The sequence below is a fragment of the Saimiri boliviensis genome, chromosome 5 (assembly GCF_048565385.1).
Source record: "Saimiri boliviensis isolate mSaiBol1 chromosome 5, mSaiBol1.pri, whole genome shotgun sequence".
Classification (NCBI taxonomy): domain Eukaryota; kingdom Metazoa; phylum Chordata; class Mammalia; order Primates; family Cebidae; genus Saimiri; species Saimiri boliviensis.
Genome location: NC_133453.1, coordinates 84359191 through 84640581, shown reverse-complemented (window position 1 = coordinate 84640581; position 281391 = coordinate 84359191). Strand labels below are relative to the sequence as shown.

The 281391-nt window shown below is 34.4% G+C and overlaps 1 protein-coding gene and 1 pseudogene across 1 annotated transcript; one reads left to right on the top strand and one right to left on the bottom strand.

Annotated features, from left to right (window-relative positions):
- Positions 1–38393: 38393 nt before the first annotated feature.
- On the top strand, positions 38394–184784 carry KCNJ3 (potassium inwardly rectifying channel subfamily J member 3). Its single transcript, XM_003921970.4, has 3 exons — positions 38394–39591; positions 49739–49955; positions 181188–184784. Exons 1-3 carry the CDS (start codon positions 38890–38892, stop codon positions 181772–181774), a joined length of 1506 nt encoding a protein of 501 aa, XP_003922019.1. The 5' UTR covers positions 38394–38889; the 3' UTR covers positions 181775–184784.
- Positions 184785–248876: 64092 nt separating this feature from the next.
- LOC101028982 (chromobox protein homolog 3 pseudogene) lies at positions 248877–249406 on the bottom strand (annotated as a pseudogene).
- Positions 249407–281391: the final 31985 nt, after the last annotated feature.

Below are 281391 nucleotides of genomic sequence, written 5' to 3'. Positions count from 1 at the left end.
TTAGAGAAACAAAACTACCAGGAAATTAAACAGTATACTTCTAATTAATCCATTGATTGAACACAAAATGAAAACAAAATTTAGAAAATATTTTGAATTGAAACTTAGTGAAGGCACAAGACAGCACCTATGCAAGGTCCAGCTAAAGCAGGCATTACACAGAAATATATTGGCTTGAATGCATTAGAAAGGAAACAATGACACTTCTCTTATGAAGGTTGCAAAACAATTATACATCCAATTTTGGCAAAGTTAAAAGAGAAATAATGCAAGTAAGTTCAGAAATCAATAAAACAGAAAATATATGTCTTTTAGAGAAAATTAACAGAGTTGATTATTGGAAAAAACAATTAAGTAGATAAACCCGAGCAAGTCTGAATTTTTTAAAAAAAGATAGAAGTACACAAATAACCAATATCTAGAATTTAAAAATATTTACTACAAATTTTAGAGACTTCAAAAAGTAAGAAAGCATTAATAACATCTTTATATTGATGAATTTGAAAATATGTATAAAAAGACAAGTTTCTAAAAATTATACAAACTTCCAAAGTCAACATAAGTCTGAGGAATTTTGTAGTTATTAAAAAAATAGAATCAATTCTTTAAAAAATTTTTAACAAAAGAATACAGAAGTCTGGCTTCACCAGTGATTATTCCAAAATTTCAAGGAAGAAATAACAATTTTGTTCTTAATATTCCAGAGAAAAGGAAAACTTGGAACACTATCTTTTTTAATTAGTTCAGCATAACTTTTATCCAAAACTTAGCAACGATGTTTAAAAGATGAAAATTGTAGATTAACTTCTTAACTAAATAGATTTAATTGATTTAAACATTTATTTAATCAAATCAATGAATACTTATAAAAGAAAGTATATCATGACCAGGTAGCTTATATTCTGGGAATTCAAGGTTGGTTTAACATTCAAGAATCAATCAATAAATTTCGCCCTATTAAGAGAAAAATCTGAAAAACCATATGATCATCTTGATAGATTAGAAAATAGATTTTGATAGAATTCAGCATAAACTTATTATGATAGTAAACCATTTTTAGCAAATGATGCATAATGCCTACCAAATAAATCTATAAAAATATGACATGTAATAATGAGGAATTGAATTATTTCCTTTCAGATACAACAAGGTGAGTAAGCCCACTATGACTCCTATAGTCAATATTGCCCTGGAAGTCCTAGCCAGTGCAAAAAGTCAAAAGAGATAAATAACACATGAGTTAGAAGCAAGAAATTATCTGTCATTATTCTAAAATGGCATGCTTTTATCTCTAGTTGTTTACAAACTGTGATAATTATTAAGTGAGTTAGCAGGGTTTCTGGATACAAGGTCAATCTTCAAAAATCTATTAAGCTGAGTGTGGTGGTATGCACCTGTAGTGCCAGCCACTTAGGAGCCCGAGTCAAAAGGATCACTTGAGCTGGCAGCCTGAGGCTGCAGAGAGCATGACTGTACCACTGCACTCCAGCCTGAGTGACAGAGTGAGACTCTGTCTCCAAAATAAATAAATAAATAAATCAAGTTTGTATATGCCCGCCTCAAGCAAATAATAATATAACCTACAAGAGCAGCTACACTCATAAATACCTAGGAATATATATGCCAAAACATATGAAATGTCTTTATATTAACATCTACAAAACATATTGAGACAAATTATGGAAGACCTAAATAGGAAAGGGATATACTTTATTTATTAATTGAAAGACTCAATATTGTGAAGAAGTCAAATCTTTAAAAATTATCAACACATTTAATACTATACCAATATAAATAACAGCAGGTATTTTCATGGAAATCCTAAAGTTCACATGGAAATACAAAGGTCAAGAATACCCAAGCCATCATGCAGAAGTGCAACAAACCTGGAAGTGTTATACAACCAAGATGCAAGACACATTGTAAAGCTATAGTTATTAAGGCCATTTGGTTTTGGTACAAGTTTGGGAGGGGGTAAATTACCAACAGAACAAAATAGAATCTAGAGATAGTTGCTATTGTCTCAATGTTTCTGTCCCCTCAAATTTATATGTTAAAACCTAATCGCCAATGCAACATTATTAAGAGGTGGGGTCTTTAGAATATTCATGAGCGCAGAACCCTCATGAATAGTATTGGTACCCTCCTGCAAGAGACTTTAAGGAGTTTGTTTGCTCCTTTTATGTGAGGCTACAGTAAAAAGATGTCAGTGTATGGGGAAGAGGGCCCTTATCAGACACCAAATCTTCTGGTGCCTTTATCTTGGATATCCTAGCCTCCAGAATTGTTCGCAGTAACTTTGTTTCATTTATAAGCCATCTACTTATAATATTTTTGTTATTGCAACTTGAATGGACTAAGAAAACACCCTTATGTGCAATTGTTTGATTTATAACAGTGAAGTGTTCTTGATGTTCTAAATCAATTGGATATTTATATGTGAAAAAATGAGCCTTGACTCCTTCTTTTCATCACATACAAAATTTAATTTAAATGGATTACAGATCTAAACATAAAATATTAAACAATAACGATGATTCAAAGGAAAACATAGTAAATCATCTTTCTGACCTTAGAATAGGCAAAGACTTATTAAATAGAGCCTTAAAATCACTAACTATAAAATAAAAATAGTGATAAATTGGACTATATTAAAATTAAGAACTTCTGTCATCAAAAGTCACAAGAGTGAATTTATAACCCGCAGAGTAGCAGGTGTTTACTATTTCTAATAGAGGACACCAAACCAGAATATATAGATAGTTCTCAACAAACAATAACAAAATAAAGGGACACACAGAGAAAAATGAGCAAAAGAGCCTAACAGAAAGTTCATAAAAGAGTATTTTAAAATACTAATAAACTATTAACAATGATCAACTATTTCTTATTAGGGAAATGCAAATTGAAATAGGATGTCACTGCACACCCACCTGAATGAATAGAATGAAACGTCTGAAAATACCAAATGTTGGTGAATATGTGAAGTAATTGGAACTCTTATACACTGTTGATTGAAATGCTAATTAGCTGGAAAAATATTTGAGAATATGTGCTAAAGCTAAACATGCATACACTGTGACCCAGCTATTGCACTACTTGGTATATGCTCTCTCCTTAAATGCATGCATTATGGTAACCAAAAAATGAGTTCTAAAGTGTTCATAGAGCACTGTATGTGATCATCTCAAACTGAGACCCACGCAAGTGCTAATTGTATGAAAAATAAATTGTGGCACATTCACACATGGAATAAATATCTATTTAGCAAAGAGAGTGGAAAATACGAAACTACATGTATCTTTGTGTATATTCCAAGCATAATGTTGAGCAAAAGAAACCAGATGCAAAAAATAACTTTTTGTATGATTTTATTTAATTGAAATAAAAATCAGACAAATTTATCTATGCTGTTAGAAAATCACATAGAAGTTACTGCTGAGGGACATTTAGTGACTGGAATGGGACAGGAGACATACTTCTCTGGTATCAGTATTTCACAGAGTATCAGTATTTCATAGGTGTATTCAGCCTATAAAAAGCTATCAAGCAATACACTATGGCATGCCCTTTTATAAGTATGTATTACACTTCTATAATGTGTTCAATATCAGAGCTTAGCTAAAATCTGATTTTACCATTATCTCTAATGATATCTTCCTTTATCTGTGTAAATTGTTTCAGATAGCAATTTATTTGTGTTTATATGAGATCTACCTCATTCCTGGACAAGTTAGTTTTTCACATGCTGATTGATATTCTGTGAGTAAATTTGATTCTAGTATGTACTCTTTCAAAAGTCGAATTAATCACTTTTATACATTGTTTTCTGTGTACATATATGTCTGTTTAGCCAAGATAAATATGTAGAAGCTGAATTGCTATAAAATAGGATATGATTATTTCAATTATGATACATATTGCAGATTTTATCACCCCTAATTTATACTCTTACCAGCAGTATTAAGAGTACCAGTTTCTTTACAGCTTCATCAAACTTATCAACCTTTTTATTTCTTTCTTTGCCATAACAATCTTGTTTTAATCTGAATTTCCATGGGCCTGGTCAGCAGCTTTTCATCTGTTTGGACTTATAACTTTATGACAGATCCTACACTGGAGTCTTCTACTCCCTACATTGAATCGATAAAAATGATAGAAAAGAACATATAAATACATAAAGACCTGAGCCAGAAAATGAGAAGAGAACCTCTTAGAACAGAGGCTGAAAAATACCAACAAGAGTTTATTTTCTCCATTCATCTTTCTTCTTTCAGGTTGTTGCATGAACCTATATTTTAGCACCAATTCAATTCTGCTTACAACAATAGTTGGTTAGTTTTATGTCTGTTTGCTACTAGTTAGTAAACAGAACATTAAAAATGTGGTATTACTTTATTTAGGAACTAGAAAATTTACAATAGAGCTCTCCCTTTTTTAGATATTTAGGAAATATGTGTTAAGTAATGTAAAGAATGGGAGGAAATCTTTCAAACTGGATATACTAGTTTTAAAAATATCTGAATTTACTTGCCAAGCCTATTAATATTTTTATAATTTAAAACCAAAACTATTGTTCTCAGAGAGACCATACAAAGCTGTTTTAGTTTGTTTCACAGTATTAAAATAATAGTTCAATGAGTGTATGTAATCCACAAGACAAAGGAAAAAAGACAGTGAGAAAAATATCCCTATTTCAAACAATCTCTGTGAATCAACTTTGCATGAGAAAAATTTGCTGATAGAATTCGAGTGTTCCATTTGCAATGTTAGTCTATGGCAGAAATACCTGGAGAAATTCCAGAGGACTTCTCCACTGCAGACATTCCCAATAAATATTTTCATAAAATACAAATCAAACAAAAACATATCATAGTTAAGATAGGATGAGTCTTTGCACTAAAAAGGAAGAATTATGGTGTGATGACTAATGAATGAAAATATATCTTTGAAAATTATTGTCAAATATTTAAGTTATAGTTTTTGAAGCCCAAATTGTGACCTAAAAATAAAATGTTCCTTTATCAATAATAGTCCAATTACAACCTCACAAAAATTGTTGACCTAAAGGACTTATTAACATATCATACAAGAAGTTGTTTATTTTAGAAGTTATTTTAAAAGCATGAAAGGACAGAAAAGGAAGTTTCCAGTCCAAAAAAACATTATATTTTCAGCATCATAATTATTGTCATTTACAGTGCTGTAAAGCTTTAATCCAGGGGAAACTCATCAGTGGAATATGACTCAGTTTGATCTAAAAGTCCTTGAGAGGAGAACCGTCTGCAGATGGTTGCTCATCTGCATCTTGTAATTACAGTATATGTTCCTTCACACTCTAATAAACCTAAAAATATATGAAGACCAATATAGCCAATCTTCTGAATAAGCAATAACTAATGAACAAACATCTGGAAATGGCTACATGACTTATAATTGAGTAGATAATTTCCAGATCAATGAATAATGTGTTGGCTGTTAATTTCTTAGTATAAGTATTATAGTACTCCCTAGGCATTTAAAATCGCTAGGCCTATTTGAAACATTTATTTCTGCAAATATAATATTCTATAATCCTAAATAAGTCTGTACGAAAGTGAATTTTTTGAAGATGAACAACCATATGATTTGGTGAGTGACTGGAAACACCAATAAAATGTTTCTAGGAAAAACAGACCCGTTAGTGGGGAAGTAAATAAGTTCTGTTTGCGTATGTCCTATAACTATAGCTGAGCTACAGCCAGGATCATCCCCAGAAGAAGAGACTCAGACAGGCCATTGAGGAGTAGCCTCAATTTCAGAGATACCTCACTTTTTATTGCCTTTCTAATTTGGTTACACTCAATGTTGTTATGGCCTTTGTGTAAAATAAATTACTAAACTTATTCACTGGGAATCTTGACAATCTCTAAACAAACGGTTTTCTAAATTGCTATTTCACTTTTGTGCTCAAAGCTCTTGGTTTCCAGACTCTGCTTCAACCAGAGTAGCTCAGCTTTTACTTGTTTTGTATTTTCTTTTTATTTTATTTAATTGCATTTTAGGTTTGGGGGCACATGTGGAGAACATGCAAGATTGTTGCATAGGTACACACATGGCAGTGTGATGTGCTGCCTTCCTCCCCATCACCTATATCCGGCATTTCTCCTCAAGCTGTCTCTCCCCAATGCCCCACCCCTTGCTGTCCCTCCCCTATTTCCCCCGACAGACCCCAGTGTGTGATGTTCCCCTCCCTGTGTCAATGTGTTCTCATTGTTCAGCACCCACTTATGAGTGAGAACATGTGGTATTTGATTTTCTGTTCTTGTGTCAGTTTACTGAGAATGATGGTTTCCAGGTTCATCCATGTCCCTACAAAGGACACAAACTCATCGTTTTTGATGGCTGCATAGTATTCCATGGTGTATATGTGCCACATTTTCCCTGTCCAGTCTATCATTGATGGGCATTTGGGCTGGTTCCGGGTCTTTGCTATTGTAAACAGTGCTGCAGTGAACATTTGTGTGCATGTGTCCTTATAGTAGAACAATTTATAATCCTTTGGATATATACCCAGAAATGGGATTGCTAGGTGGTTTTGTATTTTCAAATGCCATTAGTGCTTTGTTTTTGAGGAGACATGTGCTACCACTGAAAAGGGCTTAAATCTCCTGTTGCAAGTCTATTTTTATTTTAAAGAAGACAGATCAATTTTTAAAATCAACTTCAGTACATGTTACTTTAGATATACAAACATGATGAAAAAATGAATGAATTATGGAATGTGAAAATTCAGGAAAATAATACAGTACACCTGAAAAGTAGATGATATTTTTTGAAAGATGGTTCTTCTGGTTCTCTGATGGATTTTGCACCAGAGACAAATTTTTAACCTACAGGAAACACTGAGACTGAGACAGCTCTTAGAGAAAGAAAAGGCTATATGTAGGTTTCATTTTAAAAAATTAAAAATAAAACTACTATATGATCTAGCAATTCCTCTTCTGAGTATGTATTCAAAGGAAATATCTGAGATATCTGAGCTTCCATGTTTATTGCAGCATTATTCACAAGAGCCAAGATATAGAAACAAATGTCTATCAATTAATGAATGCATAAAGTATTATATGTATGTGTGTAATAGAATATTATTCAGCTTTAACAAAAATGATATTGCCATTTGCTACCATATGGATGAACTTGAAGGATATTATGCTATGTGAAATAAGTCACAGAAAGAAAAATATTGCATGATCTCACTTATGTGTGGACTCCTAAAAAAGAAGTTGAGTACATAGAAACAGAGAGTAGAATAGTAGTTGTAAGAGATGAAGAGGGGAAGGAAATGGAGAGATATCATTCCAGTGGCACAAACTTGCAGTTATGTAGAACAGATAAGTCTAGAAACCTAATGTACAGCAAGAAAATTATGGTTAATAATGTAGTATTTTGTATTTAAAATTTACTGAGTAGATTTGAGGTGCACTTACCTATCCCCCCAACCCCCCTCCCGCATAACGGTAGCGATATAAATTAATTAATATGTTAAATTGTTTACTTGTAGTAATTTTACTATGAAAATGCATATAAAAACATCATGCTGTACAACATAAATTTATATATTACAATAAAATAGAAAAACATACAATGAAAATAATCAAAATGGCAATAGTAGTAATTTTGAACTTAGATATGATTTCTACATGTTTGATTTTCAAAACTTGAAATATTACCTCTCCTGTAGTTTTTAGATAAAAATGAAAATGAGAAGAAACTGAAGGAGCCAAAGCCGTTTTAAAAAAATCTTGTTGTAGGCATTAAGTACTTAATAGGCATTATCTTATTTAATCTTTATAGTAACTTATTTAATCTTCATAAAAATAGTAAATACTATGTCTATCCAATTTAATAAATAGAGAAACTTGACCTGAACAAGTAGATCCTTCAAAAGTTGTGACCACAACATTTGGGTTCTAAAGTCAGTTGTTTTCATAGTCTTATTTTTACAAGAAGATGATTCTTTAAAAGGATTAAGGGTGTAGCCTTATATAAATAGACAAGCTTTGTCTGGTCTTATGTTCATATTTTCCTTAGAAATATGAACAACAGCAAAAATAAATTCCATGTGTTGCAGCAAATTCAAAAACTCAGTACCTGTTACTTTAGATATACAAATGTGATGAAGAAAACTTTCTTCAAACTAACATAGTGGTCAATGTTTATGCTTCTCCTCATGTAGACTGCTCTCATTGCATCATTTATTTTGGAGTAGTAATAATGCAGAAGACAAAAGATGCCTTTACTTTCATGAGTTAGCAAAAGCTCTCAATTCTATACTTTAGGATTTTAGTTTATTATAAATTTGTTTGTATATAATATTCACCTATTTTTAATTATCAACTAGTTGCTAAGAAATAAAAATATTTAGTTTTATTTGAAACTAGATAATTCTTTCCTTCACTAGATATGGTCATTATTTTGTATTTTACAACAGAGATTTCCCTACTCCTAATGCTGATAAATTTATGTGGATGTTATTTTAAGTAATTTTTACCTAATAAAAATATTTTAACAGCCTGCATCTAATATTTTGGACTTGATATTCAAAAATAGTGTTTTATAGTACACATAGTATCCTCGCTATGTGGTGTTTCTTTATAAGTTATTTGCTTTGATTTCATGAAACTAAAATAAATAAAGTTGTAGTTTATGTAGTGCATTATAATAGCTATTATTATAAACTGAATTCTATCACCTCGAAATTCATATGGTGAAGCCCTGACCCTCAGTATTTTAGAATGTGACTGTATTTGTACCTTTAAAGAAGTAATTTAGATTGAATGAGGTGAATGCGAGACTACACCCCTAATCCAATATAACTGACGTACTTATAAGAAGATGAAGAGATATCAGGGACGTGTGTGCATGCACAGAGAAAAGGTGAGGTGAGGACATGGTGAGAAGGCAGTAATCTGAGGGAGGTGCCTCACATTGTTTCCAGGTACTTTTAAAAAGTCCATAAATATTAACAGTTTCTTTACCAGTATAACATTGACATGACATAATATCCTATGGTATCACAAATGCCTTTTCTTTTGAGTTAACAAACATTAAGACTCTACAGGTGAGAGTATTTTTTCTTTTACCTCCTTGTAAATACAGCTTTTTTGTTTAAAACTCTTTTGTACCAGTGTCAACTGTTGGTTTGCTAGTGAGGGACTTACCTTGATGTCTCTCAGATTCTGTTGAAGACAATTTCAGTTGCTAACTCAATCATAGATGTTTGTAACTGAAGTCACCCAAACCACCTCTTCCATCACTAAACTTTTTCTTTCTACCTTTCTCTCAGGCTGCTTTAGGTGGAATGCATTTATCTTTCCATTGTGTCGTAATTCCTGTTTCCCAGTTGTTTCGGATGATGTGCCTGTTGGTCTGTCCCACACGTCCCTGCACAAGAAAGCAGATTGCTGACACGAGCCATTGCCCTGGTAGTATGTGTCAGTGACCGCTTTTAAGAACAGCCTCACTGCAGTTGTTCTCACTGTAGAGAAAGGCTAATGAGGCATCACCAAGGATTTTTCTTAGCAAAAGCAATTACCTGGCTTTAAGGGCTTGAACAAGAGCAATGTGAACTTGGATTATGACACTCTCTTTATTAATTTTTAATTCTATGCAGATACCCAATAATGTTGACATGACTTTATCTAGTAAATTTGTTTTTGTGCAACCCCTGGATCATAGGGCAAAAAAAAACTGTGGTAGCAAAATTTTATAGAAGATATCTATACATTTATACTCATCACCGTATTCTAAAGGTGACAAAGCATAATTTTTACATTAATTTTGCTGACTATTGACTCCTTCAGTTTTGCTTGGTTCTAACATACATAAGAAAATTATTATTGTGTAATAAGGACATAAGACTTTTCTGAATATTTCAAGATATTGAAAATGATGTCATGTCAATTCAAGGACTGGATAAAAAGTCTAATTCATAGCATTTGATTTCTTATTTTCATTTATTGCTAGTATCTTTTCTGGTTATCCTTCTTCTAGTCAAAATATCTTTAATTATTTGTACAAAAAGATACAATCTACTTCTGATTAAAGTACAGAAGCTTAAGCTATTGGAACTTCTGGAGCTGAACATTCTGATATTTGATATATATTGGCTTTCTCACAGGCTATTTTTCCAGGATCAAGTGGACTTTAACTTTTAACATAGAGATTATATTTTGATGTCATTTATTTTTTGATAATATACAGCTCAGCTGAAGTAAAACATAGCAGGCAATATAGATTGCTGATATATGTGTGTATGCCTCCACGTACATACTGAGAGAGAGAGACAGATAAAGACACAACCAAAGAGAGGCAAATGTGTCTATCAACTTGTCATTATCCATGGTGAAATTTTCTTTCATATTAATTGGAAGAATTCATATTTTTACATAATTGACAATTCCTCATCAGTTTAATTACCTGTTTGCTGACTTACTGTTTCAATTAGGAGGCCATAAATTGCAAATAGCAGAAAACTCAACCTTAATTGACTTAAAAAATACAGGAAACGTTAGGTTAAGTGCATGTGCTAATGGACAGGGAAAGCCCCAGGCATGATTTCATAAAGAGGTTAACAATATCATGAGAGATCCAGCTGTGTATCTCTCACCTCTGTGCACCTTCTTACATTGGTTTATCTTCACCATAACTATATTAAAATGATTGCAGCAGTCCTTAAGCTTCATGTCTATATACAACATCATCCGAAGAAAGAGAACTTAGTTGCAATACTCAATAATTCTGGGATTTACTGTTATTTAGTCAGCTTAGAATAATATTCAGGTCTGAACCCAATGACTGTGCTGAAGGAAATGGGATGTACTGTGTCAAGGTCACATTTCCCACACTTGAAGTTTGGAGGATGCCCAGGTCACATTTTCCACACCTGAAGCTGAGATGGAACGCAGTTTTCCTGACAGCACTAGGATCTCAAAATAAAACCAGAGCTTCTTTCAAAAGGATGAAAGAAAAATGCATAATAAAGATATAATCAACAAAGATAGATTATAGATGCATTTTTAAAATATGCATTGCATGCTGTAAAAAAAAGTCTGTAGTATTCAAATTGCCATCTTCTATTCTCTAAGGAAGGATTGGTATTATTCTAAAAGATATTTTAGCTACTCTTTGTTGGTATCAGAGAGTGGGTGTCAAAGAGGAATTCGGCAGGGAAACAGAATGAAGAAAATGCTGGACAGTTTCCCAGCTTTCCCGAGTCAGGTCTTCACTGTATGGCTTCATTAATCTCTTTGAAGTAATTTCTCAGAACATTAGACACACATTCAAATGTTAGCACAAAAATAACCCTTCAAAGCCAAATGTGAACACTTTTTATACCATGTGTCATTGTGGATTAACAATATCTTTTTGATAAGGTATACCTATTGCTCCAGGATTTAGGTAGGCTAAGGAGAGATATTCAAAATATGTAACAACTGCTATTTCATGAACTTCTGGCAATTCTAATGTCCCCAGCCAAGCTGAAAGATGTATTGCCAGCTGATGTCACTAACCTGTGAGTCGTGGTTGAATGACAGTCCTGGTTAGGTCTTTTCACAGGAAATCCTTGAGTTGTTATAGAGGTCTAAAAAAAAAGTTATTTAAAAAATGCAAATCTAGTGTTGAAAGTGGCCGTCAAATTGTTTGATATTTGTGAGTAGGAGGTCCTCCTTTTGGCATTTTCTAATTATTCTGGGGCTACCTGCTTTCACTGTTGGTCTTTATTATTGGTCCAAATTTGCTGTTCTTTGAATAGATGGTTCTGAAACATATTAGCTTTTTGACCTGTAGGAACAGATAAACTTTCCCATTATAAGTTATTTGTCTTACAGTCATAACCAATATTTTGTTTTATTTTTCATGTGTTGCTCCTATATCAATACCTTTATTTTACCTTTTGGGAGAATGCATTTGCTGAAAGAAAGTCACCATGCCTTTGGTTGCCATCCACCAATTGCTTATCTATATTCATAGCCCTGTCAAACTCATAGATGAGTGGTTACAGAATCCATATCTGAGATCTGCCATGCCGTAAGAGAATGTTGATTGTGTTGGGAAACTCAGCAATTCTCAGAGAGGCACTGTTGATAATTCCTGGAAACTCCTGGTGACTACTGTTTTCCAGGCACCATCATTTCCTGATGCCATATTCACTGTTCTCAGATTCACCACAGAAGTAAAATCCTAGAGTCAGGAAAACCAGTCCTTTTGATAGTTCACATAACATTTAGGCATAATTCCATGATTCATCAAGAATAAATCGTAACAGCCTATGGAGATTTATTAATATTTTAAATAAATTTTTATCAAAACGATTAGAGCTAGATTATTATTGACCTTAAGTATTACTAGCAAGTGCTTATTGTGACCTCCCTTAAATTCTGAACAAAATGGAAAATTAAAAAAAAACTGTTTGAAAGATTGTTTCTAAATGTTATTCATCTCTTTTTATTTCTCTTTCTTAGACAAGGCAATGCACTATTACTATGCTTAGAATGTGTCCTCCAAATTTCATGTGTTAGAAACTTAACACCCTCAATGCACATATTGATGGGATTTGGAAGTGGGACTTTTGGAAGGCAATTAGAATTAGATAAGGTCATCAGTGTGGTGCCCACATGATGGGACTGGTGTCTTTTCAAAAAGAGAAAAAGAAATCTGGGCTGGCATGTTTTGCCCTCTCACCATGTGATGCCCTCTGCCTTGTTATGACACAACAAGAAGGTCCTCACCAGATACTGGCATCATGGTCTTGGACTTCTCAGCATCCAGAGCTGTGAGCTAAATAAACTGATTTTCTTTACAAATTACCCAGGTTGTGGTATTCTATTATAGAAACACAAAAGAGACTAGAATGATTATTTTAAGTATAGTTAAAACAGGCACATCTTAACTGTACTTTGAGTAAGTAAACACACACACAAACCTTTTCCCACTGCAACATCTTATATTTACTTCCGAATTCAGTCCTGGTCTCATCTCTATAATAATTCATAGTCCTTGCAATGAGCATAAGTGTTATCAAAGAAGAGATTACTGAGTTTATCACTTTAATGTTTACCACCAAATTTATATTTGTATTCTAGACATACATATACAATTTCTTGCAAATCAAGCTCAAATACCCAAAATGGAGTCAAAATTTGTTCTTCTTTACTGTTTCATAGTTAGTAAATGCCAGCATCTCGTTGTCATCTGTCGCTTTAGACACCTAGGACTGAACGCTGACCCTTCACTCTTTCTAATGCCTATACCCGGACAATTGATAATTTCCTGTCAGCTCCAGCTCCTAGTGTACCCAAAATCGATCAACTTTTCATTTCTTACTGCTACTTTCCTCATCTAAGTCACTAAATCTTCTTATATCCACACCTGTCCCCTTCAATAATTTCATTCTCTCCCAGCTGCCATGATATGTGTTTAAAAAAACACAACAGAGTGATAAGAACACTCTTTTACTTAGGAGCTTTTAGTGATTTCCTATAGCTCTTAGGATTAAAAACAAAACAAAACAAACGTAAAACCATTGATCTTGAAATAAGGTCAAGATCAATGGTCCTGTAACATGGGTCTTCAGCACAGAAGGTCCTGTATCTTGAGTTCTCAACCCTGCCTTCATATTATAAACATCTGGAATTCTTTTGGGATATTCTATATGCTCCAAGGAAGACTGACTTCACTTCCTCAGTTTTATTTCTGGATAAAAAGTCTAGTTGGGTTAATCAGACATACAGGCTAGAGCAGACAGGCAGAAGAGTAAATGGGATGGGAGTTCCCAGAATATTATAGAGTTCTGGCATACAAACAAATAGAAATTCTATAACCCAGTTTGGGAAATGTTGGGACTAGAGTGATTAGACAGTTACTGCCATGGTTTATATGTGTCTATGCAGACAGACAGAGAGAGAGAGACAGAGACAGAGAGTCAGAAGGGCAGGAACTGGGGATGGGAGGGAGGGTGATTGAATAGAAAGAGAGAGATTTACTTTAAGAAATTAACTCACGTGATTGTGGAGGCGTGGTGAGTCCAGAATCTGAGGGAGGAGCCCAGCATGTTTGAGGCTCCGGAAAGAGTTTTAGTTTAGCTCCAAAGTCAGTCCACTGGCAAGCCAAGAAGAACCGATGTTGCAGATAAAGTCTAAAGGGAGCCTGCTACCGAATTTTCTCTTACTCACGAGAGGCCAGCCTTTTGTTCTATTTGGGCCTTCAGCTGATTGGAGGAAGCTCATTCACGTTATGAAAGGTCAACGTTCTTTGCTCAAAGTTCAGCAATTTAAGTGTAAATTTAGTTCAAAAACATTCTCATAGAAACATCCAAAAAAATACCTGACCAACTATCAGAACACTGTGGCCCAAGCAAGTTGACACATAAAATTTAACAATCATACACGTTTGTCCTCTTTCCTCCATGTAGCCTTTAAATAGACTGTTAACTGTGAATGCATATCAGGGTATTTGTACAACCAACACAGTTGATGGAATCAGGACTTGCATCTTTCAATAAGGGCAGCAAATCATTTTCCACCTAGGAAAAGTTTAGAATAGTTTGTATTTATTTTGAAAGAAACAAATCGTATAACAGATACAATTATTTCCTTGGAATATTTGCTTTACTATATACATAGTCATAATACATTTGCTTGCTTTCTGTTGTCAGCATTGCCCTGGGTTCTCAAACACTTAAATGTTTTCATTAAAGGTGAGAATATAATCAAAAAGCAATATCACACGACCTTTTTATTTATTTATTTATTTACTGTTGTTGTTGTGTGGAATAGGGCATCATCCATAAGGTTTGCTTAGAACATCGTTGGAAAAATACCTTGCCTAAGTTGCTCTCACTTCCTTTGCATAGTATCTGAAATTTAATTAGAATAAAATTGTATATTTTGGTCATATATTATCTTGAATAATAAAGATATACATGAGAGGAAGCTGTCTTTATTACCTTCATACAGTGAATCTGTATATTTGTTTATAAAAGCATTTCCAAAATCATTTTGTTAGAGCACTATTCCTTTCAAAAATTCCATTAGCAGTCAAAAAGTTCATTTCATATTTTATGCTACGTTGCTTTTTTGAAGAGTCATAATATGCACTGAAGAATATTAATGATTTGGGGAAGTAATGCCTCAGACTTGTTTGTCTATACACCCACAATTTTATGTTACATTATTTAACATACTTGTTGAACATATTTTGGAAAACACTAATTTAGCAGATCCTGTCTTTAATGATTAAATCATTCAACAATAGCCTTTTTTGGGCTCCTACACAGCTCTAGGCAATGTATTACACTCTGAGACATAAAACTATGAATAACACAGAGTTTCTATTGTGATATAACCCACAGTTTGGTATTTTCAGACATATACATGGATAAATTAAAAAACTATGATCTAGATGTTTAAGAGAAGCCCAAATAGTATAGTATAAGGGTTTGAGGTTACATATTTGTCTTTTAGGTAAACTTGCGGATTAAAAAAAAAAAAAAGTACTTTTAAAAAAACTATAGTCTTGCTGCAAGGAATGGGAACAAGAAGATGTTTTAAAGCAGGATAGCAGGATAGGGACATGATCAATTAAAAATGCTTTCAGGAAGATCATTTGGCAAGAATCCGCTGGTGAGGAGGGCCTGGTGTGAGAAGGAACAGATGGAAAGCTATTGCAATGTTTCAGATAAGTGATCCTGAGTTTCTGAACTAAGGCAGTTTTAGTGGAATTAAAGACAGGCCAGATTTCTGACAAGAAAAGTTGACTTGTTGAATATGGGAAAGGAAGGGAGAAAGAAGGCGGTGTCACAGACATTACTCTAAAATTTCTACCTTATATTTTGACATGGTTGATAATTTCAGTAACAGTTCAGGACAGAAAGGAAGGGACAATGATATAACTAGAAAAGGGGGTATTGATTTCAGTTTTAAATCCACAGAGTTTGATATTCCTGTAATGAAAAAAGATGGGCATATCCAGTTAGAGACAGAAATATTGATACAGAACTCTCAAAAGATCAGGATTGACAGAATTGATTTGGAGCTCATTAGCCTATACAGATAATTAATTCTGGAGTGTGGACAAGCCCATTGAGAGAGCATACAGAGTGAGGGAGAAACAGAAACAGGGCAGGGATCTGGCTAAGACTAGCCTGTGTCCCCTTGAAGGATACCAAGATAAAACAATTCAAAAACATACAAGAGGAAGACGGGGAGAAACAGTATTCTGGATGATAGTGGAAAAAGACTTTCAAGAAGTGCATGTGTGGATCCCGTAGTGAGGCAAGAGATTGTACTTTCCTTCTCATTTTCTTTGGGAGTCTCTTCTGTTACTGGTGTCCTTAGAAACACTTCTTTGGAGATGTTCAATATGCATCAAGTTACCAATTGTAAACTGCAAAGGTGCAATTAAGCAATGCACCCTCTTTTAAATAGTTTCATTTTTCTAAATATAAATATTTCACTATTGTCATTTATTCTGAGTGAAATGTTATGTATACTTTTAAGTTAATGCCCTACTCTAATCCAAATTCAATTTATCTGTCTCAGATAGGCATCACTTCACAATGGTTCTGCATCAACTGTTCTGTCCCACATGTTTTACTTGTTCTGGTTCCAGTGACTACTGTCAGGACCCACTGGGAGTAGTCTGTGACCAACTCCATTTCTGTTTGTGTAACAATATGTGTTTGGCAGAGGTGAGAGTTCAGATTGATTAATATTTTGGGGGCTCATTGTTGACCAATCAATGACAGACAGGGGACCTAAAGATTAATTATGTTGTTTTCTCACCCCAGGTGGAGTGTGGTGAGAAGCACTTGGTTTTATAGCCTATTAGAAAGCGGAGCTCCAAAGTGGAGCGGTCAGTCAACTCAGTTATTCATTTTTGCTTCCTCTATAGGTTTTTCTCTTTCTTGACCTTATTCCCCTTCCCTTCACTCTTATTATTTGGAATTTTGCTCTCTAATAAAGAGGTATTGCGTAAGTCTTTGCCTTAGGACCTGCATCTCATGGCTCCAAACTTGACATTACTCATCAATAACAACAGCATCAACATTTATTAGGAACCCATTCTTGTTTCACTAGTTTGTAAATTGTTTATACTATAATAGGTTGTTAGGTGGGTTTCTTGTTGTGTGATTTGTTCAGCTGACATTTCTTTAGCTTGCTTATTGTTATATAACACATTTTAATTTCACATAGATCATTTCTGTCTACACTATCCTTCATTTTGTTGGGGAGAAAGGTTTCCTCAATCCCCTTAGTGTCTCTGGGTACATCTGAAAGTAAAACTGAAAAAGTCAGTTTAAAAAGAGGGCGACATATACATTGATGTAATACAAGTTTTATGTGAGACAGGAACATTTGGAAATGAAGACCAAGACTCAGGGAAAACATGTATTTGTATGCTAAGTTTGATGAAAGAAGTGAATAGTTATGAAGAAAAATGATTAGACAAAAAGGGGTATGATTTAATGATAGTAAACTGGGGTAATTCAGCAGGGTCTGTTTGTTCAGACTTTTTCTGCATCTCTATGTGACATTCCTTCCCCTTAGTTATGGAGCAAGATATCTGTCATATGAGGGTCTTCAGGGGAATAGAGAGGGAGGAATTCAGGTTTCATGGCTTGCTTCAGGGTAGAATAATTCTAGTTTCTGAGATCCGCTTCAGGGGGCCTGGAGAGACACCTTCCTGCTTCTGTGATTTTCTTATTTTTTCAGTTTAAAACAGTATTTTAAAAAGCCATAATTTAGGGTATTGTGTTCTGAGCCATGACTACTTTCCAAATGTTCTTATTCCATCATATAGTGTTATCACTGTATTAACATCATCATATTTATCACATATTAACATCATCAATATATGTGCAATGGTTTGAATGTGTCATCCAAAGTTCTTGTGTTGGACACTTAATCCCTGATGCAACAGTGTTGGGAGGTGGATCTTATAGGAGGTGACTCAGTCATTAATTCATTAATATGCTTTGCCCTCACTAATGGATTAATGTTGTCTTAGGTATTGGTTAGTTATCAAAAGAGTGGGTTTGTTGACCCTTCTTACCCATCTACCATCTCCCGTGGGAGATGAAGCACGTAGGCCCTCACCAAATGCTGATGCCATGGTCTTGGACTTTTCAGCCAAATAAACATCTATTGTTTATGCATTACCCAATCAGTGGTATTCTGTTACAGCAACCAAAGTGGGCTAAGACAATATGTGACAAATATAATGATACATGAATATAATGTGATAAATATATAAAGTGATCAGTAGTTAATATCATTATATCTGTATTTCATTCAACACGGACCTCAAAAGCAATGAACAATGTGACCTTTGCAAAGTTCCTACACTTCTAAAAAGAGGAGTTAGAAGTCTTTAAGACATACTCAGAGATTGTGAAATTGGCATGTTCTCACTCATAGGTGGGTGTTGAACAATGAGAACACATGGACACAGGGAGGGGAGCACTACACACTGGGGTCCGTTGGGGGGAAATGGGGGAGGGACCGGGGAGTGGAGAGGTGGGAAGAGATAGCATGGGGAGAAATGACAGATACAGGTGAGGGGAAGGAAGGTGGCAAACCACACTGCCATCTGTGTACCTATGCAACAAACTTGCATGTTCTTCACGTGTACCCCAAAACCTAAAATGCAATAAAAAAAAGAAAAAAAATATTTATCTGAGATTAAAAATTCTGTAGTGAGAATTGCTTTGTAAAAGTTGATAGAATATAGAATATATGACCTCCTCTCAACTGCCCAGTGGGGGAAGAAGAGAAAGCCAAATGAAAAACAACAACAACAACAACAACAACAACAACAACAAAAAAAACTCAAGATAATAGGAGCTCTTATTTTGGGTCCAGTGGAGCTTCAAGACCACTGAAACAAGGGCGGGCATCACACCTGAAAAGTATAAAGAGGAAGGGCTATGCCTGAGTAGAGCACTGAGGAAGCCAGGGAAAAGGGCTTTCACATGGAGCAGGCATGCTTGTTTGGGCAAAGCATTTTGGGGGATGGAGCTGGCTTTGCACCTTTTCATAAAGGACTCCAAGTGTTCTCTTGCATAGAGAGCAGGAGTTGGTACCGGCAAAGGAAAAAAGATAAGGAGGAGTCACAGGCAGCCAGCATGTCCCATCTGCAATCAGAGGGTAATGTCAGGGAACTGTAAAGTACTAAAAAAAAAAAAAAAATACTCAATATATTTTCAAAATGAAAAAGCTTCCAGCAGAGGCGTAATGCCTGTAAGGTTCATGTCCTTTTAATTCTCTGCCACTTTATGAATATGAGGCACTTAGATGATGCATGCTCTGGTGCAGACTAGCAACAGGGCACTTTGGAGCCACTTAGAGAAAATGAAGTGGCTCAAAGGGAGGCACTGCCTGAACCAGCACCTCATGGTTGCATCTGGAAGACATCTGGGAAACAGTTTTTTCTGTCCAAAGTTCTAGCTCTGGTGACTAAGATTGTCTTATTATATATGTGGCTCTCTCTCCAGGAAGACAAATCTAGTCCCATGAACACTAAGGTCAGGGTAGAAGCCAACTCCCTGCCACCTCATGAACCCAGAACGCCTACCTCCTATTGTCCCATCTGTCATCCATGTGAGGCCACAACCTTTAACAAACCAAGGCTATGGCCTCTTAGCCATTACTAAGAACAGCAAGTCCCAGTGATTTAAAGATGGATAATCCATCTAACCAGTGCTGTCCTCAGTGATTCTACAGTAATTTTTCATCTTTATTTGTCCATAACATTGTACCAGTTTTGTCCCTACAGAAGAAAAGAGAAATCCACACATTACCTCTCTTGCTAGGCAGCTGGGAGAAAAGGGTATCAACTACATGTGAACTGCAGAGGACCATGGCTCTCTATTTAGCAAAATGTGAAGTGATAGAAAAATTTCAAGAGGAGTAATGATAGGATGTATCAATGAGTAGAGGAGGAATGTGAACAATTCTTTTCTTGAAATGTAAAAGAGTAAAGATTATGCAATCCTGTTCTGTATTGCTAAGCTCCTTTTCATTGCCACTTGATCCCAACATATATTTTTTTTTCAATTAATGTAACTTCTGCTGTTGATCACATTTTTTAAGTCTTCTGGTGGTCACTCATTATTTTTGGTGTATATAACTTGAGGTCTGGTCCGTTAACATAGGCTTTTTTCTCTTTTTTCCTGCTCCGCTCCCTAAAGGAAGGGAATATACTACACAGAGAAGAAACCACTGTATGCTTCCAGCTCTGTCTGTCACTTTTCTTGGGTCTTGCCTGAGGAATTAAGTGTGTAGCTACCTTTACTGGGCATCACAAGCTCCAGATGTAGTAATTGTCCCACCCCCACTCTTATCATTCTGAAACTGAAATCAAGTGCATCCCATCACATAGCAGCTGGTATAGGCATATTTTTGGTATCCCAAATGGTCCGACACCCCATTTAAAAAAAAAAAAAACCTTTCCTCTGCACTGTTATACTTTTCAACAGGGGAACAAAAGCATGCTGCTTATGCTCAACCTTTATCTTGTTTTTTTTTTTTTTTCAAGTCCCTCAAGGAATTCACTTTTGCAGTATGCATCATCATTCATCCAAATATGAGAGAATCCCAGAAGTGAGTAGAGTTTGGGATGAAGTTGGTATCTCTCCCTCAACCCAACCCCACTTCCATTTCATCTGTTGAATTCCTGTAAGTGACAGAGGATGAACTTTGTCTTTCAGAGGAACAAAGTTTCTTTAGGTTCCTCAGCTTTCCCTTGGGTACCACCATGAGAAAGAATAAATGGTCCAAGTTGGTGGTAATTTGTGCCCAGATTTAACAAGAGTAGCTCTGCTTTTATCTGCTTTATCTTTTTTGCTCTTATAAGCTTACTTTATAAAGAAGAGTTCCAAGAATTTTATTATTTCCCAATCCCAAATCACAGTGCTAAAATGTGGTAAGAGTGATAAGTCATTTAACATTTGTAGCTATTATATATAACTGGTATTTTTGTAGTCAATCCCAATTATCAGACAATTCTGGAGAACATACTTTCAGGATAAAATTTCTCTTCCATTATTAACAGTTGCATAAAACTAACTCACTACTTTTAAGTATCCTTGCTTTTTGATATGGTTTGGCTCTGTGTCCCCAACCAAATCTCATCACAAATTGTAATCCTCACATATAGAGGGATGGAACTGGTGAGAGGTGATTGGATCATGGGGGCAGTTTCTACCATGCTGGTCTCATTACAGTGAAGGAGTTCTCATGATGTCTGATGGTTTAAGTGTGGCAGTTTCCCCTACACAATGTCTCTCTCTCTGCCCCATTGTAAAGAAAGTGCTTGCTGCTTCTCCTGATTTCCCAATAATTGTAAGTTTCCTGAGGCCTCCCCAGCCATACAGAGTATGAATCAATTAAACCTTGCTTTTTAAGTAAATACTCCAGTCTCTGGTAGTTCTTTATAGGAGTGTAAAACGGGCTAATACACTTTTGAAAATTAAATTCTCTTGCCTTAAAATATGAGCAAAAAGATTTTTCTCAGAAGATTGTATAAATTTATCACTGCTGTAGTATTTGCTTTTTTTTGTTTGTTTTTAATTATACTTTATGTTCTGGGATACAAGTGCAGGCTTGCAGGTTTGTTACATAGGTATATATGAGCCATGGTGGTTTGCTGCATCCATCAACCTATCGTCTATAGTAGGTATTTATCCTAAGGTTATCCCCTCCCATAGTCCCCCACCCCACAACAGGCCCCAGTGTGTGATGTTCCCCACGCTGTGTCCATGTGTTCTCATTGTTCAACTCCCACTTATGAATGAGAACCTGTGGTGTTTGGTTTTCTGCTCCTGTATTAGTTTGTTGAAAATGATGATTTCCAGATTCATCCATGTCCCTGCAAAGGACATAACTCATCCTTTTTTTATGGCTGCCTAGTGTTCCATGCTGTATACATGCCACATTTTCTTTATCCATTCTATCATTGATGGACATTTGGGTTGGTTCCAAGTCTTTGCTATTGTGAACAGTGCCACAACAAACATACGTGTGCATACATCTTTATAGTAGAATGATTTACCATCCTGTGGGTATATACCCAGTAATGGAATTGCCAGGTTAAATGGTGTTTCTGGTTCTAGATCCTTGAGGAATCACCACACTGTCTCACAATGATTGAACTAATTTACATTCCCACCAACAGTGTAAAAGCATCCTATTTTTCCATATCCTCTCCAGCATCTGTTGTTTTCTGACTTTTTAATGATTGCCATTCTAACTGGCGTGAGATAGTATCTCAATGTGGTTTTGATTTGCATTTCTCTAATGACCAGTGATGATGAGATTTTTTCATATGTTTTTTGGCCACATAAACATCTTCTTTTGAAAAGTGTCTGTTCATATCCTTTGCCCACTTTTTCATGTTTTTTTTTTTTCTTGTAAATTTGTTTAAGTTCTTTGGAGATTTTGGATATCAGATGGATATTATCAGATGGATAGATTGCAAAAATATTCTCCCATTCTGTAGGTTTCCTGCCCCCTCTGATGATAGTTTCTTTTGCTGTACAGAAGCTCTTCAGTTTAATTAGATACCATTTATGAATTTTGACTTTTGTTGTCATTGCTTTTGGTATTGTTGTCATGAATTATTTGCCCATGCCTATGATCTGCATAATATTGCCTAGGTTTTCTTATAGAGTTTTTATAGTTTTATGTCTTATGTTTAAGTCTGTAATCCATCTTGAGTTAATTTTTGTGTAAGGTGTAAAGAAGGGGTCCAGTTTCAGTTTTTTGATTATGGCTAGCCAGTTTTCCAACACCATTTATTAAATAGGGAAACCCTTCCCCATTGCTTGTTTTTTGTCAGGTTTGTCAAAGATCAGATGGTTGTAGATGTGTGGTGTTATTACTGAGGCCTCTGTTCTGTTTCATTGGTCTATATATCTGTTTTGGTACCAGTACCGTGCTGTTTTGATTACTGTAGCCTTGTAGTATAGTTTGAAGTCAGGCAGTGTGATGCCTCCAGCTTTGTTCTGTTTGCTAAGGGCTGTCTTGGCTACATAGGCTTTTTTTTTGTTTCATATGAAATTTAAAGTAGTTTTTTTCTAATTGTGTGAAGAAAGCAAATGGTAGCTTGATGGGGATGGCATTGAATCTATAAATTACTTTGGGCAGTATGGCCATTTTCACAATATTGATTCTCCTATTCATGAGCATGGTATGTTTTTCCATTTGTTTGTGTCTTCTCTTATTTCCTTGGGCAGTGGTTTGAAGTTCTCCTTGAAGAGGTCCTTTACATCCCTTGTAAGTTGTATTCCTAGTATTTTATTCTCTTTATGGAAATTGTGAATGGGAAGTCATTCATGATTTGTCTCTCTGTTTATCTATTATTGGTATATAGGAATGCTTGTGATATTTGTACATTAATTTTGTATCCTGAGATTTTGCTGAAGTTTCTTATCAGCTTAAGGAGATTTTGGGCTGAGATGATGGGGTTTTCTAAATGTGCAATCATGTCATCTTCAAACAGAGATAATTTGAATTCCTCCCTTCCTATTTGAATACACTTTATTTCTTCCTCTTGCCTGATTGCCCTGTTTGTTATGATTCTATTCTTTAGCAATTGCTGAGGAGTATTTTACTTCCAATTATGTGGTCAGTCTTAGAATAAGTGTGATATGGTGCTGAGAAGAATGTATATTCTGTTGATTTGGGCTGAAGAGTTTTGTAGATGTCTATTAGGTCCACTTGGTCCAGAGCTGAGTTCAATTCCTGAATATCTTTGTTAATTTTCTGTCTTGTTAATCTGTCTAATATTGACAGTGGTGTGTCAAAGTCTCCCACTATTATTGTGTGGGAGTCCAAACCTCTTTACAGATCTCTAAGAACTTGTTCTATGAATCTGGGTGTTTCTGTATTGGGTTCATATATATTCAGGATACTTAGCTCTTCTTGTTGCATTGATCCCTTTACCATTATGTAATGCCCCTCTTTGTCTTTTTTGATCTTTGTTGGTTTAAAGTCTATTTTATCACAGACTAGAATTGCAAACCCTGCTTTTTTTGCTTTCCATTTGCTTGTGAAATCTTCCTCCATTCCTTTATTTTGATCCTACCTGTATCTTTACATGTGAGATTGGTCTCCTGAATATAGTACACTGATGAGTCTTGAGTCTTTATCCAATCTGTCAGTCTGTCTTTTAAATAGGGTATTTAGCTCATTTACTTTTAAGGTTAATATTGTTATGTGTGAATTTGATCCTGTCATTATGATGCTAGCTGATTATTTTGCCCATTAGGTGATGCAGTTTCTTCATAGTATTGACGTTTTTACAATTTGATATGCTTTTGCAGTAGCTGGTACCAGTTTTTCTTTTCCATGTTTAGTGTTTCCTTCAGAAGCTCTTATAAGTCAGACCTGGTGGAAATAAAATCTCTCAGCATTTGCTTGTCTCTGAAGGATTTTATTTCTCTGCTTATGAAGCTTAATTTGGCTAGATATGAAATTCTGGGCTGAAAATTCTTTTCTCTAAGAACATTGAGTATTGGCCTCCATTCTCTTCTGGCTTGTAGGATTTCTGCAGAGAGATCAACTGTGAGTCTGATGGGATTCCCTTTGTGGATAACCAGACCTTTCTCTCTGGCTGCCCTTAACATTTTTTCTTTCATTTCAACCCTGATGAATCTGATGATTATGTGTGTTGGGGTTGCTCTTCTCAAGGAGTATCTTTGTGGTACTGTCTGTATTACCTTTAATTTGAATATTGGATTTTCTTGCTAGGTTGGGGAATTTCTCCTGGATAATATCCTGAAGAGTATTTTCCAATTTGGTTCCATTCTCCCTGTCACTTGCAGGTACATCAATCAAACATAGGTTTGGTCTTTTCACATAGCTCCATATTTCTTGAGGCTTTGTTAGTTTCTTTTCATTCTTTTTTTCTTATCTTGTCTTCACACTTTATTTCATTAAGGTGATCTTCAATCTCTGATATATTTTCTTCCACTTGATCTATTTGACTGTTGATACTTACGTATGCTGTATATGCTTCATGAAGTTCTTATGCTGTGTTTTTCGGCTCCATCAGGTCATTTATCTTCTCTAAACTGATGATTCTAGTTAGCAATTCCTTTAGCCTTTTTTCAAGGTTCTTAGCTTCCTTACATTGGGTTAGAACAATGCAATGAGCAGTGCAATCCTTTAACTCGAAGGAGTTTGTTATTATCCACTTTTTGAAGCCTAGTTCTGTCAATTCATCGAACACACTCTGTCCAGTTTTCTTCCCTTGTTGGTGAGAAGTTGTGATTTTTTTTTTGGAGGAGAAGAGGCATTCTGTTTTTTTGAATTTTCAGGCTTTTTATGCCGGTTTTTCCTCATCTTCGTGGATTTATCTACGTTTGGTCTTTGATGTTGGTGACCTTCAGATGGGGTTTCTGTGTGGAGGTCCTTTTTGTTGATGATGACGCTATTTCTTTCTGTGTGTTAGTTTTCCTACTAACAGTCAGGCCCCTGTTAGAAGGCACCTGTTGCAGGTGTGTTGGAGTTTCCTGGAGGTCTACTCCAGACCTGTTTACCTGAGTATCACCAGTGGAGGCTGCAGAACAGCAAAGATTGCTGCCTGTTCCTTCCTCTGGCAGCTTTGTCCCAGAGAGGCACCTGCTAGATGCCAGGCAGAGCTCTCCCATATGAGGTGTCTTTCAACCCCTGCTGGGAGGTGTCTCCAAATCAGGAGGCATGGGGGTCACCACTTGAGGAGGTAGTTTGTCCCTTAGCAGAGCTCAAGCACTGTGCTTGGAAATCTGCTTCTCTCTTCAGAGCTGGCAGGCAGGAACATTTAAATCTGCTGAAGTTATGCCCATAGCCGCTTCTTCCACCAGATGCTCTGTCCCAGGGACATGGGAGTTTTATCTATAAGCCCCTGACTGGGGCTGCTGTCTTTCTTTCAGAGATGCCCTGCCCAGAGAGGAGGAATCTAGAGAGGCAGTCTGTTTACAGCAGCTTTGCCAAGGTGCAGTGGGCTCCACCCAGTTCAAACTTCCTGGCAGCTTTGTTTACACTGTGAAGGGCAAATGGCCTACTCAAGCCTCAGTAATGACAGACACCCCTCCCGTTACAAAGCTCGAGCATCCCAGGTCAACTTCAGACTGCTGTGCTGGCAGCATTACAGCCAGTAGATCTTAGCTTGCTAGGCTTCATGGGGGTGGGAACTGCTGAGCTAGATCACATGGCTCCCTGGCTTCAGCCCCTTTCCAGGGGAGTGAATGGTTTTGTCTCACTGGTGCTCCAGGCACCAGTGGGGTATGAATAAAACTCCTGCAGCTAGCTTTGTGTCTGCCAAACTGCCTCCCAGTTTTGTGCTTGAAACTCGGAGCCCTGGCAGCATTGGCACCCGAGGGAATCTCCTGGTCTGTGGGTTGTGAAGACCGTGGGAAAATCACAGTATCTGGGCTTGAGTGCATCGCTCATCACAGTACAGTCCTTCATGGCTTCCCTTGGCTAGGGGAGAAACTTCTTTGATCGCTTGTGCTTCCAGGGTGAGGTGATGCTTCACCCTCTTTCAGCTTACCCTCCATGGACTGCACCCACTGACTAACCAGTCCTAGTGAGATGAGCTGGGTACCTCAGTTGGAAATGGAAGAAATCACCCACCTTCTGCACTGATCTCCCTGAGAGCTGCAGACCAGAGCTGTTCCTATTCAGCCATCTTGCCAGCCACCTGTTTTCAGTCATCTCAGTCTTTGTTTTTTTGAGGCATACACTAAAGTTACAGTTTTTCACATTGTTTGACAGGTGCATAGAATTGAAATATCAGTGACACTTTTTATAGTACCACTATTTTGCCTTTAAATAGTACCAATTTAAATGTGCATTATTATCTCAGGTGGGCTTAGTTTCTAAAGTAATTATTTGAAATACTCACTGAGTGTTGCTAGATTGTTATCTGCACAGTTATTTTAATAGCCTGGCCCATGCTTATTTCTTGATTTCGAATGCTGTTTTTTCCTATTGTGTTGTTTTGTAAACTACATAGAGCACAGTGAAAGGTTAATGGTGGAAAAGCTGATTTGGTGCAGTGCCTGGTCTCTGGCTTGATGAGAAAAATATTTCTAAATGAATCAACCAATGAACAACAAACAAAACCTTGAAATCAATTTATAAAGCAAGAGTCATCTGGGAGCCCCCTCATCTCTTAGAGAACTATTCCAACTCTACTTGAACCTATGGCCTAATCCAATCTAAATCCCTTAACAAGAGTTCTTTGAGTTTTCAGGGTTTATTGCCTTCTATGTCTCCTTATATTTAAGCTGTTGTGCCTGTAAGTACTACCTTGGCTTTGCCTCATATCAAGGTGAATGTGAAGTCTGGGTAATTCATTGACTTCAAAAAAATCATAAGACAGTTTAACTTTGTGACTGTTGAAGACTATCATGGGGAAGGGTCACCTACCAGAGTGACAGGCCTCCTCCCGTCATGCTGGCACCTCTTCTAACTCTTCCTCTCTTCCTCTTACCCTTCTTCCTTTCAGAAGTATAGGCAGTTCTTCAGACCTACCCCTGTGATAGTTCTATCCACTATCAAATATCTCAGAGTCTGATTGGTTCATTTTATTTTTTTTGAGACAGGGTTTCGTTCTTTCACCCAGGCTGGAGTGCAATGGCATGATCTGAGCTCACTGCAATCTCTACCTCCTGGGTTAAAGTGATTCTCCTGCCTCAGCCTCCTGAGTTGCTGAGATTACAGGTGCCTGCCACCATGCCCAGCTAACTTTTGCACTTTTTAGTAGAGAAAGGGTTTCTCCATGTTGGCCAGGCTCATCTCGATCTCCTGACCTCTGGTAATCCACCTGCTTTGGCCTCCCAAAGTGTTTGGATTACAGGCATGAGTCACTGTGCCTGGCCAGACTTACCTCTTAAGTGTTCTGGTACACAAGTCATTCACCATTTCATTACAGAAAAAATTTAAGGGAGGTTTTGTTTTATTTTGCTTCTTGTAGTTTTGTGGTTGTTGAGAGTGGGAGAGGGGACAGGTTTGTTGGGCTGCTAAGAAGCTACTTCTTTTTTATATAAAGGCAAGAATTTCCTAGGTTGTGGAATATGATTATAAGTGGATTTTCCCTCTCATTAATATACGAAGATATCACAAATAAAAATAAATGAATGTATCTATTAAACCAGAGATAGTAAAGTCAGAGTAGGGAAATTTCAGATAGAGCCAACATTAAAAGAGGAACAGGAAAATGGGAACTCATAGGGAGTAAAAGCAAGCACATTCTTATTTTAGTTCAGTTGAGAAAACATAGTTTGCAATTTATAATCATACAGTGTAGTAAAGAAGGGAGGAAATAGAACTCTTGAACTTATTTATTGCTTTAATTTTACTTTATTTCTACAATATCTGTAGGCTACAAAAATATCTTTAGGCTTATCAGCAAATTAGAAGTTCTCCATGTAGATTTTATTTTCAAGTAATGATCATTTTTGAATTTGTTTTCACATATCAATATCAAAATATTGTGTGACAGATCTTAGGCACTATGCTTCATGTAGATCCTCTCATTTAATCTTTTTATCAAATCACCTGACAGAGGTAGGTGCTATTTCTATTTCATTTTAGCAGTGAGGAAATCCAAGAACAGAAAAGTTAGCAATTTGCCTAAGTTCACACAGCCAGAAAATACAAAGCAAGAATATACATTCCCGTAATCCTAGGGTAGTAGCAGGTCTTTTTCAACAGGATCTTGAAAGTCACGCTGATTAAGATAACTTTGAATTGTATTTTGAGCATCAAATGTTTTAGTATGATTAATAAAGTAGAAGGTTATCCCAAGTAAAACAATATATTTTAATTATACTTTAACAATTTAAAATGTCTGATAAATTTATAATTACCTTATAAATTTTACTGATTGAATTGATGGAGTATTTTCATAATGCATGTTTTTGTCCCATTGATTAGTGTTAATCTCTTATTACTCATTAGTGGATTTGGAACAGGAAGCAATACGGAATTGGAACAACTAAGGTTTTAACTATCTTAGTCACTTTGTGTACATTTTGCTGAGACGTATCATCCCAGACTTCATTAATAATTGCACTATCCTTAAAAAATGTGAACTCTGAATTCAATTCCAAAAGCTAGAACACTGGGAAACAATGACAAATTAAAGAAGAAAAAGAAATGACACTTCTCTTTCAGTATGAATAGCTACATGGTAGCAGAGATTCAGAAATGCATGTTAATTATGAAATGTTCTGCACTAAATTGTTTAGGCAACATTCTTTCTAGAGAATCTCAGTAGCATTTACTGTGATGGCTACTGCGAACATATCTAATTTAATAGTACAGGTTAAATGAATTCTGGTAACTACTTTGTCCTTCATCTATGTTACCTCTAACAATTGGTATGCAACCTTTCACAGCCACAGAGGCAGCCTTGTCATTCATTGGTGTTGTCAAGAAGCATAAATAATCACTATGTGACATTTTGACACAAGGGTTTATTTAGTGATGTTTGCATCCTGACATTGACAGAATATGTGAGGACATTTTATCAGCAGCACCTCCAGCCTCACAGAATGCAAAAAAGAAAGTGTACTTTACTGATAGCTGGAAGTGAGATTTGACCTCCCTCTCCCAACTTTCTTATGTTTTCCTCTGCATTTCTCTAATTGTTACATCCCCTTTCTTTGATTTTATTAAAAAGATTTTGCTAAAAGAACTTTCCTTGTATCCAGGAAGTTAATTCATTATTTGGTAATTTCACGACATGTTTTTATTAACTTTTTGATGTCTGTTTGATGCAAAACAAAAACTACACAGAATGTTAATGTTAAATAGCAGGTATCTCCTTAATATTATGTGTCTGATACAGTGCTAACATCCATTCAGCCTCTTTAATAGGGAAATTTGCTTATTTTTAAAATTCTGTCAATCATGTTAGCTATGTTTGGAGAGTAGACTTTTCAATTAGTTGATAGAGATGAGAGAAGGAAAGAGTAGCTTTAGAAAACCATTACATTTTATGTTTCAACTGGCTATTTGAATACTGAGATGTTTCTAGAGCCACATTACCTATGGGGTAATAATAAATAGGTAGATGCTCCCTATAAATGAAATGAATACAATTTTTATTTTCAGCTTAGTTTTAAATAATAACTGCTAATTAGTCAAATGGAAATTTGAGTTACAAGCAGACACCTTGCAGGGTGGAGGAAGGACCATGCAACAAGAAAGTAGAGAATTTTAATGTATTCCCACTCCACCAATGTAATAATCCCTAGGGCCTCTCCTGTTATTTCTGGAAAATCGTGAAGATGATGTGAGGATGGCTGGGCAATCATGGAAGTGGATGAGTTTTAGTGGCCATTTAAGGGGGTTAACTCAATACAGTTCTTTCCCCAAATGAAAATCATATTAAAGTTCCCTTGAGTAAAAACTGGGAGGAATTCTACAAATGAGTGTTTAAAAATAACATTCTAGTTTCTTACAGTTGTTTTTATTTCTGTAGTTGTTCTCTATTCACCATCTCTAAATAACTGTATTATATAGAGCAGATGATTAACACGGCTGAACCTGGCTTGGCTTTCTGTTTTTGTGGCCACACAGTGCTGTGGTCTTCCTCCAGCTTAACAGTAGTCTTTGTGAGAATTTTAATTTTTGTGTTCTTCCTTCTTCAAGAAAGTATTATCCATAGTGGTAAGAATTATAAACACAGAACTTCTACACACACATACACAGAAAACAGAAACATTAATAGAAGAGGTTTAAACATTTATGGGCTTTACAATTCAGTGGCTCCAGACTCTCCCATCCATGTTGATTATTTATGCCTGCATGGGTCGTGGGAGTGGATGAAACTGCAGTCACTGTCCAGTGTCTCCTGCTTTTCTCAGTTGCTTTTCCACTGAGAGGAAGATCCTCCTGTGAACAAAAGTTTATATCCGTATGTTGGACTCTTGCGATTTGTGAGAGAGCAGGGAATCATGGTTTACTAATTGCAGCTGTTCCTGGTGCCAAAGAATGAGAGCTCTCAGGAGTGAGGAAGGAAGATTGATGGTGCTTCTGCGTGTGACATTTCCTAGGGAAGGTCCTCTGCTAACAGGCATGCTGTTTTCATTGATCAGAGTTTCGTAATTCTAGCTGTGCTGTCAAAATCGCCAGTGGAGCTTCTTAAAAATACCAATGCCTGGGTCCTCACCAGATATATAATTGATTGGGAGTGGAGTCCTGAGGTGATTCTAGTGCACGGCTAAGTACTATAAATACGGCAATTTTATTTCAGAAAATTCTATTCACCATTCTCCTTTATATTCACCATTCTATTTACTATACTGACCTGGGTTACCTGCCATAAAATGTTTGAGTTCTGTTCCCTACCCCATTTGTAACTGAGGGTCTTTCCTGCTTTATTGGCTTCTCCCTTATTTCCTATCACTGTCCTATATCCAATTGTTCTGTTCCTCCCTTTTCTCCCTCTCCTTCATGCAGTCTTAATGCAGCCTCTGTGCTGGAGGATGCTAAAGGAAGTTACATAGATATATGTATGTCTTCTAGACAACAGTAATCAAAACAAAGATGAACATGGATAGCTAGGTGTTATACCCTATATCCCTGTCACCCCTTACTCCACAAAATGGGATTTATATGATCCCACCAAAACTAAAGACTTATGCATACATTCATAATCAGCTGATCAGATTATAGAAACATTTCTGGATATTTGTAACAAAACTTCTGAAGAGACACCAGTAAGTTCCATTTCTCTACTCTGTTTGGAAGCCATGCAGATGTGCCACTGGATCTTCCTTCAAGAAGAGCTTGCCCTTCAGCTAGAGGCCATGCGCTTAGCTCACAGCCTCCAGCTGCAGCACCTTTCCAAATCTGATGCAGCATTCAGCTGAAGACAAGCACGGGCAACCACAGCTCCTAGCCACTGACACTTTGGGAGGCCATTAGGACCAGGCCATCTTTGCCCAATGTGGTACTCTTTTAATGGGCCAGCTGGGCTTGGGAGCTCCCCATTGGGTTAGCCAAGACTTTATCTGACTTACACGTGATTTACATCATTGTCTGAGTCTCTCTCTACTCAATTCTTCTTCCTGCACCTGTCCATCTTTCCTTTCACGGGTGTCAGCTCTGCTTCAGAGTTGAAGGCTCTCTCTGCTTCATTTTCTTCCTTCCTCTTTTATCTGTCTTAGGCAGTGTGCCCTAAGAAACTTCATCTCTCAACTTTCTCTCAGCATCTGCTTCCCAGATAAGCTGTGTTGACATTATTATCTGCCTTAATATTTTTAAACATTGTTTAGAAGTTGTATTACTGTTTTCCAATTATTGAAAAATAATTTTAATCTTTTACTGTATCCACATACACAGAAAATTACAGTGAAAATTTTACCACCTCTAAAATCTACTGTTTGTATTTTTCTCCCAGAATTTTAATACATGTTTGAAAGATTTTATAATGTGGTTACAAGTTATTTTTTATTTTATTCAAATTGTGTAAAAATCTTACCTCTTAAAAATCTTGTCATTAAAAATCTATTTGCAGAGTGCTAAAATAAAGTAGTCTGATTAGAGATAATTTAATGCTGAACCAAATGTAAGTGATTCCAGTTTAACAGGTTTGGAAAACTCCCATTAGCCAGAGCAATATTTCCTGAAGGCATCTGTTCCTCTGGCTGCAAATAAAGCAATTCTCTTTCTTTAGGTACTTACCACATTGTATTACTTATTATTATTGTCATTATTATTTTGAAAAAATATATCGTCATATTTTGTTGACATATTGTCTTCATTATTTCTGATCTGCACAAACTTTGCCATAATGCTAGATACATAGTTTGTGCACATTAAATTTTTTTTTGTGCTAAATCAAGCAAAATTCTTATATGTATTTTGACATCTGGGACTTCATTGGTGTTCTCAGGAAAGAAATCCTCAGTATAAGTTTCATGTACATAGAAGAGAATAGGAAATTGTTACTTTTCCCTGAAGCCCTGCCAAAAAAATCTTTAGGTCTAATGAAACAATTATTTCTTTTTAAACAGATGTTGAGCTCTTGAAGACTTTAAAAGTCCTTATTCTTTCATAAATCAGAATACTCCAATTTACAGCTTTGCAGTAAAGAGAGGGTTTAAGTCAGGAGAACCTTGCTAAATAAATGGTCTACAAGTTAGAATGGCATATTGCCTTTCTCCGAATCCTCAGGCAGAGGCCAGGGTTTGGAGCCAAGATTAAAGGCTGGATGAGTCATCTGCCATGGTATGGCAATGCCTCTGTTCTCACGTCTGCGCAATCAAATCTCAAACTGATTTCTCCTTCTCATTTTTTTTCTTCTCTTTTTGGCAAGAGAGAAAATAACTTCAGTATTCTTTTTTAGGAGGATAAAAAAAAGGAACACCATTCTATTTCCCAAAATTGCATATAGAATTTCAAAGAGTGACCTCTTCCCAGATATAGCAAAACTTATGGTGGCAATGGGAATGTGTCACCTTTTGAAGCATGAAAGCATTAGAACCCCAGGCCTGCCCATTTCTTCATTGAACTTTTGGAGAATGTTAAGATTAGGAGTCAAGGAGTATTAAATATAATACCATCTTCCCCAGAGAGTAATTAATATTTCTAGCCATGCAGACTGTCACGTGGTGTGTCACAGTGGCAATAAGTGAATGACGAGAAGACAGACTCCAGGGATACTGAGATGTTCAAAGCCTTGCTTTTGTCACAGTTGGCCGATTAAGTCATTTTTAGAATGTGGACTTCTCAGGGGCAGAGGTTTTTTCTTTCATATTAGATATACTCTTTTCCCCACACTGTTCAGTTACATAATAGGATAAGTGCATGTGCAAAGTCATGCCTTTTTAGTATAAAACACAGAATCATATCCTTCATTTCTGAAGTTATAGTTATTCATGATATTACTAATTTTGGACACAGCAAATAAGACATTGCCAGAAGTACTTTCCAGGCAGAATAAATATGTAGCTTTCTCTTAGTTGAGTTTGTTAAATATAGCTTTGATCCCCCCCACCCTCATGAACTGTATGGTAGTTTTCTTATAATTTACCACACTATCTTTAAATGTTAGACTCCAGATGATTTTGTATTGTGCAGTCATATTTTCCAGATTTTTCCTGGCTTTGTGGCCTGGCCTGAAATTGTGTGCCTCTCTCTCCTTTGACCCGTTCTGCTTGCAGTGTTTCACTTCAGTTCATCAGACAGCACCTGGTTAGGAGGCCTTCTATCATCCATTCCCCACACATCCGCCTGGCCTCTGCACTGCAGAGCTGGCTGCCCTCCAGAACCTCATCCTGGAAGCAGCTGCCCTCACAGGAAAAGATGAGTTTGGTTCATCTGTGAACATTTTCAAAGAGTTGGACTCAATGTCACAAATAGGTCAAAGCCTCAGTCACATTTAAAGTATGACACAATGGCATCCTTAAAAATATTTAACTTCCCTGGCAGCACTGTGTCATTAAAAGAATAGAAACCTTGACAATAGGCAGATATGTTTTGGAATCTCTGCTTCACTGTCTTTCTATCTATATAATATAAATACTAACCTTTAAAGTTCTAAGCACATTACCTGCCACATTAAAGTAGGCTCTTAATAAATTTTGGTTCTCTCTAACAGTCTATCAAATGTTTACCATGAGCAAGGCCAGTTTGGTTCATGGAATACCAGGTGGTACCAAATTATAAAGAAGTCAATGCTCAGGGTGCTCAGAGGGGATTTTGGTAAATTCTAAGCTGAAATGCAAGATAGAATATGAAAAATGTCACACTGGAAATTTAGGGAAATGAGAGTTCAGAGGAGGGATGTATTACTCTTAGTGGGAGTAAAATGAAAAACTTAATGACAGCAATAGCAATTTAAATAAAATGTGAAGAAATCCTTCCCTCTCTTTACATACTAGTGCCTATGATTTGGACTTTGCAGGCGTAGAAAAAAAGATATTTTAAGTGATAAGAAATGAGTGAACAAATGAAGTTAATATAGGTGATGTTTGAGAAGTATCTAATAGTCAAAGTTGGCTAGAACAAAGTGCCCATTAAAAGGAAGGTAGGAGATAATTTGGAAAGCTAGATTACGCCATATGTTGGAGGATCTTAGACTTCACCTGCATGATGAGAAGCTAGGCCTATAAAGGAAGAAAGCCCTCACCATCGATCAGCAATCCAAGGCTCTTTTCCTACTCTGCCACTACCTGTAAGAAATGGCAGAGCATCTAGGTTCTATATCTAGGTTCTGGGGTCAAGTCTCAGTTTCGACTTATCAACTCTGTGACATTGAACAAGTTATTTTGCCTTTCTATCTTCAATTTGCTCACTGTAAAATGAGAGGATTAGATTAGATCATGTCTTTTGAAGTATAAACTTATTTGTTTATAAATCTGGTTGCTAGAAAATGGCAAAGGTTTTTCATGAAAACTTGTTTTTCAAAAAGTGGGAATGTTTAAAAGCTTCCAGATGAAACAACCAGAGAATTTTTATTTTCTATGCCAATGCTAAGTACATGGTTTAAAGTGAGAGTTCTAGTACTACTATCCAGGGTAGTCTGAAAGAGAGAAAAATCCAATAAAGACAAAGTTATTTGAGTTTGAACCTACTTAAAATGAGAATTCAAAGAAAGGTAGTGACTTTTTTTTTTTAAGAGAGGAGTAATTATGAGAGATATTGCAGCAATAACAATAGAAAGACTTGGAACCTGACTGAATATCAGTTCTAAAGCTAACAAGCATAGAAAGTATTGCTCTTTTTTAAGAAAAACTTATATGTTTTTTACATTGTCGTACAAGTGATCTGATTTAGTCATTACTTTTATTTAGTTCTGTATTACCTCAGAGTTTCAATGCATGTAGAGTTTCCAGTGATATAGATTGGCACGTTATTGATCTAATAAATATTTATTGTGGACCTAGTATGTGATAGATACTTTTCTAGGTATTAGAGACATAGCAGAGAACTAGGCAGACAAGGTCCTTGCCCTTATACAGCTTACATTCTACAACTGAAAATGGAAGAGAAAGACAACTAACAAATGAAGAAAACAGTAGCTATAAAAAATGTGATAAGGAAGATTGATGTGATGGGAATATCTGAGATGCTTGGGAAGACTTCCCTGAGAAGGGTGCATTTAGGTTGATAGTTGAATGATTGAAGGAGCCAGCAGCATGGAGCAAAGAGCAAGAACTTTCCAGGCAGAAGGAACACATACAGTGCAAAGGCCCAAGGCTGGAGCTATGCTTTGGTGTGTATCAGGAATTGAAAGAAGCCAGGCTGCCAAGGGCATAATGAGCTTGGGGGAGAGTAGTCAGAGATGAGATGAGAATATAGGTGTTAGTTCACAACATGGTGCCAATTGCAAAAGCTCATTTGTAATCTCTTCTCAGCCTTGTTGCAACTTTATAGCCCAAGAAATAACATCCTTCATAGCAGAAATAATAAAACCACGTTTACTCTCTTTTTGCATACCAACATTAGGAAAATGTTTAAACTCCCAGTTTTTCAGGGGAATAAATTAGGTCTCAAAGTTGTTCAGCTACTTGCTCAAGGTCACACAGCTTGAAAATGGCACAAATGCGACTCAAATCAGGTCTTATGATTCCAGGACCAGAGAAGTTTCCACTTCCCACGGTGTCACTTTCCCTTCTTATGTAATCTTAAGAGAACAAACAGGGAGTTACTAACCTTTTATCAGAAAACTGGCAGGAGAAGCATCTGTAACTGAGGATAGACATTTTAACCAAATAGCAGTGAAAGAGTCCCTTGCTTATGGCTGACAACCTGACACACACTTTCCTGCAGTTGGTTTAGAAGTAGAGAGGTACAAATGAGTACCTATTGGCAGAGCATGCATAGAGTGATTATGTACTTATTTTCCTTTCTGTGGGAGTCTGGTAGCAGCCTTTTGCTTTTATAATGCCATGATTTGATGATTTTCTAACAAAATCAACTTCATGTATCTGGACTGACTGAAATATGCCGTAAGATATCGTGGCATTTTAAAGCAAACATGAATTGTGGTAAACAAGCTGGTATTTACTCATGGGCACTCTATTAGCTATTTCTGCACTTTGCCCCTCCATTAAAGTTAACTTCCACGCTGGGGCCATTAAAATCCAGCCTTCCTCCCTCAATTAGAGGCACACATTAACTCCAGATATTCTGAGCCTTTCTAATAGAGCCATTTCCAGAAAGGATTTCTACTAGTGTCTCCCCCCCTTTCTGTTCTCATCCTAAGGGCCCTTAAGCTTCCTGCAAGTTTGAGTTCTGAAAATGCCTATCTCAAAGCCAGTTGGGATCTCTGTTTATGATGCAACCCCAAATCCAGGCATCCGTTTAAACGAGTGCCCAGTTAGAGACATATTGTACTTCTCTTCTTTCAGTGAGCAGCATTTGCTTTTTGCTGGGGGCTTTCTGACTGATGCAGGGGGCGAGGAAGGAGAGTTGGCGGGCGTTTGGGAGCAGATTTAGAGCCGCTTCTCATTGGAGGGGCTCGCTTTTCCTGAGCTGCCAGACACTGCAGGCTCAACTGAGGCTCGGAGGTGCAATTCAGGCTGGTGGAGCAGCGGGGGAAGGCAGGGACAGGCGGGGCTAGCGCGGCTCTGCAGCTGATCACACGCACCACCACACACACCACATTCCTGCTGCCCCGGCTTGCGCCTCGGATCTTCCACCCGGGGCCACCGAGGCGCTGACAAGGAGTGGGGGACCGAAGAAGGAAGAGGCAGAGGAAAAGCTGGAGCGGCGCTACTGTTTAACCTGAAAGTCTGACCGGCAACCCGAGGCTCGAACCCTGTCCAGCAGCACCGCTGTCGCCTGGAAGGAGGGCACAGCGCCAGGGAACCCACGAGTCCCCCGCTCGAGTCAGTCGGTGCTCTGTGCGCCAAGGATCTTTCTGGCAGGGACAGCGCAGTGCCCTCACGGAGGTGCGGAGCTTGGGGGACCTGCATTGGCGCCCATCGTGGTAAACCAGGAAAAGTGGGAACGAGGAAAACAGCCGTGAGCGCAGAGTGCGAGGCCAGGCTGCCGCTACCCCCCGCCGCGCCGCCTCCTGCCCTCTCCCGCTGGGTGAGTGCCCAGGCTCCGAGCACTGCCGAGTCTCCGCTGAGCGCGGGGGCGGCCTGCGGGCCCTTGAGGGTCCGCCGGAGGGCCCCGGTGGCGTCCGCGGAAACTAGGCGGTCGGGGGACGCCAGGCGGACAGGTCACTGGAGTCCGGAACCCGGGAATCTGAGCCCGGAGGGCGTGGGTAGGGGGCGTTGCACCAGTGGCTGGCAGACATGCCTTTGGGCGGGATTTTGGCTAAAAGATAGGAGGCAGGTGCGCAGGGGTGCGGGGAGCGGTCCCAGGGGGCGGGAGATTGGGGAGCGGCGGGGAGGGGGGAGGGTCTGGTCCAGGCAGGTAGAGGCAGCTTCTTAGGCAGCCAGCGAGTTGGCAGGTGGGTTGGGACTCGCTTGTCAACTCATTAATTTTAAGCAGTCAGTTTGGGGGCACTGCAGGATAATCAGGAGGGCCGGGCCGTGGGGAGGCAAGAGGTGACCCGGGATGCCGGTGGTGGGGAAGGAAAAGAGGAGCCCTGGAAAGCTTGGAGGCAAAATTGCGCTTGGGTTCCGGGTCCTTGCATCCCCCCTGCCTTGAGTGCGGGAGAACACTTTTCAAGACTCACCTTGGAAGGAAAGCCTCCGTCCCAGGGGCGAAGGAGAGGCGTCTGCAGGGGGCAGAGACCTCAGCTACCTGCCGGGTGCGCCCCCCACCCCAGGAGCGCTCGGTTCGCCCCCTTTCCTCCCCCGCCCCCACCTCCTTATTGGTGCTAGTTTGCAGCGCCCAGCTCCTGCGCCTTCGCTTCGCGTTTGAATCTGGCTCGCCCCTTCGTATTATGTCTGCACTCCGAAGGAAATTTGGGGACGATTACCAGGTAGTGACCACATCGTCCAGCGGCTCGGGCTTGCAGCCCCAGGGGCCAGGCCAGGACCCGCAGCAGCAGCTTGTGCCCAAGAAGAAGCGGCAGCGGTTCGTGGACAAGAACGGCCGGTGCAATGTACAGCACGGCAACCTGGGCAGCGAGACGAGCCGCTACCTCTCGGACCTCTTCACCACGCTGGTGGACCTCAAGTGGCGCTGGAACCTCTTCATCTTCATTCTCACCTACACCGTGGCCTGGCTCTTCATGGCGTCCATGTGGTGGGTGATCGCCTACACTCGGGGCGACCTGAACAAAGCCCACGTCGGTAACTACACGCCTTGCGTGGCCAATGTCTATAACTTCCCTTCTGCCTTCCTCTTCTTCATCGAGACCGAGGCCACCATCGGCTATGGCTACCGATACATCACCGACAAGTGCCCCGAGGGCATCATCCTCTTCCTCTTCCAGTCCATCCTGGGCTCCATCGTGGACGCCTTCCTTATCGGCTGCATGTTCATCAAGATGTCCCAGCCTAAGAAGCGCGCCGAGACCCTCATGTTCAGCGAGCACGCGGTGATCTCCATGAGGGACGGAAAACTCACGCTTATGTTCCGGGTGGGCAACCTGCGCAACAGCCACATGGTCTCCGCGCAAATCCGCTGCAAGCTGCTCAAAGTAAGTGCTCCCCGCCCCTTCCCCACCGGGAGACATGCGTCCCCCAAACCCCGGGAGGAACTCGCCTGAGAACCAGCCCGGGCCCCCTCCCCTGGTTCTACCTATTGCCACAGGTAAACTTCCTTTTGGGGGATCGGGGGTTGGAGGACTGGGCGGAGAACGCGGTTGACAGTTGTGTTCTTTTCCCACGCACTGTCGTGCTCCTGTTTATGTTCGTCTTTTCGGACGTGCTGGATCACATTCTGGACTAGTAACACTTAAGGACTGGTGTTGGCTCCTAGAGCCTTGAGGGCAGTTAGTGCCCTGTTTGTCTTCCTGTCCTTGTTGCTTTGCTCTTCAGAGCGATTTTGTTTGTTGTCGACAGACGGCCCCATTCAATGCGAGGTCCTAGAACTCACCTGAACCGCTGTTATTTTGAAGAAATAGGTGCTGAACTTGCCTCAACTTTCGCGATGGGCTTTTCTTATTTTTTTCTTTCCTTTTTTTGACCCTAATAATATTAGGAGGCGGATTACTCCTCTAGACCCAATGTCTTGAACTCTATCTTTTTAACAAACACACAGAACCAGGAAGCAGATAATAAAGTGGAAGAAACCACACTTGGTTCTTCTAAATTTTTATTTTTACTGAATATTTTCCTAGAGACCCGTTCTATGAAAGCTTGAGTGCTTTTCCTGTAGAGCCTCTTGTTAATTTTATTCTTAATTGCCTGTTTCTATGAAGTCTTTGTCAATTACAGATTTCACTTGAAGCTTTCAGCATCCATTAAAGAAGATTGCTTCCTACCATCAGCGGTGTAAATGCTAAAACAAATTGCACATGGAGTGGTTATTAAAGCAAGGTCCGTCTAGTCGTTAGAGGGCACCACCACAAACAAGAGAAGTCCTTCTTAATCACTCATCCAATTAGAGTATGGGAAGGAAGGCTTAAAGCCCAGTTGTTTGTGTGTGATTTACAATTCATATTCTTCCCCAAAGGTACTTTTCTCAGTAGTTTTCAGATGTTCATAAATTGAAAAAGATGACCTTAAATAAATAGTTCATACAATGAAAAATGTTTATCTGAGATTGCATAGAGAACCGAAGCCAGATTCTGAAAATCTGATCTCAGTATTTGAGATTTTGTCTTTTACATTTTAATTTCCACTCCACAAGTATCTATTGTTTTACACAGCCCCAACTTAATGTTGTAGTTAAAAGGGATCCAATGTGCTTTTAAAAGTTTTGCTCTTGGGTCATTTTCATTATTCACTTACAAAATCTTACCATAATTATCCTTGACTAAGTTGCTCAGTAAAGTGTTTAAATTAAAGCAGTTCACTTGTCCTGTCACTTCATATTCTATACATATTTACTGTGTTACATACAGTAAATAAACTAAATTTTGTATACCATAGTGGATAATTATCAACCTGGTTCTGATGTAAATGTTCATTAAGGTAACTATGAATAAATAATTTGGATAGATCATATTCATTTATAATTAATTTCAATGAACTGCATACAATTTTAAAAAATTTTAACTTAGTGTATTGTTACTGACCACTATTTGAACCAAGCAGTTTGTCAGATCAAACAGAGCAGTTGTGTTGTAGGTATGTTTATTATAATGGTAATTGTATGTGTCTGTATCTACCCACAGATCACAATACAGCATTTCTTCCTTTAGGTTAGGCCTGCTAGGCAGATAGGAACACTTTGTTATTATAGTGGCAAAGTTTCTGTTCAAGGAATCCATGTTTATGTATCACTTTGAGGCTTACTGAAGAGGAGTTTGCCATATTGATTGAGGTAATGGAAATTGAAAATTAGATATTAAAAGTTATTTATAGGCATTCTCTAGTTTTTTAAACATATAAGGTTATTAGAGATGTTTGTTCCAGACAACATATTTTTGATGTTTATAGCTTTTTTTTTTTTTTTTTTTTTTTTTTTACATTTCATTTCAACAAAGCCAGTCATCATTAGGATTAACCTATATATTAGTTTCTGTTTCTTTTTTTAATGCAAAGGTTTTTTTTTTTTTTTTTTTTTTTTTATGCAATGATTCTGAAGCACCCAGTCTCTACACTGGTGCAGGGTACTGATAATAATTTTTCTGTCTAAAGAAATATATAATATATACCATAAAGAGTGTCCTAATTAAAAAGATGAAAGATTTATAGTGTTGACAAATTTGGAGCAAGGTGCTATATTAACACAAGGTGATAAAAACATCTCATTAAAATTATACATGTAATATTCTCATAAAGTCTTTTACTTTTGATTTGTTCAGAAGATGTCAGTGCTAGAAGTAACCATGATTTACCTGTGGCATCGATTTATATTTAAACAAAATTATAGTGAAATTCTCCCCTGCTTTTCATGAGGGGAAAGGGTTGATCCGTGGGTAACTCTTCAGCTAGCCAGGTAGCCTAGTGTGTTCAAAGTTCATTTTTCCTGTAGCCATGGTAATTTAAGTGAATTATTGTGGTTCTCATTATTCCTTAGACTTTATTAAAAAGCAGTCATGTCTTATTGGGGAAATGATAACATTCAGCAAATCTAGGTGGGAGATTTGGCTTTAACAAGTTGCTCTCATTTTCTCTTAGGGACTGAGATGAAGCGACCTAAAACAATCAACTGTATTTTTAAAGAGAAGCTATGCCAAAATCTTGAAGTAATAATATGTCCCTATCAGTTTTATACATTCTTCTTATGTATTATAAACAATTTCCCCCTTTTAGACTCCATTTGGTAGTTTAAACGCAAAGTTTATGTGTCTTTAATACCAAATGTGTAGAATTTTTAAGGCAATAAAATCCAATATAATATTTAGTACTAGTAACTATAGGGCATGTATGCTTTTCCTATCACCTAATTTAATTTTATTAATTTTTTTCTATTGTTGTTTTCTTATTTGCTAAATAAAAGTTTCTTTAGATAAATATAAAAGTTCCATTTACTAATTATCAAGCACTTTTTGATTCTTGGGAAGACAATAAGAACATGGGCATAGCTTTCTAATGCTTGTTGTTACGAAATTTTTCATGTGTAATAGTTTTAAAATGCCTAACTTTTGATGGAAGTTTTTTTGTAAAACTTCTCTGCCTAATTTTTAATTATGCTTTTCCTTTATTTGAAAGCACTTTTTATTTCATCTCTATTCCTGTCTTCCAGCCTTACAAATACTAAAATTTCTTTCATTAGTCAAATGTAGATCTTTCAACTTTATGCCTGGAGGGGTCAGACCTTATTCTACTCAGAAAAAAAGAAAGTATTTTAAATAAAAATCAAAGGCTAGGTTTGAAGTTACTGATTAAAATCTATGATTGAATTATAAATGTAGATATAGGCAGTGTTTTAAGATGAATATTCTTTCTTCCTCTCCTCACCATATTTACTTTTTACTTGAATTTTCCATTTATTTTACTTGTCTTCTTTTCATTTTATGCTTTACTCAGAAAATAGGGACTAACTAGTATCAAGGCTGTGCTAAATTAATATGTCATCTAGTTGAAAGTTTTTATAAAAATGCCTGGATTAAGACGTTGAGACCAGTAGCTGGAACACTGCACCCTATAGTTTAGTGTTGGGTTTAAAGGATTTGGAAGTCTTACTCCTTTCCACCAACCTATTAAGAATCGTTGATTGACCTAGACATACAACTTGTCAGTGCAAGAATTAATTACTATTCTTTGATACACTGTTCAATAAATTACAAATTTATTATCTCAATGACATCATATATATGGTTATATTCATCCAGTCAGTACACAATTTTTTACATAAAGTAAACATAAAATAAACTATGGTCGTATTCATATCTCAAAACCAAAGGATAAGGATTAATTTTCTGGAAGCGTAATCTTACTGCTTTATAATTCTATTTATTGCCAATAGTTATCCTCTTTCTTTTCTAAGAGGTCAGCTGCGCAATCCTTCACTTTCACTTGTCAAAAGTAATAGAGTACATTCCTTTCCTCTTCTGACATCAGATATGTTATTTTTGTGCTCACTTTTTTAATCCTCCATATATTTATGTCAAATACTCCAAACTGGATGTTGTCTTATTTCTCCATATGACTATTATCAAGTGCAGATACAATTTAAAAAATGGTTGTCTGAAAGACCATTAAGCTCTTTATCCTCCAACATTTTGCTAATCTAACCACAATGATTCCAGAATCACAGGATTCCTGTAGTTTTCTCATATATTTATTGGTTTGTTTTAATTTCATTTCTTGCACTTAAATGTGATTACGTTTGACTCAGTATGATCTTAATTTTATAATTAAGACTCCTCACCAATTGACCATGGCCAATTTGAACTTTACTTTTAATATTGATACAATTATTTACCTTCCTTTACAAAAATAAAATCCACAAATGAATATCTTTTTTTTTTAAAGCCCTGTTCTTCTGACCATCACCTAGACCATTAGTCAAAATACTCAAGGGGGCAAGGCTGAGTACCTCCGAATGCTCAGGAGCTAGGTCTTGTATTGGTTTGTGAGTTCTTTATGTAGATTCATTATATCCTTAAAATTAGCACAGTTTCTATTTACTCTAGCTTTTCCTTCTCTGACACAAGCATCCCAATTCTCTAATAAGTATAGATCTTGGTTTCTTTTAAAAATGTATAATTATTATTCTTTTTAAAATAGTAGTAATATATTTTGTTTGACTTTTTTATTTTTAATGTGATTCCTGAAAAGTAAAGGTTGGCTTGCACTCAGGGAAGAAAAAGTGAACAGAAATCAGGGGCATAAAGACCCACAGATAAACAGCAGTAGGTAAGAACAAATGATAAAGAGAGGAGGAAAAAGTATTTGATAGATTGGAGAGTGTTTGGTGAGTAGGAGGAAATGTGCAAGTAGGGTTACAAAGCCTGTCCTCAGTTATTACAAATGCCACAAAAGGCCCTCAAGGAATTAATAAAGCTGTTCTTTCATTTGAATTATATGAAAGCCTCACATAATCTATTATAAGCTAAATTACATTGCATTCTATAAGAAATGCTCTTTTCATAAAATTGAACTTTTTTTGTTAATTGTATCAGCAATAAAAATCCTTATTTTGGACTTGACTTTAAATCATAGTTTTTCCATCTGAGTCTTCATGGAATTTCAAGCTCAAGGAGTCCAAATAAATATACAGTGCAATTGTAGACAATCCCAATAAACTTCTAGGTCTCTAGTCTCCTCTACCTGACTACTTAAATTTTGGTTTGGGCACCAAAGCCATTGCCATAACTACTTTGGGTTACAAGGTACTTTTCCTGATCCTGGTACCTGTGTTTGGCTCATTTCCCAATATTAACTGCCAGATACTACTCTGACCTCATTCCATGTAATTTTCTTTATGACTGCAGCATATATTCGCATGCACACACACACACACACACACACACACACACACACACACACACACCACATATAAAGAGAATAAGTTAAATTACAGATAAAATGGGGAGGTCGAAGGCAAGAATGGCTTACTCTTTCTCTTAGCTTCCTTTCCTTTCCTTCCCAGACCACTGGCCCTGTGGGCCCTTTTCCAGTAAGGACTTGTGAAAGGTGGTGAGGCGTGGATCAAGCTTTAGAATATGATAGAGTTAAATATCTAGTATCAGACAGTAGTGATTAAACGTGTTATTCAAAATTCCCTAAGCCTCACTTGAAGCTAGGAAAGAACATAGTTACAGATTAGAGATGGGAGAGAAAGAGGGAACAAAGATATGGATTACATTGGCGAAATGTGGCCTTGACAAATGAATGTGGACACTTGGCCACATATCTGCCAGAAGGAAGGGGAACAAATATGGATCACCTTGTCCCAGGGCAGTATTAAATGTGTATCCTAGGGTCACGTATGTATCTGTGTGTGTGTGTGTGTGTGTGTGTGTGTGTGTGTTTGTGTGTGTGTGTCTGTCTGTCTGTCTTTGAATAAGCCCTTAACAGTTAACCCTCTGTAATATGAAAGCTGTTTGTCTGAAAAGTACATGACAATTATGGTCCCTTCTAGGCACCTGTGACTTTTGATTCTGTTTCCACCTGTAGTCAGAATTGTAGTTGATTATCTTGTAGGCCTCTTTTGGGGCTCTCAGGAAGTTCTAAGTCCTTTCACATGAATTGCTTATTTGAAATTAGTACAAACAACGATAAAATGCAACACAAGTCTTAAATTCTTCACATAGGCCATTTATATATAATGAAAATGTGAATAATTGAAATATTAGTATTAAATTTTATCTATCTATCTATCTATGTAAGTAACTTCAAAATTATTGCCACAACCAAAATTGTACAGAATTATCAAAAAATGTCTGATGCTCACATTATAATTTTTTGGACAGTTAGTTTAAACAATTAATTTATTTAAACAAATTTTGAGCTCTAGATTTCTTCAATTTTTATAACTCCCAGAATTTGTTGTAATGCAATCAACAAGAATTACTAAAATGATGGAAAGACCTTTACTTCCTTCCCAAGAGTCTATAAAATTGAAAATAGAAGTTGTATGGAAGTCATTTTCAAGCCATAGTTTTTTCAAATTATCATCTAAAATTTTAGAATTAATAATTTTTATTCACTGTCTTTCTTTAAACATCTTTCTTATTTATTCCACAGTTCTTGTGATTCTAAATAATTTTCTTATGAAATAAAAGTCAAACAGTAACCGTTTTAGAAATTTAATTTACTGCATTAATCTTAACTTTCAGCAATTACTTTGAATTTGAAAATAATTTAAATTATTGTTGATCTAGACCATGTAAATTTACACATTTGTATCTAGAAAACAATCCTGGTTCTATGTTTCCTTGGGAATTAGAAAGTTTACAAAGCTAAATGAGATAACTGCATCATCAGCAAATTTCTCTATCAATGGAAGGTTTCTTATAATCCCATGACAAAATGAAGAAAGGTTACATTGTTTTTAATCTCAAAATATTCTGCATATTATCCAGTGTTTCTGGGTGAAATATGGTAGTTAATTGCTAAATAATATGAAGCTGATGGAATATCAGTGGTGCCAATTATTACATACTCAAGTTACAGAAGAAAATTGATTTTATAAAGACACATACATAACTCCTCTTTATTTTTTCTTTCACTTTCATGTACATGTATGTATCACGGTTCCTGAACAAACATTCAAACATTCTCTCCCTGCACTTAGACAAGTTGAGATTTAAAACTAACACACTGGCTTTTTTTATATATTTTCCCCTCCTGCAAATCCCCAGAATTGCACCAGAATTAGGACAGTCTAGATTATAATTATTTAGAAGCCTAGAGTAGAATGTATGTGCTTCTGAAAATGTCTTTAGTAAGCATGTATAGCTTTTGAGAGCTTCAAAAGCATGTGACTGAACACTGCTAAGATAACTTGGCTGTAGTTAGAAGCTCAGACTTCAAACAATTCTAGCATTCCAGGCACCTGCCATATTAAAACTGTACCCTTCACTTTTGACCTGAGCCAGTCTATGGAGTTTCAGTGATTGAGAGGCTCCCCAGTATACTACAAAGTCAAAGAAGAAAAAAAAAAATCAGGGAGGTGAACATATTAATAGTTGAAATATTTGGTGGCCTAATATAAAGAAAGAAAGACTTGGAAAATAAAATTGTAAATACGTGTAGCACCTCTATATTAAAGTTAAATTATATAGTATCCACTGGAAAACAATTTTCAATGCATATGTAAAGAATTTCACTTATCTAAAAAATATATACATAATCATTGAAAGCGTGTTTCCCAAAGTGTCATGTAATAGGAAGACCTGGATAGGATATAAAGTATTTGGGTGGGAGGGTAGAGATAGGGTGATTTTGGTACAGGTATAATTTTGAGTGTATAAAACAAATATTCAAAATCAGAAGGTATATTGAGGCCAAATGGAACAGATCTATGCATCTTTAAGCCAAAATTACTTATGTCTGAATAAACTACTTTGGTAAAAATAAAACATTTCTTATTCTAAGTTGTCAACTTCCTGATAGCCTGCCTGTTTCTAGGCCACTTATTTCCATAGGTTGTTAAATGATCAGGGAATGTGAAATGTAATAGCTTACTCTAAAGCCTTTTAGAATGAAGCACAGGTATAAATAACAAATGTACGAAAAAGGAAGACAAATTTTAGTATTTGTGCACATATATAATACTTAGGAAAATGTATCTTCTTTGGGGCAAATTATTTTAGAACAAATGAGAAATTGAGTTTTTAAAACAATTATTATTGTCAACAATGCTATGTAGCTCAGGAAAAGCAGAACTTAGAATGGTCAGCAAAAAGACCCAAATTAATTATACACATCAGAATACCACCTTGTGTTCATATAGCACCTGTTTCTTAGTAGGTGAGAGAACAATGTCACAAGGTTTTTGTTTTTGTTGTTTTAATTTTGTTTTGTGTTTGGCATTTATTTTGTTATATTAATCAATACTTGTTATACAACCATGTAGTTTCAAGGACATTGGTCTCGTTTATATTTTACTAATTTGAGAATAGATTTAGAAATACAGGTGACTCAAAAAAGCTCTTTTGGGAGCTTTTTCATGCTGTCTTGGAAACGCCTAGTTTTCTCAAACATTGGTTGCTAGAGCTGCTGTTTTAATTTTTGCACCATCAGATTTTTCCATGGCTCTTTTATTTGTTTGTTTGTCAGCAATCATTTTTTTTCCGGGTCTTCTTTTTTCAGCTACACACAAGTTAGAGAAGAAAAACAGTCTCCTTTTCATTAGAATATTTCTACACAAATAGTATCCCTGAATATTTCTAACTACAAAGTAGCCTCTCTAGTTGACTAATTCTCCTGTTGAAACTCTTTGCAACAATTGTTGCCATAATAAAGCACCACCAATTTGGAACCCTTCATTCTGTTTTGCCACAAAGGACATGTTGCTAAGCCACATTTCTCAGTGTTTTCAGACTCACTTACTGCATGTAAAAAGCCAATGTATTTTTTTTTTTTTTTTGGAACTCTGAGAGTAAGAATTTTTCTTCAAACAATCATTTCATTGGACAGACCAGTATTACAGATTGTTTTGTTATTAAATTAGTTTTACATGGAATCTGTTAAAATAGGTTCATCAAAGTCCCATTTGACCAGCAGCATGCTCCTCCTTCCCCCCATTTTTTCTGTGCTTACTCCTAACTACCCAGCCCTTATTTTATCATCATAATTACACAAACATATGTTTGCTTATACATGATTATTATATGTGATAGATATGGAAAATAAAATGAAAATGAAGAGGAAAGATGAGTAAGTTTACCCTCATAGTTTGCTAATTTTTAATAGTCATATTTAATTTTCTTATAGAGTCCTAGCATGCAGTTTATTGAATTAAGCTTTAGATTGATTTATACCCAAACTGAATGCCACTACCTTAGAAAGATTTTTATTAAACTATGTTTCTCAGGTATAGTTTTTTTGAAATTGCATTTTGATTAAGGAAAGTTCAATTTAGTACAATCTTTCACTGTGTTTTAAAAGTCATGAAATGACAGAGAAGCAAATATTTATAATGAGGTTTATTAGTAGGAGTTTGAAAACCATTAGCTAACAACATCTGCCATTTATTTTTATTATGTAAGCTCTTGTGTACATAACATAGCTTAATATGAGTACTTCATTCTTCTATTTCATTTTATATGTGTTTTGTTACTTTTTGAAGGTCTAGGAAATAAATCGTTGTGTTTTCTTTTTTAATAATCAATTTCCTTTTCAAATGATGGTCAATCTTTGTCAGCTTTAAGAAACTCCATAAGAATTGGCTATTTATTTATTTGCTTTGTTGAGAGAAAAAATATCTGGCATGCAATGAGCTATCCTGCAGTGATTGCTGTCAAGCAGCAGCACATGCACACTCAGTTCCACAGTTTGTGCTAACAACCATTGTTGGACCAGGCACTTCTCCAAAGCCCATGAGTTAGGGAATGGTAATTATAGCAAGTTGTGTATTATAAATAATGCATGTATGTTCCTCATGAGCTATGTGGGATTTCGGCCCATTTGCTAGAACATAGTTGCATAATGATTTGTTTGGATTTTGTTGCAGATGATTGATAGTGCAGAATGTTGGCAATGATGTAAATTACTGTTGGGCTGCCTTGAAAATTTCAGTACAAGTAGTGATTTCTTCTCTTTTTCTGTGTGCTTGTCTAGTCTCGGCAGACACCTGAGGGTGAGTTCCTTCCCCTTGACCAACTTGAACTGGATGTAGGTTTTAGTACAGGGGCAGATCAACTTTTTCTTGTGTCCCCCCTCACAATTTGTCACGTGATCGATGCCAAAAGCCCCTTTTATGACCTATCCCAGCGAAGCATGCAAACTGAACAGTTCGAGATTGTCGTCATCCTAGAAGGCATTGTGGAAACAACTGGTGAGTAAAAACAGATATGACATAAAAACTTTCTTTATACCATAATAACATTATATGATTTGCACAATACCTGTCATGAGTTGGGTGAAATGACTCAGAGTTTTTAGTAATGAAAGTAATGATTTGCCTTTTATTTCTTTGTAACATTAAATCGATACTATTTTGAAAATTAAAATATACTGTTTTGATAGTTACATACATAATATTAACTCAGGAATGTTCACTGTAAAAAAAAAGTGAGATGACTTCTTATAAATGATTATGATGTCCTATTATAATTAGAAACTTGACTTTCTTAATAGTTGTGATTTTTCTTTAAAGATTTATGGCTCAAAAAATGTATGGTAATTAGTGAGCAGCCTGAACTCAGCATGCATATTCTGGACTTGGGGATGGTGATTTGGGGTATCATTGATAGAGCTTTGATATCCACTATGTGCAACCTCAGTGGAAAATTCCCTGTGTGTGTGTCTGTGTGTCCTGTGTGTGCTAAAGCAGCATTTTAATTTTGAAATGGGTCAGTGGATTTCCCCAGCTGAACCTTGACCAAAATTTCATTTCAAAAAGAGATTTTTACTCTTTTTCTGCTCCCATATAGCTATGTGCTGAATGTTCTTCTTTGAGACACAGTATAACATCAGTATGCCCTAAATACCATTTGCTATTGTCTGAGGACAGTTAAGTTGACAAAGAAAATTCACAATAGTTATGAACATATTATTTAGGGCCTAAACATTGCCCAGTTAGTTTGGAACCTACTGGATGTCTGAGATTAATAATGTAGTATACCTATAATTGTATGTATACGTACGTGTGTGTGTGTTTGAGTTCTACACTTTGTATAAGCACTGAGAAAACTAAATATTTTAGCTTTTAATTGTTTTCTACCAATATCATCTGAATTATATAATGCTAATTATTATGTATAAACTATAGCAATATTGAAATTAGCACTGGCAATACTAGAGATAAATTCAAGCTTTATACCAAGGTGGAAAGTCTTTGATCATGTAGCAGTCAGTACTGTTCAAGGAACAGGAGGAGGAAAGTCCTTGTAATTTTAGCATGTTTGTCACATAACACCTCTCTGAAATTTAGGCAAGATATTTACTCTCTTAAAGCTTCCTTTACTTCTCTTCAAAGTGAGGATGATGTAATAACCACCTCAAAGCTGCTTGTAGTATTTTAAACTGAAGCACTATTATTAGTTAGTTGATGTAACTTTCTACAATATTTAGCATTAGATAATAATAGTGCTTCAGTTTAAAAATTATGATTTTAAGGACAGTGAAAAAAATTTAATGCATTCATCTATGTATGAAATTTTATTTCTGCATACTGTTTTATGATTTAAAGCTCCCATTGATTTTTTTAACTTATAATTGAAATACCATAATATTTAAAAAATACCATACATTGGTAAAAAGTATAACCAATTTATAAAGGCTCTTAATCCAAGAAATTTTTAAATTTCCATTTTTATTCATCTAATTAAAGTAGTAATGTATTAGTGTTTAAAAACAGATGTTGCCATTTTTATTGGTTTATTTCTTATAGCATATGGTTCTTTCTTTCATACATCTGCTTATAGTTTACCAATTGCTTATTATTATTCTCATCACTGACAGGAATGCATTTTTGTTTCACTTGATAGCCTTAAAAATGTTTTATTAGATCAATCTACTTATCTATCTAGCTATCCATTCATTCTTTCCTGTTTTCCCTAAATATTGTATATATTTGTTAAGAGTGAAGGTGTTTTCCTATAAAATCACAAAGATGGAATAGTTCTTCAATCTTATTTTGTGTTTCTTAACTTTGATATACTTGAAAAATTAGGCCAGGTATTTTGTAGATTGTCTCTCAATTTGATTATGTCTGTAGTTTCCTTATTCATTCTTTTGAGTTTTAGCTCCCATATGGCATCTTAAGGGAATATTGAAGCAAGTTCTTTGTATATTTTACCTATTTTTTAGAGGATCATGATTGGTACACAATATTCTACATGATATTATGGTTTTGTAACACAAATTATTTCTTAGAGTTATAGATGTATTTTACTACTTCCTCCCTCCTGCCTTAAAAAAAGAAATCATCTGGAAGACAATACTTTCCACAGAAAATGTGAAAACTTGGCTGGAGATTGAACTTCTTATTTAGAGATTGCCTTTTAGGGAGAAGAGATTAAAGTCCACTTCCTCTTAACCTCTTAATTAAGCCTGTTTTCTAGATCTAATACAACAAGACAAATAAAAACATTACTCATAATTTATAGAATTTATTTTGTGGAAAATTTATCTGACATTTTGTTTGTGTGCATGCCTTAACTAATTAAATCCCACACTATTCAAACTCTATAAAATCTATGTATATTTCCAGACCTCCCTGAGCCTGAACAAAGACATTTTTTATGTCCATTTGATCATTTAAAATTTTACTGAGACTTATTTAGGTTCATCTTTAATGATATTTCCTTCTTCATCCTTTCATTCATAATAAACTTTACTTTCTCATAATATGTATTTCCTAGAACAAGACAATATGATCTTTCGGGATTCTTTCAGGGAACTAGAATGCTGTGTTTACATCTTACTAAAGAATAAACTTTTCACTACTTTGTGAATAAGGTTAGTTGATGTAACTTTCTATCATATTTAGCATTAAAAAACAGCTTGTCATCATTCAGTAACTCATTTATTAGATAAGTATGTACTGAATGTATGTTGTGTTCTTGGAAGTATGTAAGCTGCTAGAGACATAGTAGTGACTTGGACAGACAGAATTTTTTTCCTCAGATGGGTTGTATTCTAATCGGAGGTGGCAGACCACAATACCCAAATAAATAAGAGAGGTATCAGATAACATTGTTGAGGAAAACACACACACACACACACACACACACACACATACACACACACAAAAAAAACTAAACTCAGGAGCCTGAAGTGGAAGGATTGTCTGAGCTTGGGTGACACAGTGAGACCTTGGGTCTAAAAATAAATAAACAAACAAAAAAACCAAGGTGATGGTATAGGGATAAAGGGTCCCTGTAGGCTGCTTTAGGTTAATAATCAGGGAAGGTCTGAAGAGTGAAGAGGGGACACTTAAGCTGAGACCTGACTATCCAGAAGGCCCTTCTGGGCCAGTCTGGGGGAAGAGCGTGGCAGACGCTGTGGAACAGCTGGTGTAGGGGCCCTGAGTTGGGAATGAGCTTGATTTATTCTGGGAACTAAAAAAAGGTGGAGGTGGTTGTAGCAGAATGAGCCATGTGGAGAGTGGGGTGAGAAGTCAGAGAGGAGGAAGGGCCATATCTGCACTCTAGATGGTTTTATTGCACCAATAGTGTTAGGATTCCATTAAAAAGCAGAGCCTGTATTTATATAAAAGAGTAATAATTTAGTAATCTCAAAGTGTATACAAGAACAAAAAAATCTAGTTTTTACATATAGTGGGTTGCATGTAGTTAATTTAAAAATTAGTCATTCTGAATGTCTTGGAAATGCATTCTGAGACACTCTGGTGTCTCAGAGATGCATACAATTTTAGACAGTTCCCACTTTTGTATTGTATCCCTCCTTTACCGTCCTACCCTCACACCCCTATGTAATATCTTCGTTCACAGCAGTGCTCTAGTGGTAAAAATCTTCTAATTTCATTTAGTTTTTGTTCATTCCCATTGCTGTGGTCTCAGCAGGAGTGGTGTGGCAGGAGGGAAGTGAGAAATTAGCTTTGCAATTTCCTTGAAAGTTTCAGCTTTTCAACTCAAGACTCAAATGTCACTTTCCCCACTTTTTGGGAAGTACTCCTCATTGATCAGACACAGGTTTGTTGCCCACCTTGCTTCAAAGGAGTTGGATTTTCGCTCACAAGGTTTATCTCTTCATTAATAAGCTTTACAACTTTGCTCATCTAGCAAATTTCAAAACGTAGGTTACCTCTCACTCTTGCTCTCTTTGCAGCTTCTCCCAGGAGAGAGAGCACTGCTAGAGGCAAACAAAGCATTGCAGATTTGGCTCATTAGAACTCCATGCTTTCAAACTTCAATCTGGTTTCTGCTGCTATTTGGCAGTCTTTTTAATTGTCTTTTCTGTACTCTCAGGCCTGCTCCCCATGGGATCTATTTTAGACCTTTTCTCTCTCTCTGCATTCCCAATCCCAGCTGTCCCATCCCTGCCTTGGCATGTCATCTCTCCACCTAGTCTATTAAAAAGAATGTGACACTTCAATTTTTATACATTTCTTTATCTCTATTCTTTTCTCATAGTTAGCTTCTCGTTCTCTTTCCTAGTGTCTGTGAGGAAAAGTGCCTATTCTTTTCCAAAACCATGCCTTTTTATAGCTACAAATGTTTCTTATGCATTCTTTCTACCACCTATGACTCAAGCTCCAATTCTTAGCATCCCTGACATCCAAAATCCCATTGACTCTTTGTATTTGCTCTGAAATATTTTCAGTTCTTTCCTACCGGACAAAAATAAAACTCTATTATTTGTTTGTCCCTTTATACACTTAAGGTTCTTCCTGAAATTCAGACACACTACATTCTCCCCACTCTCTTTCTCTTTTTCTTTCTCTTTGTATTTTTCAGTTGTTCCATATAGCCTACATCCCTGCCTCTTCCTGCTCCTCCTCTCTTCTGTAAATATTTTCTAGTTTTTCCTTTCTAGTCTAGATATTTGCTTTTTTAGTGAATTCACAAAGTGCTCACAAATCCACCATTTCTTTTATCTCCAGCTATGAAACTCTCCTCCAGCTATGGTGGTGTATTTGTTGTTTAATTTCTAAACCATTTTTTCCACTTGAACGTCACTATTTTAATTCAAAGTTACCTCATCCAAATAACAAATCATCAACTTACCCTCAAATTATATCCACATTCAGAAATTTTGCATCTATTAATGGTAGCTATTTTGTCGTGGTCCCCTGCTTTTAAATTTAGTTAATTTGTTCATCCAACAAATGCTTATTGAGCAGGTATTATAGGCTAAACGATTCTAGACTTTAGCGAACACAGTTTGCAAAACAAAATTCCTGCCCTATATGGATATTTATGTGGGATACAGACAAAGACAGAATGAAGTGCATCATCTAGAATGTTAGAAACTGGTAAGTGCTATGGAAAAAGAAATGCAGCAAGTGAAGAGGGATTGGGAGTGCATTGAGGTCAGGGAGGCTGAGTTAAATAGGTGATAGTTGAGCCAAAACTCAGTATTTTGGGCAAAGCAAATATTAATAACTCAGAGGAGAACTTTCCAGGTAGAGGTACCAGCAATTACAAATGTTCCAAGGGGCAGGGTACCTGGCTGCAACTCCCTGTTAGTAATACCTCTCAATTCAACTCTTCCTTTTTAAACCCACATCATGGTACTTCTAAATCACACTAGTTGTCTCAGAAATGGATTTAGTACCTGGAGGATCTCTGTTTACATACAGATAGCATACTACTGCCTGGTAAATTTGTGTGCAACACTACTTTCATAACATACTTGGGCTCAAAGTCCTTTATGATGACTCCATCAAAATACACACATTTCTTATTGAGAAAATCAGGCTGCCCTTCTTATGGTACTGCTCATACACTGCTCATACACTCACTCTTACCTCCAATATCTGTGGTCATGTCATTTTCCATTGCCTAGGATAGGATTTCTGTCTTCTCTGACATAGCACAAGAGTGGCATATTTGTTGAATCTTCCCTGAGCACTTTAATCCGTAGTTTTTCTTAATACCTCATTAAAACAAAACTTTTACTATGCAAGTGATACTACATGCCTGCTTATTATAGAAAAAAAGTAAAAATGTGCAAAATATAAAGGCTTTACTCTTAATTTCATCTATTGCACTGTTAACACATTTGTGAGTAACCTTCCAGGTGTTTGTATTCACATATATCATTTTTATGCTACCTGTGCCATGTTGTAACTGGCTTTATTGTATAATCTATTGTTAATGTCTTTCATTGACTAATCAACACCATTAGTTTTAATGACTTTACTATATTTGCGTTTATATATCTATCTTAATTTTTTTAGTATCTCCTAGTTTTGGATCTTGAGGCATTTCCTTTTTAATAAGGTTAAATAATTTTATAGGCTCTAGTTTCAATTTACTTATTGCCAACTTTACCATTTTAGATAAATTCTCTGCTGATAGAATTTTTGGGTAAAGGCCCATATATATCTGCTGCTTTGTAATACATATTTCAGGGTTTGTTACCAAGTGCCCATTTCTTCATGCCCCTGCCAGTAATGGACATAATTATTATTTTTTCATTATCTTTTTCTCTTTGATTAATAAAACTAGTGAGATTGAAATTATTGTACCTCTCAATTAGCGATGAATTTTATTTTGCACGTTGGTGGTTAATATTGATCATTTGCTTTCAACTCTTTTTATGGATATATTTTTTGTATAATTAGCACATTATTAGATAAAATCATATTTCTAGCAGTCTAAATACTTTTGTCAAAATGTTTTTTTAAATGTACATGTGTATTATCGTTATCTCACGTTTTATGACATCTCTGAACAAGCTATAAACTTCTGATATTGATTAAGGACTTTGTTTATGGCTACTTATTTTATATGCCATAGATCCCGGAAAGTGGTAGACCCAGTAAGCACATTCGATCTGTTTGTTTACATTTTTAGCTGATTTTAATAGAGTTGCCTTATTTTTATAAGCTTACTCTTGTGAATTTTTTCTTACAGGAAATTGATCATAAATGTTTTTTGATTACCTATTTCATTTTAGGTTCAAGATAGTATAAGATTGATTAAGGAGAAAGTCCATAGTCCAGAGGGAGAAGGGAGCTGAACTAAATCAAGTATTAACACTGTGTACTCAAATGAGTGTAAAGTTAGGCTATAGCAGGGACCTAGAGGAGTGGTCCCCGATGGATTTCCTCCAAAGGAGATCTGAGAAGTCTCTCCTGAGTACAGGATGTGAACTGAAACTTGAAAGTGAAGCAGAAGCTCAACAGGAGGTTTCAGGGAGCTAAGCCTTCTGGCCAGAGACAAGTGCAGACACTTAGGATTCATTTTATTAGGGTTGTCATAAATAATTTGGTATGATGAGAGTGTAGAACAAGTCTAGGGAAACTGACTGGAGATGAGCCTAGAATTAGTCCTGGATAACAGTTTTGACCTAATTCTACAGGACCTAATTCTCCAAGCTCTTGAAGGATTTTAAGCAAGAGAATGCCATGTTCATATCAGCATGCTAGAAAGATGCCTCTGGATCCAGATGGAGGATGGATTGAGTGCGGCTGAGATTGGAGATAGCCCAGGTATTAAGCTGTTACAATAGGCTTGACCAGAGGTAATTGGGTCTTTCATGAAATTGTCTGGCTCAGGCAACCTGTGACTCTTTTTAAAAGGCCTTGGTTTCCAAGATGTTACCCATGATTAGGAAAAAATAGCCCCAGGTTTCTTCATCCTGAAGTTCTGTAGGTTACTTAAAAAGTGAAGACACCCAGATAAATAAAAATGATAAATTAAACCAGCAGTAACCAGCCATTGACTCTTTTCCTTACTAGCGAAAAACAGAAATTTTCTAATGAATATATCTTAGAGTAGAAGCTCCACTTATGAATAATTGAGGTATACCTGTAATTTTCCTCTTTCAATGATTTGATAATATTTAGCTTTATTAATTATAATTAATCATTACTTCTTAGTGATCTATCAAAAGACAGTGATCAGCAAACTACCTAGTGTTATGGTAAGTGAGGTAGTATTGTTCTGACCATTGGAAATGTTATTTATCCTTCCTAATTGCAGTTTCTGGGTCTTTAGCCTATTAACTCCTCACTCTTATGGTAGCCATAATCTAAGTCAGGAGTGTCATGTTTACCTCTCTAGTTTCCCTGTTTCTGCCCAGATCTCTGATTCCTCTTAAGGTAATTGCTGGTGTTTTACAAGACTTACTATCTTATCAGGTAAAGCATTGACACATGGATGTGTATAGACTGGACATCTCAAAGCAGACTCTTCCTAGTGATTTCCATTTTTATATATTTGTAATTTATTGCTTCTTTCTTGTGAATTTTTTTCTCTTTAAGATATATTTTTATCAGTAATTCATAGGTCAAAACTCAAGCTTTTTGGGGATATGTATTTCCTTTTAATCTAAAGCAACTTTTTATGAACAGTTCCTAAATAATATCCTACTTCATTATTTTCTTTTGATGATTGTAGAAATTTTCTGCAGACTTAAAAAAATTAATACTTAAATATTGAAGCATGAAATAGGATGACTAGCTGTCCTAGTTTGTCTTAGGCTGAAAGGTTTTCCAGAACATGTGAAATTCAGTGCTAAAACCAAGAAAGTCCTGTGCAAATTGGGATGGTCACTTTACTCAGCAGTCTGAGAATGTTAATTCAGCCTTCCTAACTGCCTGCCTCAATTTAATTGAGTTTACTCTAATCAATAGTGAAATGTCTTTTTTTTTTGCATTCAGGATTGGTGTATTCTACCATTTACTGACTTTACTTTTGTCAAGGCTGAAATTACAAAAATACATAAAAATGATATTTGCAAATATGTTATTTTCTCTAAGGTTTTCAGTGTGTTATAGAAAATTTAATTAATGTAGTTCTTAGCTTCTTAGGGGGGACATTTTTTATTTGCTGTGCAGGACATTGGTATGGGTGAATTACCATACTAATGTGAAGCGGGTTGAAATAAAGTTGACACTGCATTTGTCATGATCTGGGCTGAGATGGATAAAGGAAGTAAGCAAACCTTACGGATAATCTAGTTAATTGTTAAATGTAAGCACAAGAAAATTGTAATCGGGGAACAAGCAATTTTGGTTAAGATGTGTCATAGTGCAGTGACAAGAAACTGCACAATTTATAGTAATTCATTTCCAGAGTGTTTCTAAATGAGGTCTTGGGACTACCTGTATTGTAATCTCATGGGATTCTTATTAAAATGCTGACTTGTGGGCCCTCACCTAGATTTACAGTGTTAAAATGTCTGAGGTTCGTGGTCCAGGAAATGTGCATTTTTTAAAAGCACACAGGTGATTCTTAGAGCACTAAAGTATAAGACTCTTTCATCTAGCAACTAGGAAATCCACTAGTATTTATTGAATTAACTACTCAACTGCAATAGCATGACTAAGCCTAAACCATAGGCATGTGGTAAAACTGGAAGAGAACACAGTCCTTTGAATTTCTGAAGTCTTGAGAGGTGAAGCTTTGTTGTTAATTCAGACTGTGCCAATTAATGTAGCCAAATGAAAATTAATGTGGGTAGAAAACAGTAAAAATCAAGAGTGTGAATTAAAATGTATTGCTATTCATTATCATAACCAAGAACAAGATGTGATCTTTATTGTGGAACATTGTGTGAAGCTGTGATATAAATGCCATACAAGGATGTTAGTGCCACTTACTGATTGATAGAAATCTGATCCTTGGAACTGCTACACACTCATGAAACCAGAACACCATGTGCAATTATTTACTATTTCATGACAGAAAATATCATTATGCTTACAGCAAAGTTCAAAGTGACAATTTTCATAATTTTACATGGAGACCACCATTGGCTGTTAGTCATTAAAACTAAACTATTTGAGAGCTTCCTTTTCTGGGGAAATTTTTCCAGAGTAAATAGAGATTAAATATGAATATGCTTTTAACAGGTAATGATAATGAATGGATAAGCTGTCAGGTCCAGATAGAGTGAGTCTCTCTTGAGAAATAAAGATTCTAGGCCCAGTTTAGCACTGTCTCAATTTGATTAGTTTTAACTTTGTTATTTCTATGCCCCAGACTGTCAGAAAAAGAGCTAAGATGATTTCACCTACTTGGTTCATAGCAGTGACCTTAGCACTCAAATTCCAATGGAAAATCATAACTGCTGTTGTTATTGTTGCTGTTGAAAATAAATGTTGAATGAGATAAAATAAAATGAAGTTATTTTATAAACTGGGACATCTTAATATTTATTAATGGTGGCAGCAGAGTTTCATCAGAATATTGAGGATACATCCTCCTGGGACAGGGTGGGGAGGGAAGGAAGGAAGATCATCAATTCTTTGTTCTCCCGGGGTGGCTTACCCTTGGAGCATATTATTAATCGTGGTGATTATATATGGAATGTATTTGCTTAGCCTTTATGTTGAAAATATACTTGTAAGCCTAAGAGTAACTGTAGTTCTGATCCATTCCTGCTACCCACTTCAGAGAAGTGCTATGTCTAGACCATTTTAGAGGGATGATTAGATCTTAAAGGCTTTTGAAGAAAGAACATCTTAGTCTCCCTTAAATTACTGTCAAGCAATTTTTCCATATGACTCTAAATTAATTTTAATATAATTTAAGCCCTTAATTTTAATTTGCTTTACTTTCATTTCGGATTCCTTGTCATTTAAGTTGGAAAATGCCCTGTTTATATTTCAGAGCCATCTTATTCACAGGTAGTACCAACTCTGTGCTGTGTCTTACCATTTAGATACAGGCAAAATCTGGTTCCTTGGAAACAAAATTTTCTCCCAAACACCCATGACTATGAGAGGATAAGTGTGGGACGGGATGAGTGCATAGTTCTTTGATGACTAGAGAAGGTTTGGACCTCATGAACTGAACGTGCATGTATGTGTATGCGCTTTCAGGACTATTTTAGTACTTTTTCTTCACTAAGGGTTTACTTTCTGACTCATGGTCCTGATTCAGCAGTTCCCCAGAAATGGCTTCAATCCTTCAGTATTTGGCAGCACTACTTAGAGAATGTAGAGGGAAAATGATGTAGCCTCTTTGTGTGTGTGTGTGTGTGTGTGTGTGTGTGTGTGTGTGTGTGTGTATTTATTCAGATTAGCATTATCGGCTCCAAAAATGTTTTAGCATGTGTTATCTAGTTTTTTTTTTCTATTTTTGCTTTGCTATATATTTTTCCCTGTGGTTTTTTAAAAAATATATTTCATTACCCTCCATTTTAATTTTTATACATTTTATGCAAGGCTTCATTTAACTTATATGACTTATTTTATTCATTCAGTTAAGATTTTTAATATTTTATAGACTGTAAATTGTAGAACAGTAGTGCTTTATTATAATCTTTTACACAAAAGGTCAGGTCTTTTAAGTGTTTAAAGCCAGTTTTCTAAAATTGAGGGTAGACTTTGGTCTTGAACTTTCTATGTCCCATTCTGTGCAGCGCACTGATTTATTGGTTTTAATTCAGTTATTGTATATTGTTGGAATTCAGTCGAACAAGCTGGATTTATCTTATCTTCTAAATATATTTAAAATGTTATTAAATGAAGAGATGTAACAGAGAACTCTCCTAGATTTCGGGTTCTACTAGACCAGTAGTACAAATGCCAATTAAAATCTTGTTTCTTGGCCAGGCATACTGGCTCACACCTGTAATCCCAGCACTTTGGGAGGCCAAGGTGAGTAATCTTCTGAGGTCAGGAGTTAGAGACCAGCCTAGCCAACATGGTGAAACCCCATCTCTACTAAAAATATAAAAATCAGCTGGACGTGGTGGCACTTGCCTGTAATCCCAGCTACTCAGGAGTCTGAGATAGGAGAATCTACTTGAACATGGCAGGCGGAGGTGGCAGTGAGCTGAGATGGCGCCACTGCCCTCCAGCCTAAAAAGCACACACATACACACACACACTCTCTCTCTCTCTCTCTCTCTCTCTCTCTCTCACACACACACACACACACACACACACACACACACACACACTCTCACAGTTTCTTATTTGAACTGATCATTCAATCTTATTTGCTTGATATGTCTTCACTGGCTTGGATATGCATGGCAAAATCTAACATGACACCTTCAGCTTTTAAAAGAATATTTCTTACTTTATTTTTTTATAGTGAAAGCCAGAATATTATTGGAACCAGAAAAAGTTGAGAGTTGGAAAAGTCACATTTATGATGTTTTAAATCTTAGCTGTCCTCAAGTTGAATAGTTGAACTGGAATGATCAAATTATAAAGATAAAATGCACCTCAATGATAATCTAGTTAAAATCCTCCACTTTACAGAAATGGAAACTATGATTCATTTAGGGGAAACAACTTGTCTATCTTATCATAGTTCATTGGTGGAATGATCTGGAATATGTTTGTGTGCTTTGATTCTTATTCCAGCATTCTTCTCATTACTGATGATGTTTCAGTTACTTAAATGCATATCTTGCTTGCCCACTTTAATTTATAAGGACATAAAGACTATATTTTGTTAACATTTGTCAATTAGCTTTCCTATTTCTAGGGTCTAAGTTTCAGAACAGATCAGATCAGACAGTTACCTAGCTAACTAGAAAGGAAGGAAAGTCAATAGATTTTTGTCTTATAGGTAGGCCTGCTCTTGAACAAAAGTACATAGTTTTTTTTTTTTCTTTTTTTTTGCAGCAAATACACTAAAAGTTGTAGCTATTAAGACAGCCATATTATCAGTAACTGTGCATAAACAAACTATGTATCAAGCACCGTGCCAGACACTGAGTACACAATGGTGAATGACAAAGTCCAGGGTTCTCAGCCAGTATAATTCATAATCTGGTGAGCGATAAAAATATGTACACAGGCAGTGATGAGTAGTGTAAATTGGGAAATGTACTGTGCTACTAGGGGATGGATGAGATCACAACTTAGGCTTGGGAAGAATGAGTGAGACTTGGCAAAGAAGGGGGAAAAGAATATTATCAGAAGAGTAAAGAAAGTTGAGAGACCTCAAGTGTAAGAGAAGAGAAAAACTTGCTGTTTAAATTACTTAATGACATTCATATGGTTAAGGTAGAGTGTGTGTGAGATACGGATGTTTCAGGAGATGTTAGTAGAAGAGTAAGGCTAGAAAACCTAGCATTTTTAGTTCACCTATGTGCACTTAATTGTAAACAGTAATGGGGAGCCATAGATGGTTTTTTTTTAAGCAGGAAAATGACATAATCACAATTGCACTTTAGAAAAAACACACACACTGGCTGACCTTTTGGAGATAATGTAAAATAGGGCAAAACTGGAGGTGGGTAGAACATTTAGGATACTACAGCAGTAATTGAGATGAGAGATGATCCTTTATTCACTTATTGCTAGGGGAAGTTTGATGAAGCATCCACTTTTGGCTGTGGTATAAGGGAAGACTTGTAAACTCGAAGCATGTAACATTTAATTTTTCGCTTGATAAAGTTTCATGATTGAAGATGGAGGAGAAGACATTTAAGATGATACAACAGTGCAGGTTTGAGGGTATGAAAATACAGAAAATAGGCTGAACGTAGTGGCTCATGTCTGTCATCCAGCACTTTGGGAGGCTGAGGCAGTTGGATTATTTGAGCCCAAAAGTTCAAGACCAAACTGGACATTATGAGAAGGCCCTTTATCTGCAAAAAATACAAAATTAATAACTGTATGTGGTGTCACCTGTCTGTGGTGCCAGTTATAAGGGTGACATATATAATGGAAAAGTTTCTAAATTCAGGTTTGGACTGCAGGATAAGGTATATGAAGAGAAATAAGATTTAATAGTAAGGCGTAAGGCTAGAAATGTATTGGGAGTAGGCTGTGGATAGCTGAGAGAGCCAGACCTTCACTTTATGAGGCAAAAACCAAAAAAAATAGCTATTGCAGGTTTTTGAGCAGGAGCAGGAGATCACTGGAATCACATTTGTACTTAAGATCTCTCAGTAATAATGTGTAAAATAAGTAACAATAGTATATGTAAGATTGTCTTTCCCATTTTATTATGTTCTTTGTTCATTTTGTCTCTTCTATGAGAGGATAAATGAGTGATAAATTCATTTAACTTTGTAAAAATTGCTTTATAGTAATGGGATAAGTACATTTAAAAAACTGGATTAAATATGCTTCGTACTTCAGTAAAAGTAAATTGTCCAAATAATTATTTTTACAACTAAAGAAATACAAAGGTTTATTTTTAGGAGAGTATTTAGATACCTAGAATGAATTTGTGTTCAAAACACAGTACTTTAAATATCCTTCAGAGTGATATGAAAACTAAATTACAATTTATAGCTTAAATTATAATTCCAAATTATAATTAGATTTTTCAAAAACTTTTAAACAGGAAATCTGTGAAAGCATTTGAATCACCCAATTATACATTTATATTTTATAATTTAAAATTAAATTCTAGAGAGCACTGTTGAATCCCCATTTGTCTTTCAGAATTCTTTAATAAAGAATGACTATGTGAAGAAAAAATAAAATATCAGAAACTTGACATTTGTTAAATTAATGCTTTGTGTGAAGATAAAATGATGAATATTATAGTTACGGAAATTAGTCTTATAGTGACAATGTCCAATTAATAAAATACGAGGAATATCTGAGATTACACAGTGTTGTTGTCTGTGTGTCTGTGTGTGCCTTCCGGCTTCTGATGCACACACTTAATCAAGGACCATTAAAGTAATAATCATGGTTATTTTTTTAATCTATGCTATTATTAGAATAGCTTAGTTCAGTAAGCACTGACTATAGATAAATTCTGCCCTATTTTGTGAGCAAAATGCATTTAAACTGATTTAGGAAGGGAAAGGTATAGATAAATCAACTCTTCCTACAGCTCAAGAATTTTCTTTTGATGTGTCACCAAGGTCAGCCTAAGCTATTATACATTTTTTGCTCACGCAGTGGTTTTTACTCTGCAAGCAAAAGTGAGGATAGAGCATAACCTGTTGAAGAATGCTTTCCCTACACATTTCAATTTGTGGAACTGTGCCAGCAATTATGTACCATAGGAATGAATGGTTTATTGCCTTTTAGCTTTAGCTTTACCATTCTCCAATATAATGTGGTGTCAAATTGGAAAATGAGGATTTTTACTTGCCTGAGAGAATAAAAGCTGCCATAATGGGTGTAAGTAAACTCTGTGCTACTATTATATATGTAATGTTTAATTATAAATATAAGAAAAATGTTATGATTTATTATATATGTATGTATATATACAAGATATATGTGTGTGTGTGTATATATATGTACATATATATGTGTGTGTGTATATATATATATACACATATATATATATACCTTTAATGGAGACCTGAGACATGAAGAAATATTTTACTCTAAGAGATTTTAATGACTCACCTGGGTTTTTATTGTTTCCCTTGGGAGATTCTTCTGCTTCTTAAGCATGTTTCAAAAATAATTTCCTTAGGCATTCAAATATCTCCTTCAAGAAATGTGACTTAACTGGTTTAATATCAGCTACAGTCCATTGTTTGTTTGTTTGAAAATAATCTTTCAAGTTGTTAGTGGCTTTGATTATATTCCCACCTAGTAATTCTCTAGTCAAAAAACAGATGGTTGTTTTCTGATGTTTTTTCCTCCAAACTTCTATAGACTTGTCCTCTACTACTTTCTATTTTTTATATCTTGCCATTCTCTACCAACTACCGAGATGTTTTTGGAAGATGTCTTTTTTTTTTTTTCGAAAGTTTGCTTTTGTTGGAAAATAGTAGTAATAATAGCTTCTCCACTTAATTGTCAGATTTATCCTGAGAAATGTTTTCCAGCTCAGTATGTCATTTTGTCTTCTACTTTTCATTCCCCCATCACCCACAATTATTTAAAACCATAAACTTTCATGATTCCACTCACAGTGTTTTTTTCTTAGGCATATTTGATAATTTTCCCGTATCAAACTTTATTTTATCAGTTCTTCTAGAAATAAAAAATTCTAAAATTCATATGGAACCAGAAAAGATCCCCCATAGTCAAAGCAGGACTAAGCAAAAAGAACAAACCTGGAAGTGTAACATTACTCAACTTCAAATTATACTATAAGGTTACAGCTGCCAAAGCAGCCTGGTACTGGTATAAACATAGGCACATAGACCAATGGAACAGAATAGCGAACCGAGAAATAAAGCCAAATACTTACAGCCAGTTGATCTTTGACAAAGAAAACAAAAACATGAAGTGGGGAAAGGACTTTCTATTCAACAAATGGTGCTGGGATAATTGGCAAGCCACATGTAGAAGAATGAAACATCTCTCACCTTATACAAAAATCAACTCAACATGGATCAAGGACTTAAATCTAAGACCTGAAACCATAAAAATTCTAGAAGATAACATTGGAAAAACCCTTCTAGACATTAGCTTAAAAAAAGACTTCATGACAACCACCCCCGAAACAAATACAACAAAAAGAAAGATGGGACTGAATTAAACTAAAAAGCTTCTGCACAGCAAAAGACATAACCAGAAGAGCAAACAGACAACCCACAGAATGGGAGAAAATTTTTGCAAACTATGCAATTGACAAAGAACTAATATCCAGAATCTACGAGAAACTCAAACAAATTAGCAAGAAAAAAAGAATCCCACTAAAAAGTGGGCTGAAGACATGAATAGACATTTCTCAAAAGAAGATATACAAATGGTCCACAAACGCATTTAAAAATGCTCTATATAACTAATGATTAGGGAAATGCAAATCAAAACCACAATGCAATACTATCTTACTCCTGCAAGAATGGCCATAATCAAAAAATAAAAAACTAGTAGGTGTTGGTGTGAATGAGATGAAAAAGAACACTTTTACATTGCTGGTTGGAATGTAAACTAGTACAATCACTATGAAAAACAGTATGGAGATTGCTAAACAACTAAAAGTAGATCTCCCATTTGATCCAGCAATCCCACTACTAGGTATCTACTCAGAGGAAATGAAGTTATTTTATTGAAAAGATATCTGCACATGCTTGTTTATAGCATCACAATTCACAGTCACAAAAATATGGAACCAGCCCAAATGACCATCAAAGAGTGGATAAAGAAAGTGTACCATGGAATACTACTCAGCCAATAAAAAGAACAAAATAATGGCATTTGCAGCAACCAGGATGGAATTGGATACCATTATTCTAAGTGATTCAAACTCAGGAATAGAAAACCTATTATTGTATGTTCTTACTCAATGAGAGCTAAGCTACGAGGATGTGAAGTATACGAATGATACAGTGGACTGTGGGGACTGGGGGAAAGGGGGAGCAGGGGCTGAGGGATAAAAGACTACATATTGGTTACAATGTACAGTGCTCAGGTGAGGGTGCACCAAAATCCCAGAAATCATCACTAAAGAACTTATCTATGTAACCAAACACCACTATTCTCCAAAAATGTATTGAAATATAAAAAATTAAATTTAAAAATCTTAATGTTACTAGTTCTTAAAAATACTCTTAACTTTCCATTTTTATTAACTTCTTTGGTGTACTCTAGACAGATCTGCCAGTGACCTGAAAATTATATTAATTTATGAAAAGAGCATGAATGGCCGGCTGTGGTGGCTCATGTCCCAGCACTTTGGGAGGCCCAGGTGGGTTGATCACCTGAGGTCAGGCTTGGAGACCAGCCTGACCAACATAGAGAAACCCCATCTCTACTTAAAAAAAAAAAAAAAAAAAAAAAAAAAATAGCAGGTCTTGGTAGTGCATGCCTGTAATCCCAGCTCCTTGGGAGGCTGAGGCAGGAAATCACTTGAACCTGGGAGGCAGAGGTTGCAGTGGCAGTGAGCAGAGGTTGTGCCATTGCACTCCAACCTGGGCAACAAGAGTGAAAGTATGTCTCAAAAAAAAAAATTAAATTTATTTTAAAACTTTTTTTTTTTTTTTTTTTTTTTAGTATTTACAGAATATCATAGATTCAATATGATACCTCATGTTAAAAATTTACTTAGTTTGAAAATCTCTAGGGTGCACAGGTTACACATGATGCTAACTTATTTTTAATATTATATATATTTTATTCCACTTTAGGTTCTAGGGTACATGTTTAGAACATGCAGGAGTGTTGCATAAGTACGTACATGGCAAGGTGGTTTGTTGCCTCCACCCCCCAACACCTATATCTGGCATTTTTCCCCATGTTATACCTCCCCAACCCCCCCCACCCCCTGCTGTCCCTCCCTTAGTCACCCCAACAGACTCCAGTGTGTGATGCTCCCCTTCCTGTGTCCATGTGATGTTAACTTTTTTAAAATGGCATTTAGAATAGTCTTAATACCTGTGTGGTCAGTTGTTGTAGCAGAAAAAAACTGCTGGGTTAGAATCCAGTTCTGCCCTTTACTGCTCATGCTATCTGTGCCAAAGTCATAGTATTCTTGAGTAAAACTTTCTTTATAACATATAATTTATAATACATAATATATTTATTTATTTATTTAGAGTATATGGATAATATATTAACATGGAATTTGCTAAATAAAAGTGAAATATTTTGTAAAATTATGAAGTTTCCTAATGTGAAAAACAATGATTTTGATTAAAGAAAATAACTGAAATATTATTTTCCCCATTATTCTTATTAGTGTTTCATTCAATTCTATTTCATTAGCTCTTCTGATTATATCAAAATTTCGTTAGTATCCTATGTCATATTGCATATGTATTTAGTAAAGATATATTCTTGGCTGGGTGCGATGGCTCACACCTGTAATCCCAGCACTTTGGGAGGCCGAGGCGGGCAGATCACGAGGTCAAGCGATCGAGACCATCCTAGCCAACATGGTGAAACCCCTATCTATTAGGGGTTGTGACTTCATTACCCTTAATGACAGTGTGGTTATAGCCAGTAAAATTACTGATACACTTGCCATTGTCTATTATTTACAGAAATCATCCTGTGGCTTAATTTTATCTATTTGCTAGTTGGATGCTTATCTTTACGTATTTTTGCAGTACTTTGCTCTAGTGCTCTGATGCTGGGCAGCCATACAAATATCAGAACTACTTTTTATTGATGTCACTTTGGAAAGAGGATGTCTAAAATAGCATATATTCTCAAAGCTTTTGTGATCTTACAATAAACCTCCTCCTTATTAATATACTACATGCTTGGTCTCACTTTTTGGGAATTTATGTGGTTGATTTCTGGAAACACTGGAACAAATCTGCTACCTTTAGTAAAAAAAAAAATTCAGTATGTACAGAGTTGTCTGGATTTCCTATAGAAGAATGTAGCACATGATATTTCAACTTGCTGGTTACAAAATATGTCAGGTGATTGGGCTGTAGTATTTGGAGGAATTAGCACATGTGGTGAATTTTGGTCTAGACTGGAGTCAGATTCCCTAGTTTTAATTTCTATATGCCAAATGGTATTCGTGGGATTCCAGGCCAGTTGAATAACTTCCCTTGGCCTTGGTATCTTCATATGTAAAATGAAAGCAGAAATTATACCTATCTTATTTTTTTGGTGGGAAAGGGAAGGATTAAATTAACAATATTAAAATAAGATATTAACAATATTAAAACATGTTAGTGGGCTTAGCACATTATCTAGTATTCCAGGCCATTCAGTAAATATTAGTAATATTAACTAATATTGTCATCAAAATCATTAATATCACAGGGTTCTAAGTTTAACTCAGTTTTGAAGACTAACAGTGTTTTAACATCTGTATTACATACCAATTTCTTAAACAAATTTTCTAAAACTATTAATCAAGAATGGAAATTGTTTGAAATTACAATGTATTTACAAGAAAACCTTTTTAATGAGTACCAGAAATGAAGTCTCCTTCAGTTTCAGCATGATTTTTAATTGACAAGTACAGGTTTAGCGTGACTAGAACAAATTGCAAATAGAGTTTCTGTATGCCATTTTAGGAGGATTACTTCAAAAATTTATATGTTTTACAATTAACTTTGTCAGCCAGATTATCATAGAAGAATTTCACTGATCCTTTAATTTTAAATGCAATAAAATGTCATAAAGTGATAAGAGGAGAAACTTTAACTGATTAAGCCACAGTCATTTAATTAAGTTCCTTTTAACTAGACCATGAACCTGAATATAGTAGTCAGTGTTCATAATACCCCTTGTAGATCTTATTTTGCAACTGTAAGTTTAACTCCTAGTTGATTTAGGCCTTTGTTTTTGTTGTTGTTGTTCTTCTTGTTACATAGTATTTTTAGAAGTGTTTTTCAGTAGCTTAATCATTATATGAATCATCCACAGTAAAGCAGTATATTGGCTTTTAATATTTGATAACAAAAGTTAATTATGACTTCTCATAATCAATGAGAAGCAGAGACTGGGGACTAAGATGCTATATCTAAAGCAATACAGACTACATAAATCAAGTTTTAAAAACTGAGTGAATAAGAATAACATTTTATTATAAAGCAAACTGTAATGAAATAATTTAAAATCAGAATAACTTTCTATGAGAAAGCTGGATTTATACTTGCAGTCGGTTGTCTTCTAAATAACATTTATTGCATGAGTTAGAAATGCATTTGATTGCAAATAGTAGAAAATCCATCCAACCATGGCTTAAATAGTTGAGTGTTTATTTTTCATCTGTAAGGAGATGTTCAGAAGCAGGCAATCAGGCTGGTCCATCTGCTCCAGGACATCTTATAAAGACCCAGACTCCTCCTACCCTTTTATACCATCTTAAACACTTCCTTTTCCTAGGTGGGTTCATTAAGATGGCTGCTGCACCTTTAGGTGGTATTTCAGAGTTATAAGCAGAAAGCAAGGATGACTGCTTTCTGCTTATAACTCTGAAATGATGTAACTAAGGACCAACAGGGCTTTCTCCTGGAGAGACTTTGCCATTTTATTCAAAAAAGAACATCGCCTAGGAAATTATCTCTCCATTGCATTGGTCAGAACAACTTCCTCCTACCCCCCGACCCTAACTGGAAAAGGTAAAAAATTGAGCATTTTTAGTTGTACATATTTTTTGATTAAATCAAATGATTCACGTAGTAAGAAATAATGAGATGGAGGAATGGACAATCTGAGGGAAAAAAGGAAGTCCTTACTCAACCAAGTTTTAAAAGTTATCTTAATAAAGCAATATAATGAAGAAGCATTATTTATATATAAAACTCCTCAAGCTTAATAATTTAAAAGTCCAAATAATGCAATGAAGAGGTTTAATATATTTTCCATAAGGGCTAACTTAAGTAGTAAAAACTAGTGGCAGAGGAGTTTTAAAATTATTAGGTTTAGTTATTTGGTGTTAACCTGTATTGCTTTTTAAATATGAAATAAGGCTAAGGTATAAGTTAAGAAAAGCTACATCAACTTTTTTTTTTTTTAACTACCAATGACTTTTGCAAATATAAACATTAAAGTCCATATAAATATTATGGAAACATCAAATTTTATTGTATCCTTAATTATGCTCACATAAGAAGCTCTTTTCCCTTTATTTTTTTCAACATATTCTAGTTTGACTCTCATAGATTAAAAATGCCCTTCCAGTAGTTGGTTGTTCATTTATACTATATTGTCAAATCACATGCTGCAGTAACCCGTAATTATTCCCTATTTGAAGTATGGTGAAATAAGCCTACCAAAGTTTGAAATCACATTTAAAAAGTAATTTAGCTTATTTTTTTTCAAAAAAGAGGTAAGAGTATAATTCATTTAGACTCTATGTTATGATTCTTATAGTAATAGAAGGATGTGGAGTAAAAAAAGGTTCTTTTAGAGAAGAGTAGGATTATAATGCTTCTGAGAGTTTGAGGACAAGGTAGCCTATTCAGATAAAGTGTCATCTTACTAGAATTTAAAAAAGATGGGTAGAATTTTAGCCAGCATCAAGAGCAAAGGCTTGAAGGAGTGATACAGTATGGTTTGATTTGAGTTATATTATTGGCCTTTCTATGTAAGACAGAAAATAAGAAGTGGAGTTGCCAATTCATGAAGCCATTCAAATAGATTCTTTTGGATTAGCAAAATCCTGAACAATTTTAAAAACTCAAATTTATATGGTAAAATTTTTATGTTAGAATGAGTAGCTTTAGTTTCCTTCTATTTTTATATATTGTACCTAAGTACCTATGCCCATTTATCTGTTTTGTGAATAAGAGAATTTATCTAGTTAATTCAAAAAAAACTTTTCTTCTGAAATGTATGTGTTATGTACATATTTGAGGTACTTTGAGTAAGGCAAATAACTTCTCTGGATATTCTTTTAAATATATATAACTAGTGCTTTTTGTTTATAAGAATGATATTTATCTATTGCCATTTTATATATTTGTTATCATATGCAATTGCTTTTTCAAAGAGGTGATAGGTGAACAGATCTTGCCCTGGCAAAAAAAAAGAGACTTTTTGTATTCTGTACTTTTTCAAATAAAACAATTTGATTCTTTTTTTTTTTTTTAAGTGGAGGGAATTCCAGGGTAAGCCCATGCATTCTAGATAAAAGAAAATTCCTACCAAATGAAAATGTTAGTTTATTTCAGTGGGTCTTTGTATGGTAAAAAATTATCATCATGTTCTACTGATATGTAATGCTAGTGTAGCAATAGTATATTCATTACAATGTGCCAAGGAAGAGACTAAATATACTAAAATACACCTTTTGTTTAATCACATCATCTCCATGAGTTGACATCCCAAGTAGTCCATTAGCTGCTCAATTCTGTCTTTTTTGCATTGTTTTGCTAACTGTCCATCAAAATCCAGTGTGTAGTTTTGGGCCTGCTACAAACAATTTGGCAAGATATCATTCAAAAGCATCCATTAGTTACAGAAGTATCGTAACTTGGAAGTATCAGGGATTAACCAAGGATGGAAAGTACAAAAGCATATTTAGCTTTTATTAGTGATTTATTTTAAAATTGGGAAATAAATCAGATGTTTACTGCATTTCTAGGAAACAGAAGCCAAGTCTGCCTAGCATAACATTAAAAAAAGCAAACTAATAAAAGCTTCAGTGTTTATTTTGGTTAACCTATTTGCATGTATACATTTTGTTTTATAAAATCTACTTTACTTTTTACAAACTTAGAGATAAACCATTCACTTTACCTATGGTAAAAACCCATTTTGGGTGTTGAAACAGATTCTATCACTAGCAGATTCTGTTTTACTTCTTTTATTACAAAATTATTTTTAGTGTCTGTAGTTGAACTGTCTACCCTTAAACCTAATTCTCAGGTCAATGCTTTTTTATTAACTTACTCTATATTAATTACAAATTTAAATTTAAAAATCATGGAGTCCTACCTCCTGCAAAATTAACCTGCAGTGTTTTCCTTTTATTGAGATATAATAAACATTTATAATAAATAGTGCATGTTTCACTTTGTTTCCATTTTGCCTCGAAGGATAAAAATGAGTTTTCCCAGGAAAATAAAATGTAAAATAAATGTATCTTCTTGAATATTTTCATTAGTTTTAAGTTGAGGCCCTCTTTGGATGGAGGGGGAAGCCTGAGTCAGTGATATTCACTTGCATTGTCTCAGGTGAATGAATGTTTATATAATAGCAATTTCTGTGAAACATTCCTCCTTCTCTTAGATTTAAACATTGAAGGCCCAAAGCTGAAATCACTGGGTAAAACCTGCCTCACATTATAAGGAGTTGCTGGATATATTAATGTAGGATTGTCGAAATGATTGAAAACTGCTTTGGTGACCATTCACCACCATTGACAAGAATTATTAATGTAGATTGTGTCAGCCTATTGGGGAGTCTGTTGTCCTGGGACATTTCATCATTTTTATTCCATGGAAGACTGAAGAGAAGAAATCCAAGTGAGAGTTCCTAGGAGATCTGACACGTGTTTGTTGCTGTTGGGTTTGGTGTGCCTAAGTGAATATAGACTGTCAGGAGCATCCAAGATTTGTGAGTCCTGAAACTTACACAATATAAAGAAGTCTATATTACGTTTGCAAATTTTAAAGACTTTGACAATGTCTTTAAATATTGTCTTTAAATATTGCTAAGGCCTTTTTCAGGGATTTGGAAGACTCTTATGCAAGGGACCCTGAAGTTTAAATTTTCTTAATTTCAAAATAAATCTATGTCTAACATAAATGAATATTTGCATTCCACTTGCATGAAAATTTGCTGAAGATACCTGCAAAGACAGAATTCTGCAAGACTGACAGCAGATAATGCATCTAGCATTTTAATGGCAAGGATGTCTTAGTTTGCCATAAGCTAACTGATTCTAGAGGAAATAGCTGGAAATAGCTGCCCTAAGAGAAATTCTGCCCAAAAGGGCTACTTGCTGGAAGGGAGCACCTCCTAACCTTAAGAAAATCTAGGATAATTCTCCATGGTTAGAATCTGAGACAGAAGTCTTTAGAATTATAGCCCACCCTCTCCTTCATCCTCTGCAAAGGTTGAATTAGTGAAATATCAACCATAAGTAAGTCTGAGGCATCTCAAAAGAAAATAAAAGAAACGACAATTACCCTATATGTGTCCTATAAAGAAACCAGCATCTGTTGATTGCTGGAATGGACAGCAAGAAAATCAGCCTGTGTTCAACAAGGTAGAATGGAGAGGTGCCTGTGTTTCACCCCTTTGCTAGTAATTATCATGCCTACTGTCTTGTCCAATTTTGTAAGAAAGAGAAGATGGAATGAGGGTGAGGAAGGAGACGGAGGGAGTGAAAGGTCAGACTACACATCTTTCCTGATACAGAGTGAAAAAAATTGAGATTGAGGTTTGATTTTAGAGAGTATTGAACTGCTTAGTAATAAAAGTGAGTTTAATTATCAGTGAAGGTACTATTATATACCTGGAAGTTACCTGAAAGACTGAGATGTTATCAGATTATTGAAGAATGAGGACTTAACAGAATGAAATAAAAGATGGATTTTTCACTACCCTTGTGGGCCTGTTTCCAGGTCACTGGGGTGAATATCTTATTCTGTATTCCTGTTAACATAAACCGCCCAAGATTGCTAGAGAATCAACCTTGTAGGGTAAGAATTATTTTAATTATGTGGCAATGTTTCACCAAACATGAAAAGAAACATTGAAAATACACTTAATAAAATTCTATATATATTTTTTTCTTCTGGGAAGTAGTTAATTTTCTTATTGATATTAGTACAAAACTTTTTTGATTATTAAGAAGTCCAGATGTTTAATTTAAAAATGGAACTAGAAATACATAGAGGCATTAACAATTGTTCTGAAATGTAGTTTTTCCTTTATATGTTATCATAGATGACTTCATTTAATTGCTATTTTAATATTTATTTTCTGCAGAATATTCCAGATTTTTGAAGAAATACATTGGAAATCTTTCACTTCCCCTGCCATATAGTTTTGAAAGCAAAAGCAAACTGAGTAATCTTGATTTTAAGTGAGTGACATGCCTTGCACCATTTCATAGAAAATTGTTATGGCTTGGATTAAAAAAAAATAGTTCTATCCTTCTTATTTGATACATTAAAATCTGTAATAAGTTCCATTTTGAGTTTTAAGTTATAATGTCTACTGCTAAGGAAAGACTACTCTGTCTCTATATTAAAGTCCTAGGGCAGTGCATAAATTTTTTTTGTGGCTTTACTTTTTGGAACCTTGCAATGTGTTCTGAATTATTCTTGGAGTTTCAGTTTCCTGTGCTTCTCTTTCCTCTCGTTTTCTACGTTTGTCATACATTGGTTGGTATAACAAGTCATAAACTTAATTATTGCAGCTCTTATTGTGGGTCATTTTAATATTTAGAACCTGAGCCTATTTTAAATCTAAGAGACACTCAAGGCAAAAAGAAGTATGTCCTCTTCTACCATTGCATCTTGGCCCTGTAGAACAGAAGTGAATGACAGGAGTCACTAGTTCTTAAACAACAAACAACAACAACAAAAACAACTAAACAGAACCAAACCTGACACTGGATTATGCTTGTGGCCCCCCTGAACTGACTTATTCTAAAACAACAACAAAAACAAAACCAAACCTGATGTTGGATTCTGGCTGTGGCCAACCTGAATTAACTTATTCTTAACAACTCAGAGGATTTTTACAATGCATATAGCCAGTGAAACAACAGAACTTGTACAGAGCAATGAATGTGGGGAGAAAAGAACAGACTTTTACCCTTAAAGGTATATATATGAATGAAAAACAAATCCAAAATTCCATGCCTTTAAAGATGGAGGAACAGGGACAAAGTGTACTCTTCCACCTGAAACAACTGAGGAAAATATATTAAACACCAGTTTTTCAGGACAGTTGGATGTTAGACAAGGAAGTTCAATGATTCCTGAGAGACAAGAAACAAATAAGACCTAAAACTGTCCCAGCTTACTGCTTATATTTTTTTCCAAACTGTGGTGCAAGGAGGGGCACCCAGGTGAAGCATAGAGGTATCCTTGAGTTGAGCAGAGGTCATCATAGTGGCTAGAGTTTACAGGTCAAAACATCGGAGAGGGGAAAGCTGCAAGGGAGAAATAACTCTGGCCATTTACAAAGATCTATAGTCTTCAGCTGGGGACTCTCAGCGCATGTCCATGAATGAGAAGGAACCAATCAAAAGGAGTAGAGTTCGTGTGCTGGAAATTAGGCAAGACCAGGGAGAGTTCTTGCTCACACCGGACAGAGGAGAAAATCTCATAATTTGGGGACATTGTGTAAAATGTTCAGTCAGGTTTTGTTTCAGTATTGGGGCAAAATTAGCTCTAGATTGAAGTTTGTTCTAGATCTGCTTTAAAAAGGTTTAAATGCAATATTTGAAAAGATGAAACTGTTTACAAATAGCTTCATCATTCTCAGAACAAAACTCAGAAATATTTATGGAAATACAAAAATATTTATTACCCCACAATGTAAAGTTTACAGTTTCTGTCATCCAAGAAAGTAAATTCCACAATTTCTGGCATCAAATTAAAAGTAACCAGACATTCAAAGAAGCAGGAAAATATGATCCACAAAGAGGAGAAAAATCAATCAAGGACCTTAAGACAGTTATTAAAACTGTATTCTTTGTGTACATAAAGCTAGAGGGAGGACTGAATCTGTAGAAATACACAGAAATATTAAAAATATTTCAACCAAGCTTCTAGACATGGAAACTATAATGTTAGAGATGAAAAATAAATGGAAACGATTCAAAATGAAATCCCCCAATTTTTTTTCAAAGGAACATCAGTCAGGTGGGGGTTATCTTAAAGGTGAAGAGTGGGGAGACAAAAATGGTTGAAGAAACAGCAGCCACAAATTTTCCAAATTTAATGAAAACTAAAACTCCATGTACACATATATTCAAAAAGCTCAATAAATCTCAAGGAGGCAAAACAAAGAAAACTACCGGAAGACATATCACAATTAAATTCATTAAAGTTAGTGATAGTACTTCATTTTATATATGTATCACATTTTTAAAAATACATTCATCTGTTGATGGACATTTAGGTTGCTTCCAGTTCTTAGCAATTATAAACAGTGCTGCAACAAATACAGAATGAGATCCAGTCATTTGGAACAACATGGATGGAAATAAAGATCATTGTGTTAAGTAAAACAAGCTAGGCACAGAAAGACAAGCATTGCACGTTCTCATTTATTTGTGGGATCTTATAATCAAAACAATTGAACTCACGGAGATAGAAAATAGAAGGATGATTCCTAGAGGCTGGGACGGGAGGTGGAAGTGGGGAGACCGGGATTGTTAATGGGTACAAAAAAATAATTAAAGACTGAATAAAACTTACTATTTGGTAGCACAATAGGATGACTGTAGTCAATAATTACTTAATTGTACATTTTAAAATAATTTAACACCTGTAATTGAATTGTTTGTAACTCAAAAAACAAATGCTTGAGGGGATGGATACCCCATTTCTATGATGTGCTTATTTCACATTGAGTCAAAACATCTCATGTACCCTATAAATATATATACCTACTATGTAGCCACAAAAATTAACAGTATATACTACAAAAAATAAAAATTAAATTAGTGATAGACAATCTTAAATGTAACTAGAGAAAAAAAAAGACACATGTACAGAATAAAGAAAAAGATGACTTCAGATTATCTTCAAAATGAGTGCAAGCCAGAAGACAGTGGGAAAATATCTTTAAAATACTGAAAGGGGGAAAACAAGTCAAGCTAGACTGCTGTAACTAGCAAGGACTATCTTTTAAAATAAGAAGCTGAAATCAAGCATATCTTTCATACGTACAAAATCAAAATAATCACCAGAAGCTCCACATCGCAAGAAATTGTTAAAGGAAGTCCTTCAGGAGGAGGAGAAAAATAAAACCAGAGGGAGTGAATAACGTGGAAATGGAGACTACATTAGTAAATATTTTAGAAACCCACCCAAAGTTCTTACTTTGAATTACTTTATTATTGTTAATGCTGTACTTATTTAAAAAAACTAGAAAGCAGAAATCATAAATTATATAGTTAAGGAAAAAATAACTTTCAGACTTCTAATCTTCTAAAGTTACTTCTGTGGGGGTGGGTAGAAACTCAGGTGCTATTTTTGTACTTTTTAGTAGAAGGGAGTTTATAAAATCTGTAGCATGTGGGAGTATTAACCTATTATACTATTTCCCATGCAAAAAGAGGTCTTAAATTACTATAGACAACTGAGTGTTATTTTTATATTATAACCACTGTACCAGCTCCTGAGAAAATTTTCAACTGTGTCCAAAATTTCACTTTGGACAGAGTGCAAGATATTTTTTCTTTCATGTCCTCATTCCCACATAAAGAGTTCAAGTTCCCAGTCTCTATTTAAGATTCTCAGAATAAGCATCCAGTTGAATTTTCCATGAGTGAAGAGTTGGTGCTCTCACACAATAGTTTTTTCCTCTACCGTCTCCTGCCATTTGCCTTCCTTATTACCGCTTGGGGAAGGACCATCTTTCTCCACCTTCCTTTTCATGTACCTATAAGTTCCTACTCTCCAGAGACTCCCAACCTTCATCCTGTCTTGGCTTTTGGAACAGAACAACTCATACATATATCTGAGTCTTTTAAATACTTCTTCTATGTTTAAAGGCTTGAAGCTTCCTCGATTCATTGTTTTAATTGGGCAGAGGAAAAGAAAATTAGTTCACAAACTGGGGTTCCATTCAGATTACAGAACGAGAAGTGTGCACAAAATGTATACAGAAGCATACTGAAGCTAATGCTTCAAGATACATCCCACCAAATATGTTTTGACAAATGCGTCTTTTCTGCCTTTATTTCACTATCTGGCAAATAATACAATATTTTCATATGTGTTCAGCAACTAATATGGCATTGTGTCCTATAGGAACATATACAGTTTTCTTCTCTGTAAATAGAAACGAGAAGCAGTGAGGTATAGAAATGGAAAGGACTGACTGAGGAGAAGAAAAATCTCTTTATCTATTAGTCTTAAAGTAAAATGAAATGAAGTAAACATAAACTCTCCAGGTAATAGTAGTAATTATAGATCATTTTTCATTTTTAATGCTGGTTGTTACCTTTGAGTTAACAATTTTTATTATCACATGCTTGTCAGTGTATTGTTAAAACAGATGGAGAGATTTCCTTATTGTTTTTCTTCAACTCTGCATTGGGATTGGAAACTATTTTTAGTAATGGCTTCTGTTATTATTTCTCTGATTGATCATATGTTCCCTGTTGTTGCCAGTGATTAAAAAGGTATCTGCTGGTCTCTTAGAAACTTGTTCAATAGAGTGCAGATTTTACCTCCCATCCCACAGACCAGCATATTCATTTTTGTTACTAGAATTTTAGTAGTGTAACTATTTAATGGAAGCCAATCTTCATTAAGCAGGGTGTTTTGTTTTTTTTTAATAATACCTCTTTGCCATTGTGGTGACTGTTGCCTTTTTAGAGAGAAATTATAGGACTCTGATGTCACGCCCTAGATGAGACTTTCCAGTTTTAGCATCTGTCCCTTTGGCATGTTTCCTGGTGTTGACAGTTGGGTAAGAAGACACCCCTGGGTTTTATAAAGTCCTCCTGCTACAGATGGTAGGCTTTTGCTTTTAAAGAGTCTGTTTTAGCACTGACTCTCTTTTTAATCTCCTTTCTATATATTTTTTTTGGTGAAAGTTTTATATAATCAAAAATGACAATTCTTGCATAGAAAATCAGTACAAAATCATTTTAATGTGGTACATGAGATGAAATCAAAACCACAAGTTTTGGATTGTCAAAATCTACCAGTTCTAGCTCTGCACCTGACTTGTCATATAGAAAACCATGCAAATTGCAAATAAGACCAGTACAAAGCTCTTTAGCCACCTTTCCTGAGTGTTTATACTGGGTACCAAATAGCTGAATATTTCAGTCAGTACAATATAGGATTCCAGAGAATCGTTTAACTGGAATTAATGTTGAGAGAATACTCAGTCTGAGTTTCTGGGAACCACTCCCTGTAGAGTTTCTGAGAAACACGGCTTTTAATAATCTTAGGAAGTATTTATTGAGAAATTGTCAGATGCTGGTCTTTAAGTATTTTTATAGATTATTAAGCTTCACACACCTTATGAGGTATCAACTGTTATTACATTTGACATTAGATGAATCTGATAGTAAGAAAGATTAAGTAACTTCTTCAAAGTCAAACAGCTAATTAATGGTGCATCTGAGTTATGAACCCTTGCATTCTGATCGCAAACCACCTTCTGATAACTGCTTATCTTCAGCATAAATGATAAGCCTCTTTTTGACCCACATTTGCCTGATTAGTTTAATTCAAAGTAGCTTATAAACAAAATTTTGTTTTTGTTAACTTTGATATATCATTTTCTAGTGTTATAGTATTGTAATTTAAAGATTTATTTTTTTTTTCCATTTAAGCTTTTATTTTGGTCTTACTTAAAATGATTGACAGAGAATCAATTGCCTTAAAAATTACCAAAATCAAATTGTTTTATTGTTATTGGGAAGTGGTCATTTCTTCATTCAAATCTTCTGCTTATGGAAGTAGGTGGAATCAGATGAAAATTTATTGTAAATAAATTTACAATAATTATGTGGGAAATCATAGCTGAAAACAGAATTTAGATTGACTTGCAGTTTATGATGGCAGATTAAACATATGAGTTTAGCTCCCCTTATTCTCCAAATTTCTTTGAAATGACAGAGAAATACATGTGCAAAGAAATGAGTCCGTAACAGTCCCGGGAAGCAAGAAAGAGTACATACAATCAGCAGCTAAGACATTTTTATGAATTTTGTAGTTTTCAGCATACAAATCCTGTATATTTTTGTGGTAAAATACACAGTAAAATTTATATCTTAACTATTTAAGATATACAAATCTGTAGTATTCAGTATATTCACAATGTTGTGCAATTGTCATTACCATCCCTCTCCAAAATTATTTTCATCTTAAAACTGAAGCTCTGTACCTGTAATAACTCCTCATCCTCCCAGACACACTCAGTCCCTGGAAACCACCATTTGATCTTCTGTCCCTATTATTTAACCTACTTGAAGTATATCATCTACGTGGAATCATATAATACTTGTCTTTTTACAATAGACTTATTTTGCTTACGAAAATATCCTTAAGATTTATTCATGTTGTAGCATGTGTCAGAATTGTCTCCCATTTTAAGGCTGAGTAATATTCCATTGTATGTATATGCCACATTTCGCATATTCCTTCATCTGTTGATAGGTACTTGCATTGCTTCCATGCTTTAGCTAATGTGAATACTGTTGTAGTGAATATAGATGTACAGATATCTCTTTGAGACCCTGCTTTCAGGTATTTTGAGTATATACTCAGAAGTAAAATTGCTGGGTCATATGGTAATTTTATTTTAAAAGTTTGGAGGAATCACCATAGTCCTCTACAGCAGCTGTGCCCTTTTATATTTCCATCAACAGTGCACAAGCATTAAAATTCTTGTACATGTTCACCAACGCTCGTTATTTTCCGTTTGATACTAGTCATCCTAATTGACCTGAGGTAGTATGTCATTGTAGTTTCGATTTGGAGTTCACTAGTAATGACTGATATTGAGCATCTTTTCATGCTTGTTGGCCATTTGTTTATTTTCTTTGAAAAATTGTCTGTTCAAGTTCTCTCATTTTTGAATTGAGTTGTTTGTTTTTTGATAGTTGAGTTTTGGGAATTCTCTCCATACATGAGGTGTCAATTATCAGATATATTATTTGCAAATATTTTCTTTCATTCTGTGGGTTACCTTTTTTACTTTATTGATAGTGTGTTTTGAAGCAAAATAATAATAATAATAATGTTTTCATTAAGTCCAATTTGTCTTTTATTTTGTTTTGTTATCTTTACCTTTTGTATCTTAGCCAAAAAGTCGCTGACTAATCAATGTCGCAAGCTTTTGCCATATGTTTTCTTCTAAGAATTTCGTGGTTTTAATTCTTACATTTAGGTCTTTGATTCATTTTAATTAATTTTTGTGTATGGCGTAATGCAAAATTCCAACTTCATTCTTTTACATGTGGATATTAGGTTTTCTTAGCATTATTTGTAGCAAAGACTGTCCTTTCCCTCATTAAATGGTCTTGACATCTTTGTCAAAAATTATTTGACCATACATATGAGAGTTTATTTTTGGGCTCTCTATTCTATTCCATTGGTCTATATTTCTATATATACCAGCACCACACTATTTTTATTACTGTAGCCTTACAGTAAATTTTAAAATCAGGAAGTATGAGTCTTCCATTATTTTTCATTATTATTTTTCATGGTTGTTTTGGATTTTTGAGGTCTCTTGAAATTCCAAATAAATTTTAAGATTGGTTTTTCTAGTTTTTAAAAAAATGTCATTGAGATCTTGATAAGAATTGCATAGAATCTGTCAATAGTTTTGAAAGCTTAACAATATTGTCTTCCAATCTATGAACATGAAATGTATTTCTGTTTATTTAGATCTTCTTTATTTTTTCAGCCATGTTTTGTAATTGTATACGTTTTGTCAGATTTACTATTGAGTATTCTTTTGAGTGATTATACATGATGGCTTTTCTTTGTTTTAGTGTCTATATGCTTATTCATTGCAAGTATATAGGAATAAAACTGTTTTTTCTTATGTTTAGCTTATATTTGTAAACTAGTTGATCTCACATATTGTTCCAAGAGGTTTTGTATTTAAAGATTTGCCAATTTCTTTTACATAGAAAATCATGTAATCTCTTTAAAAGCAGTTTTATTTTTCTCTTTTCAGTGTGAACACATTTTCTGTGTTATTTTTCCCCCCATAATGTGGCGTCTTGAATGTCCAGCACTATGTAGAATAAGAGTGATAGGTCTGGACATTCTTGCTTTATTCACCACCTTAAAAAGCAGCTTTCAATCTTTTACTATTAAATATATTATATATAGTTTTATAGATATTCTTTATAAAGTTGAGAAAGTACTCAACTATTCCTATTTTCTAAGTGTTTTTATTATGAATAGGTATTGAATTTTGTTAAATATTAGTACTGTTTCTACATCAGCTGATATAATTCTGAGATGTTTCTCTTCAGTTAGTTAAGATTGCACTTTAAATTGAATATTACACTTTCAATTTTGAATATTGAACCAGCTTTGCAAGCCTGGAATAATAAACCCTACTTGGTTATGGTGTATAATTCTTTTTATTTGTTGCTGAATTCTATTTGCTTATTGTTGGAAATTTTTATAGCTAAATTCATGAGGGATATTGATGTGTGGTTTTCTTTTTTGTACTGATTGCGTCTGGCTTTGGTATCAGGGTAATACTCAAAAAGTGAACTGGGTAGACTTTTTTTTTTTTTTTTTTTTTTTGGAAGATAGTGTTTATAATGAATGTTAATTCTTTAAATGTTTTATAAAATTCTACAATGAAATCAGCCTGAAGGTTTTCTATTTGGGTATTTTTAAATTAGGAATTCAATTTCATTATGGCTATATGACTATTTAAATGTTCTATTTCATACTGTGTTTTGATAGTTCATGTTTCTTAAGGAATTAGTTCATTTCCTCTAGGTTGTCAAACTTATATATGTAGAATTTTGTATTATATTCCTTTGTTTACTTTCCGATGTCTGCATTATCTATAGTGATATTCTCTGTTTCCTTACTGATATTGGTCATTTGCATCTTTTCCCTTTCTTTGCTAAAGGTTTATTAATTTTATGGATCATTTCCAACAACCAAGTACTTGTCACATTGATTTTTTTAGTTGTTACTGTTTTTAATTTTATTGATTTTGCTCTTGTCTTTATTATTTCTTTCCATCTGCTTGCTTTAGATTTATTTAGTGCCATAAGTTTCCATCTCAGCACTGCTTTAACTGTGTTGCTCTAATTTAGTTATGTTGTATTTTCATTTTAGTGCAGTTTAGTGTATTTCCTATTTTCCTTGAGACTTCTTCTTTGACCCATGGACTATTTAGAAGTATGTTGTTTGGTTTCTGTTTGAGAATTTTTCCAAAATCTTTCTGTCACTGGTTTCTTGTTTGATTTTATTGTGTTCAGGGAACACACTCTGCCTCATTTAAAACCTCTTATATTTGCTGAGGCTTGTTCTGTGGCCCAGTATGGGCTCTATCATCATACGTGCTCTGTTGGTACTTGAAATAATTATGTATTTGATGTTGTTCGGTGGAAAGTTTTTTTTTTTTTTTCCAATTAGATCCTATTGGTTTGTGGTGTCTGAAGTTCTTCTACAACCTTACTAGGTTTTTGGGTAATTGTTCTATTAATTGTGGAAAGATGGGTGCAGAAGTCTTTATTGCTGCCACTTAGTGTATTTCTTCTTTCAATTATATTTTATTTCACACATTTTTAATCTCTGTTTAGAATTGCCATATCTTCTTGGTAGGTTGACTGTTTTATCATTATTTAATGTACTTCTCTGTCCTTGGTGATTTTTATTTCAGTTATTGTGTTTTTGAGTTCTAAAATTTGCATTTGGTTCATTTTTATATTTTGCATTTCTTTGCTGCCTCTATTTTGTCGTTGTTTCAAATGTGATTACAATTGCTTATTAATGCATTTTTAAAATATCTGCTTTAAAACTTTTCTCCAGAGAAGCCTCACACCTTTGTCATTTTCATTTGGCCATCTGTTGGCTTTAACATTTATCTTTATGGTTCTTGGGATGACTAGAGATTTTCAGTTGAAACCTGGACATTATTTGAAACTTGATTTTATCTAAATTTTCTGATTTAGCTTGCTTGCTTTCATACTGTTTTAGTAGAGAAAGGTGAAGTGCCACATCGAATTGCTGCATGTAGATGAAAGTTCAGATTCCGACTCAGCCGTCATTGATATCCTAGCTTTCTTACTTCTGGGCAGGAGTGGAGTAATGACCTCCTCCTAGGTCTCCCTTTGCTGTCTGGGAGGTGTAGAAATGCCATACCACTCTTCCCTAGATAGCCACTTCTGAAACACCAAGACCACTCTATCTTTTTTTTTTTCTCAGCTTATTCAGTTGAACATGACAAGAATGAGCACCTTTATGATGACCCACTTCTATTTAATGAATAGTAAATAGATTTTCTCTTCCTTGTGATGGTTTTTAATAACATTTTTATTCTCCAGATTACTTTATTGTAAGAATTCAATATATAAATATATAACATTAAAATATTTGTTAATTGGCTGTTCAAGTTATTGATAAGGTTTCTAGTCAAAGATATAGTGGTTAAGTTTTGGAGAGTCAAATGTTGTATGTAAAGTTTCGCTGCATGGTAAGTTGGAAACCTTAACCCCCACAATTGTTTAAGGGTGAACTGTGTAACCTAGGTACATCCTCCTATATACTTTAAATCATCTATAGATTACTTATAACACCTAGTATAAAATAAATGCTATGTAAAGAGATGTTATATTGATTTTTATTTATATTATTTTTATTATTGTATTGTTATTTTTACAAATATTTTCTATCTGAGCTTGGTTGATTCATGTATGAGGAACCTGCATATATGGAGGGCCAACTGTATATGTGTGTTTGTGTGTGTGTGTACAAACAGATACATATATATGTATATATGTGTAGGTTTTCAAATATTTTGAGATATTTGAATTTCAAATTATTTGGGAAAGGAATCACAGGGAGCACAAGAAAATCCATAAAGTTTTAAAAAATCTACATAGGGAATTAATAGGCACCAAACTCTTCCACTTGGAGGTTTTCTTTCTATAACTTCTTGGAAAATGATTTGTGAAATATATTCCCTAAGTCATTACATCATAATAAAGTGGACAATGTTACCTAAATCAGCAATAATAGCAAGTTGCTTGAATCTTAGCAATAAAATCTAGTCTGCTTCTTGTAAAATAAGAATAAGACAATAAGAACTTTAGACAGGAAAACTACTTCCTGTTGTTGCTGTTGAAAGAACTGGAAAGTCTTATTACTTTTGTATAATGGGTAGCACATACCAAATTTACAGCATATTTTTATTGTATAAAGCACTTGAGAGCTATATTTTATAGTTATTAAGAATAATTATTTCAGTTCATTTCTTAGTAACTATAGATAATAGTTTATAATTTGCCTCTCTAAGGAAGTCAATATTATACATGCCATAAAACATACACCCTTTGAGTTGTTAACAAGTACTCCTTTTACCAGTATGCGAGTATGATTAGGATTATGGTCCCTAGTTCTTATAGAGTAATTTGTAAAGTAGAAGAGTTGTAAGAGATGAGATTAAAGGCTTTTTTGTAGATGTTGGGGGGATAGATGAAGCAAACCACCATGGCATGTGTATGCCTATGTAACAATCCTGCATGATCTGCACATATACCCGAGAAATTAAAGTAAAATTTAAAAAATGTCAAAAAAAGGATTTTTTTGAGGGGGAAATTGAGAAGCTTTAATTAATATTCTACTTCATTTTAAATCTTTTCTTATGTATATATTGATAAAACTTATATAAGAAGGTATATTTTTAAGAAAAAAAATAGTGCCCAGTATTTTTTTGTTACTGTGGACTCATTGGGAAAGCATGACACTAGTCTGTATTCTCCCCCTTACTTTAATGTTTTTACAAGTCTGAGCTCTCTTTATCTTACCCCCATCCCCATTACAAGTAAACAGCTTTGTGGTTTCATGCCTATTCCAGATTAGAGAAAGGAAAGGTTATTATTTTAACTTAAAAAGATGAATAGCCCAGCATGTAGTTAATTTCCTAAGAGACATGAAATTAGAGTTGCAAGTCTTGGGAGTGGAAAAACCTTCAGCTAAAACATATAGGACTCCCAGATAAAGGCTTGATGTTTGATAGGTGATGTCTGGCCACTGGGAACCGAATACCAGGGACCATGATTTGGGGAAATAAGGTAAAAGATTCCAGTGGCCAAGACAGAAAAATAGTCTTTGGTCAATTACATGGGCTTGGTCAGGAAGAATCCTGACCAGTTATCACCAAACCCAATGTTGAAGTTTTCTGGGTAAAGTATGCCTCTTTGGGACTCTAATAAAACCCTAGAGATTTTTGAGGGCCCCTGCCTCCATCTCCCATTACAAAACATAACACATGACTAATTTAAAATTTTCTTTCAACCCTGTGTAACAAGAAGAAATAAACCATATTAGATTATTTTTGTTTTTTTGAAAAGTTATGAAATAACTTTTCTTTCACTTGAATGCCATTCATGGACCAAATTCATACCTAAGTAAACTGACTAAATAACACTCTTTAAAAAAACCAAAACTATAATATGACTTTTATTTTAAAATTGACTTTAAATCACTTGATTTATTTTTTTCTTTCTTTCGTGTGCCAGGGATATAGAGGCCTTTCAAATATAACTAGCAAGAAATAAAAATACGTTGGCATATTAAAGGTACGATAGTTCTCCTTCCACTTTTTCGTTTAAGAAATGAAAAGTAGAAAATTATATGTGGAGTTTCTGTTAAAAGCTGGGTTTTCCTTTCAAATTGTTATGGAGTGTGATGTCATCTAGTGAGAGCAAGTGAGGAAGCAATTCTACGTGACATTTCTGGGATGCCCAGTGCCCTTTGTCCTATGCCTTGGAACCAAACTCATCCAATTGTAAGATATCTAGTTTCAAATAAATATGAGTAACTTGAACACTATCAGTCATATATCAATTGACAGATTACTTAGAAACCTACACTTTTCTTCATTGAGTTGTATTAGAAAAATAGAATAAATGACTTACATCCTCAAGAAACAGTGATAAAATTCAAATGTTTCTTTTAACTACAGCTGTCAGTGAGAAGACAGATCAACATACTTGAAAACACAAATCACACCACTGATACAAACATATTAACAGCTATCTGTCAGTGACATGACGTTTCCCTCACTTTACAGTGAAAAATGAAGTGGCTTGCAAGGCACTTTGCAAGTTTCAGCTGACCTGATTTATTGCAATAGAGAACTACCAATATTTTTATTCTCTAATATCAGCAGATATTATTCCTTTTTAAGTTTTAAGTTACCGGATGTACTGTGTGCTGAGAATCACTACTTTTGTTTTCATTTGGAATGGGCAGTGGTGGAGTGAACTGAGCCCGTGCAGAAGTCAAGCTGTTCTTATAGAAGCCATTAAGTTGTTATAAGTTATCATTTAGAAATTTAGCCACTGAACACTAAATAATAGATTCACTGTCAAAAACAGACCTTTCAAATGCATTTAGATGAAACCAAGAGACGTCCCCCTCAAAATTAATTAAAACTTTCTAAGATATGTGCATTTATAGCAGGCTCATCTACATGCCTGTGAAAAAGTAAGATACGCACAAAAGTTTTAGCAGCTCTGCTTTTGTTATGGTTCATGCAGGCAGTTAGTTTGCCAGACCTTAGAATGGTAATCTAGTTCTCTGTCAACCTCAACATTCAGCAGGCATGTTGTGGACAAATAAAAATAATTTTTTGTTGCATCTGATTGTGATAATTTTACATAGACATAACTTGAAATGTTGAACTCTGTGAATATATATCCTGTGTCAGAGGGTTGTACTGCAAGATTATGTGTTTTGTGCTTTCCTTTATGTTAAAAAGTGTTTGGCTGCTGGTTAGATAGCATAGTTTTAAGACCTTGCCAAAGTAACATAAATTTCCTCATACTCATTTTCCCTTATCTGTAAAGTGGGAACAGATTATTTTTGAGGGAGTGGTAGTGAGTGCAAATATAAATTTTTTTCTTTCATTTCTTTGCCCCTTTTTTCCATCTTTTAAGACAGCAATAGAAGTCAAGTTTTTCTCATGTCTTGGCTCTCTGACATTCTGTGTCTTCCTTGGTGTGTAAACCCATGTGATGAGATTGGACCCACCTGAATAACTCATAACAATCTCCCTATCTCCAAACTGGCTGATTAGTGACCATAACCACTGAAATAAATGCTTATTAATTTACCTTTGTATGGACTCAAAACTGAAAATCATGCTTAAAATATTAGTTCATTGTAAATGTCTTGTGGAAGATAGCCTAGTGAATAGGAATAAAGCAAGTATGTCCTCTGATTAAGATGTTGCATTTCCAGAAGTTTTATTTTTTCTCATATTTCTCTATTGAACAATATTAAAAAATAGAATATATAAACATTATGTGCAACATACAAATGAAATAAGAGCTTCCTTATGTTTTATTTGTACACAATTATACTGCTATAATTAAGTGATTGACTAAAGCTTCATTTTAGTTTCAGTATATATAGAATTAGGTTATGAAAGGTTAAAGTAGTCTCTCATAATACGTAACACAATTAAAGAATTATATACTTTAGAAAAAAAGATTTTGTTTATGTCTATTATAGTAGTTTGTTAGGGCTATCTTAGTAAAGTACCGAACAAGGTGGCTTAAGCAATAGAATTTTTTTTTTTTTTTTTCCACCATTCTGGAGGCTGGAAGCCCAAGATTAAGTGTCAGTGGGGCTGGTTTCTTCTGAGCCTTCTGCTTGGCTTATAGATGGAATCTTCTCCATGTGTCTTCACATACTTTTCCCTCTGTGTTTGTGTGTGACCTAATCTTATCTTCTGATAAAGACAACAGTCATATTAGATTAGGGAACTCTAGTTACTTCATTTTAACTGAAGTGCCACCTCTTTAAAGACTCTTTTCTTAATATAGTCACATTCTGAGAAATTGGGGTTAGGATTTAAACACATCAATTTTAGAAGGACACAATTCATACCATAACATCAATTAAAATTACTTTTTACTCATAAAGGCAATGTAACTTTCTTTATTTTCATTATAAAGTAATTTCTTATACATTTCCCTACAAATAAAATAGCTTGATGTTATCTTAAATGCTGAAAAAAAAATCTTTAATATAGAAACAATTTGGTGTACTCAAATTGTGATTGTTTTTCTTTAAAAAGTGCTATTCTCATTATAAAAGTAATACAACAAAAAATAATTTTTCTGTGTAATAGCTGTAGTCAACTAGGAAATGTGATGAAAAAAATCAAATCCATTCATAATAACAACATAAACTACCACATAAACCACAAAATACAGATGAATATATCTAAGAAAGAATGTGAAAGACAAAATGAAAAGTATGGAACTTTGAAGAAGGATTTTAAAAACTTGAGGAAAATGAGAGATATATGGTTTTAGTTAAAACAAAATTCTATAAACTCTTAATTTACTAAAAATTATTTATATGGTACATCCTTAATTTTAAAAATAGGAAATATTATGAAACTTTCTATGATGATCCCAGTAATGGCTAATCACTAAGTTTTCCTGAATATTTACTATTTGTGAATTTTCAAGTGCTTGTTAGGTCTAAAAATTTTTTAAATATTTACTATTTGTAAGATTCTATGTAAGTCTTCATACCTCTCTATCCTTGATCTCTCCAGCTGTAAACTGTGGACAATAATTGTACAAGTATGACAAAGTGTTGGTTAGCTTGAAATTCTGTTAAGCTACATAAACATATAGAACACTATAAGTAAAGGAAGTTGCTACTGTGACTTGATGCACATTAAAACTTCTGTATCATAGAAAAACATGGAGAGAAACAACAAAACAATTATGTCTAAAACATTAAAAATATATAACTAATCAGTATGTGACACTGTTAATAAAAATAATATTGAGCAATCTTTATGTATCAGTTATTGTTCTAAGACAGCAATCCTATTTGGTTAGCATTACTGACCTCAGATGAAGACAATAATTTTCTCATATTGGATAAGAATTTTTTTCTAATGATGTATAATGCAACGACCATTGTTTTGTAGCAAGACTTTTATAGCTATTAAAATATTTCATTGTAATGGATTGCTAAAACTATAATTATACAGTCAAAGGCCAGTGATATGAAAGTCCCCCATTGCTTTCCAAATAGGTTATACCAATTATACTGCCACAGAAATGGATGACAGTAATGCTTATCAATAGAAGCATTCTGATTGACTCAAGCCATTTAGAAACAGCATGGCATGTTGGCTTGTTAAAATCATGTTGATATTAATATTAGGACAAATATCCTTATTTCATTTGTTATTTGTTATTTATTTATTGTTGCCTTTATACACCTTCAAGATTGTAAGAAATCATATATGATTAATTGTGGAGTTTGTTCCAGATTTTAGTGCTGAAGTATAAATATCAATCCTTCACTCAAGTTTTAATTTTCAGTGGAATTATTTTTTCTCATACTTACTGTGTTTTATGTTACAATTTCAAATCCTGAATTTTGTTTTTTTGTAACTATGTGAACAGTTTTTATCACAGTTTTAAAATTGCATTTAAAAATATTATGTATTTGACAACTCTGAAAGGATGAAGATGGAAAAGCCTTCTAGAAGGTACTACAGGTGTTAGGAAGGGCTGATTCTGTGGCATTTATAAATGACAGATTTTAAACATCATTCAGAATACATTTCAAAAAATTATGCATTTAGTTTAGTTGTATAATGCATAGATTTATTCATTTATTCGTGAAATTTGCCTTATCCTTCTTTTCTAGAAAACACATTATTTTGAAAGAATTCTACAGAAGTTACATAATTCGTAGAGTTCTCACTTACATTTAACCTAGCTTTTAATGTTATTCTCTTCCAGAATCATACTACAATGATCAGAAACAGAAAATTAGTATTGACTCCATAAATTTTTACTAGAATCTAACTTGAATTTTGCCAATTTCCCCACCACTATTTTTTTAAATAACTTTTTAACTTTAGAATAGTTTGTGATTTATGGAACAATTGCAAAGACTGTTACAAAGTCCTCATCTAGTCCCATTTTGTATTATAAATAAATATCAATAATTATCAAATACTATTTCTCAATCTATTGATATATTTATGCCATTGAGATAAATTACATTGATATTTGAATATTTAATTAACCTAACACTCCTTCAATAAATCTTGAGTAAACATTTCTTTAATAATACTTCAATACATGGTGTAATATCCTTTTTATATCTTGGTGAATTTGAATTGGAACTATTTTACTTAGTACTTACATGTCTATTTTTATGAGATATTAGCTTACAGGATTTTTTCTTCAGTGAAAATTATATATAATGTCCTTGTGAAGTTTGTCATGAGGCTATACAAGTCTCATAAAACTAGTTGGTAAACATTTACCAATTTTTAAGAATATGCATAAAATTAATATTATTTCTGCTTTAAATATTTGATAAAATTTGCTTGTGAAGTTATCTGAGGTTGGAATTTAAATGTAGCAAGTTTTCATTGCAAATTTAGTTTTTAAATCAGATATAACACTATTAAGATTTTCTACTTTTTCTTGTATTGGCTTTGGTCAGTTATATTTCCAAGGAATTTGTTTATTTATTCCAAGTTGTCAAATTTATTGATGTAAAGTTGTTTGTGATACCTTTGTATGATTTTTATAATATTTGCAAGATCTGTAGTGATATATCTCTTTTCATTACTATAATTGGAAATATATATTCTCTCCTTTTTTCTTCACATCAGTATTGCCAGAGGTTTTTCCACATTTTTAAAGTTTTTCAGAGAATAAACTTCTGAATTTATTGAGTTTCTCCATTGTGTATCTGCCATATTTGCCAATAATTTATTCTATTAGCATTCTTTTTTTCTTTCTTCTACCTCTTGAGATTAATTTACCATTTTTGTTTAGCTTCTTGAGATATAAGCTTACATTAATGAGTCTTTATTTTTTTATTAAATTCAAAATATGAGTATACTCCAGTTTTCATTTGAATAAGTTCTGTGATTTGTGTTTCTTTTTTTTTTAGAGTTTTGTTGCTAAATTTTCAAATATTTTACTATTTTGCAAAATCTATTATGCATTTACAAACATTATTCTACCTAAGGAATCCATGCCAATGAAAGATTAAGGATACCTGTAAATATATGTAGTTATAGGAGGTACTCAAATTTAAGTAGTTTTTATTTTTATTCCAGCATACTAGATTAGTTCTGTCCATGGTTAGCATTTTATGTTCATAAAATCTATGAGGGTACACATATTTTGTCCCAAGGTTTTTATTCACATTGCTTTCACAAATCTATCTTTCTTCTTTGCTTAAAATTGAATGTAAACTAATATGTTCTTTACTGCTTTTTAAGTTTGTTTAGAAATGAATGTATACAAAAGGAAAGTAGAAAATGTAACAAATAATTCCATCTAAAGCCTAGTGTGATAGGGTGTGGAATTTAGATTTGATTCTGTCTTGTATTAGCTTTCTGATATTAAGTTAATTAATAAAAGTTTCCTTGAGTTTTTTTCATATGTGAATTATGAATAATTTATAGAGATACAAATATATCAAAGATGTTAAAACAATTTCTGTTACATTTTAAATATGCCATTTTTCTTGCACATCATCTACTGCTAAAGATTTTACTGTGGGGCAGAACTTTTTTCCTTTCAGTCTTCAGAGTTTTTATATTGTGGTTCATAGATATCCAGATGGGTTTATATCTTTATGTAAGCAGCATACCTATTAAGTGCTTTCTTATTATTGATATTTGATCAATTCTTCTTACAGTCTTCCTTTTTAAATAAACTACAGAACTTGATATCAGTATCAACTAGAGTTAACCATTACCTAACCAGATCAATAATAATGATTATAATAGCAATTATCATATATATTATTTCTTACAGGCAAGGTTCTAGCTAAAATACTTTACACTTGCTATTTTATTTTTCAAAATAACACTGTATTATTACTTAAGCTCTGATATACTCCAGCCCAATTGTGACTCATGCTTGGTAATTAAGTGAATATCAAATAGATATATAATATTAGATTTTATAAAACTGGTGCTATGAGCAATATTTTCATAGTGTCATTTTCATTAAAAGTATTATGTCATATAATAGAGCAAAGTCCTTTGATTTCAGTTTAATATTTAGGACAAAAGCAAATTTACAAATTTGACACCTAAGCCATTTGTACTGTAGAAAGAGAATAAGATATATGTAAGAGGATTTTGACTTAAATACATCATTGCAAAGTATATAATCTTGGAAAAAGTTGAACTCATCTCTAAGTTCATGTATTCTTCCATGAAAATGTGTAAAAATAACTTCACAATTTATATAAATAAATTAAAAATAAAATTTAAAGCTACTTTTAAATGTCAAAGTATTATGTATATATTTTCACAGCAAAAAAATATTATAAATCAAGAATGTAAGTCAAGACATTTGAATCTGACAGAATGCCTTTTCTCTTTGTTTTGTGTTTTGGGAAGGCTGAGTGGCTTTTTTCAACATGAGCAACAAAGGAAAGCTACTGGTTTTCTATTTGTAAGAGCAGTAAAATAAGTGAGGTAAATATTTTTGGGGAGCAAATTTAGTATTGCAAAGGCTGGTTCAAGCTGTTCCCTTATCAGAAATAGTGCTTCTAGAGTATCAGAAGGAGGAATAGGAGCATAAAATACCATTTTTACTCAACTAAATTAACTCTGTGCCCTTTTACCCCTCTGTAAATTTCTCTCTGTAACTCCCCATTCTATATTTGTGCATATTTTGTTTTTGTTTTTTTCTCTACATGAGATCTTATTATGTAGTAAGAATTAGAAAAAAAGATTTTTTTTTCTAAAATATCCTTTGAAATATGCATTATCAGCATATTTGGTAGCTGGTGAGGCTCCCTCTCCATTTCAACAATGGTGAATTGTTGCTATGTCCTCACAGGATGGAGCCAAGGAAACCGCTTTTATAAGGGCACTCATCCCATTCATGAGGATGGAGCCCTCATGACTGAATCACTTCTCAAAGACCCTGCCTTTTAGTACTATCAAATTGGATATTAGGTTTTAACACATGAATTTTGGGAGGACATGAATATTCACATCATAGCAGATGGCATTTAAAAAATTATATGCTTAGTATTTGAGAAGTAAGTATTCAGCATTTCAAATTTATTGAACGTAATATCTACTAGATCAGGTTCCTCGATTTCAGGCATTTTAAAATTTCTTAACAATAGAAAATCTCTTGACCCTTGCTCCCTGTGTTTAAGCTGAGTGCATTTGCAGAGCTTTTGGTGGGGAAATCTCAGAATTTCAGAGTAAAGATTGTTTTTATTACGGCTAGTATGACACTTGATCAGTAACATTATTTAGAATTTATACTTGGTGTTGACTTCTAGATACATTAAATGCAATTGAATAAAAAGTAAAGACAAACATACAACATAATACAGTTGTTTCTTGGTATCTGGAAGGAATTGGTATGAAGACCTCCCTCAGGTACCAAAATATGTGGGTGCTCAAGTTTCTGATATAAAATTATATAGTATTTGCTTATAACCTGTGTATGTCCTCCTGTATACTTTAAATTCCTCTCTAGCTCACTTACAATACCTAACACAATGTAAATGCTATATAAATAGCTGTTATACTATATTGTTTAGAAAATAATGACTAGAAAAAATGTCTGTACATGTTCAATACAGACACGAATATCCATTTTGTTTCTGAGTATTTTCAGTCCCTAGTTGGTTTGTGACTCCACAGATGGGAACCCTACGGATCCCCAGTAAAATACACTTGTGTACTAAGACAGGACGTCTCTGGAGAAATTGCAGTTTTGCAAATCAGGTGACATGTGGTAAGGGAGAAGGCTGCTTTTGTTGACTTGAAAAAATTGCTAACTTGTATCAAATGCTGATCTCCATATTGGATTAAACATTAAACCGAATATGAAAGAGGACAGTTGCCGGGCGCGGTGGCTCAAGCCTGTAATCCCAGCACTTTGGGAGGCCGAGGCGGGTGGATCACGAGGTCGAGAGATCGAGACCATCCTGGTCAACATGGTGAAACCCCATCTCTACTAAAAATACAAAAAATTAGCTGGGCATGGTGGCGCGTGCCTGTAATCCCAGCTACTCAGGAGGCTGAGGCAGGAGAATTGCCTGAACCCAGGAGGCGGAGGTTGCGGTGAGCCGAGATCGCGCCATTGCACTCCAGCCTGGGTAACAAGAGCGAAACTCCGTCTCAAAAAAAAAAAAAAAAAAAAAAAAAAAAAAAAGAAAAGAAAGAGGACAGTTGAACCAATAGAGAATCTAGTTTTAAGGAAAAGGGTATTCTAAAGTATTTGTCTTGACAGCTCTTTTTTAAGCTTTTTCTTCAGGGCATTATGTTTAGTTATTTCAAGTTTGCTTCTCATGATGTTGATTGGACTCTGAGATTTGCCCTATAGGCCTCTAACAACAGGAAAACAAGTTTCATAAGCAAAGAAATAAAATGGTTGATGGAATTTCTCTGTTTTTGCTGACTCAGGAACAGATGGTACTCCTAACCTTCTAATAAATGTCCATTTATAATGTTCATATCTGTAGCCAACACAGAGCAAGTCTCATGACTGTGAAAGCACAGGATTGTGTAGAATTGAAGGGAACACTGCAACAATTCCTATTGCTGGGACACTGAATTTCATTCTTACTTTTTTGCATTGTTGAACTTTTACTTCAATCTTGTGTTTGGACTGAGAATGACTCTCTAATGCAGCAGAAGGATTTTTTGACATTGATAAGGGTTTTAGAAGTCTTCTTTTTACCATTTGAGCTGTTTTTGTTTTGTTTTGTTTTGTTTTTTGCAATTTACCTAAAGGACCTTCATATGGGTTTTAAATTCAACTTAATTTTATTTGTAAAATATATTTCAAACATATAGGTAAGAAGAAAGCTTTGTGTATATAGCACTCAGATATAATAGTTGTTTATATTTTGAAATATTTGTTTTGTATTGTTTGGAATATTTGTTAATGTTTTCTTTTAAAAATATATCTATCTATAGATATACTATAGATAGATATAGATACATATCTATATACATAGTCACTAAGACCTCAGCACCTTTTTTGCCACTTCTTAATTCTCCCAAGGAAATTCAATTCCATGTATTGATCTTTATTTTCATCGTATTTATAAAATTCCATAAAAATGAATATTGATAGTTCTACTTTTAAAATGTGGGTAAATGGTATCATTTGCAATTTGTTTCTTTAACTTTATTGTATTTTTCAAAAAATAAAATTTTGTTCATGTATTTGAACTACTGAAACAGTCTTACATGTTATGAAAGTGTTCAATAATCAGTATTTTATTAATGGATCATTTGTTTCTGATTTTACATATCAACCGGTGTCTCTGAAATGCATATTATTTTAGATGTTTCATTAGAGAAGACAGGGTTTTATAAGTCTACAGAGCTATTTAAAGAAGTGCTGAGCGGTAGAGAATATACATCAACAGATTTTCTAAATACTGTAACACCTTGCCAAATTGCACTGCAAAGTGATTACTCCAATTATACCCTTACCAGTTATTCATGAACTCTAGAAGTAACACATTCTAACCAGCACTAGTGTTATTAAATCTTTAAATTTTGGGCCAGTTGGGTTACTATAAAATGTTACACTGTCATTGTTTTCATTCATATTTTTCTGATCCTAGTATAGTTTAACCTTTATTCGTGTAATTATTAGTCATTTGATTATCTTCTGAATTATCTATTATTTACTAACTTGTAGGAGATATTTATTATTTTCTGACGTAATCTTCTATGAGATATGTGTGTTATGACTGTTTTCTCTAAGTTTTGGGCTTTAAATATTTATGCAGGATTTTTTTGTTGTATAGTAGCTTTCAGTTTCTTATTAAATTTATTGGTCTCTTCCTTTAAAATTAATTTTTTAAGGAATCTTAATTACTTCTATTTTTCTAAATGTGAAGTTTTGCTTTTCACTTCTCTCTCTCTCTTTCCTTCTCTCAATTTCTTGACAGAATCTCATGTTGCAACACAGCCTGGAATGTAGTGATACATAGCGGTATAATCTTCAATGGTGTAGTCTCAACCTCCTGGGCTGAACTGATACTCCCACCTCAGCTTCCCAAGTAGTTAGGATTACAGGCTTATGACAACACCCTGGCTATTAAATATATATATATATTTAATATATATATTAAATATATATTAATATATATATTTAATTTATTATATATATATTAAATTAATATATATAATATATATAATATATATTATATATTATATATATAATATATATATTAATTTAATATATATAATAAATTAAATATATATATTATATATATATATAATTATTATTGTAGAGACAGGATCTCACCGTGTTGCCCAGGTTAGCTTTTTACTGTTTGGTTTGTAATCCTTTTAGAATTCATTTATCAGTATTATATGAGGTAATGATATAACTTAATCTTTGTTTTTAGTATGGAAAGTTGACTTTAACAGAAGAAACAGAGCATATTTTATCCATTAAACTGTAATGTCACGTCTACCTTCACAAGTTTCTGTTCATATTGGCATCTGTTTTTAGGTTTTATCTTCCTCAGAAATATATGTATGTCTAGCCCTATATCAATCCCTACTAATTTAATTATTGCAATTGTAAACTAAGCCATGATATCTTGTGAGCATATGCCCCCATTATTATTTCTGTCATTTGATCTCTTGCATGATTTTAGGATCAGCTTATCATCAAGCTCTAGAAAAAGGCTTACTGCTATGCTGATTAGAATTTCATTACACTTTTAGATTCATTTAGGGGAACTGTCAACATCATAATATTGGGTCTCTGCATCCTAATGTGTCTTTTAATTACATCTTATTTTATTATGTTTTCTAGGACATACAAACATGTTGAACAAAATAGATAGCATGTTTTTAACTTTATTCTATTTTGTATTTAAAGGGAGTAATTTAATTTATATCATTAAATTTGAATCACTTTTTAAAGTTCTGGAAATGGGTATATTGGAGCATATGACAATTATGTAAAATATAATTAGTTAGGGTATTTGCTTTTTAAAATTTACTTTTTATTGTAAGCAGGAAAATGACTCCTTGAAGATGTCCAGGTCATAATTCCGAGAACCTGTGAATATATTACCTTACATGGCAAAAGAGACTTTGCAGATGTGGTTATATTAAGTGTCATGAGGAGGGGATGTTATCCTAGATTATCCAGGTGTACCCAATGACATCAGAGTCTTAATTAAAAAAAAAAAAAAAAAAAAAAAAAAAAAAAAAAACAGTCTAAGAAGCAGATATAATGATGAAAATAGAGGACAGATTGATGTGTCCACTAGTCAAGGAATGTGGGTAACCTCTAGAGGCTAGAATAGGCAAAGAATGAACTCTCCCTTGGAGCCTTCAGCAGGAACACAGCCCTCTCAATGCCTTGGTGTCATACTTCTGATGTCCAGATAGTAAGGTAATTAACATGTGTTGATTTAAACCATTAAGTTTGTGGCAATGTGTTACAACAACAATAGAAAACAAATGAATCTTGTAATGAAATCGTTTTGCAAGGCTCTGATCTGATTCAATGTAATGAAAAAAGTGCCTTTAGTATTATGTGTCAAATAACAAATGTCGTAGTTTGAGGAGTTTGTTGGATAGCGACATTAATCTAGAAGTAGAGGCATTTAGAGGAGGTTCAGTCTTACCAGTTACAAATTCTTGATTTATACACAGGACCCTGGAGATTGAGTCAGGAATTAAGCCTTGCTGAAGGTAAGGGAGGTAGCAGTGGTAATAAGGAAGTTCTAGATTAGATTTATTAAGACCTGATAGTTATTTACCAAAGTGTTCCCAGCAAAGCCAATTCCCCTCAGTTTCCTTTTTTTTTTTTTTTTTTTTTGAGACGGAGTTTCGCTCTTGTTACCCAGGCTGGAGTGCAATGGCGCGATCTCGGCTCACCGCAACCTCCGCCTCCTGGGTTCAGGCAATTCTCCTGCCTCAGCCTCCTGAGTAGCTGGAATTACAGGCACGTGCCACCATGCCCAGCTAATTTTTTTGTATTTTTAGTAGAGACGGGGTTTCACCATGTTGACCAGGATGGTCTCGATCTCTCGACCTCGTGATCCAACCGCCTCGGCCTCCCAAAGTGCTGGGATTACAGGCTTGAGCCACCGCGCCCGGCCTAGTTTCCTTTTTTAAAATAGGATTTATAATATTTTCTATCTTAAGGAGTTGATGGGAGAAATAAATAAAATCTTATGACTAATTCTCAAAATAATACGGTAAGAGGAACTCTACTCCCTGGGAGCCACATAAAGAAAGCAGTATTGGAAAAAGGAAAACAAACTGGTAATGACAATGCATGTGAGACTCTTAATTGTTGCCATTACATTACATTGGCTATTGACTTAAAAATGTTGTAAATAGCCTCAGTTGGTTATTGAGAGGAATGGAAAGCTTTAAGCTCTTTGGCCTAGAGAAATAAAAAGGTGGGCGGAAAGCGGGCAGTACAATGCCTTGTAAGTGGTCTCAGGGCAAGTGCAGAGAAATTTTCATTTTACCATGAATTATCTTCTCAGATTAGAAATTTAATTTCTCCAAGCCTTAGTTTCTTCGTCTGTAATATGACAATTCCAAAGCTTTGCAGAACTATGGTGATAATAAAATGAAATAATATAATGACAATACCTATTCCATTATATCTGTAACTTTGGGATTCCCATTTCTGACAGTCAATTTTGTGAGAACTTTATTAAAAGTATAAATATCTTAGAATGCACCTTTTAAAATTGTTTTATATGCTGCTATCAAAATGATTCTAGTCGCTTGTCTGTGTCTACCTAATAAGGCTTAGAAGCTAATGTGGTGTCAAGATGAAATAAATAGAATCTTTTTCTTCCTCATTGGATTTTCTCTATGTAGGCCTATAGTTTTCATCCTTTTAAGAACATTATTTCTTAAGGTGGTAACTATTGACATTTAGGGTCAGGTAGTTTGTCAGGGGGAAGAGGCTTGAGGGCTATGCTATGCATTTTAGGTCTTTAGCAGCATACCTGGTCTCCACCCACTATAGTGCCAGTAACATTCTCCACAGCCCTAGTTATGGCAACCAAAAGAAATTTGCCAAATGCCCTGTGGGGAGCAAACTCATCTTTAATTGAGAACCACTGCTTTAGAGGTTACTGCAAATGTTATTTGCTTATTTAGGAAGGCTTCTTTACTCCTGAAATAACTTGACTACTTTCAGCTTTTATTCATTCTCAAGTCATTATATCTTATTAGTCTATCAAAGTCTCCTTTGTGGCACTTATTACCAGTATCAACTATAAAATGAATATTTATATACATGTTTTGCATTAATTTCTCTCACTAGAATGTAAAGTCCAAAAGGAAGTGGCTTATTCTACTTGGTTGCCTACTGTATTTCTACTGCCTAGCATACTGCCTTGCATATAGTTGGCACTCAATATGCATTTGTGAACTTAACAATCTTTGATTTTGGTTTTATTTATTTCTACTACATAAAACTAGTATTTTTTGAAACTAGTGAATATTTGCAGTTATCAGAGTCCTAACAGTGAATTTTATTATTGTGATTATATTAATATTTACCCTAACAGTTCCCTAACTGGATGTCATGGCACTCCAGTGAGCTCTTGAGAGGCTGTGGAATATTTTAATCTTCAAGTAAAATACAGTAACGTTTACATACATCCTGGAAACTACTAGCTCTAGTTAGTTCACAGTTTCAACATTATAGCACATTACATTACTTTTTATGATGTCCTATCTTTGCAAAGCTGCATTTTTGACAGTTGCTGTGATGAAAAAGCAAATAGTAGAAGAAAAATCAATGTGGAACAGAAAATGAGGGTGATGATGTTTAGTCTGATTCTAACATTCCAGAAATGGTGTGGTGCCAAACAGGCACACACGCGCCATTAGTAAGTAACTGTGGTTACTAAAGAATGAAATAAAATAATATTTTTCTACTTATGTGTAGTTTTAAAAATGACTATCAAGTTGTTAAGGACATAAATAATTAGTAGGTGTTTGAATTTAACTACTTAAGAGGTAGAACAACTAGATATTTCTTTTGGCAAGGGGCATAATGAGCAAAATTACTGAAAGACTATGGGGTGATGAAGTGAGAAAGTGTGGAAACCCTGCATTGACCAGTTTAACCATTTTCATTCTGACCACTTTTTATAGACACTGTTTTTCAGTTTCTTATGTAAGCAATAATATATTGTAACAAGTCTCACTGTAATGTACTTATGCTATGGTATATCATTGTGATCTGAAGAATATATAGGAAGAAACTTAGAATAGATATAGGTTGCAGGTTTTCTTCTGCTGTGATGCTAAAGCTCAGTATTCAAAGAAACTGGTATTGATTTTAGAGGATTTTCCAGGTTACCCAAAGTAGATAAAAGGAAAGTTTAATAAAAATGACCCATAATTCTTTATTTATTTTTATTTTATTTTATTTTGAGACAGAATCTTGCTCTGTTGCTCAGGCTGGAGTACACTGGCATGATCTTGGCTCACCGAAGCCTCTGCCTTTGGCTTCAAGCAATTCTTCTGCCTCAGCCTCACAAGTAGCTGGGACTACAAGCATACACCACCACAACCAACTAGTTTTTGTATTTTTAGAGAGATGAGGTTTCACCATATTGGCCAGGCTGGTCTTGATCTCCTGACCTTGTTATCCTCCCACCTCAGCCCCCCAAAGTACTGGGATTACAAGTTTGAGCCACTGCACCCAGCCTATTTTTATTTTTATAGGGTCCATCTATCTGCTAATGCAAAAACTAAACTATTATGTTGAGTAGATGTTAGATTTTATTATTGTATCTACCAGAGGGTTACTAAGCTATAGGTTATTAATATCTTGCCTGTACTAGATAAGGCTTTTATAAGAATTTGTTTGAAATAAGTCTTAACTATCACTTTTCATTAAAATATAAATCTCTTTACTTTTTGTTTATTCAGTAATTTTCACTTATTTGTGCCACAGGCTTCCTAAATAGAATTGTAATTCAATCAAATTTATTTTGGCTCAGAATGCAAATCCTGTTTGACTGCCAGTACATTCTTTATCTTTTGTATGGAGTCTATATACTATCCCAATATTCTGTGGTTATATGAATTACTGCAGAAATTGGTGGAAGGAAAGCTTTATGAATCCCAAAACTAATAATAAATTGTGCCTATTGGTACCATTCCTCCGTTGATAGTTTTAATGAAGAAATTTTCTGTAATAAATTCAAGTCTTTTAAAAGACATTTTAAATATGATGATTATATCTTCAGTCCTATATTATTACTGGTTCTGAAAAAGTATTTGTAATGATAGATTAAGTTTCAGAATGAGTTGCGCACCTTAACTGAGGAGACAAATATGTCATAGGGAGGCAATTTAACAATCTACAATTTTCAGTTATACATATTTACAAAACATTTATAATCATGAGCTTTATTTTGCTTTCTTACACCCTCTCCTTGGTACATAGCTTTGCCTTTAATTGCTCTCTGAACAACCTTCTTTGAAATTTCAGATATTATACACTAAAGTAGTTTATGAAGAATTTGTATCACTGAGACTTCTTAGAAAGATGAGTAGAATTCATGTTGATGGAAATCTTCCTGGTTCTTAACTCTATTTCATCACAGCTCTTGTAAACTGGGAGGAGCATTTTTGGGAGCTTGAAGAAATTTGAGAAATGGGATTTTTTTTGCCTCCATTTTTTATTTTTCTCTTTCTTTCTTGCCTGTAGTGTTTTAAGTGTATATTATCATGCATTATCTTGATTATTTCCTTCCACTGTTAAATAGATGATTTTGGATTTAAATGAGTTGTCCTTAGTCTATTTCATTTATTCCACTGCAAATTCTTTTTAAATCTTAGTTTTTATTATTGTTGCTTTGGAATTTTGGGAAGTAGTTAGGAGTAGGTTAAGAATCATAAGGATCCATAAAGATCCTCTAATTTTCATTCCCTAGAAAAGTAGCTTTTGTACAATTCCCTATTGTAGTCTCTGGATGACAGTTCTACAACAAAATACTCAACACATCATTTTGAAGGTGCAAAAACAATTTGATTTATGATAAATTTGTGCTTGTAAAAGTATTAAATTTATTTTCATAGACAGTAAGTCTCAAGAGGAATTTTTTTTTTTTTTTTGAGATGGTCTTGCTCTGTTGCCCAGGCTGGAGTACAGCAGCACAATCTTGGCTGACTGCAACCTCAGCCTCCCAGGTTCAAGTGATTCTCCTGCCTCAGCCTCCCCAGTAGCAAGATTATAGGCATGTGCCACCACACCTGCCTAATTTTTGTTATTTGTAGTAAAGACGTGGTTTTGCCATGTTGGCCAGGCTGGTCTCAAACTCCTGACCTCAAGTGATCCGTGCTCCTCAACCTCCCAGAGATTACAGGGGTGAGCCATCGTGCCTGCCCAAGAAGATAATTTTTAATGGTTATTTGTTAAAGGCAATTTGTCTGGAAGAGGAAGGGGAAAAAAAAAGCCATTGACTCTTTCCTTGGTGTAAAACAGAACTTTTCAATAAATGATGTTGGGACAAGTGAACAATCATCTGGAAGAAAAAATAAATCTGGATGCTTAAGTCATTTACGTAAACTAACTTGCAAATAAATCAAATATTTAAATATAAAATCTGAAAGCATGAAAGTAGCAGGTGAAAATAGTAGAAAATTATTTTATAAACATGGAGTGGTCCTATGAAAAGCTAACTTGATTTCATTGAGTGGGAATCTAGAGGAAAGTTCGGAGCTACTGAAATAGGGCAGCAAAAAAGATAAAGGTGAGTATGCAGAATAGGGCAGACTCAACCACAGGAATAGAGAGGTTGTCTATTCCAAAAGATAGAGCCCCTTATATCATGGACCAGTTATCAAGCAAATGTGCTCCATTATAGTTGGTATCAGCTGTGTGTAACATGGATAGAAGGTTTTAAGAATCCAGTAGAAAAGGGACAGTTCAATACTGTTCAAGAGGCAAATACCGTCTAGGAACTAGACAGTATTGTTGAGAGATGGCAGGACCATACCTTAGATTGGGGTCATGGGTTGTACTCCTCTAAGCCTTAAGGGAGGAATTGATATTCACAAGGTCGAGGCACTTGCAAATTACTAAATAGAAACCCTGGGGTACACTAGTGGTAGTTTCACACCAACGGTCATTTGTTACTAAGTATTAGAGTAATATCCTAGCTTGAATTCCTATTGCTTATGTGTAATTGGAGAAACTACCCAAGGTTGAGGACATTTAACTTCATGTGTGCTAGAAACAAATGCAAAGACAGAAATGAAAGATCTGTTGTCAAGATGCTAAAAATACATAAATTGATACTGAGAAAGATGACTGACTGGCCTGGAGTAAACCCATAAACCAACATTGACATCAACTAATCATTTGTTATGACAATTTGAATTTAAGCAACAATTTAAACAGTGATAAATGGTTTACTGTTTTGCAACAAGACAGAATTGTTTTGTATTTTATATACCAAATATTGTTTTGAGTGGATCAGTCTCATTTTCCTGTTCCCACTCCTTACATATAGGCTTGTACATCATAAAAAAGAGAGAGAATAAGAGGCAAATGCTGTGAATCACTATGGTGAAGCGTTTGTTTTTTTAATCTCAGTTCATTTTTTAATTTATTACATACATTTAAATATATGAAAATCCTAATGTGTTTTCATGGGTATTAAAATACTTCATGGAATTTGTAATAGTTGAAACACAAGGGTTATAAAATCTACTTTAAATGTTGGTTTTGTTTTTGAAATAGGATTTTTGAAAGTACAATGCTGCCTGGCTGTTTTAACCTTTTACTTTTCCTCAAATTGTTAAAAAAGAAAATGTATTGTAGCTAACAAATGAATGTTTAAAATATTTAATCTAGTTTGAACATTAACTGAGAAAATAAGAGTTATCTGAAAGCTGGCCATCATTCTGCATTATTATCCCTACATTTTTGTTTTCAGAGATCATTTCTTGTAAACCTAATTAGAGATGGCTGCAGCAAACTTCAAGCCTTAGTGTCTTCACTGATCTCGGTGTCTAAAAGTCACAGAAAACTTCAATCATACAAACTGAGGAGTTAAACAAGTGTGATGAATTTTTTCCCAAAATAATTTTATTAACACAATTTTGTTTTAAAATAGTATTTCCAAGGTTAAATATATCTTATTCTAGAAAAATCAGTCCATGAATCCATAAAAAGCAAAATTGCATAATGCCCTGAATAGATTAATGCAAAGTAGTGAAATAAATTAAGCAAGAGATAAAAAAGAAACCTTTGGTGAAAAGTTACCACACATAATTGGGAAAAAAACAGCACATTTTGACTATTGAAATTAACATTTGTTAATATCAGTTATTTTAATGCATTTAGTCTTTGCTTTTAATATGTAAACATCTGCTTGCATTACTTACTCTATTCTCCTACACGTTGTATCATAGAATTGCTTTATTTTTGATTACCTGCTGAGATTAGCACCGAAATATAAATTAAAAGATCATGTTTTGTGTCTGGTGGTTAAGTGTGATATGTATTTTTGGAGCATGGGCTGTTTTGCTAGATAGTTGGCTTAAGTGTGATTCTGAAAATAGGTATTTGGGGGTAGATTAAAGGCAACATTAAGAGATTAGGTATGTAGGGTTTAGGGGGAGATTTCGTGATCCAGAGATTGACTTTGTTTTTGGAATAATTTCCAGTTTAGATCCATGGTGCTGCCAAATTCACTTGCTCTTCTACAAGGATGGTTAAGCCAGAGTCATGGGATGTAGTGTTTAATAATGTCTTGTTATTCTGACTTTGATATCACTAGTATTCTGTATTTTAATGCTCTTCTAACAATTCAGACCTATCTTTTTTTTAGGTTGCACATCTTTCATTTATGCATTTTCAGAAGTTTTGAAGGGTTATTAAATTGACTGAATGTCTGATATTCACACTTGAAGCATGTCTTAATATGTAAATTGTATCTGCTAAAAGCATTGTGTAGTCATTATGAGATGTTAACTTTCTTCAGCACTTCGTCAGATAATGACTTTTTAGTTACAAATGTATTAGTCTTCACTAATTTTATACTTACTATCCAACTATTAATACCACCAATTCATAATTGCCTGATGTTGTTCTTCAATTCTGTCATTTCCTTGGAGTCGTATTTCCATATATATCATCTCAATGATCTGCAAAGAAGGTTTTCAAATGTAATTTTGACATGTTAAGCTACCAAAGATGCATATTGCTCTCTTAGTTTATGTTTAAACTTTTTATTCAGTAATATTTTAATATCATTTCCAAGTAGATTGACTCTCATTTGGCACTCACAATTAGTTTCTAGCATATTATTTTAGAAGTGACATATATTCTCAAAATGAAACAACTGGCTGGTCCAGGACAAATTCTTTAAAGGATATTTTATAGAATAGAACTAGTTTCTTCAAATACAAACCAATTTCCAAGCAATTTCTTCTTCATTTCATCTCATCTCCAAGAATACATTTATGGTAATTGGATTAAGAAGGCTACGCCCGTTTACCTTTTGATCATTTGCATTGCTTCGGTGTTTTAAGGTAGCAATTTATGGTCAGAAGGGTAACTGTAACATACTCTGTAAAATATTTCTAAATATTAACATCTTTATTTAGAAACAACTGATATAATTTTTGACCAAATTAATATTTACAAAAAACTATTCATACCTTTAGAGGGGTAATGATTTTTATTGTTTTAAAGACTTGCTGCAATAGCAAAAGGACAAATATTTTGATGAATATTAAATCAAGTGGGAACACTCTTTTCTGTAGTACATGGAATAAAACTTACAATTATAAAGATATTAGAAACAGGATAAAGGGAAATTCAGAGTTACTATTATGAAATTATGATAAGCCCTTTAGGATGTCACATTTTAAAATATTTTATAGTAACAATAACTAGGCACTTTTATGTTTAAAATTGAGATAAACAAATGTTGAGGTTATCCTTCTATTTTTGTTAACATCTCCAAATGAATTTTATTTTTCTTAACTTTTCTTCTTCTTCTTCTTTTTTTTTTTTTTTTTTTTTTTTTGTTTTTTGTTTTTGTTTTTGTTTTAGAGACAGGGTCTCTGTTGCCTGAGTGATCCCCCTGTGTTAGCCTCCAGAATAGCTGGGACCAAAGGCATAAGCTACCATGCTTGACTAAGTTTTGTATTTTTTGTACAGACCAGGTTTCGCCGTGTTGCCCAGGCTTGTCTCAAACTCCTAGGCTCAAGCAATCAATCAGTCTGCCTCAGCCTTCCAAAGTGTTGAGATTACAGGCATGAGCCACTGCACTCAGCCTATTTTTGCTATCTTTTCTTTGTTGTAGGACAAAAGAATTGCTTTCTTCATATTTAGTGAATATCATAAAAAATGATAATTGACAAGTTTTTAGTTGGGTAAAATTTTTAAACAATCATTTCAAAAATGCTTAGTTAATTTATTTTACTATTCGGGAATCAGTATTTTGCAGAAGAGATTTTGCTAAACCACTCATCTATGTTATTTTTACCTGATTCCTGTATCATAGTGCTATTTGCTTCCCAGAATTGGGCATCATTCATTTTTAGATGTTTCCTTAATATGTACATTTCTTACTTTATTTTACTTTGTTAAGTATCACAGACTGCTAAAAAATAAAAGGTTGAGCTTACAACATATTTTATGAGATAAGCAAACCTAAACAATGATCAAATAATATCATTTAATTAAATATACTGAATGAATTTAGAACACAAGTTTATAAATGTCACTATATACCTCAGCATTCATTTTAGGATTAAGAAAATTCAGTCCTTTTGAGTGACCTTTTGGGAGTTTGCAGAAGTTCTCCACTAAACCATTTGGGTATAAGTAATTGTGGGAAACATGAAAGGACAAAACTTAGACCAGGACAACCCTGGGTAGACAGAAAAAGTACCAGGAGAAGACGGCGATGTAACGTAAATTTAGGTAAACTCACCTATGAGGCAGACAAAAATTCTTTTCAAAATACTGAGCTTGTTGTCTTCATATTATATTTTGCAATATATAGGAGCATTTTTATTTTTCAGACCAATAACCTTTTTTTTTTTTTTTTTTTTTTTTTTGAGACGGAGTTTCGCTCTTGTTACCCAGGCTGGAGTGCAATGGCGCGATCTCGGCTCACCGCAACCTCCGCCTCCTGGGTTCAGGCAATTCTCCTGCCTCAGCCTCCTGAGTAGCTGGGATTACAGGCACGTGCCACCATGCCCAGCTAACTAATTATATATATCTATATATTTATTTATTTAGTAGAGACGGGTTTTCACCATGTTGAACCGGGATGGTCTCGATCTCTTGCCATCATGATCCACCCACCTTGGCCTCCCAAAGTGGTGGGATTACAAGCTTGAGCCAGCGCGCCAATAACCTTTTTAAAAAGGAACTCAGAAGGGATTCTTAGTACTTGTGCTCTTCCACTGTCTCACAGTTCCCTTTCCCACCCCCCACCCACATCTGCCAAGAGGTTTAAAAAATAGCTAGAGAAGGAACTTGAGCAAAAGCATTTATTTGTTCATTATAGGCCATCACAAAAACACGTACACACATAATATATTGACATACATATTAACTAATTAGTGGATTTGAAGCTGAAGATTTCAGCTACTTCATGGTAATTTTCAAACCTCATTGTTTAATAAAATAGGTACTTACCATTTCTGAAATTGTCACATATCTAATTTAGGAAGTATTCTTTCAATTATATGACTGTACCTCTAGAATATAATTCAGTAAGGACAGATAAGTACTTTAAAATGTTCATATGATTATATTGAATTAATATCCTAGTCCCTGTGAAGAAAAGATATATAACTACAATCTCAGTTGAAAAAAACAAAAAACACAGTTAAATGATTATGACAGTACTAGACATTTAGCAGTGTTCCCAAGATGATTGAAATTTTATTATCTTTGGTGTTTATTTTTACATTTCTTAGCAATCCATTGGCAATAAATAGAAAAAAAAAAATCCCTCCACATTAACAAAAAGGAATTTAAAAAGAGTGGAATTATGTTCTAGTGTTCTATTTTAAAATGACATCGCACATAGCAGGCACACTCCATTTCTTAATGTTCCAAGGAAATCTTGTGCTAATTTTTCCAGAAGTCTCTCCAACCAGTTTTCACACATACACACACACACACACACACACACACACACACACACACTCATTAAATTGGAATGATGCAGTTGGGACATGAGCTAAATTTGTCTGATGGATCAAAATAGCAAATCCAGTCTGCAAATATCTCCGTACATAATGCACATATATGAAAGCATTTTGTGTAACTAGGGTCTTTTCAATCCGTTTTCATTGAGAATGTTTGAATTGCATTGCAGTAGGCCTCATTATTTTCCTCTGACTACAGTTTTTCTGTGACTTATTTGTGAATAGATGCATGTGTGGTGGTTGGTGTTTGTGTGTGTCTCAAACTTAAGCAAAATTTTTTTTTTTTACATTTCCCATCTTTAGTGAAAGCCATGTGCATTTATTGGGTTAGCCAGGTTGGTGTAGTCTGCTGTCAAAAATTACTGACCCAGAGCAAACCAAACACTAACAGTCCTATGAAATTTGCAACTTATCTTCTTTTTCTGTCACAAGTCTTATTTATCTTTTGTTTCTACTTTGCTTTTTCTCCCTCTTCATTTCCTGCCTGCCAACTGATACCTTTTTATAGTTCTGCATGATAAGGGATATTGGAAGTGGTATTATTATTCGTTGAAACAGTAACTGCTTTTTCTCCCACCACCACTGTGTGGTATATCCTGTTTAAATACATTGGACTTTGGGAGTATTTTAATTTTTTTCCTGTTGAAATGTATTTCTTCAGTAATGCTTTTGCAAAGGCTTAAAATATTTTTCGCATAAACCTACTGAATTTTTCAACTCTAGCTTCTCTGAGTCAGTTGTCCTAATTTAATTTAGACTCGGTTGGCAAAACATACTGAGGAGAAAAAGGAGACTGGCTTTATGGTAGCCATTATAAAATAAAACATGAACATATATATGGGGCTCTAACGTGGGGCTTTCGTAAAAGACCTCAATAAACCACTTCATCCATAGTCTCTGTTTCCTGCCATGCCAAGTAGTGGATATTCCCTAGTTTGTTTATTAATTTATTCTCTAATTCTTCTTCACAAAGGAGAGGAATAATTAGAAATCATAAAGAAAAAATAGATACTAGGTATAACACTTATAACATTGTGTTGCATTCTAAATCTTTACTGAAGAATCCTTATGTCTATCTACACAACTGGATTATTTAAATGATAAAGATTTCTTCAGTTTGTATGACCAAATTCTTACTTGTAGTTTCACTGCTGAAACTCGTATTTTGAAAAAAAAATCTGAAAAAATATTATGTAATAATTCATTTTGTTTCTTTATTGAAATAAAGAATTAGCAGTCATAGCTTCTAATTAGTATGTGGTTACAAAGATTACTGTAAGGAATTGAGATATTTAAAGGCCAGAGCAAAACAACAGATCAAATTGTCCCTTGAAACTCTTTTAAGAATAAATGGCAGATTTTCCATGTGGTAATTTTTGTCTAGTAGACCAAAATCCCTAGGACAGGAAGTATGTTCTGCGATATCAGTCAGAGAGTGTTTTTTATAATGATTGAAACATCAAGCTCCTTTCAAACTCTTAGCTTATTACATTATAATGAGATTTGTCTTAGAATTAGACAGGGATAGATTTCCCTTAAGATAATTAAGCACCATGTAAATGATGCAATAGGTTTAGGAACTGAGATAATATTTCTTTAATTATTATTGATGTATTTAATCATCATAATACATATGCATATGCTCCTTTTGGAAAACAATAATATTCTTATAAGATTATAGTTGAAATTGAAAATAATTCTTTTTTCTTTTCCTTTTCTGTGATCAGAACAGTGGCTAATTACTTAAATATTTTTTCCCTCAGGTATATTGGGATGTAGAAAAACTTATAGTTTAGGGCATCAGCTTAGTTGTTGGAAGGGGCTAAGACTTTGCTACCTTAGCACCAAAGGGTTAATGTAATACCCTAAATTTTAGTTTTCCTTATGTGAAATGAGATAATAATATACTTCTGAGGTGTCATAGGATTAAATATGTGTAAGTTTCATAGGAGAGTGCTTGGCAAATGGTTAGTACCTGAGAAAACCTTATCAATACTTATTCTGAAATGAAATAAAAATTATTGCTAATTTTTAAACGATTTATTATATTCTTGTGTGGTACAGGGAAAACCACACAATACATTAACCATTCATTGTATAGTTTAGAGCTGGATTGCATGCAGAATCATTTGAGAAGTTTGACAGTGTTGGTTTTGAGTCACTTGCCTCTAGCCAAGAAGTGATTTCTGCAGATCTTGTGCAAATAAATCATTGGAAAAAGGGACCACATTAGATGATGCTTAGGAACCTAAAAGTTGTTCAGAATACTGGCCTCTCTAACAGGAGAGCTCCTCCTAACATCCTAAGAGACTTATGAAGCCAGTTTACTAGACTTAAGATGTGTGTGTGTGTGTGTGTGTGTGTGTGTGTGTGTGTGTGTGTGTTTGAGACAGAGTCTTGCTTTATCCTCTAGGCTGGAGTGCAGTGGTGCTATCATGGCTCACTGCTACCTCCACCTCCCACACCCAGCTAATATTTTATTTTTAATAGCGATCAGGTTTTACCATGCTGGCCAGGCTGGTCTCAAACTCATGACCTCAGATGATCCACCTCCCTCAGCCTCCCAAAGTGCTGAGATTACATGCGCGAGTCACCGAACCTGACTAGGCTTGTTATGAGTGTAAGATTTGAATAATTCAATGGTTAGGACATCTCCCAAAGTCAAACTTTCATATTACCTAGTTTCCAAAGAGCTGGAATCTTTTATGTGCACTACTAGTTTAGGATTATGACGAGGTATTAAAATTTTATTTTCTATGACTTCAAAACATGCCTCTGTTTGTACTATTGTCTTGTAAAAAGGAAAAGGAAAGGAAGAGAGGAAAAGACAGGTGTGTGTGTGTGTGTGTGTGTGTGTGTGTGTGTGTGCGTGTGTACTCATGAGAGAGGAGCAAGAACATATTTTCAAGAATAATGTGATAAACACTGTAATAGAGCAATATATCATCTACTGTGGGAATACAAAGAATGAAGTGTACTACCTTGGAAAGGTCAGGAAATAGTTTACTCATGAATAAATATTTGAAGTGGATTATGAAGAGTTTTTAAGACACACCATGCAGGGATTGCAACAAAGAGAAAAAGGCACAAATGCAGGAGGCAGCTTAGTACATTGTGGTTATAATAAGTGTTTCAACATGAATTAAGGTGTGTGTGTGTACGTACACTCGCACAAGTGTATGTGCCTATGTTGTGAGAGAGAATTGTGTTTTAGGTAATGTGACTGCTGGATACAGAGACAGTTGCTTTCTTAAATGACTTAAGTTTACCTTGTAGGTGGTGGAGAATGATGCAACAATTTTAAGCAAAGATGACATGATAGGATTTACATGATGGAAAATGACTGCATCATTAGTATGAAGGATGTTAGGAAAGGAAACCACTGGTAACAGTCAATAGGAATAGTCCAGGCAAAAAGTGAATGGGATTCAGAGCAAGGCAGTATTAGCGGAGATAGAGAAGGGGAACTAGTTATTGGTGCAGTGGGCTAGAAGGAGTGAGGAGGATTGGGGACTGGGGGTGGGGCACCTGAGTTCCAGCTTGCAAGGTCTCTCAGATATAGGGTACAGGATATTTATGTTTGTGCTTTTCTTGTTTCATACATATGTATTTTATACATAAATGTTATACATGTATATTATTCACATGTATTTAAAAACAGATATCCCTCTGGCTTTCCTTTCTTTTGAACAACGGAAATGACATAAATAATTTCTGAATTGCAAAGAAACAATGGTCTTTTGTAATAGGAAGAATAATGGCTGCCCAAGGTCTTCACATGCTATCCTCAGAACAGCTAAATATGCTATGTTACATGACAAAGGGACATTAAGGCAGCAGAAAGAATTACAGTTACTAATTAGCTGACTATGGAATGGGAAGATTACTCTGAATTACGTTGGAGAAGGCTTTCACTGTAATTGCAGGTGGTCCTTAAATGAGGACAAGAAAGGCAAAAGAGTTAACTTCAGAGTGATGAGATATTAGAAGGACAACTGGTCCTTTGAAGATGGAAGCAGGCCATGAGTGATGGACTAAAACAACCTTTGGGAAGTGGAGAGGCAAGGAAATGGATTCTAGCCTAGAATCCCCAGGAAGGAATGCAGCCTGGCCAGCACCTTCATTTTAGCCCAGTGAGATATGTTTCATGTTTTAGATTTACAGAACTGTAAAACGATCTATTTTTAGTAACAAATACATTTGTGGTAATTTGTTATAGCAATAACAAGAAATTAATTCACCCTGGAACATGAATGAGCCTTATGACTGTATCTTTTTTCTGCCCTCTTGTGCTCAATTATTTACATGAAGTTTGCGACTGATAGATGAATACAAAATTATCATCCGTAACTTTTCCAAGGAAGTGTTACCTTTGAATTTTAGTATTTTCTGATAGAAAAAATAAATAGTCTCAGAAAGAAAAAAGAAGCAGCATACAATGAAATAAAGTACAGATGCAAGAATTAGCTACGAAGATTCTGTTTTGAAATTTGTACCACTTAATGTGCATTGTAATTGCCGAAATGATAGCAGAATTTAATAGTATGCAAGATCTTGGCTTCTGATTGGTTTGTTTCCAGACCACTGATGATATTATGGTTAAAAATGGATCTTAAATTGACAAAAAATTCAGTATCGAGATACGTTTTATTTGCCTGAACCATTTAATAATTTATTTGCAATATATACATCTAATGAGCATAAACATTAAGATGTAAATGTGGAGTGTATCTGTGACTTATAATTTCTCCAACATTGCTTATCTTATACTTAATATTGGCTCAATAATAGAGCCTTCTGGAGTAGAATTACATTTATTTAGTGTTTTAATTATATTCGTTTAACAAATAGTGAACTGGTTTCTAAGATAAGTGGTTTTGAGTGCTTAGAACATTCTTATTTAAGTGGATAAATAATTATTCGCACTTTTAAATCTCCTTTCTGTGATGATTTTTGCCCATGATATTGAAGAATATACAATTATCATTTAGTTTTGGGTTATCTTAGGAGCTTCATCATGTTCATCATATTTGTGTGCCCAGTGATTATTAGGAAGTCTTATTGAGTGACATAGTTTAAAGAAACATTGGAATGTTTGAGAAGAACCAAGGAACCAGAATATCTGGTTAAATTTGGTTCTGCTACTTGCTAACCAAGTAATTCTTGGAAAGTTCCTCATCTATCTATGCATCAGGATTTTTTCTTGTATATTAAGTGGAGATAATAATAATGCCTATTTTACAAGGATATTGAAAGGATTAAACAAATTAATACATGTAAAGTAGTTAGAACGGTGATTGGTCCCTAATAGGTGCTAACTAATGTTAGCTTTAAATATTTACTTAAGCAACATATGATATTGAAAATAAGCCAGGCTTACATATAAAGTTGTCATGATAGGTAGCATAATAATGCCATACATATTCATATTCCCATAACATACAGGCACACACACACACACACACACACACTCACACATGCACTTTCACATCCGACATGCATTTTATAGGTTAGAAATGAAGACAAAATGACATGATAAAATATCTACTTTTTATTTCTGTGTCTCCAACTGCCTGCCTAGTGTCATGCATGACAATGATAAAGTGTTCCTTCAGTGAAAAGTTTTATAACTCAGGTCAAGGCACAGAGAAGCCTATCCCTCCTTTGTTTAATTTTTCAGCTGGCCAGGGTGTATACAAATATGAAAGAAGATTCGGGGTAAAATTAAATTAAAACTTCATGTTTCCTTTTGAGCCAAGAGTTTTGAATTCAGATCATAAAACAGTACTTTCAGAATGTTTTGCTTAAGAATTATACAGAGGAGACACTGAAACAACAAGTGTCTTGTATTTTAATAGAATCGAAATAGAAAAAAAATTGTATTTGCTTCTTCAGTGCATTTTACATAATTCAGGTTTTTTTTTTTTTTTTTTTTTTTTTTTTTTTGAGATGGAGTTTTATTCTTGTTGCCCAAGCTGGAGTGCAATGGCCTGATCTTGTCTCACTGCAACCTCTACCTCCCAGGTTCAAGGGATACTCCTGCCTCAGCCTCCCGAATAGCTGGGATTACAGGCACCTGTCACCATGCCCCACTAAGTTTTTGTATTTTTAGTAGAAATGAGGTTTCACCAAGTTAACCAGGCTGGTCTCGAACTCCTGACCTCAGGTGATCCGCCCACCTTGGCCTCCCAAAGTGCTGGATTACAGGGGTGAGCCCCCATGCCCTGCCATAACTCAGGTTTTTAAAATGGGTTTTAGTGATGTTAACAGATCTGTTCTGTGTTTGTTGGGTTATTTGTTTTGCTTGGAAAAAAAGATAGAAACAAGGAAACCTGGGAAAAAAACACATGTAAAAGATAGTATGTTCAAATCACATCTTAAGTGCCTTATAAATATTAACTTAGTAAATTTTCATAAAAACTTCATGAAGTAGGCATTTCAAGCATTCCCATTTTAGAGAAGATAAACTAAGGCACCAAGAGGTGACATAATTTTCCCAAGTTGGCACAGCTGCTAAGTACTAGAGTCAGATTTGAATCCAGGTGACCTTATATTCTACCTTCTTAACTACAAGAGATGGTGTTTCTTCTCTATACAAGAAACTCAATGGTGTTCCCATTATTCTATTGTTTTTAATTTGCTCAGTTTAAATTCTATGTACGCTGCAACCTTAGAATGAATTTGGATTACCACTATTATTGACTGAATTAGATGGAAAAATAACTTCTTGAATGTATATAATGATGAAGTAATACAGCATTGATTCATAAAGGAATGACAAAAGAGTATGGCACTCTTTTATTTTACAAACCTTACATAAAAATTCAATAGTTAAAGTTTGCTTGCTGGGTGATAAAATTTGATGTTTATAAAATGACTTATTTATGTTTGAAGGTATTGGTTTAATGATAAGTCAGATATTGTAACAAGCATAAATTTGTTTTGTGAATTAATGTTAACTCAAAGATTTTCGAACAATGTTTATTATTTAAAATTTCTTATTTATCACAGAAATATTATTTGTTACAGCTGCAGAATTGGACAAAATTTAGATTTAGCTTATTTGTCAGAGCCAAAAAGATCTTTGCATTTTATAAAAGAGAAAAATTCTAGAGTGAAAAGTGGACATGACTTTGGCATAAAGATGGGTTATTTGAACAGAGGGATTGAGATAGAATGAAAGACAAATTGTTTAAAAGTCACAATAGTGTTTTGGACATCCTTTAACATATTGGTTAAAGAATGTATGCAAAGTTGTGCTATCCACATTGGGTTTTAAGCTAGCTCTGCAACCTTGGCCAAGTTACTTACTTTCTTTGTCTCTGCTTACAAATTGTTAAAGTGAGCCCAGTAACATTACCTACCTTACAGAATCGTTGTGAGAATCAAATGATGGCAGAGCCTGTAACAAACTATATGCTCAATAAAAGTTGGATTATACTGTGATGGTGATGGCAGTGTGAGAAGAAGAGGGCTTTACTGAATTATGGTCTAAATGTGCCAAATAGCAGATAAGACAAAGCAGCATTATATGAGTGAAATATTACTCCAAATGCTGTTGCCATACACTCTTCTCTCATAGAGAATATATGATGACTAAATAAAATTGGCCAGGCATGGTGGCTTACGCCTATAATCCCAGAACTTTGGGAGGTTGAGGTCAGCGGACCACGAGGTAAGGAGTTTGAGACCATCCTGGCCAATGTGGTGAAACCCTGTCTCTACTAAGAATACAAAGAAGTTAGCTGGGCACGGCGGCATGCACCTGTAGTCTCAGCTGCTAGGGAGACTGAGACAGGAGAATCACTTGAACCTGGGAGGCGGAGGTTGTAGTGAGCCAAGATCCCACCACTGCACTCTAGCCTGGGCAACAGAGCGAGACTCCATCTCAAACAAACAAACAAACAAAGTATCATTTCATGTAAATAGCAAGATGTGTGGTAAAGTCATTGTGTTAGTTTCCTAGGGCTGCAGTAACAAAATTCCACATGTTGGATATCTTAATAGAAATTGATTTCTCATAGTTCAGGAGGGTCCCAGTCCAAGATCAAGGTGTTGGCAGGTTTGGTTTCTTCTGAGTACCCCCTTCCTACCTTACGAATGACCACCTTCTTCACTGGTACTCACATGATCTTTTCTCTGTGCACAAGTCCTGTGGTTTGTGTGTTTGTCCCTTCCAAAACTCATGCTGAAACTTACTTGTCATTGTACCAGTATTAAGAGGTGGGGCCTTTAAGAGGTGGCTAGGTCATGAGGGATTCACTCTCACAGGTGAGTTAATCTGTTATCAGGAGAGTGTGTTCGTTACTAGGGGAGTGGGCTCCTGGTAAAAGGCTTACTGGCTCCTTCACCATGTAATGCCTTTTGCTAATGGGCTTACCCTCCCCAGATGCCAGTACAGTGCCCTTATACTTCTCCACCTTCAGAACTGTGAGAAATAAACTCCTTTTCTTTATAAATTAGCCAGCAAGTGGTATTCTATTGCAGAGCAGAAATATGAACTTGGCACACATCCCTGATGTGTCTCTGTGTATTCAAATTTCTCCTCCTAATGAGGACACCAGTCAGATTGGATTAGAGCCCATCTTAATGGCCTCATTTAAACTTAATTACCTGTTTAATGTCCCTATCTCCAAATGGAGTGACATTGTGACATACTGGGGGTTAGGGCTTCAACATACGAATTTGAAGAGAAAACATAATTCAGCCGATAACAGTCATGTTTGAGGTAAATGAATTTTAAGACCTGTGACTAAATGTCGGGGCTAATGTTAAGATGTCAATGTTTTAATCATGAAATTGATGGTTATCTGTCTTCTAGGACTACCATGGTAATATGAACTTCAGCTCCTGAGGAAATGGATTGCTCATAGTGGAAGCACAACTCACTCAGAATGAGGCTATTGTAAAGTGTTTCAGATCTGGTACTTTTAGATTAGGGTTTTCACTACATTTATTTAGGGATAAGATACCCACCAGTTAGAAACATTTTGTCTTTTTTACCTCTCTATATTTCTAACAAACATTTTATCCTGTTACTTTGAGAACTGTGGGAGGAAAATCATAAAAATTTATTTCTATAGACCCTTGGGAACCAAGGGGACATAGAAAGTAAAGCAATTTTCTGGAAAAATAAGTACTCAAATTTATAAATTTTTCATTCATTTCTGCAGTATTAGATGAGACATAGGAAATGTTTTTTAAGGATCAATGATGCTATCCACCAAAACTGCATAAATTAATCATTTGTTATTGGACACCGTTTATGTGAGGAACGAAATGTCATTTGCCATCTTATTTGCAGTCTGTCAAATTGCTACTGAGTACTGGATGAGCTTCTATTTTGAACCAGTGAGATGCAGATATATATGTATATATGTATTTAAGACTTCTCTATTATTTATTGCCCCTGGCCCAAACAAACCAAATGAAAATATAGTCTGCTTACATCACAAACTGCTGTACACCATAAATAAAGCAATGACAAAATGAATTTTATTTTAGTTAACTGAAAATAATCAAGAAAAAATAGATTACCCCTTGTTTAATATAATAGTTGCCAAATTGAATTATAAAATGTATTGTTTTTCATTGAAGAACAAACCTAAAATGAATTAGACATGGAATCTCCGGGGATGATATCCACTGGTTCAGGGAAAGCACATTTAGTAGCAATGTTTGCAAATATAAGCCAGAGAATATTAATTTGCTATTCTAAAATTTAGCTTTCTACATAACTTAGAGTAGTTTTGAGGTATGAAATGGGAACACGCTGTTAATAATAATGGTTGTCTTATTTGTTTGACTCTTCCAATAAGTGTTTTTATGACCACTAGGAGACATGTTTATAAATTTAAAAGTATTTGTAAAGTATATTGAAAAGATAATTGTAAATTGAGAAAGGAAAGGAAACAACTTTTAATATTCCATTGTGGAATTAGGCTCTCTTTTATACTCCTTGCATTTTCAATAACAGTATTATTGATATAACTTTGCTGTCTTTGAATTGGTTATTGAGCTCTACCATTCACTAATGGCTTTTGCTCCTAGCATTGTCTTGAAAAAAATAATTTTCAGTATATTTTTTCTTTTTTATGCCTTCTTAATACTCTATTTAAACAAAACCGTTAGTAGAATTTCAACATATTATGGAGCTTTTTCTGAACCAGAAATTGACTCAATCCTGTGCAGAGACTGAACCCTCTTTTTCCCTCCTCCTCAACTACTGCAGCAACCTCTTTGAAACCGTAGGACATCAGGAGTAAAGGGTGAATGTGACTATTCCCGGCAGTGCAGATCTATGTATTTCTCTCTTCTTATTCTTTCTGTTTCCTCAAACTTTTCCAAGTCCAATTCTCAAACAATTAGCAATTAATACATGGCAAAGCCATATCTAGGTGGATTTAGATGGAGATAAGTTGGCATCTCTTACCCAGTCTTCAAACTGTACTGCTCAGCTTCCTTGAAGCTAGTCTGTGTCATATTGTACTCAAACATTTCTCTTCTTGACTTTCCCATTAAGTGGAATGCAGCTTTTTTCATGTCTGCCTTTTGAAAATCTGTATGTCATTTCTAGTATTCCAAATAGAATTTACTGGTGCTGCCCAACTAAATGAGATCTAGTACTTTTTATGACAATTATTTTACTCTTGCTTATAATATAATCCAACATGTATTTGTGTTAATTGGTCAAAAACTCTTTGATGAGAAGAGTGTTCAGAAAGGCATCTATATAGACCCATTTATTCAGTTTATAAAATTAAGAAATGGAAGAGCTGATATTTATATAAAATGCATGAAAACTGAACTGAGAAGATGTGCTTGGCCAGAGCATTGAAGGTAAACAATATTTAAGGTACAGAAAAAGGAGGCTGTCAGAGAGAGTGAGAAGCAGCAGACACATCTACATCTAAATTCTTTATTACTATATAAGGTAAATAAAATCTACATAAGTATAGTCTAGCCAAAATATGCAGCTGGCAATATGGAGATACTGAGAAGATATGATAAGGGAACTAGAAAATATTATTGTAAATTACTGTATTCAGCTACTTTCTGGTAGACAGGAATTGCTAGAATATAAGTTCATGAGCTGAACCAGTGGTCCCAGTGTATATCTGACTGCTGATATTCTAGAATATAATCAAGGTGCTATATTGCTATAATGGTGAAAAACAGCAGTCTTTTTGCATTTTGCAGAAAAAGCAATTTACTGGTTAGAGATTTCCTGTGTCCAAGCAGATGTTTTATCATTTTCTCATATTCCTTTGATACTTACTACTGTTTGTCTGCTTGTGAAAGTAGGCTTTTAAATAAATATTGATGGGAAAATTTGAGACGGCCAGTAACACTTATTATAAGCATATGTTTTGCATGATCATGAATTTTTCCTCTTTTTAAAATAGTGATTTTAAATATGTTTATGTTTTCTGCTGTTATAATTTCCATAGATTTTAAGACGGATGGAAAAGTATCAGTATGTGAGTGTGAGGTGTTTTTCTTAAAACTCGGGTGTAAGAATTACTAGCAAATATGTTTGAAAGGATAATTCTAAAGAAGTGAGACAGCATGCTGGGTGAAAATAAAATGAGGACATGCTGCAGAAAAAGGTTACTCAAAATTTGCCTCAGTGTGACTATGGCCATTCTTTCAAAAACTATACTATCTGTTCTTGATTCAGAGTTGTTACGACTCTTGCTCTGAAGTTTGGTTTTAAGGTTTGGGAAACCTTTACCAAGTGGTTAATTTGTTGGTGTGAATGTCATCTTTTGCTATTATAGATGTCCTGTGTTATATTGACTCCAAAACCTTTAATTTATTGAAGCTGCAGACATTTGGTGGCTATTTTCTAAGCTGCATACTATTGCAAAAAGAAAAAGCACAAGTATCTTTGAATATTAGATTTTTTTTTTAACCAACAAACCCAGAAGTTACCATGTACCTAGGGCCTAATAGTAATCAGTAAAGTAAAGAAAACAGTGACCGCAGGAGAAATTAAACTGACTATCTCCTTGTTTGTTGAAATACCATGGGGCTTTTACATGAGGAAAACACTAAGAGTATTTGTTTTATTTAGTAATCTAAATGGTGTAAGTTTGCTTTATGCAAGACTTTATTAAGAATTAGAAGAGCAAACGAAGCTAGGGAACTAGAGTTACATTCTTTAGAAAACATATTGTACTCTTCATATAATTAAAAGATTGGTGTAGAAGTCAAACCTGATTACTGGGATAATACATTCAAAAGTGCCTTGAGATATGCAAAACACCATTCAAATGTTAGATATTGTTAGTTTATTAAAACGTAAGCTTCTGAAAAGGTAAAAAGGTAGCCAGAAAATACATAAAGCAAAATTAAACTAATTCCCTTTATCGTCTGTCCTTGCATTATATACACACATATGTAGGTATTTGCACAAGTAATCCGAAGTGTCATATAATTTTAAAATCTTTATTGATGTTCAGTGTAAAAATGTGTGATTTTGTTATTGAAATACGTGTTTAGGAAAGGCTTTAGCTATTCAAACATAAATAGGTCTAGTAATAAAGAGAGTTCAAAGATAGTGCAATGGGGAAAATAAGAATTTGGAACAGAATTTGGGGCAAAATAAAGGAATACAAAATGAACACTAATTTTATCAGAATCCTTTAACAGGAATATAATGTATAATAATGTATAATATTTGAAGATCTCACAGAACTCAAGTTCCATCAAGTCTTACTAACAATATGTTAGAAGCAGTTTTATTCCCTGTAGGAAAAAAGGAAAGCAAATGATCCGACATGTTTCATAAACACCACTGTCATTGGGAGGCATGATCTTACTGCTCTGTCATGACAGATAAACAGACAGATAGAAAATATTTTAACAGAAAAAGTCCAAAAATAGCACAGTGTTCAAGACAGGTTGACCAGATTATCCAACATAAAGCAGAGAACTAGAAGGGTATCCAAGGAATATTTGTTTTTAAATCACAGGTGATGCAGTGATCTATAGAACAAACGATAACTTTAGTGATTCTATAATAGAAACTAAATTACTAGGGAAACAGAGAAGCAGACACCAAAGATAATTTGTACCCTCTCTGACACTTCTGATGTTTTCCTAATGGTATTGTTGCATAAACTTCAATCATCTCCTCCACTTGCTTTTGTTATTTCTCTTACATATTTATCCTGAATCTGATGCCCTCGAATTCATTTGAGGCCTCCCAAAAGAATGCCTGGGAGGGTATGTGGATAGGATGAGAGATACACTAATGCTTAGCTATGTTGCATGTCTCCTTTCTCACTGTAGTTCCATCGTGAGGTTAAACACTTTGAAGAAGGTTATTGCCCCCACAAAAAATCAAACAGGTTATAAAGTATCAGTTATCACAAGATACAAGAGATTTTTCTTCTTGATGTCTAAAATTTTGGGGTTTTGGGGATGTAGAAAACATAGTCCACTTAGAATGCCTACATTTTCAAGTCCATGTATTTTTAATGCATGTGAAGATCCTAGCAGAGGAGAGATGTATGGAATATACAGTGGAAATTGGATGGGAGTCTTGAGAGGTCTGCCAGGGAGGATCTGCCTGTTTTGACAAGGAATGGACCCCGGAAAGGGGAGAGAGTGATCTTTGAGCAAGTCAGAAAATAAGAAGAGGAGATTACCAATATTTGTATTTCAACAATCTTAACAAAGTAAGACTTTCATCTTATCCTCACATTCTTTCCACTTCCCTCCAGTATGAGGCCCCAGAATCTGTTCAGTGAGAAGAGGATGGGGCTTGGAGAAGGCGAGGAAGAACACACGGAAGAATACTGGAGAAAGACAGAAGCCTCCCCCTACTGTTGGCTGGTGGGATTTGCTGGTCATTCCTGGTCTAGGGAAATGTTGAAATTTTAATTGGTTAAGATTAGAGTCTTAGTAGTTTAAAATACTCCACCTAAGAACTGCTTATTAATTAATGTCTGAAAGTCCTTAAAGTGCTAAAGTGTGTGCCCAAAATCTGATCCAGGGAAGAGGAAGATAAGGCCTCCAAAGTTGATTTTGGAAGTGTTAAAAATAAGTGATCGAAACAATTAAAAGTTTGTTACTCTTTCCTTAAGCCTTCTGAGTCCAGCCTTTCTATAAACTGGTTACATGTACCTTACATCATTGAATCCTTGTGAGATGTATTCTAGTAGCATTGTTATTTGAAGAATGTGTGTTCAAGAGAGGTTGAAAAACTTGTCTGAGTTCACACAGGTAGTGGATGGCAAGGCCAGATTTTGAAACTAGGCACTGACCCAAAAATCTGCCCCTTTATCCAGGATGGATAGAAGTGAGAATTGGGAAAAATGGGAGGTAAGATCCCATGGCTGTGGAGAGCAAAAGCAGGCTGGTGGTATAAAAGCTATGAAATAGATAAAAGATAGGAGAGTTAAAGCAAGGGTTTGAGAACCAGAGCATAAAATCAGACACTACAAAGCCTTCAGTATTAGTCTATAGGGACAAGACAAATTTTGATACAGCCAAGGTTAGTGATTCAAGCAGAAAATATGCAAAATCTAAGTGGTTAATCAGCAGAATTCTCAATAGAATGTGACAAGTACACTGGCAAACAGAATTCGTTTACTCATTCAAGAAAAATATATGAAAAACTCCAGTATAGGCGAGATTTTGTATAAGGCCCAGAGATTGCATTAGTCAGCAAAGCAAATGAGAGATTCTGTCCTCATGTGGCTTCTTCAGGAGGCAAAGTAAAAGTGGGTGTTTTGTCTTTTAACTGCTTTTATATTTCTAGTCCTGTACACGTGGCTTCCCAAAAACAAAACAGTTTTCAGTTCTGCTGGAAGACAGTCCACTGCTGTCATCTTGTGCTCCTACTTGTCGTCCTGGGTGTGTCAAAATGACAAGGCCCTGACTATTCCTTCACCTGTGCCTTTTCTCAGGATTGTTTAGGCAGCAGGCATTTTTGGAAAGTGAGGCCAGGCATCCCAGGAAGGCATCGTGTTTGCCTGAGATATACTTGATCTCCCCATGGGTAGAACAGAAGCTTGCTTAATGTTTGTTATAAAAGTAGTATGCTCCTAAAACTCAGGGCTTCTCTCTAGTGACACTCCCCACTGAATATACAGTCTTTACCGAGCCCTTTGGGTTGTCCTGGGGATTTAGGGTTTGGGAAATCAGCACTGACTGATCAACAATTGTTCTGATATTTCTGCTTCTCTCACTCAGGAGTCCTGTGTCTGCTGTCAAAGTTCATGGAGCTTGACAAGCTAATCTGTTAGTTTATACAGTTGTTGCAGCCTGACTTGTCCTTCTACTAGGTCCTCTCTCCGTATCACACATATTGAAGTTGGGCAAAATTTCAACTGAGTCCATTAGAATCCCTGTGGATTATTCAATCAGTCCATCAATCACTAACAAATCAGTCAATCACTCGTACATGATTGTGTTCGTCAGGAGAATCATTCTCTACTTTGATCATCACCAAGCCCAAAGGCAGAGAGATCTGTGGCCTCACAAAGTGGTTGTCCTTGTTTATTGTTTTCTGTTTTCATTATTTGGGTGTTTTTAAATAAATGACTATTCTACCTAAAAATATTTGCTTAGTTTATCATGCTGTCCACCATGCTTCAATCCACTTAGCAAACTGTTTTCTGAACAAAGTTGTCTCACAATTATAAATGGAGACGATGAAGGTAGGAAAAAGATAAATGTTTACCAGAAATCCCTAGGATGAATCTTAAAAAAGATTTCTACAACAGTTTTATTTGAAATGAAAGGCCAGAGTTGTACTAATTAGCACATTGGAAAGTGCTTCTTTACATGGTTTGTTTTATGGTAATGGAATAAATTTAGGTCACAGGCTGGTTTAAGATTTTTTTTCCTCAGAATATAGTATAGTTTCTAAGTATTCACATCATGACATTCAAAAGTGAAAGACTTCAAGATTTGAGGAAAATAAGTGAGTTCATGCAAAATGCAAGCCTAGGTCATAAGGATTATATTATGTTTGTGAGTTTTTACTGCATCTTTTTCCCTCTCTTTGAGGCAATCCAATACCTTCAATCTTCTTTTCACTGCTTCTCTTTACTCACCTGAAAATACTCACTGATGACAGTAAATCATTTTGAATAATCAGAGGATACTACATAAACCCTATCAGGATTGTGTTGTCTGGAAATATGCTTATCAATTTATGGTGAAAGCTAGAAACTGCAGGACTATATACAAACAGATGAAAACAAGGAACACCACACTGTATGAGTGATCTTCCTTTTAATATCTTTATTAAAAAAAAAAAGATTTCCAGGACAATAGTATATCAGAAAAGTGTGATTCCTTGGGCTTACCATGACTACATGGCCCCCAATCCTTTAAAAGATATTCCTTATCAAATTAAATCTTCTAAAGTGTTATCTAAAGCTGTATCTGAAGTTTAAAACACATACACCTTTAAAATATTAGTTTTGCCAAATATAAGCCACTAGAAGTTTCTGATAAACACACATACACACATAAGCTGGACTGAGGATTAAGTTTTCCTGAGATCGCAGAATAACTGTTAATATGTTTCTCTGTAAGCTCTTCAAAGTAGTACAGGGAGCCTGGTATTTAAATATTTGCTGGTTGAATGAATAAATGAGTGAGTAGTATCAGAGGGAATGGCTATGGATTAAATATAAGTAATTGGATTTAATGCCTCTAGGCAATTGTACTCTAGATTCTGAGCCCAAACATTTTTTTTTTTTTTTTTTTTTTTTTTTCCTGAAGCAAATGCCTTGCTATTTTCAGGGCTGTTATGTGTTCACTTTCAGCAATGTAATGTGGAGGTGTCTGGAATCTCCTCAAAGCTAATCTATGAGAAAAGTTTGGTTTTGCTGAATTGGGAGATGACATTTCAAATCTAACTAAAGGAATCAGATTAATATATTCTATAATTTTATGTCTTGGGTTATTGAGTAAGAATTTCCCTCGCTTTCTTATCTGACCAGGAAGCTGGTCAGATAAAGTTGTATTTGCCAGATAAAAAATGACATGTATTTTGTTGTCATTTCTCTTTGATGTTTTTATTTTCTTTAAGAGAACTGATTTTACGTTAAAACTTTTGTTCTCGTTCAGCATTTCCTTTCAATGTTCTTTAAAAATATCTACCAATGAAAATAATTCACCTTCTTGCAAAATGTTAACATTTTCAATTTTAAGTAGAAGCCACCTTGCCAACAGTGTTATTTCAAAACGTTTGATTTGTCATGATATGTTCAGTCTATTTTTAAGATTCTCCAAATTGAATTTTGAGGTTGGTGCTTGTTCCAAGTTAGAGCAGCATGCAATATGTTGCAGTATGACTGAGTGGAGGAGAGAAAAAGATCCAGGAATAAATATATCTAGAAGAGTGCTCACAGAAAAATTCTCTTTTCAGTTCCCAGCAAAGGAGATTAACTTGCCAAATGGCATCTTGCCCTCAAAGTCATGATGAATCTTATTGATGAACAAGTGTGATAGTTACTTTTGATGAATACTTCCATTTATGTGAAACACAAAGTATTGTTGAAGAACAAATAAATTATCTGACCTCATTATTTTCAAAGACAGTTTAGTGCTTAGTCATACTGAGATATTTGTGAACAATGCTGAGCGCATAGTAGGTATTCAGTAAATACCAATGAATGATGAAATATTGAAAATCCTTAAAAGATGGCCTATTACTCTTCCTATCAAAGAAGAATTTTCTTTTTTAATACCCAACACTATATGCCAAGCACTGTGTAATTAGACATAAAAATGAGGATAAGACAACATTCTAGACATCAGGAAACTCATAGTGAAATGAGGGATATAGACCTGTAATACTAAAGGGGTAATGTTACACAGGACGTTAAGGAACCTTCATCAAGGAAGACTGTCCCCTTAGAAATGTTTACAAGTATCTTGCAATAATTACACTGAAACTCCACCTTTTTGAATAGTCTACTTTTTGAATAGCCATAGTTTCCTTTTATTTTCTATATGAATGCTGTGTTTTAATTTAGCAGACAAGTATACATTGTTGAAAAGCAATATACATATCCCTTGGCACAAATTAGTGCTCCTTAGTAAACAATTTTGATTGGGAGAGTGACTCTTTACTAGATTACATTTAGATTTTTAATATTAAAAATGTTGATTTCTCTATCCAGAATCTGTTTCAATTTTAGTTTCTTTCTTCTTACATTTATACCGTAAGGAAAACTATGATGTTTCCTGATCCTTGTGTTACTCCTTAATCGGGCTTTGTTCATAATTATGATGTATTTTCCACAATTTTAGGGGAAAAATCTGTGTCCTATAAAATTGGAGATTTTAAATCAATAATCTGTTGCAATTAACATTGTTTCCACATTTAGTGGAATTTTTAAGTATTTAGCTTATGAAGGGCATTTTTATTCAATATTCCAGAGTTCATCAAATAGGCTAAAAGTCTTTAATGGTTCATAGTGATTTGGTAGCTTTGTAGATGAAATAAATCATGAGGGTTTTTTTTTTTTTATGATATACAGTTGAAAAGCAGGACTCTTTTTGAGTCACATAAGAATAACTGCTGCTTTATTTTTGGATTTCTTTGTGAAGTGTTTTACCTTTTATCCCCTTTCCTGAATCAGTGTGGAGCCCAAAGCATCATTACAGTGTAAGGAAAGAATTGAATTTCTGCTTGGGAAATTGGATTTTGACGAGTTGGAATTCCCCAGTGGAGTATGAATGACAATAACTCAAACTCTAAGAAAAGGGCATCTTTGGAATATCCTGGTAGAATAATTTACAAAATCCTGGGCCATAGTTCTATTGTTCTTTTCTTTTTCCTCATTAGATTGCAAGTTTTATCATGCCTTTTCTCCAGCTATCATGTATATAACCTGGGTGATGGATTAAAATGCAAACTGTGATAAGTGTCTTAACAAGTGTTGGGATGCAGTGCTAAATTCCATAATCCTGTGAGGTTATCTGAGAAAATAAAGGAATTGAAGTCTATAGCTGAGGTACAGTGTCTGTTTGTACAATAGAGGGATTCATTCTAGGAATGGCACTGACAAGACGCAGTCAGAAAAGAAGAAATGCCACGATGGGTAGACATTCAAGAGCTTCTGTGGATTTCTGTGGACATAAAATACCCCTTCATAGAAAAATAAAAAAATGCATTTTCCAATTAGGTTGTCCAGACACTATTGAAGTATTCCAATTTCATTTATTATTTTATCTCAATGATTTCACTGTTTGATTGACATAATTATTTGCTTTGTATCTTTTAAATACCTGACCATTAAATGAAGCAATACCTTTTGGCCATTACTCAGTTGAGGATCCTGGGTCATGTTTTTGCATCAAATGCAGGCAAGTAATTTAGCATTTGAGAAGGCAGTGTAGAAGTCTGTATTGCTCATTAATGTTTGAGTCACTGAATTCAAATCATGTTTTAAAGATTCTTTTGTGATAATTATGAAAATGTATGCCATATAACAGTGTTGAATGACCTGATGTGGACAACATTTAAAGTAGGTTACCTAGGTTACTAACTGATTAGCTTGTTAGCAGTATTGCAATTTATTAATTTAAATTTGAAAGTGTGCATAAGAGTCACAGAATATACTTATTAGAAAAACTTATTTAATTCAATTTTATAAAATATTCTCTTAAGAATCAAAAAATCTTTTTCAAAATATTTGCATCAAAATCAGTGGCTATAGCTGGCCAAGACAGCCCATTTTTATTCTAGATTCATTGTAGCCCATTCTATTCTAGCATTGCTGGCCTAGAAACCTTAGAATATATGTATTGAGAGATGTCTAGCAAAGGGCGCATCTGTACAAGGTATAGAAGGAGAAAGAGCCTCAAACTAGGTGTTAAGATTACTGGCCTCTAGAAACACTCTGTCTCTTATTCATGCCATTGGGAATTTACTGATAGACACAATGCACTACCTAATGTGGGTGGTGCTTGGCAAATGTGGGCAGCTGTCACTTGTCTGGTGCTTAAGCATTTTAGTTACATTCTGTGGAGCATCTTTTGACTTTTCTCAATTGTAAAACTGAGATATTAATGTGTGGTTGTGTTTCACAAAACTTGATATGAATCTTAAATTAGATAATAGATTTTTTGGAAAAAGCCTTTTATTTGATACGATGATATATGCACAAATATACATTTAATTATAAAAGTAAAATATGAAATCTGTTTTCTGTTTAAAATAGTCAATAAACCAGAAGTCTGCAAAATAAAAAGTGAAATTCTTTCACCGCAGACCCCACTGTCTATAATTTAGTGTGCCATCTGATGATTTTAGCTGCGGTTATGCAAAGCATTTAGCTTTGATATTGTTGCTTATTTTTAGTGTTATTATTTTATAAAAATGAGATATTTTATGTGTATGAATGTATATTGTTGTGATTATATATACATATAAATATATTTATATAAAATTACATGTGCACATCTGTACTGTAAGTTGCTCTCTCCCTAGAAGTTAGATTTACATTAGGCACACTCTTTCTATATAAAATATTTTATGGAATATGTGATGATTTATATAACCATTCCCCTTAGACTTAACATTCAGATTGTTTCACTTGTTATTATTATATTATTGTCATAGAAGTACTTAACGTGAGATATACTCCTAAGAGATTGTTAAGGGTGAAATGCAGTAGTTTGCTATGGGCACAATGTTGTACAGCAGATCTCTAAAGCATATTCATTTTGCATAATTGAAAATTTATACTTATTGGACAGTTCTTCATTTCCTGGTCCTCCCAGCCCCTAGCAACCACCATCAGCACTATTCATAAGAGCCAAAACATGGAAACAATGTTATATATTTATACACACTACACATACACAGAGAATTCACATACACTTCACATACCATGTGCATATACACACTACACACATTCTACATGTACATATAACACAAACCCCCATCATCAAACACAACACACAAACACACAACACACACACATACACACACGCAGTCTGTTCTCTAGCAAGAACACTCCTGCCCACTACAACACTGAATGAAAGACATATGGTTACACTTAAAAGATTCCTAGACAAAAGGTTCCATACTTCAAATATGTCAAATCTTCCCAAATACGTATAACATTCAGTGCAATCTTAATCAAAATCTCAACAGGTTTTTTTTTTTTTTTTTTTTTTTTTCCTGAGAACCTGTGAAGTGTATTCTACATTCCATCTGGAAGACAAACGGTGCAAGAACAGCCAAGATACTTCTGAAAACAAAGTAGAATATTAAGGAAAGACCAGCCTTCCTTGCTATCAGAACATACAGAAGGTCACATTGATTAACACAGAATGGTTTTTGGTACTGGGATATATCAGTGACAAAAAAAAATAGTCTGTGAATATTGGGACCTGAGTATTAAGATAAGTGAATCATGATAGTCCCTGCAATTTCATTTAATATTTTTAAAAGGTAGTCTGCCCTTCTGTAATGGGCTTATTCCCTTAGCATAATGTTCTCAAGGTTCATCCATCTTGTTGCATATTGCAAAATTACCTTTTTTTAAAAGGCAGAATATGTTGTATGTATACAGCACATTGTTTTTATCCATTTACCCATTGATAGACAGTTAACATTGTTCCACATCATGGCTGCTCTGAATAGTACTGATGGTGCGTGTACAGTGTGTGTGATGTGTATGCACATGCTGTGTTTGTGTGTATGCTGTGTAATGTGTGTATGTGGTGTGTAGTGTGTGTGGTGAGTCGGGGTGTGTATATGGTGTGTGTGTTGAAGTGGGAGAAAAATGAAGATGAGTACATTGGATGGTAAATCTGTGAGAATTATGTATGTAATTCTATGAATTTAGCAATTCCACAGTAAAAAGAAATAAATGGTAAGATCTTTTTTTTGTTTGTTTGAGATGGAGTCTTGCTCTGTGGCTTAGGCTGGAGTGCAGTGGCATGATCTCGGCTCACTGCCACCTCTTCCTCCCAGGTTCAAATGATTTTCCCACCTCAGCCTTCCAGTAGCTGGGATTACAGGCATGCACCACCGTGCCTGTATAAGTTTTGTATTTTTAGTAGAGATGGTGTTTCATCACTTTGGCCAGGCTGGTCTTGAACTCATGACCACCTCAACCTCCCAAAGTTTTGGGATTACAGGCATGAGACACTGTGTCCAGACAAAAGAATACACTTTTAAAGCAGTTTATGGTAAAATGATGAGGAAGGAGAGGTTGCTGGATCTGAGGAGAGGACGATGGAGAAGATAATGGCCTAATTAAGTTCAAGATATTTCCAAGGCTCTGCATGCTAGACACAACCACCCCTTTTTATTTTACCTTGGACAGCCCAAAGCCTTAATATATAGTCGCTAGAACTATCTCCAGACTTAGCATACAAGTCTCTCTTCCAATCTACCATGCCAACCATGTTTCAGATTTTTCTTTAAGTGTTAAGTGCTTGAAGCTTGCTATTCCCTCCTGTGTGTGTGCAGCCTGCTCTCCACCAGCTTCCTAGGTACTTCACTCTGTAATAAATCAAAGACTCGTTGATAGCCTGATAGGCATCAGTGTTCTCTGTTCTTGGAATGTATACCTGAACAACATTATAAGATGTCCCATCTCTCAAGAAGCTGACATTCTAGTCATAATACATAAGAAATTGTGTAGTTTGTTAGCAGATCGTAAGTGCAAATGATAAATAAAAGCAGAGCAGAGTGGGATCTGGTTGGAGCGTGAGTTGAAATTTCAAATAGGATAGTGAGGACAGAGCCAAAGACAACATTTGTACCAAGTCTTGAAGGAGGTTGGTGGAGTTATCAGTGCAAATATCTGGACTCTATAGTGTTTTCATCACCCTTGATGCTCAAAACAAGACGTATATATTGGTCCATTTGCATGATGTTTGGTCTTCATTGACGTATTTTGATTTATAGGTTTGTGCTGTCTTTGCCCCAGCTTTAGAAAGCTTACTATTAATAACTTTGAATATAGTTTAGGCTGTTCTTCTTTCCTCTGCAGACATTTAAATGCAAGCAAAACGAAGTCAAGTGTTCTGCTTCTTTCAGTTTATAAATTCTGTAAAAATGTGGACCTAATTTTAAACGCAAGAGACTTTCAATTTGGGGCAGTCCTAGGTAAATACTTGTTAAGTGTTTGTGAAATGGAGGAAGGACTTCATCTCAATTACCCTCAAGCCCCCCAAAAAAACAAAAACAAAAAGACTTTTACAGACCTTTGTCAGCTGCATGACTCAGGGGAAGCTATTTCCCTTAATTTCTCTGACTTTCTTTTTCTGATTCTATAAAATAAAAATAACCACTGACTTCAGGACGATTAAATGAGTGAATGCAGTTTAAATATCTAAAAACATGATTAAACACTCTATGAATGCTAGCCTATTTATTCTTAATTAATTTACTATTATTTATAAATCTCATAGTTTTTAGTGAATTTTTTTCTGTTTCCCAATCTTTGAAAGAGAACACATATATCAGTTGTTAGCATCGAGTACCAGGAAGAAATTGTGTCTAACTACCTCAATTTTTCCAGGCACCTGAAAGGCCCCCTTTCTTTCTTATTTTTCTTTTTTTCATTTTCTCCCAAGTAGCTGAGACTACAGGTGTGTGCCACCACACCCAGCTAACTTCTGTATCCTTAGTAGAGACTGGGTTTTGACATGTTGCCCAGGCTGATCTTGAATTCCTGGGCTCAAGTGATTCATCCAAGTTGGTCTCCCAAAGTGTTGGGATTACAGGCGTGAGCCACTGCAACTGGTCTTCCCACTTTCTTATTACACCCAGAATTAAAACAAAACAGAAAAACATCCAAAGTAACTAGCCTAACCCCCATCTCATTTTCTTGGTATTGATGTTGTTTGCATCTGTGGAACTACTGCTTTGGGATTGTCTCCTGATCTGGCTCTGTGGTTCTAACTGTAGTTCTGAGTCAGGAGTACTGTCTATGTGTTTGTATATGTTTGATAAAAGAACCTCCTGCCTATTATGTAAATATTTTTTAGGTTTTTAAGGATTTGTTCTTTTTAAGGGGGATTAGTTTTTCTTTGGACAACTTTCCTCTTACAGTCTACTTGTAGCTGCTTGTCTCCCAATTGTTTACAGTGACATAGAATGAGGTGGAACATTTCATAGATGGGAACATAGGTGTGGTCATGTGAGGAAGCATGGTTCCCCGTGGCTTGGATTAGGGATCTTAATCAGGATTATTTTGTTGCCTGGGATTATGGTCCTTGCCATGACTTGGTTGTATTATCTCACAAGTAGTTCGTTGCACTTTGCCAGTTTTTATAGCTGTATATCTTCACAGTGGTTTTGAATAAATAGTGAGTTACAGAGAAGGACTAAAGGAATCCTGGGTTTCATGCTTTTAATCATGATTTTATCTTTTAAGTATATTGAAATTTTGACCAAAAGATTATGCCCTTTCATGATACATATGCATGACTACATTTTCCTATAATAAAATAATTTACATTTACAGTTTCTTCCACATACACAGTAACTCATGGCTATAAGAAATTAATTCCATCTCATTCAGTCTCATAGTTTCATAGATATGTGAAATATATTTATAATACATTGATTAACAGTTTTATAATAAGATCCAAAGCAGTATAGCCATTTTATAAAGTAACTAACTGAAGGTGATAATGATAATTTATTGACTTTTAATTGGCTATTAAAATGAACTACAGATTTCTCTGAGAGGATGGAAGAATTGCCCGTCTGGATTGAGTAAAATAGTTTGCAGATTCTAGATTTTGCGATTAACCTACCAACTTTCTAACAGTAAATTCAATAGTATCTTAAAGTCTCTGAAACCAACAATGTAATATAATTCCACTATTGAAACTAATGATGAACAGCAAAGAGATTAAGGAAATAGATGAGAAAAATGTTAAATTGTAACTTACTGTTGCTTAAGGTTATTTAGATAATCTCCCTGTCACAGTGGGAATAAATTTGGGGATTTCTTAAATTCTGCAGATTATATCAATAAAAAGTGAATTAAAATCTATTTTAAATGAATTTTTCATATTCAGAGAATGTATTATTCAAGAAGCCAAAAGAGCTACTTTTTAGTAGTTTTCATTTCCTGTTTTCTTGTAAATCTATGAATGTAAATTGGTACGTCATGAAATTAAAATTGAATTAAATGAGCATCTGTCTTAAAAAATAAGAATTGGGGAATAATTTAAAAATCATTCTCAAATCTTGGTATTTTACAAGGTGATTTTTAAATTAAGATCACACATATAAACACACAGAAAATAATTGATAAGCATTCAGTACATTAATTTATCAATTATTTAGTGGCAATTCCAACTATGTTGGCAAAAGAGTAAAGATTGATAAATCACACTCTCAAACAGACTTAAGAATCTAGTATAATTAAGCTTAAACTAAATTATTGTATCTCTTTAATTATTACTTCAAATACCTAAGGTTTAAATTCTGAGATCTAAAATACATACTTTTACATGATGGTATGTTAACATTTGTTTTTTTTTCTCTGATGAAGTTGAAATAAGAATAAAAATAGTTCATTGGAACATCTCATTGACAAGATGCATACTGAAATAAAAATACATTGTGGCATGAAATGAAATGAAATGAAATGCAGTCAAGATTAATGCTGAATTTGAATTGAAGTTTAATATAAAATGATTTAGTAATGCTGATTAGGCTGTATGTGAATAAAAATATTCTGAATACAGAGAATTATGATATTTTAAGTATCAATTTTGAAGTGGAAAAAATTTTTTTAAAGCATAGGAAATTTACACAATTTAATGGTTGTGTTAGTCTTAGAGTATTTTACTGTATTCTAACAAGTTTTTCAAGCTTTTTTTAAAAAAGCTTTTATATTTCTAAGAATAATTTCAGTATTTTGAAGGCCATTTCAAAATTTGGAGTCCTGAAATGTTATTGGCTATTCTAATGACATAGCTAATAAAATGATTACAAAAAAGCTTAAATAGTTAAAAATAATACTTGTTTCAAAGAGTAGTCTTCCGACAGGAGACATATAATACATGTAAATTAGCACAACTCGTGTTACATAGGACATCCCCAATGAATGTTAGTATATGACTCCAAGGGTGCAGGTGTATGAAATGTCCCTAAGGAAATAATGATAAATGTTTCAACTTCACAGATGAGTGCTAGTTTTAGTGAAAAATTAGTTAAATATATTTATGACTGAGCTGTTTCTGGTACTGGGTCATTTGATTTTCTTGTCAGTCTCAAACTTTTCTGTTTTCCTCCACTCTCCACATTTGCAAAATTTCTTTATTTACCAATTGTCTAGAAGATATTTCACATTGTTGTAATAGGAAGCAATATTCAAGTGAGTAAAAGTTAAACAGAAGCCATGTACTGTATTCCTGTTGAATTTTCTGCTAAATTTCTCATCAGGTAATAAGAGCTCTGACTTATTCTGTGACAAGTAAGTGTCAAGTACTAGGCAAGGTGCTGTTTATATAGCGTCCAACTCTGTAAAGTAGGTATTATCTGCATTGTATTGACAGATACTCCAAGACAGAGAGAGTTAAGGAGCTTATCCGTATACATACACTAAAAAATAATGGTTCTGATGTTGAAATCTGGGTCAGGATGACCAGAAGCTGTGTTCCTAACTAGAGGAAGTATTTTCCTATATTTGACATACTCTTAAAAGTTGTAAACATTAAACAAAAAGAGTCTGTAATAAGAATTACATATTATCAGTTTTTTTATTATTACATCATTTTAGTTGTTCTATATTTCAATATAAAATACATAGACCTTTCATGTTACAAATGGATTATTTCCAGAAATTTATTTCCATATCACATCTTAGAATGTTAGAATAAGAAACACAATTTAAAATTATCTTTAACTCTAAGTTGACAAAAAAGGCAAGTGTAATCAGAAGAGAATAAGGAGATAGGTAAAGAGAGCCTTCTGAGTATATTGAAGGACTGACAAATGAAATCCTTAGAAAAATGAACAGTTTTTCTAAGAAGTAAACTTAGCAATCGGAATATGGTGTGGAAGTGAAAAGTCACAATCTGTAGATTTGTGTTCAGAAGAGGTGAATTTAGTAACTTGTCAAAAAAACAAGTTTTTTTGTTTGTTTGTTTTGTTTTGTTTTTTGGTTTTTTTTTTTTTTTTTTTTTTTTTTTGGTACGAACTGTGTCCTAACATACTAATGGGAGAGCTAAAGGATATCATAGGAATTTGAGGCAAGATAATTTCTTCTTGTGCTGATGAAGTATTGCCATCAGCCTGGGGTAGGCAGATTGCTGAAATTGTATAAGTGCCTTGACAGGAACAAAAACTTCAGAGGAAGTAGAATAATGCTGGGCTAAAATGAAGGAGAAATCTTGTGAAATCTGTGTTTTTTTTCTGTTTCAGAAAACACTTCAATAACATTTTGAAATGATCTTAAATTTGCCTTTCTCTCCTTATGGTTAATTATTGAATGGTAGTGCAGGGATAATTTTAAAGTCAACACGTCATATGAATTATAGTTTGGAGCAAAGGAGCTAAAAGATTGTATTTTTACTTAGCAAATTCTTGGCATCTAAATTTGTGAAACATTTTAATTAAAGGGCTATGATAGAAATATTATTTTAAATTAAATTATTTTAAATACTGAATCAAATGCCTTTAACTGTTATATGTGAATAATAGACTGTGTATGTAACATGGACATATTAAAATTAAATCACTACTTTAAGAATGTGTATATAACACAAAAAGATTAAAATGGATAATGATGAGACTCATCAAACTTACATGAAGTGATTTCCAATTTAGAAAATAGAATTTAAAAAAATATATTTGATGAGTTATAAGCATAGTTACATAAGACAGATATGGAAATTTAATAAACAAAATGAAAAATATTCTAATGTTCTAATGTTTTACGTGACATGTAGAGAAAATAGACAATAGTCCAAAACATCTTCTGCATTCATATACTAGTTCAAATCCTAGCCTGGCTACTTTGTAGGTAGTGTGCCTTTTGTCAAATTATAATATATTTCATTTGTATTTTGAAAATGAGTGAGATGCTTAAATAGAATGCAGTTATCTCATTCAAAATGCATATTGTTTCCTCTAGAGAACTGTGAAGGTTCTGAGATTTGATTTTACTCTACTTGCAAGTAAAAAGGCAGCCTTCCTCTGTTACATGAGTGCTAACAGAAGACACCAGATTCTTGGATCAGAAATAAAGGACATTATTACTCATGACACAGTGAGCAGTATGAGCATCAGTGTATATGTACCTGTCCCCTTTGCTTCTCAGGTACCAATGAAGCAATGCAATTGAAGCAGACAGATATTACACAAGGAGTGGGTTTGCTTCACAGCTGAGGAAGCCAGGACCAAGGGCCCAGAACTTTTTAAGCAAGGATCAAACATTGTGGCAAATGGCAAATGAGCAGATTCCCTGTCCACCAGAGAACAAGCAGTTACATGGTTGTCATACTCTGGGAGACATGACCTATTTAGTTGCTTATGTGACTAGCTAGAAAAAAATTGCTAAGTATCAAGAGAAAAATAAGCCTTGAAGTCTGGCATACTCAGCAAAAACATACTGGATGCTCAGAGACCTGGAAGACTGCCACTCCCGAAAAACACCCGTTGGCCCTAAATATTCTTAGCTGAACTCAGATTTTCACAATTAGTATGTCACTGTGTAAGGAAACTATCAACATGACTCCATGTTGGTGCAAGATGGCACCAACCTACATTATTTACTTCAACCATGTCTGCCTTCCTCAGGTTTCCAGATTCAGTTAGCTAAGCAAATCCTATGAATTTTAAAATATGCCTTAAAAAGACATGTAACTTTCTCTTTAAGTCTCTGCATTGACGTTTCCTCTTGTCCAGAGGAACTAATGGAGGTGCATTAGGGTATATTAGATTGCCTATTACTGTTTCTGAATTGACTTCTTGGTAAACTTAGAGACTGGTGATCATCTCATGGCCACCACCGTGTGGTGAAGAGTGGCAGATCTAGCAGTTGTTTAAATTCAAGCAGGTCACTGTCCTTTGGGAAGGATGCACTGGGACACTGGGATGTGTTTCTTTGTGAGGAAGGCACCAGCGTGGCTCTGAAAGACAAAAAGATCACTAGTGTCTCTCCCTGCTCTATCTCTCTTGGGTTCTAGGGTGTTTCCTCCCCACATGTTGGAATCAGTGCTCTTCCTATACTCCCCCAGCATTAGTGTGTCTCATTCTAGTACCCATAAACTCAACTTTTCTTCAGTCATAATCTACTTGCACCTAGACCTTGCATCTGGAGTGTCAAATGTAAGAGGGGATAAAGGAATTTTTTTTTGAGACAGAGTCTCGCTCTGTTGCCCAGGCTGGAGTGCAGTGGGGTGATCTCAGTTCACTGCAACCTCTGCCTCCCAGGTTCAAGCAATTCTCCCTGCCTCAGCCTCCCAAATAGCTGGGACTACAGGCATGTGCCACCACGCCCAGCTAATTTTTGTATCTGTAGTAGAGATGAAGTTTCACCATGTTGGCCAGGCTGGTCTTGAACTCCTGACCTCACATGATCCACCTGTCTCCGCCTCTCAAAGTGCTGGGATTACAGGAGTGAGCCACCATGGCCGGCAGGATAAGGGCATTTTAATAAAATGTGTTGAGGTGAATTACACTCCCTACCTTGCCTCATGTGAGCCTTTATCAGTCTCAGGATCAGTGCACTTAGTTGGTGATCATTATCTTTATGACCTGAGAACCATAACCACCCAACAAAACAATTCAGGTGGCTGAACAAGAATTAAGTGTTAATTCCTTAGACCACCTTTGGTGGGTTGCCACCTAGCCTGAGTACCTAGAAGGCTGCTTGAGGTTGTTTTTAAGGGCAAAAAAGCAGCATCATGACCGAAAATGCATGGTGGCACCCCCAGTTTAAAAAATAGACTTATATAACTCTTCAACCATTTTATTTTGGTTATTACCCATGAGATGATCAAGAAAAAAAATAACCGTTTGGAGAAACTGCCATATTCTGTGACCAAATTGCCTTTACTAAAGTGTCTGGAGCAGGAAAAGGTGAGGGAGGTGGAGTCCTGAATCTTTTTCTTTATATTTCTAAAAGACCATGCTGATTATTAATGACATCAGCATTAAAGAATGAAAAGGGTAATGAAATGTCCATTGGATACCTTGATTATTGGTCCACTGTTAGGTGACCTTTCTGACAAAAGTTGTATCATTGTGAGATGGAAAATGGTCTGGAATGCTAAAAGAGTAACACAGTTTAGTTTCATGGGCCACAATAATGTAGTTGGAATTGGCTAATCAGCTTGGAATAGTAACAGTTTTCGTGTCCCCCTCCCCACCCCACAAGCTTATTCCCTCACATATAATCAGTCCTAGAGAGCTTTGAGTAACCCTGTACAGCAATGAACACTTTACTGCATAGCAGAAGACAGGCAAGAGAAGAAACCTGCAAACTCCTAGAAAATAAACCAGGTTTTTTCTCCAGATCTCACCAGTCAGATAAGTAAAACCCAATGAGAGGAGGTTTTCCATTAATTCTGAGAGATTAGAATTTTTATTTCAAATTACACAGAAAACTGAGAAAAGGAGTGGATGATCTTACGTACAATACAGTTGTGAAAATAAGTAGGCTGGATAGTTAGCTAATTAAATGAGCTAATCAAGTTAATTACCAAATTGAGAGGTAAAGTGAATTATCTGTAAAAGCAATTATCAGAAGCACTCATATAAGGCAGAGAGTAAGTAATGGATTGACAGAGTGGTCAGGTTTTTCATTTTAGCGCTTTCTACTACAGAAAGCCTTCACTTGAGGTTTTCCTTTATTTGCTAGTTTTCTATCATAGGCAACAAGGTCAATTGTTTGTGAACTTGAAACCAAAACTTAAAGCAGTCTTGGTCACCTACTCATATAGAGCAATAACATACTTTGCAAAGTGGCATCTTATTCAAAATAATTTTTTGCCTAATACTCAAACAACTAACATTACATAGCTAGCTTATGCAAGTTATTATACCTGTGTGTGAGTATTAAAGAAATAACATTGTCCATTTCACATATTGCATATGAAATTCTACATAATGGAAAATTACACACACACACACACACACACACACACACACACACACACACATTTTCTAGATATACACACATGCATGCACAGATTTATTTTATTTACATTTTTCCAAAGTTCAGTTCAGTATCACACATATGGAACATTTATATGTACAAATACAGTTTTGCACATATAAATATGGTTTTAACAATAATTAATATTGTTCTCTCTCTCTATTCCTCCCTTTTTAGGGACAGGGTCTCTCTCTGTTTCCCAGTCTGGAGTGCAGTGGCACAATTTTGGCTCACTGCAGCTTTGACCTCCTGGGCTCAAGCAATCCTTCCAGCTCAGCCTCCACAGTAGCTGGAACTATAGCTGTGTGCCACCACTCCTGATTATTTTTTTGTATTTTTTGAAGAAATGGCATTTCACTATGTTGCCCAAGCTGGTCTTGAACTCATGGACTCAAGGGATTTTCCCACCTTGACCTCCCAAAGTCCTGGGATTACAGGTGTGAGCTACCACACTCAGCCAATACTTTCCTGTACATTAAATTCAAGGAATAAGGAAAACAGGCAAAACAAGAGCATGTTTAGAAAACATTTCTTACTAAATAAAGCTTATTGAATCAATTATTGAAAACTAAAAGCTACAATACTGAAAATAATACTATTGTAGAGCTAGGTAGAACAGTGAATCAAAGTAGAAGACCCAAAAATAAAATTGGCATTTAACTGACATTTCAAATCAATTTTTTATTAAAAAAACATCATTAAGTGGTGCATACAATTGTCTTACTGTTTGAAAAACTAGTCAAAAAATACCAAAATCAAACTACAGATGAATTAAAAAATAAAAATTAATCCAATATTAACTGGCTAGAAATATAATTGAAGTATTTATTTGAGCTTAATGTAGCTAAGCTATTTCTCAGGCTAGTAAAAAGAAACTACAATGGCTGAAGACTGACATCTAAATACACATAACTTTCTTTCTTGGCGAGATTCATATAAAACTGTCAGAATAAAGATATTTTATTTGCCAGTGCTCATGAATGATCCTTTTACTATCCCAAGTTAAATGTTATTTTAGAGCACATTGTTGTAATGTCTCTTGCATTATCTTGTCCAAATGCAAATAGGATGACTAGGTTTGTTCCTGTGCGAGATAAAGCCTGAGCAACTTTCTTCACTTTCATATATTTGTTACATTTATTGTGTGCTTAATAGGTACCAAGCACCACTCTGGGAAAATCAGGATGTAAACATTCAGAAATTTATGTAGTAGGAGTGTGGCTTGAGGATATCTCTTCCCCCACACGTTCTAAATCTTCTGGAATGCATGGCGAGAAGAAGGCTAGAAGACTTGGTATATGTCAAATGACAGGTTATATTAAAATGTGATGGGAGGGTGGTGGCTCAAAACTGGTTCCATATGCTCTTGGAGCCTCTGCCAATGAAATAGTTCCTCAGGAAAGATAAGTGTTCTGGGGGCAGTTTTCAACTTTATTCCAAGTCCCCACTCTGTCACTGTCTTAGACGGGGGGAAGTTTTGTCCCTTTTGTTCCCCATCCGTTCAGGGGGCCTCACACCACTATACCATTGTTACTTCTTGTCCCACTCCCATGAGTGGCTCTAGCAAGGCTTTGGTTTCCAGAAACATCTAGTTAAGAAGCAAATTCCACTGTGTTTTCCAGCCATCTTAGTGAAATGGGATAGAGAAAGAAGAATTGTAGGTGTGTAGCATAGATGGGTGGTATTTTATCTAATGCTGCCACATTTAATATACTAGCCTAGAATCATTTGTTCCCTGTTCTTTCAGATTCTCTCTAGAATAAAAAATACTTAAAGCCTCCTGTGTTTCCGGGTTATTCACCAGTTTTCAATTGATGGACGAAGAAAAAAGTCGTATTCTTCATCCTTTTCTGCTAGTGACAACTAAACAAAATTCCGTAAGAGGAAAATGATCTCATTTACTAGAAGCACAAAGTAACTTGGAATAACCTTGAAAAGAAATGTTGCAACCTATTTTAAGAGCATTGCAAAATATAATTGGGTGACATTCCTTTGATAAATGCTTACTAAATGACTATTATGCAAAAACTTTGAATACCGTTGTCCTGGATGAGAAGAGTCAATATTATAAAGGTAAAACTTGGCTCAAATTGATCTCTAAATTAATACAATTTTAATCCAAAGCCCAGTAGAACCAAGCAGACGCTTATATAATCAAGAAAATTTTGACAGACTGCCTTGTCATGGTGTGTGGGACACAGAACATATCCAACTTTTAGGTGAAAAGGAAGTTAGGACAAAAATTATAATATATACACGCTTTTGATTTTAAACGAGTCTTAAAAAAAAATCTCTAAACTTTCCTAATCTACCATTGCTAATTCATGACTCTTCTATTGTGAAATCTGTGAAATCTTCTGAATTCTGTTGAGAAGACAAATTAGAAACTTTCTAAAGTTTCTTGGTATTTCTTGTAGGACATTGATTTCATTGTGAAGCGGTGGTTCTGATCTACAGAGTAAACCCCTTCTTTTAGACTAAAGAATTCTTTTAAAATCTGGGGAACTTTGTTTTCTCATTCATACAGATGTAGTACAATATTGGGAGTTGATATAGGCTTTTCAAATGTTTTGATTTATTTTGGTTCTCCTATAAACAGGTTAAAAAATAAAAAAACAGTTTATAATTTGCTTTGCTAGGTCATATATCAAATTGCCTGTGAATAAAGCTGGAAAAAGGGCAGTAAGAGCTTCATTCTGGATATAATATAATCTTAAGTAATATTAATATTTATTGAGCATTTCCTGTGTATCTCGTATAAATTAGTGCATTACATTTAATGTGTTCATGAATCGAGGCAGTATCCACAGGTAAATACTGCTATCATTCCTGTTTTTCAAGTGCAGAAACTGATGTTAGTAAGGCTAACTCATTAACCCAGGTTACACAGCTAGTAAGTAGCTAGAAATGACACTCCTAATCACTATGTTGGATTGCTGAAGAGTTTCATTCTTAACGTAGTAGTTAGCAGGGCCAATCACATCTCTTTTTTCTTGTCTATTTGCCCTCATTAGTAACTAGCTTGCAGTTGTGCCCCACTTTCTGCCTGGCACAGAGGTCTTTTCCATGTGCAAATCATGGGAAGCTTTGTGAAGCTTCTGTTTGATGCATTGCTGATAAAAGCCATAATCTCTCCAGGTTCCATAATCTCTCCAAGATCATCCATAATCTCTCCAAGGTCATGTTGTTCATGGTACCCTGAATTCTGCTCCATTTGTTTCCTGAACAAACTTTTTCATCATGCATGGAGCCGTGGATCAAAATAGTCTCTTCATCTTCTGTTTCTTTCCATAATCTATTTAGCAGAAATTACTTCTATTAGAATCCAAAGTTTAACTTTTTTTTCTTTTTCTTGTGCTCTTGACTGCTTCAGTGAATTCTGGTATAACATAGGTTTAGATACATATGCTAGTTTGCCACGTTTCTAGACAAATTTGTTATTATTTGGGATGTTTTATCATTAGTTTAGCAAAATACATATTATATAAATATGTGCTATGTAAAATATGTAATATAAGTTACCTTGATACTATCCAGTCAGCTGAATCAAATTTCCTATCTGGAGGTGGAAATGTGTAACTCTTATTGAGCTTATACATGCAACCTTTGTGCTCTAAGGAAACAATGTTAACACCGTGTGAGAGAGAGAGCTTTAGATTGGAGGGCCCTGATGATGTCAACTGGCATCTTCCTCACATAGAACCATGCTTTACATTCCTACTGAGTCAGAGATAAATACATTATCCTTTTAAGGTTATGTTCAATATTGGGTTTACACACCCAGATAGTCACAATTTATAGCCTTAAAAAAATGTGTGTATTAATCAACCGGTTGTGTCCTCCACGTATTTGCCACTTACTGGTCAATTGCTACATTTCTCCTGCAATGTCTTCAATTCTAGTCCCATAACATTCTCTCCTACCCAGTCATTATTTCCTTAACAGTTCTGTTAAGATTATTGTTTAAAATACATTTTCAAAAGGTTTAATTTCCTTTTTAAAATTATATTTAGTAATTTCTTTTGTTGTTCACCTAATTGTGTGACTTTTGACATAAGATAGCAACTTGATTCCAAAGGCAAATGAAATAGTATAAATTACTATCAAATCTTTCAAATATATAGTATTTAATATAAAGTATAAATACAAACACATTATAATCCTCAAAGTATGTATCAGGTATGAAATAAAGAATGTTCACTGGGTGTGGTGACTCACACCTGTAATCTCAGCACTTTGGGAGGCCAAGGCAGATGGATCACCTGAGGTCAGGAGTTTGAGACCAGCCTGGCTAACATGGTGAAACCTCATCTCTACTAAAAATACAAAAGGTGTGGTGGCAGGAGCCTGTAATCTCAGCTACTTAGGAGGTTGAGGCCGGAGAATCTCTTGAACCCAGGAGGTGGAGGTTGCGGTGAGCTGAGATTGTGCTTTTGCACTCCAGCCTGGGCAACAAGAACAAGACTCTGTCTCAAAAGATAATAAATAAATAAATAATAAATAAGTAAAATGAAGTATGTTAAGAAAGGAAATCTCTCAATACACAAAATTTACAAAAATAAATTTTGCTCACCTTTCAATCTTTTAATTTTATAATTATCTCAGCAGAAATGCCTTCACAGGCCATCAGGTAAACATCTGTAGTCAATCACTTTGTATGCATTATTATGAAAGGTGACGCCTAGGAACATTTTGTAATCCTTGTTAAGTTCTAAGACTAAAGTGGTAAAAAAGAAAAAAGCATTTAATGTAAGATAGGAAATTTAGAAACTAATACTTTTAGAGCCAGAAAGCAATTCTGGAAAAGATTACAACCATAAGTAGGTAAGACAGTTAAAGCAGCACCATGATGTGCACAAAAGCAAGGCTTGTGTGTATGTGGCATGTTATATGTGCAGGAATAGCTGCGGCTGTCTCCATGAGTCCAGCAGATATGAAAGTTGAGTTGCCTAATTTGTTTAACTTCTTTTCAATACAAACATTTCCTTTAAAGCCGTATCTCTACATAAATCATTTTTCTATATCTTTTTTTTCTTCTTAAGGAAGAGGGCCTTCTCAGCTTCTTCAATATATGTTTCAATTTTAACTAAATCATAAAAAGGTAAACATATATGGTTATGAATTCGGCTGTAGACAATACCCAGGAATTTTTAAAATCTCAATGGCTGGTTCTGTTCCAAAGATATATATCAATAATTGGTAATAGCAAGCAGAAACTGCATCTTTTTTTTTGTTCAGTTATTTTTTATCTCCTCTTTTTTCCTTTTGAATCTGCATTGGACAAATACTGATTGTGTAGTCAGCTTTCAGTGTTGTCCTTTGTAATTTGTTTATCGGTTTATCACACATGCCCATGTTCACCAGAAAGAATCAATGACTAAATAGATGGAAAATGTATTAGTTAACCCAGTCTTGAACTTGTGTGTACTTAGGCATAGGTGTAGATGAAGGTGCTCATGTATTTTGAATTGAGAGAGAAATGTCCTTCCTGTCTCTCCTGTATGTTGTATTTTTTCTGTCAATCTATAAGGCCTGTATAAACAGACTCCTTACTTGTTCCCTGATTCAATTCTTAATATGCATTGCCTCACTGCAGGCCCTTCAGCCATTCTAGGCAGAATACTGCTGTTCTTACTTGCCAATCCTGTACCCATCTCAGGATCTTTGCATTTACCGTCCTTTTGCTGAAACCTAGATCTTTCACATATTTCCATGGTTTCCTTTGCTCACTTTATTTACACACCTACTCATCAGGAAAGTGTTTCTTGGCAGCCAGTATATAAATGTGTGCCCCACCATAGTGCTTTATTATTTTTCAGAGAGCTGATCACTGCCTGCAAGCCAGCTATTTGTTGGCTTGCTTATTTTTTGCCTCTTTTCTCATTAGAATGCAAACCTCATGAGGATGTTACTTTGCCTTGCATGCAGTAGACTCGCAAAACTGTGAAGGGTATAAGGAAGAAAACCTTTATTTGGAATTCAGAATATTCTTAAATACAAGGGAGTAAATGACTAAATATGATCAAACAGTTAAAAAAATTTTATAAACATAGCTGCGGTGAGTAAAAAGTCCCTTATGTAATATTATGCAGAAAGAATATTGGTTGAGGGGATTTGATCAAAGACTTTAAAAAGTTGTTCATTTAAAAATAACTTCTACATTACTCTTTGGATGTCACTGATTAAAAAAGAAAAAAGCATCATCATTTGATTTTTGTTTTTGACTTGTTTTTAACATTTTCTTTCATGCAACATACATTTTAGAATGCCTGCTATATCATGCAATATGATATATGAGTAAATGAAATCCCAAAGCTGAAGGAAGTCATTTCTATTTGGAAATAAAAGCACATTACAAATACTTTTAAAGGTATGTGAACTGGTGAAAACAGGAAAGCGCTGAAAATTAGCCATAATAAAAGTTATATGTATGATGTTTAATAAATGGAAATAATTATATATTTGTATGCTCTATCTCTATAAATATGGACCATAAAATAATGGATAGAAAATGTTTAAATACATCAGCAGATGTCATAGCAAATAACTTTCACCATTAAACTTTCAGTTTACGTAAGCCTTAGGAAAAACAGATTTTCCTGAGGTGATGTTTTCATGCAAGTATTAATAATTATTCTGTACAAATATTCTAAAATATGGATATAAAGTGTAGCCTTCTACCCTTATTGCAATTTCTCATTGGCCTTTACATTAATCATGGATATTATATTCATATTTGAAAGATAAACCCTCTGAGTGATTTTAAACAGTTTGTTACTTTATTTTTGTTCTCCTGGCAAGTCATTTTGCCCCAAGGCATTATGTCATATCTATGCCAGTCCTCAGTTATAAAAGTGATTAATGTGAGGAAACAAGAATACCACAATCATTTGAATGCATTAACTGCATTCAAGATATAATCTTTTTCTTCCCCTGATAATAAGAACCTATGTTTGGTTTTCTTCCCATTAATTTCATACTTCTTTTTCATTCTAATAATAACCTGTAGTCTGCAGCCTTAATCATGATAAGCAGTCTCAAATCACTTTATCTCATCACAGTGTTGGATAAACACTTCTGATTTAAATTTTAATAATTCTACATTAGCAGTGCTGATAGGAGCCTTGGATATCTGATGGAAATTCTGCACAGGGATTACTTAGTAATTATTGGTTTCATTGAGGTTTATGTTAGAGCTGCAGTTAGCTTTTTTTGCCAGAAATCCAAGCCCCAGAGAGCAAGCCAGTCCAAGTTAGCATGATCACTGCTGTTCACCTATTAGATGTGTCATAAAAATGAAATTAAAGTCTCTCTAGTGAGTGATCAAACTGCCTAAAAAACTCAAAGAATTTTAGGATCATGGAAATTTAAAGATGAGACAGCTCTATTAGGTTATCTAATCAACCTACCTCCCCTCTCTTTCTCTTGAGGGACTGGTCTTTTAATGCCATTTTTGATTATTTTGTCTAGTCAACTGAAATGACTTGGTCCATAAGGCTTCTATAATTCCCCCAGGATAACTTTCCCTGCTCTAATAGATTTCATTGTTAGGAAATGCTTCCTAATTACTAAATCTTCCCACCCAACTCCTTTAATTCATGCCATTCTCATATTTTAACTTTTGTTTTATTGTCCATTAGCTCCTGTACCTTGTATAAAATCCATATCCCAAATAAGTTTTGCATTTATCCCATTGAGATTCAAAACATGGGCAATAAAAACATGTCCAATGAAGTCCTATTTATTAATCAACTAAGAAATTTTCTTATTTCATGTTTTGTAGAATCATTTTTATACTATTGTCTCTCTCTCCATGTTCTAATATGAAAATCATGAGCCACACTTGATCATGCAAAGTTATTTGTGCCCCCTTTATGGTGGAAGAAAAGTTAGAATAAATCTTCCCTTTATCATATATTAACTTATATGTGATATATGGTTATATATGGTATGATAAAAGTATACTTCATTTCTTGACATTTTTATCATACCATATATAACCTTGGGCTCCTCCAGGTTATGGGGAACAACATAGCCTTCCTCAATTTCTAAAATTGTTTGAATCATGGGTCTTGGATTGGAGTTAACATTGAAAATACTTTCTCACTGAAATGGCTAATGGTGGAAACTAGATACATTTTTTGTAATTTGACACAAACTACTTGTTTGCCTCCCATCATATGACCAGTGTTGTTCAAAAGAAACATCCGCTTCTTCCTCTGGAGAACAGAAGGATTGAAATGTCATCATTATTACTTCCTTTTATTTAGTAGTCATTTTGCATCAAACATTTTCCTAAGTGTTTTACACGGGATCTCTCAGTTATTTCTCAGAATTCTAACTCCCGTTATTATTCTCTTTTATCAGATGAAGAAACTGAAGCTTAGAGAGAGACTAGAAAAGTCATGCACTTAGTAAAAATGTCTGATTGTAAATCCTGGTTTTAACTTTGCTGCTATGCTGCCATTCTATACTTACTTTGAAACCTTTTAAAAATATATATAATGACAAGAATATACAGATATTTAAGAAACTACTGTTCTCTTTAATTGGTCTGTGATTACATGCATGGAAGTTTCAAAACTTCTGAAAAGCTTAACTGTGGACAAAACACAACTGATGCTTTTGACATTCTGTCTGATTTGTTAGAATTCAGCAGCCAGTGAAACGTAATAGAAATCTAATAGTGCTTGAGCTGTAGTTGCAAAAGCCTTTCTTTCTCATCTTGTGAAATTCTACTGCAGGCCATCTGGGATTGCCAGGCAGCTCTTGCAGTAGCAAGATCATGAGGCAAGGCCAGAGTGCGTCTACAATCCCAGCTACTCTGAAGGCAGAGGCAGGATTGCTAGAGTCTAAGAGTTTGAAACTTGCCTGAATGACATAGTGAGACCATGTCTTTGAAAAAGAAAGAAAGAAAAAAGGCCATGAGGTAATTATTGCACCACAGCATATAGTGAGTGAAAGGTATGGGTAGAAGCTGAAATGGGCCCAGAACTTTGTTCTAGTTGCATGGCTAAGCAAAAGTTATATAATGTAAACTTTTAAATAATTTTATTGTTAAGGTTTGCAAACAAACACAAATGTGGAGATGATGTTATAATAAACTCTTATACACCTATCCCCAGATTCAATCAGTATTAGTGACAAATAATCAATGCTTAATTTTATTTTTCTGTTGAATTTTTAAGTTGAATCCTTAGAATCATGACATTTTATCACTAAATACTTCTATTTTTTTTAATTTAATGATAATCTTCTTCTCTCAACACAATACTATTTTTTTTTTTTTTTTGAAATGGAGTCTTCACTCTGTCGCCAGGCTAGAGTGCCATGGCATGATCTCTGCTCACTGCAACCTCTGCCTCCCAGGTTCAAGCGATTCTCCTGCCTCAGCCTCTTGAGCAGCTGGAACTACAGGCCAATGCTGCCACTTAACTTTTGTATTTTTAGTAGAGATGGAGTTTCACCACGTTGGCCAGGATGGTGTTGATCGCTTGACTTCGTGATCTGCCCACCTCAGCCTCCTAAAGTGCTGGGATTACAGGTGTGAACCACTGCGCCCGGCCGTAATACCATTATTATACCTAACAAACTTAAGTTTAACATAAAATACTGAATTTATATTTAATTTTTCCAGATTGCCAGAACAAATCCCTTTATAGTGGGTATGTTCAAATTCAGAACAAAACAAGCTCTGTGCTTTGCATTTGTTGTATTTTTGTCTATTAAGATTTTAAAATTTGAAATAATTTTAGAATTATGGAAACATTGCAAAATAGCACAGAGTTGGAGAATATTCTTCCTTCAGCTTCTCCTAGTATCTAACATCTTACACAACCATAGTGCAATAATCAAAACCAAGAAATTAACATTGATCACAATATTATTAACCTACTGGTGAATCCAGATTACACCAGTTATTTTCACTAATTATTTTCCCCTTCTTCTTCCAGGATCCACCCCAGGATCCCTTGTTGCATATATAGCCCACTTTATCTCCCAATGTTATCAAGTTATTGAAGAAACCAAAACAATTGATAGGACTTCTACATTCTGAATTTTTCAGTTTTCTCACGATACTATTCAATATGTATCTTTATCCAGTGTATTTCCTGAGAATTGTAAGATAGACCAAATGGCTTGATTTGATTCAGTGTCATCATTTTTGACTAAAATATTTCAAAGGGGATGCTGTATACTTAATATTTTATCACAACAGGAGACACATTTGCTTGTCCCATTTTAGTGGTGGTTGGAGGTAGAAGTCTGCAGACGCTTGTAGCCAGGTTGTTCTATTGTAGACTTTCCCATTAATTTTTCTCCTGATGGTTTTAGTATTGTGAACAAAAGTTCCCTGAAAAGAGATTTCGAAGAAAGAAACTTTAGTCTAGTGAAGAGTTTGCAAACCTGAGAGATGCAGCTTTCAGTGTCTAAATTCCTTTTCAGGAAACTTTTATTCACAGTATCCATTGATAATCATTACATGAATCACTTATTTCATTTGAGGTTGCAAAATGATGGTAATTTTCTAATTTTATAGTTTCTCTTAAAATGTATTGTTTAGAATTACTCTGTAAAAGAAAATTTGCCCTGAGCAACTAGAGTGATTTAGTTACCTTGAATTTTAATTTTCTCCACTTCAATTACCAACTTTTAGAGTAAAGGGTTGGTACTCTAGCTACCTTCAGAGGAAACAAGAGAATTGATTTTCTCTTTCATTTTGACTGAGTAATTTGTATCTCTGTATCACATCTATGTTTTTAAATATCATTATGAGCTCCCGGATATTATACGTTCAATGTTTCTCTTAATTATACTCATTTTCGTTTTCATGCTCAAATTCCTTGTCTCTCATCATGCTAGCCCAGTCAATCTGGCTCTCATACCCTTTACACACAATTTCATTAAACATTGACAGTTTTCTTGTTTGTCAGCACAAGTTGTCAGAATCTCATCTTGTGCATTTTTTGCCCCAGATCTGGAATGAGCCAATTCTTCAAAAAGCCCAGATTTCTTTCTTTGTGAAAGAAAGTGAAAATGGTATTAGGAGATCATAGCCTGGATGTGAGAGTCAAGACATGGACACTATTTCTTGAAAGTTCATTATTTTGATAAGCAGACATAAGGCAACTATTAGAAAATAATCTACTGCAAATTTTAAAGGTAGGAAACTTTGTTTTGAAATATTTTCCCTGCATCCCTTCAAAGCCAAGCTATCTACAAATCAATTTCTGCACAGTAAATGAAACACAGTTCCTTTAGTGTATTTTGTACCTTCCTTGGAATGGCTTTCTAATTTGAAGAACAGTCTGCCTTAAAAGCTTACAGTGACTGGGCAGATATGCTAGCACCAACTTTTCCAAAAAAAAAAAAAAAAAAAAAAAAAAAAAAAAAAAAAAAAGAAAAAGGAAATATGTGTTTTTTTTTTTTTTTTTTTTTTTTTTTGTTTGTTTGTTTTTTTTTTTTTTTTTTTTTTCTGAAAAGTCTTGCTATATGTTGCCCAGGCTGGAGTTCAGTGGCGCGATCTCAGCTCACTGCAACCTTCGCCTCCTTGGTTCAAGCAATTTTCCTGTGTCAGCCTCCTGGGTAGCTGGGACTACAGGCACATGCCACCACAGTTGGCTACTTTTTGTATTTTCAGTAGAGACAAGCTTTCACTATGTTGTCCAGGCTGGCCTTTAACTCCTGACCTCACGTGATCCACCCATCTCGGCCTCCCAGAATGCTGGGATTACAGGGGTGAGACACTGTACCCAGCCTGCCTATGTGAATTTTTTAAAAAAAGCAATGTTCAGCCATCTGACAGCAGAACTCCACCAAAGAGTGCAGTCATTCTACTTTCTTATTTGGGGACTTAAAGCATGCTGTTGTTACTATTGACTATATGGTATTACACTTGCCAAATTTAATGGTTATGTTCTCCATGAAATCATCAGAAACAAGGCAGCACTGTGTGTAACATTTTTCTGACTCCAGGAAATAGTTTTTTAATATATTTGCAGATTTTTACAAATGAATCTGAGCAGGTTTTCAAATATCAGAGGTGGAATAAGTGAAATGTATGTGATCATGTAAATGTTTTTAGTATGTGAGATTAAAACTATATAGAACTAAATCTACAATATTAAAATTCATTATACTTTATATTTTTGATCTGTATGCCTCATAATTATCTTGAACCATCCAGGCATTTCAGCAGCTCTAACTGACTTAGGATAACATTTACAAATGGTCTGTTCAGTTTCTCTAACTAACCAAATGAAATAGTACTGTGGCAAATACTGGAATTGGATCCATGAAAATCTAGCCATTCATTTTTACAAACAAAGTAGTCTTCTTTCCACTTGTCATTCCTTCATTGACAAGATGAGCTGTAACCAGTTTAGTTAATGTAGTTGACACTTATGTAGCAGTCTCTGAACATTTTGCTGTGCTAATTAATACTATGTTTGAATGGCAATAGAACATACCTATTTGATTACAGGAGTAAAGTTCTAGTTTCTCCAAGTAAATGAAACATTAATTAATATGCTAATAAGATACTTTTAAACATAAACTTTTAAATTGCTCAAATTATTAAAATAAAATATATTTTCTAAAACTATGAGCAGCTGAATTCACAGCATGCCAAAAATAGCTGACTGAAATAATCTGATATAGTAGGCAGAAACAATTTGTGGTACTATAATTAAAGTGCTTTTAGCTTGACTAAGTAATAGTGTAATATTTGTTAAATTTGGCATTGGATATTATGAAACATTAACATAAGTATATAATTACTATGTATTAATCATATGTAGTTAATCTATAACATTAATTTTTCTTGTGTGTATTATTATATTAAAATTTGATATTTTTATAACCTGAAGGATATTTATTTTTATGAAGTACATATTTGATGTACATTGTTTGGCTGCTGATGCCTGAACAGATGTTTCTAATAATTTACATTGCAAACTAATATTGATATGGTATTAACAAAAAGTGTGGTACATACAGTCATGCCTATGCCACATTGAGTTGACTTTTAATCATTTGTTACTGCACAGTTAAGGGATTTATATGAATAATAATCAAAAGGGAAAAAGCCAATGATAAAATAAGGAACAGTTAATGTTTTGACAGAGAATTAGAAGGGCAGAAGGAAATGGTAAAAAGAGAGAGCGAGAAGGAAAAGGAGGCTAGGATAAAGTAAAGAGGATTGCGGTACCGTAGAAACTTTCCACATTCTTTTTCTTACATCAAGTCAATGACTAAAGTCCAGCAATAATCATGATCATGGTTTTATTTATTCAGTCCTTTATCTCTTCAACCAGCAAATATTTACAGCATCTACCATATGGTAAGCACATAGATCCTAATACCTACATCTCTCAAGTGTAAGCTCCTTCACTGATCTCACTGCCTTCATTGACTCTTGAATATATAAATTTCTTGTATTTTATTGCCCTTTTCAATATAATGTATATCTGCATTATACACTCAGTTAATACATTGTCTCCTCTTAAGTGGTGTCTCCAATCTTATTTAGCCCAACATAAATTAGTCTCCTGTTACCACAGTATACCACAAATACATCTTAGTTGATTTATGTGGCTTTTTTGTAAGATGTTCATATTTTTATTGTCTACAGAAGACTATGATGTCCATGGGGTCAGGGGATTTGTGTCATTTATTCATCTTTGGTCTTAGTGACCTTGTAGTGTTTAGCATAAAGGAAGTACTCATCGTATAATTGTTGAATAAATAAGTTAATGAATAAAGAGCTACAACATCCTTGAAGTAATATAAAACTAAACATGAAGGATATTAAGAGGTTTTTTTGTTGTTGTTGTTTCCTTTGGAATGACAAATCGAGAAAATTATATATGGCTTTAAATTACCCTATACTTAGGCCTGTTGTGTGACTCACACTTTGGAAGGCCCAGGTGGACAGATTGCTTGAGCTCAGGATTTGGAGACCAGTCTGAGCAACATGGTGAAACCACACCTCTACAAAAAATACAAAAATCAGCCAGGGATGGTGGCATGCACCTGTAGTACCAGCTGCTTGGTGGGCTGAATACAGGAGGATCGCTTGAGCCTGGGAGGTCAAAGGTGCAGTCAGCTGTGATCACTCCATTGCACCCCAGTCTGGATGACAGAGCGAGATCTCACCTCAAAAAAAATAGTAAATAAATTACCCTATGCTTGAGAATATATTGCTGTCATGTTATTTTTATTAATATTTATTCTTGATATATTCACACGTCTCCTTAAATATTAAATATCAACTTTTCACTTTAACAATGGTTTGAGTGCCTAAAATATGTCAAGCATATGTAAATCCCATTGCACCAAATATGTGTTTTAAAAGTGATTTTAAATTCAAGCATTTGTTGAGGTTTTACCAGTGAAATAAAACTAGTGAATAATCTATAAGAAGCTTAAGATATACCTCTTATTTGCAATGGTATTTCTTGTATTGAGAAAAATATAAATGTATTATAAAATAGGAAAGCAAACAATGTTTACTTTTAAATAATGTAATACAAACCATTGCCATGTATGGAAATCAGAAAGCAGAATCCAGCCACAAGAAAAAAATGTTACAGAAACCAGATGAATAGTTGTGTAACTAGAAGATGGCTTATATAAAAAACACATTAATAACTTACCTTGCAGGGGTGCAGGCCAAAGCAACCACTGTGCAGTAATGAGTGCAGTGGGTCTTCTCAGAAGTAAAGCAGTTAAGCACATGTGTATCCTCTTTATGGGAAAATATTATGTGGATGATTTGGTGTTAGCAGTCCTGTGCAATCTGTTATGCATATTTCTCTTAAGATAAAGTTCAATCTGCTTACTATAGTTTCATGGTTCTCTGTGACCTGGTCACTACTTACTTACTTGATGTATCTCCCATTCCTTCTTTTCAGTGGTCTATGCCTTGTTTATAACTTATTTTCTTAAATGCATTCAGTGTGCTTTCTGGCTTCCCTTCTGGGCATTCTGGTAGGCAGATCTCTTGGCCTGGAACAGTCTTCCTCTCAACTTACCCTTTCTGTCATCCTTCTGTGTTTTTCCTACCTTGGGAAGCCTTCTCACTTTTCTTGACCTCTACGCTCAGGGTGAATGTTGCAGCTTTGTGTTCCAAAAGTGCCTGGGATGGAATTTATTAAACTTTGCTGAAATGTTTTATTTAAAAATTGATTCATTCCTAGTCTCTTAGGTCCGTAAGAGTAGGAATCTAACCTGTTTTGCTTACCAATTTTCTTCAGTGCCTAGTTCAATATCTAATACATGAGTGAATTGTAACATTGTAACTGAAATACTAGCAGAAATGTTGAGTAGCAAGTAGCAGTTTCAAAGATCTAGTCACAGTAATGAAGGTTCAGGGCACCAAGAACTCATGAAATTATTATTGTTATTATTATTTTATTTTTTGAGACAGGGTCTTGCTCTGTTGCCCAGACTGGAGTGCAATGGCATGATTACAGCTCACTGCAGCCTTGACCTCCCAGACTTAAAGTGATCTTTCTACCTCAGCCTCCCAAGTATCTGGGACCACAGGCATGTGCCACCATACCCAGCTATTTTTTATTTATTATTTTTTTGTAGAGAATTAGGTCTCACTGTGCTGCCCAGGCTGGTCTGAGACTACTGGGCTTAAGTGATCTTCCCATCTCGGCGTCCCAAAATACTGGGATTACAGTCATGAGTCATGAGCCACTGCCCATTTAATGGGCTTATAGAGTAAATATGTCCCCTATTTAACTTAAAGGGAAGAATAATAGAAATAAATTGATTGAGGCTCTGACTAACTTACCAATGGCATCCTTTGTCATTTGGTTTCAAGATTCATGAATTGTTTATTGAGAACCAGGTATTGAGAACTGGACTAATCATCAGAAGGGACACAGATAAGTAAGAAATAGTCTGCCCAATAGGATATGTGAAAAAGTTCATGAAGAATGGTTCAGAATACATAGCAGTTTGGCTAACAACAGCTTTTCATTCTGAAATGTTATGGCATCTGAAAATTTTCAAATACTTATAAATTGTTTAAAGAATTTCAGACCCTTATGTTGTTTTCCTTTTACTAGTATAAAATGGAATTTCTTGAATACACTAGTCATTTGCAGTGTTGGTTAATGGAGTTTTGGTAATTTAACTTAATGTTGGAAAAGCTGTTACTATTTCCACATATATAATTTGCTAAAAATTGTCATTAAAATAAGCTTTGAAGACATAAAGCTAAAACTCGTTTTATAGGGAACTAGAAATAAATATATGCAGATACTTTTGCACTGTTGTTTCTCTTTGACATGAACACCCTGATGAACAAGGTTGTCTTGTGATGAGATATGAGGAATGTTAGCAAGACTCCTTGTTACAAAATGCTGCACAATGAATTCAGAGAGCACCAATTTTGTTATGTGTGTTCAGATCAGATATTTTAATTTTATAAATGAACCTACCTGTTTGTGCACGTGGGTGGATGTGTGCAGATGTCAGGGATGGGAGATATTTTCTGAAATTTCATTTTTATTTAAAGTTAGTACACTTCATTTATCAGAATTTTGGACTTAATAGATATTTGGTATTTACTGTTCAAAACAGCATATGTGATTTGGGGACCTCTAGGCATCTTGGACAGTTTCATGTTTCAGAGCAGGTCACAGCGTGTGTGTCTCTGCTTTATGTGTCTGTTTAGCTGAGCCTCCAAGAGCCTTGCTTCCTTTTCTGATTGATACACCCTGTTCTCCAAGATGACAACCTTTTGCCAAATCGTATCCTTCTCCAGCTTAATAAGTCTGTGGGGTTTTTTTGCCTAATTTTTTTCCATTCTGATAGCTTAAAATAAGCATATCTTTTAATTGACTTATATCTTCTTTGATTTGCTGAGAAAATCTGACTCCTGGGAGCAAAGCGTTCTAGGCATTGGCTTTTCTTTAGCTTTTTACTGTCTTGTTTTCGTTAATTTTGGGGGCATTTTTCTATTTTATTCAAAAATATTTTCAAAAGACCCTCTCATTCCTTTTTTACTTGTATGTTGATAAAATATATCATTGTCCTGTGACTTAGTGCTGTAACTCAGAAATTTCCCTTAAGGGCTTTCAAAGGTGATATTTTTCTGAAATCAATTTAACAGATGTTCTGCTTAATATCCTGCCTTATGTAAATGAGACTGTTTCTGCTTGGCAAGTATGAAGAGACAGTGACCCTTTCCAGTAATGACTCCTGCTTGAAACACAATTTACAACAGGCTCTAAACCTCTAGAAGCCTCTCAGTCTAGTGACATTTGGAGGACTCAGGAGGAGAGGAAGGTGTAAGCAAATTGAATACAGGCTTGTATAGGTGCTTTCTATAAATGTTTGAAGAATATACATATTTTTTGGCTTGTGCATTTAAAAGTTTATTCTTAACCAGGCTTTTACTATGTTAGCCATATCCAGTATAGTATTTTCTAATATAGTGCATCTAAATAGACATTAATAAATATAAACACATCTTAGTCATAAAGTTTCTTATAAGCATAATAAGCAATTTTTTTCTTCAGTGTAACTTAATAATTCTAATGATAAAATTCTGGAAGAACAATATATTTTCTGTAACTAACTTAGATTTTAGAAAATATAAACAGATACTGTCAGATGTTTATTCTTGTATTAGATGAAAGAACACATAATTTTTGACCTCTATACTTGACTGTCTTCATACGAATGCTTTTCTCATTAAATGGGTGGCAAGGTTGATATTTGCATTGTAGTTATGCTAAAAGTAAGTTTTAGAAGACAAACCTATTACTATAATAACTCAATTCTGAAGAATTGCTACTACTTACCTATTATTGTCAATATTTAAATATTATAAAGTATGGTTTTCATAAGATTACAGCATGGGTAGGTTTCACTCATGAGAGCCATCATGTAACTACCTGAACCTAAACTTTGTAAAAGCTATCCAAATGTTTTCAACAAATATTAAAGGCTTTAGATATCCTATTGGGGTTTCCAGTGATCCCAGTCCTGCCCACTTTCCACATGCAAGGGCTAGCAGGGTAGGGAAGCATGAAGTTCCCAAGTTCTGGGAGTGGGGAAGGTTGAGTTAGAAGCATCAGTATGATCAGGATCATCAGTTTATTTAGTGGGACACAAGAGTTGACATTTTTGGGTGGTGCTGTGTCAAGACTGGTCAAGGGATTTGAAATAATCAGTGTATTTCATGCCTTTGGGGGTTGAGAGATGTCAACATGACCTGGCAATAAAAACAATAAGGAGACTCTTAGCTCAGACCAAGCAGGGCTATTCTAGTCCAATGTGAAGCCCAAGTTTGGGCATCTCCTCAGTTCCCAAACTGCTATCTTGAATGCTGTTCCCTCTGGCAGAGGTGGGAAGTCTCTTGTTAACTAATTATCTCTTTTCTGCATGCCTTTTGGTATGTAAAGTCTTATATCCTTTCAAAACAAAGAACTTGAGCTCTATGTTGCTAAATAGGTAGATTGGGGCAAAATACTTAGAGTTTTTCAAACAAAATACAGTAGAAAAACAGAACTTATTTAAGCAATTCACTGCATCAAAAAAATGTATTATGCCAGGTATATGCTCTTCTGGTATGTAACTGATTTTATATGATGTTTTGGTCTGAAGTTAAAAAACGTTAATACACACTTAATAATGACTATATATGCTGTACCATCTTGATTGTGCTACTTTCCTCTGTGTCCTGGTAAAATAGAAGTTGAAAATATCTGATGGGATCTCAGAATAGGTATACTAAGAGACTGACACTCAAATATTATTTATTTATAACTGATATTGTAGGTTTAAGGGTACATGTACAGATTTGATTTATAGGTAAATAGCATGTCATAAGGGTTTGGTGTACAGATTATTTTGTCACCCAAGTGATGAGCATAGTGTCCAATAGGTAGTTTTTCAATTCTCACCCTTCTCCCAGCCTCTACCCTCAAGTAGATCCTGGTGTCTATTGTTTCCTTCTTTATTTCCACGTGTACTCAGTGTTTTGCTCCTACATATAAGTGAGAACATGCAATATTTGTTTTTTGTTCCTGTGTTAGTTTACTCATGATAATGCCCTCCAGCTCCATCCATATTGCTGCAAAGAACGTGATCTTATTCTTTTTTATAGCTGTATAGTATTCCATGATATATATGTATCACATTTTTAAAATCCAGTCTACTAGTAATTAGCATTTAGACTTGTTCCATGTCTTTGCTATAGTGAATAGTGCTGCAATATCTGTGCATGTGTCCTTATGGTTGAATGCTTTATATTCTTTTGGATATATGCCCAATAAAGGGATGGCTAGGTAATTTTGTTTTAAGTTTTTTGAGGAATTGCCACACTGCTTTCTGGCTTATAAGTGTTGCTTTTGCTCTACAATCTCACTAGCCTCTATTTTTGACTGTTTATTAATCAATAGAAAATAATAATGATAATATTAATTGATAATGGCCATTCTGATTTGTATGAGATGGTATCTTACTGTGGTTTTGATTTCTATTTTTCTAATGATTAGTGATTTTGAGCATTTCTTAGATGCTTATTGGCCACACATATGTCTTCTTTTGGAAAGTCTCAAATATTTATAAATGATAGCAGAGAAGGAGACCGATGACTGTTTCCTTCACATATTTTGGTAGCAACCTCTGATTAAAATAAGAGGTAACTCCAAATATAAGCAAAACTTTACAGAGAGTTCATCTGAAAAATTTAGACAGGATCATGATTCTCTGCATTTCGAAGCAAGAATTTAGATTGTGTTCAAATTATCTGGTCATTAGCCCATGTTTCCACTTCATCTTGAATTATGTTATAAAAAGTGAAAATAGATAAGGCCAGCATATGTACAGGAATTTTCTCCTCTATACCTCAGTTTCCCTCTTTGATATAAGCTAGTGTTTTAGATTATGTTACTTCAGGCTTCTCCAACTCAAATTAGTCTGGATTTTTAAAATTGCACTATTCAGGCAATAAAGTTATTCACTTACAAAAGACATAATTTTTATTTTATCAGATCTGAATAGAGTACATTTTCTTTGCCTATTTTGTTCTCATATTACTGAAAAAGCAGCATTGAATTATGACTACATTCCAGCAGATTCCTATTGATTATTGGAAAGTTAATTGTTTTTATTAAAACTGTATTTTAACATCACCGAATCACCATAAGATTATTATACCTGTTTGTCCAGAAAAGAGCCTTGGAAAAAACAATTGCATTAAGATGCGCATCATGTATTTCAGACTTAATGTATTTAATCTGATTAGTTGGCTGAGACCCAGCCAGTGCTCTGTCAGCAGATCAGGAGTAAAAGAAAGAGGCTATAATTAATGAAATTAATGCCAGATATAGAAACTTGAGACTTGAGGTGACACTTTGGTCATAACATTTCCTTTGAACTTGGCAGAATGGAGAGACAGCTTAGTTGGAAGTAATTGTTGTTAGTTTAATGGCACATGATTAAATGAGAATGTTATTTTTCTCATTCTACTGGCTGCTAAGACTGTTGGCAGGCATGACTCTACAAAACTGTCAGACAAATTTGATCAGAAAGTTCAGAAAACGAAAGGGCATGATTTAATTTACTATTTTTATCTTTCCTTTCTTACAAGAAGTACAAGTAAAATTTCAGGGTATGTCCATCTTCATCATTGCAACAATAAGATGTTGTTGGTAGCCAGTCTTCCTCATCTTCCAAATCCAATCAGTTGTCAAGTCCTGTTAAATTTGCCTCCTAAATATCTTTTTAATCTATCTCTGCAGTCATTTGTTTGCCCATTGTCTTTTACTACAGCTTCCCAATTGGTTTACTTGCTTCAGTCCTGACCTCATCAGATATTTTTCTCCAAAGGGCAGTCAAAGTGATCTCTGCTAAACACAGTCTCAGACTGTGTTACAGCCTTTGATAAAGCACACCAGTTACCCCTCACTGAGTGTAGTAACTTTTCTTTCAGGTGACAAGTACAATTTCCCTTCAATATACAGCACCAAATACTCCTTATCTGATGGAGGTTTGTCATCATTTAAAGGAAATGGAAAAGTCTGTTTTACTCTAAAAATAGCTTTGTATAAGACATAATTTCTTAAGATTAAATCTTGAAATATTAATAATTATGGTAGTAATAATATTCAGTAATTACTGAGTAACCCTTGAAAGAGAAGACGGACAATTGTGAGGAACAGTTTTAAGGTCAGGATAATTGCCAGGTCTGTCAAAGGCTATTTTCAGGACTAGCTTTGGCATGGGGTGGGGGAGATGATATCTGGTTAAGAGTGTCCAATGGGCCACGTGTATGGATGAGATGTGTAATTGAGGGAAAATAGGCAATGTCTATAATAGGTGTGCGGAATGGTATCCTGCTGTCAGTGTTCATAAATATTAAGAACAGAAAATTTATGCAAGAATACCATCAAAGTACGGCCAAATCTTTTTAACTGTACATGCAGTCTAGGTCAGGGAACACTGCTTTGATTACATGTTATAACATTTTGCCGGAGCACTTCCAGGTGGGGATGTATCTTAGTTCATTTGTGTTACTATAAAGGAATACCAAAGGTTAGGTACATTATAAAGAAAATAAGTTTATTTGGCTCATGGTTCTGCAGGTTGTATAAGAAGCATTTACTTCTGGTGAGGACTCAGGTTGCTTCCTGTCATGGTGGAGGGTGAAAGGGAACCAGTGTGTGCAGAGGCCACAGAAATCACATGGTGACAAAAGAAACAAGAGAAAGAGAGGGAGGTAGCAGGCTCTTTTTACTAATTGTCTTGCAATTAATAGAGTGAGAACTTACCACATGGAGAATAGCACCAAGACATTCAGGAGAGATCTGTCCCATGTTTCAGATACCTCCCACCAGGCCCCATCTCAACATTATGGGTCAAGTTTCAGGAAGGTATTTTAAGGGTTCAAATATCCAAACTATAGGAGGGGGTTCATTTTGAGAAAAAAAATAAAAGTATGAAATCAAATGTATGAAAATGAAAATGACTTGTGCTAGTGAGAGTCCCTGAAGCTCAATCTTCACAGGTATCATGTTAAAGCCACCTGGGACCAATGGAATTTTGAATGTTTAGTTAATGTTCCTCTTGAAAAACAGTCTATATGTGTTTCTCTTTGTTTGATGGTGATGGGAACATTTCTCTTTTAAGATTATAGCATATTCTCATAACAGTGCTGAATTTGGATCTTATAATAATACTTTATAGTAAGCTCTGCTTCTTGCACCATTTATTAAATATTTTATGTTCTTACCTAATTGATATCTGAAGAAAGATGAAGAAAATAATATGTATTGCTTGAGGGGAGAAGCAGATATAAAAGAGTATAATAGAAGCCAATAAGTAACTTGGAGTTACTAACATCAGAGGAAATGGAGCTTATAGAGAGCATAAGCAATAGTGATAGCTTTAAATGAAGATGCTTTACATTTTGAAGAATGAGGAAATAATTTTATCTTTGTTCATGGAAATCTTAACATCAGACTGAGATTTCCGAAATTGGCTTATAAGGCATGGAAGGTTTACGTGTTTCTTGTCTTCATTCATTTTATGGAGATGTGTGGAGATATGCAATAGACATAAAAATAGATTTGCCTATTTACTTAGGTGACTAGGCAAAATATTGCCAAATGTGATAAACAGGGTATTTAGAATATACACATTTCAGAACAACAAAAATAAGGTTTGACTATGTGACTTCTCATTCCACCCTTAAAGGTATTATTTTTTAAATTTTTAAAATTCCTTTAAATATGGTTTTAGGAATTATTATAATGAAAATTTAGAAATTGTTAAATAAGCAGATTTGGTGATAAATCTTTATGTCAATAATTGTTATTTCATTAAATGTATCATGGTACATAGGTCCTTTATGACATAGTGAGATGGTTGAAACGTAGCATGTAATCACACAGCCTTTGTGGAATAGTTAACTCAAAGAACAAAAATATTATGGTTTCGTCACTTTCAAGCTGTGAGCTTGAAATGATAGATAGGTTACATAGCTTCAGCAAGCTATGTAACCTCTCTTAAGTACAAGGTTTTCCTGTTTTTGTTAATTAAATTTTTAAAACTTTAAAATTTTCAAATTAATAGACTTTATTTTTAGAACAGCTTTAGACTCTAAGCAAAATTAAGCAGATAGTACAGAGAGTTTCCATGCATGTTGCCCCCAACCCAATCTCTACTCCAGCTTCTCACCCCATCAGTATGCAGCACATTGTGGTATATCTGCTGTTACAATCAATGAACCACATGACACATCATTATCCAGCCAAGTTCATAGTTTACATCAAGGTTCATGCTTTGTGTTGTATATTCTGAGTTTTGACAAATGTATAATGATGTATAACTACCATTGTATATCAAACAGAATAATTTCACTGCCCTAAAAATCTCTTGTGTTCTATCTATTCATCCCTCCCTCTCCCTAAACTCCGGACAATCACTAATCTTTTTACTCTCTCCATAGTTAACATTTTCTAGAGTGTTATATAGTTGAAATAATACAGGATGTAGCATTTTCAGATGACTTATTTTAAATCATAGTATGGATTTAAGGTTCCTCCTTGTCTTTTTGTGGCTTAATAGTGCATTTCATTTTATCACTAAATAATACTCTGTTGTATGGATGTACCACAGTCTTTTTCCTACTGAAGACATCTTGATGGCTTCCAAGTTTGGGCAATTATAAATAAAGCTGCTATAAACATTCCTCTTCAGATTTTTGCATGGACATAACTGTCCAGTTCAACTGGGTAAATATCAAGGAGTGTGACTCTTGGGTCGCGTGGTAAAAATATGCTTAGTTTTGTAAGAAACTGGCAAACTGTCTTCCAGAGTGGCTGTGCCATTTTGCCTTCCCACTAGCAATGAATGAGAGTTCCTGTGATTCCTTAACCTTACAAGCATTCAGTATTGTCAGTGTTTTGGATTTTAGTCATTCTGATAGCCATGTAACAGTATCTCCTTGTTTTAATTTGCAGTCTTCTGATGACATATTATGTTGAGCATTTTTTCATACACTCACTTGCCATTTGTGTATCTTCTTTGGTGAAGTCTCTGTTAAGGTAGTTTGCCCATATTTTGTCCAGTATAAATATTTTATCTGGAAAAGAAAATATTAATTATATTACAAGTATTTGAAAGTAAGTCATTTAAACTTTTAGGATAGAACCTAGCATATAACATATAGGCAGTTAATTTTAAATGAAGCTGTTTTAATGAGTTATCTACATCATAATTGCATACTTAATAATAACAACTTCTCATTCCACCTTTAACAGTAAATTTTAAAAGTTTAAAAATATCTTTTAATTATGGTTTTATGAATTATTTTAATCAATTGTAATACTTAAAAACAAATCTTGCTCATTCCACCTCATGTCACCAACCAGCTTCTCTTCCTTTTTTTTCTTTGATATGGAGTCTCACTCTCTCACCAGGCCTCCCAAATTCAAGTTATTCTCCTGCCTCAGCCTCCTGAGTAGCTGGAACTACAGGCGCATGCCACCACACCCAGCTAATTATTGTATTTTTAGTAGAGATGGGATTTCACCATGTTGTCCAGGATGGTCTCCACCTCCTGACCTTGTGATCCACCCACCTTGGCCTCCCAAAGTCCTGGGATTACAGACATGAGCCACCTCACCTAGCCATTTTTTTTTTTTTTTTTAACATCAGTACCTCTGATATTCTTCTTTTTGCTTTGGCTTAAAATATTTCTATTATTTTTGATTCATCTCCTAAATACAGACAAATTTCCATCATTTTATTTCTCTGAAAGTTTTGTTAAATAAGACATCAATTAGTCAATGAAGTAGGCTGAGAAAAATTTTGGATACTTTTGTCAATGTGTGTATAAGAAAAGATTTAATCATATACAGTTCAAATATTTTTCAGGTTAAGTGGAACATTACCTTGTTAATTTTTGAAATGCTTATTAGGCAGAATAAAATGTACTTAAAATAATTTCATGACAATAAAGTATTTTCTACTTTTGTTTTTTCTTTGTTGTTCAAAAAGTAATATATTTAAGGATAAATATTTAGCTAAACAGATGTTAAAATTGGCAGATTATCTGTGAATGTTGTCATTTCCTGAATGACGTAATAATTTATACCTGTGGATAAGTTTGGCCACAACATAAACCATTTTGTCACCAATTATTATTTATATCTAATCATTCCAAAGTGAGGATATGGCCAGAGAGCTTGATTTGCAATATCCCAAGTGGATTAATTTGCTCAACCTTTCTCCTTCTCTTTCCCTCTCTTGTTTAGACCTTAGCTATGTCATTTTGTAATATTAACAAGCTTTATTAATATTAGGCAGATTAATATATTTTGTGTCTTTACATCATTTATAGAATATGGATAATTATGTTCATAAATGACAAAACATTCTTCACTGATAAAATTTTTCTAAAAGGTCACCAGACTATTTGAGAATTTTACCTCTAGACCTTGGCTCTTTATTTTAACAGAATGCTTGTAGACAGATCATCTTTTCGTTTAAAATCTAGCCCAGCACTTTGGGAGGCCAAGATGGGTGGATTACCTGAGGTCAGAAGTTTGACACCAGCCTGGCCAACATGTTGAAACTCTGTCTTTACTTAAAATACAAAAACTAGCCAGGCGTGGTGGCATGCACCTGTAGTCCTGGCTGCTTGGGGAGGCTGAGGCAGGAAAATTGCTTGAACCTGGTAGTTGGAGGTTGCAGTGAACTGAGGTCATGCTACTGCATTATAGCCTAGCTGACAGAGCAAGACTCCACCTCAAAAAAAAAAAAAAAAATCTAGGAGAAAATCTAGCTTGCTTTTGCATTGGAGTTGAGCTACATTTTAGCATTAAACTCACAGAGCTAAATTATCATTGCGTTTCTGAAAATGTCAATTTTAAGGAAGTCACTGTTTGCATCTTCTATGTTATTTTTCTCAGCATTTTTATATCTTTGACTTTTTAAAAGTGATTTTGTTTTTTTAAAATTGAAATAAATTATATCTAAGGAAATGAGAAAGCATGTAGTTTAGGAAACTTTTAACAATTTGACTTTAAATGCATATTTTTGTGGTGGCAGAAAATTTAATTCCTTTATAAGACTTATATGTACATGGTCAAAGCAATCATTTATTTTTTTCTTTTAAAATATGTACTAAAATATAGTTTATTTGTGATTATTAGTGTGATGCATTTTCTCAACCAAAGGATTCCAAAATGTTTTCATAAAATTATAAGGAATTTATTTTTCACTTAGATTCTATAAATAGCATAACAGTAAAATTAGAAGCAAATTCTCTGACCTTTTACTGCAAAGCATAAAACCAGAACAACTGCTGAATTGCAAATATTTGTTTATTCAGGTCCCGTTTTAAGCCTGCAAGCAAACAAAATGTATTTGAATTTCTGCCAAAGGAGATGTTAAAAAATAGCCACAGTTAGTGATTTAAAAAGATGTGGCAGCCTATGTAAAGAGTAAGACTCATGAGTTGCAAAAAAACAATTTTCAAATCATCAGGTAAAAATAGATACAACGCATTTTTAAGGTGATCTATTATAATTGCAGGAGGGATAGAAATTTCACCAAAACTTTAGATTCCATAGAGGTTAAGTATTTAAGTGTATCAAAATGTCCAATTAATGTAATTATCCTATGGTTTAATGCTTGAATAATGATCAAGCCAACTTATCTAGTAAACATGTACATCTATCTGTGTATAATTTCATAGAGGTATAAGAAAAAAACCAACTGGGTCAGGCACGGTGGCTCACACCTGTAATCCCAGAACTTTGGGAGACCGAGGCAGGTGGATCACGAGGTCAGGAGTTCGAGACTGTCCTGGCTAATAAGGTGAAATCCCACCTCTATTAAAAAATTAGCTGGGTGTGGTGGCAGGCACCTGTAGTCACAGCTACTCTGGAGGCTGAGACAGGAGAATTGCTTGAACCTGGGAGGCAGAGGTTGCAGTGAGCTGAGATTGTACCACTGCACTGCCGCCTGGTGACAGAGCAAGACTCAGTCTCAAAAACAAAACAAAACAAAACAAAACACCTGGTTATTATTGAATTTGATTTGCCAGCAAATGTATCTTACTTTTTTGTGCAAAAGGCATTCATGATTTAAACAATAATTATTTATAATTTATTTTGATGTTCCTTCCTCCTCACTAATCAATATAAAAAGCTCTTTGTATACATGTTTCAAAGTCAATTTTTGAGTTCATGAGTTGAATTAACATATCATTGTCTTAAAAGCACAGGAAATAATCCAGATTAAAATGTTTTTATACATATATATATATTGTTAATAGATATATATGTATAACCCTCTGGAGTTTGATTATATTTTTATTAGTGACCCTCTGGAGTTGTGTTGGAGTAGATTAGTATAGTAATGGGAATGGAAGACCTGTATTATTCAGAAAGTTGACTTCGCCTCTGCTGATATTTTTCACCTTCCCATTCTTTCTCTTTCTCTATTCTTTCTGCTGTCTCTCCTGTGGAATGCATTAACCATCTCATACCTAGCACAATGCTGGGTTAGCAGATGGATAAGGTATATAAGAGTTCACTTAAGAAGCTTACTTTAATCTGAAATGTGTCTGTAACTGCAGTGAATTATAAATAGGAATTGTATGTTGACTGGTGATGCCTTTGCATGTTCTCTTTTCCCATCCACCCCAGAATGTAGTTTTCTCACATTATAGATGTAGACTATATTTGAAACTATGACTTGTCTTTCAAGAGTCGGTTTGAAAATGGAATTTGAGAGTTTATTCTTCACTTTATTGCCATAGCATCTTGTAATTTAGCATCTAGAATGCCTGGCAGAAAGAAAATTTTAATAAATGAATAAATATTATAAGTAATATTTAATAAATTAAATATTATTACTGATTGAACGCAAGTATATATGTCATAGAGACATTTACAGTACATAGCAGATGTGGGATGAGTGTGTGTATATGAATGTATGTTTATGTGTCTGACAATATGGCACATTCAAAAGACACCAAATAAAAATAGAGAAATAAGGAATGACTTCATAAAATTCAGAGCATTTGGTCAGCCTTGAAAATGAGGAGTTATGTCAACAGGTGATGAGATGGAAGAGGACGTGTCAGCATCCATCACATAATATGAGTGGGAAATAGCAGTTTCTATCTAATGGAAAAGTCAATAATTCATGAAAACAAAATAGCAGAATAGTGTGGAGGTAAAAAAAAAAAAAAAAAGTCTGGCTGTAGAATTGAGGGTTTGAGTGTGTATTTTGACTACAACCATCTCTTGTCCTGTGACTCTGGACAAGCAACTTTATCTTCCTGTACCTCAGCATCTCTATCAATCATGTGAGAGAAAGAACAGTATATACTTCCTAGGGTAGTGAGGAGATTTATATGGTAATACACATAGAAACACTTAGGATCTGGCACATACTTTTCATTATGTGTGTTATTAAAGATTTTAAGAGTGAAATTGTAATGGTAATTTAGAACTAGATTTTGAAGGAACTAGAAAGACATGCTAGAAAATTTGGGTTTTATTTGTATTTCTTATTTAAATTTTATTTATTTGTTTTATATACATGTAACATTGTAAAGCAAAGCTGTAGTAATATCTTTGAAAACAGAAATTAATCTAAGCATTTGATTATTGTACTTTGTATGTATCATTTAGAAAAAGTTGACACATGTCATTGCTTTATACAAAATTTCAAAAAATTTTCTCCCCTATGCTAGGGATAATGTTTTCCAAAATAATTAAATTATAGCATTGCCTGTATGTTCCATTTGTTTTTCTTTTTTAATGCTGGAAATTTATTCTATTTTTCTTTTGAAAAACAAAAGTGTATTTTTGAGACAGAATCTGCTCTGTCGCCCAGGCTGGATTGTGGTGGCATGATCTCAGCTAACTAAACTCTGTCTCCTGGGTTCAAGTGACTCTCATGCCTCAGCCTCTGGAGTACCTGGGATTAGAGATATGTGCCACCACACCTGGATGTTTTTTGTATTTTTAGTAGAGATGATTTTCACCATGTTGTCCAGGCTGGTCTCAAACTCCTGACCTCAAGTGATCCACCCACCTTGGCCTCCCAAAATGCTGGGATTACAGGTGTGAGCCACCACACCCAGCTTGAAAAATACCTTTTCTGATGTCAGTATTATGGAGTATATTTCTGCAATAGTTACATAGTTAAGATATTTTGAAAGCTAAAAATTGTATCTTACTGGGAGAAAACAATAGCATAAATGTATTTAGGTAGCTATTGCTTTTTTACTCTATAATTAACAATGCAAAGAAACCTGCTTTAGTAAACACAAGGAGAAAGCAGAAAAGGGTGTGATGAGACTGGTTCATTTCCACTGTTAGGTTAAAGGAATAATAAACAGTTGAAAGTGGATGTGGGCTAGGTGCAGTGGCTCATGCCTGTAATCCCATCACTTTGGCAGGCCAAGGCAGGTGGATCACTTGAGGTCAGGAGTTCGAGACCAGCCTAGCCAATATGGTGAAACCCCTTTTCTACTGAAAATACAAAAATTAGCTGGGTGTGGTGGTGTGTGCCTGTAGTTCCAGCTACTCAGGAAGCTGAGGCAGGAGAATCGCTTGAACCTGGGAGGTGGAAGTCGAGATCACACCGTTGCACCCCAGCCTGGGTGTCATAGCGAGACTCTGTCAAAAAAAAAAAAAAAAAAAGAAGAAGAAGAAGAAGAAGAAGAAAAAGAAGATGAATTTGGCAAATTCTGCAATACTCTTATATAATGTAATAGTAGAGAGTTAAAGGTAGTGCTTTCTCAATACAGCAGATATATCAATTATATTTTGGAGAAAGTGAGTTGTTACTACAAAGCTAAGTCAAATTGGTTCAGAGCAGGCTATGTTGACAGTGACAGTAGATTGTACTCAGTTCCTCATGTTCGTTTTACTCAGTTCCTTATAAACCCTTCCTCATATTCCAGATAAATATAGACAATGTAGTCTGTATCAAACTGCCAGAAATTAACATGGTGAAAATTATTCTATGCATTGATCTGTTTCTGAGAAAGTAAGTGATCACTAAAAATTTATCTAATATATATCTAAACTGATTTTTTAATTAATTGGAACCTTAATAATTATGACTAATAATGATTAATTATTGAACCCTTATTATTTACAAGCTAATATAGTAAGCTCATAAATAGGTTATATATTTATAGTCACAATAACCATATATATTATTTATTTTATCCAGTACCACTACCCATATTTTATAGCAATTCAGGTACTTCTAACGTGCCCAAGGTCTTACTAACAGTGAGTGATCCAAACAGGAACAATCTCAAGTTTGTGTTCAAATCCCATGTTCTTTTGCTTAATATTTTCCTGTCTTTGCTAAATATATTTTCAGTAACATAATTGTGAATTTCCTGTCATGTTTTCTACCTGAACTTGAGCCTTTAGCATCTGCACTTCTCTGCCTTTTTGAACATCTAACATTGTGTTTTGTTGGTCATTGTTAAAAATATATTTTTTCTTTTGTTCCGGGAATTTAGAAACCTGAAGTATTGAATTTGACATATTTGTTTATAAAATTTTTATTGAAGTTTTATTTTCTAACAAATACAACTGGGCTTTTATTCTTTATCTTTAGCTTTTTAAAATCCTTTGACCTAGCTTGAGCAGTAGTGGCAAACTGATGTCTGAACACATTGTAAGACCAAGTGCTTGTAAATAATAGAGGGTAATATTGAGTTGAATGCATGCCAGAAACTTCTACTCCTCGCTGAAAGTCTGTTTTGGGCAGAATATGTATAGATTTAGAGACTCCATCTATTTGAAAACTACAGTTTCTGGAAACAATTTATGTATTCTTAATGGCTTTGCAACCTATATTTCAAAAGAGCCTGTTGCAAGTAACCTTAGTATTAGCAAACTGTAATGTATGCATTGTCTGTGTTTTATAAACAAGATTTTTAAAAAATCATAAGCTTCTTCAGAAAGTCCATACTTTACATTTGGGTTCAACTCAGTGCAACACAATAGAGAACATGCAGAGAATGTCGACTTAGTGTTACAGTTATTATATCTTGGAAGATGGGTGAAATTTTTGAAGTACCTTAGAGAAGAAACAGCTATAGTTCTCAATTAACAACCCTCAGAGCAATATGTAGAGTGGACTAGGAAATCATTTGGTGATATGGAACATGCTCTGCATGCTAAGCTATTAGCTGATTCAGTTATTAAAACAACTGCCAATTTGAAGAAAAAATAGAATAGATTTAGGGGAAAACTTAATACATTATTTGGTTAAATTTGCAAGCTTTTCTCTTCTGTTTACATGCCTGTGTAAATGAAAGTTGTAGTCATATTGCCTGTATTTAAGGATTCTTCTGGGAGAAAATTATCAATATTTATTGTGCATGCAGTTTACCTATGTCACTTAATTTCATATAATTCTCACAATCTTTGTGTGAAATCAGCAGGGTGGGCCTCCATTTACAGATAATGAAACTAAAGCTTAAAATGATGTATTAGTTTTTTTAAGGTCACATAGTAATTACTGGTGGAGCTGGGATTCAGTGTTTGATGTTAGGTGCATCTGGCATTAAAACCGATGCTTTACCCTCTCTGCAATTGGCCTCTAGGGCTGATATGACCTGCTTACTGTGGACACCAGAATATCAGCTAGCATTGTTCTATAGAATCTCTTTGCTTCAGATCGTTATAGTGATACCAAAAGGCTTTGTTTATTCAGGAAAGTAGGTGAGAAACCTGGATCCCACATAGAAATGAACAGTGTAAAATTTACTTAATAACTAATAACTCATATACATATATATATTTATACACATGTACCACCAATACATATTTGTACAAATAATATTAATTTTTAATTCTGTGTTTGGGTTTAAATATGTTATCACTAAGGAAGTCATGCAATAGTAAAGTTATTTGTTGAGAGCTTAGGTTTGGAAATCAGTATGAGCTCTGGATTTAGCTCTCCTGTTTACTCTGTGTTATTTGAATTTTCAAGTACTAATATTTTTCTGGATATATGAAAACAATAAAATCTTATTTACAGTTTTGCTGTGATGGTAAAATGACATAACATATATAAAACCTATATAGCACACTATTTGGCACATCATTCATTACTCAATATGTAATTAATATCACCACTATTATTTTTATGTTTATAATTAGCCATTTTAACCAACAGTTGCATTAGCAAATATTTCTTTTTCTCGTCCAGTAGGAATATTATTCATTCATTTTAATTCTTCGAAGTTTACTCATCAATTGGTTTCCCATACTTTTTCCACCTGTAATAGCTACAATAAATATCACTAATATTTATTTAGACATTGCTAAACATATTGCATACAATATCTTATAAAATTATTCAAATTATCCTAGAATACAAGTACTATTATTATTATAATTGTCAAGATTAGAGAAACAGAGGTTCAGAGTTAGACAGCATAGGTGGTAGAGCTGGGATGCAGCCCAGGGTTGTCTGGTACCAGAGTACTTACTCCAGAGACTTGTGCAGAGTGCCTCTGGTGTTCATCCCTGCAGAAAGGTTCCTCTCTTTCATTCATGCTTTTAGTTTTATTGTGGCAAATATGGTCTCCTTGATCACAAAATCACAGACTTGATGCTCATGTACCCAAAAGTTGACACTTTAAGTTGAATACTCATTAACTCTATTACCAATTCTAAACTCTCTTTTGTTCCTTCTTTTGCTTACACAGTACTACTTGGTAGAGAGGTATGATTAAGAACATGAATCCGGCTGGTAGCACTGGCTCACCCCTGTAATCCCAGCACTTTGGAAGGCAGAGGTGGGCGAATCACGTTCAGGGGTTTGAGACCAGCCTGGCCAACATGGTGAAACTCCATCTCTCCATCTCTCCTAAAAATACAAAAAATTAGCCAGGCGTGGTGGTATATGCCTGTATTCCCAGTTACTCGGGAGGCTGGGGCAGGAAAATTGCCTGAACCCAGGATGCAGAGGTTGCAATGAACTACGATCGCACCACTGCACTCCAGCCTGGGCAACAGAGCAAGACTCTGTCTAAAAAAAAAAAAAAAAAAAAAAACATGAATCCTCAAGTTTTATTTCTTATGTTAATTTCTAGCTGTTTCACCTGTAGGTGATCCTACTATCTTGTATCATCCTGTGACTCAACTTCTACCTCTAGATAGGAAGGGAGATAAAGAGTTGTGAGGATTAAAGACAACTTGTAAATAGTGCTTAGAGAGATATTTGACACATAATCCTATACAGATATTATTACTACATGGATTAACTGAAGGAGATTTCCTTTTTTTTTTTTTTTTGCTTTCGTTTAATGCATTCGTGATAAAAAAATAAAAAAAAAACACAGCCTCAGCCACCATTACAGGAGAATGCTCTTTTGCTCTCTCTCCTCTCTCTTTCTTTGTCTCTCTGGCACTGATTCTCTCTATTCTTCTATCCATCATTCCTCCTTCCCTTTCTTCTCTTCCTCAGCCTTCCCCCAAACACATCTATGTTGGGTAAGGTTTAGATAAAGCCTCCATGTGCAGAAGTCATTGATTGCGTGATATTTTCTGTGTCACAGCTTTCAGACATTCCCGTTGGCCTGTGGTTACATTGTTTTTAACCATATTGCGCCCCCTTTGTGTGACACATCCACCATCTCCGGCTAGGAGAAACAATGGAAAATAACTGAGTTGGAGATATCCTGAAAGTTGAATTAAGGACTTGTCGAATAACAGCTCACTTTGTCATTTTCACTTTAAAACCTTCCACAGATCTGTTCTTTGAATGAATGTTTAATTCAGTTAAAAGGATGAACTTGGTGCAATTTAAAAGCAGAATCAAGAAAGGAAAATGTCAAAAATAAAGAGGTTAGACTATGTTGCCTTTACCATTTTGAACGGACATACTGATACTGGAATAAATTACATTAAACAATAATATATACCCTTTAAAATCTGTGAATATTGCAATGCAATGCACAGAATAAATTTTTTAAAATGTTTTTTATCTAAGGATTCAAAAGTCCCAGCTATTTCCAGTAGCAGCATCTGTTGCTTTGCCAGTTTCCACAGAGATGAGCTCGTGTTGATTTTCACCACATTTGTTCAAGTCTGGAATCTGGTTAAAACATGCAAACAGTTGTCTTGCTGGCTAAGAGGTGCAATCACATAGTACCCTTTGAATAACAGTATTCGCTTGCATTTATTTCAAATCAAATGGCATTTGCAATTATGAATCTAAGCATGGATTATTTTAAAATCACTTTAATTAGAATAAGAAATATAAAGCATGCTAATTCTAGAAGGAAGAATGATATGATACATGCATGTTCTTAGAAAACATAATGATACCTACTTTAAATCTTTGCAGTTGAAATTTGCATTTTATTTTTTCATCACCATTTTGGGATAACTTTTGCAAAAAGAAGTAGTCTCTCAATTACATCTTATCTTAGTTCATTGTCTAAGATGCAGATTGGCAAACATAGACATTTTTCTGTTATCCAGTTTATAAGTCTTCCATATCCTTATCCATATATTGATTGCAAATTCATAATATCCTGAGATGAAACCAGATTTTAAAACTACGATTGTGAATTGAAAATGTCTGCTATTTAGGTACCTACATCAATTAAATCAGGACAGAAACAGTAGAAAAACAAAGGTTAAAGTGCTGGCAAATGTTCTTGGTATGATTAACATAGTATTATCATTGATTTTAGCCATTCTGCTTGCCGCAAACCTTTTAATACACCCCACATGTTCATAATCTCCTCTGCTATGAGGGATAGTTAGGTGGAAAATGTTGAGAAACCCTAAAAGTTGGAAATATCAGTAATGTAACGTTTTTCTATATTTTAAATTATTTTGAATGTTTAATTGCCTGACAATTTTAAAATCAAATTACTGGCCAGGCATATTGGCTCGTAACTGTAATGCCAGAACTTTGGGAGGTTGAGGTGGAAGGATCACTTGAGGCCAGGAATTTGAGAGCAGCCGGGGCAGCATAATGAGACCCCATCTCTACAAAATATTAAAAATTAGTCAGACTTGGTGGCTTGTGCCTGCAGTCCCAGCTACTTGGGAACAAGAGGCAAGAGGATTGCTTGAGCCCAGGAGTTTGAAGCTGCAGTGAGCTCTGATCCCACCACTGCACTCCAGCTTGGGGGGCAGAACAAGAGCCCATCTGAAAAAAAATAAAAAATTGTTACATCATAGTCAGTGACTTTTAAACTTAATTCTTAATTTTCTATATTGCCAATATGGGTAAATTACAAATATGTAAAAATTCCTCACACATATTAAGGCACCTTGCTAATTTTCAGGAAAAACAGGAAATGCAAGTGACTATGATAGAACAATAAAAACATTAGTCATGAATGAGCATTGCCTAAACACCAAGCAAGGTTCTGTGTCTTTTACTTTCAAACTCTCAGTAGGTTTATAAAAGAAGATATTGTTTTCTCTAGTTTATAAAAGAGAAAACAGGGTAAGAGAGCTTTAGGTAATTTTCTCAAGCTATTTAACAGTGGCATTGACAGCCAAATTCATAAACTTCTTAATTATGTTTCAGATTCCCTCATTTATGTGAGTTTGCTGTGGAAATAATTAACATTTATTTTATATAGTAAAATAGGTTCTCCACCTTCTTTTTCAGTCAAACTCATGCATTGGAATTTCAGTAACAATGATTACAAGTATTTTAATGCCAACAAACATTTTCACCTTAGATGTCAGCACTTTAAGTACCTTAATAATTGATGGCCTGTTTTCCCAATGTTAAAATTTTATAAGATTTTCTTTTCCCAATTTTTTCTCCATGTAAGTGTCTGTAGTTCCTTTCCATGGCTTCTGACAATCGAATAGGAAACAACTCAAGGGCATCCGAAATGTAGTATGTTGTAATGGTAAAAGCGGGGACAAAATTTTCATTTTTAATTTAATGTTATTTTCTCAATGTAAAAAAGGTCACCAAAATAAAATGGGGTAGGATGGTGATATTGTCAAATTTTATTTCAAAATTTACTTGTCATCGTTAGAAATAATTGGACAGACTTCATAATCTAAATTTATTTTTACTCAATATATATGTGTTTATATTAATCAAAGGACAAACATACAAACTTTTCTTACATTTTAAAACACTGTATTATATTGAATATGTTACCTCACTTAGGAAAATTCTGCCTGACATCAATTTTCAATGGTTGAAGTTTTTAAAATTAAAAACGTGGCCGCGTGCGGTGGCTCACATGTGTAATCCTAGCACTTTGGGAGGCTGAGGCAGACAGATCACGTAAGCTCAGGAGTTTAAGACCAGCCTGAGCAACATGGCAAAGCCTTGTCACAAAAGTGACAGCTACTCCGGAGGCTGAGGTGGGAGGATCACCTGATCCTGGGGAGGTTAAGGCTGCAATGAACCAAGATTGCGCCACAGCACTCCAGCCTGGACGACAGAGTGAGACCTCATCTCAAAAAATCAAAAATAAAAAAGGTTATAAGAAAGTATTATGATTTAGTAAAAGTATACCTATAGTCTTTTTTCTTAAGTTTAAATTAATGTCTTGGACTGGAAGGACACTTAGAATGACAGTGGTTGCTTTTAGGGAGAAAATGTAAATTACTTCCACATTGTTTGTTTTATTATTTCACATCTTAATGAATAATAACATCAGATATTTTTTTTCTTTATTCTAGATTTTTTTATCTTTAAATTTCTCCCCCAAAAGAAAACCAAGTAAATGTATCAGGAAATACATCTTTTATTTTTTCTGATTAAGTGATAATCTACGATTTTTCTTATGAAATACTTACAGGCTAGCAAGTTATTAGAAAAATCCAGAATGCTGCTATGTATGTGTTTACACTTAATATTTTTAAACTAATTTTGTTATCTTACATATGTTTCTGGGGGCTATTCTTCATGTAAAATTGCTTATAAACACGGATATTTGATCATGGTCAGATTGGCACCATTACAGAGTTTAACTGATAATTGGATTTCTAACTAAAATATTAGGGGCATCATGGCAAAGTAAAATACCAACAACAATTAAAAAAAAAACCACACAGAAATAGGATGATACATTTTTTCTCTGCAACTTATTAAATCTGTGCTCAAGAAAGGTCAAGAGACTTAACCTCTCTGAGGTCTAAATTCCTCATCTTTAAAATAGATATAATAATACCTTCTTAACAGAACCTTATTGAGGATTAGAAGGAAAAAAAAAAAGAGAAGATGAGAGAGCACTTAACACAGTGCTAGCCACATGATAAATACTAATTTACTACATGAATTTATTTCGAAACTGTCTTAAAAAATAGTGTGTAGTGATAACCACTAATTATAACAGAATACTCATAAGGCAAGATTTTGGAAGGTTTCAAATGAAGCTTCTTAATTATACATTGTATCCTAATTATCTATATGTATTGCATGTTTGATTACTAGTCAGTTAGAAAAAAGATGGAATATTCCCTTCCTTCAAACTATGCCAGGCTTAAAAACAATAGAAATTACTTATAACAGATGGGAGAGAATGGAAATGAATGAGGAAAAATTAACATCACTTGTTTAAATTATACTTAATTATTGAAGGGGTGATCTTTAAAAATTCATCATCATCTTACATTTTAGTAGCCTTTAATAGAAGTCTGACAGATTTCTATTAAAGTAGATAAATTGCTGAATTTCACTACTTACAGAAAATTGTAATATATAAGACAGAAACGTGATATATGGTTTTAATTTATTCTAGTACTTCCAGTCTTCACAAAATGAATATTCACAAGTTTACTGATTTGATTGTAACTAAATCTAAATAAATGATTTATGAAGAGAACAAAATTGAATACATTAGAATACCATGAGGCAAATGATATTCAAGGGACATAATTGATAAACCGAAAAAATTTCCATCTGACAGCCAGTATCCATTTCCAGATATTCCTAGAGCACGCATGGAACTTGCTATGTCATATGGCCTAGATCACTGATTTTAGCATATAGATTTCTGAAACTTGAGCAAAAGTGTATTCTGGCCTTATAGGTCCAAAATGATAGAACCACCACAATGACTTTATTTTTCTAGCATATAAATATTAACACCTTCCATTTATTTAGCAAATACTTGGAAGAGTTACCCTTTGTCCTCCTAACTCCCATAGCAAGCCTCTGCTAAGTGAAGAGAAAAAAAGTAAGCTCTCATTAACTGAGTCACCTATTTATAGACATTATATGACACATTTTACATTTCTGTGTATGTTATTTCATGCTCAGAGCAATGTTGTAAGACAGGTGTTGACCGTGCTTTACTCCACAGAAGAAAAAAGTGATATTCAGTTACATGTATTTTTCTTTGTATCTGTTTAAATATACTTTAAGTTTGGGGATACATGTGCAGAATGTGCAGGTTTGTTTTGTAGGTATACATGTGCCATGGTGGTTAAGTCATCTACATGAGATATTTCTCCTAATGCTATACCTTCCCTAAGCCCCAACCCTTGTTATCCCTCCCCTAGCTCCCCACCCCCCAGCAGGCCCTGGTGTGTGATGTTCCCCTCCCTGTGTCCATGCATTCTCATTGTTCAACAGCCACTTATGAGTGAGAACATGTGGTGTTTGTGTTCTTGTGTAAATTTGCTGAGAATGATGGTTTCCTGCTTTATCTATGGCCCTGCAAAGGACATAAATTCATTCCTTTTTTTATGGCTGCATAGTGTATATGTGCCACATTTTCCCTGTTCAGTCTATCCTTGATGGGCATTTGGGTTGGTTCCAAGTCTTTGCTATTGTGAACAGTGTCATAATAAACATACGTGGGCATGTTTCTTTATAATAGAATGATTTATAATCCTTTGGGTATATACCCAGTAATGGGATTGCTGGGTCAAGTGGTATTTCCGGTTCTAGATCCTTGAGGAATCGCCACACTGTCTTCCACAATGGTTGAACTAATTTACACTCCCACCAACAGTGTAAAAGTGTTTCTATTTCTCCACATCCTCTCTAGCATCTGTTGTCTCCTGATTTTTTAATAATCGCCATTCTTACTGGCATGAGATGGTATCTCAATATGGTTTTGATTTGCATTTCTCTAATGACCAGTAATGATGAGCTTTTTTTCATATGTTTGTTGGCTGCATAAATGTCTTCTTTTGAAAAATGTCTGTTCATATCCTTTGCCCACTTTTCGATGGGTTATTTGTTTTGTTTTGTTCTTGTAAATTTGTTTTACTTCTTTGTAGATTCTAGGTATTAGCCCTTTTTCAGATGGTTAGATTGCAAAATTTTTTTCCCATTCAGTCAATTGCTGATAGAATGATACTCTAATGATAGTTTCTTTTGCTGTGCAGAAGCTCTTTAGTCTAATTAGATTCCATTTGACTATTTTGGCTTATTTTGCCATTGCTTTTGGTGTTTTAGTCATGAAGTCCTTGCCCATGACTATGGTCCTGAATGGTATTGCATAGGCTCTTTTCTAGGGCTTTTATGGTGTTTGGTCTTACGTTTAAATCTTCAATCCATCTCGAGTTAATTTTTGTATTTACACAGTATTAAAGTTTAGTTTCAATGTCAGATTTGTTTCATTTATGACACTGCTTCTTAAATGATGAAAACTTATTGTATAATTTTTCCATGTATTACCTTACAGGGACACATATGTTCTGAAATTATTCTATACAACTTTTGCTTTTGGTTTGTGGTTTATGTTTACATAATGATGCATTATCATTCAAGCATGAATAGTATCAGCACCTTGTGTTTTTGTCAAAAGAAAGTGTATGTACCAAAACTATTAATTTATAGTACAACTTTTAATCTATTCAGTTTATTATTCAGTCTTCAGATAAACAGTACAAAACCTAGATAAGAAAGTAAAAATGAATTATTTAGGTCAAACTGGCTTTATATGTGCTTCCACTATGCATAATTTATCAAGAATTTTCTCTTTTTTGTGTAGGGATGACTTGTCAAGCTCGAACATCATATACTGAAGATGAAGTTCTTTGGGGTCATCGTTTTTTTCCTGTAATTTCCTTAGAAGAGGGATTCTTTAAAGTTGATTACTCTCAGTTCCATGCAACATTTGAAGTCCCCACCCCACCTTACAGTGTGAAAGAGCAGGAGGAAATGCTTCTCATGTCGTCCCCTTTAATAGCACCAGCCATAACTAATAGCAAAGAAAGACATAATTCTGTGGAATGCTTAGATGGACTAGATGACATTACTACAAAACTACCATCTAAGCTGCAGAAAATTACTGGAAGAGAAGACTTTCCCAAAAAACTCTTGAGGATGAGTTCTACAACTTCAGAAAAAGCCTACAGCTTGGGAGACTTGCCCATGAAACTTCAACGAATAAGTTCAGTTCCAGGCAACTCAGAAGAAAAACTGGTATCTAAAACCACGAAGATGTTATCAGATCCCATGAGCCAGTCTGTGGCTGATTTGCCACCAAAGCTTCAAAAGATGGCTGGAGGAGCAGCTAGGATGGAAGGGAACCTTCCAGCCAAATTAAGAAAAATGAACTCTGATCGCTTCACATAACAAAGCACTTCCTTAGGAATTATTTAATGTTTGATTTAGTAATAGTCCAATATTTGGCAATGAGGTAATTCTCCCTAAGGAATCTGAAAGTATATTTTCCTCCCAGTTCTACAAGCATATTTGAGAGCCCTTCCTTTCCCAAGCGTTGCTAATGTGCAGAAAGCCGCAGTTATGAAGGGAGGACATAATAAGGAAGTTATTTATGGGCATGTATTATCACATCAAGCATGCAATAATGTGCAAATTTTGCATTTAGTTTTATGGCATGATTTATATATGGCATATTTATATTGTATATTCTGGGAAAAAAAAATATATATATATATATATTTAAAGGGGAGAAACTCTCCCCAACATTTCTAACATATGTATTAAGCCAAACATGAGTGAATAGCTTTCAGGGCGATAAAACTAAATATATGTCTGTGTGTGTGTGTATGTATACACACATATACATATACATATATATCTATACATACACATACATACATACATATATATCTGATAAAATTGTGATGTTTTGTTCAAAGTTGTAGTTCTTGTGCATGTTTACTTTATTAGAGTAGGAAGGCTACTGGCATTAATTATTAATACCAAATATTTTAGCCTTAAATTTTTGTCATTTTAAAATCTGATTTAATGTTTTCTGCTGTTTAAGGTCCTGGGAGGCTTTCAGTTGTATTTTATATGAGAGAATCACACAAGTTTGTGCTATTTATGGCCCTGCGAAAATATAACCATTACATGTTTAAATTGTAAATTTTAGAGCATACCAGTACTAGCATAGCATTGAACATTTCTTATGATTTTTAAAAGTTGCTAGTACTGGGGAGAAATAATTGTTGATTAATTGGAGAATTATTCCTTTCCTAGACTAATTAAAATCTGGAAATCTGTTTTGTATAAGATCTAAAAGAAAGATGAGCTCTGAACAAATGCTGAATCATTGTTAATAGACAGTAGCCAAGTTATATTGAATATATCAGAATCTGTGTGAAATTACACAATTAATGGTCCCTGTTTCAAACTAAGTCAATTGGAAGCATTTTCATTCTTTTTTCCAGAAATTACCTTCATTTAAAAAACCAATCATTTTAAGAAGACATGACAATGCAATGAAACAGATGATAAATATTTATGCTTAAAATATGTATGTCTAATTGAGTCTCCTTTTTATTCTGTTTTCTTGTTTATGACATTTGTTGTAATAGGATAGACTTTTTCCTCAACTAGGGAACCTATCCCATGCCTGTCACTTTTTGTTCCGGAGGGAGTTTTTGCACAGACCTGAAAGAGATTAAAATTAGGTAAAGTGAAGATATCTTAGACACAGGTTTTTGGTGAACACGCTGATTTTATTGCTGTCTTGGATCCCCGGTCTACCCAAATAATTTTAACAGTACTGTTTGTCTAATCTCAAAGTCTGATATTTATGACTCACTAGCAGGAATCAAAACTAGTCATCAGTAGAACACTTTCAAAATAAAAATTGGGAATGCAGAGACTTTTATGAAAATTTTAAAGTGCTCCTTAACAGAATATCATGGGTTTTCCTATGAAACTTGTCTAAGTATTGTAATTTAAGTCTGCCCCAAATTAAAAAAGAATTCTCATTAATATGTAAGTCATTAATTGCTAGTTTGGGCTCTTATTATTTCCTATTTTTTAACAATCGTGATAATTTTATTATTGGCAAATTAATTCATCAACACTTCATTGACTATAATAATACCTTCTGGCTACCTCTGTATCAACCAAATTCTGTAGGTGCAAATATATACCAGGGAACTGTTACTGGCAAAATGATCAATCTTGAGTGTGTATCCACTGTGAATGGAGCAAATTGCCCTATACCCATTGATAACCAAGCTTTCTGATTCGGTGGATGTAGGAAACAAAATAGTGACAGAAAAAGAAAGGCGTCCACAGGGCATGGTGTATTTATCAGCAGTGGAAAAAAGTGCACGGATCATTTAGTCCAAGAACTTAAAACTAAATAGAGCCATAATTTACTCTGGAGAGTCATTTTAATTTGTCTTTGGTCCCAAGGAGAAGATGGAACCAAAAACAAACTCTCCAAGTATATTCGCACATTCAAAAAAAATTTTTTGTATGCCTTCTATATCATAGGCATTTTTAGTTCCTGGGGATTTGGACATAACTAAGTCAGAGGAAGTCATTGCTCACCATGAACACTGTATACCAGAAGGAGAGTGGGGAGGAGAAAAAAACAAGACCACTTCAGACAGTCAAAATACCAGTTAAGAGAATGAAAACAGGCCAGGCTCACGCCTGTAATCCCAGTGCTTTGGGACACCGAGGTGGGTGGATCCCTGAGGTCAAGAATTTGAGACCAGCCTGAACAACATGGTGAATCCCTGTCTTTATTAAAAATCCAAAAATTAGCTGGGTGTGGTGGCAGGTGCTTATAACCAACCCCAGCTACTGGAGAAGCTGAGTCAGGAGAATCGCTTGAACCTGGGGAGCAGAGGTTGCAGTGAGCTGAGATTGCACCACTGCACTCAGCCTGGGTGACAGAGCGAGACTCCATCACAACATCTAAAAAAAAAAAAAAAAAAATAGTGAAAACAAGGTAACGTAATGCAAAGGGACTGTGTGGAGTGAGAACTGATTAATTTAGAAAATGTGACTGGCTCAGGATGGGGATAATATGTGAACAGAACTCTATCTGATTGGTGAGAAAGAACTACTGTTGTTGAAATTACCTTATCTGAGTGAATGCTATTCTTTTATCTTTTCCACACAAGTGTGGGAAAGGTATGATTTCTGCATGTAATTGCAGTTTAACTTTTATTTCTAGGTTGATGATAGGTCCCAGTTTACCCAGGAAAATTCCAGTTTATACCTGTTGTACCTGTGTAATTATTTGTAGCACTCCCTTTCGCTCTTATAATGTCTTGGTTTGGATGATACATGGTGAAGTTTTTGTTGAAACTAAATTATGAAGTCTGATATATTTGGATAAAAATAAAGAATTGCTTTTCTTCTCCTTTTGGTGACTTTTTGACACATCATTCTAAGCAAAATCATCTCAGCTTCATATATTTCAGCCTGAAGTACTTCTTACCAAAGTTATTTCATGTAACATTTGTTCAATATGTTCGTGATATGTCTTTCAGCAATGAAAAATTATGCATTTTACTGAATGAATGAAAACTTAGCCTCTGTTATTTCCATTTCTGAAAGTTGTAAGAGCTCACATCAAAGAAAGTAAAGGTCAATTTAAGCCTAGATAATTTTCAGCTCACCAATGTGACGGCTATTGGAAAGGAAAACCTAATATGATCATTAGACTGAATAACTCTACGTGTAAACAGGTGGAAACTAGACTTTATTTAATAGCATTTTCATGGTATAGGTCCTGTTATAGTAAGATATTTCATTCTATTTATCAAAATGGTGTAAATAAAAGAAAAATAATTATTTTGATAATGCTTATCTTCAACTTAAATATTTATTCTTTTCAGAAATATGTGAATACACTTGTAAATATATACAAAATGAAAAATAAGGATATTTTATCATTAATTATTTCTGAAAGATTCTTCTTATGCTGTTTTAAATTTATCTACATATGGTTTAAAGTATTATGAAAAGAGCCTTTTTGTCTGGACAAAATGGGCTCATGATACAGTATTTCTATTGGAGGAAGACTGGAGTCATGGGAAAACTGACTTACATTCTATTAGTTCTTACATTCTTCAGAATTTATGTTTGAATTACATTGTACATAAAATCAGCATCAACCTAATTGCAATTTCTGGCATGCAATTTATAATTATTTAAGTGTACAAGGTCATTTAGGTTCAAAGAAACAAACTCATGTATTCAATACTGCAAGTTTAATTTTATAAAAAATGATATTAAACTTTTGAAACATGATTGGGTTTAATTTTTACAGTGCGCTCATCCTTTTTGCACTCTTCACCACTTAATTATTCACATTTCTTGATTCAGTTTATCAAAAGACTCTTAATTCCTGAAAGACAATAATTAAATCCATCACAAGTCATTCCTTGATAATTCCTTTTATTTGGCGTGCTTATTGATAAGATGCTTCAGCAATACGGAATGTCAACTTAGTAACACAGATACTCAGGACCTACGTTGCTTGGAGGAAGCTTCATGGTTATCCTACCCCTTGCTGAACCAGTGTTTTAAACACTACAGTAAGTAAAGCAGACAAATGCATAGTTTTTCTAATTTTGTTTATCCAATCATCTTTTAATAAAGCATTCAGTTGCTTCACTTGTGTTTCATAGAAAAATGTGTTCTTAACCTTGGATCAGATCAGTTTTGTGATGTGTGATATGCCCAACTCCCAGGCATCTCATAGAATTAATCTAGAAAAGCTAAGTTGCCACAGCTTCTGACCTAGCGGAGTTCCATAGGGATGGTCTTTTATCATTTAGTAGAATTGTTAAGGTTGTTCCTCAATATATCTTTTGTTGTTGTTGTTTACAATTTTCTTCTGGACTTTCTTGTTGCTTAAAAGTCTATTATATGTCTGATTGCTGTGTTTCAGAGAGGAGAATATTTGCATATTCTCTTGGACTTAAATATTCTTCAGTTTAACTGTGATTTCTTTGGGATTTTTAAAATCTACTTGTAAAGCTTTCTTGAAATCATAGATGTTTCAGAATATCCAAGACTGTTTCTGAGCAATGGATGCTATAGAGAACAAATACAGTATGTCTACTACATCCTTAGTATCCTATTGTTTACTAAGGACAAAAATCCATACTTCTAATTATCCTCTCCCATCTCTGAATGTGTCAATCACATGCATGGTGACTTGCACATGTTATTTGAATATTCAAAACAACTCCACATGGTAAAGATCATCCCTATTTTACAGTTGAAGAAATTTATTCTCAGTTAGGCTGTTTAGCAGGCTTTTAAATTAGATCCACAAACATGAGGTGTAGTTTCCGCTCCCTGGGAGTATAAAGACTAAAGAGAATCCCTTTTTTAAACAACTATGTATTACAGAAAATTTGGATGCATGAGTATAAATATTCAATGACTGTGTGCAATGGCTTCTAACCTAACAGAATGCCTTGTCCGGTGGAGTTTGCATTTTTCCTTGCTGTGGTTTGGAGAAGTGGTGGATGGAAAATGACAGCAGTGTTAGGAGTAGCTATGATCAGAATTGTGTGTTGGCTAAAGGAAAAAGTAGATAGAAAGCAAGGACAAATAAAAATGAAAAAAATGAGGAGGAAGGTAAATACTTGAAGTGTTGCACAAAGAAATACATAAGTGGCAAAGAGGTAAAAATGAAAAAGACAAGCTAAAAAATCAAGAGTCCACTGGATACTGGAAAAAAAAAAAAAAAAAAAAAAAACTTCAAATAAGCAGAAAGTTGCTTCAAACCCAGGTACCTCAGATTCAGAGTTTTTTTGTTTTTTTGTTTTTAAATGATACAGTAACATTTTGTTGTATTTCCCTCATGCATTTATTAAACAAATAAAGTGTCATAGAAATCCAAAATAGGCCAGGCACAGTGGCTCACCTATAATGTCAGCACTTTGGGAGGCCAAGGCAGGAGGACTGCTTCAGCCCAGGGGTTTGAGACCAGCCTGGGCAACAGTCAGACCTCATCTCTACTAACAATAAGTTTAAAAAAATTAGCTGGGCATAGTGGCATGTGCCTATAGCCCCAGCTACTAGGGAAGCTGAGGTGGGAGGACTGCCTGAGCCCATGAGTTTAAGGTTATAGTGAGTTATGATCTATGCCAGTGCACTCCAGCCTGGGTGACAAAGTGAGACCTTGTCGCAAAAGAAAAGAAAGAATAAAAAGAAAAAGAAAAAAACCTAAAACAGCCACTTTGTCTCTTCCAAATCCTACACTATTCCATTTCTTTCCCTCATCGGAAGTCATCACTACCTAGAAATGTGTGTGTATATTTCCCGTGCTAGTCTGTATATGTATGCTGTATATACATAAATTTCTATGTAATACATACTATAATGATCTGATGTTTTATTTGAATATATTTCTATAAAAATTTTCTATAAATATGTAATATTTATATATACAATATATTTGTTATATAAATGTTTCTATAAAATATATGCTATATATAACATGTTCTCTATATATTTAATATAAATATAAATATTCATACATACCCACCTACTGATAACTTTGTTTTTGTTTTTTCTGCCTTGTCTTGGATTTTAAAATTTTTTCTTTGTCTTTTTTTAAAAAAAGTTTCATGTCTATTATTTTAGTAACCCTCAAAATTTAAGCTTACATACAGCACCTAATGAAACAAAAGCTAATTAACATCTCCACCTTCCTTTCAAACAACATAAGCATCTTATACCATGTTAAATTCAGCCACATCTTCCCATTTTCTCTGCTATTTTTGCATAGTATTACACTTGTTTTTAATGTTTTAACAAAAAACTGTTATTTTTATGTCAATGCATTTTCATAATTGACTATAGATTTACTGATTTCTTCATTCACCATAGCTTCTTGCATCTTACTCCTTCATTCTTCTTTCTCTTTTCTTTCTTAAGTATACATTTTAACAGTTATTCAGGCAAACATACGTGGTAAGAAACATTCAGTTCCTGATCATCTGAAATGTCTTTTTTCTTTTTTTAACTTTTTTTTGGATGTTCTTGTTGATTAAAAGTATATTACATGTCTAATTGATGTGTTTTCAGGAAGGAATATGTGTTTTCATATTCTTTCATTTCACTATGATTTCATTATTCAGGAGCCAGGTAACAATTTTTTTTTTTTCCCCCATAGGATAACCTAGAGAAGATATCCATAATTGCATCATGCTTAGGTTTGAGGTTTCAGCTTCTTCCAGAATACCTTCTGCTCTCTCCACAGCCTTGTGCACACATAAGCTTCCCTGTCACTGGGACTTAGGTGGAAAGTTTGGTTCCTGATAAGGTTTTACAGAGCCCTAGACTTATTAAGGGGCTTCAGTTCTAGTTTCCTGTTTAACAAGTATCTAAGGTGTATCTTTGCCATTAAAAGTGTTAAAATCTCAGTCCCCAAATTAGAATCTATCTCTAATTTTCTTGAATTTAACACACAAACTCTCTCTCTCTCTCTCTCTCTCTCTCTCTCTCTCTCATACATGGAAGAACCTCCTGAATTTTAAAGACATTGTTTCATTTATGTGTGTGTGTGTGTGTGCGTGTGTGTGAATACACACACACATGAATTCATACAAATATACATGTGTATGTGTGTGTATATATATATACACACACACATATGTATATACACACACATATATATATAGTAGAAAAATAAAGACTCATGAGGTTTTTACAAGGCTTGTGACAATAAAAAACAGCCCCCACTCTCTACCTACTGTTTCTTCACTCTCCCCAGAGACAAAGACTTTCAACCCTTTCAAATGACTCTATTGTTATTTACATGCAAATTTCTAATAGTTCTTTTATGGCTTCCCTTGATTTTCTATTTTGGGGCATTATTTGACTTCCACTGTGGTAAATGATTTAGCTCTATTTTAACCCTTGCTACCCACTATACGTCTACAATATCCACTCTAGTATGGTTAAATTTCCAACAGTTATATTTTAATGGTTTAATTATCAATGTTCTTATTAATTGAGCCCCACATATTTTGAGTATTTTTCTCATGCTTTGCAGCTTCCTCCTCCTAGAGTTGATAACTGTCTTCTTTGTTCATTTATGTACATATCACTAATATAGCCATAGAGTCTTTCCCAACTATGTAATGCTTTCCTGTTAATGTTTCAGACTCATTAGATAGTCTAACAGTTTTATCTTCTTGAAGAACCATCTGCCAAGACGTTTGGAACTGCTCTATGAAGGAAAGTTCTTTATGACTTCTGTACAGGTGTTGCCTTGGGATCTTCTTTTGTCATTGTACTGGAGAGTCCATTCACCTTGTTCTCAGTGTAGAAACCTATTTCATTGAGAAGGCTTTCTTCTTCCTGTTTTTAACCCTTTGTTCTGTTTTGATAAAATTTGTTTTGATAAAACACATTTTCCAAGAGTTTCTGAGAAAGAAATAATGATAAACTTTTAGAGACCTCACATATATTTAAATTAATCTTTACCTTATAATTAATTGGCCTCTTGTAGAAATAATTTTTTCTTCTGAGTTTCAGTGACATTGTTCTCTTTTTTCTAGTTTCTGATGTTGTTATTGAGATGTCTGATACTGTTCTGAATTTTAATCTTTTATATGAAACTAATTTTTCTCCTTAAAGCTCTTGAGATATTTTATTCTTCTCCAGTGTTCTAAAATTTTCAAATGATCTATATAGGTATGGGTCCACTTATTCCCCCTTGCTGGGCCTTTGCAGTATGTATGCTCATGCTCATCTCCATCTTCCTCTGTTTGTTCTTTTTGGAATTTTTATTATTTGGATGTTGGATTGCTTGGACTGTTACCCTAACACTTTCATGTTTCCTATTTTATCTTTTTGCATTTACTTTATTGGGAACTTTCTTGACTTTATCCTTTATGATTTTTATTTCTCTCCATTTATTTCATTTTAGATCTTTGATCTTCCAGATTTTCATTTCTGCTATACTAGTTTTAATTTTCAAGTACTTTCCCCTGTTCTATAAAGGTTTCCTTTTTCCAGAGTCCTTTTGTTGTTTCATGAATGCACAATTTTAGCTCTCATATTATTAAAGATACTGTGTTTTAAATGTTTTTCCTCTCTTCATTGTACCTATTTCTAATTTCTTTTTATATGTGTGATTTGGGGTCTATATTTAATATTAGATTGTTTTCTTATATATCTGGTGATTCTTAGTTCTTTTCTTATACTAAAAAAATGAAGCAATTACCATGATCAATGAAGTTCTGGGCAAATGTACAGGGTAAATGAAACTGGTCTTCACTGGTGTGTGATGTAGTTGAGCTATTTACCTGAATTTAGTATATCCTTCAGCCTGTTAAGGTCAGTAACTGTGCCCAGGTAAGACTCTTTTAATCTTCTCTTGCAGTCCGTTAAGGGTCGGTACCTGGTCTCCAATGTTTCGAGGGAACAGTGGGTTCAATAATGACTACCTCTATCCTGTTTTCAGAATAGTATCCTCATTCTCAAGGGTGTTTAGGCTTCTTATTCTAGATACAGTTATGCCCCCATCCAGAAATAAACCTTCAGTTTTCTGCCAGAATATAAGAGAAGCAATCAACAGATTGAGTTGATTAGAAGGGGATCTCGTCTCACTGCAACTTCCATCTCCTGGGTTCAAGCGATTCTCCTGCCTCGGCCTCTGGAGTACTGGGACTACAGGTGCCTGTCACCATGCCAACATAATTTTTATATTTTTATTAGAGACAGAATTTCACTGTATTGGCCAGGCTGGTCTCAAACTCTTGATCTTGTGATCCACTTGCCTAAGCCTCCCAAAGTGCTGGGATTACAGTCATGAGTCACTGCACCCAGACAAGGGATCTGCTTCTTAAATAGGCTTCCAATGATTTTTTGATATCATCTCCTTTTCTGACCTCTTCACTCTACTATGCTTCAAAATCCCCCAACTACCATTTTAGTAATTTCAGAAAGTAATAAATAAATAAATGTTTATATTTAAGTCACTTTTAGTCTTAATGAATAAACTTAATGTATTTAATTCTATAGTATCACTGTTGTGATAAATTGTCACAAATTTAGAAGCTTAAATAACACAAATGTTCTATTTCACAGTTGTGAGGCTCCAAGTCTGATATTGTTTTCACTGGGCTAAAATTAATGTCTCACCAGGGCTGAGTTTTCTTCTGGAGGCTCTAGAAGAGAATCCATTTCTATGTCTTTTTCAATGTCTAGAGCCTGCCCACATTCTTTGGCTTCTTGCCCTTTTCCCTCATCATCAAAGCCAGCAAAATGGCCTTGCTCTGTGCCTTTATTCTATAGTCCTATCTAGCTCTGACTCTCTTCTACCTTATTCTCACAAACCTGGGAAACATTGCAATTACATTGGGGTAGGTAATCCAAGATAATCTCACCATCTCATAATCTCAAAGTCCTTGGCCTAATCACATCTTCCAGTCCCCTTTGCAAAGTAAAGTCATATATTCACAAGTTCAAGATATAAAAATATAGACATATTTGGGGAGCATTATTCTGCCTACCCCACTAACCTTTCTTTCTTCTTCCCTTTTATAAAAAGAGAATATAGAATTTTTCTAAAGTGTGTTCTTTCCCAAATCTAAGTATATTTATAAAAATTTTAAAATAAGAGAAGACACTTATTTCTATTAATGACATCTTTCCTTGTGAAGAAATATATTTACCCGTACATTGTTTTAATTATTCTCTTCAAAATCTATTTCTGTCACAGTCTGCGAACAAATGCTTGGCCAGGTTTTATTTTATACTTCTTCCTGGAAGATAAAACAAAACAAAACAAAACAAAATGGATTAAAATTAACACCTATAACTTCAATATTCTGAATCTAAGAATGCATCCAAGTCCACTTTCTTTTGGCCAACTACCCTACCCTATAGCCTTAAAACAGTATTAAGAGTAGATTTAACTTTTAGTAGATCAAGTTGAGAGCTGGTGTCAGTGTTTATTGGAAGAAGAGTATAACTGTGCCACACAAACACATAACATGAATAAAAATTTGTGGCCTAGAAATTAATTTTAGAAATAAATTCCTGTGTATTTACCAGATAATCTATGAAATGTACACAGTGACTTTGGATGGGCCCATGAGAGTAGGCACTTTGATCAATATTTAAGTTTCAGTGGCTGACTCAATGCGAAGAACTAATTAGAAAACAGCATTTAGATGCAGGTTTAGTTTTGCAAATGAAAGCTGCTAGCATATCCTCTATTAGTATCCTTTTGTCATGCAGAAGGCTGTGAAGAGACTTACGGCTTTCTTTCTTAGTAAAAATTCCCAAATAATTATTGTTTTTTGTTACCAACTTTTATCTCCCATCCATCTCATAGCTTAAGTGATTTTTTAGTTTCATAAAGCAAGCTATATTAAAGGGAAAAGTGGGCAAAGTATAAAACAATTATGCTATAGTCTCATATTTTTGCAATACAATACAGGTTTCACTTCACTGGCTCTCTTTCCATATATATAACATTTACAGTGTGAAATATATTTCATTATTTTAAAGTGAGATTTATGTTTCACATTATCTATATCTTTCTTAAAATACCTAGATTTACACATGTGAATAAACTCTCTCATCTAACTATAGCATTTTAATTAAATATAAGAATCGTGTATATAATGCCAGCCATTACAGAGTTGATGTTCAACTGTAAAGAAGACATTAAGTGGAAGATATTTGGAAAAGTGAGATCTACATTGCTAGAAGTGTATAATGATGAAAAAAAGATTAATCAGAAAGCTTAGGCTTGTGAATTGATAAAATTATTATTGATGTCTAAAGTGTAGGAAAAAATTTCCTTTGGAGATTATTCATCATACTTAAGGAACGTAGTTTCCCCTCCAAATGAGAATTACAATGTTGGAATAGAACAAAAAAGCTGTGAATGAGTACTATTCAAATCAATATTCTATTTTCCTGAACCAAAAAGAGATTATTTAGTCACTTTTTATGTGCCTATTTGTTATCTTTTCCCAAAACATTATGATTACTTTTGAAATTGTTAAGCATGGCTTTTAAAAAGAAAGAAAGAAAGAAATAAGGTTTATTTTGATTCATGATTCTGCAGGATGTATAAGAAATGTGGCACCAGCATTAGTACCTCTCTTGGTCAGGTCTTCAGGAAGTTCACAATCATGGTGGAAGTTGAAGGAAGACCAGGCAGTGTTACATTGCAAGAGAGGGAGTAAGGGGTGGAGTGAAGATACCACGCTCTTTTAAACAAGCAGATCTCATGTGAACTCAGAGCAAGAATTAACTCATTACCGTAAGGAAGGCACCACGCCATTTATGAGGAATCTGGCCCCATGACCAAAACACCTCCCACCATGTTCTAACATTGGAGATCATATTTCAACAGGAGACTTGGAGGTGACAAATATGCAATCCATATCACTGCCATTTTGTGACCATGAGAGAGAGGCCAAAAGACCCACAGAGAAGTGGCCCTGACATTACTGAAGCACTGAACCAATGCTAGTAGACACCTAACTTCAGATTTCTCTTATGAGAGGAAACGTAAACCCTCTTTGTTTAAGGCATTGAAATGAAGGATTCTGTTACTTGCAACCCAAGTATTTCTTACTAGCAGCTCTTCTTTTCAAAATTTTCCATTTCTCACTTAAAAAGGAATTCACCAGCTATATGTAGTAAATATGAACAAATTCTCACAAATATTAAAATAAGATTTTAAAAGACAGAATTGCAGAGTAGGGAACATAATTTGAAAAAGAAGAATGTTGGAGAACTCACACTGCCTGATTTTAAGACTTATTCTAAAACTAAGCATTTATAAAATCTTTAAAAATGAAAATATTGCTATCGGTAAAAGGACAGATACATGGGATGAATGGAACACAATACACAGCCCCAAGAATACAGAATTGCAAAGTAGGCATCACTCTGCAGCATTTCTGCAGAGGAAATATTCAACTAGCCAAGTTACCATTTCTACTTACAGTGTCAAGCCAGCTAAATTCCCAGGGAGATTTTCTTAACCTGAGATAAATCCTAATCATAATGAATATGTTTAAAGGTAAATTCTTCATTAGCCTTTCCTTGAATAGGCTACATTTCTCCGCTTTTGAGTCTTCTTCCTATTTACCCCTATCTCCTTGGGGCTTTAGGAAAATTCCTCTGCCTCTATCTGAGCCAGTCCTGGTGCTGTCAATTCTCAGTATACCTCTAGTCTGGAGCAGGTACAAGGGTTGTTCTTTCCAGCACACCAAATTCCTTTCTCCTGCCTTTACTAATTTTGTTTTCTTCTATACAGCTTGTCCATCCACCTCCCTCAGTTGTCTTTGGCTCCATAGACTATGAATCCAATCACCCCATCCTCTTGCTTAAAACTGCCGATGGATGCTCCTTTCCAGAGGTTTGTTCCTTCAACCCAGCAAGGGTCTCATGGCTTTTTATAGGGAAGTCCTTACTTGAGAATTATGGAAACAGTTTTTACCACATATAGAATTTGCACCACCTCTTGCTGATTGACATGAACTTTGTTAGTGTTCATGTACAGAAGTTTCAAATCTAAACAGAGACTCATCAACTTTAAAGTTTTAGGTTGACAATCACTTGTTTGGCCAATTTTGTGTCATGTTGTAGGTGTTATGGTATTCACTAGGATTATAGAAAATAATAAGAGGAAAAAGTTATAAACTTATTAGAAATGACTGACCATTAAAAAGCAGTAAATGTTTTGAAACATAATTGCACAGCATGCTATGGGAAAACTGAAGAAGGTGATTTAACTCATGCATGATGTGGAATTGGGTGGGGTTAAAAAGTGTGGGAAGATCTTGAAGAGTATTTTATGGTAAAGAATACTGGAATTGCATTTTAGAAGACTTGAATAAATTACATAGACATTGAGAAGGAGAAAAAGTAAAGAAAGAAGCCTCTATAGATGCATAGAATTTGGAAAGAATATTATGTTTTACAAAGACAAGTTTGAGAAGAGTAGAACTTGGGATGTGAGAAGTGCATTAATACGGGACATGCATAGAGGAACAAGTGGGCATATTCACAATGTGTATTATAATCTACAGAAAATAGTTGGATTTTTATGTTAAAAGCAACTTTTAAATATTTTAAAGGGATGGTAGACAGATATGCATTTTAGAAAATTTACTTCGCCAACATGTACTAAAAATAAATAAACTCCTCAATTTTTACTTCATTGGAACCAAAGTATTTTTCATTAAACTTTATAGTTTACATTTTTCAGAAAAATAATTTATGAAGATTAAAAACGTTACATTAAAAGATGAGTAATATCAAATACCCAATAATATAAGGGAAAAAGCAAAAATCATTCTAAATGCAAAAGATAATATAGATGCTATTACCAAATGCAATATTTCACTGTTGTCAGATCAGATTTAGAAAAGTGAAGAGATCGTGTTTGTGGTTTCCATTATCTGAAAAGGAGAAAGTAAACAGTTGCCCAAAGGCCAACCAAAAATTTTAGCACTTTCTAGTTCTCATTAGACTTTCATCACAATGTCTCTTTCCTCAAGCATTGCAATCAGGCACTCCGTCTGAACCATTTCCAACAGGAAGTTGTCTTGAAAGTTTATGTTCTATCTTTTTTTCCCTCTTGTTGCATTTAAGAGCATGAAGTTTGTTTAAATAAAGGCAGTAAAATCCAGACTGTGAAGAAGCAAGTATGAGAAATATAACAATATTGTTATTCAGGTGCTTGCTAACTAAGAGGTGATTTTGTATTAGGTATGTGTATGTGTTTCAGATGAATAACTCCTAGATGAAATTTTTAAGAATAAAAAAATGCCCAGTGGTGGTACATAAAAAAAAAAGCCCAGTCGTGATACATCTACAGCCATTTCAAGTAATACTATAGATATTCCATAATTTGAAATTTAGTAAGAGTCATTTGTTAAATCACTAGAATTTAAAATATATCCAATGGAGGGCATTTTTAAAAATAATTATTTGTATTAAAATAAATAGTTATTAGAATATGTAACTCTAGGCAATAAATATTCATACATTAATCCTTTCCTTCAACTGAAGGGTTCAGAATAGTGACTGATCAATATAGACAACATGTAGACTGATATTCATACATAAGCCATCTACATTTACATTCCTGGAACTGTATAAACTTTGATGAACTACAAATTAGAGTTGCTGCTTTACAATTTTAATTTACAGCTAATTCCAAAATCTAGAAAAATAGATATGAAAGCACAGTCAACCACTGGAATTTATGTTGGTGTTCATAAAATCATAGATCATTTTGAAATGTCAAAATAAATTGACTACCCTAATCAATATCTGGCTTGAGGGACATAAATGCAATATGTCCTCTGAAGAGGTTGGTTGAGTTAAACATATGCCAGCTTCCATTTAGTCATATAATATAGCAAATGGAAAATTACACAAATATGGCTGATGTTTTTGAGCTTACTAACACAGGTTTATTTTCAAATATCTCTCAGAACAATTTCTCAAGAGAGTGCTCACTTGGAAGAAATTCATTCCTGGACTTATCTGAGTACCCAGAATGATTACTAGCAGCTGACTGGGCAAAAATCAAAAGGGATGCAATACTGAGAAGTCTGACAAGAAGAAAAAACAAGTCAGCCAAACTCCACCTCAAATCAGTTTTGTGAAAAAATATATAAATTGCCAGATCACTAAACTAAGTACTTGCTTTAATTAGTGTTAGAATCCAAATGATCTAACATATTTTGGTATACATATAACTGTGCACATTCTTAGAGAATTTGAAATGTGAAAATTATGCTATTTTTGTTAAGGAAAGAGACTACACTTATTATTTAAATGCTTACATGCACATTTATTATTTTAAATGCTTACATGTATAAATGATTTTAAAATAAATGTGTAACTAGTAAGAGAATAATATGGAAAATAGAAAAATACTCAGATAATTTTTCGCACATCAAGGGAACTATTTTTGTATTTGTTAATGAATGAGACACTTAGATCATGGAAAATTTCAGCTGGGTCGTGAGGAGGGAACTAATTATAATGGAGAAAACTCAGTGCCACTAGTCAGCACCAGACCTCCATGTAAAACAATCTGGATGGTTCAAACAGCTTCCTTCATGCTGTAGCTTGATAGTTTGTCAATAACTATTTTCCATAAGCAGATGACACCTTAATTGGCAAACCACAGAAAGCTTTTTGTTTTGCTTCGCCATCTTCCAATGAGAAAGAAGTCCCATGCTAGTAAGAATATGTTAATATTTCCTACTGAACTACATCAGGTTCTCTTCTTTAACTACAGCACAAGGAAACAAATTTCTCAGCTGAAAATGAGTGTGCAATTACCGTTACAACGATCCCCCAGAAAGTTTTAGATAGGGACCCGGTAAACTCTTATTTAATCTGCATTCCTTTCACATCCAACAAAATGGTAGGTTCTAATAAAATATGCCATATAGTTGCCGAGTGCTATTTTCCTGATAAAGTCTAATTAAAGTGATGCCTTTCATCTTCCATCTTTGTATCAGAAATATATGAGCCTTCTTATCCCTGAATAATAATTAAGTGATGCACTATAATAATCCTACTACTCAGAAATAATATAATCAGGATAAGTAAGAAAAATTTCTTTTTCTTACAGCTGTAAGATTCACGGCAATGTGCTTCTTCAAAGCTAGCAAATGAGAGAGACCCCAGTAGGACTGTTGCTATACTTTTATGTATCACATTCAAGTAATCTAAATCCCATTGCCTTTGGCATAGTCATTTCATTTAAGCAAGCCATACCTCTTACACTGAAGAGGAGAGGATTACATAAAGGCATTAATTAATTCCAGGAAGTAGGAATCATATAAGGGATTTTTTTCTTTCTGGCCTGGAGACTGATAATTTTGAATAGTTTAAAGATCTGAATATATAGATAATTTCCCAAGAGTCTAGGTGAACAGGTAATTGCCATAATATATCCTCTGCTTCCATCTTAAAAAATATAAAATATAGAGGACTCCACACAAACCTCCTGTAATTTGCCAATTACATTTTTATTTAGTCCTAAGTAAGTTTCAAAAATTTCTAAAACTGCTCAAAGCAAAGATATAAACCTATGAGTCACATCTTACCCATGATGTGAAATGAGACCTTTATGAAAAATCTATGTAGCCGTAAGTAGAAGACAGAATTTTCTATTTATTGTATTTTTCCTTTCCAATATCAATTACAAATATATATCTACTGTATTCACTTGTTTATTTATTCATTATTTATTTTATTTCTTTCTCTGCTTTTTAGATCCTCATCCACAAATGATTCTGAGACAGCTTTTAAATTACAATAAAAGTGTAAAATTTAAACAAAGTTATTTTTAATATAATTTAAAAATGCTTTTAATAAGAGTATGCCCAAATCTAAATTAAACAGAAATTTGTGACATATAAGGTCTTACATTTTGTTTTAATTTGGCTGAGAAATTTGTGCTTACTTTACAGAAAAGTGAAATAAGGAACATTGATTTTTTAAATATGAAAAACTAATGGGAAAACAAAAAATGACAGTATAAAAATAATAAAACCATTATATCAATTATTAACATTCTTTTAGGTAGTATAAGTAAGCTAGAGATAATTTAAAGTATGTAAAGGGATTTGCATTTTGGTATTTGCAGGAGCCCTGAAACGAATGCCCCATGGATATTGAGATTGTACACTATAGAAGCTCAGTCACATTTACACCAGGATACATGTAAAAGAGTATTCATGGCGTGGTATCTGTAATCCCAGCACACTGGGAGGCCGAGGCAGGAGGCATAAGGAATGAGGTCAGAAGAAAGAGACCATCCTGGCCAACATGAGGAAATCCAGTCTCTACTAAAAAAAAAAAAAAAAAAAAAAAAAAAAAAAAAAAAAAAAAAAAAAAATAGCGGGTTGTGACGGCACACCTGTAGTTCCAGCTACTCGGGAGGCTGAGGCAAAAGAATCCCTCGAACCCAGGAGGCAGAGGTTGCAGCGAGCCAACATCCATGTGTCTTTCAACAGTAGAAAGTAAAAAGAAATCATGATAAATTCATAAAATTAAACGTTGTAATAAATGAAAATAAAGGATCTAGACTGTAGATAATGCGGATTTATCTTGCATGCATAATATGTCAAAGAGAAAAAGTGTTTTTTTTTCGGATTTATTTTTCACATGGATTTTCACTAAGGGCAGCTTAACAGATATTACAGATGTCATCAGATTCTGTCAGAAACTGGTTACTGAAATAACTAGGCTTATGTAGCCTATCCTGTAGTAGGTAAATAAAACATAACAATCACCCACCCTGACTATCGCCACAAGAAACCTCATAAACTGTATTTTGAAAATCTCAACATATTTTGGTAACAACTTATTCAAGAGAAAAAGTTGTGGTATTGCATTTCCCATGAACATAACAAGTAACAAGATGGCAATTTCTGAAAATATTCATAGACTAAATATGAACCTGTTTCCAAAAGCACAATGTGATTTACAGCCAATGTTTTTGGTATTTTTTATGTATGTAGATCATATAATGTCTTTTTAAAGGAAAATGATTTATCAACAATTTTTTCCTTTTATAATGTAGGCTTTTTATTTCTCTTTAAAATCTTTTCTTACAGAAATAACTCCAGTGTGACTATAAGCTTATGCATACAAGTTCATTCAATTATTGGATTCAAAAGTTATTTTCAATCAGTAAGCATGTTTAAAAGTAAATTATTCTACAAATATATGTCCTTGTAGTAGGGTCAAAGTACACTTAAATCTACAAATAAGAGAAGTGTTTATTTCACTAGATTTTTTTTTAAAAAGCAGAACAAGCCTTGATGGTGGCCTTCATTTAGGGAGGGTAAAAATAGTTAAGTTATTTTGTGTGTGCATTTCAATACATGTTGGGTGTAGAGAAATTGTTTAAAAATATTTCACATTCTGAGATCAGTTTTTAAATTGGATGTTGAAATTTTAATTAGCAATATTCAATTCAAAAATTCTTATGTAAGACAATGTTTTTCATAGAATATCTCTAAATCAGTATGATCTGCAGATAAAGCTGACTGCAGAATAAACTTCTTAGACATTTTGACATTAGCATTCTTAAAGCTTTTTGATGAAGCAGAAATAGTATTACTAATTTCCTCCTACAATTGTATCCATTTCTCTAGGAATTATGTTTTAGGCAATGCAGCAAAAAGAGTAAAAATAAAATCAAAGATGACAACAAGAATGAGTGGAGAGATATAAACAAGATTCCAATAATGCTGAAGGAAAAGCGGTTTGTTACTCAACTGAAATGGAAAACATTTAAATCGAAGTTATATTAAGAAAGGAATGATTTAGTAATAGAGGCTAGAGGCTGCAATTGCTTCTGAGAATTAAAGCCTTGGCAAGATCAAATGTTTGCCTGCATGTTTTGGACTTCACAGCTTGAGTCATGAAACAGATAAAGGATGAATTCTTTGCTTCAAAAGATGATGTTTTGATTTGACAGTATACATAAGAGGAAATTTGTGATAAAGTGAAGTAGCAAGATAGAGAAGGAGATGAAATTATAGCATTGAAATATACTGCTATGGTATTTGTAGGATGGCAAGCAAATTCTAATAAACTTCTGAAAATATGAGTATTCTCTAATCAGCTTTTAGTTGCCCAAACTCTTTAAGATTTGAATAAACAGAAGGTTTTTTGATTTTATTTTTGTGTTTCTAAGAAACCCACATATGAGCAAGCATTATGTGATATTTGTCTTCCTGTGCTTGGCTTATATCACTTAATGACTTCCAGTTTTATCCATACTGCTACAAATGACAGGATTTCCTTCTTTTTATGGCTGCATAATATTCTTTTGAGTATATACACTACATTATCTACATGCATTTATCCACTGAGGGGCACTTAGGTTGATTTAATGTTTTGGTTATTGTCATTAGTGCTGCATAAATGTAGGAGTGTAGATATCTCCTTGATATGTTGATTTTCTTTCTTTTGAATATATATTCAGTAGTGAAATTACTGAATCATAATGTGGTTCTATTTTAATTTTTGGCTTTTTTTTTTTAGAATCCTCTATACTATTCTCCATAATGGTTTTATTAATTTACATTTGCATCAATAGTTTACTAGGGTTTTCCTTTCTGTACATCCTCACTAGAATCCACAAAAATATCTTTTTGATAAAAGCCATTTTAACTTTCACAAGGTAATATATCATTGTGCATTTGATTTGCATTACTCTCATGATTAGTAATGATGAGCATTTTTAATATACTCATTGGCTATTTGTACGTCTTCTTTTGTGAAATAACTACTGCCCATTTTAAAGCAGATTATTTATTTTTCTGTTATTGAGTTGTTTGAGATCCTTATATATTCCAGTTATTAATGCCATGTCAGATGAAGAGTTTTGCAACTATACTCTCCCATTCTGTGGGTTGTCTCCGCACTTTGTTAACTGTGTCCTTTGCTGTGCAGAAGCTTCTTAGCCTAGAAATGTAATCTCATTTCTCCATGTTTGCTTTGATTGCCTATACTTTTGATGTTTTATCTAAGAAATATTCGTGCTCAGACCAATGTTGCAGAGTTTTGCCCCAGTGTTTCCTTCTGGTAGTTTCATAATTGTAAGTATTAGATTTAAATTTTTTTAAAAATTTGATTTGATTTTTGTATATGGTTAGAGATAGGGTCTAGTTTCATTCCTCTGCATACACTTATCCAGCTTTCCCAGCACCATCTATTGAATCATTTTTTTCTTAATTTTCATCTGCCTAAATTATTTTAGAGGACTGGTCTTTGAGCTGTGAATTTTTTTTACTCAGTTTGGTCAATTCTTCCATTAATACTTGCAATTATATTATAAATTTATTGAAGTGAGTTTTTTAGCTCTTATCAGATCAGTTTGCTTTTATCTTATAATGGTCATTTCATCTTTTAGCTCCTGTATTGTATTATTGTATTCCTTTGATTGCTTGAATTGGATTTTGAATTTCTCCTGAATCTTCATTCCCATCCATATTCTGAATACTGTTTCTGTCATTTGAGACATTTCAGTTTTTTTAAGAACCATTGCTGGGGAAGTAGTGGGGTCCTTTGGGGGTAAATCAACACTTTGGCTTTCTGAGTTGTCAGAATTCTTGCATTCATTCTTCCTCATACGTGAGGGCTGCTGTTCCTTAAGTCTTTGAAATTGCTGTTCCTTAAGGACCTTTTGTAAGGCAGGTCTGGTGATAACAAATTCCCTTAGCATTTGTTTGATTGAAATGGATCTTATTTCTCCTTCACTTATGAAGCTTAGTTTGGCTAAATATAAAATTATTGGTGGTAATTTATTTAAAAATACTCAATATAGGCTCCCAATCTCTTCTTCCTTGTGTAACATTTCTCTTGAGAGGTCCACAGCCTAATGGTGTGCCCTTTGTAGGTGACTGGCTTTTTTCTCTAGAAACTTTTAACATTTTTTCTTTCATTTTGACCTTAGAGAATCTGATGACCAAATGTCTTGAGGATGGTTGCCTTTATAGTATATCACAGGGATTCTCTGCATTGCTAGCATTTGAATATTGGCCTCTCTAGCATGGTTGTGGAAATTTTCATGGACAATATCCTCAAATATGTTCATCAGTGATACTGACCTGTAGTTTTCTTTCTTTCTTTCTCTTTCTTTCTTTTCTTCCTTCCTTCCTTCTTTCTTTCTTTGTCTTTCTTACTTTCCCTTCTTTTTCTTTTTTTCTTCTCTTTCTTTCTTTCATGTGTTCCAGTCTTGGTTTTTTTTTTTTTTTTTTTTTTTTTTGAAAGAAAGAGAAAGAGAAAGGGGGAGAGAGAACAGGAGTTTTGCTCTATTGCCTAGGCTAGAATGCAATCTAAAAATAGGTATTAAAAACCTCTTTTATGCCAATGATTGTGCTTAACAGCAGAGACAGGAAGGAATAAGGGAAGAAAATAACAAACAGCCAACTAATATTTCATTTAAGTCTGTGAAATGCTATGCAAATGCTGAAGAGTGATTTACTTCCAATTATGTGTTCACTTTCAAAATAGGTGTAATATGGCACTGAGAAAAATGTATGTTCTGTGGACCTGGGGTGAAGAATTCTATAAATAATCACTGAGTTTACTGGTTCCAGGTCTGAGTTCAAATCGTAGATGTCCCTGTTAATTTTCTATCTGGTTGATGTATTGAATATTAACAATGTGGTGTCAAAGTCTCCCGCTATTATTGTGTGGGAATCCAAGTATTTTTATAAGTCATTAAGAACTTGTCTTATATATCTGGGTGTTCCTATATTGGGTGCATATATATTTACGATCATTGAATCCTGTTGTTGCATTGATCCTTTTACCATTATGTAATGTCCTTCTTTGTTTCTTTTAGTCTTTGTTATTATTACAGTCTATTTTGTCAGAGATGAAAGTTACAGCTCCTGTTTTCTTTCTTTCTTTTTTTTGCTCTCCATTTGATTGGTAAGTCTTCCACCAACCTTTTCTTTTGAGTGTGTGTGTCCTTGCTTATGAGATGGATCTGGATACAGCGAACCAATGGGTTTTGACTTTTTATTCAATTTGCCTGTCTATGTCTTTGATTGGAGCATTTAATCCATTTAAATTTAGGATTAATATTAATATTTGTGAGTTTAATATTGTTGTTTAATGCTAGCTGGTTATTTTGCCCATTAGTTGATATAGAGTCTTCATTATGGAGATATTCTTTACCTTTTGGTACATTTTTGGGATGACTGATACTGGTTGTTACTTTCTGTGTATAGTGCTTCTTTCAGAAGCTCTTGTAAAGCAGACCTGGTGGTGATGAAATCTCTGAGTGCTTGCTTGTTCATGAAAATTTTTATTTTTCCTTCATTTATGAAGCTCAATTTGGCTGGATATAAGATTCAGGGTTGAAAATTCTTTTCTTTGAGGATATTGAATATTGACCCCCACTCTCTTCTAGTTTGTAGGGTTTCAGCTGAGAGATCTGCTTTGAGTCTGATAGGCTTCCCTTTATGGGTAACCTGACCTTTTTCTCTAGCTGCCCTTAGAATTTTCTCCTTTATTTCAACCCTGGTGAATCTAATGATTATGTGTCTTGGGGTTGCTCTGCTTGAGGAATATCTTTGTGGTGTTCTCTGTATTACCTGAAGTTGAGTATTTTCCTGCCTGACTAGGTTAGGAAAGTTTTCCTGAATAATATTCTGAAGAATATTTTCCAGCTTGGATTCATTCTCTTCATGACATTCAGGTACACCTATCAAACATAAATTAGGTCTTTTCACTTAGTCCCATATTTCTTGGAGACTTTGCTCATTCCTTTTTACTCTTTCTTCTCTAATCTTGCCTTCTCATTTCATTTCATTAAGTTGGTCTTTGACCTCTGATATCCTTTCTTCTACTTGATCAATTCAACTGTTAAAACCTGTGCATACTTCACAGAGTTCTCATATTGTATTCTTCAGTTCCATTAATTCACTTATATTCCTCTCTAGATTGTCTATTCTCCTTGGGATTTCATCAAATCTTTTTTCAAGGTTCTTAATTTCTTTACATTGGGCTAGAACATGTTCTTTTAACTCACAGAAGTTTCTTATTATCTATCTTCTGAAGCCTAAATCTGTTAATGGAATGCATTCGTTCTCCATCAGGCCTTGTTCCCTTGTTGATGAGGAACTGTGATCCTCTGTAGAGGGAGAGGCATTCTGATTTTGGGTATTCTCAGCCTTTTTACACTGGTTTCTTGCCATCATTGTAAATTTATCCACCTGTCATCTTTGTAATTACCGACTTTCAAATTAGGTCTCTGATTGGATGTCCAATTTGTTGATTTCCAGCCCTGGAATCTGAGCAACCCACTGCACTGGCCAAAACAGTGGTGTTAAGATTCGTGGTGCTTTTCTGCCTGGGAATCTCTGGTCTGGCTTCCTTCTTGAATCCCCTTTTCAAACAGCTGAATAGGCTATTCTGCCTTCCTGGAGCTCCAAACGTCGACCAAAAGTGGACCCAGTCCCGTTTACTCTGCACCAAAAACTGCCACGCGGGGACATTGGCAAAACCGCCGCACCACTAGCAAAACCTCCGCACCAGCCACAAGAGTCACAATGGAGACCCATGGGGCTCCTCCGCTGGGAATCTCCAGGTCCATGAGCAACAAAAATTCATCTGAAAGTGTGGCATCCTCTCATTCTCTGCGCTTTCACTGAGAGCTACAATCCTGAGTTCCTGGACCTCTCTTTTCCAGTCTGGTTTTTGATAGTGGAATGCTGGCCTTGTCAGTATTTTATTCTTTTCTTTTTTTTTTTTTTTTTTTTTTTTTTTTGAGGAGTTTGAGCAGATTGGACATTAATTCTTTTTTAAAATACTTGGTAGTATTCAGCAGTGAAACCACCAGGTTCAGGATTTTTCTTTAATGGAAGATTTTTTACTATACCTTAGAACTTCTTATCTGTTATTTGTCAAAGTTTTCTATTTTCTCATGTTTCAATTTGGTAGATTGTATATGTACAGGAATTTATCCATTTTCTCTAATTTTTTCAATTTTTTAGAGTATAGTTCATACTTTTTTCTTAGTCTAGATAAAAGTTTCTTGATTTTAACGTTTTATAAAACTAAGTTTTTGTTTTATTAATCTGTGTTGTTATTTTAATCTTAATTTCAGGTATTATTGCTCTAATCTTTATAATTTCTCCTTTTTACTAATTTGGGCTTTGTTTTTGCTTCCCTAGTCTTTTGAAGTATATTGATTAGTTGTTTATTTGAAGTCTTTCAATTTTTTTTTATACATGTTTATTGCTATATAACTCTCTCTTAATAAAGCGTTTGCTCTATCCCATAGATTTTGATATGTTCTATTTCAATTTTCATTTGTTTTACAAAAATTGTTATACTTTTTTCTTAATTTGCTTATTGATCCATTGATTATTTAGGATCATGGTGTTTAATTTCCATGTATTTGTGTAGCTTCTGAGATTCCTCTTACAATTGATTTTTAGTTTTATGCCATTGTCAGAAAAGGTATTTGATATATTTTCTACCTTTCTGAATTTGTTAAGACTTGTTTTGTGGCCTAAGATATGGTGCCTTCTGCAGAATGTTGTATGTACTTATAAAAATCATGTGTATTCTGTAGCAATTGGATGAAACGCTCTGTTAATATCAGTTAGGCCCATTTGGTCAATTGCATACTTTAACTGTAATGTTTCTTTGTCAATTTTCTGTCTAGATGATCTATCCACTATTGAGAGTTAGTGTCCATTATTGAGAATTAAAGCCCCTTAATACTGTGATAATTAAGTCTATCTTTCCCTTTAGACCTATTAATGTTTGTCTTATAAACTTGGGAACTCAGGTGTTTGGTGCTTAGAGATTTATTATTGTTATATACTCTTACTGAATTGATCTCTTTATCATTATATAGTGACTATTTTTATTTCTTTTTATAGCTTTTGATCTGTATCTTAGTATAGCTACTCCTGCTCTTTTTTTCTTTTTTCTAGTTTCATGAAATATTTTTTCTACCCCATTCACTTTTAGTGTACATTTGTCTTTATAGATGCAATGGTTTTCCTGTATTCAGCTTATAGTTGGGTCACATTTCTTTCTTTCATTTTTCTTTTTCATTTTTTTTTTTTTGAGATGGAGCCTCACTTTGTTGCCAGACTGGAATGCACTGGTGTGATATTGGCTCACTGCAACCTCCACCTCCTGGGTTCAAGCAATTCTCCGGCCTCAGCCTCCTGAGTAGTTGGGATTATAGTTACATGCCACCACACCTGGCTAATTTTTGTATTTTTGGAGGAGACAGGGTTTCACCATGTTGGCCAGGATGCTCTCGATTTCTTGACCCTGTGAACCACCCACCTTGGACTCCCAAAGTGCTGGGATTACAGGTGTAAGCCACCGTGCCTGGCCAAGTCACATATCCTTATCCATTCAGGTGTTCTATGCCTTTTAGTTGGAGAATTGAGTCAATTCACATTCAGTGTTGTTATTGATACATAAAGACATACTACTGACATTTTCTTGCATGTTTTCTGTTGTTTTGTAAATCCTCTACTCATTTCTTCCTTTCTTACTGTCTTCTTTTGTGGGTAAGTGATTTTCTCTATTAGTATTTTTTAATTTATTGCTCATTTTGGTGAATCTATTATAGGTTTTTGCATTGTGGTTACCGTGAGGCTTAAAAAAATGTCTTATAGATATAAAAAGTTATTAAAGAGATGACAACTTATATTAGGTCCCAACAAATAAAGAAGAACAGAAACAATCAAAAGAGAATTTAAAAAAAATTTCTACACTTTAACTGCATTTAACCCACATTTTGACCTTATGTTTTCTCTCTGCGTTTTTATATTGCCTATTTCTTAACTGTTACTGTAGTTATTTTTATTTTTGATAGATGTGTCCTTTGGTGTTCATACTACAGATATGAGTGGATTGCACAATTGTACTAATAGAGTATTCTTGGTTGTTCCATGTACTTAATTTTACCAGTGGATTTTACTAGTAAATACATCTTCAAATATTTTCTTTTTGTATGCTAGTGGGTTTTTTGTTTTTGTTTTTGTTTTTTCCACATTGAAGGACTCACTTAAGATTTCTTCTAAGGTGTGTCAGGTGGTGGTGAATTCTCTCAGTTTTGTTTGGGAAGGACTTTATTACTTTTTAAATTTGCAGAATTGCTTTTCTGGGTGCTTTATTCTTGAATGGCAGGTTTTTTTCTTTCAACACTTTGAAAATCACACTCTATTTTGGCCTTTATGATTTCTATTGAGAAGCCTGTTGTGAGCCAAATCGGAGCTCCATTATATATTATTTATTTGCTTCTTTTCTCTTGCTACTTTTAGTACAGTTTGATTAGATATGCGTTAGATTATTTAGGATGGGTCTGTTGGTGTTCTCTGACCTTCCTGTGCCTGGATACTTACCTCTTTTCCAAGTTTTGGAAAATTTTCTGTTATTATTTTTTGAATAAACTTTTAACCTATTGTTCTTGCTCAACTCCATATTGAACACAAATACTCCTTAGGCTTGGTCTTTTGAGGTAATTTTCTGCCTCTTATATGTGATCTTCATATCTTTTTATTATTTTTCTTCTTTTCTCTACTCTGTGTATGTTTAAACAGCCTGTTTACAGGCTCACTTATTTTTTCTTACCTCTGCATAAGCCTTTTTGCTACTGTGTGCTTCCAATGAAATTTTCACTTCAGCAAATGTAGTTCTCAGTTCCAAGATCTGTAAGTCATTTTTATAAATCATTAAAAATTCTTTGTTAAATTTCTTTGACAAAGTTCTGAATTACTTTTCTGTGTTAACTTGGAGGTCACTGAGGTTCCTTAAAATTGCAATTGTGAACTATTAGTCAGAGAGCTTACATATTGCTCTCTCTTTAGGATCAGTTACTGGTTCCTTGTTTTGTCCATTTAAGGAGGTAATGATTCCCTATTTGTTGTTGTACATTTTGTAGATGTACATTTGTGTCTTTGCATTGAATAATTATTTATTTCAGTCTTCTTGGTATGACTTGTATTTATTTATATTGGATATGTTTACTTAAAGATTCTTTATACTTTGTTGATTTTTTTTTTTTTTTTTTTTTTTTTTTTTTTTTTTTTGAGACGGAGTTTCGCTCTTGTTACCCAGGCTGGAGTGCAATGGCGCCATCTCGGCTCACCGCAACCTCCGCCTCCTGGGTTCAGGCAATTCTCCTGCCTCAGCCTCCTGAGTAGCTGGGATTACAGGCACGCGCCACCATGCCCAGCTAATTTTTTTTTTTGTATTTTTTTAGTAGAGACAGGGTTTCACGATGTTGACCAGGATGGTCTCGATCTCTTGACCTCGTGATCCACCCGCCTCGGCCTCCCAAAGTGCTGGGATTACAGGCTTGAGCCACCGCGCCCGGCCGATTTTTTTTTTTTTTTTTTTTTTTTTTTTAATCTGCTACATCACTATCTCTTTTCAGCACAAGATGATGTCTTAAGTCCAGGTTTGCCTTGATTCTAGTAAACAATCATAGTGTTGCCTTTCCCAAATTAAAGAGGTCCCTAAGATAATCTCAGTAGAGTGAGAAGGCTGGCTAAGGGGTTCATGCTCAGGGAATCTGTGAAACAAACCTCTTATGGTGTGGTGTTGCCAAACAGCCACTATAATTTAGAGTGACCAAAGTTCTAGATCTTTTTGCCAAGTTACAGAACACAGTTTCTAGGGCTAGTTATATTGGTCCTGCTTTCCCATCTTTATCACTGACTGTCCTCAGAAAATTTCTTTCTTCAGGTACTCTCAATACTTCCTATGGATTGAGGCAAAGACTGGTCTCTGGCTGGAGATTACAAAATGGTGAGGAAGCTTGTTGTCCATCTCAATCTTACATTTTCCAGAATAGAAATTGTGAGTTAGTGGAAATTTCCACATGATTAGGGCTACACAGATTGGAGGAGAGGCATCACAGACATAGAAGTCAGATTTGTTTTCTATCTGCTTGGAGTTTTTTCACTTCTCTGTGGTCTCAGAAACTGGCTCTTCCTCATACTTGAGTCCTGGAATGTTCCTGGTAATAATCTGTTCTATATATTTGTTTTGGGCTTTTTTTCTTATGGAGGAGAGTGAAGCCAGCTTGCTTGTATGCTGCCATTTTGGAATTGGAAGTCTAATGCCAATTATTTTATGCGCATTTTTTTTAATATTCATAAGCATTTACTGGGATAAATGCAATGTTGAAAATGAAGATATTGACGCAGACATGTTCTGTAGCTAGACCAATGCTCTTCAAATGCAGGGAAGTGCATGCTCAAATGACTGGAATGAATGTATAAATATAAAAGAGAAGATAAAAACACCCAAAATAAACATAAACATTTTCCCTTAGAGAAAATGTTGGAAAGATAAGCAATACGCAAAACAAATAGGCGAGATATATGATATGTGATAGACATTATGCAGAAAAATGTAGGAAGAGAGACAAGTGATGCTAGAGTAGGGAAATAGGAAGTTTTTACTGATAGTGACATTTGAATGAAGATCAGTAGAAGGTTCCAGAGCTCTCTAGGGAGGTAAAATTCCAGAAAGTGGGAACCCTCTCAAGGAAGAAACATGATTAGTAATTTGATTTCAAAGTAACAAGGACAATTTTTCTTGGGATAATTGAGAAGGGTCAGATTAAGTAAGTGAGGTGGAGGAGGTGGTAAATGGAAGGCGTATGAAGTTGTATGAACCATTTTAATAACTGCCATGAAGTGAGAAGTTGTTGAGAGAATTTTTGAGCAAAAGAGTTTTATTGATTTGATATATAATAGAATCCCACTGGCTTGTATTTAAGGCAATACACTGGCTACTGTATTGCAAGCAGACGATAAGGGGCGTGAACAACTCAGGTAGACCATTTAGGAGGCTTTTTGCAATAAGCCACAGAAGGGATGCTGACAAAGGAACTAGGAAGATAGTTGTTCATTTTGTAAGAAATAGTTGTATTCTGAATATTTTTGAAGATAGCTGGTGGGATTTCCTGCCAAAATAAAATGCAATTGCCTTTATAATCTTAACATAGCACATGACAAATCAAAGTTTCCATGTTCATTTCATAAACTTATCACATCCACTGAAAACATATTCTAAATGAAAACTGTCAAATAAGACTGATGTAAAAGCATTTAGAAAAGAAAAAAATTCTACTGGCAAAGAAATCTTGCAAGGGAAACCAGGAGTACTGGCTCATATTAAAAAAAAAATCTCAAATATTTAAAGAAAAATAATCACCCACAAGAACAGCAAGATTATTGATGGAAACCTTTTGTTGATGGAAAACTATAATTTCCCCATATAATTTTCATATTTTCCTGGATGCTTATAGATTTTCAAAAGTCAGAACTTCAAAGCCCAGGAAAAAGAAAATGTTCTTGGAGGAGGGGTTATGAAAACCTCAAGGTTTTATTTATTTGTGAGATTAAACTAAAAACAGCTGATGTAACCCAGATGAGAAGGTTACTTATTTATTCATATTACATCAAATTTAAAATTAAATAATTAAAATTTGTTTCTAATCTAACGGAACAAATATTTCTTCTTTTTCTTTTTTCTTAAATGATTTCTGATAAACTGGTCACTCTCAGTGGAGGCAGAGTAAGGAGGTAGTTTCCTTTAAGGTAACTTACTTTAGCTGATATCAAGTGGACTGTTGGTCCTAAAATGTAACTGGAATTTATGTCCTCCTTAGGCTGGCAAAAGCAGCCTTTTTATACATTGTTGGGTGGTTTTGTGCTTTAGCTGAAGGGCTGATATCCAACCTCTGCACACTGGCAAAACTAAACATTGTGGTACTCACCAGATAGGAAAATTTTTGTCTAATTTCTCACTCAGAGAGGGGATTTCTCTATTTCATTTCAGAGAGAGTTTCTTTTTCTGATTTTCACTAATGTGCTGCATTCTGAACCCAGGTTTTTGAAGGTAATGTTACATACTTCATTATGCCTGATCCTAGACAACAGGATCATATCCTTGCCTTGAAATTTGTTTCTACAGTTAATGAAACAAAATAAAATGTCCTATACCCATGGTACCCTAAGAAACTAATTGAATGAATCAGAAATATTTGCCTTTCTAATACGTAGTTAACATTAACACAGTAATATACAGATAATGAGTTCAATCAAAACAAGAGTAAGTAGTGAATAATCAGAAACTCCCTGGTGGCAATTCAGATAATCAAGTCAGTAACGCATCATATGTACTTTTTGAAAGAGTACTGTTAGTCAGTCACAGGTAGTTTGAGATCTATAATTGGGGAAGAAATTTTAGAAAATGACAACTAAAGATTTCTTCTGCTGTAGAGAAGAAATGCGATTTTTCAATAATAGAAATGCACATTTTAACAACTGAGATGGTGGAAGAGAGAGTGATGGATAATATAAATAAAATGAAAAAAGATTTTTAGCTGTTAGTAGAGACCATTGAAACTAATTTATAATTATTGTCAGAGTACCTAAAATTGTTAAAAGAAATTACTGAAAATGTAAGCACTTAAAATTTCATATTGGATTTAAAAGTAAATCATTTGTTCATCTTCAGCTGACTACATAAGTGTAATTACCATGACATATTGGACAAGAACTTTGAGTCTTAATAGTTTTCGCTCTTAATGTTACTTTTCAAATAGTTAATACGTGCTCACAGTATAAAATTCAGAATTTGCAATCGTCTGTATGGTGAAAAGTATATCTCCTGTACTTTTCCCACTGAGCCACTCCATTCCCATCCCTGGAGTCAAACACTATTGCCTGTACCTTATGTATATACCTAGAAATATTCTATGTAGGTACAAATATATATCACAGAACATTGCAGAGAGATTTCATGCAGTTCTAAACGTATAATTCATAGAAAATTATGAATTTTATGTGCACACACACATAGCACACACACATACTCATATTTGTGTTTGCATTGTTGTATACAATTATAGTTTATAATCTTTACCCATTTTTCTGTTGACTTTCTCTTACATCTTCATATTTACATCTTCTTGTGGAAATATGTCTGTGTAGATGGTAGATTCCCCTACTTTTCTTAGAGTTTTTCTGTGTAACTTCAACTTGCGCTTACCTGTTTTGTACAAAACACACTTCCACTTTTTTTTTCCCATGGCTAAGGTAAACATAAATAGCATCACAGGTTGGATTTTTGGGAAAGCGTTCAATGTGAGATATTTATTACGAAGCAACATGGACATCCAAGTCTATGGAAGGGAGCGGAAGGAAGCAACACTGAATAGAATTCCAGCTGTAATAAAGGTCCCACAACAGTTCTACTGACTACAGGAAACTCTGGAACTAAAATGCCCCTGAGATGCCAGGCCTCATTGTACCCTCATTGATCAGTCATTGGATGCAGCTCTCTGCTAAGAGAAAGAAACTTGAGACACCCTGGAACTGAGGCAACCCTTGAATAGGCTGACAGCTGAACGTATGTGTTCACAGTACTTCCAACAGACAGGGCAACAGGTCCATCACTGAAGGGATATTGGATGGGCACACATCGCAGTATGTACAACAGATGGAGAAAAAGACCTGATGAAAACTTAAAAATGTGATTCCCTCTATCATTTATTCTCTTTTAATGTGCTTATATTGGTACTTGGCATTGTTTAAATCTGAATCACATGGAGAGTTTTTAGCCATTTCACTGGCTTTAATTTGATTCTTAAAGGGAGTTCTTCAATCTTTATTCTAAATATAACAACAATATTTTTAAAAAGTTAGAATTCTGGATAATTACCATAAGATTAAGAAGTTGATATATTTAGTTTGGAAATAATGAAACTGTAGATTTCATTGAAAATGACTCCATTTATAATATTTTGATCATTTTTATTAGTTATCTCATATCCTTGGAGAGGAGAGTATTTTATCAATATTTTAATGGGTCAAATATTAGAGTTATTTCACAACTCAGAATAAGAGTACCCAAAGTTTTTTTTAAAAACAGGGTCAAATTAGAAACATTTCAGAAGAAAAGCAGTGACATGGTATTAGAAACAGTTATGACTATGAAACGAATGAAAATACGTCTTTATACACCAATAATAATTTTGTTACATTATGTTAAATTACAAAGTAGTCAAAATACAAACTTTTTATCTTGCATTAATGTTTACACTAATATGTAATTTTGGTTTTAAAAAATAATTATAGTTTAATATATATTGGAATATGATTTAGAAACCAAATCAAAATTGTTTATAAATTGTAGAAGGTTCCAAACCAACTAAATGAGAGGAAAGACAACATAACTTCTAGAATTAGCACAGTTGGTAGTCTGTGTAAGGTATTGATTAGACTGCAGAACTAGAATATAATAAAGTTTTGAAAGAGATGTGATTTGTTAGATGATAAAACACTATTTACAATAGCAAAGATTTGGACCCAACCCAAATGTCCATTAATGATAGACTGGATAATGTGGCACATACACACCATGGAATACCATGCAACCTTAAAAAAGAATGAGTTCATGTCCCTTGCAGGGACCTAGATGAAGCTGGAAACCATCATTCTCAGCAAACTAACACAATAACAGAAAACCAAACACTGTATATTCTCACTCATAAGTGGGAGTTGAACAATGAGAACACATGAACACAGGGAGGGGAACATCATATACCAGGGCCTGTTAGGAGGTGGGTGGTAAGGAGAGGGAGAGAATTAGGACAAATACCTAATGCACCTGGGACTTGAAACCTAGATGATGGATTGATAGGTGCAGCAAACCACCATGGCACATGTATACCTATGTAACAAATCTGCACATTCTGCACATGTATCCCAGAACTTACGGTAAATAAATAAAATAGAAGAGAAGATAAAACAATGTAAACTTGGTTTCAAAAGTATTTCAACACACATTATTTTTTGACTGACATTTTTCTTTCTTAGGTTAACTAAATTAAGTCTATTTTTCTTGAAAATCCATATTTCATACAATGCAAATAAAAGTGCTATGGAATTTAATGGCAAAGAGATAACAAGAATTGTAAAACTGATGAATTAGATTCTACAAATAGGCATTATAAATAGCTTTGGTGAACAGTGTATTACATTTTACTGCAAAGAGCAATTTAAACATTTTGTCATAACTCATATACTGTCATAACTCAGAAATGGCATGGCAGGTATCCAGATATCATTGTGGGTAAAACTGCACACTGTAAAAATGTAATCGAATTTGCTAACCAATTCTATTGAATGATTGGACAGTAATAAGAATTTAACTCTATTTTTTAAGAGACAAAAGTAAAGGATTCAAATAGATATCCAATAAGAATGCAATCTCAAATAAGCCTGGGATAGATACATTAATAACAGGCAAAACAGGCTTTAAGTCAAAAACTGTACTTGGGAGGGGAGGTGGGTGGATTACGAGATCAAGAGATTGAGACCATCCTGGTCAACAAGGTGAAACCCCGTCTCTACTAAAAATACAAAAATTAGCCAGGCATGGTGGTATACACCTGTAATCCCAGCTACTTGGGAGGCTGAGGCAGGAGAATTGCTTGAACCCAGGAGGCAGAGGTTGCAGTGAGCCGAGGTTGCGCCATTGCACTCCAGCATGGGTAACAAGAGCAAAACTCCATCTCAAAAAAAACCAAAAAACCAAAAAAACTTTACCAAAGTTTATGAAAGGGTTTAATCACAAGAAGATACAACAATTTTCAATTAAAATGACCTAAAAACATAAACATAAGAATTGTAAAAGAGTCAGTAAACTATATTGATAAATCCACAATGATAGCAGAATATTTTAACAATTCTTTGTCAGTAATTGAAAAACTGAATAAAAATTATTAAGGATATGGAAAACAAGCTTCATTACAAATTTACTGATATTTAAATAGAACATTGTACTGTGCACAAAAGCATGACATTCACGCCTTTAAGTATACCTGAAACATTCACAAACATTGATCACACACTGGATCATGAAGCAAGTGTCAATTAATTTCAGATTTAAAGTCATAGAATCTTTGTAAATCCTGGATATCAGCCCCTTGTCAGATGGGTAGGCTGCAAAAATTTTTTCCCATTCTGTTGGTTGCCGATTCACTCTACTGACAGTTTCTTTTGCCGTGCAGAAGCTGTGGAGTTTGATTAGGTCCCATTTGTCTATTTTGGCTTTTGTTGCCATTGCTTTTGGCGTTTTGGTCATGAAGTCCTTGCCTACACCTATGTCCTGAATGGTTTTGCCTAGATTTTCTTCTAAGGTTTTTATGGTATTAGGTCTGATGTTTAAGTCTTTAATCCATCTGGAGTTAATTTTGGTGTAAGGTGTCAGGAAGGGGTCCTGTTTCTGCTTTCTGCACATGGCTAGCCAGTTTTCCCAACACCATTTATTAAACAGGGAGTCCTTTCCCCATTGCTTGTTTTTGTCAGGTTTGTCGAAAATCAGAACTAAAGCAGATCTACAAGAAAAAAAACAAACAAGCCCATTCAAAAATGGGCGAAGGATATGAACAGATACTTTACAAAAGAAGACATACAGGAGGCCAACAAACATATGAAAAAATGCTCATCATCACTGGTCATCAGAGAAATGCAAATCAAAACCACATTGAGATACCATCTCACACCAGTAAGAATGGCGATCATTAAAAAATCGGGAAACAACAGATGCTGGAGAGGATGTGGAGAAATAGGAACACTTTTACACTGTTGGTGGGAATGTAAATTAATTCAACCATTGTGGAAGACAGTGTGGCGATTCCTCAAGGACCTAAAAATAGAAATCCCATTTGACCCAGCAATCCCATTACTGGGTATATATCCAAAGGATTATAAATCATTCTACTACAAGGACACGTGCACACGAATGTTCATTGCAGCACTGTTTACAATAGCAAAGACCTGGAACCAACCCAAATGCCCAACGATGATAGACTGGATAGGGAAAATGTGGTACATATACACCATGGAATATTACGCAGCCATCAAAAACGATGAGTTCACGTCCTTTGTAGGGACATGGATGAACCTGGAAACCATCATTCTCAGCAAACTGACACAAAAGCAGAAAATCAATCACCGTATATTCTCACTCATAGGCGGGTGTTGAACAATGAGAACACATGGACACAGGGAGGGGAGCACTACACACTGGGGTCCGTTGGGGGGAAATGGGAGAGGGGCGGGGGGGTGGGGAGGTGGTAAGAGATAGCATGGGGAGAAATGACAGTTACAGGTGAGGGGATGGAAGGCAGCAAACCACACTGCCATGTGTGTACCTATGCAACAATCTTGCATGTTCATCACATGTACCCCAAAACCTAAAATGCAATAAAAAAATAAGTAAATAAAAATAAAAAATAAATAAAAAATAAAAAAATAAAGTCATAGAATCTGCTATCTGGCCATAGCACAATTTAGCTGTTAACCAACAGAACAAATCTAACTGGAAAACAAAATACACATACTTAAAAATTAACAAAGCACTTTAAGTAGTACCTGGTTCAAAGAATAAATAACACTGGGAATTAGTAAATATTTGAATCAATTTTAACAAATAACTAGCGGTCAAAATTTGTAGAATCCAATTAAAGCAAAGATAATTTTATACCTTAAGTGCATAAAAATATTAATAGAAAATTAAAATTAATGAACCAGAAAATCTCTCTCAAGAAGTTAAAGGAGAGCAAAATAAAACCGGAGAATAAATGATGAATAAAATAATAGAGATAATAATAATAATTCATGAATCAGAAAACAAATTTAAAAATAGAGACAACATATTTGAAACTTTGATAAACTTCTGTCAAGACAGATGAAGAAGAAAAACATCAATTATAAAAAAGTTATTATCATTACAGACCCTGTAGTTAATAAAAATATAATAATTGAATATTACAATGATGATTTTGAGAATTTAGATGAAATGGAAAATTTTCCTACAAAGTGTCAATTACCAAAACAGATCTAGAAATATAGAGAAATTATCAAGGGTTCTACAATTATTACAGAAAATGAATCAGTAAGTAAAATCCTATGACAAAGAAAACTGTATGGAGAGTTTTTTTAGTAAATTCAATCAACAGTTATGAAATAAATTATTCAAATGTTAAACACTTTCAGAGAATAGAGAAAGAAGCATTTTCTCAAAATTAATTTATGATACCAGCATAATCTTCATATCAAAACAAGAATAGCACTTTCTGTGAATAAAAACTATAGTCCAATTTTACTCATGAAAAGAGAGAAAAAAACCTTGAAAAATTAGTATTGTTGAACCCCATTCAAAAACATTTTAGAAGAATAATAATGCATAACATAAGAGGTGGATTTGTCACACACATGCATGGTTAGTTTAGGAATATAAAAGTACTCAAATCACCACATCAACAGATTAACTTAGCAAAATGATAAGTGTAAAAAAATTTTTTCGATAAAATCACCAGCAGTTTATTAAAAGAAAAACTATGAATTTTTACTGTCACAAGGATTGAATATAAATCATGTGATTTAATATTACCACAAAATTTTACAGCAATGTATATAACTTAAGAATGAAACACCAAAAGCTTTCTCTTCCTATTCCCACTACTGTTGAGTATTCTACAGTATGTCCCAGTGAATAAGCAAAAAAGAAAATTTGGGAAAACATACAAATTTGTGGTTATTCATAGACAAAGTGCTTGTACATGTAGAAAATTCAAACAATTTGACACATCAACTTTAAGATTTAATGATTACTGTGCAGAATTACTGGATTCACGGATGGCACACAATAATCAAATGAAGAGGTCTGCATCACCAAGAAACACTTTCCAAAAGAAGTGCCATTTATAACGCCATCAAGTATATCAAGTGCATGGAAAAAATAAACTAATAAAATAAGGTCAAGACTTGTGTAAGGAGAACTGAAAAACATTATTAACATTCCAGAAGACTCAAATAAATGGAGCTATGTATTTGAAAACTCAACATAAATGTAGTTTATGCATTTGAAAACTCAATATTGTAGAGATGTCAACTCTCAAATTTATATAACCAATACAGCCCACTCAGAATCCCATCATTCATTTTTAAGTTGGCAAACTGTTGCTAACGTTTCTTAGGCAATACACAGTGCCAATAATAGCTGAGATACTCTTAATAGTGATAAGTTTACTCTTAAAGCTGAAACTTTAGCAAATATTAAGGCTTATTATAAGACTATCACAAACAAAACAGTTTGAGATAACAATGAAACAAAATAGAAATCACAGAAGCAGACATGCACATTCATGGGATTAGAACTTAAGGAAAACATTAGAGAAAAATGGAAGTTTTAGTGTATAAAACTGAAGTGCCTGATAAGGGAAGACTCTGCAACTGATTTTTTTCAAAATTTTATTTTTATTTTAAGCCCTTTTATTTTCAACTTCCATAATCAGATTTTTTAATTCCATGAAAAGCTCTCACAAAATTTTGATTAAAATTGCATTACATTTTGTTATAACTGAGAACAATTTACAATACTGTCTCTATAAATTAATAGGGAGTAATATTTAACTTTTTGTATATTCAAGTATTATTTGATGTCTTAATAAATATTTATAGGTTTCCCTAATGTTTACACATAACTTATTAATATCTTGATGCTTTTAGATGTCACTGCTTTTGTGACTAATATTTTAAAAAATACACTTTCTTCATAAATATTACTCATGAATGAGAATGGTCTTACGTGCATCTAAAATTCTGACTCTCTTGGATTTTGTATGTAGATAGCCATATTCTTTTGGATAGTGATTTATTTCCAATTCTTAGGAAATGTGTATTTTCTAAGTATAAAATCAAATTATTTCATCAAAGTTTAATGGTTATTTTCCATTCTTCATTTATTTTAGTAAATTTAGTTTATTTATTTTAATAAATTTCTTAAACCTAGGATGCTTAAGAGATTATGAATAGGAGTACTGCTATATTATCTCATTTCAGATTATAAATTCCTGATTCTATCTTTAACAGTCAATGAGTATTCAAAAAAGTTCTTGTCACTCACAAGATTTCACCAGATATTTGTGAATAAAAATAAATAAATAAAAATTCAAATATTACTAAATTATTTAACAATGTAGAAAAGGAAGTAAACATCTTAACTTGTTGGATAAATTTAACACATTTTTGAAAGAAAAAATACTTGATAAGGGTGAGATAGAACACACAAAATTATGAGCTAATAACACTAATACTTTTTTAAATTATTGCAAACCAAATTATTTATAGATTTTATGGTGATCCAAGTAATTTAAAATGCATTTGGTAAGATTCATTACTGATGAAAACCCATGCCAAACAGTATGAAAAAGGACATCAATAACTCAGTAAAGGGTACCTATCAAAACTTCAAAATCTATCATTGGTCATGAAATGATTAAAATTTTTTCCCTCTGAGTTAGGAAACAAATAAAGATTGCCTCATATGATCACTTCTAGTCAAGATAGTTCTCCAGGGCCTAGTGAGTACAGTTTTAGTTGCAAGACACTCAGGGAATAAATAACAAGTAAATGAAATGAATGATATATCCTATCTGTTCTCAGAGGCAAAGATAACACTGTTAGCTTTTTTTTCTTCCTGTGAGAAGAAAGACCAAAGGCCAAGCTGGGATCTGGAACAAGTGATTCCAGATAAAAAACATCTGCACAACACAGTTTACTCTCCAGTATCCCAACACGTAATACATTTTGACATGCCCTGTGCAAAAATCCAGCAGTTTGATATCAGGAGTTTTAAGAGATATGCATAAGGATATGAAAACCTGATGGTCTTTTGTTCCTAATGTGACTATCTCTATTGTTGTCTTAATAATATGTTTCTGCTATGAAAGAGAGAGAGCAAAAATATTTATTCAGTACTCATAAGAAAATCATATTTTAAGCAGTCTTGTACAAACCTATGCATTAATTGTGATTTGACTCTGACAATTATGATGTGTTTTATTTTTTTCTATATCTTTTTTGTCTTGTCCTGGTATTATCCTTATGCCTGATATTTGGCATGATATTGTTCTAGCAGTTTAATGTAATCTGTACTCCTTTTCCATTTAGGTCACAGAGGTTAATTGATGTTGTGCCTGCTGAGCTATTAATAATAGATAGAGTGGAGAGGAATCTCTGCATTACACCATACTGCATTCTACTGACAGTGCCTCTGGTCTGTGATGATATTGTAGTAAAGTTGTAATTGCAGAAAGAATATTTAACATCTTTGTTTAGAATGAGAAAAAATTATTGCCTCACCTCATTATGTCAATTAAACAGAAATAGAAAAGCAAAATGAGTCTTCCAAATGTCTTTCTTCACAATATAGTTGCAAGAAATTTGATCTCTGAATCAATGCATCTATGCAAGATAAATCATAATTGCCTTCTACAAGTAAACTAAATAATAACCAATATATTAAAACATTTAAAAATTTTCTTTATGTTATGGTGTTTTGACATCTTAAAAAACTTTTCTAGCTGGGTAGTGACTGCTCCTTCTTGGGCTAGTTAATTCTTAAAGATAATAAAGGGCTCATGCTTTTGATGTGGAACCCAAGTAGGTAAGGAGCTGTACCTGCTTGGTCTGGTTCATAAACTCAGAAGGCAATATGCCTCTGCCTTAATCATCCCAAGGCTGGGTGCCGGGCAATTAGAGATCAACCTGGTAGCCCAATGCCTTTTGTAATTAGGCAAACTAGACAGTCATCAATGGTTCACCCCATCTGCCCTACCTTTCCTTTGGAAACCTCAATAAAGGCAGTGGCCTATCTCTTCCCCTGGCTCTTGTCCTCTGCCTCCTAACCACCCCAGTATCTTTCCCCTGTGAACTAAGGTGGAATTTTGTGCCTTTTGGACTATGAATATTAAAAAGTTTTTTTCTCCGGAGTCTCTCCTGTATCTCCTCCTGTGGCTACACCTGACTGAACCAACCCATGAAAGAATACAAAATGATGAACAACTTTAACTTTCGGTTGCTACACCATAAAGTATGGTGAGTTCTCTTAAGGCACAAATCTGTAGTCATTTTAGGCATTTGGATGTTTACTTTGATAAAAAATTTTAGGTTTATAACAGGTAGGATTTTATTGATTTTTTTTATTGCTCTTACTGATTACGTGGGGATGAATTCACTGTTTTGAAAGAGCTTTTAGTAGACCCTTTTTTCATTTATTGATAAATTTTAATAAATCAAAAATAGTTATTAAAAATAATTCACTACATCTACATGAGATTATATAGTTATTTTCCTTATGTATTCTTGAATGAGAAAAGCAAGTCACAAAAATTCATCAGCCTAGTGTATTCTGCAGATGTGTATGTGCACATATGTGGTGCATGCATGCATGTGTGTGTGATAGTTATATGGTTCTAGTTATCTTTCCACTAGTACAGAGAATAGTAGAAGAAGACATTTAGTTATTTCTTAACAATTAGATTGGGAATAGGGGCTCAACCATGGGGTGAAAAGGAGAAGAGGAATAAGGAGTCACTAGCCAAAGAAAAAAAGAAACACCACCAAACTGTCCTTAAATAAAAGCACATGCTATTTAGTCACATTTGTCTATTCACATACGATTAAATATATATAAACATATATGTTAAAAATGTATATTTTTAATTTAGCATGTTGGCTAAGATGAATAAAAGCACACACATACAAACTATTAAAACTGTGCCAGCCTGAACAACATGGAGAAACCTTGTCTGTACTAAAAATACAAAAATTAGCTGGGCATGGTGGCACACACCTGGAATCCCAGCAGGAGGCTGAAGCAGGGGAATTGCTTGAACCTGGGGGACGGGGATTGCAGTGAGCCAAGATTGTGCCACTGCACTCCAGCCTGGGTGACATGGTGAGACTTCGTCTCAAAAAAAACAAAAAGCAAAAACAAAAACAAACCAAAAATACCCTGTGATTTTAAAGACTTGATGAGACACAACTTCAATGTAAATAATTAGTAACGAAGTTTAGAATTATTTTTGCAAGCCTTAATGACGTGGATATCATTGTGCTGTGCATATACTTGACAATCAATAAACAATACACATTCATAGGTGGTTAGGTAAAACATTTTAACTGTTGCCAGTTCTGTAAGAAATAATTTTTTAAACATTTACTAATTCTTTTGATTTGGGGGGAGGGTATTTTTATATGCTGTTATAAGTGAGGAAATCTGGGCCTTCGATGTCTTGGTTTATAGAACACAAAGTAAAAGAGCCATATTGTTGCTCATAAAACATTATTAAGGAAGTTTGGATTTGGTGCAAGTAGGGAGAAATGGGATATGAGAAGGGAGGTAGCAATGAAATAAGACAGATGAGAACGAGATCTGTCAGGAACGGTGACCAGAGAAATGATCAGTGGTGAGGAAGCTAAAGAATTTTCAAAAATAATGGTAGATGTTTGTGTTTCTGATGTATACAAATGCTTCACCACTTAAAGCATCACTAAACTTTGGTATACATTGAAGACTTCAGATGCAATGGTTTTTGGTAGTTTGGGGAAACGTGGAAAAGTGACTTGGTTTTCCTTCTGGATGAGTGTGCTAACAAAGAAAGCAGTTATCCATGAGAGGAAGAATTCAAGTCAAAATGGGTGGAGCAGCAGACACTGGTGTTGTTCATTGCTCTGATATAATCATCTGACTTATTTACCAGAGGAATCTTACTCTTTTTTTCAAGTCTTAGGTTATGTTGCATCTTCTGTGACATTCTGTGCGGCTCGTACAAATCAACCTAATATATTCTTCCAATGCTTTTTCTGCTTTACCTTGTATGTTATGCACGTTATTTTTAATGCCTTTATAATTTTAAATTTTCATGGCTAGTTTCCTACTAAACTTTATAGTTCTTAAGGGTAGGAACTAATTATCGCCATCACTGTGTTCCCAGGCTCTTGTATAGTTGCAGCTCAGTAATTATTTGTTGAATACATGAGTGCGTGAGGACCCTGGTCTACCATTCCTATCTTAATTGGATTCGCTAATGGGTAGCTCATTCCTAACCAACCCATTTCAAGTGTTTTCAACTTGCAGGGTTTTCATACACCGTCTAGTTTTCTTATAAGCAGATACTACCCTGCTCCTACCTCATCAGTATAAAGTTCTCACAGATAGTTCAGGTGAAAATGGAACCATGGTCACAGTTACTGTCTAAATCACATTATTGTTCAAGAGAAATATCAATATTATCTAATGTTTATCACTTAACATTATCTAATATATGTAATTTTAAGTACTTAAATTATCTATTGCCCTGTAGAAACTTTGCATAGGTTAGCTCATTTAATCTATAGATGCTCTGATTATCTTCATTTTTTAGATGAAGAAATTGAGACAGAGAGGTTAAAGAGTTTGCCCAAGGTTATACAGAAAGCAAGCGAAGAATCAGGGACTCATCCCAGAGTCTGTAGCTTTAGAGATCTGTGCTCTCAACCACTGCATTATATCACTTTATAACTGACTGTAGTGCCACCAGATTTTTAGTCAGCCTGTTTCTAGGCTTATCTGTGAAATGTGAGTCTACCAGGATTTGTTTGCAAGAGAGATTTTTTTTTAAGCTAAAAAAAAATAGGAGAAAGATTTCTGTATGGCTGCCTAGGAGAGTCAGTAAAGACTGCAGAAGATAGCACCCTGCCTATCTTGGGTAATAGTTTCCCAGCAGGGGCAATGAACTTTTGCCTGAGGCTTATAGAAAGAGAAACTCTAGGCTGAAAAAAAAAAAAAAAAAAAAAAAAAAAGTTGTTTGCACAAGAGAATCTTAGAGGCACAAGCATAAGTGGTTTGCAAGAATACAAATGATAAATCAGTAGAAAGTTAACATTTGTCTCAATGTGGTTTTGATTTGCATTTCTCTGATGACCAGTGATGATGAGCATTTTTTCATATGTTTGTTGGCGATCATTAAAAAATCGGGAAACAACAGATGCTGGAGAGGATGTGGAGAAATAGGAACACTTTTACACTGTTGGTGGGAATGTAAATTAATTCAACCATTGTGGAAGACAGTGTGGCGATTCCTCAAGGACCTAAAAATAGAAATCCCATTTGACCCAGCAATCCCATTACTGGGTATATATCCAAAGGATTATAAATCATTCTACTACAAGGACACGTGCACACGAATGTTCATTGCAGCACTGTTTACAATAGCAAAAACCTGGAACCAACCCAAATGCCCAACGATGATAGACTGGATAGGGAAAATGTGGTACATATACACCATGGAATATTATGCAGCCATCAAAAACGATGAGTTCACGTCCTTTATAGGGACATGGATGAACCTGGAAACCATCATTCTCAGCAAACCGACACAAGAGCAGAAAATCAAACACCGTATATTCTCGCTCATAGGCGGGTGTTGAACAATGAGAACACATGGACACAGGGAGGGGAGCACTACACACTGGGGTCTGTTGGGGGGAAAAGGGGGAGGGGCGGGGGGTGGGGAGGTGGGAAGAGATAGCATGGGGAGAAATGACAGATACAGGTGAGGGGACAGAAGGCAGCAAAGCACACTGCCATGTGTGTACCTGTGCAACAATCTTGCATGTTCATCACATGCACCCCAAAACCTAAAATGCAATAAAAAAAAAAAAGAAAAAAAAAAAAAAAAAAAAGAAAGTTAACATTTGTCTCACTTTTGCACAAAGCATAGTAGGAGTGAACTTGTCCTGCAAGTGTGAATTGTGCTTTGGAAACTGCAAATAATTAAATATTTTTGTAGCCTAGATTAGGGATGAGGGTGGTAGGAAAGGGAGCCAGATGATAAAGGCTCTGCATCTTATGTAGTAGACATAAAAATGTGTCTTTCAGGTAATAGGAACCACTGACCACTGAATAATTTTTAACAAGGACATGTTATAACGCAACTTGACTGATGAATCTCCAGGACAGAAATGATGAATAGGAGTAAGGTCAGTGAGGCAGCTGGTGGGTGTTCAGCTAAGGAATGACCAGTTCCTTAGTGAGAGGGAAGATAGTGGGATAAGAGGTGAGGGATTTAAGAAATTTGGAAGTAGGAGAATTGTTTCAACCTTGTGATTGCCTGAATGCTGAAACTATGTTCAATTGAAGAAAGAACACTTTTACATTTCTAGCTAGATGATGAATAGATGGTGGAACTTACGTACATTGCCAGCTTCCCTTCCCTTCTAGCCTAAAATATCCAGCATTGTAGATTTCCTTTTCTCTAAAAGATTCAAAGTTACTTAGAAATAACTGCACAGGGAGAATTATCATTTGCTGTGTTAGTGAAATGATCTGTAGGGTGCCAACTTTGTGATCAATTCCCCACAAATAATACAGTTACTATCCTGTGTCAGATACCATATATGACATTATTGCTAACTACTGCAAAAATCCTGCAAGTTTTTGTTTTGTTTCATTTTGTTTTGTTTTAATTTTACACTTATGGAAAAGGAAGATACGACAGGTAATAGCTTGTTAATGTCATATGCTGAGAAAGGGTGGGTGGAGTCAGTATTTAATTCCTATGCTTGATGACTTTGCTTACAACTTCATAAGTCACATGCCATTCTCTAGTATCTGAAATTTCTTTTTAAAACATGATGAAATAAAGGCAACTTACATATTAATTTGTTTTCTAAGATCATCTAAATAAATTCTATAGAATCCATTCACTAAGGTATCTGTAAACATCCAAAATAAAGAATAATATAAATTATAGATTATTTATCAAAAAATTATCTGCTACATGTCAGAAATCAAAGACTTCATCATGATGACTTTTGTTTGTTTGTTTGTTTGTTTTTTGAAGCTGTGAAGTTCAATATAGTTAAATAGTTATTGGTTATTTTCTAAAAGTTTCTTGTCTTGTGAGGCTGCTCCTTTTCTTTTCCTTTTCTGGAAAGAGAAGGGTTTTGTGGGCTTCATTTTTTCACTGTATTAATTGACATTTCTGTGTTGCCAGCTTTGTCATTTCCATGTCTGATACATAAAAAACAAAATCAAAACAAAGTAAAGGTGTAGTGGCTCACTCCTGTAATCCCAGAACTTTGGGAGGCCGAGGCGGGTGAATCACTTAAGATCAGGAGTTCAAGACCAGCCTGGCCAACATGGTGAAACCCCGTCTCTATTAAAAACACAAAAATTAGCTGGGTATGGTGGTGTGTGCCTGTAATTTCAGTTACTCGGAAGGCTGAGGCAGGAGAACTTCTGGGACCTGGGAGGAGGAAGTTGCAGTGAGCCGAAATTGCAGGCACTACTCTGGTTGTGTACACACTCTGTACACAGCCAGGCTCCAGCCTGGGTCACCAGAGTGAAACTCCGTCTCCCAAAAACAAAAAAAAATTAAAAACAAAAACAAACAAACAAACAAAAAACAAACAAATAAAATAAGAAAACCAAGTAAGGTCACCACCATGTCATTCTTTAGATCCCAAGTTACCTCTAACATATACCTTCTCTTATCTCTCACAGCCTTCTTATTTCTTTTTAATCTATTATGTCCATGTTTTTTAGTTGTACTTAGTAGAAAAAATACGGAGAAGTATTTCCAGTCCATCTTCCTGGAAACTGAAGTCTTATAAAGTGATTATATAAATATGTTTCAGACAGAACCAGTGAGTTAAAAAATCATTTCCCTTCATGACTAAGTATTGCTCATTAGCTTGTGTCAAGGTCTCTTATGAAGTTTTAAAGATGCCTGTCTAAGAAACAGTCATCTGAGGGCTTGAAAGAAATTAAGGATCCACTTCTGAGTTGTTTCACTCACATGGTTGGCAAACTTGTGCTTCATGTTAGCAGCAGGCCTCACTTCCTCACACATGGGTCCCTCCAGAGGCTGTTTCAGTGTTCTGTTGCAGATGGCTTTTCCCAGAGCAAGCCATTTCAGTACGAGCAAAGCAAGAGCAGCAGTGACTCTAATGACGTAGTCACAGGACACACACATAGTTATTTCCAAGTATTTTATTGACTACATAGGTCTCCACATTTTATCATAGAGGCAACTGCATAACCCATAAATATCAGATGAGAGTTATGGTGGCAATTTTTGGATGTAGGCTACCACATGTATTTTTAGTAGTCTTTGAAGCATCCTTACTTCTTGATATACCAAGAAAAATGATCTTTCAGAATTGCTTTCTTTGTTTCTTTCCCGAGCCAGGGAATCATTGATTTTGGTTTAATTTAATATAAAACATACATATTTTCTATTACTTTGGATATGTCATTTGAATCTATAAGTTTAGACCTAGGGGTCTTCATTCCATAAGATTGATCTTATGGATTCTATTATTCTTATGGTCTGATGGATTCTATGTTCTTATTGGACTTACAGTCTCTAAGTTGTCTCAGTTGGATAAAGCTGGAAATCAGTGTATATATTCGCATGCACATAGAGCTGGAAATCTGTGTATATGTTTGCATGTATACACACAAATGCATATGCATACCTATTAAGATAAAGTAATTCATAATTTACACTATTTGAATTCATGATGAGGATATAAGACTTTTTCTTAATATCACATATCTTATTCAGTTTATCTTTTCTTCCATGTCAAAAATAATCTACCAATAATGTAATTACTAAAACAAATTTAAACTTTTTACAATTTTTTTCCTTGAGATATATCCTACTAGAGACATACAGAAAAATTATTGCATTTTAGATTCACTTCAAATAGTTTCTGGTGGTGCTAATTATGCATCTATCAGAGGATGTAGTTTTTTTGTTTTTTTTTGTTTGTTTGTGTACTTTAGACTCTTTAAAGGTTGCTTTTAGGTATTTTATTCGTATGTTAAATATTACTATATAGTTAGAAAGTAAATCTTCAAGATAAACTATATTTAGGGAAATTTACCTTCTGTTACTGTCCTCTTAATCTTAATTCTTTTCTTTCCCAACAGAGGATAACTGAATAGAGATTTGGTTTTTGTTTTCATTTTTTTTAAATAAGCAAATATGAAAGCTTATGCTTATTCTCCACTGTTAAGGAGAAAATCACAGGACAATATGCAAAACTTTTCCCTTCTTGATTATTTAATGTAATAACATATACACAAGATAATTTCACAGCAGTATATTGAGGTATTTCTTATTCTTTTTCAGAAATGCATAATATGTGTAGATGTGTAGAAAACATAGGTGAATAATGCCCTTTAGGATAAAGGGCTTTTTTAAAAAAAGTAAAATAAAATGACATTCTAATTAACATAAAAACATATTTCTTATAACAGGAAAGTAGATGTTTCTTTCTCATTAAATATCATATTTTTTCAGAAAGAAAATTAAACCTAAGATTATACTTATAAAATATTAAAATTTAAACAGTAACAGCATTTTAATAATAGAATAGATGTTAATGCTTCTAGAAAATATTAACAAGAATTGTTAAAGCTAAACACATTAATTTCTTGTGAATTTAATTTCTAAGGTATTCTGGCAGAACTTTCTTTCAAAATTAGGTCTCCTGTTTCTTTTAGGATATTCAGATTTATAACTTTTAGCATCTCACTGCCTTAACCCAAAGTATAATTACAAGTAAAATCATAGCTGAATTTTCAGAATAACCTATTTAGTTTCCTAGTAAATTGAAATCTTAGAAACAGCAGACAGATTAGATGGGCTAGAATAGAAAATTATAATACCCTCAGATGTAAGAAATACAAGATTATCTGAAAATTTGTATTTAGATTACATGTTGCAGGGTCAAATATGTAATCATTGATACTAATATATGGTACAGCATGTCTACTGAACTCAATCTTATTTTGTAATGCATTATTTTTGTAACTACTAAATGATGTTTATTCAACTCAACCTTATTTTCCCCCAAATTAATGAGAATTTTATATCAAAGTACTGATAGATGATTATATAATTTATACATCAACTTTTTGTTCCAGAGTGTTTCCTTTTTTATTTCTAAACATAAAAACTCTTTCTTCAAAAACACATTATTAACCATTAAAATCCCACTATACAAATCTGATATTGTACAGATGTTAAATCTACTTGAATTATTTAGTGGTAGCCTGATACTTGAGTGAGAGATAATGCAAGCTTTTTTTTTTTTTCTCTTGCTTAGTAACTCCTCACCACTGACCATTTTTGTCATCTTGTTGCAGAAGTATAAGACCAACATGCAAACTGTAATATTTTCCATCTTGAGTTTATTGTTAAAGTGAATTTATAAGAGATTGTAGCCAGTGATAATAGGCTTCATGTATTCTTCATAATTCTATTTTTACAAATAAATTTTTATGACCTTCCTTAGCTAAAGCCCCTCCTTTTGTGCATGGACTTCCATCTTTCACCCACCAACTACGTGGGGACATTATATTTGGAAAGGAAGAAATTAGACTATTGGAAGTATAGAATGAGAAATTAAAAATTGAAATTAAATTGTATCTCTTATAATAGCATATAAATATGAAAGATTTAGGAATTTCTACATTAAAAGTTACAAACGTTGCAAGGAAATATTATTTAAAAACTTAAATAAATAGAGACATATACCACATTTGGGGATTGAAAGAAAAAAAATGTTAAAATATCAATTCTCTTCACAGTAATCTATAGAATCAACATAAGCCCAACCAAAATCCCAGTCTTTTTTTGTTTGTTTTGGTAGAAATTGACCACTTAATTACACAATTTCTATGAAAAACAAAACAAAACAAAAGACAAACACAGAAGAGCCAAAACAATTCTGAAAAAAAAAGAAAAAAGAAAAAGAAATAAACTGTATGACATGAACGATTAGATTTTAAGATTTCCTATAAATGAAGATATTTTCAGGAAAATAAAAGCTGAGAAAATTTAAGGCTGGATTGTTTTGGGGGGCAAATGACAAACACATCAATTAAAGGATAGAGTCCAGAAGTAAAGCCACACATAAATTTATTAATTTTTGAAATTGTGCCAACGTATTTCAAAATGGAAAGGATTGTCTTTTGAACAAAAATGGCTGTAATAATTAAAATTCATATAAAAAAGGAATCTTTATTCTTAATTCACATTACATACAAAATTTCTTTGAATGAAATAGACCTCAAGAAAAGACAAAAGTGAAATAATTTTAATAAGAACATAAAAGAAAAATGATTGCACCTTGAGTTAGGCAAATGTTTATTAGAATAACAAAGAGCCCAAAAAATAAAGGGAAATTATGAAGTTTAAGAAATTAAACTTCATCAAAATTAAACATCTAATCTTTGAAAGGCACTATGAAAAACATAAGCCATATATATTTACAGAAAATACTTGCAAGACGTGTATCTGATAAAGGACTTGTAAACCAGACTATAGGAAGAAGAAAAATAAGAAGAAAAACACCTCATTAAATTATAGGGCTAAAGATGTGAATGTAGATAGCAAATAAACTCATGAAAAGATGCTAAGCATCATTAGAAAGGAAATGCAAATTAAACATAATGAGATACCTCTACACACCTGCTAAGATGCTTAAATTTAGAAATACTGGCAATTCCTAATCCTGAAGATAGCACAGAGCAACTGGGTCTCTCATATCTTGTTTTGGGAATGCTGTATGATACAGCACTTTGGAAAACAGTTTGACTTTTTTTATGAAGACAATTATACACTGAACATAGGAACAAACAATTTCACTTCTAGGTCTTTACTCCCCAACAATGAAAAAATCCATCTATATTAAGACCTATACACAAATAATTATGGTAATTTTTTTCATAATTATCCCAAACTAGAAACAACTCAAATGTCCGTTAACATGTAAATGGCTAAGCAAACTATAGTACTTCTACACAATGAAATAATTCTCAGTTTTCAAGGACATGAACTACTGATGTATGCAACAATGTGTATGAATCACTAAAGCCTTTTATTAAGAGACAGAAGCCAGATTTATAAGGCTATATGTTTTATGATGTCATTTATATGACATTTTGTAAAAGATAAAACTATAGAGACAGAAATCAGTTTAGTGATTTCCAAGGGCTTGGGAAGAGATTGACAAGAAAGTGCAAGATATAAGTTTCGGAGAGTTGGAAATACATTTTGTTCATGATATGGTTTCACTATCACATTCACTTGGCAACATTCATTGAACTGGACACTTTTAAAAAGGTACGTTAAATTAAAATACCCATAATTCTTTTAAATTGGGAAAAGTTTCTCTGGTCATCTGTGATCCATATTTTGTATAGCCTTCCTTGTTTATTTATGATTATGAACAATTACAATTTTTACTTCAGACTACAGAAGAATTCTAAAGGTAGATATTATATTTCCTATCATTTGGGAACTCATAAAATATGTCATTGTAATAATACATTTCACTATTGTCAAGGACTCATGTTATATCATGAAAAATCAGCAGTGTAATGAATGCTTTTGGGGTGATGACACTACATATTTTTGTTATTTAAAATCATTATTTTGTGGGGCAAGGGGAAGGAGAGCATTAGGATAAATATATAATGCACATGGGGCTTACAACCTAGATGATGGCTTGATAGGTGCAGCAAACCACCATGGTACATGTATACCAGAACTTAAAGTAAAATAAAATAAAAATAAAATAAAATAATTATTTGCATTTCATTGTTAAAATTCCTAAAATTAATTGTGTAATGCTTTCTAAATTTAGACTCCCTTTTCAATTTGTGCAACACAAGAAGCAAAGGGCTTTCTAATGTCTCCTACCACAAAATTTAAATAAAGAACAAAATGATTAAGAAATGAATAGATGTTTGTTCTAAAACCAAATGTAACTAAGGATTTTTCATCATTTTGTATTTATCTGCAAGATTTAGGTTCACTGTACCTAAAAATTGATTAAAATTCAGAATTTGGTTGCATAAGTAAATAAGAATGAACTGTTGTAATTAAAAGGGGAAGATGAATGGGACTCTTTTTTCCAACTCTTAATATTTACTGTGCTACAAATGCCAAAATTAAACACAAAGTCAAAATATTTCTCTTTGAAAGAACATCTGAAAAGTGTTGAGGTGATGATAAAGCAAAAAAGTAATACATTTTAATTCTTTTTTTGAAAATCTGAAGTGCATTTCATGAAAAATAATCTTTTAAGTGCTATTAGAAATTTTTTTCAAGTGTTTCTAACCTTTAAGCATTAATGAAGCTAATGTGTTCACCAAAAAGTAGCCCGATGCATATTTAAGATCACCTCCAGTGTTGAATCTCTTTTCTGCAAGAATTGATTCGTTAAATCAGACATTGTAGAATATATTGATTCTCAATTTTGGATAGATATAACACAGACATTTCTTTGCTTCCTGGTTCCTGGGACTAAAAACATTTCCCTTTCCCTTATTTTCTAACATGAAACTAAAAGATTAAATAGTATCTCAGTGCTTTGTTATTCATGCCTATGGTACAAAATACCTCACAGAAAAGTATCATGGTTAGTCTTATTAACAAGATATAAAATCTTGTTCACAGTTTTAAACAAGAATGATGTATAATATATCAACCACTGGTGATAAAATAACACACTTCTTGTTTAGGGTTGGATTTATTCTTTGATGCAGCTAGCATACTCTTTAGTAAAAAGGCCTACTTTTTATCACTAACAAAGATTGAGCAAGAGCATGTACATTTCCAACAACATTTATTTTCATTAGTACTACTTATGATGAATAAGATACATGAGGGGTTAAGACCTAGACATCTACTCAATTTCTTACCTGAACATTTCCTTTAAATGTGAAGGAGAAAAGATTTGGGGATTTAACTAAGTATAGGACTGCAACTGTCTTCTTAGGCTGTTAAGCCAGATATATAATTTAGAATATGTGTTGCAAGTGACAAAAAATAAAACTAGAAAAATATGTAACATGTAATCAAATGTGGCCTTAACTTTAACCCTGTTATCATAAAATATCAGTAGCTTTCAATTTGTATTGTCACAAACTGATAATAGTAAAAAATAAGCAATTGCCTCGATTCTAGCCTCCCTGCCCACCCGCCCAAAAATCATGTTTTCTTTCATTGTCCCTAACTGTACCATATGACAATACCTAAACCAATTATAAGGCCAGAAAACTTAGTTAATTGCAATATTCACTTCTAGAGAAGGCTGAAATCTACCACTGTAGTGCCACATAGGCTGAATATATTCCCTAGAACAGCAGTCCCCAAACCTTTTGGCACCAGGGACTGGTTTCATGGAAGACAATTTTGCCACAGACTAGGGTGGGTTTTGGGGGTATGGTTTTGGAATGATTCAAGTGGTTATGTTTATTGTGCACTTTATTTCTATTATTATTACATTGCAATATATAATGAAATAATTGCACAACTCCCTATAATGTAGAATCAGTGGGAGCCCTGAGCTTGTTTTCCTGTAACTAGATGGTTCCGTCTAGAGGTGATGGGAGGTAGTAACAGATCATCAGGCATTAGCTTCTCATAAGGAAGGCCTGCAGACTAGATTCCCTGCATGAGCAGTTCCCAATAGGGTTCACCCTCCCATGATAATCTAATGCTGCTGTTGATCTGACAGGAGATGATGATCAGGCAATAATGCCAGTGCATTGGGAACCCCTGCTCTGGAGGGTATTCCCCAGAGAATATCAGTCAAAAGCTGCAAGAAATAATGTGAAAACAGCAGTTAACTACTCTGGGCACTATGTGCTAGGCCATTTCATAATTGGATTACAGGTGGTTTTAGTTTACTTAATGTTCAGAAAAACCCTATGAGAGAGATCTTTTATTACAATGAGCAAACTGACAATTGAAGAATATAATAAATTGCCTCGAGTTGTATAGATAGTAACAAAACTTCTATTTTAAGGCAGGCAATCTGGCTCCAGAGACAAAATATATAGAATTTTTCTGGAAAGTATAGTGTAAAAGTTATATATAAAAAGAACTTATTCATTTCTCATACAATACATAAAGAAGGGAAAAGGGTGAGGGAATTAGTGAAGGCCTTACATCAGATATGAATTCATAAAAGCCCAGGAATAAAGGAAAGACCAGAAGAATGAAGTATACTTTGTAATTTCACTTCCCCAACTAACTCACATTCTACTGTTGGGAATAATCTCCAGCTCCTTTACTTGGGAAATTTATTAAACTTTCGTTGAGATACAGACCAAATTGCTACTGGAGAGGTTTGCGGAGTGAAAAATTAAGGAGAATTTATACCATTAAAGGGTAGAGTCATCACCCACATTCTGGACCAGTCAACATTTGGAGATGAAGCAGCTGAAGAATAAGTTAATACCAGAATTCAACCTCCCTAGGAGATAGCATGGCATACCTATTGTGAGACCAATACATTAAATCTAATTATAAAGGTTAAATTTGTTTCATGTACGAAATATTTATATCTCTCAACTACTAATGTCTTTGACAAGTTTTCAATATATGTTATAATCTAATACCATCTTTGAAATTCCTTGTTACCTCTTAGCCCCAGAATATAGAATCTGCTCCACTTAGATCAAGCTCCTCATTCACCCTTCAATAGATCCTAGCAATATCCACTTTGATGACTTACCTTGCTTTTAAATTTTTTTCCTTGGACTGCATTTGCTTGTTCTATTCAAATTCTATGATTTTTGAGGCCCATTGGACATCTCTAATTTTGTTAGATTAAAATTGCTTTTAAATATGTCTGTTCCTATGGTCTTACAGTATCTAGACTTCATGCTGTGCTATGTATTACTTATAATAATGCAGCATAGCTTCAGAATAGAAATAATGTTTTATATGTAATTTTTATTCCTTCCAAATAAAGTTGCTGGGAAAACTGTTAAATTTAATAGGTAAGAGACCTTAATTATAAAATGCAACGTGCATCTCAAAATGTTTTTATCTTGATACTTTGGAAATTAATCATCATGATAATCATAAAATATATGTAAAATGTAACTGTACTTATGTATGTCTCACTAAGTCTTATCGAATATTAATACATAATTTTGCTTAAGATTTTTCATGAAAAACATGAAGCAAATTTTTCTACTTTTGTGGAAGTAGAATGCTATACATACATTTGAAATCCACTTTTTTTGTCTCCACAGTTCCTTTACAATTTTATTATGTATTCACTATTATTTCAGAACATGACTATTGTAAAAATGAGATTACTTAATTCATATAGCATTTATTTTATGGTTTTACCACAAATATAGTTAGCTAGCTAGCTAACTAGCAAGACAGATAGATTTGTGGTAATATATTTATATATTTATTACATAGATATCTATTCACACACATATATAACATATCTATTCATATAATGATATAATATATACACATGTGATCTATTCATATTATATATAATGTATATAATATGTATTATATATTATTATGTAGTATTTTTACAATACTCATGATCTGAAATGAAATGAGATATATGAAATGAAATGAGATATATGCACACACATATACATATATGCATATACCTATTTATATATATGTTATGTATATCTATATGAATAAATGTCTTATATCACATAGATACTTGAACAATAATATCTATGTATACATATATATGTGTATACATATCATGTTTGTTTTTTCTAAATTTCACTTCTTTTTTTACTATTTCAAACAATTTGACATCTAACATCTGTTACAACTCTCGTTGTGTAGATGTTACAAGTGTTTCTAGAAGGACAATGACTAACAGAATTGTATAGTTATAAGCATTGAAAATATATATTTCTCAAATTATGTATTTACTTTTAACTCTATGGGGTAATTTTGTTTGTCTTCTTTGAAAAACTCTCTGCATTGATGTCATGACATTGCTTTCACCTATTTTCTTATAAATGTTTCAATATTTTCATTTTCCCATATAGGTGTTTCACCCATCTAGAATTTATTTCAGGCATGATAAAAGGTAGGCATCTAATTTATCATTCTCCATATCGAGATCCAGTTGTCCTAGCATCATTTATAGGAAGAGGCACCTTTTCTTTGCTGATGCATAACACTTTTTCTGCCAAGACCATCTTTCAATATATTCAGAGATCTGTTTGTATTACATTCCCATTATTGTTTTTTTTTTTTTGATCTTTTACTGTCTTTCTATTTTGTTGCAAAAAATATATATATTTGACTAACACTACTTTGAGACTACATTATTTTAATTGGTCAATACATTTTGAACTCTGATGGACAAGTTTCTGTTGCTTATTACTTTTCAATATTGTCTTGGCTACTCTTGTATTCCTTTATAAGCCTTTTAGATTGCTTGGTAAGAATTGTTAAAAACCCTGCTGAGATTATTTTTGGAACTACATTAAATATATCACTTAATTTAGGGAGAACTGCTATCTCCAAATAGACAACATTTGATAGTGTTATTTCTAGGTATGTTATCTCAACTTAGATCTATAGAATAGGATTTTAAAAATTATATTATCTAAGTTGTTGTTCTTGATAAATGAATCTTTATTGATTTTTGTACATAGATACTATAGCTAAAGATACTGCTGAAATGTCTCATGAATCTGTATGATTTTTTTTTTTTTTTTGCTGATTCTTTTGGATTTTCTGTTATAAGAATAAATAATCACTGCTTTGTTTTTTAACCTTTTATCCTTAAACCTCATTTTCTTTCACTAATTGATTGCATTAATAAGAATATTCTCTTAATATAGTTTTGAAAAGGTATATCTTCCTAGGAAGCAATTATTTGTTCCAAGTGTATTTTTGAAATGTAGTTCATAGTAATTTCATATGACTACTGTATTTTATTATGTTGCTTTTTATTTCTAACATTACTTTTTACTTTTTATTGAAGAATGATTTACATCAATGATGTATATCAATACATCAATCATATGGGTATGCTTTGATGAATTTTTACACCTGGATACACTCTTTTAGGTATCACAAAGATCAAGGTATAAGATATTTCAGCTCCCTAGGAAAAATCCCTTATTCCTCTCACAGTCAGTATTATCCCTCTATACACTAAGGTAACTGTTATTTGGACTTCTAATACCATAGATTTATTTTGTTTATTCTTGAACTTCATGTAAACAGAAACACAAAAATAAATAACTGTCAAATTTCTTTCATGCAACACTTTATCTGTGAGATTATTTATAAATGTTTCATGTAAAACTAGTCCCTTTAAAAAATTCTGGCCTGGCACAGTGGCTCATGCCTGTAAGCCTAGCACTTTGGGAGGCTGAAGTGGGAGTATCACCTGAGATCAGAAGTTCGAGGCCAGCCTGGCCAACGTGGCTAAACCCCATCTCTACTAAAAATGCAAAAATTAACCAGGCGTGGTTGTGGGTACCTGTAATTTCAGCTGCTCAGGGGGCTGAGGCAGGAGAATCATTTGGACCCAGTAGGCAGAGGTTGCAGTGAGCTGAGATCGCACCACTGCACTCCAACCTGGGTGGCAGAGAGAGACTCTTTCTCAAAAAGAAAAAAATTATTTGTAATTGCTATGTAATATTGCATCTCATTCCTTCCAATAAATTTTGATTGATTGGTTGATTTTCAGTTTTTCATTATTATGAATAAGGCTGCTACCATCTTTTAATGAACACATTAACTAATTTATCTTGAGTATATCCTCAAGAGCACAATTGATGAATTATAAAAACAATAAGTTATATGAAGGTTTCACTTTTTAGGTAGTGCTAAACTTTCAAGTGGCTGAATCTATTTAAAATCTTGCCAGAAATATGACAGTTCTAGATGTCTACATTCTTGGCATTCACTGGAAATTACTAGTATTTTAAGACTAGTCTTTCAAGCATTTCCTGAGGCCTAATGAGGTTGCACATATTTTCACATACATATTGGATAATTTTATAAATATATTTTATTCAAGTGCATTTACTGCAAGTCAGTGACTTTCTTTTTTGCTTTCTTATTATCATTTGATGAGTAGAGATTAATTTTTTTTTTGTGGTTGACATTACCCTTATTTTTTAAATGTTGCTATTTCAAGGCCATGAGTGTATTTTGTTGTATTAGGCTTTCTTCTAGCTGCCTTTAAAATATTCATCTGAAATTAATTTTTAGGCATGATTTGAGGTAATGGACACAGATTTTTTCTGATGGATATTTAATTGACTGAACACACCCCATTCTTTTGTAAAGAATGTTCTTTCCTCATTGAATTACAGAGTTTTTGTTTTTTGTCATAAATCAAGTTACTTAATATGTGTGGGTCTATTTACAGTCTCTCTTCTGTTCTGATAATTTATTTTTCTAAACTTATGCCAAAATCATTCTACCTTAATTAAATAATATTAAAAAAAATCTGGATATCCAGTATGGAAATTCTTCCTCATTGTTATCTCTCTAAAATAATTTAGGTTTCTTGTTTTCTTAATCAGTTTTACTATAAATGTTTCTCTTTCATGAGTGTTTTTAAGGAGGATTGTTCCTGATTTATCCATCCTTTCTATGTTTTTCAAATTTTTCTATTTTTTTCCAACTTTTATTTTAGGTTCAGGGTGTACATATGGAGGTTTGTTACATGGTAAATTTCATGTAACCGGGGTTTGGTGTACAGATTATTTTGTCACCTAGGTAATGAGCATAGTACCCAACTGTTAGTTTTTAGATCTTCACCCTCCTACCATCCTCCACCTTCAAGTAGGCCCTGATGTCTATTGTTCCCTTCCTATGTCCATGTGTACTCAATGTTTAGCTCCCACTTATAAGTGAGAACATGTGGTATTTGCTTTTCGGTTCTTGCATTATTTTGCTTAGGACAATGGCCTCCATTTCCATTTTTGATGTTGCAAAAGAGATGATTTTGCTCTTTTTTATAGTGTATGTATACCACATTCGCTTTGTCCAGTTCACAACTGATGGGGGCCTAGGTTGATTCTACATCTTGGCTATTGTGAGTAGAGCTGTGATGAACATATACATGGATGTGTCTTAGGAGGCCGTTATCCTAAGCAAATTAATGGTAAAATAATTTATATTTTGGGAGGTATCTGCTCAATAATAGGATTGCTTGATTGGATGCTAGTTCTGCTTTAAGTTCTTTGAGAAACTGCCCCACTGCTTTCCACAGGGGCTGAACTAACTTACGTTTTGACTAGCAGCACAGATGTGTCCCTTTTTCTCTGTAACCTTGCCAGCATCTGTTATTTTATTAATCATTCTGACTGGTGTGGTGTCATTTTTATTTACATTCCTTCAATGATGAGTGATGTTGAGCATTTTTCATATGATTGTTGGCCACATGTATGTCTTCCTTTGAAGTGACACTTCATGTCCTTTGCCTATTTTTTTTTTTTTTTTTTTGAGACAGAGTTTCTCTCTGTCACCAGGCTGTAACACAGTGGCACATTCTTGGTTCTCTGCAACTTTCAACTCCCTAGTTCAAGTGATTCCCCTGCCTCAGCCTCCCGAGTAGCTGGGATTACAGGAATGTGCCACCACACCCAGCTAATTTTTGTATTTTTAGTAGAGACCAGCTTTCACCATGTAATCCAGGATGGTCTCGATCTACTGACCTCATGATCTGCCCGCCTTAGCCTCCCAAAGTGCTGGGATTATAGGCGTGAGCCACTGTGCCCAGCCCCTTTGCCCATTTTTAAATGGGATTTTTTAGTTTTTGCTTGCTATTTTAAGTTTCTTATAAATTCTGAATATTTGACCTTTGTTGGATGCATAGGTTACAAATATTTTCTCTCATTCTGTAGGTGAGTGGTCCCCAACATTTTTGGCACCAGGGACTGCTTTCATGAAAGACCATTTTTCCATGGATTGTAGTGGGGATGGTCTGAGAGTAAAATTGTTCCACCTGAGATAATCAGAAATTAGATTCTCTTAAGGAGCACACAACTTAGATACCACACATGTGCAGTTCACAATAGGGTCCGAGCTCCTGTGAGAGTCTAATGCCATCACTGATCTTAAGGCAAAGCTCAGGCAGTAATGCTCACTTCCTGTCAAAGATCAGGTGGATGTAGGTGTACAGCTTTTGTTCTGGGCTCTCTAACCTGTTTCATTGGTCTATGTGTCTGTTTTGTAGCAATATCATTCTGTCTTGGTTACTATAGCCTTATAGCATAGTTTGATTTTGGGTGCTGTGATGCCTGCAACTTTGTTCTTTTTACTTAGGAATTCTTTAGCTATTTGAGTACTTTGGGTTCCATGTAAATTTTAGGATAGTTTTTTTCTAGTTTTCTGAAAAATGCATTTGGTAGTTCGATAAGATCACTTTGGGGACTGTTGCAACTTTAACAATATTGATTCTTCTTATTCATAAGCATGGAATGTTTTTCTATTTGATGGGGTTGTCTTTGATTGCTTTCCACACTGTTTTGTAATTATTCTTGTAGAGATCTTTCACTTCCCTCTTTAGCTGTATTCTTAGCTATTTTGTTATTTTTGTGGTTCTTATGAATGAGTTGCATTCTTGACTTGGCTCTTAGCTTGGATCTTATTGGTGTATAGAAATGCTACTCATTTTTGTGCTTTGATTTACCTTGATACTTTCAAGGTACTTGACAGTACCTTGAAACTTTACTAAAGTTATTTATCATATCTATGCTTTGGGCAGAGGGTATGGAGTTTTCTAGGTATGAAATCATATCATCTTCAAAGAGAGGTAGTTTTACTTCCTCTCTTTTTATTTGGATGCCTTTTATTTCTTTCTCTTGCCTGATTGCTCTGGCTGGGATTTCCAATACTGGTTTAAATAGGAGTGAGTGGAATAGGCTACCTTGTCTTGTTCTGATTCCCAAGGTTAATGCCTCCAGCTTTTGCCTGTTCCGTAGGATATTTACCGTGAATTTATTATAAATGGCTCCTATTACTTTGAGGTATATTCCTTCAATGCCTAGTTTGTTAAGAGTTTTTTGTTTGTTTGTTTTGTTTTTTGTTTGTTTGTTTGTTTGTTTGTTTGTTTTTAGACGGAGTTTCGTTACCCAGGCTGGAGTGCAATGGCGCGATCTCGGCTCACCGCAACCTCCGCCTCCTGGGTTCAGGCAATTCTCCTGCCTCAGCCTCCTGAGTAGATGGGATTACAGGCACGTGCCACCATGCCCAGCTAATTTTTTGTATATTTAGTAGAGATGGGGTTTCACCATGTTGACCAGGATGGTCTCGATCTCTTGACCTCATAATCCACCCACCTTGGCTGGGATTACAGGTGTGAGCCACCTCACCCAGCCAAGAGTTTTTAACATGAAGGAATATTGACTTTTATCAAGGCCTTTTCTGCTTCTATTGAGATATTGTGTGGTTTTTGCTTTTAGCTTTGTTTATGTAATGAATCACGTTTATTGAACTGCACATGTTGAACCCAAATGATGCTTCCATGCCAGAAATAAAGCATCATGGTGGGTTAGCTTTTTGGTGTGCAACTGGATTCAGTTTGCTAGTATTTTGTTGAGGATTTTTGCATACATCAGGAATATTGCTTGAGGTATTCTTTGCTAGTCATGTCTCTGCCAGGTTTTGGTATTGTAATGAAGCTGGCCTCATACAATGAGTTAAGAAAGAGTCCCACCTCTTCAATTTTTTGAAATATTTTCCATAAGATTGGTCTTCTCTCTCTTTTGTATATCTAGTAGAATTTGAACCAGCTATGAATCTATCTGGTCTAGTGTTTTCTTGGTTGGTAATTTTCTTTTATCTTTTTTCTTTTTTTAATTGCTGAAGTAATTTGGAAACTTATTTTTTTTTTTCGTGTTTTCAGTTTTTTTCTACTTCAAAAAAGGGAGGTTGTATGTTTCTAGGAGTTTATCCACTTCTTTCAGGCTTATTATTTGTGTGCACAGATATCTGTAATAGTGTCTAAAGGATTTTTGTATTTCTATTGGGGTATTGATAATGTCCTCTTTGTCATTTCTGATTGTATTTATTTGGATCTTCTCTCTCTTTTTCTTCATTAGTCTAGCCAGTGGTCTGTTAATCTTAAAAAAATATATATACCTTTTGGTTTTGTTGATCTTTGTGTAATTATTTGCATCTCGGTTTTCTTCAGTTCAGCTCTGATTTTGGTTCTTTCTTTTCTACTGCCAGCTGTGGGGTTGATTTGCTCTTGTTTTACTGGTTCCTCTAGGCATGGTGCTAGGTTGTTGAGAGCTTTCTGACTTTCTGATACGGGCTACTAACACTAAAATCTTTACTCAGCACCACTTTCATTGCATCCCAGAGATCAGGGTAGGTTCTATCTTTCTTCTCATTAGTTTCAAATACTTTTTTTTATTTCAACCTTAATTTTATTGTTTACCCAAAAGTAATGCAGGAACAGGTTAATTTTCATGTAATTTTATGTTTTTGAGAGATCTTCTGTTACTGATTTATATTTTTATTGCACTGTGGTCCAAGCATATATTTGGTAAAATTTCTGTTATTAATTTTGAGTTTCTCTCTGTCACTCAGGCTAGAGTGCAGTGGCACAATCCCAACTCATTGCAACCTCTGCCTTCTGGGTTCAAGTGATTCTCCTGCCTCAGCATCCTGAGTAGCTGGGATTACAGATGTGCATCACCATACCCTGCTAATTTTTGTATTTTTAGTAGAGATAGGGTTTCACCATGTTGGCCAGGCTGGTCTCAAACTCCCAATTTCCGGTGATCTACCCGTCTTGGCCTCCGAAAGTGCTGGGATTATAGGCATAAGCTACCATGCCTGGCTTATTTGTTTTCTTTTGTTCTTTTGTTCTTTTTCTTTTTTATTTTTATTTTTAACAATTGCTTTATGGTTGCATGTGTGTTTGATTTATAATATGTGCCATCTGCAGGTCAGAAGAATGCATATTCTGTCTTTCTTGGGTAGAGTGTTCTGTAGCTGTCTGGTAGGTCCATTTGATCAACTGTTAAGTTTACATCCTGAATGTCTTTGTTAGTATTCTTCCTTAATAATCTGTCTAACACTGTCAGTGAGGTGTTGAAGTTTCCAACTATTACTGTATAATTATCTAAGCTTCTTCTTCAGTCTCTAAGAACTTTTAAAATGAATCTTGGTGCTGCAATGTTGAGTGCACATATATTTAGTAGAGTTAAGTCTTCTTATTGTTATATAAATGTTCTTTTATGTATTTTTGGATCATTGTTTGTTTAAAGTCTGTTTTCTCTTTAATAACAATGGCATCGCCTTCTGGTTTTTTTTTTTTGTTGTTGTTGTTGTTGCTTTCTGTGTACTTGGTAGATTTTTCTCCATCCCTTTACTTTGAGTCTATGGGTGTCATTGCATGTGAAATAGGTCTCTAGAAGACGGCGCCCAGTTGGATTTGCTTCTTTATTCAGCTTGCTACCTTGTGCCTTTTAACTGGGGGCATTTAGCACCTTTAAGTTCTAGGTTAATATTGACATTTGCAAATTTGATTCTATCATTGTGTTTTTAGCTGATTGTTATGTAATCCTGATTATGTAGTTGCTTTGTAGTGTCAATGGTCTATATACTTAAGTGTGTTTTTGTGGTAGCCAATAATTGCCTACATTTCCATGTTTAGCACTTCCTGAAGCAATCTTTTATAAGGTAGGTCTCTTGGTAATAAATTCCCTTAGCATCTGATTCACTGAAAAGGATTTTACTTACCTTTTGCTTCTGAAGCTTAGTTTGGCTGGATATGAAATCTGTAGTTGGAATTTATTTTCTTTAAGAATGCTGTATGTGGATCCTCAATCTCTTCTGACTTGCAGGGTTTATGCTGAAAGGTCTTCTGTTAGCCTGATGAGGTTTGTAGATAAGCTGTGCCTTCTATCATCCTTTAATATTTTCTCTTTTGTGTTGACCTTGGAGAATCTGATGACTATGTGTCTTGGGTCAAGTTCATGCCAGTGTGGGCCCATCTGCAGAACCTTTCCAACAATTAAGTGGGGTCAGTCAGTGAAAGAGCTGTGGTGGTAGCTACTGAAAATCACCCTAACTGGGCATCTGAGGCTGAGCTGCAAGTGAGCACACCCAGCCAGAAACTAGGGAGAGGCCTACAGACCGGGTTCACTCAGAACAGACTGGCACAACTTCACAGGCAAGATAACTCTGCTCTGTCCAAATTTGCACAGGCTGGGTTCTGTCTCTGCCACCTCTCTAAGCATCTCTCCCTGTCAGCTCAAATGCCCATGAGAGTTAAGGAGTCTCTTACAGCTAGAATTCTGGAGGTCTTTGGTAACAGTGGGCCATTATTTGACTATTTAACCCAATCCTTCCCTAGGAGCCACTGGGGGCCAGGAATGAGTCCTAGTGCTTGGCAATCCTGTGCAGGGTTCCCATCTTTTCTTCCGCTTAAGCCTAGGGTCTGCATCCTCCCTCTGTCTGCTCTCAATGTCTTCCTTCCAAAGATATACTCTGAGTGTGCCAGTTTCTTGAGAGTCTTTTCTGTCAGTGGAAGATGTTCTTCGTGACTGGGTCTAGCTGGTCATCTTGGCCAATTTTTCTATTTTAATTATTTATACAGGTATCGTTATTTCCTTTCTTTGTGTTTATATGTTACACTAGTTTTCTATCACTGCTATAACAAAATACTATAAATGTAGTGGCTTAAAGCCATTCACATTCACATCTATAGGACAGAAATCTGAGTAAATTTGACTGGTTCCCCTACTATAGGCCTTACAAGACCAAAATTAAAGTATTGGCTCACCTGGGTTATTATCTGGGGGAGAAATTTCATCTAAGCTGTTTCTTGTTATTTGCAGGAATCAGTTTCTTGTGGCTGTGGGACTGAGGTCTTCATTTCCTTGCTGTCTGTCAGCAGGGAGCCTCTCTCAGCACTTAATGCTAGCTGCATTGCTGCTATATTGCCCTCTTCATCTTCAAACCAGCAACAGCATGTCAAGTCCTTCTGGTGTTGAAATCTCTCTGACTTATGCCACATTTCTTCTTCTGGAAAGTTTTTTACTTTTAGGGTCTCAGAAGAAAAAGAACACATGTTGTGCAATTTCATATGCATAAAACATTAGAAAAATAAAATGTGTAGTTACAGAAAGTAGGTCAGGAGTTGCCTGGGCCACAGGTAGTGTTAAGATTCATTGAACAGGGATATAAGAGAACATTCTGAGGTGTTAGAAATCTTCTCTATCTTGATCATGTTAGAGATTAAATGATGTTTGCATTTGACAAAATTATTAAACTGTGCACAAAAAGTGGGTTTAATTTATAAAATATCCTTTATTTAAATAAAGTTGGTTTCAAAAAATACAGTTCTCCATTGTTTAGATGAGCAATGTCAAGTTTAGTCATTTGTTTCAGGAGATTTGTAAGAATATAATAGAGAAGAAAGGTGGTTGATTACTATGCTCTAACTTTGTCTCATCTCTCTGCTGAGTCCCACCAGAGAGAAAAGTCACATGAAAATCATTATGAAAATCTGGAGTTCTGAGCGTAACAAATACCTGTACTAGATTATGCATTTCCTAATGTAACAATTTCTGTCTAAAATGTGTCTTTTGAATAGTGCATTTGGAATAATTGTTACTTGGTCGTAGTGGCTTTTATGGCAAGAAATGAATAGAATTTTAAGATAAGAATAGCTTCTGAGAGGATGAATTTTAACTCTTCATATATGTTCTGCACAATGTTTTACATTTTATACTAACTATAGTATTCATGAGTTTCATGATCAATGACAAATTTTACCCCAGTAATTACCTTGTTATATTTTATGAATTAATTATTTTAGAAGAGTTCCTTTGATTTGATGTTTATAATCTGTAGACACTGCTCTAAATAGATTTGTTTAAATTTCTAAAATGATAGTAAAACATATATAACATAAAATGTAACATTTTAACAGTTTTTAAGTGTCACTTTCAGTGACATTAAGTAAATTCACACTGTAGTGCAACCATCACCACTATCCATCTCCAGAACTTTTTCATCTTCCCAAACTGAAATTTCATGCCTATTAAATAATAATTTGCCAAGCCAACTTCCCCCAGCTTCCAGCCATCACCATTCTACTTTACGTCGTCATGAATCTGTCTATCCTAGACAGCTCAAATAAATGGAATCCTGCAATATTTTTTCTTTTGTTACTGGTTTATTTTACTTCATGTGATATTTTCAAATTTCATACATATTGTAGCATGTGTCAGAATTTTCTTCTTTTTTCAGGCTATTTCATTGTGTGTATATACCACATTTCATGTACTCGTTCATCCACTGATGCACTCTAGGATTGCTTCTCTCTTTTGGTTATTGTGAATAATGCTTCTGTGATCACTGATATACAAATCTCTGGTCCACTCCTGCTTTCAATTCTTTTGGGTTCATATTCAGATGTGGCATTGCTAGGTCATGTAGTAATTTTACGTTTAATTTTTTGATGAACAACCATGACACACAAGGATTCCAAATTCTTTTTGCCAATGCTTATTTCATCTTGTTTTTGTGTGTTTATGTGTGATTTTAAGAATATATTTTAGCCATTCTCACGGACATGAAGTGATATCTCATTGTGATTTTGATTTGCATTTCCCTAATGCAAATCCCTAGTGATGTTAAGCACATTTTTATGTACTGATTAGTAATTTGTATATCTTCTTCTTCGGAGAAATGTCTATTCAATCCTTTACACCAGTTTTAAATTAGTTTTTTTGTTGTTGTTGTTGCTACTGAGTTGTAGTTTTAAAATATATTCTGGATATTAATCCGTTATCACAAATATGATTTGCAAATATTTTATTATACTATGTGGGTTGCCTTTTTACTCTGTTGTTTATGAGCTAACACATAAAAGTTTTAAAATTTGATGTGTTAGATTTGAATTGTCTAATTTTTTTATTCTTAACATGTTGCTACATATGATTTTAGTGTCATATCCAAGAAATTTTAAACAATTTATATATTCAGTTATATATATTTTTATATATTCAGTTCAATTAAAAATTTATAAATGTTTATTATATATAAATATATGTTATAAAATTATGCTATCTAAATTAATATATAAAATATATAATGCATTATATATTTATATATAAATGAATGTGAAGCTATTTATTGACTACTGTATACCAGTATTTAAATTAAAGAATATACAGCTAGATAACATTCTGATTATTACAAAGTTATTGTTTTTCTTGGCTTCTGCTAAACCAGTAATCCAAATACTGAAAAACAAATCAGCCTACATGTAGGGAATGAGTTGGGATAAAGGAAAAACACCCAGGGCAATTCTTTATGTTTTACAAGTTTGTTCACCCATTTATGCCAGATGGTCCTAAACTGCCTTTTCTAACCTTATCTGATCAGGTTTCCATGAGCCAAGTCTGAGACCTTCCACAAATCATGATGCTTTAGTAAATATAGCACAGGGATTTCAGCTTTTTCAAAAGGAAAGAGTCATTAGAGGAATCTTTAAATGTCTGTTTGACTAACTCTTGCTCAACCAGTTGAAATGGGAAGATTTGTCTAGTTTCTTCGTCTGAGTGGGGAGGTTGTTGGTAGTAATCAGTCTTTTTAAAAGAAATTCTGAAACAAACAATTGCATTTGTATGCCTATAGGTATAAATATGGTTTCTGATGTGGATGCTTTTAATTATCCGGTTAATTATAGAATCATCTGTTTAATTTGAAATGTGACGGCTTCAGGAAAAATTTCAATTTAACTTGAAGTGATTTATTTCTTAAGTTGCACAGAATTACGGCATCCTAGGACCATGGGCCTACCCATGGTTTTTGTATTGGTGAAAGTTTAAAAATAAACCAAAGAAGAAAACCATCAAATTTGTGTTTTTAGCATAAACATACAAAACAAATAAAAAACTCAGAATGGTTCTTAGGCGTATGAGTTAACCACAAGTACTGATTGTATAATGATGATGGAGGTTTTCCTCAACATTAATAAAGCTGTTCTCTAGTGCAGAGGACAAAATATGCCATGGTATCAATTGTTCTTTCCTGATAAAGGAAGCAACTACAGAAAGTTTCATTTATTTGTTCAAAGTAACCAATGTTATTGATGAAAAAATAAATCTGACAAACCTCCCAATACTACTTTGAAAACAAACATATCAAAGTTGATTTTTATTAGAATGTAGAGATTTCTTTAGTAAATCAAAAACCAAGATCCATATTATATATGTACATGTAACATACATATATGAAAAGCAATGCAAACACTTATTGAGCTTCCTCTTCTAGACAAGAATGTCGAGGCAATCACTCTTCATAAGAAGCAATTACCATTTGATGACTTGTCACCTTTGCCTCTTTTGCCTGCAGCGAGTCTGCCTCATGTGAACACTCATATTCCAGGAGAAACATCCATTCCCCATTGCTGTCTTTGGCAATTTGTCTTTCAGGATCATGATCTCTAGCAAAGCCTCTTGGTTTGCCAGTTGTATCTCTCTTCTTTGATTTGTCATCAGATTCACTGTCAGATAAACATTTCCTTTTTGTATCATCTTTTTTTTTTTTTGCCAGCTTTTTGAGAATTAAGAAATGTTTCAATTAACTCTAGACAGTCTAAATAGTCTTCAGGTTCCCAAGTACTGTCAGCATCTGTAAATCCCTTCCACTTCTTCAGGAAATGCTCCAGCTTCCCATTTGCTATTTCCACCACAAATTCTTCAGTCTCTGCCTCTTTGACTTTTTATACTTCCCGTTCTGTACTTTCCCATTTTTTGCAATATAGTTTTATTGGAGGTCATATTTTATTGCAGACTTGAAGAGCTATAACTGCCTCTGAGCTGCTCCAGTTTGTGGGTCTGCTGCGTTTTAGAACCTGCATGCCTCACATACATATGTTCTTATAGAGCACTTTGGAAAACATTTGAATTTCATTTGGCATGAATGTAAAACTTAAGAGTTAAGTCTCTGTGAATTATTTTCTGGAGAGTCCAGGGAAAATAAACAGTGTTGTATGATTTTAAATCAATCCTAAACTGAAAACAGGCATTAAAATTGGTAGTGCCTGGCTAGGATCTAACTATCAATGTATATCATCCAGAATGCATGATTTATATGTGTGTGTCTAAGTCATTATCAAAATGTTGAGACAACATTAAATATATTCACAAAGAATTGAAAACCCTTAGGCATATGTTCATTCATGTCATTCATGTTTAAATGTCTTATTCAAGTTGACTAGTGATAAGTAAAGAAATTCCTTACAGCAAAATATGTTGACATACCTGAACACTGATGGAGTCATCAACGTCTATTAAATGAAAGGCTTTGAATGTACTCACTATGGTCCCTTTCAGAGGAGACTCTTCTGTGTTTAGACTTACAGCATGAAAGCTGTGCTATCAACATGTCCCTTACCTTTCAAACATGCTATGGAACAGTAATGATGGCTTAGCATATTCAAAAGTATGAATCTATCAGTGTAAATGTAGAGTCACATATTCCTACTAAATGACTCTTTTTCTCTCTCCTCATAATGTCTTTAATTTCCTTTAAACTCTATTAAATACTACTGTATCAGAATTCGCAATAATTAAGTATTTTAGGCATATAATTTATTATGTGATATGCTACATATTTATACAACATTTAAAGAAATACGTGCAACCATTTTAGTTTTTACAGAAACATGATTTTATGGTGCTAAGTTTAAATGTAAATACAGAACTTAATGGAGGATGCTTTAAAAATAGAATTGTAGCCTCTACTTTTAGTCCATTTATAAGCAATGTCCTTTTATAGGTATATTAGCATCACTGAAATTACGTATTTTGGTATAAGCATAACTCATATTTAAGATACATATGTACTACCCAATAAATGTAATAGAGTTCTAAATATGATCATTTAAGAAATTTAATACATAGCCTACAAATGACCATTGAATAGTGATTGTCATTCCTTTCTAAGTGTGTATTTTTCTCCCTGTTGATGATTCAAGTATCTCATTATCACCCATCTGTTAAATTAACTTTACTTATAATTAATGTCATCTCCAGTGAAAACCTCCTACACTTAAATAGAACAATGTATTAAAAACCAGAAGTTTATTTTTTTTAATAAAGGAAAAATACTTCAAGTTAAAATTTGAAGCAATACACAGCACATCATTTCCTGTTAGTAGATTGTATAAAAAGTCTAAGAAATGAATTAGGATGGCTTGAATCCTCACCAAACTAAACAGGACATTAATGAAGGTGTGATAACTCTATAACCACTGTGTTAATGCTGATTTCTGCTCAATTTTTTGTCTGGAGAAACCCAAAACTCTATCATGATGTTAATGTTAGGGATACAAAACCCAAAACAGGCTGCTTAGATTATTTCAAAGTTTTACACAAGACAATGGGAATGTGACTTTCCCACTCTTGGGTTTCTTGTTTGTTGGATTTACTTTCTAGTAATGAGTTCCAGTTTAGTAGTCAAGAAAATGTAGATACATAACTACATTCTTTATAATTGAATATTGACTTTCCTTCTCTATTAACTACTCTGCCCCCCAAGGAAAGTGATGTTAATGAGCAGAATAGCAATAATAATGATGATGTTTTATCAAGCTCTTATTATGTACAGGCATGACCCCACCTCGTTCCAACCTGAGAAAACTGTGTTAGAACAAAGAAAGAACAACTGTTAGAACTACATGTGCATTTAGAATTTAAATAAATTTGCTTTTGTTAGCCTGATCATAAAACATAATAAATATCAGCCAAATGGTATAGAAGCGTTTATGGTTAAAATCTTGCCTTTACCTTCTATCCTGAGGAAACATTCTAACAGTCTTTCTGTTTCAGTTTGTCTTAGTGATTTCCTCAATAATTATAGATATTATTTTACCATATGTTCTTTGTTTATCAACTTCAGGCAGTACTTACTGACTGTATCTTAAAAAACTGCAAGTTTAGCTCATTTTATCTCCTACCTTCTTGTCCGCTAATTTTCCCAATGTTTGATTATTATATCATTGTTTTATTGATACTGATTTTTATGTAACTTTAAATATTATAATCCAATTTTTTAGCATTTCAGCCACTTTAAAAAATATTTATTGATTCTTTGTTTGTAAACATAAGAATAATAGTGCCTCTAAAATTATTTTTCTTTACTTTCCCCTTTCCCTATGCTATTCCTATTCATTTTAATTTTACATTATCAAGGTAATTAATATTACATTAATATTCAATCACAGCTAAGTCTTTCTTACTTTGAACCTTGGCTTTGAAATTTGAGAATATTTTTATTATCATTTTGTTAGATAAATATTATTCATCACTGGCATGCTAGGGTTCAATTTCATTCTGTCTATTGTCAGTGTCCCTCAGTAGACACAGTTCAATTTACTGTATCCCTCATTCCTCATTTCAAAGTCCATAGACCTGATGTTTACAACCTAGTTTTCTCTCCTGAGTTCTCTTAAAATTATGCTCCCTAATTTCTTAGTATCTGTGCCACAGTCTCCTGTGTATTTCTTCTATATGTTAAAAAAATCTTGTCCTGTAATAACCACTTCCTTCAATTTTCTTTCCTGTTACACTTTTATTTCTTTCGTGTAATTTTACTTTCATTTCAGGATGGTTTTTGATTCAAAGGAAGGCGATATGTCTGTGCAGGCTGCCATCTTCAAAAGGAATTCTTGATAATTGCTAACTGCGCTTAGCTGTCCCCATGGTTCAGGCTTCCTCCCTCTAAATGAATATGGCAATGACACATTTGGTATCTCTATTCTTTTTCAATCATGTTTACTTGACAGGGGATCTTTCCCAAGGCTATTCTTCCAGAAAAGGTCAGTGGGATCAGGTTTCAAGGAATCATGGAAACAGGTAAGGTATTGACTACAGTGAGTCCACCTGTGATAGCGAATCAATAATCATACAGTATTCCTTCCACCTACTACTTTTACCTGCTCAGCACTGGTCCATTTATCTCAAAGTAAGAGGCTAATTCTCAGTATAATCTTCACACCTAAGAACAGTGTAAAGACAAGGGGCTAATTCTTAGTATAATCTTCACGCATAAGAACAGTGTAAAACTGTTGGGTTTTCTATTATGATTAGTTAACATAGTACTTACCCAGTTTAGGGAGATTAAGATAAAAAAAATCATACTATTTTAATTTTCAGGCATAACAGACTCATAGAGAATATTAATTATTACATTTATATTGATAAAAAGATATAAAATAAGATCATTTACTAATGTCCCAGAAGAAAAAAAATCCTAATTAGTATCCATGATTGCTGTTTCTCCCATAGGCAAGTATGGCATCACCAATACAGAGTACTGAAATCTGTGGGACAGTGGTGGCTTCAAAGAGGCGAAAGGAAGAATAGAAACACCAGAGCAGAACAGGTGACCTCTTTTGTTTTGGGAGGTCATAAAAGGTAAAGGAAACTAAAATTAAACAAAACCACATTCTATACAGGCCCTTCAGGAATTTCATGGATCCACTTTGAAAGGTGAGAATTCTGGGCTGGGCAAAGGGGAAAAGTTCATGTGCCAGTATCTGGGAAGCATTACTTAGAGCCAAATTCCAGTATTTGTTGATTACGGGAGTGTCCTAATAAAGATTTTTAAAAAACAAGGAAATGGTCTAGCACTCATAAATATGTTTAACTACTACAGGAAAAAAACGTGGAAGAGCTCTTGCTCTTTGACCAGTATACAGGTTAAGATATTTGAACCATGAAAGTAGGGAAACTGAAAAAAAATGTAGTAAGCTGAGTCAGTGTTTCTTCTGCCATATGGGTTCTGTTAAAGTATGGGTCCTCAGCTTCAGTGCATAGGACAGCAGACCGCCTTCAAATCCTACTTGACTTGTTCATGGCAATGTATTTCATAATATTCTGCAGTCTCAGCTTCTTTCTGTTTATAGGGTGAGGCTGGGAGAGATGATTTGCTCTGAAGCTCTTACAAAGTCTTGACATTTAAATTTAGTGATAAAATTTTTCTTTTAATTTTACCAAAATGCATTATACTATTACTTTATTCCATTTTTTCCTTTTAAATTCACTACCATAAATTCAAAAATAAATCCTTGACCATGAAATGGTTTTCAGTAGGGATATGCAGAACAAATCAGATCGTCTATTCTTATGCTCCCTGTCCACTGAACAAAGGTAAATATGATTTTGCCACAAACATTCCTCTCTCTCTGGTTGTCTATTTTCTTATTTTTTTTTCCCGCATACCACATTAGGCAACATCCAAAAGCATCACCAGTAAATTTACAACACTAAGGAACAGCTTGCTTGCTTAATGCTGTGAGAATCGACAAGATCTAAAAAGCTAAAGCCAGAAATCTGTGATAAACTTCAGTCTGATGAACATATGAGTCAACCAAACAGCCTTCAAGAACCAGATCAATCTAGAAGTTAATAGAGAATGACTTGGGTTTAAGCCATAATTTTGCCAGTTATATTATCTGGTGCTCTAATCCAACTTTTAAACATCTCCTAAAAGCAGACTTTATGTCAGAGCAGAGTTATCTAATGTAAGGTGGCTGATGTTATTTAAAATAAAAAAAAATGTTGAGTGGAAAACACACTACAGGAGAAAAGCACACAATGTACACATTTCTTTAATATTATAATTTATTTGTTTTCATTTAAATGTAGCAGCATGGTTATGAAAAAATGAGAAAATATAGACAGAAAGAATATCACAATGTTTAAATCCAATAAGAGGTTTTGCTTATTTATTTTTTTTAACCCATTGACATGCCTAGAGCAACAACTTGCATCATGAAATTTTGCAAAGAATTTCACTTCCAGAGGGCAACCTACTTAAGGACTAATGTTTAAGAACAGCTTGAATTTTATAGGCAAGGGATGGCAAAACACTTTAATAAAAAAGCTTACCCCTGCTGTTCTTGCTAAGGTTACCTCCTGCAATTTATTACAACTTCTCTGTGTGCCAAATGGCTGTAGTTTTAACCCACAATCACTACAACACCGAACTTTTGAAATCCTGGAGACACAGACTTTATAACCAAGGAATAAAACATAAGAATAATAGTGTTCCAGTTGTAAATCCATTTATCTCTAATATCTCCATAGAATTATGTGTAATTGGTCAGCTTGTGAACCGAATCCTTGTTTCCATTAGAGTATTTTAAAACAGAATTTTTTTTTCTGAATTGAGAGTTAACTTTTGTTTTTTATAAACATTTATGATATGAAATTCTCATAGCATGAAATTTCTCAAATTTATCTTTTTAGTAAACCGAGAAATTAAAACTAACCAGTAGAAACTATAATTTTCCCAGTTAGGGGAAAAATTATACCTAGGAATTATGTGATTAGACCAAAGTGGATAAAGGGTTTACATTTCATAGTCAGGTTAACATTTTGAACATAATCATTCACACCAGCACAGGATTTTTTCATATATTTCAACTAATATGAATTTATTATCCATCTCAGTGACATGTTTCCTATTTGCACCGTCTAATTATGGACCAATTAACACTATGAAGTTTAAACACATATCATGTATTTTAATGCCCTATCTAGAATTAGATAGATGTTATATTTCAGTATGAGAAAAATATTAATTATCTAACACTTAAAATGGTTTTAAATGATGATGAATGACATGTAATTTCGTGCTCTTTGATGCCTGCAAATACACATAAGCAAAGAATCTTTACTTGGCTCAATATTTACAGTTATTTAGCATGTAAGGCTCTTGAGTATAAAATGTAATTGTCTGGTAATTTTAACTAACAAATCATAGGTTCACAATTTATTGGCATTTTGGAATTGTTTCTAGCTTTTATGTTGTGTTTTCTAAGGCATAGACAGGTTGCAATGTTGTGGTATATTGTATGCTTTTATTTAGCTAGAATATAAATTCTTTTAGTCTTACAGTAATTTATTTTAATTCCTCGTCCTGGGATATTATACTAATCAGAGACCAAAAAACAGCTTGAGCTATTCTACCACCAGCTGCTCGAGGTGCTCTGAGCTCTCACTGTAACTCTGTTTTAAGGGATTGGGGAAGCAAATATGGACAAATTAAGGGGAAAAATACAAAAAAAAAGTTAAATATGATATAAACTCAGGCATTTTCTCTAAATCATGAGTGATTATATTCTGACCTATGTGAAAAAGTACTTCATTCCCAGAGTCAATTTTCACTGTTCAAATATCTAATCATACACATCATAAAGGGCACATATTTAAGAAGCAGAAGAGATAATATTTAAATAACTTGTCTTGCTGAAAGATCTCTTACCATTATCTTTTGTTTTTAACTTTCCTTAAAATTGTAATTTAAACTTAAGCTGTTATTTTCCTATAGCTACTTTTATAAAAATTGAAAATAATTTGATATTTATTAGAAAGATATATGACAATTAAAAAAACATATTTTATCATGGTGAAATGTATCCATCTTGTTAACAGAGGTAGCCATCTATATTCTAGTGGATTTCATTTGTGATACCAATTTATGCTGTGGAACATGGGTCTCAGCTATAACACTTTGCTCTGTTACTGAGACTCTCAGAAAAAAATCAAGTCTCTGACATAGATAAAATTGTGTTTAAACTAAACAATTAAAAAAATCAAATGTCATTAATTCTTTGAAGGAAAAAGAATTTAAAGAAAGAATTAATAATCATAGGTTAATGTAAACACTGGGATCCTTAACCTAAACTGTAGGGATTCTAATTCTATATATATTGCTTAAGAGCTATGTGACCTTGGAGCAAGTATTTATGATCTGTCTTATTCATCCACATAATGAGCATAGAACAGTATCTACCGTGTGGGGTTATATGAATTAAATTAATTGATATAAAAATATTTAAAAATACTGCTTTATGTGTTAGCATTTACATCCTTCTTGCTGTTATTTAACTATTTGCTCTTATTGTTATATAAGATGAATGCCCAATTCATATTCAGCATGCTGACTATGAATCTTATCACAGACAACAAATGGGAAGAGTCATTATTCAGAGTATTTCCACTGTCTGTGATTTAATACCTAGTGGATTCAAATATTTTTGACATCACTGTGGCCCTTGTCATTTAGGTTTATGACATGATGCTATGGAGAGAACTTTTACCAAAATGCTTTACAGAAATGAAAAGTTTCAAATCATATTCCTCTTTTCCCGCATGCCCTCTGATTGACCTATGCCTCTCCTTGTCAGTAAAAAATGACACTTCATTATATCTGCTAGTAGACTTCATATTATACTTTTCTATTCTTTACCTGAGCCGTGTGTGTTTTCTGTACAATAGTAACCTAAAAAATGCATGAGCTAATGAATTGTTAGCTCAGTTTTCTGTCAAAGACTCATTTCACACAAGGTCCCTTCTATTATAGATTCTATATTATACTGTATTGACTATAAATTATTTTATTTATGATTTTATATTTAAAATATAACATTGATTTTATATTTAAACATATACAATTTATTTCAAGAAATATTTCATTGTATAAAAGTTAATATTAATAATATTTCTGCTTTTTTCAGTAACTATCAAAACTATTAAAAAGATTACCTTATGTAAAGAACCCAGTGTTACCCCAGAGGAAAGTCTAAAAGAAAATAATAATACATTTTTCCTACTCCTGTAAGATAGCCATAATCAAAAGATCAAAAAATAATAGATGTTGGCATGGATGCAATGAAAAGGGAACACTTCTACACTCCTGGTAGGAATGTAAACTAATACAATTACAATGGGAAATAGTGTAGAGATTTCTTAAAGAACTAAAAGTAGAACTACCATTTGATCCAGCAATCTCACTATTGAGTATCTACTAAGAGGAAAAGAAGTTACTATACAAAAAAGATACTTGCATACACATTTATAGCTTTACAATTTGCAATAGCAAAAATATAGAACCAGCCCAAATGCCCATCAATCAATGATTGCATAAAGATATTATGGTATATATACATACAATGGAACACTATTCAGCCATGAAAAGGAACGAATTAATGGCATTCACAGCAACTTAGATGGAACTGTAGACTATTATTCTAAGTGAAGTAACTCAGAAACGGGAAAGCAAACATCATATGTTATCACTTATCGGTGGGAGTTAAGCTATTAGGATGCAAAAGCATAAGAATGATACAATGAACTCCAGGGTCTAGCAGGAAAGGGTGGGAGTGGGGTGGAGAATGAAAGAATACAAATTATGTTCAGCATATATTGCTTGGGTGTTGTGTGCACCAAAATCTCATAAATCACCACTAAAGAATTTACTCATATAACCAGATACCACCTGTTCTCCAAAAACCTATGGGAAAAAATAAAATAAAATAAAATAAAATAAATAAATTTTCTTGCAACTTTAGCAATAATCATAATAATACTTTTAATAATTTAATTGTAGGTATAGTCTTAATAAAAGAGTCTGTATTCTAAAAAGTATGATTTAATAAATGGGTTGAAATGGACTTTGTTTGGTTGAAAACAACATTAGATATTATCACATGAAAATTACAAGCTTTAAAGAAGTTTAGTACCCTCTCTTTGTGGCCAGTATTTCTTCGTTTGCTGTGCCTTGCTTCTCTGTTTCTGTTTAATGAGGAAGCAAGTGGCTGCAATGTGCTCTTGAGATCTGGGGCCCAAATTTGAAAAACTATTGACTTTGAGATGAGAATTTCATCAGAAGACAAGCACATAGGTAATAAAGCAAATTGGGCCTTTACCGAAACACCGCCTTATTTGTTCTATGAGTGACAGACTCCAGTGGCATCAGAATCCCTCTCCTCTCCCACTTTTGTTGCCTGTTTCTGTAATGCCTTTATAGAGGGTAAAATGCAAACTTTACTTCTCTTAAATTCAAGGTTCACGTAGATATAAAGGTCACAAACGTCTCTATGACACCAGACTTAATATTGCTTCAAAAATTAGTCAAAAATATTTTCTTATATAATCATAATGAGATAAGAGTAAAAAATGAAGATTTTAATTTTGGAAACATTAAAAAAAATTCTGAGATCACAGTGTAGATTAGTGGAAACCCACATTTCATAAGCAAAAAATACTGATAATCAGACTTCATACGGAGTCTCCTGTGTGTTTGGTTCTTAATTCTTGGTATTTATTTAAGACCTTCCTATATAAGAGAGGCCCTAAAATCCTGAAGAAATTTATAAGTATGTAAGCAAGCCAGTCTACAGCAACAATACGAGAATACCTCAGGTCTTCTAGCATTTCAAAATTCTATAGGCAACAGTGAGAGAGGCACGAAAATTAATGACATGAATAGAACACATTTTACCTGGGGCTTATTACAACCAGAAGGCAACAGTCCAAATGTTTTATAACCCATGGTGCTTAAGATTGAAAATAAAAATAGAGGGAGATGAAAGATATTAATTTAGCTGGTTATTTTGTGAAAATTCAAATCAAGGAGCGTAGTCAGTGTGACAGCAGTCATTAAAAAAATTGTGCTCGAACAGTGGGTTGGGGAGAATAACAAAATAATTCATAGATCAGCAACTGAGCAGGTCCTGCTGTGTATGTGAGTTTTAATCCTCATTCTGCCACTTACTAGTTGGATGCCCCAGGGAAGTGTATTTCACACCTCTGTGGTCACTTTTCTTATCTATACAATGGGGATGATAATAATAATAGTACCTTCTTTAGGGTCATTTGAAGATCAAATTAATTAATATCTGTGAAGTGTTAACATATTTGGACCCAAGATATTCACTGTTACTGATGGGTAAGGAAACAAGTAAGACTAGCTAATGAGAAAAAGAATGAACATGGAAAGCCTAGGCAAAACTTAAGTAACAATCAACATGATCAAAGCATAGCCATTGTTTCTTTGCCTTTAATAATCATCTTTAAAAGACATTGAGAAAAATTTTTTTAAATTTACCTGTGGCAGATAATAGTGAGATTTTGTCAATGAAGAAGTTGGTTTAATTCAATTTTATAGTATGTACACATCAGAGTTTCCAAAACCTTTATCACATATTTTAAGGTTTCTCAAATTTTAGAATTTATAAATATACCTTTTATCTCCTGTATCCCTTGTCCTTCTGTATTTTCTCTGCTTTATTTCTGAATTTACTTTTTGATTTTTAACACATGTTAATCTTCAAATTATCTCAACATCTAACATTAAAAAGAAGTGTTTTTTTTTGTTTTTTTGTTTTTTTTTTTTTCCTGAAAACTGCCATCAAGTTGCTTTTGGTATCTTTTAATTATTGCCTAGGTACTAGGTTTTATTTTGGACAGACATAATTAATATACAAGGTTAACTTTAGGTTATGATAAAGCCCACTCAAAAAGTCTCAGGTAGGTGGGACCTGTTGGATTACGATTTTGGGGTTTTTTTTTTTTTTTGGTAGAAGTTCTATTTGCATCAACATTCATTAGTTTTCACACAGTATTCCAAATTCCCTGGAACAATTTTTGATATAATTTTTTCCTATTTTCTTTTATAATTTCACATTATGATCTGCATCATTAAAACCAAGTATAAATAAAGCAACTGTTCTGAACAAAGCAGACAAAGGAAGTGGTTGCCTAGCAACAGAAATCACAGAACAGATCCTGAACTCCTACTCAGATGGAGGCTTTATACCCCAGCTTGATGGTGAAAGCATTTCTAAGTATCTATTCTCTAACTGAGTGTCCCTTACAATGGAAAAAGAGGCAGCTTTTGATCCTGTTATTAAATGGAATTGGAAATTAATAGGCTTCAGTAGAGTTTGTACCATTTCTTTAAGGTTCATGAATTACTACGTTGAAGATGATGAATGTTATATGCCTGACATGCTCATGCTTTTGTTTTAGAGCTGTGACTATGTACCTGAGAATTATTCTGAATGCTCATGGGGTGACCATATGGGCTGAGCTGGAAATTAAAATGCATCTGAATCTGTGTGTGAACAAATCCAAAGCAAGCACTGGGACATCCTAGAAACCAAGTCAGCTTGATTCTCTCGTATTGGAAATACTGTTGTATACAGCTCTGGAAATTGCATATGAGGGTTTGTGAACCCATGCAAACTACAATTAATTTATATTTTAATTCATATCATAATTCCTTGTGTTTGAGCATAGGAATCTTTAAAAATTAAAAAAAAATTGCAGATAGATTTTGTTCTGTTGCCATGTGTTTTTTTTTCTCTCTCTCTCTGAAATTGGTAGAAAGACCAGTATTTTTCTCATTTTATTTATTATTTTTTTAAAATTTTTTAATATTTATTTTAGGTGCATACTATATCTGGCATTTCTCCCCATGTTATCCCTCCCCACCCTCCCCTCCCTCCCTGCCCCCCCAGCTGTCTCTCCCCTACCCCTTTCAACTGCCCCCAATGTGTGATGCTTTTCACAGTTACTTTTAATTATTTTGATACTATAAATTAAGCTTTCTATTTCTTTATAGATGTCAGATGCACAGAATTGGATCATTCTTTATTTATTTTTCTTGATTGATATCATCATTTATCCGTGCAAGGCCTCCCGCATTTTATATATTTACTTAGCAGTGTATTTTGAGTGTCTGGTATATATCTGGTTATCTTTGATGGATAAATTAAACCTTGTCATTGATGCCAAATCTATGAGCCAACTCAGATATATTCTGAGAAGTCAGGTTCAAAAGCCCTCCTGAGTGCGCAAACTGAACTTGATTCCAATCATAAGCACCAACCTGAGTGGGATATAATGGAAAGATGTTATAAAAGCAGCATAAAGTGTCATTTGTAAGGGAAGAGCATGTAATACTACAGACAAAAGAGAGAGGCAATAGAACGAGAACCAGCTGGACTGTGAAGATGTGAAGAAAGTACAGAGAACCATGAACCAATCATCTACCAGGAAACAATGGATAATTGTTAGCGAGGATGTCTTTGTGGGTATAAGGGGCAAGTTGGTGGCTGAGAGTACTATGTTCTGAACCTTCTAAGGCACAGATTCAGGTTTTGAGGAGCAAGTGAATAAGTAGGAAATAAATAAATAATAAATAAACTTCTGGCTCTCAAGGCTTCACACTAAAATGGAGGAAGATGAGCACATAAATAAATGATTCTGAATTATGGCAAGTACAAGAACAGAGATTCACATGGCATGTTTCAAAGCCAAAGGGAATGGGGACACACAACTATACAGAGGGGTGGTATTGTCAGCCTAGGCTTTCCTTTGCTAGATAGCATGTCCTATCAGTTTCAAAAGAGTTAAATTCAGCATGTAGAAGAAATTTTCAGGCACATCTCCACGGAGATTCACTATCCGCTACACTGTGGAGTCTATAGTCATAACTTGGAGATATTGGAGGTTTGGTTGCAGATCACTACAATAAAGTGAATATTGCAATAAAGTGAGTTGCACATATTTTTGGCTTCCCAGTACGTATATGAGTTATGTTTGCACAACACTCTAGTTCACTGTGCAATACAATTATGTCTAAAAAAACTCAACATGCATATCTTCATTAGAAATACTTTATTGCTAAAAATAATACTATCATCTTTGCCTTTAGCATATTTTTATCTTTTTGCTGGTGGAGTCTTGCCTTGACTTTGATGGCTGCTGACCAATCAGAGTGGTGGTTGCTGAAGGTTGGGGTGGCTGTGGAAATGTGGCTGTGGACGTTTCTTAGTAAGACCACAATGAAGCTTGCTGCATAGATGAACTCTTCCTTTCATGAAAGGTTTCTCTGTAGTCTGTGATGCTGTTTCATAGCATTTGTTTTGAAAGTGGATTCATTCCTCTCAAACCTTGCTGCTGCTTTATCAACTAAGTTTATATAATACAATATTTTTAATATTTTATTGTCATCTCAACAATGTTCACAGCATCTTCACCAGGACTACTTTCAAGAAACCACTTTATTTGTTCATCCATAAGAAGTAACTCCTCATCTGTCCAAATTTTATCATGAGACTGCAGCAATTCAGAGACATGTTCAGGCTCCACTTCTATTTCTGTTGCTGTTTCAATCATATCTGCAGTTACTCTGTCTACTGAAGTCTCAAATCCCTCAGAGTCATTCATGAGTGTTGGAATTTGATGTTGATATTTTGATCTCCCATGAATTACATTTGTAATGACATCAGAATGGTAAACATTTTCCAGGAGGTTTTCAATTTATTTGCCTGGATCCATCAAATTACAATATATGGCAGCTATAGCCTTATAAAATATATATATATATTTTGAGATGAGTTTTGCTCTTGTTGCCCAGACTGGAGTGCAATGGTGCAGTCTCAGCTCTCGGCAACCTCCACCTTCTGGATTCAAGTGATTCTTCTGCCACAGCCTCCCAAGTAACTGGGATTACAGGTGCCTGCTACCACACTCAGCTAATTTTTGTAGTTTTAGTAGAGACAGGGTTTCGCATATTGGCCAGGCTGGTCTTGAACTCCTGACCTCAGATGATCTGCCAGCCTTGGCCTCCTAAAATGCTGGGATTACAGGCCTGCACCACCATGCCTGGCTAAAATGTATTTCTTAAATAATAATAATAATATTCAAAAGTAGAAATTATTCATTGATCCATGGACTGCAGAATGATTATGTTTGCAGGCATGAAATCAACATTAATCTCTTTGTACATTTCCATCAGAGCTCTTTAGTGATCAGATGCATTGGCAATGAGCAGTAATATGTTGAGAGGAATTTTTTTTCCTTAGCAGTAGGTCTTAACTTTGGGCTTAAAATATTTACTAAACTGTGCTGTAAGCAGATGTGCTGTGATCCAGGCTTTGTTGTTCCATTTATAGAGCACAAGCAGAGTATATTTAGCACAATTCTTAAGTACCCTAGGATTTTCAGAATGGTAAATGAGCTTCACATGGTAAATGAACTTGAAGTCCAAATGGTAAATGAGATACAAATGGTAAATGAGCTTAAAGTCACCAGTAGCCACAACAAGAGTCAATCTCTTTTCAGTTGTGAAGCCAGGCATAGATTTATCTTTTCTAGCTATGAAAGTTCTAGATTGCATCTTTCTGCAGTATAACGTTGTTTGGCCTATATTGAAAATATATTATTTAGCCACTTTCATCAATTATTTTAGTTAGATCTTCTAGATAACCTGTGGCCTCATCTAAATTTTCATGTTATGGTGAGAGCTTCTTTATTTAAACCTAATGAACCTAATGAACCAAACTTTGTTAGTTTCAATATTTTCTTCTGCAGCTTCCTCAGCCCTCTCAGCCTTCACAGAATTGATGAGAATTAGGTCCTTGTTTTAATAGGTTTTAACTTAAGGGAATGTTTTGGCTGATTTGATCTATCCAGAACACTAACAGTTTTTCATATCAATAATAAGCCTGTTTGCTTTTTTATAATTTGTGTGTTCACTGGAGTAGCACTTTTAATTTCCTTCAGTAACTTTTCCTTTGCATTCACAACTTGGCTAACTGTGTACTGCAACAGACCTAGCTTTCATCCTGTCTTGGCTTTTGACATGCCTTCCTCACTAAGCCTAATTTTTTCTGTCTTTTGATTAAAAGTGAGAGATGAGAGATTCTTTCTTTCATTTGAACATTTAGATGTTATTGTGGGATTATTAATTGGCTTAATTTCAATATTACTATTTCTCAGAAAGTTGAGGGGCTGGAGGAGAGTTAGAGAGATAAGGGAACAGCCAGATGGTGGAGCAATCAGAACACACACAACATTTATCAATCAAGTTAGCTGTCTTATGTGGGTGGGGTTCTTGGTGCCTCAAAAAATTACAACAGGAACATTAAAGATGACTAATCACAGATGACCATATCAGGTATAATAATGACAAAAAAGGCCATATGCATTGGCTCACACCTGTAATCCCAGCACTTTGTGGAAGCGGGTGAGGTATATGGATCACTTGAGGTAAGGAGTTCAAGACCAGCCTGGCCAACATAGTGAAACCCCATTGCTACTAAAAATACAAAAATTACCTGGACGTGGTGACATGTGCCTGTAGTCCCTGCTACTACTCTGGAGGCTGAGGTGGGAGAATTGCTTGAACCCGGGAAGCAGGGGTTGCAGTGAGCTGAGATAGCACCACTGGACTCCAGTTTGGATGATAGAATGAGGCTCTGTCCCAGTAAAAATGATAATTATAATAATAATAAAAGTTTGAAATATTGTGAGAGTTGCCAAATGTAACACAGAGACACAAAATGAGCACATGCAGTTGGAAAAATGGTGTCAATAGATTTGCTTGAAGCAGGGCTGCCACTCAATTTCAATCTGTAGAAAACACCATATTAGCGAAACAGCATAGCAAAGCTCAATGAAACAAAGTCTACCTGTACTTCCTTCCCAAAGATATGGCTTTCCAGGTTCCTGAAATTCTATCAGCAACTATCAGTTTTGCACCTTTTCTCACCTGTCTGCATCAGAACTAGCTTAGAGCTTGCCCTCTCAGAGCAGTTGCTCCTCTCTCTCTCGCTAACATAAATGCATATATTCTTTTCCAAAGCTGTCTCTCTTTTAGTAAAGTTGGTTCCTTCTCCAAAGACCAGGAGTCACTGCCCAAAAGTAATACAGAATGTCAACAGTTTAGAGGCACTCAAATAAGTGTTCTTTTTAGTTCATTTATTTAGTTTTTAGTGTTTTCAGTTTCAAAATTGCAGTGAAATGAAAACATAGATACAGCTAAACAGAAAAACCTAGTGGAATTGGCCACAGTGCTAATTTTTTATTTCCCTCTCACTTCTTTAATTTGTTGTGGTGAAATGAATGTGATCAGCAGGAGGATTCCTGGTAGGTGACTCTGCAGATAGACTGTTTTAAGCTATGTCTGTGTAAGTCAAAGTTTTTGCAGATTTCATTCATCCTGCTTCTACTGCCGCCTTCTATGCTGCTTAGTAATTCAGAGTTCCTTTGGATTGAACATTAGGACATTTTCATATACATAATTGTCTCTTCTTTCTGTATCGTATATAACATCAGAAGGGCTAAAGGCTATATGCATAGGATGGAAGTTAAAACTCAGTTCACTTACCCCAGAAATAATTCAGATGGATGTGAAGCAATATTCTTCCTTCCTTCACCCTGCTAACCTTCCTAGCAGGGTGAGAAGAAAGAGTGTGGAAAATTGAAGACTTAAAGTTGACATTTTGGCTCCACCATTTCTTACCATATGGCTTTGTTTAGTGGTTGAAGGCATAGGAACTTAATTTTATTTGCTGTAAAATTAGAATAATGCTTAGCTCTCAGTATTGGTGTCAGGATTAATTAAGATAAAGAGAAGGGCCCAGTATATAGATATAGATTAATATAGATTAACAAATGCTGGAATCTCTGATTTCCTTAGTTTTCCTATTTGTTATTTCCCGATATTATTAGCCTTATGTCTTGATGGTACTGGGACTTTGATGGTTTGGGCATATCTATTATTTAATGCTAATTTGTGAATTTAAGCACTGAGTGTTGTCACACCTCTGATCTAGTGAAAAACTACCTGCTGAAAGATTTGAATTCCATCATTTTACATTTGGTGTGGTCCACAGCTTTTTCCTATTGTGGACTTAAAACTTCTAGGGCATTCTCCTAGTTTCTAAGCCTTACTCACCTAGTTACCAAGTAAAGTTAATTTGGGAATTTACAAAAATCTCCAGTTTGTGCTATGACATTTACATGTAGCTATATCTATAATATTTAACCTCATATTCAGAATTGTTATTTTTGTTCCATTTTTATTCATATATATTTGTTCATATTTATGGGGAACATGTGACATTTTGATTTGTGCAAACAATGTACAATGATCAGAATTCCTCCTCCTGCAATGCAGAGAGAGGCTATTGACACCTGAGGAGGAATATTTCACATACATTGACAAGAGTGCATAGGTAGTTAGGGGTTGTGTCTACCTCTAAATTTTTACAGAGGCATTTGCTACATTTGTTCATTTGCTTATTTATTAACTTATTTATTCTTCATTCAACAATTGTTTAATGTATGCTGACTCTTTTCATGGCCTTGTATTTGCCAGGCCTTATGCTGCAAGGTATACACCATGATTTTTGCTTTCTCATAATAATGTACTTAGGAAGGTGCCTTACACATTATGGTCACTCAATTCTATTGAAATGAATTTTGGGGAGAGAATTGTGCAGTATATTTACTTTAGTGTTCTCTGGTGTTCTGTGATAGGATAGATAAAATGGAGGAAAGTAGAATTGGTAGATTTTATTAACATACTGGCAATATTTTTTTCTCTTATATGTACTGCTCTTTTACTATTAAAAATCAGCCACACATATCATATCATATTCATCCTATGTCTTTACCAATGTAGTATTTTTTTGTATTCTTTAATAAATAACAAAGTTGAATAATTTACAATGCAAAAGTTAGTTTCAGAACTCAGGCTCTATTTTATTTTTCAAGTTGCAGTGAAGGCTAAATACTGCATCTTACCAGATATTCATCTAATTAAAGTATTGTTGGTAGATAAATTTTAAATCATTAGTAACAATATTTATAGCACTTTAAAATATAACATGTGCCATTGTAGTGAATTGTATAATTCTATTTCATTTTATAAATGATGAAATTGAAATTTTAGGATTTGAGAAAGACTTGTCCTTTTTAAACTTAGTGCTTTAAAACTTATGTATCTATCCATAGTAATTCCATATCTGATTAGTTTCAATTTCATGACATAATACTGATTCATGTTGAGGCTATATAAAATACAGATAATATAAACAAATTCATAAAAATAAGACCTGGATTCTGATGACTGCCATCTACATGATTTGCTCAGACATTTATTTCCTCCACTTCCAAATGCACACACAGCCCTTCCTTTATAGAAAAATTTCCCAAAGGCTCATCTATAGGCTACATACCTCAGATTCGCTCAGGAAATCTAATAAAATGAATATTCTTGGCTACTTTCTAAACTTCCTGAATCAAATTTCATGAAAGTGGGATCCTGGAAATTTATAGTTTTAAAAGCTCTCCTCCTCATTTTTAGGTAGATAAAAGTGTGAGAACAGCTGCTAAATGATTGTGCCTTTCCTGTAGTATAAGATTGTAATTCCACATATTGTTGATTATCCTGAGAGTTGGCCAGTCACGCAGAGCATCCAGGTGTTGAAAGTTTTGCAGCACAAATAATCCTCACAAGAACAGATGATACTTGATAATGTAGCACAGTACAGTCATTTTGGAGAAAAAAGAAATATACAGAGCACAGAATGTGATGTCTCTCCACACTGACATTAGGAAGCTCATGCTGGAGAGAAATGATTTTCCTTTTGTGTGATCAGTATTATTAATACATGTAAATAAGCTTTGTATATGTAAGTTTAAAGTGGAAAATTCAAGTTTAAAAAGCATTTTTTCTGCTTCTTTAAAGCCAGTAGGTCATCAACTGGAACTTTCCTTTAAAGATTTAGACAGTATGGTATATTACATACCAATACAAATAGTAAGAGCCAAAATACAAGCCACATATAAAATTTCAAATTTTCTAGTAGCCACATTATTAAAATAAAAACAGAAGCATGAGATATAAATTTTAATAATATATTTTATTTAACTGAGTACATCCAAAATACTGTCATTTCAATACATAAACAATATACAAATTATTGAGATAGCTTAGATTCTTTAATTCATCTCAGGTTTTCAAAATCTTGTTTTTATTTTTCACTTAAAACACATCTTGTTTCAAACCAGTCCTATATCAAGTATGTGTAGCCACTTGTGAGTAGTGTCTGTCATATTGTTCTGTGTGAGTCTAATAGGTTTAGTAGAGAAGAGTTCTGTTCATAACTTATGCTTACCACTTAAATGTCTGGTGATGTCTGACTGGCAACATAACTTTTGAGCCATAGTTTTCTCATCTGTAAAACATGTAAATTGGGAATAATGTATAACAAATAACTTACAAGACTATTGTATCAATTATACTGTAATCGAAGATGGCTGATCACTAACAGCTCGGGATTGTAGCTCCCACTGAAAGCACAAAGAATGAGAGGATGCCACACCTTCACATGAATTCTTGTTGCTCACGCACCAGGAGATTCCCAGTGGAGGAGCCCCACGGGTCGCCAGCGCGACTCTTGTGACCGGCGAGGCGGTTTTGCCGGCGCCTTGGAGCGACGGTTCTTGGTGCAGAGTTGGAAAAGCACCATAAATCTTAACGCCGCTGATTTGGTCGGTGCAGTGGGTTGCTCAGATTTCGGCGCTGAGAATCAGTAAGTTGGACGTCCACTCAGAAACCTGATTACAAAGACGGTGAATTCAAAGACCACAGATGGATAAATTTATAACGAAGGGAGGAAAACGGCCAAAAAAGGCTGAGAATGCCCAAGATCAGAACGCCTCTCCCTCAGCGGGGGATCACAGTTCCTCATCAGCAACGGAACAAGGCTTGATGGAGAACGAGTGTGTTCCAATTACAGAAGCAGGCTTCAAAATGTGGATAATGAGAAACTTCTGTGAATTAAAAGAACTTGTTTTAACCCAATCTAAAGTAACTAAGAACTTTGAAAAAAGATTTGACGAAATGTTAACAAGAATACACAATTTAGAGAGGAATATAAGTGAATTGATGGAGCTGAAAAACACAATAGGAGAACTTCGTGAAGTATGCACAAGTTTTAACAGCCGAATTGATCAAGCAGAAGAAAGGATATCAGAGGTCGAAGACCAACTCAATGAAATAAAACAAGAAGACAAGATTAGAGAAAAAAGGATAAAAAGGAACGAGCAAAGTCTCCAAGAAATATGGGACTATGTGAAAAAAAAAAAAAAGACCTAATCTACGCTTGATAGGTGTACCTGAATGTGATGAAGAGAATGAATCCAAGCTGGAAAATACGCTTCAGGACATTATTCAGGAAAATTTTCCCAGCCTAGTAAGGCAGGATAATATTCAACTCCAGGTAATACAGAGAACACCACAGAGATATTCCTCAAGAAGAGCAACTCCAAGGCACATAATCGTCAGATTCACCAGGGTTGAAATGAAGGAGAAAATACTAAGGGCAGCCAGAGAGAAAGGTCAGGTTACCCACAAAGGGAAGTCTATCAGACTTACAGCAGGTCTCTCAGCAGAAACCCTGCAAGCCAGAAGAGAGTGGGGGCCAATATTCAACATCCTTAAAGAAAAGAACTTTCAACCCAGAATTTCACATCCAGCCAAACTAAGCTTCACAAGTGAAGGAAAAATAAAGTTTTTTGTGAATAAGCAAGCACTCAGAGATTTCACCACCACCAGGCCTGCTTTACAAGAGCTTCTGAAAGAACCACTACACATAGAAAGGAACAAACAGTATCAGCCTTTCTAAAAAAATTATCAAAAAGAGCATCAATATAATGAAGAATTTACATCAACTAATGGACAAAATAGCCAGCTAATGGCAGTATTAAACTCACATATATTAGTATTAATTCTAAATTTAAATTGACTAAATCCCCCAATCCAAAGACAGGCAATTTGAATAAAAAACTAAAACCCGTCAGTATGCTGCATCCAGATCCATCTCACATTCAAGGATACACAAAGACTCCAAACAAGGGATGGAGAAAGATTTACCAACCAAACAGAGAGCTAAAATAAATAAATAAAAAGCAGAAGTTACAATTAAGCAACAAAGATCAAAAGAAGCAAAGAAGGACATTATATAATGATAAAAGGATCAATGCAACAACAAGAAGAGCTAAAGATCCTAAATATATACGCACCCAATACAGGAATACGCAGACATACAAGACTTATAAAGAGACTTAGACTCCCACATAATAATAGTGGGAGACTTCAACATTAATATTAGACAGATCAATGAGACAGAAAATTAACAACGACATTCAGGACTTGAACTCAGATCTGGAACAAGTAAATGTAATTAACATTTATAGAACTCTCCACTTTAAATATACAAAATATACACTCTTATCAGTACCACATCATATCAACTTAGAAGTTTAAAAGAAATCTTGGTTGGCTCCTTGTTTGCTATTCTCTTCCCTCATTTTCTTTTATGTCTCCATTATTAAGGACAATTATAGGCATACCCATATTTAGACTGCATTCTAGCCCGGGCAATAAAGCAATACCCCCATCCTCTCTCCCTCTTCCTCTTTCTCTTTCTTCCTCTTCTTTATTCTTTATATATATATATATATATATATATATATATATATATATATATATGTATATATATATATACATATATATATATATATATATATATATATATATATCCCTCCTTAGACCTGCTCTTTCTTAATGTGTCTGAGTCTTTACCTCTAAGGAGGATAGCTCTTTTGTCCAATGACCCTTTGGCAATCTGGTGACACCTTCAAAACCAATTAAAATACAATTAAAGTTTTTTAGAATTTGTCATACAGAAATATAAGCACATCTTTGCCAACGTGATGAAATGAAATAACAAGACTTAAAGGTGGGCCCAAATAACAACAAGGAAAAAAGAATTATACTGTAATCTGCAAAGTACTGGTATATGTGTACATATATATGATGGTATGCTGGCTGTTAGAAATGAATATAAAAGAAAATATTTTACATGATTAAGTTAATAAAAGGATATGTTAAGATTGTCCAAGTAGTTATGAGCACAGAAATACTATAGGCTGGTTGCAGAGACAATGTTTGTATGACCAATAATAGAGTCACAGTTTTATTTTTTGGTTCATAAAATCTCTGATTCTCTCAGAGAATGAGATATAAATGACAGAAAAAAAATTGTCTGGTGCACACATACTTGCATATCCAACCTGTGCTTTTGTCCAAGAGGGAAGATAAGGATAGCTAAAAACAATCTTTTAGTGATCTATTGGGAAGCTTAGTTATCCAATAATATCCCAGATCTATAAATTGCAATACTTATATCCTAACTGATCCCTTCACCTGGAGAAAGCTTTGTCTAAAGTGTCTTACATTTTGGCTGAATAACATTAAAGAAAATCACCAATTTACTTAGGATTTGGCATTCTGGAAAACATATCTGAGAAAACATCTCTGCTTTAAAAGATGAGATTGTTCTAAAAACAAAGGAATTAGCTATGCATTAATGTGTTCTGTGATTGTGCCATGCACAGCACAGTTGCATTCCAAAATAAAACAACAAAGGGATACTTATCCTTTCTTTAGTTATTTCATATCAGGAGAGAAGAATGGAGTCTTAACAGCTTTTTGTTTATTTACAGAAAATATGTGCAGTAAAGCAAAAATTGTGCCAAATAAAATATTAAAGCAGATTTAATAGCAACTTGTTGATTTAATTATCTGTGAACTGTAAAAGGTGAGAGAAGTAGGGAGAGAGAGGCTCGTGTTTTCTTACCTTCAGTCAACTCAAATTCATAGCGTTTTGGCTGCAAAAACTTTCCCCTATTATTTTATGAATTAATCCAGATAACACACTTCTTTCTAGAGCACATTATGTTTCTGATTTTTTGCAGAGACAGTCTAGGGGTTTTCATTCTCTGAACTTTTCTTTCTAGGATCTAAAAACATGTAATAGCTAATTGAAATAATGTGCTTATAGCTTACCATATTTTTGCTTATTTATTCAGTCTGCAATGTTTATTTTGGAGCTGTGTCCAAAATAGTATAACAAATTAATGTATCTTTTGTTTTTCACAGACCCATCTCCAGAGATAATTGCCATTAAATTAGTGACATAGGTTACTCCACCCATTGATGCCCTGTGCCATGGTTTGGCATGATTTCATTTCCACTTTTTAGGTTATGAGACTCAGACAGAATGTACAATATTCACAGCAAGATTTAGAGACACCTTGTTTGAAAGCACAACAAAGAGCTGAAAATAGCAAGCCTGCATCCCACTTTTACTTCACTTGTTTTTTTCCTCATTAGCACAGATTATTTTCTAGAAATGGCTTCTTACCAGATGATTCTCTGGCAAACATCTTTTTAAAGTTCACTTTCTCTCTTTGAGCTAGTTCTAATTTAGAATGATTGGAAATGTTAATTATTATCATTGCTCCATTAGGTATCTCTGCAAGTACCTTCTGAGCACCAAAAGGAATCTGTAAAATGGGATTTGTGTAAAAAACAGTTCACTTTAAGGTACTACTATCCCTATTAAATCTTGCAACAATAAGTAATTAAAATTTAGAAATTCATAAAGAATACGTAAAAAGTAATTCAAACAACACATGTAATTAAGAGAATGTCAGCCTATCTTAAAAAGCCACAGTATCTGAAAAACCACTGTATGTTTGTATAGAGCTCATATATTACTTTAAGCCGATAGTTATGTCATCCTCACTATGCATGAATCACTGTATTAAAATCTAAGGATTCCGAGAAGAATATGTGGTCCTTAGGTTTATATAGCCAGAGTTTGATGGAGAGATATTTACAAGTGAGTAATTTAAGTTATAGATAAGAACTAGAGGTAACAGAATCAGGCCCGTGATTTTTGGGAGATGAAGAGGTGGACTTCCTTTTCTCTGACTGGGAAAAGGGTTCAGGAGAAGGCATGGATAAAGAAGTGATACTTGGAATGAATCTTAAAGAATGATTAAGTGCTTGCTAAATGGGCAAGAGGAAGAAAAGTATTCCAGGCAGAAGGACCAGAAAGAGAGAACATGGCTCCTTCAGTGGATCATCGGACACTAAGCTGTCCATGATAGTATGCAAGAATGTTTACAGGAGATAGGTACAGGTCAGGTCCTGAAGGGACTAGATTTTCTTTCCCCTATATTGTAGAATTTTGTCTTTGTGGCTTATTTAAAATAGAAGATTATAAAAATTAATTTTTGCCAGGGTCTGAATGTTTATGTTTTCCCCAAGTTTTTGAAATTCTCGCTCCTAGTGTTATTGCAGTAGGAGGTGGAGCCTTATGGAGGTAATTAGGTAAGGAGAGAAAAGCCCTCAGGAATGGACTTAGAACCCTTATAAAAGAGGACAAAGAAACTCTTTATCTCTTCTGCCCTGTGAGGACTCAGCGGGAAAACTCTTGTCTGTGAGGAAACCAGCCCTCACCCGATACCAAATATATCAGCACCTTTATCTTGAACTTTCCAGCCTCTAGAACTGTGAGAAATAAACTTCATTGTTTATAAGCTATCTGCTTATGGTGTTTTATTATAGCAGCCCACATGGACTAAGACAACTTCTTTTTTATGATGAATACTCTAGTAAGCACTGTGGAGGTTATACAAGGATAAAACGAAACTTGGAGGCGGTCCAATTACAAAGATATTATAATAATCCAGGTAAGAGATGAAGCAGGCATGAACTAAAGAACCAGAAGTGAAAATAGAAAAAGGACTGAATTCTAGAGATATGTAGGAGTCAGAACTGATAAAACTTGATGTCTGAATGGATATGAGAATTAAAGAAAAGGAATTTAAAATGCTGATTATATTCAAATGTTGGGCAAATGGATGCATGTTTGTTCCCAACACCAAAACGGTGTATAGGAAGAAAGAATGTTTAAGATGTGAATTGGTTGCTAGAGTTCGTATTTTCCTTTGGGTATAATTCTTATTGTAGAAGGAAACTGAGGCTCACGCTTGAGAATTCAGTAAGGATCCTAGGACTGTGAACTTATGGTTTATGTTCCAGTCTGTTCTCTTAGATTCTCCTGTACTATTCCCTGGTATTGCTGAGCAGAGTTTTCCATCCGTCTTTGTTCAAAGCTGTAGGTCCCTTCTTCCCCTGGTAACCTCCAGTGATTTACTGCATGTTCAAATGTCTTTTGTTGGAATTGCAAAAATGTTGGACTATAGTCATATATCTCACTGAAAAAAATAGAAAATTGGAATCCAGAAGGTGATTTGACAGAATTATTAGAAAATTGGTGGAACAATGAATGTAGCCTAATTCGTTGTAGAAACCCTCTACATTCTGCTAGTATGTATTATAGCATATTGGACAAAGTACTAACTGGATTTTAAACTACAGACTAGAAGATTCAATCAGGGATTGATGAAACTAGTGAGACAATAGATAGCCTAGTCACTGTGTTCTATTGATTTGGATCTTTTTCATAGCCCTTCCTTTCTTCCAGAATGGGAAATGAATTATGTTGCCTTATGTCCCTCTGACTAGGTGCAGTACGTTAATAATACATAGTTTATAACAGGGCCCAGATAGAGATGGCTGAATTAAGTATCCCATGGTTTCCTAGGTTCGAGAGACTAAGCAACTGTAGAATGATAAAAATATTTTTCCGACTTTGCTTATTGCATGAATTCATCTGTATTTCTCAGGCAATTTCTCATCTTAAGGTGATCAGATGTTGCATGTGCTTGGACCACAGTTATATTATTTCAGTTTAGGCAAAATTAGAAATAAGCCAATTTGTGAAATTGGCATCCAATTTGCATCTTTGCATCCAATTTGCATCTTTCCCTGCCTTTTTTCCAAGCTACTCTGCCTGGTCTCCTACTCCACCCTCTCCAGACACTCATTATTGTATTTTACTCTTATTTTCTTCATCCTCAGTCTATTAAAAGCTTTATTCAGTCAGGCACGATGGTTCACACCTGTAATCCCATCATGTTGGGAGGCCAAGACCGGTGGATCACAAGGTCAGGAATTTGAGACCAGCTTGGCCAATATAGTGAAACCCCATCTCTACTAAAAGCACAAAAATTAGTCAGGCATGGTGGTGGGCACCTGTAATCCCAGCTACTTGGGAGGCTGAGGCAGGAGAATTGCTTGAATCTGGAAGGGGTTGCAGTGAGCCGAGATTGTGCCACTGCACTCCAGCCTGGGCAACAGAGTGAGACTCCATCTCAAAAAAATAAATAAATAAAATAAAAAGTTTTTTTTTTCTTAATAAATGTGCAGTAAGTGATAGCTATGTTTTAAAAGTATACTTTAAGTTCAGGGGTATATGTGCAGAACATGAAGGTTTGTTACACAGGTAAACACATGCTCTGGTGCTATGCTGCACCCATAAACCTGACATCTACATTAGGTATTTCTCCTAATGCTGTTCCCTGCTCGCCCCCAACCCCACAACAGGCCCTGGTGTATGATGTTCTCCTCCCTTTGTCCATGTGTTCTCATTGTTCAGCTCCCACTTATGAATGAGAACATGTGGTGTTCAGTTCTCTGTTCTTGTGTTAGTTTGCTGAGAATGATGGTTTCCAACTTCATTTATGTCCCTGCAAAGGACATGAACTCATCCTTTTTTATGGTGGCATAGTATTACATGGTGTATATGTGCCACATTTTCCTTATCCAATCTATCATTGATGGGTATTTGGGTTGGTTCCAAGTCTTTGTTATTGTAAACAGTGCCACAATAAATATACATGTCCATGTATCTTTATAGTAGAATGATTTATAATCCTTTGGGTATATACCCAGTAATGAGGCTGCTGGATCAAATGGTATTTCTAGTTCTAGATCCTTGCAGAATCACCCCACTGTCTTCCACAATGGTTGAACTGATTGACGCTCTCACCAACAGTGTAAAAGCGTTCCTATTTCTCCACATCCTCTCGCGCATCTGGTGTTTCCTGACTTTTAATGATCACCATTCTAACTGGTATGAGATGATATCTCAGTGTGGTTTTGATTTGCATTTCTCTAATATGTGAATTTGTCACATGCTCATCATCTCAATCAGAGATGATGAGCCAAAAAAGCTTTTTTTCAAGAAGGCACTAGATATACTCTTTCACTAGGGCTTATATTTCTGATAAGGCTGACAGCATTACTCCTCTTGGTTAGATCAGATTTTCCTTCAACCATAGGAACTAGAAGTTCACAGCTGCAGGACTACAAGGTGCCAAAAACAAGTGGGCGATGGGGACACCACTCTGATTTTCTCCCCTGGTCAGACTACCATCTCCAAGCTCCTCTTAACAATCAGCATTGCAAAACAGATTCTCTCCTTACCTCTCTGCTTTTGCACCTAGGAAAAGTAAAGTATGCTAAAAGTGATTTGGATGTCCCACGTGGTTCCCTCACTCCCTCCTCCCTACCAGACACCAGCAGTCTGGGGGGATGTTCCAGGAGACGTTCTCCTGTTCTGCCGGTTCTCTCCTCTATATTTTGATTGTGTTTTGTTGTTCATTTTTGCAGTAGGCCTCATGACTCAACATGAGATCCTCCTTTCTTCTTTAAATGTTCTACTACATTCCATCATTTGGAAAGCTTTTTCCATCCAAATGGGTTTCTTTGTTCGTCCATGTATTTCAGGCTTCATAGGTTAAAAACAAATAAACAAACCTGTTACAAAGCTTTTAATGTGGCTTAATGTTCAGTCCTACAGGCAGCATGCGGCTGACTAGAAGAACAACAAAGAAGGGTAAGTTCTAAAGAATAGCCCTTCTGAAGCCTCAGAAAGGGCGCTTTCAATTATCCACTTATAAAGTCACAGAGCTGACTTTTCCCTGGTTCAGAAAAAAACAAGACTGAACTTGAAAGTTGTATGTGGAAGCAAACTGTTTTTCATTATTTCATTAAGATTAGAAAACTGAAAAAAGACAAATATTGTAAATAGCATTTTTAAAGGAAGTAATAAAAACTTTCATAAATAAAATTATTCATGTATTTTCCTTTTACCTACATTTAAGAAATAGATTAATCTAGTTTTACTGATTGATTAAATTTAGGGCATATGCCCAAACTGATCTAAAATTTTTATGAAGATATCGTTAGAGGATCTTGAATATTCTTAAATATATAGTATTTAACCAAAAGTAATATAAGCAATCATTAAACAGATGAACACTTTTATTCATTTCTTAGTTCCTAAAAATTTTTTTTTCTACAAAATCATGCAACATGGATATCATGAAATACAGAAATATTTACTTAGAATATGTTCACTGTTGAGCTGAGATTGTATTTACTTAGAATATGATCACTGTTGAGCTGAGATTGTACCACTGTATTCCATCCTGCGAGACAGAGAGAGATTGTGTCTCAGAAAAAATAAAAAAGAATATATTCACCATTACAGACAAAGGTTTTATTCTTCTCTAGGTATACCTTCTTAGAGCCACTTTTTTCCTTAAAAATTCAAGTATTCAGGAAAGACAATACCTATGGTGTCTAGGAGGAACAGGACTAGTTTAAACCAAACACAAAGCATCCTCATTTGCCCTCTTAGCTGAAGTTAGTTCAGTTTTAGCAGTTACTTTCATCTTAGAAACGTATATCCAGGAGACCTAACATAATAAGTCTGCATGGAATATTTTCAAACATATTTATGCCAAATTATTTTCCCCTATGATTTTCAATCCCAAATTGTCCTGTAAATTCCAAACATATGACTCCTGAGAAATTAGCAAAACCTAATTTCTCTTCAGGAGTCACTAGCAGAACATTGTGTGGACTTAATCAAGGAAAGACTTCATTTGTCAAATGACCCATTTGTGAATGGCTGTCATTCCCCGACTTCTATACCTCCTGTAATATCTGAGTATGAAAACCTTTAGGAGCTAAAAGAGGAAGAAATGCAAAACAAGTAGATGCCCACAGATGACAAAGCAGAAACAGAATCACCTTCTTCAAAGGGTTATTGCCTTTGTGCCATGAGGGCTGACGGTGAATACAGCATAACTTTTGAATTTGTCACATGCTACAGACATCTAATAGAACATAATTTTCTGACTGTGCCTTCTTTCCTATTAGAAAAAAAATACAGATTTTAAAATTTCTATTAATGTTAAAATGTATCTTCTAAGCATCAAAATGGTTAAAAATATATGTTTGTTGTAAAGAAAAATAAGAAAGATAATATATAAAGTACCATTTCACCTATGTGTTTTGTTCCTTTATTTTCATAAATTCATTCATGGTGTTATTGCTTCAAAAGATTTTAGCTAATAATAATAGCTGATGTCTAAAAATATGTCTGAAACGGACCTCAAAGTGCTTTATTTGAATTGAATTTTCACAAAAATTTTTTAAAGTGCTACTATTATCCCAGTTTGGCTAAAAAAAAGTTAAGTAAATTGCTGAAGGCCACAGAGTTGCTAAATGGAAGTGGAAATGGAACACAGGCAGGTTGATTGCAAAGTTTTTGTTCTCGATTACTACGGTGTTTTGTAATGAACAGATATTTACTGAGCATCTACTATATGTGTCAGGACTTTTCGTAGGCATTGAGCATACAGGAATAAAAACAATAAACAATGTTTCTGCTTTGTGGAATATATATTCTGGTGGTAGATAGAACAATAACCAAATGCATTAATAGACTTAAAATTTCAGGTTAAAATATATTTCTATATTTGTATTTCTACAAATAGAAATAAGATAAGGTAAAGTGTTAGAGGGGACAGGGGCTATAGTTTAGGATGAATAGGGCAGTCTCTGCAGAGGTGATATTTGAATGATCTCACATCATTTATCAGAATGTAAGAAAGGTACCTCTGAAAAATGTGAATGAAAAATTTTCCAGACAAAAAGAACAGTAAATGCAGCAAGCCATAAGCTGTTTAAGTAAAGCCAGTAAAGGTGTGAAGGGACACTAAATTGTTAATAAACACTGATACAGTATTTATCTCAAGTTCTATTCTGTAGGGTTCATTAATATTAACATTTCACTTACTACGATAATATGAAGAATATCCTGTCATTTTCCCTATTTTATTTATTTTTTAGACGTATATATATTATTGCACTTTAAGTTCTGGGGTACATGTGCAGATCATGCAGGATTGTTGCATAAGTACATACACAGCAATGTGGTTTGCTGCCTTCCTCCCCTTCACCTATATCTGGCACTTCTCCCCATGTTATCCCTGTGCAAACTCCCTACCCTCCACTGTCCGTCCCTCCGTCCCCTATTTCCCCTCAATAGACCCCAGTGTGTGATGCTCCCCTCTCTGTGTCTATGTGTTATCATTGTTCAATACCTGCCTATGAGTGAGAACATGTGGTGTTTGATTTTCTGTTCTTGTGTCAGTTTGCTGAGAATGATGGTTTCCAGATTCATCCACGTCCCTAAAGGACACAAACTCATCATTTTTTATGGCTGCATAGTATTCCATTATATATATATATATATATATATATATATATATATATATGCCACATTTTCCTTGTTTAGTCTATCATTGTTGGGCATTTGGGTTGGTTCTAGGTCTTTGTTATTGTAAACAGTGCTGCAATGAACATATGTGTGCATATGTCTTTATAGCAGAACAATTTATAATCCTTTGGATAATGACCCAGTAATGAGATTGCTGGATCAAATGGAATTTCTATTTCTAGGTCCTTGAGGAATACTGTCTTCCACAATGGTTGAACTAATTTACACTCCCATCAACAGTGTAAAAGAGTTCACGAAGTAACTGACACTCACTGGGCATAGAGCTGGAGAAGGTAAGGAACTAGTAACTAGTAAGATAAGGATCTAGATTTTAAACCAAGACAATGTGGCTGGTTCATAGCACCTCAACTATTCTGACAGTGTTCTTCCTGGGTAGATTCACTAATTCATCCCTGTTTCCCCCCAACCATCTATCTCTTTTCCAAATTAAAATTTTTATAAATGTCTTCTCAGAGTTGTTTTATTATTCCTCATTTAAAAAATTATCTATATTTTACATTTATTTTGTTCTTTGTTTTTTTATAGCATCTTTTGTTTTATTTTGTGGATAGAGTTGGATATATTGTAGATTTTGAAGATTTGATTTTGCTGTCCACATTGTCTTTGCCTATTTTTTATTTTGTTTTCTAGTAATCTTCGGAATTTCTCACCTGGATTATTTTCCTAAAAATCAAGTGAACCTTGGCTGTCTCTTTATTTGAAGAGGAAAACATTGAAAGTTTGATTGGAGGCTCCAGGATGAGTACGAGACTTTAGATCAGATTTTGAGGTGATGAGCCAGTTTCTTCCTTGGGAGACACGCAAATGACAATGCCTTTTTATTCTGGGTACATTTAATTTTTGTAGAGATTAATAGCTCAATCTCCTTTTTGATGGTAGTGGTGAGGATAGGTTTGCTATTTATCTACTGGCATTCCTAAAACAGAATAAGATGCCATGGTCTTACAGTTCAGCATGTAAATTTTCACAGCATTTGCAAGTTTTCAGCCCAGTGTTAGCCCCCAATCACTGTGAATGGCCCCAAGCAGAGCTTCTTTGGTTTTACTTTTCTGGTTTTATAGAGAGACAAAGACATTTTGGAAAGTATAGCCAATTGAAACTGAGTCTTTAACAAATATGCATTGAGCACCTACTCTGTCATATACGTTTCTAGATGCTGGAAACACAGCAAGGAAAAAAATAAGCACATCATTACCTGAAGTTCTCTATTGCATGTATAGCTCACTTTTTTTAAACAGCTTGATTGACATTCTGTTAACCATGCTGGCAATTGTGTGTGGTGTGAGGTATTGATCTAACATCTTTTATAAGAACTAAATTCTATGTATTAAAGGTATTTGTTTTGTCCTTTTTGATTTTGAGGCATGCATTTAATTTCAGAATATGATTTCTTTTTCTTTAATCACTAGAGACATATCCGTTTTACTCATTTTAGCATCATCTCTTTCTTAATTCTATTTCTTTTGGAATTTTTCAATTTGTTGATATTGATTTGTCTCTTTTATTGATTTGGCAACATTTTCTAAAAATGCGGAGGATTGCTTTTACCTGTACATCTTATGGAGAAGGTTGTAAATTACTTTTTGAAAGATGGAGTATATTTCTTAAGCAGTAACAAATCATGCTCTTTATCTGACATCATTTTTTATTACAGTAAAGTTTTCAGGTGATATTTGAGAGAGAGTCTGGATGTGAGGTTGCATACAGTGGATGAATTATCACAAATACTGCTTTGATTCTCAGGCCCTAGCAACC

Coding starts and splice junctions, on each gene's coding strand:
- KCNJ3 (XM_003921970.4), top strand. CDS start 38,890: ATGTCTGCACTCCGAAGGAAATTTGGGGACGATTACCAGGTAGTGACC. Junction 39,592..49,738: donor TCCGCTGCAAGCTGCTCAAA/GTAAGTGCTCCC, acceptor GTGCTTGTCTAG/TCTCGGCAGACACCTGAGGG. Junction 49,956..181,187: donor AGGCATTGTGGAAACAACTG/GTGAGTAAAAAC, acceptor TTTTTTGTGTAG/GGATGACTTGTCAAGCTCGA.